This window comes from Moschus berezovskii, chromosome 14 (assembly GCF_049115385.1).
Source record: "Moschus berezovskii isolate FMDL1 chromosome 14, NW_MosBer_1.0, whole genome shotgun sequence".
NCBI lineage: Eukaryota > Metazoa > Chordata > Mammalia > Artiodactyla > Moschidae > Moschus > Moschus berezovskii.
In genome coordinates this window covers 77,718,467-77,992,102 of record NC_142473.1, presented here as the reverse complement: position 1 = coordinate 77,992,102, position 273,636 = coordinate 77,718,467, and the positions used below count along the sequence as shown (strand labels likewise).

Sequence of the window (273,636 nt, the reverse complement as noted above, 5' to 3'; positions counted from 1 at the left end):
CCATGGACTGTAGCCCACCAGGCTGCTCTGTCCATGGGATTATCCAGGCAAGAGTACTGGAGTGGGTTGCCATTGCCTTCTCCAGCGGATCTTCCCGCCTCAGGGATCGAACCCGGGTCTCCTGCATTGCAGGCAGACGCTTTACCTTCTGAGCCACCAGGGAAACCACTATATACACCAGGCACTATATACACTGAAGCACTTCACATAGCTCCATTTACTCATAGTAACCCTAGGAGGCAGGTACCGTATTATTCCTATCTTACAGATGAGAAAAGAGGGAGGTGACTGATCTTGTCTGAGGTCTCAGGGCTATTTAAGTAGGCGGGGTTCTCATCCAGGCTGTCTGGCTTATGCTCTGAGCCCCGTGCTAGATTTTCTCCTCCTCATGGAAGGATCTCCGGTGGGGTCAGTGGGGGAAGGTCTGGGCATGTATAGGTCTCAAATGAAAAGGGATTCATATTCAGTCTGGTGTTGTATTTGCTGTGGAGTGTGTGGAAGACCAGATATCACACGGACCAATGGGCCCATAGAAACCTGTTGTCTGAGGCCTGGGGATTCCCTGACCACTCGACCCAGCGCCATAGAAGACAACTGTGATAACAGTAGCTTTAACACACCCTAGGAACTCCTGCGCTATGCTAAGTCGCTTCAGTCGTGGCCAATTCTTTGCAATCCCATGAACCATAGTCTGCCAGGCTCCCCTGTCCATGGGATTCTCCAGGCAAGAATACTGGAGTGACTCCTAAAGGGCAAGAATTATTCAACTCTCTCTGAGCAACAGTCATAAGACTGCATAAATTACAGGGTGCACGGACTCTGACCCTTCGTTTTAGAGATGAGGTCGAAAGAGGCCAGGTGAATCACGAAGTCCACGAGGTCAGGGCAGCAGAGCCTGGATGGGAACCCAACTGCCTCCTGTTTTAGTCAGGCTGTCTGATCATGGGGTGTCTGAAGGCTGGGGGCGGGGTCAGATAAGAGAATACAATGCTTATTGCTGAGGGAGGCTACTAGTACTCAAGACCTCACCTTCTAGAAAAGAAGATGTTTTTCTAATTTGTGTCAGGAACTAGAGCCTGGAGGGAGAGTCAGTTTACACCAGCTCACAGGCCAGGTTGACTTCCCTGGTGGCTCAGATGGTATTAGTCTCTGTCTGCAATGTGGGAGACCCAGGTTCGATCCCTGGGTCTGAAAGATCCCCTGGAGAAGGAAATAACAACCCACTCCAGTATTCTTGCCTGGAAAATCCCATGGACGGAGGAGCCTGGTAGGCTACAGTTCACTGGGTTGCAAAGAGTTGGGCACGACTGAGCGATTTCACTTCACAGGCCAAGTTAGGGAATGAGCTCATTGATTTCTGTCCCCAAATATCCAGATCACCAGATACACAGGTGGTGGGGGTGGTTAGCTTGTAAAAGTCTGAGAGCTCAGACATCCATAGGCTAATGTAGAACAGGAGAACTTCTCTTGCCTTGGTGGAAGTGGTCAAAGAAATGTTTTCAGGGAGGGATAGTGGCTAATTTGCTCTTCCCTTTTCTCTTACATCACCTCCCTGAACCATTTTTGTTTCCTAAATCTAAGTGAATTCAAGACAGAAAACTAAGTAGAAGCAAATCACCCTTGTAGTGAATTGGGATCCTAACTGCTGCTTCAGAGTGAGGGTAGGTGAAGCCACTCCCTTCTCAGACTTGGTCATTCCTAATACCCAAGATATGGTGGTCTGGATAAGGCCTATAATTCTGGGACCTGACAACCTAAACATAATCAGCCTGTGGGCTTCTAAGAGTATGAACTGCCCACAAAATCCTGGCCTTGTCCCCAAACATTACCAAGTCCTTGGAACTAAAACCTGGATCTTAACAGATGAGCTTTTTTCTTTTCAGCTGATATATCCACACCCACTGACATGCTCATATAAACTCAAGGATGAAATTGTTCCTGATATAGTGGGACACAAGACACAGAAGTACGCAACAGGAAAAGGAAGCCCATGGTGGCTTGTTTGTCAGGCAAGGGCTATATAAGTTCATAAGAACTCAGGGTGGGCATGAGTCTTACTGAGAGGAGAATGTGGGCTGCTAAAGGCCTCTTTCACCTTTTGAACTGTGAGTGCCATGGTGGCAAGCAGGATCCAGATCTCTGAATCTGCTGAGCCTAGAATATGGTTTTTCCAGTAGTCATGTATGGATGTGAGAGTTGAACCATAAAGAAGGCTGAGTGCCGAAGAATTGATGCTCTTGAGCTGTGGTGTTGGAGAAGACTCTTGAGAGTCCCATGGACTGCAAGGAGATCCAACCAGTCCATTTTAAAGGAAATCAGTCCTGGGTGTTCACTGAAAGGACTAATGCTGAAACTTCAATACTTTGGCCATCTGATGTGAAGAGCTGACTCATTGGAAAAGACCCTGATGCTAGGAAAGACTGAAGGCAGGAGGAGAAGGGGACAACAGAGGATGAGATGGTTGGATGGCATCACCAACTCAATGGATACGAGTTTGAGTGAACTCCAGGTGAAAGTGAAGGATGGGGAAGCCTGGCGTGCTGCAGGCTATGGGATCCCAAAGAGTCAGACATGACTGAGCAACTAAACCACAAAGTATATGGCCTACAGGACCCTCCACGATGTTGATGAGGCCATGGGGACTGGGTAAGTTAAAACTTTCTTCTGTTCTCTATTAGAGAATGAGGTCATTGAAAATCAAGACCTGGATGAGGAGTAGATGGTCATACTTGCCCCCAAGGAATCACTGAGGGACTCTCACAATGTCCAAGGAGAACTCTGAACATCTGGCCCAGTGGAAAGGAGGAAACTTGAGTCTTGCCCCTCAGCTCCAGTGAGTCAAATGCAGATGATCTTCTTATACCCAGACTCTTGAGGTTCAGACTTGTGCTAAGTATTGACGGGGGGACCCTTTCTTGTTACCTGGGCACCTCCACTTTTAGGACTAGGAGCTGGGAGAAAAAGGTTTATGGGATTTGAACTGAAGGGAAAGGTCCAGGGAAGATCCCAGGCCTGTCCCTTGCTTGGCAGGATCAATGAGAATAGTTCCTTTGACTTTCAGTAGGGGAAGAAGAGGGAAGTAGATTTTACCCAGCATCTCTCAAGAGGAGTACCTGAGTATATATGTGAAAAGGTCTGAGAACAACTCCACTAGCTTCAGAACATGAAGAATCTGCCCAGGAAAGAAAGTCATATGGTGGAGATGCCATCCCACACTGGACCACAAGAAGATGCTTCCCAAGCCACTTTTCTGATGCTTCCGTGGGCCATCAGTGGCCATAGGTATAATAATAAAGATAACAATAAAAATAATAGTAATAGATCCTTTGCCATGTGCCAAAACCTTTGCAAATAACAATAAATTATAATAACTCTGTGGTGAATAGTAGTATTATTCTCATTCGGTCCCATCACTTCATGGCAAATAGATGGGGAAACAGTGGAAACAGTGACTGACTTTATTTTTGGGGGCTCCAAAATCACTGCAGATGGTGACTGCAGCCATGAAATTAAAAGATGCTTGCTCCTTGGAAGAAAAGCCGTGACCAATCTAGACAGCATATTAAAAAGCAGAGACATTACTTTGCCAACAAAGGTCCATCTAGTCAAAGCTATGGTTTTTCCAGTAGTCGTGTATGGATGTGAGATCTGGACTATAAAGAAAGCTGAGCACTGAAGAATTGATGCTTTTGAACTGTGGTGTTGGAGAAGACTCTTGAGAGTCCCTTGGACTGCAAGGAGATCCAATCGGTCCCTCCTAAAGGAAATTGGTCCTGAATATTCATTGGAAGGACTGATGCTGAAGCTGCAACTCCAATACTTTGGCCACCTGATGCAAAGAGCTGACTCATAGGAAAAGACCCTGATGCTGGGAAAGATTTTGAAGGCAGGCGGAGAAGGGGATGACAGAGGATCAGATGGTTGGATGGCATCACTGACTCAATGGACATGAGTTTGAGTAAGCTCCAGGAGTTGGTGATGGACAGAGAAGCCTGGTGTGCTGTGCAGTCCATGGGGTCACAAAGAGTCAGATATGAATGAGTGACTGAACTGAAGGGTCAAGAAACCAAAACTTAGAAAGTTTAAATAACTTATGAAGAGTCATATAATCAACGAAACACGGGTGCCAAGATATGTTTGAACGCAGGTCTGTTTGACTGCAAACCCTGAACTGTTCGCTGTTAGGACACTGTGGGAGTCTAGCCTACCGAGCCCATGTCTACCTCTACAGCCGAGTGAGGTGAGGCAGAGAGGAAGGCACAGTTTAAAGAAAAACATTAGCATCTTCCGCTGCGCACACTCATACGTGCAGATTCATGTGTCATGTATGTAGAGAATGTTTTTAGATAAGCTACTTCTCCTTTCATTCTCTATACATCAAACATTACAATGTGAACACTCCCACTTTTGGGGGCTTCCCAGTTGGTGCAATGGTAAAGAATCCTGCCAATGGAGGAGAAGAAGGTTCTATCCCTGGGTCCGGAAGATCCCCTAGAAAAGGAAATGGCAACCCACTCCAGTATTCTTGCCTGGAAAATTCCATGGACAGAGGAGCCTGGTGGGCTGGAGTCCATGGGGTTGCAGACAGCTGGACCCGACTGAACACACACACACACCCACTTTTTAGGTGAAGTAAGCAGATCACAAAGAAGCTAAATAATTTGTCCAACATCATCCATCCACTCGATTTCTTGAATCTATGTGGTTTGATGCCAAATCCATGGCTCTTTCACTATAACATATTGTCACAATAATCAGATGTACTGAGAGACAGCTAGCATTTGTTAACCTGTGCGCCCACCACAGGTTAAGCACTGTGCTAGGCTCTTTCACAAACAGTAAATAGTTATTCATTGATTGGTCTTCCAGTTCACTAAGTTAGGCTGCAGCGGCAGCAGCCTCCTAGTCAAGGTTATATAAAAGAATAAATCAGAGTAATTCCTTTTCTTCTTTCTAGGTTTTCTCGGTAGCTAAGTCCAAGCTAAATATTTCACAAAAGGGTGCTGTTGTCACCTGAAGGACCAGGGAAAAAAAGAAAAACTAGATTAAGGCTGAAAAACTCAAGTCTCAAAGTCCCCGATCCAGTGACGGAGGGTCGGTAGTACCTTTGTTCTCTTTGCTGGATGCATTTTTAATGCCATCCTATTTCCATTCTAGTCCAGCCCACATTTCTGAGGTGCCCTCTAGCTTTGCTCCTTCAAGGTGAAGAAGCAGGGAGGCAGTTGATGATGGAAGGAAGGAAAAATTCCCTTGCTTCTAGAGTCCATCAGGAATTTCGGTCTGTCTTCCTCTTGACCCTTTGAGCCTTGAACTCTAATTCTCCCATGTCAGCATCAATTGAATGCATTACCAAAGTCATTGCTGAGAACCTGTCACACTAGCCCAGGGATCCCTGAGGAGACTTTGGAGCAGTGGTGAGGTAAATAATAATTGATCAAGTAGTAAACAATAGCAAAATTTCTCATGAAGCAAGCTAAGTATTTTTTTCATTTGATTGTAGATGGTGAAACCTAAGTACATATCAGGCAGAAGATCTGCTTGATGGAGCCAAGCTCGAAAGTGGTGGGTGGGACTTGGATAGGTGCTTCATTTCCAAGGCCTGGGCTCTAACCCAAGGCTTCAGCAGATTAAGGAGATATCAACAGATGAATTCTGTCTTCAAAGCTGTGACACCCTCACCAGCAAGTGGTGGGCTTTACACAGTGAGACTTGGTTAGAGAAGGAGGAAACCCCAATGAAGGAAAAATGGAGGCTAGTGAAGTTTCGTTGTTATAGTTGTTTTTGCTGCAGATGGATTATTTGCTTGAGGAGGGAAAATGAGCAACAGTGCTCTCAGTGTAGGAGCTGGGTGACTTCTTGCCTAGGCTGGCTTCATGGGTGTGCAACGTGTGTAGACACACATGGCCCTGTGCTCAGCAGGGCCATGTCCTTGGTTTAATGCTCTGCTGTCATTGTCCTGAAATTCTTAACAATCGTATCTTTGAACTTGTGCTTTGTAAGCAGAGTCTGTTGTGGGACAATGGAGAATTCATGAGTCGAGAAGACACGACACGCACCATATATGTGTCCACCATTCCTCGCTGCCCCCAGGAGGCTGGCAGTTTCCCCAAGAGCACAGAATTCCAGTGGGAGCCCAGTGAGATGCAAAGCAAGTCAAAGGTGAGTGTATGAGAAAGTGGGGGTGGGGGGGGCTGGGGGCACCGACAACCTCAAGAGGTCCTGCTGTTGGAACCTGAAGTTGTTTAAAGGTAGAAATAAGGCAGTGGGGTTCTATGAAACACTAATGACCAAGGACCACTACTTCATCATTTCTTACTCGTGTTCCTTCCCTCTATTTGCCAACCACCTATGCTGAAAAGGATGGCATGGAAGGAAAGTGGAGACTAGAGCAGTCCACAGTTGCTTCTCCTTCCTGTCCTTCCTTCCTCATCATTAAGCTGAAGTCAGAGATGCTGGTAGAATATTCACATATCAGAAGTCAGATGAAAGCAGTTGAGTTCATTTTGTTCAACCTGTCCAGTGTTCTGGTAAGAACTAAACACATATGCAGGTATGACCTATGAGATACAAGTTGTATGGTTTCAGTGATTCTGCAAATGAATTAAATGTTCTTATATTTTCATTTAAAACTAGTCAGACACGACTGAGAGACCTCACTTTCACTTTTCACTTTCACGCATTGGAGAAGGAAATGGCAACCCACTCCAGTGTTCTTGCCTGGAGAATCCCAGGGACGGGGGAGCCTGGTGGGCTGCCGTCTATGGGGTCGTACAGAGTCGGACACGACTGAAGTGACTTAGCAGCAGCAGCATTGCACAGTATAAAGATGGATGGTAAAATTCATGCTAATGAAAATTTTTATTTTTATTTAGCATGACATGAAACTAGCAAATAAAAAACATGACAAGAGAGAGATTCAAGGAAAAAAGCTTTATATTTTTGTACCTTTAATAACACTTTTTTCCTGCATATTTGAACGAGGGGCCCTACATTTTTTTACTGGGCCCCATGAGTTATGTCGCTGGCCCTGCTCCTACCCTTATTTTTCTTATGAGAAACAGAGGCAAAGCACCAGGGCTAATTCAAGGCAATGAATGGAAAACCTGGACTTGATTCTTCTCCTAAGCAGGTGGACATCCGTTTGCAGTAACAGTGGCCTCCAGCGTCGAGCGTAGGGAGAACTGACACTCCTGAATGAATATGAGGAAACCCTAGGCAAATTCAGGTTCACCACATATACTCAGGGACGTCAGATCCACCCCTAAACCAGAAGTGGTACTTCTCCATTGGCGTCTTCACATAGTGCGGAGGTGAAGCGAGTCGGCTCTTTTATGTGCTGTCCGTGAGCTCGCGGGTGGAGAGAACGTTGCACGTGCGTGCACACACACATGCACATTTGGGTGCGCTGTGGTTGGTCTTGACACACATTGTACATGTACACCACATGTAAGTGTGCGCGTGGGATGTGGGCTTGGGCACCTCTTAGAACCTGAGAGAGGTGGTTTTTACATGGATCTCGGGGGCGGGGTTGGGGTGGGGAGGACTGGCTGGCTGACAGAACACCTTTAAGGCTTGGGTGAACGCGGTCCTTCTGGACCTTGGTCCTCAAGAGACCACAGCTGAGAGAGGAGAGCTGTCCTGGTGGGTTTGGGGGGCTGGTGGGGGGAGACATGGCTCTATCTCCAGGGCCAGTTTTTCCTGTAGCCACTCTCCTCTACTTTTATATCGCAAGAAGACAAACACCTGCTGACTTAAAGCACAGAAGGATTCTCGACTTCTGAAAGGAGTGACACAAGCAACCCTATCGCCTCCGGGGCTGTGAAAGACTCTTCCCTTCCCCCACTGGACAAAAAAACGAGGAGACAGTCTCATGAACTAGGCCCTTGAGTGACGCGGAGAGCGGATGTCAGGCCCGCTGACCTCTTTTTACTAGGCACTGGCGAGTCCGGAAGGATGGGGTCGCCATCTACTCGCCTTCTTTAGCTGCCTGGTGCTTCTTCCCCACGGCAGGCTTGGTGCCAGTCTGTGTGGCCATCTCCCGTCCCATCCCATCTCTACGCCTTTGGGTTATGCTAGCCAAGAGGTGGCAAGGGCACTGCTGATTCTAACTTCCAAGCGCACCTTCCCCAGTCTCCCACCCCCTCTGCTGAAAGAGATTCACTTCTCATGAGAATCTGGTAAGCCCGCCAGCACCCCCAGGAGTAAAAAGCCACTAACTCACTTCTTTAGAAGCACCCCCCCACCGCCTCCCCCCGACGTTGGGTGGTCTTGACCGCCACCAGCCCACCAAAGAATCATTGCCTTTTATTGTTTCCATATTTCCCAGTGCATTTTAACCAGACATTCAAATGGCACCCCCACGTCTATATTTAAAGGCTGTAGTGGGGGGACTCCCCGCCCCCACCCCCCTCAGAAGAGACCTGTGTTCCACCTCCCAGAAGTGGCTGCTCATCAGAGTGGAGGTGATTCAGCTTTCCTAGAAGATCATTTGCAGGGGAAAATACAGTACTACTGCTCAGAGTGCTGCCTGCTTCCAGAGATTAAAAAAAAAAAAAAATCACCAAAAAAACCCTGCTCTCAGACACATGGAATTCCCATTGACGAGGTCTGACCAACAGCAGGCTCTGAGTTTTTCCCATTAAACTTACAGCTCAGGAAGAAAGACGCAGGGGTGGGAGAAGGGGTCCGATCTGGCCTTTGCAGCCCTCTGGAGGGTCTGAACTCTGCTCACCACCCCCAAGGTCAAACGACTGATGTGCAGAAGTGCCCTCTGTCTGGCCCTCCACTTCCCCAGCCCAAGCTCTCCCTCCTCACAAAGAAGAACTCTCTCTGCCACAACACAATGAAGCCCCGGTGGATTTACCCAGATTAGAGAACCCCTTGAAGTCTCTGTCAGAATTAATCTTCTCAAGAGAAACACTTGTTGGTCGCCACCTTGCTTTGAGCGGCCGCGGGGAAACCAGGGCTCCGCGGGGCACCCCGGCCTCTGACCCCCGTCCCCGCAGGGCACCGGGCGGGCCGCGCCCCTCCCCTCACGGGGCACCGCCGCCCACACCCTGCAAGCCCCCAGTTCATTCACCTCCTCCACTCCAGGCTGGGCCCATCCCAGCGCCGGCGCCCGGAGCCCGGAGGCCAGCGCCGCGGATCCCCGGCCGTGCGAGGCCCTGGCCGCGCGCCAGCCGCCGCCGCCGCCGCCCCCGCGGTTTAACCCTCCGCCCTGCGGAGTTCGGCCTCTCCGGGCTTCAGGCTGCAAAGTTTGCCAGGCGCTTTTTTCCGGCGGTTTTCCTCCACACAACCGGCCCTAAGAAATCCTGCACAGAGATTTCCCTCTACAGGTGGTTGTGAGCTGTAGCAGTTTTTGCTCTTGCAATAGAAACGTGGTGGTTTGGGGTGTTTTTCTTTCTTTAATGTCATTTTACCTGCTATTCAGGATTTTTTTAAAAAATTATTTTGCCGGCCCCCACTAAAGACGCAGCATTTCTCCAAATAATGGGATGAGAAATTAAATTCTTTATGCAAGAAATGTTACTACTACCATCACCACCACCGTGCCCTGACTCCATCTCCCCCCTCTCCCCCACTTTGCTCTGACTTCACGAAGCCTTTTCTGAACTAAAACTGCATGTGCAAAATAATGACAAGAATGAAGACCCTTAGTGAATGAGAATCAACCCCAAATATGACAAAGTGGACAAACTCCCACTACAGAACCCCCCTCCATGCCGCCCCCCCACCACAAAACATCAGAGTGGGGGGAGAGAAGACAGCACCCCCTCCCCAGTTTGACACCACAGAACTGTCTTCCAACTGGCATGCCTCTGCAAAACCCCCCCCCCACACACACACCCAACCCCAGGAAAGCCTGCTCAAGAAGTCTAGTTGATTTGTAGGAACATAATTGTTCAATGAAACAGACAGTAATCATGGCCAGTCATACAGCTCTACTCCTCCAAACATCTACCAACTGACATCATAAACTTTGCAAAAGCCAAACACAAGACAGTGCACGGTATAACCTACCTTGGCGAGCTCCTTCACTTTTTGTGCAAATGTTTTCCCCTCCGCACGCTTTACAGAGATTTCTAGGGAAATTTGGAAGGCTGGTGAGGGGGGTGGGAGAGGTGAGGGAATGAGGGTAATATAAATAAGGAAGCGTTTTAAATGCACCACGCAAAAAAAAAAAAAAAAAAAAGCTCGGGATTTCACGTTCTGTGTCTGCACTCTTCCCGGAGCAAAGCAAAACAGTTAGCGTTCAGTGCCAGACTTGGAGGGAGAGGGAGAGGAGAGGGAGGGGAGAGTGAGAAAGAGGGTGGGGGAGACTGGAGGAGAGAGGGAGAAGAGGAAGAAAGGGAATGAGGGAGAGGAGAGGCGAGGTAAGCGAGGCGGGAGGGGGAGCCGGAGGAGAGGGAGGCGGCAGCCCCCCGCCCACGCTCCCCCCCACGGTCAGGCACCTCCTGAGTAACCGATCAGAGCAAGGACTCCTCACCCACGTCCGAAAACCCCGTTTGGGGACAAAGTCCCGAAGCACACACACTCGGGGGCTATATATAGACAGACCCTAATGATATGCATTGCATTCTGAGCGTCAATGTGTGTGTGTGCGGATTACATACGCTTCCTTTGACAGGTATGATTTTTTATTTTTCTTTTTTTCTCTCTCTCTTTTTTTGCACTGCAGTGCGTCTGATTATATGTTTGGATTTTCTTTTTCCCTTTTTTTTTTTTTTTTTTGCATCAGGAAAACATGCATCAATTTTGAGGGTGTTCGGGGAGAATGGTGGGGGGTCTCAACGCCTACCAAGCCCTGGCTTGTTTCCCCCTGCAAAGCTGGGATATTTGCAGAGTTGGGGCTGTTTGAAAAGGCTCCAGCTCTGGCTCGGTGTAGCACGCCCAGTTCCAGCAGTGTGTGCTATTGACCTGCATTGACGTCAGTGCGTCATTAGGTCTCCCTTAGAAACACTGACTTTCAAAAATAGTATCAAATTAATTCAGTTGGAGCCTGGTGAAGAAAGGCTACTAGCTGGAATCAGCCATAAAACTCCAGAATTTTCAGCCCCAGATCTCTTCTTTTTCTAGGAGCCAAATAGAAATCAGATTGTATGGAAAATGCCATTGATGGGATTTTTTTTTCCCCTTAAGAAAAGGGACCAAATTAGATTGCAAAAACCCAGAACTGCTTTTTTTTCTTTCCTCTCTTTTTTTTCTGATCTAAAAATAACCCCTTGCTTGAGCTGACTGCGGTATCTTTTGTGTTGCAGCTCTCTGCTTTTAGCAGTGTGGTCCTGGTGAAGGGTGGAACACAGTGCAGATATCGATCTATTGATATTTGCAAAGCCAGGAATTAATTTTAATAAAAACAGTTGTGACTCATCGTGGTGGTGGGTAACAGAGAAAGGGGGCGCCCTGGGAAGATGTATGCCATTCACACTTTATCGTTTCATTTTTTTCCCAATTCATCTTTTAAAGACATAATTCCCACCCCACGTGTCTCACGTGGCCGGTGACCAGCACATGCAACCCCCATTCATACAAACACAAAGCACCAGGGCATTCACACTTAGCAGACACAGTACATTCATAAACAAAGGCTCTGGGATCTTCCTTCCTCTCCTGGTTGCTTGGCAGAGAAGGCATAGGAGCCCACCAAAACAGGTTTCAGTTTAATTGGGGGGACTTAAATATTCAACCTGATAATTAGATTGTTATTAAAATCTGCATGTATTAAAAATCTGCTTTTTTGTGTCTGTGGGGGGAGCCACCACCCTCTTCACATAGTTCACAGTACAGTTCTAACTGGACTATTTCACAACCATACATAGGTATTGTACATAATGCCTATGAATTATATACAGGAATGTAGAGAGTGCCTCCCCCACAGAAGCAAGTTGGGTGACAGACGTCACTCTCAAAACTTTGGGGAGGCGGGATATTGGATTTCTCTGTTTTCAGAGAAAGCGGTTTTCAGAGGCCGTCGCCCGCATTTCTTGCTTCCCAGCCCTCTCCCCCTGACCCTCTGTGCCTCTGACCCATTCAGGCTTTAGCCTCTGCTGAGACTGTTAATGAGGGGACTAATTAGGTCCATTGTGTACAGGGGCCCTCTTGGGAAGCATTTGGATGACAAGGGTTGTGGTGGGTCTTGGGTGGAGGACACGCATCCATAATGCATTGAAATTAAGACCTAAAATTAAGAGGACCTGTAATGTTTTTGATACACCCACAAAGTCAGGCTTCCTGGGCCTCATTTGTGCTTATCACTATTTCCTAAAAGAATGAGGCCCTTGCCTTCACTCCCTGAAATCTAGTTGAGAGAGAGAGAGACAGGGGTAAGATAGTGTCATCCTCAAAATGTTCAGACAAGGACAGAAAATGCATAATTCTATTATGCCAGGCTAGTAGGTCAGGGGAGTGGAGGGCAGAGAAAACCAAATCCCATGTGGCTCTTGTCAGACCCAAGGAGAAGCCCTGAGGGCTAGCAGGGCCAGAGTTTACCTAAGGGCAGTTTCTGGGGTTTGGAGGAACCTTCAACTGATGACAGACTGACCACAGGGTTTTCCTTGTCTTTCCCCCTCTTTCCTCTCTGACAGTTCGTGGAGGGCAAGGCAAGTGCCTATGGTGTGTGCTGCCACAGCGGCAGCAGCAACAGGGAGATGCTGCAAGAAAACCCAGTGTTCCTCTCTGCCCCTAACCCAGCAGTCTGTAGATTGTGGTAAAGACACGGATCGGTGGATGCTTCCAGCCAACCAGGCACCTGCAAACCACTAGCCCAGCTTGCAAGGGCTCCCAGACACCCTTCATCACAAATGCATTCATTCACAGAAATCTACAGCCATTCCTGCACCTGCACACAGCGACATTCATTCATATTTTAGCCACAGCTGCAGCCACACATGTGCCTGCAAAGGCTGAGCAAGTGTGCCCAGCAGAAACATGTTTTTACAAGGCTGCATTCCACCCCTCCCTTCTTGCACACAGACACATCCTCACTGTTGGCCCTGCTTCCTTCCCCTTGAAAAGAACAGATTTCTGCCATAGAAAGGGAAAGTGAAGTCGCTCAGTCGTGTCTGACTCTTTGCAACCCAGTGGACTGTAGCCCACCAAGCTCCTCCGTCCATAGGATTCTTCAGAATCCTGAATATTGGAGTGGGCTGCCATTTCCTTCTCCAGGGGATCTTCCCGACCCAGGGATCAAACCTGGGTCTCCCACATTGCAGGCAGATGCTTTACCCTCTGAGCCATCTGCCATACAGACAGTTGAATCCCAGCCTGTATAAAGACCTACTGACCTTGCCCATGATTAGGTCATGGACAAGATGCCAGAGTGCTGGCAGAGGTGCAGATGTCTACGTGGATGGGGGGGGGGGGAACAATTCTTTTCCTGGCCTGGTTTTCCTCCCTTGGCAGCCTGGTGGACAAAGAGAGGGCCAAGGGAGGGGCTTGCAGTGTGGCCCAAGATTGCACAGTGCCCCACTTGGCCCATTCAGATCTTGTCCTTCAGGAAGAGGTGAGAGTTGTGGAGAGCTGTCAAGTTCTGCAGGAGCCAAGACTTGGCATTCCCAGGCCCTGGGAATCCGTGTGGGTCTGGACACTGAGGTTGGGGAGCTGGGGATTATTCTCCATTTGCCCCTCCAGAGCCGCTTGGGAATTCCTTCATTCTCTTCTGTGCTTCTGGAGGTTGACCTCCATGAACTCTGGATGTCTGGTTCAACCAATGGGGGGACCCTGCCGGGGGAGTCTGAAGACAGGAGGGTAGCGCCATCTTCCTCTGGGCCAAGCTACGGGTTGTCTGTGGCTGTGTTCCTCTTCCACAGCGCAAAAGTCCCTGGATCCACGTTCCTCATTGGTTCCTATTGGCTACTGTAAAACATCTCCCATCAGAAAGCTGGGTAAGTAGCGTTTGTTTTATGCACATAGAACAAGGTGAGCTTTTTCAGTTAAGTTCATTAAAGGACAGATGTTGCAGGAGATATTGCAGCAGAGCAGTTAAGGAGGGTTCTGGAAGTGGACCATTAGCTTAGCTGTTTAGCTGCCTTGTGATCACGGGCAAGTTACTCAGTTTCTCTAAGCCTCAGTTTCCTCCCCTGTAAATGGGAATAGTAATGATAACAGTACCCCGCTCTTGGAATCGCTGTAAGGACTGTTAAAGGTAATGGACGTGAAAATGTGTAGCCTGGCACAGGGTTCAGTTCAGTTCAGTTCAGTCGCTCAGTCATGTCCGACTCTCCGCGACCCCATGAATCACAGCACACCAGGCCTCCCTGTCCATCACCAACTCCCAGAGTTCACTCAAACTCATGTCCATCGAGTCGGTGATGCCATCCAGCCATCTCATTCTCTGCCGTCCCCTTCTCCTCCCGCCCCCAACCTTTCCCAGCATCAGAGTCTTTTCCAGTGAATCAACTCGTCACATGAGGTGGCCAAAGTATTGGAGTTTCAGCTTTAGCATCAGTCCTTCCAATGAACACCCAGGATTGATCTCCTTTAGAATGGACTGGTTGGATCTCCTTGCAGTCCAAGGGACTCTCAAGAGTCTTCTCCAGCACCACAGTTCAAAAGCACAGGGTTAACCCATAATAAATCTTAGGTGGTTGTTGTTCAGTCACTAACTTGTGTCCGACTCATTGTGACCCCACGGACTGCAGCACGCCAGGCTTCCTCACCCTTCACTATCTCCCAGAGTTTGCTCAAACTCATGTCCATTGAGTTAGTGATACCATCCAACCATCCCATCCTCTGTCATTCCCTTCTCCTCCTGCCCTCAATTTTTCCCAGCATCAGGATCTTTTCCAGTGAGCCAGCCCTTTGCATTAGGTGGCCAAGGTAGTGGAGCTTCAGCTTCAGCATCAGTCCTTCCAGTGAATATTTACTGCTGATTTCCTTTAGGATTGGCTGGTCTGATCTTCTTGCGGTCCAAGGGACTCTCAAGAGTCTTCTCCAGCACCACAGTTCAAAAGCATCAATTCTTTGGTACTCAGCCTTCTTTATGGCCCAACTCTCACATCTGTACGTGACTACTGAAAAAAACATAGCTTTGATTATATGGACTTTTGTCACTAAAACGCAGAGAAGGCAATGGAGCCCACTCTAGTACTCTTGCCTGGGAAATCCCACGGACAGAGGAGCCTGGTAAGCTACAGTCCATTGGGTTGCTAGGAGTCGGACACGACTGAGCGACTTCACTTTCACTTTTCATTTTCATGCACTGGAGAAGGAAATGGCAACCCACTCTAGTATTCTTGCCTGGAGAATCCCAGGGACAGGAGCCTGGTGGGCTGCCGTCTATGGGGTCGCACAGACTCGGACACGACTGGCATGACTTAGCAGCAGTAAAACACTGTCTAGGTTTGTCATAACTTAGATATACCCAACTGAATGCAGAGTTCCAGAGAACAGCAAGGTAAGAAAAGAAGGCCTTCTTAAATGAACAATGCAAAGAAATAAAAGAAAATAGAATGGCAAAGACTAGATATCTCTTCGGGGCTTCCCCAGTGGCTCAGCGGTAAAGAATCTTCTTATTTTCTCTGATATTTGCAAGGCCTCCTCAGACAACCCACTTTGTCTTCTTACATTTCTTTTTCTTGGGGGTGGTTTGGTCACCATCTCCTGTACAGTGTTATGAACCTCCATCCATAATTCTTCAAACGCTCTATCAGATCTAATCGCTTGAATCTATTTGTCACTTCCACTATATAGTCATAAGGGACTTGATTTAGATCATACCTGAATGGTCTAGTGGTTTTGCCTACTTTCTTGCAATAAAGAGCTGAATATCTGAGCCACAGTCAGCTCCAGGTCTTGTTTTTGCTGACTGCATAGAACTTTTCCATCTTCGGCTGCAAAGAATATAATCAGTCTGATTTCAGTGTTGACCATCTGGTGATGTCCATGTGTTGTAGAGTCATCTCTTGTGTTGTCAGAAGAGGGTGTTTGCTATGACCAGTACATTCTCTTGGAAACTGTTAGCCTTTGCCCTGCTTCATTTTATACTCCAAGGCCAAGCTTGCCAATTACTCCAGGTATCTCCTGACTTCCTTCTTTTGTGTTCCAATCCCTATGATGAAAAGGAGGGTTTTTTTTTGTTTTTTTTGGTGTTAGTTCTATAAAGTCTTGTAGGTCTTCACAGAATCATTCAACTTCATCTTCTTCAGCAGCTGTGGTTGGGGCACAGACTTGGATTACTGTGTTGTTGAATGGTTTGCCTTGGAAATGAACCAAGATCATTCTGTTGTTTTTGAGACTGCACCCAAGTACTGCATTTTGAACTCTTTTCTTGACTGTGAGGGCTACTCCATTTCTTCTAAGGGATTCTTGCCCACAGTAGTAGATGTCATCTGAATTAAATTCACTCATTCCCGTCATTTTAGTTCACTGATTCCTAAAATGTTGATGCTCACTCTTGCCATCTCCTGTTTGACCACATCCAATTTACCTTGATTCATGGACCTAACATTCCAGGTTCCTGTGCAATACTTCTCTTTACAGCATCAGACTTTCACCACCAGACACATCCACAACTGTCCAGGATTTCGTTTCTGCTTTGGCCTAGTCCCTTCATTCTTTCTGGAGCTATTTCTCCACTCTTCCCCAGTAGCATATTTGACATCTACATCAAACCAGTCCGTCCTAAAGAAAATCAGTCCTGAATGCTCATTGGAAGGACTGATGCTGACGCAGAAACTCCAATACTTTGGCCACTTGATGAGAAGAGCCGACTCACTGGAAAAGACCCTGATGCTGGGAAAGATTGAAGGCAGGAGGAGAAGGGGACGACAGAGGATGAGATGGTTGGATGGCGTCACTAACTCAATGGACATGAGTTTGAGCAAACTCCCGGAGCTGGTGATGGACAGGGAAGCGAGGTGTGCTGAAGTCCATGGGGTTGCAAAGCGTTGGACACGACTGTGACTGAACTGAACTGATCTAGGGGACTCATCTTTCGTTGTCACATCTTTTTTCTTTTCTTACTGTCCTGGGGTTCTCAAGGCAAGCATACTGGAGTAGTTTGCCATTACCTTCTGCAGTGGACCACGTTTTGTCAGAACTTTCCACCATGATCCATCTGTCTTGGGTGGCCCTGCACGGTGCGTCTCATAGCTTCACTGAGTTACACAAGGCTGTGATCCATGTGATCATTTTTGTGAGTTTTCAGGGACTGTGGTTTTCATTCTGGAGGCTGTGGGGTTGTAGCTCTTGCTTCGTCTGTCTGCCCTCTGATGGATGAGGATAAGAGGCTTGTGCAAGCTCCCTGATGGGAGGGACTGGCTGTGCGGAAAACTGGATCTTGCTCCACTGGCAGGACCATGCTCAGTAAATCTTTAATCCAATCAGCTGCTGATGGGTGGCCTGTACTCCTTCCCTTTAGTTGTTTGGCTTGAGGTGTCCCAGTCCTGGAGTCTAAAGGCTCAATGGTAGGGCTAACGATGACCACCAAGAAGACTTTTGCCAACAGTCACCTCCTAAGTATTTAACTATTCAGGCTATAAGCATGCATTCTACAGATGACCATCTATGGAGCATCTAGTACTTTCAAACTTTTGGGTCCCTGACCAACAATAAGACTTCCATTTTATATCATGACCTGAAGATAACACACACAAAGCTAAAAGATAATTCTTAGCCTTACAACTTTCGATGCACTCTGATATTCTTTTGTTCTATTTAATCACACACACACACACACACACACAGTGTAGGTCCCAACTCATCAATGGAGAGACATTGATTGGGTTTATCTTCCAGGGATGAATGTTCTTTGAAGGTGACGGACTAGGTAGAGACCATATCTTCACGTCTTCTAAATAGGTGAAGTCACATTAATGCAGAAAAAGTCAGTTAAAGATACTCTTCATAGAATCTGAAATTCCCACAATGGGTATCTGAGTGGACCTACATGTACAGAAACCAGGTGTTGGGCAAAGGGAGCCAAGTGTATAAAACAAGATCCACCCACTTGTTTATTCATGTAACAAATCGAGCACCTACCATGTGCTAGGTAGCACTGTTCTGCATCAGTGAACAAGTTCCTGACCTCACCAAGCTTATCTTCTCATAAGAGTGACATACAAGAAATGAATAAATAACCAAAGAAGCATAATATAGTGCTGACAGTGGTAATGGCGCTTAAGAAAAGGTGAGGGGACTTCCCTGGAGGCCCAGTGGTTAAGAATCTGCCTGCCGATGCCGGGGACATGGGTTTGATCCTTAGCCTGGGAAGATTCCACATGCCCACAGGGCAACTGAGCCTAGGGCCCACAACTACTGAAGCCCACGTGTCCTAGAGCCAGCACTCCACGACGGGAGCAGCCACCACAACGCCAAGTCTGCACACTGCAACTGGAGAGGAGCCCCCTACTTGCGGCAACCAGAGAAAGCCCGTGCGCAGCAAGAAGACCCAGCACAGCCAAGAGGAAATAAACAAACAGGGAAAGAAAGAGAGTAAGGAAATGGAGAGTGGCTGATAGCAAGGCCTGTTTCAGATAGGGTAGTCAGGGAAACCTCTGAGCAGAAGGTATGTGACCACAGACATGAAATTTGAGCACAAACCCTGTACATTCCAAAAGAAATGCACTTCATTAAGGGGGCCCAACAAGGAGGGGCTCAGTTCAGGAGGGATGCTCAAGAGGGAGCAGATATATGTATATTTATAGCTGATTCACATTGTTGCATACCAGAAACTAACACAACATTGTAAAGCAATTATCTTCCAATTAAAAAAAATTCTATGATAAACCATAACGGAACAGAATATTAAAGAAGGAAGTGTATCACTGAAGCACTTTGCTGGAAAACAGGAATTAACAGCATTGTAAATCAACTGTACTTCAATAAAAATAAATAAGAAAAAAAAAGGGGGGGTCAACCAGAACCTTCAGAAAGGTTCTGAAGCAGAAATGGAATATTCCAGAAATAGGAAGACCAAGGTAACGAGATCATGAGCCTGTGAAAGACAGATGGGGCCAGATGACATAGGGTCCTGAAGGTCATGTTAATTTTGAATTACGTCTGAATGTGATGGGAGGCCATTGCAGGGTTTGAGGCAGAAGAGTAACACGAACCGGTTTACATTTTAAAAAATCACACTTGCTGCTTTGTAGAAAGCTGACTGAAGGAGGCAGGGGGAAAGCCATGGGGCTGGTCAGGAGGCTATCATGGTACTGAAACAAGAGATGACCGTGGCTTGGAGGAGACTTGACATTCATGGAGCAGCAAGAAGAGACTGGATCAGCAGCACCTCATGTGAAAGTTGCTGCCTCTCCATATGCATAACACGGCGGAGAACGTGAGGTGCCAAGATAGAGTACACTGTGTTGTGGGAACTCAGACGAAAATTACATCTGGCTGTGGGATGAGCTGGCACTTGAGCTGTGTCTTCAAGGATGAGTGGGTAGAAATAGCGAGGGAGGAGAGGACATTCCAAAGAAAGGGAAAAGCAGATGAGTAAAGGCACAAAGGAGAGAGAGCAGAAGGCATGCTTGGGGCCCAGCAGCAGTTCCGTGGATTGTGTGAGTGACAGTCGCTCAGTCGTGTCTGACTCTTTGTGAGCCCGTGAATTGTAGCCTGCCAGGCTCCTCCGTCCATGGAATTCCCCAGGCAAGAATACTGGAGTAGGTTGCCATTTTCTTCTCCAAGCTGTGGATTATAATGCGCCTCAAAGAGGGGAACAGGATGTTAAGATTGAACAGGTATGTTTGGGATAAATCACAGCGAGCCTGCAGTGTCATGAGAGAGTTTGGGCAATGGAGAGTCACAGCATGTTCCTAAGCAGGGTTTTATGGGATCAGAGCTGAGTTTTAGAGCTTATTGGGTAATTAGCGGCTGCAGGGGAACCTGGAGGTTTCTCCTTTGGGCCTCTGTAGATTCATTCATTGAAGCCATCTTCAACTTTCTTTAATCCTTAATCTTTTGTTCCAGCCAGACCAGCCTTCGACCTGACCAGTGGGCTGCCCACAACCATGCGTTCCTCCCTGCCTTTATTTAGGGAGTTCCCAGCACCAAGGACACCTTGCTAGCTCCTGTCCATTTATTCAAAACCTCCACCATTCTTCTCTGCTTCCTTGGCCTCTATTGTTCCCTCCCTTCTATCAAAGCACTTTTGTCTACAGCACTCATGTTGGTTCTTAACTTCATATACGCACATTCCTTAAGTATGTATTTCAAGAAGGACTTTCCCTATAAGATGTAAACTCCTTTCAGTCAAGGACATTAGCGGGCATTCCCTTTGCTTCCTCCACACTGCCTGGCACTCAGTAGCCATTCAATTCTATTGACCACCCTCATACCTAATACAGTGAGTGCTGAGAGCCAATGGGCCTTCTCAAGAGCCATGAGTAGAAAGGCAATAGTCCAGATACACTGACACCTAAATACATAGCCCAAGGGGATCCCTCTTCTTGTCTCCAAATGTCTTCCATTCCCTGGCCATTCAGAAACGAAACCACTACGAACTGGACACACCTAGGTTTTGCCTTCTGTAAAAGAACCATCCTGGGGAATTACCCTTGCTGTAGACAATATTATCCACATTCAAGAGAACACACCAAACCACGGTTTTCCACAGGGAAACGGAAGTGGGCCCGGGTCAGAGGCAGGGTCCTCTCCCACTCCGGCGCTTGCGGGCTTCCTGCATCTTGCTCCCAAGCTCTGGACCACATCATGCGTCGTTTTTCCCTGAGATTGTGTACTTACTTGAGGGGCTTCCACTCGGAGCCACTCTCCTACCCCGTTTCACTGGTCCTTGGAACCAGCAAGCAACAAGATACAAGTTTCAAGACGGCAACAAGGCTGCGTGGACTATCTCAACACCTGACACCCGGCAGGAACATGGGTCACTTAAGGACACTAGGCAAAGGCACAGGTGATGGGTTTCCTTCTCCGTTGCTGTGGACACTCGATTCGGTGCTTAGCCTGGCCTTGGCCTCCACTGCTCCCTGGTTCTTTCTAGATGCTTTCCCTGCCACTTCTGGGAGGGGCACGGGGCCCCGGGGAGTCAGCAAGGTCACCGACCCGGGAAGGAAGAAAATACCAGACTCTTGTCCTGTGGACTGGGCTCGAAGCTCGGCACTGTATCCAGCATGCCAGGCACCTGACGCAACCGAGCCGAGAGTCTGGTGGTCCAGACCAACCCAGGCGGTGATGCCTCGGCGTCGGCGCAGTGATGGAGGTCTAACAGGGCAGTGAGCGCCCGCCCATTTCCAAACCTCATCTCCCTGCCCCTCCCAAGGCAAGCTTAGGTTTAAATCGGGGAACCAGCTCTTCACTAAGAGCCCCCCTACTCTGCCCTCCCTTATATTCCTGAATCTCGGGGGTCTGGAGAGTAGGGATGGGAGACCTCCGTCACAGAGTTCCACCCTCCTCCGCCAAATCCAGGCTAGCTGGGAGGTCAGCAACCCCGGCTTCCAACGCCAGGACGGAGAGGGGCGCGGCTGCAGGAGGCGACTTCCCCGCCGCCCGGCCGCCCGGCCGCCCCCGCCGCTACCCCGGCCTCCCTCCCACGCGCGGGCTGCGGCCGCGGCCGGGCGGAGCCAGCGGGTCACGCGGGCCGCACGCGGCGCTGCGCCGCGCGCACGTGAGGGGGCGGGGCCTGCGCCCAGGATCCCCTCTCGCGGCTGCTTGCGTAGGAGCGCGCCGCCCGCCCCTCCCGGCCCCCCGCCCCCGCGCCGCTGCGCGCGCCGCCTCCGCCCCGAGAGCTCCCGCGCGCGGGCGGCGGCGCGGCCGGGGAGCGGGCGCCGGGGGAGGCGGGGGATGGGGGGCTGGCGCCCGCGGCTGAACGCCGGCCTCCCTCTGGGCAAGCCCCGTCCCCCGGTCCCCGCAGACTCTCTCCCGGACACTCGTTTTTTTTTTTTTTTCCTAGGGTTGGGGCGAGGAGAAGCTGGGATGCGGAATTACAGCGGCGGGCGGGCTGGTGGCGGCGAGGGAGGCAGTCGGATGCGAGGACCCCCCCCACCCCCACTTCCCAGCCCTTTCCCCCGAGCCACCCACGCGCGCGTGCTCTCCCGGCGCTAATGATGTCCTGCCCGCTCCGCTGCTCTGGCTCAGCTCGTGACTCTGCTTCGTGCTGGCAAAATTCCGCAGCGTGCAGTTGGGGGGAGCGGGGGCGGGAAGGTTGGCTCCCAGCCTTAACCCCTTGAGCTGGCCACCCTCGGGCCTCCCCGACTGCCAGGTACCCCACTTACCTGCCCCCTCCCACCCTAGGTCATTCCCAGGCCCAACCCCCCCCCCCCACCGTGTCCCCAGCCATCCTGCAGGACACTCCATCCTGCACCTGCTTGCCCTCAATAGCATTGAAATCTCCCATCTCTTCCTCCAGGCGCCTCCCCTCCCCGACCTCCACCTCCAGAGCCCGTATGGGTGCGGGCAGCGGACGGGAGCAGGGTGGCAGACAGACTATACACAGGGTCCCTTCGGTGTACACCCCGCTGGGAACAGGGCAGTGGAAAAACAAACGAGCTTCGCAGGAGGAGCTGGAGCCTAAACACCAGCTCATTTCACCCGCCCCTTGTTGATCGCCCAAGCACGTGTCCGCCCCCGGGGCAAATATTGTGGTTTGCTTCCATTCAGCCCCCAAGAAGACACATTCTCTGCCCCTGGTAACTGGGCAGCAAGGCCTGGCCCAGGTCTGTCTCCTCTGGGTTACTGTGCGTCTGACGCAGGAGCTGAGATAAGATGGTGTGTGTTGGACACACAAGTAGGGTGAGAAATAAATATTATGAAAAGCAAGAGATACTCAGAAATCAGACCCTGTGCTCTCCCAGTTGGGAATGCCCTGCGCTGGAAGGTGTGGGCTTACGCAGAAGGCGGGACTGTGTGGGAGGTGTTTTTGCCCCTCCCTTAGCCCGAGATTGATTCTGGATGCTGCCCTAAGAGACACTGGTGGGGCTCTCTCTTCCAGGTCGCAGTTGCCTGGGGCTGAAGTTTCACTAGGAGAGAGGCAGCAGGGCTGGGGTTGAGATTCCAGGTTCCAGCCATAGCTGCTAAGAACTTGACCTGGATAGGTTTTTGAAAACTGCCTTGCCGACAAGCTCTATCAGCCCCTAAAGAGAAATCTGAGTGGAAGGCTCAGCGTCCACTGGGCCCTCCTCTGCTCCGGCCTACTGGGGTTGTTGAATCTGGTTGCCTTGGACATCGGAAACTTGAGAACGCCCTTCAGAAGGCCCTCTATCCTCCCGGTCATGCTCCTCCGAATTGCTGTTATTCAGGATGGTAGTTTCATACAGTTCAACTGCAGCTTGTTCTTTGATTTAATTTTGTCACCTGGTATCACCTTGAAAATGGGGATTTATGTGCAAACATGCAAAAGGCCTCAGGAGAGGGCTTCATTCCTGGAGGAGGAAAAGGCAGTACAGAGCTTTAGGATCCTTTGACCGTTTATCTATTCATATTTCTTGGTGGCTTACCGTGTTCCATACCTTGTGCAAGGCACTGGGGAAACCTTGTTAAAATGACACGGCCTCTGTCAGGGAGTTTTGTGTCCATTGAGAAGATAGTAAATGACTTTATTACGGTGAAATAATTGATATAACTGGATTCCTTATGAGATGCAATGATAACATAGGGGATGCGGCTGCTGAAATCTGCCCTGGGAAGTGTATCTGTCAGCTTGGGCTACATGGAACCGCAGTAACAAATGACTCCATTGACTCAAGTAGCTAAAAACAAACAAGGTGTTATTTACTTGCATGCCTGTCCATCAGAGGTCGCCTGTGGTTCTGTTTCATGTTCCCTTCATTCTGGAACCAAAGGTAAAAGTGCTGTCCCTGCGTGGGTCTGGCTGGTCATAATGGCAGAGAGAAAAGAGAGATGGCAGAGCCATTCAATGGCTTCTGCTCTCAGTTCAGTCACTCAGTCGTGTCCAACTCTTTGCGACCCCATGGACTGCAGCTCGCCAGGCTTCCCTGTCCATCACCAACTTCCAGAACTTGCTCAAACTCATTCTGATGCCATCCAACCATCTCATCCTCTGTCATCCCTTTCTCCTACTGTCTTCAATCTTTCCCAGCATCAGGGTCTTTTCCAATGAGTCAGTTCTTCCTATCAGGTGGCTAAAGTATTGGAGTTTCAACTTCATTATCAGTCCTTCCAATGAATATTCAGGACTGGTTTCCTTTAGGATGGACTGATTGGATCTCCTTGCAGTTCAAGGGACTCTCAAGAGTCTTCTCCAACACGTTAGTTCAAAAGCATCAATTCTTCAGTGCTCAGCTTTCTTTATAGTTCAACTCTCACATCCATACAGGACTGCTGGAAAAACTATAGCTTTAACTAGATGGACCTTTGTCAGTAATGTCTCTGCTTTTTAATATGCGGTTTAGGTTTGTCATAGCTTTTCTTCCAAGGAGCTGCTGCTGCTGCTAAGTTGCTTCAGTCGTGTCTGACTGTGTGCGACCCCATAGATGGCAGCCCACCAGGCTCCCCCGTCCCTGGGATTCTCCAGGCAAGAACATTGGAGTGGGTTGCCATTTCCTTCTCCAGTGCATGAAAGTAAGGTTGCTCAGTTGTGTCCGACTCTTAGTGACCCCATAGACTGCAGCCCACCAGGCTCCTCCGTACATGGGATTTTCCAGGCAAGAATACTGGAGTGGGGTGCCCTTGCTTTCTCTGCTTCCAAGGAGCAAGCATCTTTTAATTTCATGGCTACAGTCCCCATCTGCAGTGATTTTGGCAGAGAGAAAAGAGAGATGGCAGAGCCATGCCATGACTTCTGCTCTAGTATATAACACTATCACACATGCCGCACTGACCAGAGCAAGTCATGTGCGTAAGTTGGCCAGAAATAGAGCAGAAAGTATAATCTCTCTACAGGGTCAGGCCAGTTGGGAGGGGTGGGGAATATATGGACCAAAAATACAGTCTACCATGGCTTTCTGGAGGTGGTGATGCTCGGACTGATTGCAAAACTAAATTATAACTTGGGCAGGTAAGCAGACAAAGCAGGGGAGGGTATTCCTGTAGAGAGAACCTCATTGACCACGGTCATGGAGACATGAAACTGCCTGGTCCAACAAGTCTGTCCCCTAAGTCTGCGTATTGTGGTGTGGAATCCTTCTTCCACTGGCCCTTCCCATGCATGGATCTCTTTTTAGGAGCTCGCCTCCAGCCCTGTTTCAAAGGGCTGTCACTAGGGGAAGGGTGCTCATTGGTTGTTACATGTCTTTCTGGAGGAAACGGACCCAGGTTACCCCAAAAGACTCTAAGTACTGGGAAAGTACTTAGAAAAGTCTTTTATAAGTACTGTGAAAGAAAACAACAGCAACAACAAATCAGCAAATTGCCACGAGATTCTTGATGCCTTGAAGGCTGAATAGTGATGGATCTGGGCGGGTGTGCCTAGGGGCTGGGGCTACCAGAGTGACTCCTGCAGATGTCAAGCCTTGTAAGAGTTCAACCTTTGTTCCTGGAGGAGTTTCAGGGGATGTCTCTAGATGGTTCTGATAGTCACCCGAGTCTCTGCCACCCTTGCTGTGTCTCTTGGTAAGCCTGATCAATAAAAGCCTCATTCCCACCCACTTCTTGCATTTTCTATCCTGATTTAGGTGTTAAAAGAGGGACAACGGTAAACCAAGATGTCTAGGTGGCAAATGCATGTTATTGATGAGTAGAACAATTAGTTAAACCTTTTGTAGTGGTTTGGCTCTTCCTTCCTGGTGCCGTAAATGCCTGAAGGGCAGTGCTCATGGCCTGTTGCTTCCCACCCCCCTGTATCCCCTAGAGCAGTATTTTCCTGAGGACCAGAGTCACCCAAGGGAGATTTGTATCTGGGTTCATTAGTTGGAAGGCAACTCTTTTAAACAGAGTCAAGAATATTTCAGTTGCAAGTAACTGAATATTCGGCCTAGCTGGCTTAATCTAAAAAGGATTTTTTTTTTAGTTCATTTAACTGGAAAGTCCATAGGGCAGAGTCACCCTCAGCTGTGGCTTCATGTGTGGGCTTAAAGCAGACATCTGGTTTCACTCTCTCTCCCTGTATGTGTGTGCTAAATCACTTCAGTCGTGTCTGACTCTTTGCGACCATATGAACTGTAGCTCACCAGGCTCCTCTGTCCATGGGATTCTCCAAGCAAGAATACTGGAGTGGGTTGTCATTTCCTTCTCCAGGGGATCTTCCCTACCCGTGTCTCTTATGTCTCCTGCATTGGCAGGCGGGTTCTTTACTACGAGTGCCACCTGGGAAGCCCTTCTCCATGTTTAGGTTCTGCTTTCTTCTTGGCTGGCTCCTTTCTCATATAGGCTCCTTCAGTCTAGCTGTAAGATGGCTCCAGACTTTCCAGTCTTGCACCTGCCTGGATACAAGCCCATTGGGAAAGCACATCTGTACCTCTCCCAGCAATCCTGGCACAGGTATTTTCTGAACAAATTGTGGTTTGGGGTCTGTGATGCTCCATTGATAAAAGGCCCAAAACTATGTTGTCGGTGAGTTTCCCCACTCAAAGCACAGGACTGAGAGATGGAGAGGAGATGGCTTACAGGAAGCAGGAAAAGGTGGTGATAAGAGGAAACATGAATAACAGGTGGGGGACAAAAACAGCAGATATTCAGTTCACTAATAGTAGTCTGTCAGCTTTTGTTACAATAATGCTGTATTACAAACCATCCCCAAACTCAGTGGCTTACGCTATTTAGCATTAAGTTTTTTCTCACTCATGGGTTTGTGAGGTGTTTGGGATGCAGGAGACCAGTGTTCAATCCCTGGGTCGGGAAGATCCCCTGGAGAGGGAAATGACAACCTATTCCAGTATTCTTGCCTGGGAAATCCCTTGAACAGAGCCTCGCAGGCTATAGTCCATGCAGTCTCAAGAGTTGGACACGACTTAATGACTAAACCGCCACCACCCCCTGTAAACAGGAGCCACTCAGGGCGTGTTCTTCTCATCGTGACTGCTAGGATCTCCTGGGAGGGGCAGAGGCACCCCCTCCCCATGCCTTTTAAGAACCTTGACTCCAAACTGTTGTGCTATTGACTCTACCAGTGTGTGTTTTGCCAAAAAAACTGGGGAGGCCAAGTCCAGCATCAGTGGAGCAGAGAAATATAATCCAGTTTATCACAGTGCTGGAAAAAATGAGCTCAGAATAGGATTAGAATGGGCTGCTCCAAATTTCCCAAGCTGCATCCATCTAGCTTTATTCATAATTGTCCATGTCCACATGGACATGCATGAAAAGTCCCTGCTGAGAAATTCCCATATCAGATTCTTTTGTCTCCCTAATTCCTTTCCCAAGGCCTTCACCTTCAGTCCGACTCTAGATTTTCCTGCACCAACTACCTGTGATTCACTTCACCTGTTTTTGAGGGTGTGAGGGCTGATCCAGGAGCTATGATGGGTGAGTGTCAACAACAGGTGAGTGACCATCTGTCTGGAACCTAGTGGAAAGAATTCTTGCTGTGAGTGGGAGATTGGATGAGAAGAGGTTGCTTCTTCAGCCATTTCCCACACTGAGATACTCTGATTCTGGGTATTGTGTGTGTGGGCTGCACCCCACAGGCCTGCAAGCCTTGTGGTTGCTCAACCTCAAGACGGAAGAGCCCAGAGACAGTGACCGAGACATGACATCAGTGGATTATTAGGGGGATCGTTCACGGAAGCTCCTGGAGTGACACTGCAGCGTGTGTGGAGGACGGTGTGTGGGACACAGCAGCAGTCTTCCCTACTTGGGGGAGGAGGCGGCTGCCATCCACCTAGATAGTATGTGAAATTCACCTCAAAAGAACAGACTTTTCAAATGGGTGGTACATTGGGCTGGATGGATCTTAACTCCAAAGGTGTATTGTTTGGGCTGTGATTTTTTTTTTTTAATTTCACTGAGTCCACAATGGATTGGGAGATTTTTTTGTTTAAAAATCTAGATTTTCAGCTTCTTTGCTTGCTTGATTTTTGCAGAGCTGGAAGATCCAGCAACATTTAGTCGACAGTCTTGGATATCATAACGGAGCTGAGCTGTGGCTACTCCCTTAAGATATGTAGGTAAGTCTTATGCCCTCTTCTAGGGCCTCCTCTCTCATTTATGGGACGCACCTGACTCCTGTGTGTTTTTGAATTTACAACATGTGTTGGAGGAGGTCTGCCTAGTGCGTGGGTGGGCTAGCTCCGAAGAGATCACCTTTAGGCTGACCTGATCCCAGGTGAACTCCCTCCCAATTCTGAGAGCCTTTGTTCTGGATGCAAATCTGACCCCCTGGCACAGCACCATCCATTAAGCGTGCCCTGCACACCTACTCCTTGCTCAGCCCTATGATTCATACTAGCATGCTAAACTGGCCTTCAATGGGTCTTATTTTAAATATGGAAAGGAGAACACTTGTTTTCTTTATTCACTGTTCACTGAATACTTCTTACACCAGAAGTGTGTGGGTTTTTCCCCACCAAGCAGTTCTTCAACTCTTCAGACATCAGCTGGGTGCCCTACAATTCAAACTCAATTCTGACAATAACTGCCTGTAGTTAACATAGGCCCCACAGGTTAAGGGCTCAGTCCTGCAAGACCACTGCCCGATTCGGTGCCTGTCACCAAGTCCAGGTTGTCACCTGAGCTTCTCATCTTCTCCTATCAATCAGAGGCTCCCGTGACCCTTCCTCGTGTTTGATCATTTGTTAGAACATCTCACAGAGTTCGAAAACAGCTTGCTTACTAGTGTGTGTGTGTGAGTCTCTCAGTCGTGTCTGACACTTTGTGACCCCATGGACTGTAGCCTGCCGGGCTCCTCTGTCCATGGGATTCTCCAGGCAAGAATAGTGAAGTGGGTTGCCACTTCCTTCTCGAGGGGATCTTCCCAACCCAGGAATCAAACCCAGGTCTCCTGCATTGCAGGCAGATTCTTTACTGTGTGAGCTACCAGGGAAGCCCTTACTTACTAGATAATTGGTTTATTATAAAAGGATATAGCTCAGAACAGCCAGAACAAAGAGATGCAAAGGGCAAAATACATGTGTGCGTGTGTGTGTGTGTGTGTGTGTTGCGGGGGGGCGATGTGGAGCTTCCAAGTCTTTCTGTATGATCAGACCATCCAAGATGGCTGTTCTCTTGCCCTCTGTACGTCCCTTGCAAACCAGTGCCTGCTTCGCCTATACCCTATTTACATGACTGACCTTCCTACATATTTGCCCCATCCCTGCCCCAGCTAATGATTATTCGAATCTGACATCATAGATTGAGCCCACCTGACATCACTTCGCCCTATAACTGGTCACCTCCCCCTCCCTCCAGGGAGTGAAGACTGCTCACCTGGCCTGCCTATCGATGTTTTTCATGCACAGTGGGGTGTTGTTCCAGGACATCGCTCAGACAGGTAGGATCCCCCATTCATTAAGCTATTGACATCTCTGTTGCTGACTCTGGGCTCTTTGGTCTTGAAGTTGGGCAAGTCCAGGCCTTGTAGACCTGTGGGGTGCAGCCCAACACCCGGCGGAGCAGCCAGGAGACCGAGGAAACCCCCGAGAGCGCCGAGATGTTGGGAAACAAGGACGGGCAATGGAAAGTTGCAGGGGCCGAAAGGTCCCGGGGTAGCCATCCCCTAGTATGTGGGGTCCTGTGGTGGCTGTCCTTGAGGGATGAGGGCCACCAAGAGAATAAAGTTTCTGGTGTGGCATCAAAGTGAGTCTTGTTATCAGGTTGGCTTTGATCTTGGGTGTGTGCAAATGCCTTGTCCACGAATCCAAGTCCTGTTCTCTTTTTCTGATTTTGACCTTTATCAAAGGGTCCTAATTGTTTGAATGCTGATTTGTGTTTTTCTGAAGGTGAGGCAAGTGAATGTGCCAACCTGATGTCATTCGCCCGATAACTGGTAACCTGTGTACCCCACTCCCATCCAGGAGTGAAAACTGCCTCTCGGCACAGTGTGGCGTTGCTCCAGGACCTTGCTTCAGACGTGTAAGATTGCTCACCCATTAAATCATTGATGTCTCTGTCACTGACCCCAGGGTTTTTGTTTGGACTTGAGGTTGGGCAAGTGCAGGCCCTGAAGGCCTATGGGGTGCAACCCAACAGTTCCCCCGGCCCACCACCCTCCCAGCACTTCTACATATTCTGCCACCTGGAGGCACCCAGGACCCCTAACTACCGCTTATGTATGGAGCCTTCATTACTTAGGCATGGTTGATCAAATCATTGGCCATTCATGATTAACTCAACCTCCAGCCCTTCTCCCTTCCTTGGAGCTCAGGTCAGGGGCTGAAATTTCCAGCCCTCTAAAATGTTGGTTCCCCTGGCAACCAGCTGCCATCATAAGGGGTTTTCCAATAGTCACCTCATTAGCAAACTCAGGTGTGGTTTATAGGGGCCAGTGAAGAGTAACAGAAGATGGTCCTTTCCCCTTTAATCCTCTCTTAGGGAATTCCAAATGTTTTAGGAACTATGTGTCAGCAGACCAAATATTTGTTTCTTACTATAAATCACAATAATCACATGTACATATTTGAAATTTTGTAGTAAAAGATACATAAATTTATTAGTTTAACTATGTTTAATATTTTAACAATTTATTGGCATTAAGAACATTCATGCTGCTGCTGCTTAGTCACTTCAGTCATGTCCGACTCTGTGCGACCCCATAGACGGCAGCCCACCAGGCTCCGCCGTCCCTGGGATTCTCCAGGCAAGAACACTGGAGTGGGGTGCCATTGCCTTCTCCTAAGAACATTCATAATGTTGCACAACCATCACCACTGTCCATTTCCAGAACTTTTTCACCACAAACAGATTCTGTGCCCATTAAAAAATAATTCCCTATTTCCTCCTCCCCCTATCCCCGGTCACTCCATTGTGCTTTCTGTTTCTAAGAATCTGCTATTCTAGAGATGCCTTATGAGGAATCATACACAGAATTTGTTTCTTGTGTGTCTCATTTATTTAATTGAGCATGATGTTTTCAAGGTGCATCCATGTTAAAACGTGTATCAGAATTTCCTTCCTTTCTATGGCCTAGAGAATATTCCACTGTACGCATATACATTTTGTTGACCCACTCATCTGTTCATGGACACTTAGGTTACTTCCACCTCTTGGTTATTGTAAGAAATGCTGCTGTGAGCATTGGGGTACAATATCTGTTGGAGTTTCTGCTTTCAGTTCTTTTGGGTCTTTCTGGTCCTGTTATATTTTAATTCAAATTGAACTATAAACTTTCAGCTCTTCTTCTCACTGCTCCATAATGTAATAAAGAACCTGGTACATCCATTTCACAGATGCAGAAACTGAACAGGAAGTTAAGGTTGGAAACCAGAAACTAGATCCTTGGTGTGGAGTCATTGACACTAGACAGCATCCCTGAGGACAAGGCTTGTGTCTGAGTTATCACAGATTCGCATCCTCAGGACAAGTGGCCAGGATGCAGTCCACATGGTTTGGAAAGAATGAATGAATATTTTTTGTGCTGACACTTTTTTTCCCCATGATTTATTTTTGGCTGTGCTGGGTCTTTGTTCTTCATGGGCTTTTCTCTAGTTGCCGTGAGTAGGGGCTGCTCCCTGGATGCGGTGCTCAGGCTTCTCATCGTAGTGGCTTCTCGTTGCAGAGCACAGACTCTAGGGTGCAGGGGTTTCGGTCGCTGTGACACGTGGGCTCAGGAATTGCCGCTGTTTGGTTCTTGAGCACAGGCTTAGCTGCTCTAGGACATGTGGGATCTTCCCGGTCCAGGGGTGAAACCTGTGTCTCCCGCATTGGCAGGTGGATTCTTTACCACTGAGCCACCAGGGAAGCCTCTGTGCTGACACTTTGACAGAAGCTCTCAAAAAGCCTCCCAGCGTCTGCAATACACCTTCCTCTCTTAAGTCTCCCTCTCCATCTCTTGGACACCCCTACCCCACTCCCAACAAGGGACTTGAACAAACTAGCTGGTGCTGATCCATGCCTTAAGTCACAAAAAATGCAGCCTCGGGCCTGAGAGGTTGCTTTCCCAAGCGTTCTGTCTAGTCCGGGTGTGAGCTTCATTGGAGCTTCACCCCAGTTCACTGTAATGCCTGAGCAACTGGTTCCAGCCTGGCATGTGAGACCCACTGGGGGATCCTCTGGCATGGGGCAGGGGAGGGCGGATCTGAATACCTTCTAGTCATACTTTGTCAGAGAATCTCTCTAGCCTGCTGCAGGGTGGCAGGCCCTCTTATCTCACCAAGCTGTCCTGGGGTTTGGGGAACCTCAACCCCAATTCCCTTTTGTTTAAAATTGAGACAAATGCAGTTTTAATGGGGTGGTGAAAACGCTTCTCTCGGTAAGCTGTACTGTCAACTTGGCATTTGCTTAAGAAAAGAGTGGCTCTAAAGGGATTCCCTGCTCTGTTCTTGGAGGGGCCTGGCGTGGGGTGGGGTGGGGTAGGGTGGGGTTGGGGGGCTGTCAGAGGCGGTCAAGGGGTGTGGCTTAAATCCTCTGGGGTCCTTTGTCCACTTGCTTTCTGCCCACAGGACAACAGAAGCTGTCACTAGAGACACAAAGGTGGGCTGCAGAAGACGCGTCCCTGTCTCTCGCTCACGGGGAGAGGGTGTGTGAGGAAGGCAAACGATGGTGAGAAGCACTCACAAGCAGTGAGTGTCCTCAAAGCAGTCAGGCGGATGGTTCAGTTTCACCAGGGACATTTCTTTGACTGTCTGCTGTAGGAACGAGGCGCTGAGACAAAAGCTTTGGTGGTGGGGGTGGGAGTAGCAGGGGAGGGTGGAGATGAGCTCGTGTAGGATTTGGCAAAAGACAGAGAAGTAACTCTGTCTATCTATAGCCGGATGGAAGGCAAACAACCCCCAGTTGTTTGAAAGTGGGCGGGGCCGAGGGGAGGCCGGGAGCCAGTGGCTTCCCCACGGGCGGCAGAGGGTTAACCGCTCCGAGCGCCCAAGGACGTCAGAGTGGGTTCTTGTCTGCGGCTGGGACTGAGAGCTTTTATCCCTTGTTATTTTTCCTCCTGTCTTGGCTTTTTATTGTGTTAGGATTTCAGGATTTGGCTTTATATATATATATTTTAATGCTGAAAATATTTGGAAGGGGAGGAAAAAAAAATTCATCCCAGTGAAATGGATAGGAAGACAGCAGGCTGGAGGCTGGGGTCATTGGGAGTCCCTGGTTTTAGATCGAAAGCAGGGCAGCCACGCTTATGTGGCCCCCTCCCATCGCTGCGTTCCCTTGAAGCCCCCCAAACCTCAGCCTGGACAAAGGGACTTCCTGCTTTGGAGCCCTGTTCCTCCACACGTCAGCTATGGGACCAACTGTTGGGAGCGGGGACCACCGCCCCACAGGAGGTGCTTCCGGGCAGCTGTCCTCAGTCTGAGCCTGAGTTGGGCTGGGAGGGGAGGAGATGCCACAGACTCTGCAGTAGACTTTCCCTCTGCTGACCCCGTGGGGAAGGGCATGGAGAAGGACACCATCTCTCTGAAAGTGAGGGGAGAAGAGAGAGGCGGTCAGGTTCTAGAAACAGGGAAAGGAGCAGCATGCATTACTTAAGACAACTGAGAGCTTCTTAGGTTTCTGTGTTCATCACTCAGTCACGTCTGACTCTTCGCGACCCCGTGGACTGTAGCCTTCCAGGCTCCTCTGTCCATGGAGTTCTCCAGGCAAGAATACTGGAATGGGTTGCTATTTCCTTCTCCAGGGGATCTTCCCAACCCAGGGATCAAACCTGGGTCTCCTGCACCGCAGGCAGATTCTTTGCCACCTGAGCCACCAGGGAAGCCCTTAGATGTCTATAAGATACTTCTAAAAGGAAATATTAGAACTCAGGGAGGTCATATTCAGCGGATACCCATAGGAGTCAGAATGTTTCATAGCCTGCAGGCTTCATGACAGAGTTGCTGGTCTGAGGCACGAGGTACTGAGTGTAGAGCCCTGGTGAGAGGACAGTAGGGTGGCCTGGGTGCGGCGCCGTGAAGCCAGATATTGGGACAGAGATGTGGAGACACAGCCATCAAGTCCCAGGATCCCAAGAATGAAAAGGATGCCTGAACATATCTGGGGGCCCTGCTCCCCAGAGCAAGAATGATGTTGGCCCACATCCCTGAGACGGAAGCATCTAGTGGGCTTGCATACTCTGGACCCCAGGGAGATGACTGGGGAATGGGAATAGCTGCTTCTCAATGGAGCTTGGTCACTTGGTAGCCCTGGAAAGCTGCAGAAATTGCAGGTGAAGTGGGACCTCAAAGGGCAAGACTGAATAACATTTGTCTCTTACTCTTTCTTATGCTCACTGACAGAGAAAACAAGCTGTGGGAAATGGTCACCCAGTGTTAAAGATCAGAACAGGGTTTTCAGAACTAAGACTTAACACTATAAAAGTGGACTTTCTACCAAGGACAAGAGTACCTCTACACAGGGTCATGACAATGGTGGTTGGGAGAAAATCTCCCACCCAATCCAAGTCACTTAAACTGAATTTTTGCGAGAAAGAGGGAGGGGAAGGCATCCATCTGCAGTAAAAACTGGATATTGTGGAAAATGAGCGTGGAATCAGTAGCAAAATAGAAGCAAAGATGTTCTCAGTTAAGTAACAATGTTTGTGTGGTCTCCGATTTGGGCTGGAGATCTTGACTCTCTCCTCTCCATCCTCTCTTCAACATCCTGCCCTGAGACCCAGAAGCCTATCTTAATGGATGCGTCCGTGGGTTCTCAGGCCCTCTGGCTTCTGTTGGGTTCAGCCAATAAGAATCAACTAGTTGGAGACCAAACCACCCTGGTGGCTCAGACAGTAAAGCGTCTACCTGCAGTGCGGGAGACCTGGGTTTGATCCCTGGGTCAGGAAGATCCCCTGGAGAAGGAAATGGCAACCCACTCCATTACTCTTACCTGGAAAATTCCATGGATGGAGGAGCCTGGTAGGCGACAGTCCATGGGATCACAAAGAGTCGGACATGACTGAGCAACTTCACTTACTTACTTAGCGCAGGAGACTGGGAGATGGGAGGAAAGTGAAGTTGGGCTGTTTATTTTCTGGCTCCCTCCCAGCAGGGTCTCCACGTGCTGGCTGTATCCCTCCTCTGAAGACCTCAGCTCCTGTCAGGGGGTAATCTAACAGCAACTCTTTCCAGATTCAAGTACCTGCCTTTCCCCTTGGGCCTCCAGAGCTTGGAATGGTAACAGATCCGCACTGTTGCCAGCTCTATTCATTGCTGGTTTCCCCTTACCATACCCACAGGATTTAACCAACCCCTTTATTAAACCTCCATTTACTCCATCTGATATTGCCAGCCACTTCCTGCTGGGACCCCACCTAATACAATAATCTAATGAATAACACCAAGTGGAAACTGTAACATGAGGTTAGTGTAAGCTCAGTGTCATCACCAGCACTTGGTTGGATGAAGCTTATGTGACTTCTATGTCAGTAGGGATTCTATTCACCCACATGACTTAGTCTCCATGGCAATGGGCTCAGGAGAAGACTCGGTTCGCTTAATTATTTAAATGAATATTTATTGAGTATCTACTGTACAGCATGCCCTACGGTGGGGGCTGGGGAGTCATTGAGAAAATAAACATCCAGCTCTCATGGTGTTTGTAATCTAGTGGGAAAGAAGGAGATTAATCACATAGCCACAAATATATATAGGTAGGAACTGTGATAAATCCTTACAGCAAGATAACTACACCTTTCTCTAAGAGCAGCTAATAGGAGGCTGATACTGGGTGGAGCTTCAAAGAAAATTTCTTGGAGGAAATGACACTAAGCTTAGCCAAGCAAAGGGCAAGGGATGGGGTGAGGAGCATGGTAAGCAGAGGGAAGGGCATGCTCAAAGATTCTGAGGCTGGACGGGTCTGACAGGTGTTCAGTGAACGTGGGAGCAGCCTCTGGAGCAAGGTGAGATTTAGCTTTACATGCAGTGGGGAGACAGTACAGAGTTTTGAACGGGATAATGGCATGATTTGATGTCATAAAAGCTGGTGATGGTACCATGGGGAACACGGGTGGGAATGCAAGGAGAAACAAGTGATGTTGCCATGGGAGCTCCTGGCTGCTGGTCTGGCTAACGGTGTAGTGATGCTTTTCTCGCCCAGGAAGGCCTGATTTGGAGGCAGTGATCTGGGTTCATGGGCACAACCATCGGGTGCCCTGTTCTGTCATGAACATTGTGGTGATTAGATTCTTGACCTGATGCTCTCAGAAAGATGAGAAAGCAATGAGGGGAGCCGTGACCTGGGGTCTAATCTTGACCAGCAAGGAAGAGCTTGCTGGTAAAATGGAAGTGTCTGGAGGAAAATGGGAAGTTCCGGGGAGAAAAGGACGTGTGATCACCTGAGGTGTGCTTGTGTGTGTGTGTGTGTGTGTGTGTGTAAGAGAGAGAGACAGGGCAGTGGAGAGAGGAGAGATGGTAGAAAAACAAACCTGTCAGACTCCGGACAGAAGACAGGAGCTACTAGCTTATGGCTAGAGGGTCAGAGAAAGAAAGCGCATTAACAGGCACGGGGACCCCTCCTGTGTTTACTTGCTCTGGGCTGTCATAGCAAAGTGCCGCAGACTGGGTGGCTTAAACAACAGAGGAGTATCATCTCACAGTTCTTGAGGCCAGAGGTCTGAACTCAAAGAGTGTCAGCAAAGTTGGTTCCCTCTGAGCTTGTGAGGTTGGAGCTTTCCTCGGCCTCTCTCCTTGGCGTGTAGACAGCCATCATCTGCCTGTCTGTCTTCATGTTGTCTTTTCTCAATTCTTGTCTGTCTGCACATCCAAATGTCTCCTTTTTATAAGGACCTGAGTCCTACTGGATTAGGGTCCACCCCCGTGACCTCACTTTTCCTTGATTATATCTGTAAAGACTCTACATCCAAATAAGGTCACGTTCTCAAGTACTAGGGGTTAGGACTCCAACATATCTGTTTATGGAAACGCAATGGACCCATCACAACTACCAAATGAAATTCAAGCGGAACTTACTAATTCGTCTATCGAACACGCACCAGATGCTTACTCTGTACCAGGTACACTGCTAAGAGGGTTCTTGGCGCCAAAGTTACACTTGGTCTGTGTTACAATAAAGATATGTAAAAATATGTACAGCAGGGCTTCCCTGGTGGATCAGATGGTGAAAAATCTGCCTGCAATGCAGGAGACCTGGATTCGATCCCTGGGTCAGGAAGATCCCCTGGAGAAGGAAACGGCAACCCATTATAGTACTCTTGCCTGGGAAATCCCATGGACTGAGGAGCCTGGTGGGCTACAGTCCATGGGGTGGCAAAGAATTGGCATGACTGAGATTCTCACTTTCACAGGTTAATAAGTGCTATGACAAATATATTGATGTTTACCTCTAGAACACACTTGTATGATACAGTTTAACGTGACATTACAGGGATCCAACCAGTTCATTCTAAAGGAGATCAGTCCTGGGTGTTCACTGGAGGGACTGATGCTAAAGCTGAAACTCCAATACATTGGCCACCTCATGAGAAGAGTTGACTCACTGGAAAAGACTCTGATGCTGGGAGGGATTGGGGGGCGGGAGGAGACGGGGATGACAGAGAATGAGATGGCTGGATGGCATCACCGACTCGATGGACATGAGTTTGAGCAAACTCCAGGAGTTGGTGATGGACATGGAGGCCTGGCGTGCTGTGATTCATGGGGTTGCAAATAGTCGGACACAACTGAGCGACTGAACTGAACAGGGAAGCAGAGAATAATACAGAGCATGGTGATAGCACAGAGAGCAGGCTGGGGTCTTCCTGGTGGTCCAGTGGATAAGAATCTGCCTGCTAATGCGGGGGGCATGGGTTCAGCCCCTGGTCTGGGAAGATCCTGCATGCTGCAGGGCAGCTGGGCCTGTGCGCCCCAGCTGCTGCAGCCCGCATGCTTAGAGCCTGTGCTCTGCAGCAAGAGAAGGCGCCGCAGTGAGAAACCCTCCACCAGGAATCGCTCTGCTCACTGCAAGCAGAGAAAGCCTGCCTGTGGCAGCGAAGAGCCAGGGCAGCCAGAACAGTAATGGAAAAGGAGCAGGATGGGCAGTGCTACTCACGGAGGTCAGGGGAGGCTTCTTGGAGGAGGTGGCATGACCCGAGTCTCCAAGGATAGCAGAGGAGTGGCCCAGGGGGAGAAGAAGTGGAAGGGAGTTCCACGCGGAGGGAGATCCACAGGGCGAGTGAGGGCAGCAGGGGTGTGTGGTGGGTGTGTGGCTTTAGCGGCAGTGGAGGGGGATGCGATTAGAGACACCAGGTCATGAAGCGCCTTGGGTCCAAGGCGTGTGAACTTACACGGACGCTTGACAGAGTTTTCAGGGTGTGCGTGGGGCACCACCTGGGGACTGAAGGACAGAGTGGTGCAATTAGAATCGGCTTTTGTGGGAAGGATGGGTTGAGGGGTGGTGAGGGGAGCCGGGGAGACTAGGGAGCGGGCAGAGGCAGGAATGAGAGAGAGAGAGCAGAGCGCTGGACCAAAGGAGCAGGGGTGCAGAGGGGACAAGCCACTATGCAGAGTGCTGGGGGGAGAGTTGATGTCCGTTAGTGACAGCTTAGCCGTGAGAGATGAGGGAGTGGGGCTTTAGACTGATCCCTAGATATCTGGTGTGAGTGTCCGAGCAGACGGGGGGCGTTTGCAAGACAGGGACTTCAGGAGGCAGAGTGGGTGTTGGGGGAACCTTAGATCTCCTTTGGACGTGTTGAGATGCTTCTGGGTGCAGTCAGGTGGAAATATAGAGTAGAAAGTTACTGTAAGTACAGTTTGGAAGTGAGGGAAGAGGCCCAGGTTTGAGATATATATCTGGGAGCTGTCAGTAGTTGACGTCATAAGACTTAGATGAAGTTACGTAAAGCGTGAGTCGCTCAGTCATGTCCAACTCTTTGCAGCGCCTCTTTCCGTGGGATTTCCCAGGCAAGAATGCTGGAGTGGGTTGCCATTCCCTTCTCCAGGAGATCTTCCTGACCCAGGGATTAAACCTGGGTCTCCCGCATTGCAGGCAGATTCTTTACCATCTGAGCCACCAGGGAGGCCCAAAGTTACCTAGGGTGAACCTATTTTTTTTGACTCGCATCTCTTGGCATGTGGGATCTTAGTTCCCCAACCAGGGATGGAACTTGTGCCCCGCCCACCCCTCCCCCTACTGCAGTGAAAGCACGGAGTCATAAACACTGGACCACCAGGGTAGTCCCTAGAGTGAAACTTTAGAGTGAAAAAAAATGTACGGTTCAGGGACAGAATCTTAAGGAGAAGGTCATTCCACGTGTGAGATGTTCAGCTGAGTCTCTCAGTCGTGTCTGACTCTTTGCAACCCCATGAACCACAGCATGCCAGGCCTCCCTGTCCATCACCAACTCCCGGAGTTTACTCAAACCCATGTCCATTGAGTCAGTGATGCCATCCAACCATCTCATCCTCTGTCGTCCCCTTCTCCTCCTGCTCTCAATCTTTGCCAGTTCTTTCTTTTCAAATGAGTCAGCTCTTTGCATCAGGTGGCCAAAGTATTGGAGTTTCGGCTTCAACATCAGTCCTACCAATGAACACCCAGGACTGATCTCCTTTAGGATGGACTGGCTGGATCTCCTTGCAGTCCAAGGGACTCTCAAGAGTCTTCTCTAACACCACAGTTCAAAAGCATCAATTGTTCGGCGATCAGCTTTCTTCACAGTCCAACTCTCACATCCATACATGACTACTGGAAAAACCATAGCCTTGACTAGATGGACCTTTGTTGACAAAATAATGTCTCTGCTTTTTAATATGCTGTCTAGATTGGTCATAATTTTCCTTCCAAGGAGTAAGCGTCTTTTAATTTCATGGCTGCAGTCACTATCTGCAGTGATTTTAGAGCCCAGAAAAATAAAGTCAGCCACTGTTTCCACTGTTTCCCCATCTATTTGCCATGAAGCGATGGGACCAGATGCCGTGATCTTAGTTTTCTGAATGTTGAGCTTTAAGCCAACTTTTTCACTCTCATCCAGAGACTCTTTAGTTCTTCTTTACTTTCTGCCATAAGGGTGGTGTCATCTGCATATCTGAGGTGATTGATATTCTCCCGGCAATGAGAGAAGAAGTGAGATGAGAAATCGCCAACTTTCCTGGAGAAAGTCTGGTGAACATCAGGAGGAGGGAGTTAACACCATCAGATGCCCCTTGGAGACTGAGAATGAAAAAGGAGTAAAGGGAATCTTTGGACTGGCTATCTGGTGGTCACTGGCTCCTTCCGTGCGTCGGTTTTAGTGGAGTGAATGCAGCAAGGGTTAAGTTGCGTAGACGGAGAAATGGACTGAAAGCGGCGGAAGTGTGGGTGATTCTCTTAGAAAGCTTGGCAGTGGAGGGAAGAAGAAAGAGACTGTAGCTAGAGGGGGACGGACGATTTGGAGTTGGGCTTTTTTTTTCTCCATGAGAAAGATTTGACGGTGTTTCGATAGTGAATGAGCGGAACAGCAGGAGGAAGAGGTCACATGTGCAGCGAGGAAAGAGAAGACTTCCAGAGATGAATAGGGTGGGATCCAGAGCGAAGATGGCTGGGTGGTCCCTGGAGGAACGGTGCAGTGGAGGGAGTAGTGGGTCCAGAAACCTTAGATGGATCAGCAGGAATTAGAGGAATTCCTCACTGATGTTGTCTATTTTTTCCCCCTGAAATGTGAGAGATGATTCATCTCTGGGAGTGTGATGGAAGGTGGCTAGATAGTAGAGATGATGAGGGGAAGAAAAACTTGAAAAGGCTGTGTTAGTCAGAGTTCAGTTGCAGTTAACAATCCTTTGTAGCTATTTTAAGAGGAAAAGGGCTTAATGTAGTCAATTGGCTGCTTACAAAAATCACTGGAAACTCTAAACTGAGATTCCAGGAATGAATCCAGGGCTTCTGATCACTCATCTCCCAGGGGACCTACCCCTTCTATCAGTCAAGAAGTTGGGGAGGGACTTTCTTGGTGGTGCAGTGGTTAAGACTCCTGCCTTCACTGCAGGGAGCATGGGTTTGATCCCTGCTCAGGGAACTAAGATCCTGCATGCCGAACAGCATAGCCAAAAAAAAAAAAAAAGAGAGAGAAATTATGGAGTCTGAATTATGGAATCTGTTGAGCCTTGGAACACTTAGCTATCGTGCAGGGATCACGAAGTTGGGACAGTAACTTTGGGTACAGGGCCAAGGGTCCAAATTCAAATCTCATCAGGTGTTTCTTATTGGCAGAACCTGTCACAATCTAAATTCTAGCTATAAAGGAATTTGGGAAGTTTTTGGTTTTTCATTCTCTGCCGTACAGGGATACATACCTTCATCCCCACACTAAAATTCTAATCATCAACAGTAGCATGCTTCTACCTGATTTAACTGTCCCTTCATACAAACTGCCATCCATCCATCCATATTTTTTTCAGCTAAAGTCAGATATAAGCCTAATATACAATTAAAAGATTTGATAAAGCTGACTAATAACAGTAGAATTTCATCTTTGAATAATATAAATAATTGCCAGGGAGTTGGTGATGGACAGGGAAGCCTGGTGTACTGCAGTCCATGGGGTTGCAAAGAGTTGGACACGACTGAGGGACTGAACTGAACTGAAAGATTCTCCACTTCAGTCTTGGGTATAAAAACCACCTAGTGTTGAGCCTCTTCCATCTTTTAAGGTAAGGCACTGAAGTTCACAGTGTTCTTTCACATATTTGATTACATTTGATTATTATATTTTGTGAACTGGACATTCATAGGGGTTACTGTTTTCACTTTACAACTGACATAAACATCTTCATTGGTATAGTATTGCAAAGGACTTTATCATCCAAATGTATTTTGCTGTTGTTGCTCAGGTGCCAAGTCCTGTTCAACTTTTTTGCGACCCCATGGACTGTAGCCCACGAGGCTCCTCCATCCATGGGATTTCCCAGGCAAGAAAGCTGGAGCGGGTTGCCATTTCCTTCTCCAGAGCATCTTCCCAACCCAGGGATCAAACCTGTGTCTTCTACTTGGCAGGTGAATTCTTTACCAAACATATTTACAGTCCATCAAAGAGAACAGATGGTGCAGTACATTCAATAATAATACATGATGAACCATACAGGTTATAGGTCAATTCAATCTCCTTGGACAGTGTGCTAATCTGTCTATATGATCCTGGGACCAATCACCTTAGTCTTGTTCATAATTTTCTCTTTTTTCAGCTTTATTGAGCTATCATTGACGAGTAGGAATGATATATATTTAAGACATATAATTTGATATTTTTTTTGACTGAGCCCTGTGGCATGCAGGGTCTTAACTCCCTAACCAGGGATGGAACTCTGCCCCCCGAGTGGAAGCATGGCATCTTCACCACTGGACTGCCAGGGAAGTCCCTGTAACTTGATGTTTTGATATAAGTTGAGCATAGAAGAATTGATGCTTTTGAACTATGGTGTTGGAGAAGACTCTTGAGAGACCCTTGGACTGCAAGGAGATCCAACCAGTCCATCCTAAAGGAGATCAGTCCTGGGTGTTCATTGGAAGGACTGATGCTAAAGCTGAAGCTCCAATACTTTGGCCACCTCATGCGAAGAGTTGACTCACTGGAAAAGACTCTGATGCTGGGAAGGTTGGGGGCGGGAGGAGAAGGGGACGACAGAGGATGAGATGGTTGGAGGGCATCACTGACTCAATGGACATGGGTTTTGGTGGATTTTGGGAGTTGGTGATGGACAGGGAGGCCTGGTGCGCTGCGGTTCATGGGGTCTCAAAGAGTCGGACACGACTGAGCTACTGACCTGAACTGATGCCTTGTGAAATGGTCACCACTGTCAAGCTCATTATCGTAGCCATCACTTTACAGAGTTGCCATTTCCTCCCTGCCTTTCCCTCCTTTCCATATCTCAAGTAAATAATGTATTGTTAACAGTAGCTACCATATTGCACATTGCACGTTAGGTCTCTAGAACTTACTCATCTTGCACAACTGAAGCTTTGTACACCTTGAGCAACACCTCCCTCTTTCCACCCCAAACCTACCCCAGCAACTGCCCTTCTCCTCTCTGATACATGGCTACTTCAAATCTCACGTATAAGTCAGATTATCCAGTATTTGTCCTTCTGTGTCTGGCTTATTTCACTGTAATGCCCTCCAGGTTTATCCATATCACCAAATGCCAGGATTCCCTTTTTTTTAATGGCTGAATTATGACATTTCATTGTGTGTATCACGTTCTCTTTAGTCATTCAGTCCTCATCATGGTTAGGTTGTATCTTAGCTATTGTGAGTGACATGCATTCACTTTCCATCATCCATCCATGCATTCATCATCCATCCAACCACAGTAGGCATCAGAAGCTGCTGTGTTGATATGGTGCAGTGAGCTGACCAGGTATAGAACAGCAACAGCGGTTGAAATCACAGTCTGATCTCACATAATCTGCCACCATTCTCCAATTCCAAGATACATCTGGTCAAAGCCAAATAGGTAGGTTAAATAAGGATACGATGGAGATCACCTCTAGTTTGCTGGTAGACTGGATCTGAAAGGATAAAAAAAAGCCCTGATTTTAGTGTTTGCCAATTTCATGGTTTAAATAGTCTCATCATGGCCAACTTAAAGCTACCAAAGATGAAGTTTCAAGGTAAGGTTGACAATCTCACAGCAATTCCTGTGAATAAATAGTAACAATCCCCATGGGGCTGTATGAGCCGATTCCTGCACACCACTGGGTCACCAGTCCTGCGCTCCTCAGGGCTTCTTAGTGATACTAACCTCTGTGATTCTTCTAGAAATGTGGTTTTTGTTTACAGTGTTGTTAAGGAGGGGCTCATTGGGCATTATCATTTGGTCCTTCCTATCATGATGGCCCTTAATCCATAGGTCAGACAGAACCCATAGGAGATTCTGCCTGTCACTGAGTATACATATTCCAACTATACATTCAGGACCTGGAGAAACAACTGCAGGATGGAGCCACTGTGTAAAGATTTGGACCTCAAAATCATTTGTCTCCTGGCCTTCATTAATTTCCACTCAACGAATGACCTGGGATTAGTATTAACTCAGTGGCAGCAATAACCCCTGAAAAGTCTTTTCCTCTAGTCCCAGTGTTACACTCACTCTACTAAATAAGCACAGTTCCCGTGGGGACACGTTGGGGGGAAGATGTACGCTAGAAGTTTGTAATGTCATAGGGCACAGAGTACACAGTTTCTCTAGTCACCTGACTCAAGCGTGGGAATTTAGTGAAAACCTGTGACCCTCTGATGTCCTGAGACTTTGTCTCAGATCTCTAGAGCTCTGGCTTGTTTTCAGTTCTGCAGGTCCAGCAGGATGTTCATGCAGTGCTCCATGCGGTCTTGCCCGTTATGCTTGATCACTGAGCCACCACTGAAGGACCCTGTGAGTCACTCTATTCTCACTGTCACTTTGGCCCTGCCCCCTTCATTGTCCAGCTTGCTGTGGTCACTTAGTGTCCCTAAAGAGCCAGTACTGGATCTCATTGTTCCCATTAATACCCAGGAACATATTTCAATGGCAGTGTCTCCCATCATCATCCCCAACATACAGAGAACTGCAGCTCCAGCACTTTTAGAGGAAGCTGGTGTTCTCCTCAAGGAATTTCTTGATGCTTTGGTGAAGGGGAGTCCTCTGGTCTCTCTCAGGGGATGTACAAGCAGTCCCTGACTTCTGATGGTTTTTCCTCTTTACGATGGTGCAAAAGCAGTATGTGTTCAGTAGAAACTGCATCTCTGATTCTGAGTTTGGCTTTTTTTTTTTTTTCTGGGCAAGCAACATGTATATGGTACTCTCTTGTGATGCTGGGCATGGGTAGCAAGCCACAGCCCCCAGTCAGCCACATAATCACGAGGGTAAACCATTGGAGCACTTAGAACCCTTCTGTCTTTCAGATTCAGTAAATTACATGAGATATTGAACACTTTATTATAGACTTTATATTAGATAATTTTGCCCAGTTGTAGGCAAACATAAGTGTTCTGCGCGTGTTTAAGATAGGCTAGGGTCAGCTACGACATGTGGTAGGTCAGATGTCTTAAAAGCATTTTCAATGTATGATATTGTCAACTTACCATGAGTTTACACAACCGCCTCGTAAGTCGAGGAAGATCTGTAGTTAAAGCTTGGATAGACCAGTCAGAAGTGAGAAATCCACTTCATCAGACCTAGTTCCCCAAGTCTTTGGATTTCTCCTACATTATACCCCGGAGCTTTTTGGCATGTCAGTTTCATTTGACTGTCACCAAGTCCAGGCTTCAGTTTGCCAATTGAAGTAACAATAATACTTTGATCAGATCCTTGAGCTGGTGCATCAGCTTCAGAATCTCTGGTAAGTCACACATACATACTGAAAAATTCAGCCAGATTTAAAACTACATTCTCTTCTTTATACTATAGCATGGTTTGAACCTATTCCTATGAATATTCTCCAGGTCTTCATTGATATATAAATTTGCACATTTTAGCATCAAAGTGTCTATTGGACACACTTTTATAATGGGCTCCCTGGTCACATGGAGATTGCCTTTGGCCATGGATCTGGGGACATGTGAAGCTCTGGGGTGGGGGACAGTCACGGAATCATCAAATAAGGTAAGACCAGTCTCCTCCAGGCAGGGTTGGAGGGGTTGTTTCTGCTGGTGAGAGAAGCCTGGTGCAGTTTCATGGTCTCAGGTCTTAGATTTAACTGGCCTCTCCTAAGTACCACCGTTCTAATATTTTGGGATTCTGGTCTTTCCTAATGTGTGTGTTAGTTGCTGAGTTGTGTCTGACTCTTTGCAAGTCCATGGACTATAGCCCACCAGGCTCCTCTGTCCATGGAATTCTCCAGGCCAGAATACTGGAGTGGGTAGCCATGCCCTTCTCCAGGGGATCTTCCCAACTCAGGGATTGAACCAGGTCTCCCACATTGCGCTCAGGTTCTTTACCATTTGAGCTACTCAGGAAGCCCCTAATCATTGCCCTAAAATTTCCCATTAGAAATATGGTGAGCTGTGAATCCAGTCTGTTTTGTAAATCAGCAAATTACAGGATAAGAACCTATATTTGGCTTTTGGCTACTCACTAGCTGTGAGAGGTAAGATATGATTTTAGGGCATTCATAAGATATTCTCTTAGGACAGTTATAGGAAACCCTTGATTCTCTGACTGTTGAGCCATGGATTTAATGCCCTGGGCTTATTATTCTGTTCATTCTTTCTCAGATGGGGAGAAGCAACCAGCCACCTCATAGTCCTTCTAGTCCTCATGACTATCAAACTGCTTGGCCTTTGCCCTTTGTTCTGTCAAAGCCACATCTTTAAAAATTCACTTTCTGATCTTCGATGATAAATAAGAACAGAGCTGCTCTGTGAAGAGAGAGTGAGGACAGAACTCCAGCAGGACATTTGGTGATAAAGGAAATAAGAGTTAGGAGATACCAGGATTCATGGAGGACTTCCAGAATAGAGAGATTTGCAGGCTAAGAAAGCAGCGTGATGGAACGGGAGAGATGGAAGTTGCAAAGAATATGGCAAGTGATGGAAGGAGCAAGTTCTCAGAGGTGGATGGACTTTGGATTGGAAGGAGAGCTCAAGTGAAGGAGTGATCCTGGTGGACAGTCTGGGGATGGAAGACCTCATGAAAGCGAAGCGCAAGTTCAGATGGAGTGGGTGGGAGCTGAGGGCCGTGAGAGGCCAGGACATTGTATGAGAGAAGGGCGCCAGAGCCCGCGCCTCGGGGCGGAACAGCTGTGAAGGATTCTGAGTGAGGTCCACGCGCAGCTTTGCTGACTCAAGTGCAGTGTGGATGGAGCATCAGCTCGAGCTGAGGTGGCGCAAGCTGAGAAGTCCTCAGCCTGGTTCTGGAACTCAGTGATGGTGAGAACAGTGTGGGGATGAGCCCCAAGAGTGAGCCAGGTGTGCACATTCTGGGGGGAGGCTGGGCCTGGAGGAGACCCTGTGGATGACACAGAGGAAGTGAGGCGGCGGTGATGCTATGAGCAGATGACCTGGCTTTGTAAACAGGACCTGCTGGAAGAGGGGTCCGGAAGTAACTCTAGGAAACCGAGAAACACCCCCGTCCATCTAACCTGCACAGAAGGGGGCCTTAGTGACTGTGCTCTGTGAGCAAGTGAGCTCAGCGAGGGATTAAATGAAGCTCGCTTAGGACGATAATGCCAGGCACATAGTCAGCCCTTGGCTAATATTGGCTCTGATTATCACCAAGTCAGGGACAAGTAGAAGAAATAGATGATGGTGTGACGGGGCCCAAAGAGAGACGGGTTAGATCTGACAGTAAAAGGGACAGGAGGGAACAGCACTGACGGCGCTATCTTCCATCACCAGGTTCCTGAAGAACCCCCTCCACTTCCTCCTCCTCCTCATTCTTTCTCTCTGCACCCCCATAACAGCTTCATTAAGATACCACCATGTACGTACAATTCACCCATTTAAATTTCACACTTTAATTTTTCCTATATTCACATCACTACAATCGATTATAGAACATATAGAACATACAGAATTATAGAACATTTTATCACCTCAACATCCATATCCTTCAGCACCCCCCAACGCCCCATCACTTCTGGCCCTGGGAAACCCCTCATCTACTTTCTGTCTCTATGATCTGCCTGTTCCGGACGTTTCATGTAAGTTGCTCAGAGTGCACAACAACCAAATTGTCTTCTCGAAATGGAGCAGTAACAGTGGACTCAGGGACTAGCTACAGGGGCGCATGTGTGTTTTGAGGGGGGGATAGGATTTGGAGACTCAGATCCTCCTTCCTCTGTGCACAAACCTAGCCTGTTTGTTTTTCCTCTTGTGCTTGGAAGGAAAAATGTCAAAAGTCAACCACCTACAGAATCCAGGAGGAGGCCCATGAATCACTTCAGTGGTCCGGAACCTGCTGAGCATTGTACAAAGGAAGGGCTGGGGAGGGTGGCTCTCTGCCTCTGGAGCACCCCCCTCTTGAGGGGTGACCAGTTAGTGCTGATCTGGAGGTGGCAGGTGGGGTGGAGAGAGGGCGATACTATCGTGGAGCCCCCCAGGGGGCTTCACAGGGAGGTCATCCAGAAGCCCCAGACTGTGCTTTCATCCACATGGCCCCTCCATGGGGACACAGTAGCCCGTGCAGGACCCACCAGTGCTTGTCAAGTGTGCCCACAAACCATAGCTCTTTACATGAAGTTCGATGGTTCGCCGCCTGCCAGCCCCTAAATAACATTAAATCACCCGCTAAGAAGGTTCCTCCCATTATACTTCTTTTCCAAGCCTTTTGAAATCAAAGAGAAGGAATCAACTTGGTGCCCATGTTTCTAACACCCTCACTGACCCTTATGAATTTCCCTTTTAAAAGAGTGGGTCTTAGAATCAGGGTCCACTGGCAGCAACCAAATGTCCCTTGAATTTAATCACATTGTTTTGTTTACAGTGAATGGATTTTCCGTGGTCTCCCACGTCTGGTAGTGATATAAAGTTTCCATCTTATGTAATCATTTTAGAGCTTAATAAGTGAGTCAGTTTAAAGAAAATATTACTGATATTTATATAATATAATAACACATTATTATCATATTAACAGTGAGTGCTAGGTAGATATGGCAAAAATGGTGATGGAGGTACATGAAATGACTGGAACGTAAAAGTGGAACTAGAAGAATTTCATGATCTGTTTCAGCCCAGAGGGTCTGTGACTCAGAAGATGAGCGATGTCGTTGAGGTCGTTGATGAGAGAGGTCAGCCTGGCTTCCCCCATCGTAGCTCTTATGCCACTGCACCGTGGTGGGCAGGTTACCTGCCCACCGCTCTCCCCAGACTTGGGGCCAGAGGTGTATTGCTTCCCCATGCCCGCAGCGCCCAGAACGACGTCTGGCACACAGAAGTCCTCAGTACTTACTCACTGAATGAACGTCCAAATGAGTGAAGGAGCGAATGAACACTTGCCCTTAATACTCTGCGTGCATCTGTTCATCCGTCCAGCCCGCATCCACTCCATACTTATTAAGCAGCTGCTGCTGCTGCTAAGTCACTTCAGTCCTGTCCGACTCTGTGCGACCCCATAGACGGCAGTCCACCAGGCTCCCCCGTCCCTGGGATTCTCCAGGCAAGAACACTGGAGTGGGTTGCCATTTCCTTCTCCAAAGCATGAAAGTGAAAAGTGAAAGTGAAGTCGCTCAGTCGTGTCCGACTCTTAGCGACCCCTTGGACTGCAGCCTACCAGGCTCCTCTGTCCATGGGATTTTCCAGGCAAGAGTACTGGAGTGGGATGCCAGCTACTATGTGCAAAACACCCTGCCCTTAACTTCCTTGTAATGACTTTATTTTCTAGTCAATAATCAATCTACATATGGTGCCCGAGGTAGTCAAGATACTGTCAGTGGTGGGGAGAATGTAGTCTTGTCTTGACTTCCAGGCAGCGATACTAGAGACAGCCAGACCTGAGATTAAGTCCTGCCTCTGACACTTAATACTTGGGCCACTTTGGGCCATTTACCTTTTGGAGCAAGAGTTCTCCTTCTGCAAAGTGGCTCTAATAATATTGAAGTGGTGCTGAGTCAGCCCGGGGGTGATGTTGTTGAATGAAGGAGAGTGAGTGGGTGAACGAGTGAATGGGGAGGGGCCGTGGCCCCCAGCCCCGGGGCACAGCCTGGCTCCTCGGCTCCTCTCCCATAGCCCAGGCCCCATCTGCTGGTGAAACTTCAGGATGGGTGTGAAGCGTGAGCTCCGAGCTGAGCTGCGCTTCACTGAGCAAAAACGGAGCAAACTGGGTGAAAGGCAGAGCCAGCGAAATCCCCTCCAGCCGTGGACGCTGAGGCCTGTGACTGGGCCGGCAGCCGGGGGGGCCCTTGGCAGGTGACCCAAGGGAGAGACAAACCACTCCCCAGACGGCTGGTTGAGCGGCAGCCCCAGCCCCTCCCCGCTCTCCGGGGATGTGGGTAAAGTGATGTTGGCATGGTGACCAGTCTGCCTGTCTCCCCCTCCTCAGCATCCTGCTGTGACAAAGAGGCCTGGAGGAGTAGAATGGGGCCCTGTGGGCTCCACCAGCTCAAGAATCGTAGGGAGAGTGGGGGTCTAGGAACTGGAAGGGGGGTGGTCAGGTGGGGGAGTGGGGGCTGCAGGCTTCACTCCTAAGGCAGGAAACAATGGAGCGGTTGCCCTGGCAACCAGGGGAGGCCTCTCCCTGGGCCTCCAGGCTGAGTCTGGGAGGAGGAGCAGGGCGAGGTGGGGACTGTTCTCAGAGCAGCCTGTCCCCTCCACCCCAGGAAGGGATGCAGGGGCTTCTTTCCGGAGAAGAGGAGTCGAGTGTCTGTGGACCCATTCTGCAGAGCTTCAGAGGGGAGACGAGAGAGAACAGTTTCCGCCAGGCCACGTGGGAGACCCTTGGCTGAGCAAGCTGTGGGCATCCCGAGGACCTTCCCGGAACTGAGGCCTCCTGAGGCTAGGTTTAGGGCAGGGGCCGTGAAGTCAGGCCCAGAGGTCGATGGCCAGAGGGGCCCTCCCAGCTTGCGGCTGTCCTGCAGACTCAGGATGTGGGCGATGCTGTGGGTGCCGGTGCGGCGTGCGGAGGTGGGCCGCGTTCTCTGAGCCTGAGGACAGACGCTTGCCCCGAAAGGCCCACAATCAGTGTTGGTGAAGGCGGCCGCTTCTGGAGCGAGACATCCTGACTTCAGATCGGGGGCTCGGGCACTTCACTGGCGGCGGGACCCAGAGGGAGTGAGCCCACCTGGGTCTCAGTTGCTCTCGCTGTAAACCAGCGCCCGTGAGCGTGTGCGTGTGCCACACGGGGCGGGCACGGCTTGCTCGGTGGGGACCGGCTTCCTTCCCTCCTCTCCCCGGCCCACACTTCTTCCTCCGGGCGCCTGTGGCTCGGAGCCCTGGCGGTGTCAGCGGCTCTGTGCACGCTGCACAAAGGCACCCCCGTTCTCCCTGAGCGGCTCCCCTGCTCTTGTTGCCTTCCTGAGGATCCCAGGCCGAACGCCCTCCTGTTCTGAGAAAGGGCTGGTTACAAGGAGTCTTTTGCATGTCTGAATTTTCTTTTCCCCTTTGAACGCGGGTTGCTTTTGCCATAAAGAAAAGGAAAAGTTAGATGAGGGAGCACCTTTATAAAAGGCCTGAGAGCTCAGAGGCTTCGGGGGGTGGCTGTGGCCACTGCACCCGCCCGGGTAAGAAGCAGGTCGCTGGGGGGCAACCTGTCTCAGCTGGCGGCCACCGGCACCCCCGGCTCGGTCCCCGCCCGCCGTCAGCACCTAACGTGACCGCGAGCCTGCGTGGGTGCCGGGGTGCCGGGGGAGACGGTGGGAGTCGCGGTTCTAGCCAGACGCCGGGGCTTGCAGGACAAACGGCTCCCTCTTGTGGCCGCCGGGCCTCACGGCAGGCGTTTCCCACCCCGGCGCCCTCGGGTCCGCGCATCCTGAACAGGTGCCTGAAGGGAGGGGCGCCAGGGACGCGGGAGCCGGTCTGGCGCGGCCCTCGAGCACCCAAAGTGAAGGACATTCCCGGCCCTGACCCCCAAGGTGCCCCGAGTCTGACTGGAGCAGCGAGGCACCTGCCCGCTTCTTCCCCAGCTCGAACCTCGCGGAGGCCGAAGCCCAGCCATCCTGAGACGGCTCACCACGCTCAGACGGCACTGGCCACCCGACAGGTGCTGAGCAGACAGGCTGGCCACCGGGGCCCTCGTCCACAGAGGCCATCTCGGAGCAAAGGAGAGCGGACCGCGAGCTCACATGGTCTGCCTGGAGAATCTGTTGTGTCAAGGACCTGGGCTGCGCTCAGGGTGAGGTGTGTGGGCAGAAACTAAGAAAGGAAGGAAAGCAGCCTGTTGCTCTGTGCAGCCTTCACACTGGCTAGCGTGTGCACTCCAAACAGAAGCTCCAACTGGGGTGCTTGGCTCGACCTCGGGGGGGGGGGTCCGTGGGCCTCCTGAAATTATATGCACGAGATGGGCGTTTGTCTGGACAGGAGATCTAGAGTTTTCATCAGATTCTCATAGAAATTAAAAGAACCAGAACCAGAGCTAAAATAAATGGGATGAAAACCTTCTCCTCCGTAGCGTAGGGGCCCCTGCACGATAGTCACCTTGGGAGGGGGCTGACGTGCTCAGATAATTCTGTTTTCTCTTCAGCTGTGGCTCCTTTGACATAGCTTTAAAACTATGGGGAAGGCTCAGGCTTATTTCTCTCTGACCGCAGCTCGTTTCTGTCCCCAGAATGACCCAGCTTGATCACCCACCTTAGTCACTAGCTTTGGATCCAAATGGCTGTCAGCTGTTTCCAAAAATTCCATCCACCTTAACAAGGCAAAGATTTGTCACCCTCAGGAGTATTCCGGTGAACATGACAGGCTTACTGTGGGAGTTCTGGAAACTTCCTTCAGAACTCAGAGTGGGGAAAGTGTAGAAAACTGTAGTCTTTTGAGGTGACTGCCTTGAATATTCTACGAGTAAAGAGTCAGCCATGTGACTCTAATGATGAATTCTAAGCACAACAGATTAACCAGCAATACCTGGAAAACGAGATAAAAATTCAAAAAAGAGGCAGACAGAGAAGGGAGAGGTCATGGTGGTCAGAAATGTACTGTCATTCACTTAGCATTCAGGAGGAGTTTTGGGGGGACTTTCCTGGTGGCCCAGTGGATAAGAATCTGCCTACCAGTGCCAGGGACACAGGTTCGATCCCGATCCAGGAAGATTCGACATTGCCTCAGGGCAACTAAGCCTGCTCAGCGCAACTACTGGGCCTGCATGCCCTGAAGCTTGAGCTCTGTAACGAGAGAAGCCACCTTGATGAGAAGCCTGTGCGCTACAGCTAGAGAGTAGGTGCCACTCGCCACAACTAGAGAAAGCTCACACGTAGCAGTGAAGATCCAGCACAGCCAAAAAAAAAAAAAAAAATTGGTGTTTATGGGCATCCACTCTGGACTCTAGATGAATAAGACAGAGGCGCCCAGTGTAACAGAGGAGCGGGACACCCAGAACTGACAGCTGACAGTGAACAGCGGTCGGTGCTGCGCTCGTGGTCTCTGAAGGGGAAGATTTAACTCTGGGACCAAAGACACAGTCTCGGGCACTCAGAGCTTCGTGCAGCAAAGATTTTTATTTAAAGTGACAGGACAGAGGAAGTTTCTGACATAGACATCAGAAGGGGTCGAAAGAATACCCACCCTCACTAGTTTAAGCAGGGCCTTATATACTTCTCAACTGGCTGCTGAGAATAGGTAAAAAGAATACCTCAAGGTTGTTAGAATTCCACCAGATTCTTTCCCAAGGCATACATTCTGAGATAAGTTTGGCACAAGATTAGCCAGGGTGAAGAGTTTCCAGGCAAGATCTACTGTTGCTCTGTAATCAGGGGTACAAGTCAAACATTTGCATGAGTAAGACATTGTGCTGTGGGATTATTAGCTCCTAAAGAAAAACCTGAAGCTGAAGCTCAAATACTTTGGCCACCTCATGTGAAGAGTTGACTCACTGGAAAAGACTCTGATGCTGGGAGGGATTGGGGGCAGGAGGAAAGGGGACGACAGAGAATGAGTTGTCTGGATGGCATCACTGACTTGATGGATGTGAGTTTGAGTGAACTCCAGGAGCTGGTGATGGACAGGGAGGCCTGGTGTGCTGTGACTCATGGGGTCGCAAAGAGTTGGACATGACTGAGCGACTGAACTGAACTGAAAGAAAGACCAGTTCTTGGGCAAGATTCATTGTTGCACAAGGCTCAGGGAAAGCATGAGAGACCTTATTCACCTCCTCCTTAAAAGGGCTCTAAGCTTTAACTGTCTCAGAAGCAAGCAAAGAACCATGTAGGGTGTGTTACAACAGAGGGGCTACTGGAGAAGTGACACCCTAAAAGCTCACCCAAAGTAGCACTAAGTTCACCCCAAAGTGACACTTCCTCTAGGGCTGTGGGTTGGACAGAGCACAAAGCAAATATTCTGTTCACGTGGCTTCCTGACAGCAAAACCTGGAAGAAGACCGTGGCAAATCGTGTTAGTGGTCCCAGGTTTTCAGTCTTTATATCTGTGCCCATTGCCCTGTGACTTTGAGGGCAAGTGGTAATTCCCCCACCCTGGACAGTGGATTTTGGCAGATGTGGCCAAGCAGGGTATTTAAACATGCTCTCGTGACTGGGTTTGTTCCCTGGTGCTTCTGCCATTGCCATGAGAATATTCTGGGCTAGCTGATCCTAAGAAGAGGAAGAGAGATGTGTGCCCCAATGAAGCTGTCCAGTCAAGCCCAGCCTAAAGGACTATCCCCAAACCAATCTCTAGATACAGAAATGACCCCTGTAGAGTCAGCAGACCCCTGAGCCCCATTTGACCCTAACCTTGATTAGCCTACTCATAGTCAACCTAAAGACAGGTAAGGTATAATAAGTGTTATTTTAGGCCACTGAGTTTGGGATAGCTTATTATGCAGTGATAGCTGACTGATACAAAGGCCCCTTTATCAGAGATTTCTGTAGATTCTGTGGATTTCCTCTTGGCTAGATATCTTAAAGGAAATTCATTTGTAATTCAGTAAATAATCCTGAATATCTGACACCTATTATGTTCAAAGTGGTACAGCAAGTGAAATATTCTTAAGAATATAACAATAGTGTATATATAATAAATACTTGACATGAAACAACAGACTGGTTCCAAATCTCAAAAGGGGTACGTCAAGGCTGTATATTGTCACCCTGCTTATTTAACTTATATGCAGAGTACATCATGCAAAATGCCAGGCTGGATGAAGCACAAGCTGGAATCAAGATAGCTGGGAGAAATATCAATAGCCTCAGATATGCAGATGACACTACCCTTATGGCAGAAAGCAAAGAACTAAAGAGCCTCTTGATGAAAGTGAAAGAGGAGAGTAAAAAAGTTGGCTTAAAACTCAACTTTCAAAAAACTAAGATCATGGCATCTGGTCCCATCACTTCATGGCAAATAGATGGGGAAACAATGGAAACAGTGAGAGATTTTATTTTTTTGGCTCCAAAATCACTGCAGATGGTGACTGCAGCCATGAAACTAAAAGATGCTTGCTCTTTGGAAGAAAAGCTATAACCAACCTAGACAGCATATTAAAAAGCAGAGACATTACTTTGCCAAAAAAGGGCAGTCTAGTCAAGGCTATGGTTTTTTGTAGATGTGAGAGTTGGACTATAAAGAAAGCTGAGTGCTGAAGAATTGATGTTTTTGAACTATGGTGTTGGAGAAGACTTTTGAGAGTCCTTTGGACTACAGGGAGATCCAACGAGTCAATCCTAAAGGAAACCAGTCCTGAATGTTCATTGGAAGGACTGATGCTGAAGCTGAAACTCCAATACTTTGGCCACTTGATGCAAAGAACTGACTCATTGGAAAAGATCTTGATGCTGGGAAAGATTCAAGGTGGGAGGAGAAGGGGACAGAGGATGAGATGGTTGGATGGCATCACTGACTTGATGGACATGAGTTTGAGCAAGCTCCAGGAGTTGGTGATGGACAGGGAAGCCTGGTGTGCTGCAGACCATGGGGTCACAAACAGTCGCACATGACTGAGTGACTGAACTGAACTGAATAAATACAGAAAAGGTAGAACATGATCAAAGTATCACAAAAGAGATCAGATGAGACGTTAAGAGAATTAGAGCAATTACTTCTGAGTAATTGGGAGGAGGTGGTCAGGAAAAATACGAACCTCGAAGAAAGTCTAGGATTTTGACAGGCAGTGGAGAAAAGGATGGACCTTCCCCATGGAGGACTTTGAAAGTCAGGCTATGGGGTTGGGGCACTTCACTGGTCAAAGGGCTCCTTCCAGAGGCAGTATCCTCCGAGGCAGGAGAGTCTCCTTCCAGAAAGACAAGAAGTTCAGTGTATGTCACAGACCTCAGAAAATGGGCTCCTTCAGGCAGTCATTCCCCTGCAAACTTTTGCCGAACACTGTACCAGGCACCAGGGACTCAAACGTGATTGAACCAGCCCTGACCTTGGGACCCGGGGGCGAGGGGAGAGGGGAGACGTACAGCGAGCAGCTTATTGCTGCAGTGTGACCGCCGCTGCACCAAATTGCTGTGCTTGGTGAGAGGCTTCCCAGAGGAGGTGACACCGAAGCAGAGGCTGTCCGTCTTCATGGACGGAGAGGCATTTTCTTAAAGCCTGCTTACTGATGGCTTGATTGATTTGTGGCTGCTCTGACTCTTCATCGCTGTGTGTGGGCTCTCCCTAGTTGCGGCCCAGGGGCTTCTTGCTGCAACAGCTTCTCTTTTCACGGACCGTGGGCTTCTCTAGAGTGTGTGAGCTCAGGGGCCCTGGTGCATGGGTTTAGTTGCCCCGTGGTAGGTGGGATCTTCCCAGACTAGGGGTTGAACCCACGCCCCCTGCGTTGGCAGGCGGAGTCTTAACCATTGGCTCACCGGGGAAGTCCGAGAGAGCTGTTCTAGCAGATTCCGGATGAGGGCCCGGGTTGAGGTGTTATCGGTGTCCTTGAGGGTGCTGTCCTCGGCCGTTGTCCCTTCTCACTGTGCTTACCGTCATCCCAGCATCGCCCAGCCTCAGCCAAGGCTTCAACCACCCCTTGGATGTGGTTGCCACCCATCATGCTCAAAGTGCTACCGTAAATAACATATTCTTAAGAATATAAAAAGTGTATTTATTTATATACACCCTTCGATTTAGAAATCGATAATGATGGATTGGATAGTGATAGATTTCTCAATCCGTCACTCTCCAACACAGAACTCCTCACCTTTAACCCCAAACCTGAATTTTCCTTTGACTTTCTTTTCTCTGTGGATGACTACATCTCCTGACCTGTCACTCCAGTCACTTGGGAAGTGGTCCGAGGAAACACCAGTGGGGAGGGAGAAGTTGGATGGGGTGGGAGAAAGCCGGTAAAGGGAGCCTGTCTCTGCAGGCCGGTTGCCCCTGGGGACCGCCGAAACGCGGGCCTCTGCAGCACGCGTAGAATAGCTCTCAGAGGGATCTTACTCAAGAGGTGTCTGTCCACCAACACCCCATCTGTTGGGGCATTACCTCCCCAGCACTGCCTGCCAGTGCAAGGCCCAATCGGCCCCCACAGCTGGCACAGTCCCTGGGCGGCAGCTGTGGGCATGTTGATGCGGTGCCGAGGGGATGGGCAGGTACCAACAGCCCCGGCATGGTGCTCACAGCCCCGGCACAGTGCTCACCGTTTGGTATGTAGATGCGAGAGAGCATCCTGGCATCCCTGGGAGGAGTGACAGTGGGTTCAAAGGCCCTGAGGCCTGAAGGAGCCTAAACCATCCAGGCTCCTTGAGGCCTCAGGGCCTTCGAGAAGTAAAGATTATTTCCTAAGAAGAGGAAGGGGAGGAGGAAATGGATGAAGGCAGTTGAAAGGTACCAACTTCTAGTCTTCAGATTAAAAAGTACTGAGGATGTAATATACTACTTGATGGCTATAGTTAACCCTGCTTCATGGTGTATTTGCAACTTGTTAAGAGAGTAGATCTTAAGGGGTTTCATCACAGGGGAAAAAAAGAACAAAAATGTTTTTTCTTTTTGTATCTATCGGGCTGGCCAAAAAGTTCATTTGAGTTTTTTCCATCAGATGTTATGATAAACCCAAATGAACTTTTTGGCCATCCCAATGTATGCGATGATGGATGTTCATGAAACTTACTGTGGTCACCATTTCACAAACTATGTAAGTTAAGTCGTTAAGCTTTAGACTCTTACAGTGCTGCATGTCAATTATATCTCCATAAAACTGGAAAGGAATAAGAGAAGGAGGTGAGGTGGGGTCTGGATCCAGGGACCCTCTCTTGGAGCCTTCTGGATGGGCGTTCTCTGGGGTTGACGCAGACTCGTCTGGTGCCTGGGTGTGCACACCCTTGGGGCAGGTCGGAGCTCACTGTCTGGGGCAGTGGTCCCCACCTAGGACACTCTGCTGGTGGAGACGATCTGCGCTGTCCAATACAGCAGCCCCACATGGCTGCTGAGCACTTGAAATGTGACTGGTGAACAAGGGAACTGAATCTTTAGTTTTATCCCATTTTGATGAGTTTAAATGTTAATGTCAGTAGGCAGACTAGCTCGCGGCTGCCGCTGTGGACAGCGGGGTCTGTGGGTGCCTCCATCTCCTGTTGTTCCACCGTCCTCTGCAGGCAGGACTCTGAGCTGCGCTGATGGTGAGCATCCCCAGGTCTGGAATGCCACGTGGTCCCCGCTTCGTCTGGTCCTCAGAGGCTCAGCCTTGTGTCCAGCTGCCAACTACAGGATTTGGAAAGAAGTGGACAGAAGTTAGCCTGGCCCCTTGTCCCTGGGGCCCCTGGTTTTCACTAGCCTCACCCCAAGGCCCGTGACTGTGGAGAGAAGGCCTGGTGAGAACGACTCTGGACCCGTTCTCAGAACTCTGGGAGAGGCCTTCGTGGAGAAACTCTGGGCTCCCATCTGCCAACTGTATGAAGTTAGCATGCTCCCCCACCCCACCTTTTCCTTTCATAACTGTGAGTTTGTTTTCTATGTCCGTGAGTCTGTTTCTATTTCATAAATAAGTTCATTCATACCATTTCTGGCATACACGTGTCTTTTTGAATTATGGTTTTCTTAGGGGCTCAAGATCCTAATAGTTTTACCTGGTGGAGAGAGGCTGTCTGCTCTGGCTCATGTCCCCGCTTCTGGCCTTAGACAGAGTCCAGCTCCATTAACCAACTGTCCAGGAGGCCTTGTCCTGGCAGGGGACCCAAGACCACAGTTCCTCAGGCCATCACTGGTACCTGCTATAATAATTTCTTGATTTTGAATATGTTTATATTTTGAAGTATCATATCCTGCCTTCCTGTGTGTTGGAGTTGGAGGTGAGGGATTCCAGTGTGTGTGTTCCATGGGCCAACATGACTGGACATTTTGTCATTGTTTAATCTCTAAGTCATGTCCTACTCTTTGTGACCCCATGGACGGCATCTTGCCAGGCTTCCTTGTCCTTCACCATCTCCCGGAGTTTGCTCAGATTCATGTCCATTGAGTCGGTGATGCCATCCAACCATCTCATCCTCTGTTGCCGCCTTTTCCTCTTGCTCTCAATCTTTCCCAGCATCAGGGTCTTTTCTAATGCGTCAGCTGTTTGCATCAGGTGGCCGAAGTATTGGAGCTTCAGCTTCAGCATCAGTCCTTCCAATGAATATTCAGGGTTAATTTCCTTGAGGACCAACTGGCTTGATCCCCTTGCAGTCCAAGGGACTCTTGAGAGTCTTCTCCAGCACCACAGTTTGAAAGCATCAATTCCTCAGTGCTCGGCCTTGACTGGACGTTTGGAGAGGCCAGTTCTACACTCTACATGACCTTTCCTCAAAACAAATCTGGAAATTTTCCCTGGGGAGATGAACTTCTGCATGAGAAGCATCACTACTCCAAGACATGAATTATATCCTTCATACAGTATGATTGTGTAAATTTGTATCTCAGCCATGCTGAGCAGCATGGTGGGACCTCAGTTCTCCGACCAGGGGTTGAACCCACACCCTCTGCACTGGAAGCTTAGAGTCTTACCCACTGGACCGCCAGGGAAGTCCCTTCATATTGTATGAAATAGAAATGGGCGTTGGGTGTCCAGACACCCTTGGGTTCAGAGCAGACTCCCATTTTTTCTGGAGTTCCCCTCTTCCGTTGTTAGGGCATTCTCTCCCACCTCAAATCTCTGCAGAGGCCTGTCACAGGGAGCTCAGCCTCTCTGAACATGCCCAGCTGCTTCTATGACCCAAATACAAGGCCAGACTGAAAGGCAGGCGCAGCCAGGACTCTTGGCACATGCCAAGTGTAGTAGGATTGCTGGTCAATATGATAGTTTTATTCCTAGTTTTTTTAAAGAATCTCCATACTGTTCTCCATAGTGTCTGTATTAATTTACATTCCCACCAACAGTGCAGGAGGGTTTTCTACACATCCTCTCCAGCATTTGTTTGAAGATTCTTTGATGATGGCCATTTGGGCTGGTGTGAGAAAAGACCTCATTGTAGTTTTGACTTGATCTCTCTAAAAACAAGCCAGGTTGAGCCTCTCTTCTTTCCTGTATTTACTGGCCATCTGAGCACTCCATTCGTAACTGCTCTCTGGTTGCGTTCAGGTGTGCTGACCTTGTCTCTCCCGTGTGTGCTCTCTTTCACATGTCACAGGTCTGTGTCTCCTAGCACTGGATGGAGCACCCAGTGTGTAGTAAACGCTTCGTAAATCTGAATGAATGACAGTGCAGTTGATGTGCTCCTCTCCTCTCCAGCTGCTGTTGGAGATCTGAGGGCTTTCCACTCGCCTCTCACGGTTTTTTAGGAAAACAACCTAAGGGGAATATCTCGCTTCTCTGCAATGGTACTTGCAACACACACACACACAGACACACACAGAGACACACACACACACACAGACACGCACACAGAGACACACACACAGAGACACACACACACAGAGACACAGACACACACAGAGACACACACACACAGACACACACACACACACAGACACACACAGAGACACACACACACACAGACACACACACACACACACACACACATGCCTCAGGCTCTGTACTGTTGATCTGGCCAATAGGCTGACAGAGGAAACGCAGTCTATTTCACTGTCCAAGGGCCCTCGTTAAGGAGAATGGGGCATCTGGTGGGACCAGCTTTGTACGGATAATCCCCTTTCCTGGATCCAGGGACTCTACTCTGAAGTCTGTGCCAGCTTGTCTCCGGAGCAGTGGATGACCCAGCAACAGGGGAGATGAGCTTCTAACTTCAGCTTTTGTGGTTCTCCTAATGGTCGGATCTCATATTTTCCTTTTCTGCTGAGATGCAAACAGGCAGGTCCAGCTCCACTAGCAAACATTTGGTTCAGCACCTATTGATGTCCAGCACTGCAAGTGAGACATCAGACATGGCTTCTGCCCTCAAGGAGGGGCAGTCTAGTTGGAGAGACAGGACTGAGAGCATTAGAGGACACGAAGTCTACTCCTGAATGGTGAACACCCAGAAGTAGTGCTCTCTGATGAATTCACTATCTGAGTCCCCTGGGGTGGTGTAGCCTCTTCCAGGTGCAGGAACCTCGGTTTGGACACTCCAAGCAGAGTCCCCCTGCCTGCCTTTCTGTCCTTTTTTTTTTCCTTCAACTCATATTTCATTCCCCGAACATGTACTGAACACTTACCATGTGCCAGGCACCATGCTGGTCACTACAGGTGACCCTAAATGGTGGGAGAATAGAGTGTGGGAGGGGACGGTGTGAGAGATGAGGCTGGGCCAGGTCATTAGAATCAGCAGGGGCAGAGCCAGGAACTTTGGGCTTTGTCCCAGGAGAAATGAAGACACCACCCCCCACCCCCTGTGCCTCCAGCTTGCACTCAAAGCTATGGCTGTTTCCCCCACTCAGCAGGCTTCCACCTTTCCTCACCTGGGACCATGCCACTGCCACTGTCTGGATGCCAGCTCCTCCGATTTCTCCCCCTTTTTTCACTTACTTAATTCCAGTGTTTTTCAGAGGCGTTGTCCATCTGTCTCGCGATGCCATGTACCTATAGCAAGCACTGCAGTTACCCCTTTGGCGTCACTCATCACATGTATGGAAATGAGCTGACCATGTGTCTTTTTTCAGAAAAAATGTTGTGTTTGTTTCTGGTGTACAGCAAAGTGATTCAGTTTTATACATATTCACGTGTATATATATATATATATATAATCTATATATGTATTTTATATATATCTGAATACATATATACACTATTTCGGATTCTTTACCATTATGCATTATTACAAGATATTGAATATAGCTTCCTGTGCTATATAGTATGACTTTTTGATCTATTTTATATATAGTAGTTCATATCTACTAATCCCAACTCCTAATTTACCCCTTCCCCCTCTTTCCCCTTTGGTAACCGTTAAGCTTGCTTCCTCTGTCTGTGAATGTTTGTTTTATAAATAAGTTCATTTGTATCCTTTTTTAAATCCCACATATTAGCAATATCATATGATATTTGTCTTTCTCTGACTTTACTTAGTATGATAATCTCTACGTCCATTCACGTGGCTGCAAATGGCATTATTCTGCTCATTTTGGGGGCTGAGTGATATTCTATGTATGTGTCACATCTTCTTTATCCGTTCATCTGTTGATGGACAATTAGATTGTTTCCATGTCTTGGCTATTGTAAATAATGCTGTCATGAACACTGGGGCACATGTATCTTTCCAAATTATGGTCTTCTTTGGATACACGCCCAGGAGTGGAATTTCTGGATTGTATGGTAACTTGATTTTTAGTTTTTTAAGGAACCTCTATATTATCTTCCATAGTGGCTGTACCAATTTACATCCCCACCAACAGTGTAGGAGGGCTCCCTTTTCTCAACACCCTCTCGTTTATTATTGGTAAACTTTGTAATGATGACCATTCCGACCAGTGTGAAGTGATAACTCACTGCAGTTTTGACTTGCATTTCTCTAATAGTGATTTTGAGCATCTTTTCACCTGCCTGTTGGCCATCTGCATATCTTCTTTAGGGAACCGGGTGTTAATTTCTGTCCATTCAAAAAATGGGAAATAAACAATTGAGGTTTTGTGGTTAAGTTAAACGAGCAGTTTGTATATTTTGGAAATTAAGCCCTTTGTTGGGCCCATCATTTGCAGATACTTTCTCCTGGTCCCTAGGTTTTCATTTCATTTATGGTTTCCTTTGGTATGCAAAAGTTTGTAGGTTTGATTAGGTCCCATTTGTTTATTTTTGCTTATATTCCTATTGCCTTGGGAGACTGACCTAAGAAAACATTACAGTTAAGAGGATGTTTTGTCTAGGTTCTCTTCTAGTTTAATGGTGTCATGTCTTATATTTGAGTATTTTGAGGTTTTTTGTGTATGGTGTGTTCTAACTTCACAGATTTACATGTGGCTGTCCAGCTTTCCCAACACCACTTGCTGAAGAGACTCTTTTCTCCATTGTGTATTCTTGCCTCTTTGCTGAAGAGTAATTGACTGCAGGTGTGGGGGGGTATTTCTGGGTTCTCTTTTCTGTTTCATTGATCCAAGTCTGTTTCTGTGCCAATACCACACTTTTTGATTGCTGTAGCTTTGTAGTATTGTCCGAAGCCTGAGAGGGTTATGCCTCCAGCTTTGCTGTCTCCCCTTAGGATTGCTTTGGAAATTTTGGGTCTCCTAACTACATAGTTTGTCTCCAGTGAGAAACTTAGCTCTGTCTGATAAAATGTCTATATTCCTGACTCTTATAATACATGAGCCTGACACAAAACAGTTGCTTAATTTTAAAGAAGTTAATAAATACTGAATAATGGTGGACAAAACCAGCAATACCCCTAGAGAAGCAGCAGCAGTATCAAGGAGAGGAGACTGGAAGTCAAAAGGGAGAAGGAAGAGTAAATCAGACACAGCTCCAGAGGCCAGGTAAAGCTCTTCTCACTTAACCTGGAAAGGTCTGGCCTCTCAGTCCTTCCCGAGCAACCCATTGCTCCTGATCCACGTAAAGTACTTTGAACAAGGACAGGAACACAGTACACAACTGATAGACATTAGCTCTTCTTATTAGCAGAGGTCTTCAATCCTGCCACTTAATTTTTTTCCAATTCCAGAAATAAATTGGGGAAGGCAATGGCAAGCCAATCCAATACTATTGCCTAGAAAATCCCATGGATGGAGGAGCCTGGTGGGCTGCAGTCCGTGGGGTCACTAAGGGTCGGACACGACTGAGCGACTTCACTTTCACTTTCACACATTGGAGAAGGAAATGGCAACCCACTCCAGTGTTCTTGCCTGGAGAATCCCAGGGATGGGGGAGCCTGGTGGGCTTCCGTCTATGGGGTCACACAGAGTCGGACACGACTGAAGTGACTTAGCAGCAGCAGCAGAAATAAATGAAGAGTTGTATTTTGTTTCTGGACCCTGATTCAAAAGTTTGACTGCTTAAGAAAGTGAGCCCCAGGCTCAAAAGTGAGGAGTTTGCCCTATGAGAGCATTTAATACAAGTACCTAAGGAAAATTTCATGGGAAATAGATGGGGAAACAGTGTCAGACTTTATTTTTTGGGGCTCCAAAATCACTGCAGATGGTGATTGCAGCCATGAAATTAAAAGATGCTTACTCCTTGGAAGGAAAGTTATGACCAACCTAGATAGTATATTAAAAAGCAGAGACATTACTTTGCCAACAAAGGTCCGTCTAGTCAAGGCTGTGGTTTTTCCACTGGTCATGTATGGATGTGAGAGTTGGACTGTGAAGAAAGCTGATCGCTGAAGAGTTGATGCTTTTGAACTGTGGTGTTGGAGAAGACTCTTGACAGTTCCTTGGACTGTTAAGATCCAACCAGTCCATTCTAAAGGAGATCAGTTCTGGGTGTTCATTGGAAGGACTGATGCTAAAGCTGAAGCTCCAATACTTTGGCCACCTCATGCAAAGAGCTGACTCACTGGAAAAGACTCTGATGCTGGGAGGGATTGGGGACAGGAGGAGATGGGGACGACAGAGAATGAGATGGCTGGATGGCATCACCAACTTGATGGACATGAGTTTGAGTGAACTCCGGGAGTTGGTGATGGACAGGGAGGCCTGGCGTGCTGCAGTCCATGGGGTCGCAAAGAGTTGGACACGACTGAGAGACTGAACTGAAGGAAAATTTTATTCCTGTTTTTCACCTTGGTAGATTCCCTTTCATTCTGTCCTACAATTCATTGACTTTCTCTTCAGCTGTGGCTAATCTGTTTAACACATTCATTTCGATTTTTATTTCAATAGTATTTTTCACTTAAAAGATTGTTCTGTGGTTCTTTTTGACAGAGGAGTCTGGCAGGCTACAGTCCATGGGGCCGCAGAGTCAAACAGACACACAACCTGCTCATACTTTGTTATGTGGAAGCTAGTCTTTTAACCACTTGAACACACTCAGCATTCTTTTCAAATCGCTCTATTATTTCTCGTACATCAGGAATAAACTTGTTGGGCATGTGAACTGTTTGACCCCGTAACACTGGAATTCCCCCAGTTCTGTTTTGTATTCTAATCTGTATTCTCTCATGTCCTTTGCGACCTCAGTCACATGGTTTCAAATACTATTCCCATGGCTGTGACCTCCAAATTTATGTCTCCAGCATGGGTATCCTCTCAGTTCAGTTCTGTTCAGTCGCTCAGTCGTGTCCGACTCTTTGCGACCCCATGAACTGCAGCATGCCAGGCCTCCCTGTCCATCACCAACTCCCGGAGTCTACCCAAACCCATGTCCACTGAGTCGGTGCTGGCATCCACCCATCCATTAACCCTAATTTATCCAACTAGCTATGCAGTATCTTCACATGACCTGTACAAAACTGAATTCCTTATCTTCTCCCCAAATTCCTAACTTTGATCTTCCCATCTGAGTTAACAATAGCTTCCTCCTAATTACTCAGGTCAAAAAAATCCTAGAATAATCCTGACTCCTTTTAAAACAGGTCAGATCGTGTTATTCCTCTGCTTAAAACCAGTGACTTTGCAATGACATATAAAGTCCTACAACCAAAATAAACCAACCCCACAAAAATCTATACGTCTGGCTCACCTCTCTGGCTCACCTCCTGTTATTTTCCCTTTTGCTTACACCTATTCAGCCACACCAGTCTCCTCTGTTTTAAAACTTCAAAAGCACACTTCTGCCTCAAGTGACCCACGTTTGCTGTTCCATGATGGCATGGACACAGAATTATACAACACATAGCCTTTGGAGTCTTGACTTCGTTTACCATGTGGGAGAAAATGAACTACAGAAACAGTGGATCAGCGGTTTCCGAGGGTTAGGATAGTGTCTGACTACAAAGAGGCAGAGTGAGAGGGGCTTTTGGAGGTGATCAAAGTTTCGTATCCTGATCGTGTGGTGGCTGCACGACCCTACGCATCTGTCAAAACTCACAAAGGGACTTCCCTGGCAGTCCAGTGGTTAAGACTCCGTGCTTCCAATGCAAGGAGGAGCGGGTTCAATTACTGGTCAAGGAACTAGGATCCCAGATGCTGCGTGGTGCCAGGAAAAACAAAAAAGAAAACCTCACAGAACTGTACACCACAGAACGAATTTCACTGTATGTAAATTAAAAAAACAAAACAAAACCAATAGTTGCAAGTTTCAGGAAAAACTAAATGCCACATTGCCGAGAGTTGGGGAAGCAGGGAACATATTCAGATACAGGCAAAGATACTCTGAGTGAAAAGAGCTTCACTTTATCCAGCAACAAAGTGAACCTCTTCTCAAAATACATCTGATAAAACTGCTTGAAATCAGCTGGACTCGAGCTGCACAAAAGACAAGAGTGGACAGGCATGTCTGATTGCTCACCTGCTTCTAAGGAATTACAGTCTGTGCTAGAACCAAATGCTCTGGGTTCAGTGACCCAGTATGTGAGATGATTGGTGTCTGATAATGTTCTAGGAAACCCTGTGTTCAGCAGTGTCCTGTCCCAAAAGGAATGCTCAATTTCACACTGGTATGACTCTCACTAAGGTTCTCCATAAAGCTTACCTGGAAGAACTTTAGGAACGGTGCTCACTGCAGGGGATGTGACTTTGTGGTTTAGATTCTTCTTCTTTTCCCTGGAAGGTCAAATACCAACTCGGAACATCAGCTGATTGTGCATCTTTTGTGGTCAAATGTATGTGTCAGATCATCAACCGTAAAACCTAGTGATGGACTATTTCTCTGCTTACTTTATGTTGTGGATAAAGAGAAGCAGACAACCTCGGATGTGAGAAGACCCGACCCAGGGTTACAGTGAGGCTTCAGGGCTGCCCGGATGAGCCTGATTCTAAAGAAAAACCATGCCACAGACCTATTTTGTTCATAAACGACTTTTATTTTTGTCCTCAGTATGTGCCCTTGAAGATTCCCAAATGCCTGGAGTTTCTGACTCTCCTGGACCAGAGGTATAAGCATTGTAAGAAAACACTCAACCTTGGCTCCTCATTCTCCTGAAGGGCTCAGTCTGAAGGCCTCAGGGAGAGGGAGCCGACACTCACGCCTCATTCCAAGATGGGTAACACGGTGAACCAAGAATTAGTAAAACACAGACTCAGTCTGCTGAGGGCTTCAAATATACATATTCTATATATATAAACCTGTTATATAGGATGTCAACGTATTGGTTTCCTTGTGATCTGCAATTTAAAGTACAAATGATAGCGATGTTGTACACTGCGGATTTCCCCTTCTCAGCCCCCCTCCCTCCCCAACATAAATAACAGCACACAGGTCAGGTGATCCTAAGGGTTTCTGTTGTAAATATTTTGTTTTTAAAATCATTTCCCCTTCCTCCCCCCACCCCGCAAACTACCTCTGAGTTTGTAAAGTAGCAGCATGGAACGGTCAAGGCCGGAGGGCAGCGTGGAGAGCTAGTGGGAAGAGCGCAGAACAGTGCTTCTTGCTGACTGGCGTGGGACGGGCTTCGGCATTTCCACGGACGACAGAGGCTGTGACGAGAAGCAGAGAAGGTGCCGTGTGGCTTCGTCCTCCGCTGAAGCGGCGGAGGCTGGCTGGACCACTGAGAACAGCCCTAGAGGCATCGAGGTTTTGGAGACAGAGCACGGCTCCAGAAATGTCTTGGCTCAGTATTTACACAATATCTTTAAGCTGCATTTTCCTTTTAAGAAATTTACGTTTCTGAGGCTGGCCGGGGGAAAGAAGGAACTTAAAAACAAAACAATTCCCACATATGTAAAAGTCCTGTTACATGTCTTATTCAGTTATTTTCACACACATCATTAGAAGCAGATACTGACAGCGATTGGTTTCTTATTCATTTTTTGAAGAGCATGAGCAGAGAGACAGGAGAGGCGGGAGGGATGGGCTAGGGAGAACGCCGGCCCTTCTTCAGCATTAGGTGACACTGGATGGTCTGGATTCGGTTCTTGGCGGGGACGAACTCGGGCTGCAGCTTCAGGGTAGACTCGTACCACACCAGCGCTTTCTCAAACTCTTCCTGTGAGGGGCAGAGGGACAGAGTGAGAGGCCTATGACCACCGGACGCAACCGACGTGGGGACGCCTCTTCCTCCTGAGAGCGTGTCCGTGACAGTGACGGTCCCGCAGTGCTTCCTCAGTGCACCTAAGTCTCTGAGGAAAACGGAAGTGGAGGGGACAACGGCCTCCAGCCCCGAGGGCACGGATTACAAGGAAAACCATGGCCCAAGGCCAGAGGCAAAGGGGAGACCAGCTCTACAGAGATCTGGTCCAACGACAGGAGTAGCAGTAAGAACCACTGTCGCTGAGCCCTGCTACGTGCCAGGCGCAGAGCTGGGTGCTGGATGGAATCCCTTCCTGTAATCCTCACGGAAACCTCTAGAACTACCTCTGGCAAAAGCTTATTTTCATCTGCTTGAATTTTCTACTGTAACTGGAAAGAAGGAAGTCAAGTCAGGTATCTCAATTAGACTTGTAAATTTTGAAGCAGTTTCTTATTCTCCCTAATACTTGAAAATATGAACCCAGTTTGGAAATGATCACTGCCACATGGAAGGCATTCATCTTTTACTTTAATACTCCCGAAGAAGAGCCCGAATCTACCGCTTAAATGACTCCTTCTAGCCAAATGAGAGGCAGAATTCCTCATTCATAGCAGCAAATTTTGCATTTACTGGGGACGAAAATAGATTCTTCAATCTTAAGAAGCAGAGAGGGAAATTTGCACATTCAGCAAGACCTACCTGGCCAAATTAAATTTCCTGCCTTTGAAGTCAAGGATGACACACAAAACTTGGAGCCTGAAGCTGCTCGTTACATTAACCTTTATGAAGAGTACCTTGGAAAGAGCCTCATGTGGGACCCTAAACTTTGGATGAACGTGGATGGCATGACTCTCGTGTTAGATTCAGCTCTGACAGCTTCTGGGGGACCCCTGGGACTTTGAGTTCCGAAACTGGTCCTTCTTCTGACCCCAACAGGGTTCTGGATGATGGCCCTGCCTTTCTGGCTATAAATGGAATCCCAGGGAGCTAGTGGCATTCCGCTATTCGTTAGACCTTTGGTGAGCACCCTCTATGTGCCAAACCCCGTGAGTGCCAGGAACAGGGAGGTGAAGAGGAGTCTCTTTCCTAAGGAGCTCCTGGTCTGACAGGAAAGACTAATATTCAAAACAGAAATTATAAAACGAGGTGAAAAGACAACGAGAGAAATCTGCACAGGGCACCATGAGAGCACTCCTGGGGCCCTGGCCCGACCTGGCAGTAAGCGAGCCCGAGCGTGTGTGTCCATCTGCAGTGTTAGGGAAGGCTTTTCTGGAACAAGTGTAGTCTTCAGAAAAGTGCAGGTAAATGGGCCTGGTAGTGTTAAATTCATGGTGAGGAACTACACAGTTGCAAACACTTGGGTGAGTTTACTGTGTCTTTTAAAAAACTTACAAACCCCCTACCATGAACTATACCTGTGGTGGAGAGCTACAACTTCAGACACAAACTTACGGGAAACCAGAGGACACTGACAGTCAGAGGGTTTGGAACTAGAAATGTGGCCCTGACAGAAGGCAGCAGAGGCGGTTCGCTCCGCTCCCAGGCCAGCCTCACCATCGCCACGTATACGTTGCCCAGCGTGAAGTGGTTGACGGCGAAGTGCGGCGCGATCTCCACCGCCATGGTGGCCACGATGACGGCGTCGTTCCAGAGCTTGGCGTTGTGCAGGATGTTGGCCAGGCTGATGAGGGGCACGTCCTGGGAGAGGAGGGAGAAGGCGAGAAGGGAAGAATGTCGGTTTCTGGGCCTTCACTCTCGGCTGCGATGACCGTGGGCAAAGTGGTCAGTGTTCCCTGGTGAATGACAGGGTCGTGCAGCTCGATGTGCGAGCTTCCGTCTGCTGCGGCTCTGTGAGGGGGAAGGAGCGTGTGCCAGCCCAGCTGGGCAGCGCTTCTCTCACTGGGAGAGTCTTGCCTCAAAAAACAAACAAAACTGTCAGCTGGGTGAGCAGCCTGCTGAGCGAGGCAGCTGCTCTCCAACGTGGGGCCAGCTCCGGGCCACACTGCAGCTTGTGAGGAGCAGCTGGTGGCCAGGCTCTGTCCACAGGCCACACTGAGGCTCGCTGTCACAGAGCCGGGCTGTTCTCTGCAAGGACCACGGCGCCCTCCGAGGCAGGGCTGGCGCGCTGTGGCCACAGGCCACGTCCAGCCTGTTGCCCGACTCTTAGCTTTTTATTGGACCTCCTCATTCCCATTCCCGGAGGTACTTCTGTGGCTGTTTTCACGCGACCATGGCAGAACTGAGTGGCTGCAAGAGGCAGGCTGGCCTCAGAGCCTAAATCTGTACTATTTGGCCCTTCACAGAAAAGCTCCCTGAGCCCTGATCCAGCATCCTGGCCCTTGCTGCTGGGGAGCCCAGTGATAGCCTAGAAGTATACAGCACAGGAGACGGGCTGAAAAGCTGCGGTATTATTATCACAAACATCTACTAACATCACAGATATTCCCTTTAGACGTGTGCTCAGTCGCTTCAGTAGTTGCTTCCGACTCTTTGCAACCCTATGTACTGTAGCCCGCCAGGCTCCTCTGTTCACGGGGTTCTCCAGGCAGGAACACTGGAGCGGGCTGCCATGCCCTCCTCCAGGGGATCTTCCCGACCCAGGGATTGAACCTGCGTCTCCTGTGTCTCCTGCATCAGCAGGTGGGTTCTTTACCACTAGCACCACCTGGGAAGCCCCCTTTAGATGTGAAACCTGAGAAATTGGTATCTATATTGCATTATTCTATATCACTGGGTTCTTCTATAGGAGATACAGAAGAATAGAAAAAAAAAAGACCCATGTTTGTCCTTGCTGGACACCTGCGGAGGCACATCATTATATGAGGTCACAGAGGTTTAAGAACTTGCCTAAGGTCATGAAGGTACTGAGAGGTCGCAGAGGTAATCATGAAGGTAGTGAAAGGCAGAGGTGCTTAGAGCTGCATTTACGACTCAGCCACGCCTGTTCCTGACACAGTGTTTTTCCGGGATCTTGCAGCCCTTCCCCGACGCCCCCTCTTGCTGAGGTGGGGAGGCCACGACAGTGGGTGTAACTCAGGCTCGTGGCAGGACAAGTGGGTCATTAAGTTTCTCCACCCTTAGCCTTTTGCTGCTTTCTGAGCATGAGGACGGCTGATGAAACCTCTGAATAAACCAGTGGGCACAGGGAACGACCGAGGGATGAAGTTCACACCCTCGGAGCCCCGCTCACCTTCATCTGGTGTGGAGCGTAGTGGAGGGCCTGGCGTAGGCAGTCGATCGCCTTTTTTCCTTGGCCTTTCACTCTCCAGTAGAGGGCTGCCATGCTGGAAAGGACCCAGGACGTCTGGTTCTACAAAGGAAAGGTCGGTTAAAGCTGATGTCTCCAAAAAAACATACTAATGTACCACCAAGATTAGGAACCACGACACAAGTTAACGACCATTTAACTATTTACCTGGCGCTGGCGGTCTGCCTCGCTCCTTATGTTCACCCTCTCATGGACCCTAGTAACCATCCTATAAGCTTGATTCTACTATTATAGCCTTTTTTATAAATAGTTAACCTCTATGGATCACAGTTTTCAAATCTTAAATTTCTACATGGTTCAGTTTATTAATCTAATTCCAATGGCTTCTGGATTTTCAACTGTAGCTAGGAAAGTCTTATTTACTCCAAGGTTATCAAGAATTTTTACAATGCGTTTTCCCCAGAACTTTTATAGTTTCATTTTTCACGTTTAAATATTTGATCCACTTAGACTTTAACTTGGTGTAAAGTAAAAGATAAGGCTCCATTTTTTTTCCAGATGGCTATTAAGCTGTCAATATTATTTAATGAATAATTCATCTTTCCCTCACTGTGATGCTACCGTTATTATATACAAAATCTTAGTGACTTAATTTAGGTCTGTGTGCTCAGTTGTGTCTAACTCTTTGCAAACTGTAGCCCGTGAGGCTCCTCTGTCCATGGAATTTTTCAGGCATAAGTACTGGAGTGGGTTGCCATATCTTCCTCTGGAGGATCTTCCTGACCCAGGTATCAAACCCGTGTCTCTTGCGCCTCTTGCACTGGCAGGTGGATTCTTTACCACTGCGCCACCTGGGAAGCCTGTAATTTGGGCCTCATACTCGGTTAATCGACATCTAATTTTTAAACTTCCCTATTTCATTTACCCCTTTTGATGGATGTTTCTGACTCTCAGCCATTCTGGTTGAGGCAACTGGAAAACTTACTCTGCTTCCTATCTTATTCTGTTCTTCGATCTATTTTTTGGGTAATTCTATCATTTTTCATTGGCGGGGCACATAGGGTGGTATAAGTACTATTTCCTGCCTTGTTTTTGTGTTGATTCTACATGTAAATATATTCCTTGATCACTGACATTACTTTTGTGTGGCTTCCCTAGTCATCTCTTGGTTGGCTAACGTTTATCTTTTAACAGTTTTCTTAAGAAGGGTTGATAGGAAAATTATTTGCTGAGATTGTTGTCACGGGGTGAATTGTGTCTGCCCAGAGTCATATGTTGAAGTCTCAATCCCTAGTATCTCAGAATGCAAATGTATTTAGAAGTAAAGTCTTTAGAGAGCTGACTAAGATAAAAATGAGGTCATTATTGTGGGGCTCTAATCTAATGTAACTGGCTTTCCAGGTGGCTCAGCAGTAAAAATTCCCCTGCAATGCAGGCGATGCGTGTTTGATCCCTGGGTCGGGAAGATCCCCTGGAGGAGGAAATGGCAACCCACTCCAGTATTCTTGCCTGGGAAATCCCATGGACACGGGAGCCTGGTGGACTATATGGTCCATGGGGTAGCAAAGAGAGTCGGACACAACTTAGTGACTAAACAACAAAATCCAATGTAAGTAGATTTATAGAAGAGAAGAAGAGAAGGAGATACATCAGTGTCCTCTGTGCAGACGATGACCTCTTCAAGAGCTGCCTAGAGGGTAGCCAGCTGCAAACCAAGGACAGAGGCCTCAGAAGAAAACAACCCTGCCGGTACCTGGATCCCCAGCTTGTAGCCTCCAGCACTGAGAGAATACATTTCTGTTGTTTAAGTCACCCTGCCGGCAGTAGAAGAAGAAATGAAGGAGAAGGCGATGGCACCCACTCCAGTACTCTTGTCTGGAAACTTCCAAGGACAGAGGAGCCTTGTAGGCTGCAGTCCACGGGGTCTCAAAGAGTCGGACACCACTGAGCGACTTCACTTTCACTTTTCACTTTTCACTTTCATGCACTGGAGAAGGAAACGGCAACCCACTCCAGTGTTCTTGCCTGGAGAATCCCGGGGACGGGGGAGCCTGGTGGGCTGCCGTCTATGGGGTCGCACTGAGTCGGACACGACTGAAGTGACGCAGCAGCAGCAGCAGCCGGCAGTATGGTTATGGCAGTCCTAACAAACTAATACAATCGTATACGTTCAGAACTGTCTGTCTGTAACCTTTATGCCTGAAACACAGCTGGCTGGATATAACCGTGGCCCATTCTTTCCTTGACTAATCTGCTGGCGTTGCTCCACTGCTTCTTGGTGTGAGTGGGGTTGCATACAACTCTGAAGCTAGCCTGATGTATCCCTCCTTCTTAATAACTTGATCCTTCTGACTGGCTTATCAAAAGGATTCTATCGTTTTTTTAAAGAAAATAAAATTACCTTTCTTTACTGCCAATATCTAACACATTCCAAAGAACATACCTGGAGTAGGAGATGGCAACCCACTCCAGTATTCTTGCCTGAAAAATTCCATGGACAGAGGAGTCTGGTGGGCTACAGTCCATGGGGTCACAGAGTTGGACGTGATTGAGTGACTAACACACTTACTGCCAATATCTGACACACTCCAAGGAACACATATATATAGGTTATATATGTGTGTTATATATATATACACATAGATAATATGTAATTATATAAAATGTACACTTATGCTGTAAAGCATAAAATAATAACTATCCCAGAAACTACGACCCTCCTAAGACTCACCCATGAGGCTGAAGGTAGTTTTTAGTTCATTCAATTTCGTTTCTGCTCAATTAAATGTCCACTAGGTGAATACACTACAATGTGTTTGTCTATCTTCTGTAAACGGTGGTGGGGGGTGGTGAGTTACCGTGCATCTGCCTGTGTGCTCCTTCACTGTGCTGTCCTCCTGTCCCTGCCCCAGAGGCAAACATTACCCCACCGCTCTGTTTAAACACTGCTCGATGACACGCATACACACATGGACCCCAACAGTACAGCGCGTCGTTCGCGCGCTTCTTCCTGTGCGCTGTAAAAACGGTATAGTACTGCAAGCAGTCTCCTGGGACTTGGGGGTTTTACTCAACACTCTCAAGCACTCCATGTCGCTGAATGTACTTCTCAGTTCACTCAATTTCCTTTGTACACAATTAAATGTCCATCAGGTGAATGCACCATAATGTGTTTATCCATTTTCTGTAAGTGGGGGCAGGGGTTTGAGTTACTGCCTGTAGTCAATAAACGGGCAGAGTTTCTCCAGTCTATATACATGGGAGTGGAACTGCTACATCACAGGATGTGCAAACGTCCAAGAGAAAGCCAAACTGCTTCCTACAGGTGTTAAGACAAGTTACAGTCCTAGCAGCGATGTTTAAAAGTACCTGCTGCTTTCCAGCCTTTCGAATTCTTAGTATTATCAGTGGGGGTGAAATGCTATCTTACTGTAGCCTTAATCTGCATTTCCTGTTGGTGAGATTGAGAATTGTTTCTTCTTGATTGGTCATAAACATATTGGTTTTATTGTTTTCTGTCAAATGTCTGTTAATATCTTTACTACACCTTTTTTCTTATTTATCTTTCTCATCACTTTATTTCCATGCTCTGCATAGTAATCCTTATAAGCTAAGTGTGTTACATGAATTTTTCTTACTCTGGCTTCTTTGTAATTTAAAAAAATGTCTTTAATTAAAACATTTTAAACTTTAATGTAGTTGAACTTATTAACATTCTCTTCTCTGGCTTGTGCTTTTGTAATCTTCTTCAAGAAACCTCTTTGTACTTCAAGGCCAGAAACATCATCTCTCATATTTTAATTTTTAAAGTTTTGCTTTTGATGCTTGAGTCCTTAATTCATGTGGAATTCATTTTTTGTGTAGGATGTGAGGGGCCGACTGAAATTAACTGCCCGAGAAAGCTTCCTGAATAGCCCTCACCTCCCCATTGATCTTGCATAGCTCTATGTAAGCTAGAAACTGTATACAGGCTTTTATTCACCTTTGTTATTTTTGTTTATTCCTTGAGTAAATGGCATAATGTTTTATTTTACAATTTTTCATAAAAGGCAGTTCTCACAATCTTATTCTTTTCATGAATGTCATATCTATTTTTTACCCTTCCATATAAATGTAAAGATCTGCTATTCAAGAGCCATAAAAAAAACACAACAACTTGTTATTTTGATTATAACAGGATTGACTCTATAAATCAAATTGTGGAAAACTGATGTGTTTATGGTATGTATCTTCTTATCCATGAACATTACATACCCTGTTTATTTAGGTCTTTTAAAATGTCTTTCAGTAAAGTTTTATCACTTTCTGCACATAGGTCTTATGACTTTCTGGATAGGTTTAGTACTGGGAATTATATATATATATTTTTTGGGGGGAACTTTATATTTTTGTAACAAAGTACATACATGTTAAAATTATGTTTTCTAATATTTATTGCTGCTGTATTTTTATTTACTGATTTTACAGGCAACTACTGACCTGCCTCTTGAGAAACCTGTATACAGGTCAGGAAGCAACAGTCAGAACTGTACATGGAACAACAGACTGGTTCCAAATAGGAAAAGGAGTACGTCAAGGCTGTATATTGTCACCTTGCTTATTTAACTTATATGCAGAGTACATCATGAGGAACGCTGGGCTGGAAGAAGCACAAGCTGGAATCAAGATTGCCGGGAGAAATATCAATAACCTCAGATATGCAGATGATACCACCCTTATGGCAGAAAGTGAAGAGGAACTCAAAAGCCTCTTGATGAAAGTGAAAGAGGAGAGTGAAAAGGTTGGCTTGAAGCTCAACATTCAGAAAACAAAGATCATGGCATCTGGTCCCATCACTTCCTGGGAAATAGATGGAAAAACAGTGGAAACAGTGTCAGACTTTGTTTTTTTGGGCTCCAAAATCACTGCGGATGCTGACTGCAGCTATGAAATTAAAAGATGCTTACTCCTTGGAAGGAAAGTTATGACCAACCTAGATAGTATATTAAAAAGCAGAGACATTACTTTGCCAACCAAGGTCCGTCTAGTCAAGGCTATGATTTTTCCCGTGGTCATGTATGGATGTGAGAGTTGGACTGTGAAGAAAGCTGATCGCCGAAGAATCGATGCTTTTGAACTGTGGTGCTGGAGAAGACTTGTGAGAGTCCCTTGTACTGCAAGGAGATCCAACCAGTCCATTCTAAAGGAGATCAGTCCTGGGTGTTCATTGGAAGGACTGATGCTAAAGCTGAAACTGCAATACTTTGGCCACCTCATGTGACGAGTTGACTCACTGGAAAAGACTCTGATGCTGGGAAAGGTTGGGGGCTGGAGGAGACGGGGACGACAGAGAATGAGATGGCTGGATGGCATCACCGACTCTATGGACATGAGTTTGAGTGAACTCCGGGAGTTGGTGACGGACAGGGAGGCCTGGCGTGCTGTGATTCATGGGGTCACAAAGAGTCAGACACAACTGAGCGACTGAACTGTACTGTGATAACACATTGTTACACATTGTTACTTCTAAAAATTTGTGTGTAGATTTTTTTAGGTTTGCTATGCAGATAATCACATCATTTCTGAATAGCATGTTTTTTTCTTCCTAATACTTATGCTAGGACTTTCAGTACAGTGCTGAGAAGAAGAGATAATGGTGGGCATTCTTTTTCCTGACTTCAAAGAATTATTTAAAATACTTCGCCCATTAAGAATTATCTTTGATAACAATGTTTTGTGGATTCTTCTCATCAGATTAAAGAAATTCTTCTCAAATTAAGATTTGCATTACCTTTAGTTCATGAATGTACTGAATTTTATCAAATGCAATCTACTGAAATGATTTCATAATTTTTCTCCTTTAATTTGGGTGATGAAATTTTAGCTTTTCCTGAAGCTAGAGCACAGACTAACATACTTGTGAATATAAATTCAAATGGACTGACTGTCTTAGCAGCAGCAGAAAAAGGTGTGTGTGTGTGTTGGTTTGTCAGTTTGTTTCATTAAATCAATCATTTTTTGTTTATATATTTTTTGAAGTTATCTTACTGGGTATCCATCAAGTTATCAGTCAGTTCAGTCACTCAGCAGTGTCTATTTGCGACCCCATGGACTGCAGCACGCCAGGATTCCCTGTCCATCACCAACTCCCAGAGTTTGCTCAAACTCAGGTCCATCGAGTCCGTGATGCCATCCAACCATCTCATTCTCTGTTGTCCCCTTCTCCTGCTGCCTTCAATCTTTCCCAGCATTCAGGTCTTTTCTAATGAGTCAGTTCTCTGCATCAAGTGGCCTAAGTACTGGAGCTTCAGCTTCAGCATCAGTCCTTCCAATGAATATTCAGGACTGATTTCCTTTAGGGTTGACTGGTTGGATCTCCTCGCAGTCCAAGGGACTCTCAAGAGTCTTCTCCACCACCACAGTTCAAAAGCATCAATTCTTTGGTGCTCAGTTTTCTTTATGGTCCAGCTCTCACATCCTTACATGACCACTGGAAAAACCATAGCTATGACTATACAGACCTTTGTTGGCAAAGTAACGTTTCTGCTTTTTAATATGCTGTCTAGGTTTATTGTAACTTTTCTTTCAAGGAACAAACGTTTTTTAATTTCATGGCTGCAGTCACCATCTGCAGTGATTCTGGAGCCCAAGAAAATAAAGTCTGTCACTATTTCCATTGTTTTCTCATCTATTTGCTATGAAATGATGGGACTGGATACCATGATCTTAGAGTTTTGAATGCTAAGTTTTAAGCCAACTTTTTCACTCTCCTTTTTCACTTTCATCAAGAGACTCTTTAGTTTCTCTTCGCTTTCTGTCATAAGGGTGGTGTCATCTGCATATCTGAGGTTATTGATATTTCTCCCGGCAATCTTGATTCCAGCTTGTGCTTCATCCAGCCTCACATTTTGCATGATGTACTCTGCATATAAGTTAAATAAACAGGGTGACAATATACATACAGCCTTGCTGTAATCCTTTCCCAACTTGTAACCAGTCCGTTGTTCCACGTCTGGTTCTAACTGCTGCTTCTTGACCTGTGTACAGATTTCTCAGGAGGCAGGTAAGGTGGTCTGCTATTCCCATCTCTTGAAGAATTTTCCATAGTTTGTTGTGATCCACACAAAGGTTTTAGCATACTCAATGAAATAGAAGTAGGCATTTTTCTGGAATTCTCTTGCTTTTTCGATGATCCAACAGATGTTGGCAATTGATCTCCGGTTCCTCTGCCTTTTCTAAATCCAGCTTGAACATCTAGAGTTCTCGGTTCATGTACTGTTGAAGCCTAGCTTGGAAAATTTTGAGCATTACTTTGCTAGCGTGTGAGATGACTGCAATTTTATGGTAGTTAACTCAAAAGCCTCTAGATCAAAGTGAAAGAGGAGAGTGAAAAGGTTGGCTTGAAGCTCAACATTCAGAAAACGAAAATTATGGCATCTGGTCCCATCACTTCATGGGAAATAGATGGGGAAACAGTGGAAACAGTGTCAGACTTTATTGTTTTGGGCTCCAAAATCACTGCGGATGCTGATTGCAGCCATGAAATTAAAAGACGCTTACTCCTTGGAAGGAAAGTTATGACCAACCTAGACAGTATATTAAAAAGCAGAGACATTACTTTGCCAACAAAGGTCCTTCTAGTCAAGGCTATGGTTTTTCCAGTGGTCATGTATGGATGTGAGAGTTGGACTGTGAAGAAAGCTGATCGCCGAAGAATGTTGCTTTTGAACTGTGGTGCTGGAGAAGACTCTTGAGAGTCCCTTGGACTGCAAGGAGATCCAACCAGTCCATTCTAAAGGAGATCAATCCTGGGTGTTCATTGGAAGGACTGATGCTAAAGCTGAAACTGCAATACTTTGGCCACCTCATGTGATGAGATGACTCACTGGAAAAGACTCTGATGCTGGGAGGGATTGGGGGCGGGAGGAGAAGGGGACGACAGAGAATGAGATGGCTGGATGGCATCACCGACTCGATGGACATGAGTTTGAGTGAACTCCGGGAGTTGATGATGGACAGGGAGGCCTGGCGTGCTGTGATTCATGGGGTCGCAAAGAGTCGGACACGACTGAGCGACTGAACTGAACTGAATATTCTTTGGCATTGCCCTTCTTTGGGATTGGAATGAAGACTGACCTTTTGCAGTCCTGTGGTCACTGCTGAATTTTCCAAATTTGCTGGCATATTGAATGCAGCACTTTCACAGCATCATCTTTTAGGATTTGAAATAGCTCAGCTGGGATTCCTTCACCTCCACTAGCTCTGTTTGTAATGATGCTTCCTAAGGCCCACTTGACTTTGTACTCCATGATGTCTGGGTCCAGGTGAGTAATCACACCATCGTAGTTATCTGGGTCGTGAAGATCTTTTTTGTACAGTTCTTCTGTGTATTCTTGTCACCTCTTCTTAATATCTTCTGCTTCTGTCAGGTCCTTACCGTTTCTGTGCTTTATTGAGCCCATCCTTGCATGAAATGTTCCCTTGGTGTCTCTTAGAGACCTTCAGTCTTTCCCATTCTCCTGTTTTCCTCTATTTCTTCGCACTGATCACTCAGGAAGGCTTTCTTATCCCTCCTTGGTACTCTCTGGAACTCTGCATTCAGATGGGCATACCTTTCCTTTTCTGCTGTGCCTTTCGCTTCTCTTCTTTCCTAAGCTATTTGTAAGGCCTCCTGAGACAGCCATCTTGCCTTTTCGCACTTCTTTTTCTGGTATATATATCTGGTGAATTAAAGCTTTTATCATTACATGGTCATTCTCTCTGACCCTAATAATTTTTCTGCTCTGAAATATATCTTTTCAGGTAATTAATGTAACTGTCTTTACTACCTTTTGATAGTATATTCATTTTTGATTGGCATTTCCCTATATTTTCAACATTTCTATTATGTTTTAGGTATGACTTAAAAAAAACCATGTAGCTCCTTTAAAAAATTTCCAATTTGACAGTAGTGTGATTTATACTGTAGATTATTTTAAAGATTGTTATTCTATTTCTTGGTTTCTTTTATCCAGATTCTTGAATGCTTTTTTTCCTTTGTGTGTGTGCATGGCATTTCTTCTTTTTTTTTTTTTTTTTGTCCTTCTCTTCTTACTCCATTATTTTATCCTCACAGGTTTGGGATTTGCACATTTTTTAAAAGGTTACCCTTAAATTTCTATTCAATTTTTAACTTAAAATCCAAGCAACATACTAACTCACTCCTCCTGAACATGAAAAGGGCCTTTAAATACCTTAACTCTGTTCATCCCACTCTCAAATGTACATTTGTTCAGAATTTGTTTTGTCATTAAAAAGAAATCTCAAACCATTTTCTACAGTGTTTGTTTGGGTTTGTATACCTGTGTGATTTTATTTGCTTAGTAAATCTTCCTTTGCTTCAGATAGATTTTCTTTAGTTATCATTCAGAAGTTCCTTTAGGGTGGGGCTCTTGGTAAACTTCTTCCAGTTCTTTAAGTGCCTTTACTCTTCCGTCATTGTAGGGGCCACAATTCTAGGGGGCCCAGTATGCTTCCAAAACTGTCACCTGGATTAGACAGTTGCTATGAGAAAAATTTAGTCACATTGCTCTATAGGTAATCTGTCCTTTCTGTCTCCATGAGGGCAGAGATCTTTGTTTTAATTTTTCTTCACTGATTTATGCCAAGCCCTTGAAAAGTATTTTGCACAAAGCAGCCCTTTGCTACATATTTGTTGAATGAATGGCTGCTGTTTTATTTCTTAAGCTATTTTCTCTCAGATGCAAAGCCTAGATTGTACAATCTGCTTTGTGAAGTTGTGGCCGAACACTGCAAACCACATTCCTCCTTTGCTAGCGGACTTCTCGTTAAGTTCTGCAAGCATGTGTGCTAGGCAGCTGGAAGGCGAGGAGGAGCGGGACTTTTCCTCAGCTGGCATGCTGCTCCAGTTGGTCATTCTGGCAGCACTTTGGGGGCAGCACTTCCAGACCCAGCGGCCAGCCTGTGCTCCCTCCTCAGAAGCAGGAACTCTAGCTCACCCAGAGTTCTTGCCTGTGAACTCTAGATTTCAGAAACCCCAAGGGTTTGCCTTCCCATTCCCTATAGTGCGTATCTCTGATTTACCTAAGCGCTTCCTTTTCTCTTTTTCAGCCCTCCACCACAATGTACAGTCATGTCTCGGAGATATTGCTTGTTGGTTACAGACCTCCACAATAAAGTGAATATTGCAAAAAAGTGAGTCACACACACTTTTTGGTTTTCAGTACACATGGAAGTTGCGTTTAATACTCTCGTCTATCATGCGTGCAGTAGCAATGTGTCTAAACCACTATGTGCCACTGTGTCTGTTGCTCAGTTGTTCGCGGCCCCATGGACTGCAGCCCACCAAGCTCCTCTGTCCATGGGATTCTCCAGGCAGGAATACTGGAGTGGGTTGCCATGCCCTTCTCCAGGGAATCTTCCTGATCCAGGGATTGAATCCAGGTCTCCTGCACTGCTGGCAGATTCTTAACTGTTTGAGCTACCCAGGAAGCCCTAAAAAAACAAAACTATGTACATACCTTCATTAAAAATACTGCCTTGTTAAAAAATGGTTAACAATCAGCTGCACCTTCAGTGAGTGGTGACAGTAACATCAAAAGTCACTGGTCACAGATCACCACAACAGAAGTAGTAATGAAAAAGTTCAAAGCATTTTGAGAATTACCAAAATGTGACACAGAGAAAGTGAAAATTGCACGGGTAGATCTGCTCAACACAGGGTTGCCACAAACCTTCAATTTGCAAAAAATGCAGCATCTGCCAAGCACAATAAAGTGAAGTGCAATAAAACAAGGTCTGCTTGTAATCAGTTCTCTAAATTAAATTTGCTTTTCTGAAATACGTAATGTTGTTTCTGTTTTCCTGACAGGATCCTGACTGAAACATGCTTTTAAGACATCTTTTGTTCTTTGCCATAATGCATCTTGGCGTGCATTTCTTTTGATTTACTCAGTTTGGGATACATGGTGCTTCCTGAATCTGTTGATTTGCTTAGTTCCTTATCTTTATAATACTCCAGGTAATTTTTTATACAAAGCTTACAATTCACTGATTATTTAATTGTGGCTAAACAGACTTAAGCAATATGTGAACCATGAACTTCCAGATGTTCAAGCAGGTTTTAGAAAAGGCAGTGGCACCAGAGATCAAATTGCCAACATCTGCTGGATCATGGAGAAAGCAAGAGAGTTCCAGAAAAACATCTATTTCTGCTTCATTGACTATGCCAAAGCCTTTGACTGTGTGGATCACAATAAACTGTGAAACATTCTGAAAGAGATGGGAATACCAGACCACCTGACCTGCCTCTTGAGAAACCTGTATGCAGGTCAGGAAGCAACAGTTAGAACTGGACATGGAACAACAGACTGGTTCCAAATAGGAAAAGGAGTACGTCAAGGTTGTATATTGTCACCCTGCTTATTTAACTTATATGCAGAGTACATCATGAGAAATGCTGGGCTGGAAGAAGCACAAGCTGGAATCAAGATTGCCGGGAGAAATATCAATAACCTCAGATATGCAGCTGACACCACCCTTAAGGCAGAAAGTGAAGAGGGACTAAAAAGCCTCTTGATGAAAGTGAAAGAGGAGAGTGAAAAGTCTGACTTGAACCTCAACATTCAGAAAATGAAGATCATGGCATCTGGTCCCATCACTTCATGGGAAATAGATGGGGAAGCAGTGGCTGACTTTATATTTTTTGGCTCCAAAATCACTGCAGATGCTGACTGCAGCCATGAAATTAAAAGATGCTTACTCCTTGGAAGGAAAGTTATGACCAACCTAGATAGTATATTAAAAATCAGAGACATTACTTTGCCAACAAATGTCCGTCTAGTCAAGGCTATGGTTTTTCCCGTGGTCATGTATGGATGTGAGAGTTGGACTGTGAAGAAGGCTGATCGCTGAAGAATTGATGCTTTTGAACTGTGGTGTCGGAGAAGCCTCTTGAGAGTCCCTTGGACTGCAAGGAGATCTAACCAGTCCATTCTAAAGGAGATCAGTCCTGGGTGTTCACTGGAAGGACTGATGCTAAAGCTGAAACTCCAATACTTTGGCCACCTCATGCGAAGAGTTGACTCACTGGAAAAGACTGATGCTGGGAGGGATTGGGGGCGGGAGGAGAAGGGGACGACAGAGAATGAGATGGCTGGATGGCATCACCGACTCGATGGACATGAGTTTGAGTGAACTCCGGGAGTTGGTGATGGACAGGGAGGCCTGGCGTGCTGTGATTCACGGGGTCGCAAAGAGTCTGACATGACTGAGCGACTGAACTGAACTAAACTGAAATCTATCTAACTCATCCACTGGGTATTTGACTTAATTACTTATACGAATATATTTTTAGTTTAAGATGTACCAGTTTTAAAAAATTTGCCTACTCATTTTTTGATATGCCATTTCTTTGCTCACCTTTGTGATTACATCTTTCAGGTGTCTTATGATGAAAAATTTCAAATGCATATACAAATAAAGGAAACAGTATAACGAACTCCATGTGTTCACCATGTAGATTCAACATTTATCAGCAACTCATGGCCATACTCATGTACACAATGTAATGGTTGTCCCGTGGAATGAATTTGGGAGCACTGACTTCTCTTCAGTTTTTTGGAATACTTTGAGACGGGTAAGTATTAACTTTTCTTTGTATGTTTGACAGAATTGCCCTGTGAAGCCATCTAGTCCTGGACTTTTGTTTTTTGTAGTTTCTTGATTACTGATTCAATTTTAATACTAGTAGTTGGTCTGTTCAGATTACCTGTTTCTTCCTGATTGAGTCATGGAAGATTGTATGTTTCTAGAAATTTATCCATTTCTTCTTCTAGGTTATCTAATTTCTTGGCATATAACTGTTCATAGTATTCTCTATTTTTCGTTTTTTCCATAGTACTCTCTTATGACTGTATTTCTGTTTTAAGTTTTAATTTCTCCTCTTCCATTTTTTGTATTATTTGGGTCCTTTCTCTTTTATCCTTGATGAGCCTGGATAAAGTTTTATCACTTTTATCTTTTCAAAAAAACAGCTGTGGTTTCTCTGATCTTTCCTATTGTTTTGTTTGGTCTCTACTTCTCCTATCTTTACTATTTCCTAACTTCTTCTTAGACTTTGTTTTTCTTTTTCTTTCCCAGGCAAGAATGCTGGAGTAGGTTGCCATATCCTTCTCCAGGGGATCTTCCTGACCCAGGGGTGGAACCTGTGTCTCCTGCATTGGCAGGCAGATTCATTACCACTGAGCCACGAGAGAAGCCCTGCTTCTTTTTCTAATTCCTTTAGATGGTAGGTTATGCTTTTTAAGTTTTTTTGTTTGTTTCTTGAGGTATGCCTGCATTGCTACAAAATTCCCTCTTGTGACTGTTACTACTGTGTCCCATAGATTCTGGAAAGTTATTTATTTTCATTTGTCTCAAGTTATATCTCCTCATTGATTTCTTCATTGACCTGTTGGTTTTTAAGTATCATGTTGTTTAGTTTCCATGTGTTTCTGTTTTTCCCACTTTTCTTTTGTAACTGATCTCGAGTTTTCATACTGTTGTGGTCAGATATGATGCTTGATATAATTTCTATGCTCCTAAATTTATTGGGACTAGTTTTGTGTCCTAGCATGTGATCCATTTGGGAGACCAGTCCATGTGCACTTGCAAACAATGTGTATTCTGCTGTTTGGGGATGGAATATGTGTGTGTGTGTTAGTTGCTCAGTTGTGTCCAACTCTTGCAACCCCACAGACTGGAGACCATCAGGCTCCTCTGTCCATGGAATTCTTCAGGCAAAAATACTGGCATGGGTAGCCATTTCCTTCTCCAGAGGATTTTCTCAATCCAGGGATTGAACCTGGGTCTCCTGCAATTCAGGCAGATTCTTTACCATCTAAACCACCAGGGAAGCCTGTAATGTCCTATAGATATCTATTAAAGCCAAGTAGTCTAATGTCATTTAAGGCCACTGTGTCCTTATGGATTTTCTGTCTGGATGATTAATTTGTCCACTGATATAAGTAGGGTATTAAAGTCCCACACTGTTATTGTATTACTGTCAATCTTTAGGTCTTTTAATATTTGCTTTATATGTTTAAGTGCTCCTGTATTGGGTGCATTTATGTTTATGAATGTTATATCCTCTTCTTGTATTGATCCCTTTATCATTATATAAAAACCTTCTTTGTCTTTTATTATAGACTTTGTTTCAAAGTGGAAAAATATCTAAAGACCACAATCTGGGTACTGAGGGTGCTTACTAATCCTGGGCTAGTCACAGATTCTAGTCTTTCAGCAAAAGAAAGTGAGCATATGTGTAAATATGTCAATTAAATATATCAGGAATTCGTACTTTCAGTTTAAGACTAAAGATGTTTACGTCATTGTTCTCACATCTCTATGCCCTTTCACCCATACTCAAAATTCCAGTTTCCAAATCACCAACAAAATTACTCATTTACTTTGCAGTACATATACATACAATCCCCAAAAGAATAACATTATTAGCAACAGTACTACTGAAAACAGTATACGGTTTTCCTTTGTTCTTAGGGTAAATATCATTAGGGATGTGCAGCCAAATAACTATGTTTTAAAATTACTTGGAATAGTTCCTCTTGATGTGGTTCTACTACCAATGGAATGCATTCAGTTCAGTTCAGTTCAGTCACTCAGTCGTGTCCGACTCTCCACGACCCCATGAATCACAGCACGCCAGGCCTCCCTGTCCATCATCAACTCCCGGAGTACATAGTTAGGCTCAATTAATTTTTCTTTTAATTAGGAATTACCTTATTTAAAAATTTTTTGTAATTATGCAAAATATTTGGTTTCAAAGTAAAAGACTGTTGATTCAAGGAAATCAAGCTTTCCGTTCAGTTCAGTCGCTCAGTCGTGTCCGACTCTTTGCGACCCCATGAATCACAGCACGCCAGGCCTCCCTGTCCATCACCAACTCCCAGAGTTCACTCAAACTCATGTCCGTCGAGTCGGTGATGCCATCCAGCCATCTCATTCTCTGTCGTCCCCTTCTCTTCCTGCCCCCAATCCCGCCCAGCATCAGAGTCTTTTCCAGTGAGTCAACTCTTCACATGAGGTGGCCAAAGTATTGGAGTTTCAGCTTTAGCATCAGTCCTTCCAATGAACACCCAGGACTGATCTCCTTTAGGGTGGACCGGTTGGATCTCCTTGCAGTCCAAGGGACTCTCAAGAGTCTTCTCCAACACCACAGTTCAAAAGCATCAATTCTTCGGCGATCAGCCTTCTTCACAGTCCAACTCTCACATCCATACATGACCACGGGAAAAACCATAGCCTTGACTAGACAGACCTTTGTTGGCAAAGTAATGTCTCTGCTTTTTAATATGCTATCTAGGTTGGTCATAACTTTCCTTCCAAGGAGTAAGCGTCTTTTAATTTCATGGCTGCAATCAGCATCTGCAGTGATTTTGGAGCCCAAAACAATAAAGTCTGACACTGTTTCCACTGTTTCCCCATCTATTTCCCATGAAGTGATGGGACCAGATGCCATGATCTTCGTTTTCTGAATGTTGAGGTTCAAGTCAACCTTTTCACTCTCCTCTTTCACTTTCATCAAGAGGCTTTTTAGTTCTTCTTCACCTTCTGCCTTAAGGGTGGTGTCATCGGCATATCTGAGGTTGTTGATATTTCTCCCGGCAATCTTGATTCCAGCTTGTGCTTCTTCCAGCCCAGCATTCCTCATGATGTACTCTGCATATAAGTTAAATAAGCAGGGTGACAATATACAACCTTGACGTACTCCTTTTCCTATTTGGAACCAGTCTGTTGTTCCATGTCCAGTTCTAACTGTTGCTTCCTGACCTGCATACAGGTTTCTCAAGAGGCAGCTCAGGTGGTCTGGTATTCCCATCTCTTTCCCACAGTTTATTGTGATCCACACAGTCAAAGGCTTTGGCATAGTCAATGAAGCAGAAATGGATGCTTTTCTGGAACTCTCTTGCTTTCTCCATGATCCAGCAGATGTTGGCAATTTGATCTCTGGTGCCTCTGCCTTTTCTAAAACCTGCTTGAACATCTGGAAGTTCATGGTTCACATATTGCTGAAGCCTGACTTGGAGAATTTTGAGCATGACTTTACTAGCATGTGAGATGACTGCAACTGTGCGGTAGTTTGAGCATTCTTTGGCATTGCCTTTCTTTGGGATTGGAATGAAGACTGACCTTTTCCAGTCCTGTGGCCACTGCTGAGTTTTCCAAATTTGCTGGCATACTGACTGCAGCACTTTCACAGCATCATCTTTCAGGATGTGAAATAGCTCAATTGGAATTTCATCACCTCCACTAATAATCAAGCTTTATTTCCTGTCTTTTCTATCCTATTTCTATCTTCCTTCCATGGGACAGCATTTAAAATTTTTTTCAAAGTTAGTCTTTTCATTTTAAAATACGTTTCTTCCTGCAAATATTCTCCCTCCCTACAACTTGCTATTTTAAAAAGACATAAGTAGTAATCTGAGGTATAATTTTTTTCTATTGTTCTTTTTCTCACTTGCTGTATTCTGGAGATTATTTCATATAAGTTTAGAGAGATTGCCCTCATTCACTTTGACAGGGGCATACGCCTCCACTGTGTGGTTTCACACACAGTGGACTGTTGATCAATCACCCCCCACTACTGGGCACCTGGATTGCTTTTTGCTCACTGATACAAGTCAGGCTACAACCAACAGTCTGACTCATAGGTATTTTTGTCAGGTAGCTTTTTTGCCACTGTATTTTTAGGAAATATTCCTAAAAGTAGGATTGCTGGATGAACGGGTAAGTGAATGTATAATCTTGCTGGATAGGTAATTTGCTAGGCATCTATTTCCCCTCAGAGAGGTTATTCTATTTCGCATTTCTCCCAACGGTGTTATGACTGCCAGTTTCCCCAAGGTCGCACCAAAGGTATCCTACCGAACTTCTGAATTTTTGCCAAACATAGAGGCAAGGAATATCTAACTCTGATTTTGTTCTTTTTCTAGCTTTTTGGGATAGAAGCATAGATCACTAATTTCAGCCTGTTTTTTTTAAAGTTAATATATCCATTAGTTTATAGGGCTACAAACTTGCAATGCTTTAGCTGCATCCCACAAGTTTTGATATACAAAATCTTTATTGTCGTTAATTTAAAAATATTTTCTAATTTTGCTTTCTTCACCAAATTGTGAGTTATTCAGAAAGTGAAAGGGTTAGTTGCTCAGTCATGAAAATTCTTTGTGACCCCATGGACTGCAGCCCAACAGGCTCCTCTGTCCACGGAATTCTTTAAGCAAGAATAATGGATTGGGTAGCCATTCCCTTCTCCAGGGGGATCTTATTGACCCAGGGATTGAACCTGGGTTTCCTGCACTGCCAGCAGATTCTTCACCATCTTGAGCCACCAGGGAAAGGTACACTACTAACCTCACCAAAATCAGTGGGAATTTTCTATCCTTATTTTTCTTCTGATCTTTTTCTCTAGGTTAATTCCATTATGGTTAGAAAATAAACTCTAAATTATGGTAATGGTTTAATATTTAACTGAGGCTTAATTTATGATTCAGCTTGTGATCAGTATGGTAAATGTTCCACATGCTTTTTTAAAATAAGAATTTTGTCACAGTTGAATGTGGCATGATATAAATATCAGTTATGTCAAGTATGTTTATTAGCAAGATGTTCTATATCATTTTTTGTCTGCTTAGTTCTATCACCTATTAAGAGGTATGTTAAAGTCTATTTTGATCATAGATTCATTGCTTCCTTTACATCTGTCGATGTTTAATGTCTGTCTGTCTATATAATGTGAAACTATGCTACTGGTTCTGCATAGAAACATAATTTTCAATATTCTGGTGGACTGACCACTTTATTATTATGAACTGTCTTTATCTATAGAGTAATACTTCCTGCCTTAAATTCTACATTGTCTGTTATTAGCATAGTTACAACAGCTTTCTTTTGATTAGTATTTATTTGATGTTATCTTTTTTCCATCTGTTTAATTTCAGCTGTTTTGTATCTTACTACAGGTGTAAAAGCAGAGACATTACTTTGCCAATAAAGGTCTGTCTAGTCAAGGCTATGGTTTTTCCAGTGGTCATGTATGGATGTGAGAGTTGGACTGTGAAGAAAGCTGATCACCGAAGAACTGATGCTTTTGAACTGTGGTATTGGAGAAGACTCTTGAGAGTCCCTCGGCCTGCAAGGAGATCCAACCGGTCCACCCTAAAGGAGATCAGTCCTGGATGTTCATTGGAAGGACTGATGCTAAAGCTGAAACTCCAATACTTTGGCCACCTCATGTGAAGAGTTGACTCACTGGAAAAGACTCTGATGCTGGGCGGGATTGGGGGCAGGAAGAGAAGGGGACGACAGAGAATAAGATGGCTGGATGGCATCACCAACTCGATGTACGTGAGTCTGAGTGAACTCTGGGAGTTGGTGATAGACAGGGAGGCCTGGCGTGCTGTGATTCATGGGGTCGCAAAGAGTTGGACACGACTGAGCGACTGAACTGAACTATCTGTAAACAGCATAAAATTGGGTTCAACATTTTAACCTAGTCTGATGTGAGCACTCTAATTGAGGTATGTAATACTTTTATATTATTTACTGTAATCACTGATAAACTGGGTTTATTGCTATCATCTTACTATTTGCATTCTATTTCACCCACCCGTTTTATATTCCTGTCTTCCTTGTCTCCTTTATGAATCAAATGTTTTTTATTATCCCATTTTTCCTTAATTATACATTCTTTAACTGTTCTTTTAGTGATTAGCTAAAAGTACAACATGCATCTTTGATTTATTACAGTCTAAAAATATAAATTATTACTTCAACTTTATTACTTTCCTGTAATGCTAAAGCCTAATATTTTGTCCATGTGTACTGGTGGGAAATGAATCTTGTGTTAACTTTTCAGCTGTGTTCCCCTGGAAACTTAATAAAGGTAAGAATGTCACCCATGTTACTAGGCAACGTTGCTTATGGTAAAGATGGCCTGACTCTAAACTGCCAGTGGACTGTGATGACCTGGTAGAAAGACCCAGCTCTGAGTTTTCCCCTGTGTGACATTTCCTGTCCCTTGTTAGAACTCTAGGCCACAGGACTGTTATAAGAGGCATTGGTTCTTACATGGAACTTGATACTTCCAGGCTAGGGTGGTTCCCACACTCACCCATGTGGTCCTGATCCCTTATCCCTGAGCTGTCAACTGGGGGGTTGGAGTAGAGAACAGTCCCCAGGACTACTGTTGGAGAGCTATGGGAACTCTTGGCGAAATACATGAAAAACTGCCCTGCTGGCTTGCTATGTGTTCTGTATTCTCCAGAATGAAAGCAAGACAACTTCTCTACTGGATTGTGCAAAATATGAAATATCTGTCGAGCTGGGCTTCAAACCAGAGGCAGTGTGCATTGCAGAGCGGTAGACTGAAGTGACTTAGCAGCAGCAGCAGCATCAATGAAACAGACTTTCATCCTTGGTTCAGTGGTCAAAGCACCAGAATACAAATGGAATGGGGAGGCAGATGCTGGTAAGCCTCAGTGTGGGCTAACTTTCTCAGAGTCTGATGGTAAAGGCTTGACACTGGGTGACAGGGGATAAATCTTCCCCTTGTAGGAATGGATGAAAGCTGGAGACAAACTTACGGTAAGAGAAAATGTCCCACTTTTCCATGAAATGGGAGTTGACCAGAAACCTAGTTGAAAATGGGCTGACTGGCAATAATGACATTCCCATGGTGTAGATGATGCATTTGAGTCAAAGAAGGCATTGATGCCTGACAAGGGGTGGGCAGGAGACAAGCACAGGTACTCAAGACTCCATGTTTGTGATTAGGTCTGGATCAGACAAGGGGGTGGAGCAGCTTGGCTCTGACCAACGTTGGGTTGGCCGGGGATCCAAGCAGCGCAAAGTAGTGCTCACAAGCCAGCACCTGAAGAACTGGGGGACAAAAACGGGAGAACTGCTTCTGCACTAGTCCACAAGGTCAAACAGGATGATGTGGCAACCTGGCAAACAGATTGGCGGCAATGACAATGGTGGCAGCGTGCTGTGCATCTGGCACCAGAGGTGAGATCTCGATGGAGGCTACCACGTGACAGTAGCCTCGGCTGCAAGCTGGGCAGCTTCTTGAGGGGTCTGAACGTGCATACTGACTGAACCCTAAAGTGGAGTCTGACCAATGCCATCTGCTGACACTTACTGATAATTATGGTAATGCAAACTAAAAAGTCTAAAGACACAACTACAGATGGGCTTTTCAAGAAATAATAAAGGATAATGACTAAGTTTTTTAAAAGTTGAAGCAGAGAGGATATTGAGATCCTTGTTCTTTTGTGAAAGGTAAATAGGAAAAGGGTGCTTTTGCTTTGTTATCACTGCCATTTTCTAAGTGTGATCCTCAGATCAGCAACATCACCCAGAATCACCTGGAAACTTATGAGAAATATAAATTATCAAGCCCAACCCTGGACTTAGTAAATCAGTAAGTGAAGTCATAGAAGCCTAGCAATATGTTTTAACAAGTCCTCCAGGTGACTGTGGTGTACCCTAAAGTCTGAGATCTACCGTGCTAAAAAGTTAATAAGGTCATGGTTGGTCTGTGAGCCTATAATGAAATCTCATGTTGGATTTACCTTCTATCCCTATTTCTCTGAAGACCTAATAAAGGAGAAACGTTAGCTGTCACCAGGCAAGACAGCTTACAGTAAAAATGACCTTGGGAAACTGTGACTGGACTGGTGAGACGGGAAAAAACTGGAGGCAGAAATGGCAACCCACTCCAGTACTCTCGCCTGGGAAATCCCACGGACACAGGAGCCTGGCGGGTTACAGTCCGTGGGGTCACAAAGAGTCGGACACGACTGAGCGACTGCACACGCACATGCATGCACGGTCCCAACAGCCTTATCAGCTTATCACAAGGCTCTCATCTCTGGATGAAGATCAAACGCCCCAAGGCCTTCGGCCAGATTATGCGCACTGGAAAAGGCACCGTGTAAAGGACTGTACCTATCCCCGATACAAGCACCATCGCCAGGCGCTCCGAACTAGCTCACGCCCGGTGAGAGTAAAGGACTGTATCTATCCCCGATACAAGCACCATCGCCAGGCGCTCCGAGCTAGCTCACGCCCGGTGAGAGTAAAGGACTGTATCTATCCCCGATACAAGCACCATCGCCAGGCGCTCTGAGCTAGCTCACGCACAGTGAGAGTAAAGGACTGTATCTATCCCCGATACAAGCACCATCGCCAGGCGCTCCGAACTAGCTCACGCCCGGTGAGACTACAGCGACCTGTCTCTTGAATTCACGTTTCTCACTTAAGAAGAGTCTCTGCTCTGAACGGGTCTAGAGCAAGGACTGCCGACACCAAACACAGACCCACACCAGGGTGAGAAGACAACAGCAATGGCAGGCAGCTGACCCGACCATCTGGACCTGTGAGATCAATCCCTCTAAAAGAACTGTTTACCAAATGTGTGTCTATCAACACTGAAAGTTATTGTTTTACTTCGAACCATACTGCTGCCCTCAATGCTCAGGATGGTAAGAAAATTCTCAAGTGACATTGTCATCGAGAATTATGAATTATCTTAACCACCTGTGACATGTTTCACTGCAAGTCTACCGCTGAAACTTTATAATTATAAAATTTAAATAAAATAAAGTTGTAATTGGTAAAATGTATAGCCTATAGATTACTTTTCCATTAGAAAAAAGAAAAAGGCTGGGAAAAACTCTAAGCACCTGGTAGAAAGCCACAGCTGGGAGCCTCTAGGTACCATGGTTCTTGTGGCTAATTGTGTCCCATTCTACTGCTCTATGCGCGTGGGGCTATTACAAAAGATACTGGTTCTCATATGGAGCTTAGAGCATTCAAGTCAGGGCAGTCCTCACTGTTAACCATTTGACTTGTTCCCTGCACCTGAACAGTCACTTGGCAGGAAAGAAGGGTGGGCAGAGAATGGCCCTGGCCTCAGTGCATGCTTATTCTGGAGGTACGAGCTTGCTGCTGCTGTGGTGTCCTGGCCCCTTATCCTTCTGAGTGAAGCCCACGCCAACTGAGGCCAATTACAATGAAATGTCTAACTGGATCTAAGACCATCTACAGCGGTCAGTGTAATTCCTTTCTGTCTTTCATATTGCTGTTGCCATGAACTGTAACCTCAGAAGACAGCACTGTTATTATTTTGTATCAACATACTCATTTACATATACTTTAATATTTACTCTTGTTGCTGTTTGCTTTGCTTTTTTCTGTTTTTCTGAGCTTCTACCTGGAATAGTTTTCCTTCTGCCTGAAAAAAAATCCCTTCAGTGATTTTTAATCCAAGTATGTTGATAACATCTATCTTTCAGTTTCTGGTGGTCTAAAACCTTTATCTAAACTTCATTTTTAAAAATCAAGGTATAATATAAATAGAATTGCTCAGACCTGAGGTATAACATTCAGTTTTGACTATTACTTAAAGACATAGAAAACTTCCAACACTCCACAAAGTCCTTTCAAGCTGCTTCCCAATCAACCCCTTCCCCTGACAAAGCAATCACTCTTCTGATTTCTACCACCAGAGGTTAATTTTGCCTGTTCGAGAATTTCGTATAGTTGGGATCATACACTATACGTTTTTTTGTGTCCAGTGACTTAATTGCACAATATTTTTGAGATTCATCAATATAGATATAGGGTCTTTCTTGTAGAATAGTATCCACTGTATAAATATAACACTGACTATCAATTCTCCTATTGATGGGTATCTGATTCCAGGTTTTTGGCTGTTATAAATAAATCTGCTGTGAACATTTTAAAATAATATTTTTTGGACATAGTTTTCATGGGGTTTCTCTGGTGGCTCAGACAGTACAGAATACGCCTGCAATGCAGGAGACGGTCAATCTCTGGGTCAGGGAGATCCCTTGGAGAATGGAATGGCTACTCACTCCAGTATTCCTCCCTGGAGAATCAGAGGAGCATAGATTTGCAAAGAGTCAGCTATGACTGAGTGACTAACACTTTCACTTTTGATTAAGTACCTGGCAGTAAAATTACTGGATCATATGTGCTTAGCTTTTAATAAGCTATCAGACTGTCTTCCAAATAACTGCACCATTTTATATTCTCACTAGCAACGTATCAGAGTTCTGGTTGCTCCATATCATCTTGAAAATTTGTATTATCAATCTTTTTCATTTTTGCCCTTCTAACTCTGTTTCTTGCTTCAAACTTTTTTTTTTTTTAAATAAGAGCGTAGCTGTATCTGCTTTCCTTTTTTCTTGCTTGTATGATGTATTTTTCATCTTCGTATTTTCAACCTTTCTGTGTCCTAATATCTGAAGCGTTTCTCTTATAAGCAGCATATAGTTGGATTTAAAATAATCCATCCCATACAAAATGCTTTAATTATAAATCTTTTCTGAAGCTAACTAATGATATACTTTATTATTTTACTATCTGTGGTCTATTTTTATGTACTTTTTACCTTTCTCAATTTTCTCTGGATTAATCAAATAATTTACATTATACCATTTTCCTTCCACTGAATTACATTTTAAAACCATTTTTAGTAGTTATCCTGGAACTTAAAACACACATTCTTACTTATTACAGTCCAAGGCAAACTTTCTTTAATGACTTGGTGGATACCAATTAAAACTTAGAACTTTTAAACTCCCTTTATTTCTCTGTCATCGTTTGTTACTGTTACCATGAATTTCAGTGATATATAAAGGTGAAGCTTCTCAGGGCAGTGCAGTTACCATTTTGTACAATTAGTCTTCATTTATGCTTTCTTTCCAGTGTCCTTCTTTCCCTCTGGCATGTCCATATTTCCGTCTGGGATCATTTTTCTGAAGAACTCCCTTTAACTTTTATTTCAGTGCAAGCCTACTGGTACCAAGGTCTCTGAATTTTTATTGAACACATATCTATTTCATTTTAATCTCTAAAGAATATTTTTGCTGGAAAAGAATTCTAGGTTTGCAGTTTTCTTTTTTAGTACCTTAAAGATGTCATTACAGTGGCTTCTAGTTTTCATCATTTCTACTGAGAAGCTGTCGGTTTTACTGTTGCTCCTTTTGGAAGGCACTGTGGTGGATTAAAGATCCCCCATTAACGATGGGCCGTGGTCTTTGTACTACCAGCAGGTGAAGGATGTCTCCCTTGCCCTGGGACGTGCTTTGACGGATGGAACTCGTAAAAGTGCTGCTGTTCCAGCTCTCTGCATGGATTCTAAAAGGCCTGGATGCTTTTGCTCTCAGTCTCTTGGAGCCCTGAGACACCAGGTAAAAAGGTCCAGCTTCTCTGCTGGAGAGTCTGCTTGGAGTGAGACAATATATAGCTGTGTCTCCTCTACTCCAATCACTCCAGATTTCTTTGGTGGCCAGCCCCCGCTGAGACTCCATATGTCTGTAGTTGTGTGGATGATTCCAAGTCGGATCAGAAGGAAGTCCAGCTCAGGTTTTAGGGTCTTGAGCAAATAATAGTTTTGTTTTAAGCCACTCAATTCTGGCCTAATTTATTAAGCCAAAAAGATAACTGAAAACAATATCTGGTATCAAGAATAGACTGCTGCCATAATAGAAACTTAGAGCATGCTGACAGTAGTCTGGGGAATGGGTTGAGGATATTGCTGAAGGAACAGCAACAAGACCATTAATGAAGGCTGGAAGAGCACTGAGGAAACTGCTCCTGGAGGCTGGAGGAGAGGCAGCATCAGTTCAGTTCAGTTCAGTTCAGTCGCTCAGTCGGGTCTGACTCTCCGCGACACCATGAATCACAGTACGCCAGGCCTCCCTGTCCATCACCAACTCCCGGAGTTCACTCAAACTCATGTCCACAGAGTCGGTGATGCCATCCAGCCATCTCATTCTTGGTCGGCCCCTTCTCCTCCCGCCCCCAACCCTTCCCAGCATCAGAGTCTTTTCCAGTGAGTCAACTCGTCGCATGAGGTGGCCAAAGTATTGCAGTTTCAGCTTTAGCATCAGTCCTTCCAATGAACACCCAGGATCGATCTCCCTTAGAATGGACTGGTTGGATCTCCTTGCAGTACAAGGGACTCTCAAGAGTCTTCTCCAGCACCACATTTCAAAAGCATCAATTCTTCGGTGATCAGCTTTCTTCACAGTCCAACTCTCACATCCATACATGACCACGGGAAAAACCATAGCCTTTACTAGACAGACCTTTGTTGGCAAAGTAATGTCTCTGCTTTTTAATATATTATCAAGGTTGGTCATAACTTTCCTTCCAAGGAGTAAGCGTCTTTTAATTTCATGGCTGCAATCAGCATCTGCAGTGATTTTGCAGCCCAAAAAAATAAAGTCTGACACTGTTTCCACTGTTTTTCCATCTATTTCCCATGAAGTGATGGGACCAGATGCCATGATCTTTGTTTTCTGAATGTTGAGCTTCAAGCCAACCTTTTCACTCTCCTGAAAGAGGCAGCATCATCTACTGGCAAAACAAACAGTGAGGCTCTATCTGGAATATAGGAAAATACCTAATGATATTGTAGATCTGGCTCAGTTCAGTTCAGTTCAGTCGCTCAGTCGTGTCCGACTCTCCGCGACCCCATGAATCACAGCACGCCAGGCCTCCCTGTCCATCACCAACTCCCGGAGTTCACTCAAACTCATGTCCACAGAGTCCGTGATGCCATCCAGCCATCTCATTCTCCGTCGTCCCCTTCTCCTCCCGCCCCCAACCTTTCCCAGCATCAGAGTCTTTTCCAGTGAGTCAACTCGTCGCATGAGGTGGCCAAAGTATTGCAGTTTCAGCTTTAGTATCAGTCTCTCCAATGAACATCCAGGATTGATCTCCTCCAGAATGGACTGGTTGGATCTCCTTGCAGTATAAGGGACTCTCAAGAGTCTTCTCCAACACCACAGTTCAAAAGCATCGATTCTTCGGCGGTCAGCCTTCTTCACAGTCCAACTCTCACATCCATACATGACCACGGGAAAAACCATTGCCTTGACTAGACGGACCTTGGTTGGCAAAGTAATGTCTCTGCTTTTTAATATACTATCAAGGTTGGTCATAACTTTCCTTCCAAGGAGCAAGCGTCTTTTAATTTCATGGCTGCAATCAGCATCTGCAGTGATTTTGGAGCCCAAAAAAATCAAGTCTGACACTGTTTCCACTGTTTTTCCATCTATTTCCCATGAAGTGATGGGACCAGATGCCATGATCTTTGTTTTCTGAATGTTGCTAGGGAGGCTTTGAGGAACATCACTGAAAGTGACAAATGGTTTTTTAAACATAACCTATAATAAAAAATTAAAAGAGGAGAACTAAACAAGGAACTGCACAGTTTTCAAGCAGAATTTAGAGAAAATGCTTCAAAACTGGGACTTGCAGGGTTAGAAAATGAAACTTTCTCATCTCAATTACTAGCTTCTCCAGTCAGCACAAGGTTTTGACAAAAAAGAAATCAAATCCAGATGCTACCAGTAAAACTATGGCCTCAGGATCAAGATCACATCAAAAACACAGCAGTAGAACCCTCTGTTACTAACACCTCAGGAAGATCTGCATCTTGATTTAAGTCTCACGGACTGTCAGACAAAAGGCATCTAAGAATATTAAAGGTATTGTCCTGGACTCAAGTTTGAAGCAGACAGGGGCCTTCCAGAAGAGATCTGTGGACGTGGCTTTTGCCTCTTGGAATGGCTTGTAATCTGAAAGTCCAAAAAGTTTTACAAAGTTGTGCCAAGGATACCCAGGGAGCAGGCTGAGGAAGCTCTTCAGCTGCAAATACAGGACACTTCTAAGGAATAGGAAAGGCAGCCTCGAGAGAAAAGCTGAGAAACAGAACAGGAAACCACCACCAGGGAACCAAAACAGGCCCTGATCAGGGAGCGTTTCCTACCCTGAACTGGGGGAACTGGTGACAACTGGCCCTGTGAATTTCAGAACTGCCATGGAGCAGTGACAGCTGAGTGCACTTCTTCTCCTTTAAACTGATGTGATTACCCGTCTCTACCATACTGCCACGGTCATACTGGAAGCTGAGTAGACTCTTTTAATCACTGTTATATCACCTCTTCAATATCATATAATAAGTGGACAGATTCTTAACCATAAAGTAAGGAAACAAAGTTTTGCAAATATTGTTTCATGACTTCAGAAAAAAGATATTTCAAGATATGGTTCCCACCCATGATCCAAACTACCAAATATTCTTTATCACCAGAAGATGAACCTTTGACTTATTTCTGATACCTGGATTCCAAAGTTCTTAGTAGCATCACCTGAATCTATCCATGGTAGACTAAAAGTGAAAGAACTGACCACATAAATTTAAGCACAGAAAGTAAACAAAGCAGCAAAAAAGAATAGTAACCACGTAATGGAAAAAGTCACAGAAAAATGATTAAAATATTCTGCGTGGGGTTATTTCATGTCATCCTTTCAGTTACCAAGTGCTAAATAACTAACCGAAGAGGTGAGGGCCAGTTAATGGCAAATAATCTGGAAAAGTTAGAAAGTGGGTAACAGTTTACAGTTTTCCTACAGAGTGACTTACCTTTTCCAAAACTTTGGCAATTCGGGTGCCAATTTGTTCAAGTGACTGTTGTGGATACTGGTCTTTGCCAAGATTCTGCAATACCTGGTACAGGGAGGGAGATGACAGATGAGAGGAACGAAAACGAGGTAAGGTCTGACGACGCTGCTGACACTGAGCTGGACACTGTACCGCGGGTGCAGACCGTATCTCTGGGGGTGCCTGCTGTGGGCCTGTGGGTAAGGCATTTTGTGGAAGACTCACTGAAGGCTATCACCATCCCCTTAGCCCTCTCTCACTTAACAAAGGTTATAGGCAAGTAAAACACATTCGTTACAGCATTACAAACAGTAGAGTACATAAAGAAAACAAAAGGCACTTGTAATTGTTTCACCCAGACACAACCACTGTTAGTATTTCTTGTGCATCGTTCAGATATTTTTCTATGTACACATATATCATTACTTGCACAGACTGTATACTATGGGATCACACTGTAAACTATCACCTACTACATTTTCACACAAGATAGTCAAAAAATTTCTTCATGTCAATAAATATATTTCTCATACATCTTTCTTAATGGCTCTTATTGTATACTAGCTTATATCTACACCAAAACTTATTTAACACATCCTCTACTGTTGGATATTTGTGGCATGTTTTCTGATTATTCTTCTATGGACACTCTTTGCTAGATATATGCTGGGTCTGCCCTCCTTCCCTCCCTTCTTAAGAATGTCAACAGGAGAGTTAACTGTCCCAAATATTTCTTACAAAGAGCCTCTGTCCAATGACAAGCAGAATGCTACCCATCTGGAGGAATGAATCAGAATTATAATTTCCTGTTCATAAAAAAAGCATACGTTCAGTCACAGGGCCTGAAAGAAATCAGATTTGTCCTAAAGCCATCTAGACAACAGCCATCTGAAAAAGGCAAAAAAACCTGGCCTGGCTACTTGTGCTTTCGCTATCAGCTGCATCATAACTGTATGGCAAAAACTACAGACGGGCTGAATACAGCCGAGCACTCACCTCTGTTAACTGGCTCTCACCCGTGTAGTGGAGGCTGGCTCGGTTGGAAACCCCCTGCAAGTGGTCCAGGGTGTGCATGCTCGTGGGGAGGTTGCCGTTGCAAACAGGCTCCATCGCTGGCTGCTGTATTGGAGTGGCAAAGTCTATGTGTTCTGTGATGCTGGAAAATGGAGAGGACCACCTTAGCCATAGAAAAGTTAAGTGGGTGGGGACAAAGTATTAATCATTTGCTGACCATAACTGCAATATATAAATAGAACTGTCTGGAACCACAGAGTCTCAAAATGGAAGAGAGTTCAGGAGCTATTTAGTCTGTTCTCTTACTTTTTAGGTACAAGGACTCCAGTGCCTGGTAATGACTGTTTGTTGAATGTATGAATAGAGGCTGTACCCAAGGTCAGAGCAGCAGTGTTGGGGTCTGAGCCCTGAACTCAGTCTTTTCTCAAGCTGCTTTCTTTCTACGCATCAAGGTGTCTGATTTTCTCACTGCTGTTGGCCACTTTTTCTCACTAGGGAGGTTTTAAACCAGGTAGGTTTTCTTCTAGGGTTTCTTTTCCAGGGTACAGACGGTGATAAATAACCAGAAGTGGTTCCTGTCTTTCATTTTCCCTCTATGCACAGAGGCATACTTTTCCCACAGGAAAAGCTCCCTAAAGTTTAGACCGTAAATGTTACACAGATCCAGCTATTCACTGTATCCACGTATAAGATGTAAGCATTTCCCTTCATGGTTCCAAAGTGGTCATTTTCCTGTTACATACTGGCCCAATGTTTTACACTATCATATATACTGATGTGGCAATTTGACACTGGCAAATTTTGCTTCCAGCTACTTAAAAAAGTTGACCATATATTAATATGCAAACATCCATTATTTATTCAGAGTCCATCACATGTCAGATATCAGAGTTATAATAATTAACAAAACATGCCCAGTTCCCACTGTTATGATGCTTGCTGTCTTGTGATGGTCAGTTATTACAGATGTGATGAGTTATAAGAGATAAAAACACAGTACAGTGTCAGTTTCCTAGGGGGGGTGTACACTTCCTCTGTGCTGATGGAGGAGGGAGGTCGTTCATGAAGGATTTCCTCAGGATGAAAGATGCTAAGCCCAGAAGGAGGACTATGAATTACGCAGGTAGGGAGAAGATGCTGAGAACAGCACCACAGGCAAAGGCAGCACCACATGTGAAGGCCTGGAGCAGAGCTGAAGATGGAAAGGCACGTGGGGGAGCGGATCAGGAAGGGCTCTGTGGGCCATTGTAAACAGCAATATTTACACGTTGTTAGAGCACTTTAAGAACTATTTGACTTCTAAGGAACAATTCTGAGTACTACGGAGAGAATGGATTGAGGAGATGCAGGAATGAATAAAGCAGGGATGAAGAAAAGCAAGCAGTCCTGAAAAACACTCAAAGGGTAAGAGTGACAAGAACTGGTAACAGATTGGATTGGAGGGTAAGGACAACTCCTAGGTTTCTGGTCTAAGCACCTCTGGGAGCTATTTACTAAGAACAACAAACAGAAAACAAACAGAACAAAGATTTTTTTGGGGAAAGGAGAATGGACAAGAAAATGATGAGTTTAGTTTTCCTGAGTTTGAGGTGCTGGAGAGAGATCTAGGTAGAGAGGCCAACTGGAGAGATGACTTCAGGGATTTGAAGAAAGGTCTGGTCTGGAGATTCACATTTGGGAGTTGTTAGCCTATCAGTGACAGAATTTTTGGACTCTGACTAGGAATGATTTTAAAATAATTGGAGAAGGAAATGGCAACCCACTCGCCTGGTGGGCTTCCGTCTATGGGGTCACACAGAATCGGACACGAGTAAGTGACTTAGCAGCAGCAGCAGCAGTGGTAAATCTTGGGGAACTGTAATGCTTAAAAGGTAAAAAAAAAAGGGAACCAACAAAAGAGAATGAGCATCCAGGGAGGAAAAAGCAGTTACCAGAGAGGCAACCTCGCCTGCTTGTGTCTTGGTAGGTGCTCACAGATGTGGATTTGCTCTGACTCCCTTTTCAAGCACACGATGTCAGTGAGGTTTTGTGCTTTAATGGAGAGAGATCCAGTCTTTAATTTAAACTAAGTCATCTGTGACTCAGTTCAGTTCAGTTCAGTCGCTCACTCGTGTCCGACTCTTTGCGACCCCATGAATCACAGCACGCCAGGCCTCCCTGTGTTCAACGCCAACTCCCGGAGTTCACTCAAACCCATGTCCATTGAGTCGGTGATGCCATCCAGCCATCTCATTCTCTGTCGTCCCCTTCTCCTCCCGCCCCCAACCCATCCCAGCATCAGTCTTTTCCAGTGAGTCAACTCGTCGCATGAGGTGGCCAAAGTATTGCAGTTTCAGTTTTAGCATCAGTCCTTCCAATGAACACCCAGGACTGATCTCCTTTAAAATGGACTGGTTGGATCTCCTTACAGTCCAAGGGACTCTCAAGAGTCTTCTCCAGCACCACAGTTCAAAAGCATCGATTCTTCAGCGATCAGCTTTCTTCACAGTCCAACTCTCACATCCATACATGACCACTGGAAAAACCATAGCCTTGACTAGATGGACCTTGGTTGGCAAAGTAATGTCTCTGCTTTTTAATATACTATCTAGGTTGGTCATAACTTTCCTTCCAAGGAGTAAGCGTCTTTTAATTTCCTGGCTGCAATCAGCATCCACAGTGATTTTGGAGCCCAAAACAATAAAGTCTGACACTGTTTCCACTGTTTCCCCATCTATTTCCCATGAAGTGATGGGACCAGATGCCATGATCTTTGTTTTCTGAATGCTGAGCTTCAAGCCAACCTTTTTCACTCTCTTTTTTCACTTTCATCAAGGGACTTTTGAGTTCCTCTTCACTTTCTGCCGTAAGGGTGGTGTCATCTGCATATCTGAGGTTATTGTTATTTCTCCCGGCAATCTTGATTCCAGCTTGTGCTTCTTCCAGCCCAGCGTTCCTCATGATGTACTTTGCATATAAGTTAAATAAGCAGGGTGACAATATACAGCCTTGACGTACTCCTTTTCCTATTTGGAACCAGTCTGTTGTTCCATGTCCAGTTCTAACTGTTGCTTCCTGACCTGCACACAGGTTTCTCAAGAGGCAGGTCAGGTGGTCTGGTATTCCCATCTCTTTCAGAATCTTCCACAGTCTACTGTGATCCATTAGAACGTATGGGAGAAGGCACAGAGAAGAGGGCACACAGACTGTATCAGGACCATGAGCTGAGTCCATCCGAGGTATCCTCTGAACCACCAACCCCAGGAAGGATGACTCTGGTAGCTGCTCACAAAGAAGGGCATCCCTAAAGTCAGCTGGGGCCCAGTGGGATCACTGGTACACAAATGCCATGAAAAAGGAAGAGCTTTAAGATACTCACTCAATGTTTTTTGAAGAAACTGCAAGCCAGGTACTCACGATGGCTGTCAGCTCTACCCAGCGGAGCTTGAGGCACTCGTCCGGGCTGGGCCACCCCAGACTTTGGTAGTCACGCTTTTTTCCTGGAAGGAAAGTACATCATCTGTCAACACAATGGCAAAGACCCAAAGACACATACAGTATCTCAGGCCCTGGTGGTTACTTCACTCAGACTGGTGTATCGGAGCTGCCAGTCATCTTTCTAGTCTAGAATTTCTACCACTGACAGAACAAGAGTCTTGTCATTCACAGCGATGGGAGTAACTGTCATCATGGAGGAAAGCCTTGTTTTCAAAGATAAGATGATGAAGTAAAAATGAACGAGTCCTTCACCGGATTGAGATGCGGGTTAAAATACTCTATACTGTTAACATTTTACCAAACTTAATTTTCACCTTTCTACATTTTCATTCTATAAAGACAACTCTAAGTCAGGAGAAGCGTGCGTGTCTAAAGCAGGTTTCTTAACGTGGCACTACTGACGCTGTGAGCATTACCCTGTGCCCTGGAGGATGTCTCACAGCATCCCCAGCCTCTATACAACAATGTCAGCAGGACCTTCCCTGAGATATGACAACCAAGAGTGTCTCCAGATACCATTAAGTGTTCCCTGGGAGGGCAAAGTCACTCCTGGTAGAGAACCCCTGTTGTAAAGAAAAGGAGTACGATACAGAATAATGATGACAACAAAAGGTTATCATTTATTTCCAGTGCACTTACTGTGGTGTGTGTTCAGGTGCTGAGCTAAATGCTTTCCATCTGTAACCTCAGGAGGCAGGTTTTAATCCTTGTTTCTCGAATGAGAAAATGGAGGCTCAGAGAAATCAAGTGACCTGCCCAGGGTCACCTGGCTACTAGGTGGCAGCACTGCGATTCAGATCCAGGTCTGTTTGACTATAACGTGAGTGCTACCAGTCATGCTATTTAAAGCTTTCCTGGGCTTTTACGGCTCTGTTTACTGACACCCTTCAAAGGTACCACCTTTTGGGTGTAGGCTCTTAGATAAACCCCCAAGAAAAGAGCAGAACTAAGTCTTATCTGGGAAGGATTCTTCTGAAGAAATTCCAGTGGAATGGATAGGAAGGAGAACTTTGGTAATGTATAGCTCTTTTTATACTGTAGGAATTTACCAACAATAGAAAACTTTTAAGATAGAGGCAGGGCTTTAGATTTAGATTTTAATAAAAGAGAAAAAAAAGTTTGGAAGAGTTTCAAATGAACCCTGTTTAAATAAATAACAAGAGAATTAAACCATAAATTTCACAATAAAACTTATTTTACCTTTCTGTTTAAGAGATTCGCTTGGAAACTATTTTGTTTTTGTTCAGTTGCTCAGTCATGTTTGACTCTTTGCAGCCTCATGGACTGCAGTATGCCAGGTTTCCCTGTCCTTCACCATCTCCTGGAGCTTGCTCAAACGCATGTCCATTGAGTCAGTGATGCCATATTTATTGAGCAGCTATTATATGGGACTGGGAACTGTATTAAGACACTAGGGATACAGACAGGAATAATAAAAGGGCCTGCCCTTGAGCTCACAGCCTACAGAGGAAGGTAAACATACATTGTTAGAACACGACAGGATAAGTGCCACAGTGCAGGCAGAGAACAGCTGTACAGAGGAGAAAGAAACTGACGCAGACTGAAGGTCCCAAGGAAAGATGGCACTGGAGTCTGAAGTTTAAGGATGAGTGGCATCTCAGCACCGCCGAGGTGGCAGCAGTGCATCCCAGGTGGAGGGAAGAGCACGTGAGGAGACGAGGAGGTAAGTCAAGAGCACAACTGGTTCAGGGACTGTGCTGAAGGCGAGACAGAGGCTGGCTGTAACTGGTCTTGTGCACCACCCTGGAAAGTGTGGTCTTCGTGCTGCGGGCACTGGGGGCCTTGAAGCCCATCTCTAGCCACACCGTTCACAAGGATGTCATAAGACAGTCTGCTGAGTGCTCTGCTTCAATCCACTTATGTTATGTACATGGCACTGCCCTGGTCTTCCAGTCTAGCAGACCTCACCAAAGTGGGAAATGGGGTCAATTATGCATTATTAGTTTTATTAATTCTTAGAAAATCGACAATGACCCTTAATGATCTCTGAGACTCTCCCCCCATGGGCTCACAAAGGACTGGTTTAATAATCTGCTTTACCACTATGTCAGGATTTATCACAAATCTTATCACTTGGCAGTGGACAGAATCTACACTTGGTTGAAAACTGGGATACTGAACCTCTCCAGTCTTCTCTTACCTCTTCCATGCTATAGAGCTTTGGAGATGAGTGCAAGTAAAGTTTTATGATCTCATTTGCAAGTATATTCAGTGCCCTACCCAGCCCCACCTATTTGAATCCACTTAAAATTGCCTAAGTGCTCGCCTATCCTCTCGACCATACTGAGCTTTAATTTTCACTTATATTGAGCTTTAATTTTCACTTTTACAATAAATTTTTAGTTTTTGTTTGTAAAAGTAATATAGGCTTCTTTTAAGAAATTTAAAAAATGGAAAAAAACAGAAAATGAAAATCACCTGTAGCCCTATTAGCACCCAGAGACGATCATTAATGACATTTTAGTGTAAAATTGGGGCTTCCCCGGTGGCTCAGCGGTTAAAGCATCTGCCTCCAATGTGGGAGACCTGGGTTTGATCCCTGGTTTGGGAAGATCCCCTGGAGAAGGAAATGGTAACCCACTCCAGTATTCTTGCCTGGAGAATCCCATGGATGGAGAAGCCTGGTAGGCTACAGTCCACGGGCTCGCAGAGAGTCGGACACGACTGAGCACCTTCACTTCACTTCACTTTCAGTGTAAAATTGAGGTGTCTTCTATATATGCTACTTTATAAAGTGCTTTTTCACTTAGTAAATTACATGCATCTTGGTTGCACAGTACAGGGCAAGAGCACGCTGTAGTTCATTTAGGCAACTGTCATCATTTAGGTATTTTTCAATTATGATAAGCAGCATGATGATCAGTATCTTTCTACGTCTATCTGTTGTACTTATAAGATTATTTAGGGAATTACTAGTAGAGCTGTTGGTATATTTAAAAATTTTCTGATGTATCTAGTCAAACTATCCCAAAATTTATTTTATTAAATCTCACTGTGTATTACACAAAGACAATCTGACAAGCAGAAATGGCATGTTACATTTTGTGTCTGCATTTCCTCGACTGCTCGAGAGGCTAAACATTTCACAACGCTGAGCAGCCACGTGTGTGTGTGTGTGTGTGTGTTATGTGTATTTGGTGAACTGCCTATGCACTGTGCACATATTTTACTGAAACGCTGTATTTTTTCTATTGATTTGGAGGTGCTCTTTAAATGACACCGATATCCTCTGTTTATCATGTATTCTGTAAAAATATATAAATATTCTGCAAAAAATACTGTTTCAATTCTTTGTCTATTCTGTAGTGTTTTCTGATGTCAGAATTACTTTTTTCTTTTTCCCTGTGCTTTAGAAAGTCCTTTTTCACCTTAAAAGTATATAACTATCCATTTAAATTTTCCTCTTTAATGTATTTATTACATTTACTATTTAAACCATGGCAAGTTTCAGTGCTATGACTGATGTTTTATAGTTTGAACATCTTCTTCCTTGCTACTGCAGACAGACTTATTAGAGCAACTGCCACTTTCTTCCCATAATCTGCTAACACATGCTATCTTCCTTAAACAGTAAAACTACTTTATATTTCAACTCCAGTCATGACAAAATGTCCTTTTTGGTGTCCTTAGTATTTTTGTCGAGTCACAGATCATTCTGAGATTTAGCTAAGATTACCTCATTCCTTATATTTTGTGTTCTCTGCTTTCAGCTTTGGTAAATACAATTCAAATTAGACACATTTTCATGAAGTTATCTTGAATTGTTAAATCTAACACAGTGAAAATATCCTTTTAAAAAAGGAGAAAAAAAAATTAAAGAGAATTTTCTTTTTTTTTTTAAAGAAATTCTATCACCACTGCTTCACTGCTGGAAAAGAAAGTCAACTGGCCTCATGGCCATGGCCCTGAACCTGAAGTCCAAAGACAGACTTTGGGATAACCATGAACCCTAAAACTACATGCCAAATTTTGATGTAAATGCATTTTTTTTCCCTGGGGAGTAGTTCCAAAGCATTATCTAATACTTAAAGAGCTATCTAACACATAACAAATTACTAGATAGTATTTATTGAGCCCTATGTGTTCAGTTCATTTAAAGCACTTTACATGTATAACCTTATAGAATACACACAACCATTCTATAAGACAGATGCAATTATCCCCATTTTATAGATAAGAAAAATGAGGCAAAGGAACTAAATAGCAAAACTGGTGTCTGAACCCACGGAATCTGTCTCAAACCCATAGTTTTTTTTATATATTAAACTCAGCTGTCAAGTTAAGAATTAATAGCATATTTAAGTTCAAGATGGTAAGAACATGAGCCAAATAAATGTTTAAAACAAACTTTTTATACCAGTGACTGGCTTCCTGTTCACTTGGCTCAATTACCTTCTCACGTGATCTACTTGCAGTCACCAACACATCCTTTGTGAGAACTGAAACAGCGAAATCTGAAAGAAGAAACTGGCATGTTGAACATCCCAATCTACCTTGTGGCCCAGGAGATGCCACCTTTGGGCCAGTGATCTCCAGGTTTCCTTGGTTGCGATGTACATTTTCTGTCTGACTTGATTCTACCTTTTTCCCAGAAGTTTTCTTAGGATCTCCTTTGGGTTTCTTTACACGTTTGACCTGGAATGTGATCTGGGAAAGGAAAACATGTTAGGGACAAATGAGATCAATTTTCATGTCTGCCTGTGGCTGTCAGTACTGGTGACTTTAAGAATAACCAGTCCTAACACAACACTGTAAAGCAATTATCCTCCAATTAAAAAACAAAAATAACAACCAGTCCTGTGCAAGAGTTCTTTCCTTCAGTTTAATTCTTAAAGGTCTAGATGAAAAATGTTTAGTGAAATAAACAAAATAACCTAGCCTTAAAGGATACCAAGGAAACTAAAACTTAAGATGTTTGAACTGGGCTGTTCCGAGCCTGCAGGCTTTGAGCGTGGCTTCACACCCATTTCCTCTAAAAGCCAGCAATACCTAAGGCACATGACGTGCTTCCAGCAGTCCAGTTCTCACGTGAAGGCTGACTAGGGCGCGGAGTCGAGTGCCACACACCCAACAGACTGCACTTGGCAAACCAGCAGCACTGCCCCCAGCCACTCTCAGGGACCTGGGCTACAAACCGGTAAGAGCTGAGCTGAAACTCTTACCCATTCTGTCGCTTCATCATCTTCACTTCTGCAGTCTCCATAGCAAGAGCTTCTGGCCACGCCATCCTGGGGGCCTTTCTTCAGGACCCGTATGCCCTGCAAGTCCAGACGCCGCCCCTTCATCTCCAGTGCACCTCCAAAGCCTTCCAGGGGCCACGCCTGTTGAAATTCATCCACCAAGGCCAATATCTCTTCTGACATTTTTGTTTCATCTGAATTCTCCATCTCATCAGAACCATTGCTTTCCTCAACCACTGTACCTGAAATTCAAGTGCCAGCATGTTGTTAAAAGTTACTCAGTCATTCAAGTACTTGAGTGACTCCAACGTTGCTTTCTGAGAAAAGTTTCGGCTCTGCTTAGAGGCACTTCTGAAGTCCATCTTCATAAAAATACCATTCAACATCTTCAGAATTCATAATATAATCATTTTTGTCATCCAGCTTTTATAAAAAACTGGATTGAGAACAATGGCAGAAGCTAGATGGTAGGCAGTCACAGACCGTCACTAGTGAGCATGAAGATGGCTATTTTATGTGCATTTTGTGGGGGGAAAGGACCCACTTGCTCTAGATATAAGACATAGATGGCAAAGATGGAGTTTACTATGATATTTAATATATAGGATTCTTCAAGCTTTATTCAAATGGCATATGAAATATAGTTGTTAAGACCATACAGCCTAATTACCTTAACTGGACAATGATTTGTTTAGTGGAAAATTATCCTAATTCCACATGAAGGCTTTCATTTTCACTAATGGCTAATATAAGATATAACAATTTGCCAGTGTAATTTTTCCCTAAAATGGTTATCAAGATATTTATTATACTGCTAATGTTTCTTATGTAAAGACTCCCATGGATGTTTCTCAGTGCAATGACCTAGTAAAAATTCTCTCTCCTGAGCAGTCAGTATGCTTCCATTATTATACACTGTAGGTTACACAACTTTACAAGCTCCCCTCTATGCCTAACTAGAAAGAAAGCTTAGGGCAAAATTAGTCTGAGTTTCTTTACAGAATGCTTTCCCTTAAAAAAAAAATTCTTTACTACTTAACTTCTGCTATTTTGAATAAATGGCTGACTCTTACACTGTGTTCTGTGAAAGTTCTCTCTACTCCTAAGAAGTATACAGGGTACAAAACCAAATAACAAAATGGAACGCTTCCTTCTATGATATGTACCCAGTGGAGAACCTGAGAGCTTGGGGTTGATGGCTCACACATTGACAGTCTATGTTATGCCAGTACCCCAATAATCTTCAACTGGTAATCTGGCTTTTCAGTAATTTAGAACATGGCATTCATAAGGCCAAGGTCAGGAATCTCACAACAGTATCAACAGACCTAAGACCACAGTGAGTAACCCGTCTCAGAAACGCAGTGTCAGTCTCTGAGAAGGCTGAGAAAGCAGGCTGACCCCCATTACTAAAAACAACCTAAAGCTCTGAGCCCGTCTCACAGAAGGTCTGCAGTGTCACTCTCAGCTCTCCAGTGGCATCCCTGTCTCCCACTCCACTTTCCGGAACAGCAAGTGGGAAGGTGGGCAGGGCTGTTGCCAAGCTGAGGAGCACCGCTAGAGACCTCTGTCATTTCTTTCTTTGAAAAGCTATACGGCTCTTCCGTTTGTTAACAAGTGACTATAAAACCTATTGCTGTCCTTTCAAGTAACTTTAAGTTTTCTGAACCAATATGATAGTTTCTGTTGCTTATTACCATTAACGTTCTGAAACAGCATAAAGTCAAACAGGGGTTGGCAAAGTCTTTTCCTTTAGGATGTTTAGATAAGAATGGTTACTTGCCAAAATTACGCAGTCAGTAGTATAAACATGGGTTTGACAAAGAGTTCTAAGTTTTAGCTTCTATCGTGTTTGTCACTATATTCCAAATGTCCACCACTGCTCCTGGCACACAGCAGGCGCAAACAGCTACAGAAACAATTAATGGGAACTCAGGAATAATTTGTGGGTTTCTTGAGGATCTGTTGTTCCTACTTTTGCCTTGTTCTGCTGTAAATTTGTCATGTGTTCAAGTACTGCCCACCTAGATGATAGGCAAGCAATGGAAAGGCAGGCACCATGTGTTTAGCATAGCGTCTGATACGCTATATGATTCACAAACTTCTTAGTACTTAAGCCAGGAAAGCAGCAGCAAAGGACTGCTATAGGGATTCCAATAGGAACTTAATTAGAATTGCCCGGCAGCTGACTTGTAGCAACAGCGTTGTCTCCAAGTCCTCCTCATGTTATTTTAGCTTCCGTTCCTTCCTTCTCTGGCTACCAAGGGATTCCCTGCAACTGGTTCTGGGACAGAAAAGAACTTTTGATAGATTTGACCATGACCAAAAATACAGGTTTAAACAAGTGGCTTTCGGTCAAAGGAAGACAGCACATAACTAATTCCCCAGTGCATAGTTAGAGCTGCAAATGGATGCTGTATGTGGAAGCCTTATTTCCACTCAAAAACTACTACTATTTAGAAAGCATTCATGTTGTTTAGGTGCAAAAAGTTCTGTAAGCCCAGGTCCCAAAGATTTAATACTTCCCTATGCCCTTACCATATGGTAATATATATCATTAAAAAGTTCCTAGGGAAAAGGCCTTTCACTGGTGGAAATCAGTATTCAACTGATAACTAGTTGCACGCTTCTGCTGCTGGCAGCCATTCGGCCTTTTCAAAGCTGCTGGGGTTGGGGTGACAGCAGTTCCTAAAGAACAACACTAAATAAAGGTGAGAAACGGGGAGATCATAAAGGTGCGACGCCTTAGCAAAAAGCAGACCAACCTTTATCATTTTAGGCCCTACTGCATGCCTGTCTCTGTGCTACGTATTTGGGAGCAAAAAGAATCTGATCCTAATTAAATATAATCAATTTGGAGACATAAAACTATAAACAATGAGAGAACAATTACATTGAAACATTTTTTCCCTAAAGGAAAAGCATAATCGAATGTAGTCACGAAATGCTTTTTCACAGGAAAGTCGACTGCCTGAGGCAGGATTTAGACAGAATAGAGGTCCAGGGAGGACATGCCCAGATGAAACTAAAGAAGCAGGCATGCGTACCCATTCTCACACACACACACAGGTGTAAGGAAGGTGTACGTGAGGGCACTACTACTTTCAAATCAACTAGAACAAAACATTTACATAGAGTACATCAGCAAATAGGATACTCACGGAGGTGGGTGACATTGAGTGTCTGGGAAAGTCTGGAAGAAGATCATTGGAAAGGGAGCCTCTAGTTTGTTGAGCAAAGAATAACAAGGTGACAGGCAAAAGAGTTATAAAGGTTAGATCAGTAAATCCATTGGTGTCTCAGGAATTAGGGGGTGGAGGACAGAAGGAAGACACAGGACAAACAGAAAGGTGTTTCAACAGTCTCTCTAAGTGGCACATAAAGAGAAACGGACTTAGGCTGGGGATAAAGGGGAAATCTTTCAAAGGGAAGGGAAAGAGGTAGGGGGAAATTTCAGTGAAGAAAAATTAACAGAATTTGGTAATTGTGTGGATATAATGGGAAATAGAATAAATCCAAAGATGACCTTGAGATTTTAAAGTCTGATGTGAAACAGGGAGCTTTTTATTATACTATGTGAAGTTTTAGAATCTGTGAATGTGTAACTGTAATGCTATTTGCAAAGTCGATGGCACAGGGACAGGACAACAGGATAGTGTTGGGATTTCAGGCGCTTATTTATTACTTCGTTTAAATATTTGTTGTTACGTGCTTAACAATGTGCTGAGGGCTCAGAATATAACAACCCATGGAGCTATGGTCTAGGCCAGAAGGATGGACACATCTCCGGACACTGTCCAATAAGCAGTTGCAAATACAGAATTCAGGCGGAAAGAGGTCTGGACGGCAGAGGAATCTCAGCAGGTTGAGCAAACTCCGGGAGACAGTGAAGCACAGGGAAGCCTGGTGTGCTGCAATCTGTGGGGTCACAAAGAGTCAGACATGATTTAGTGACTGAACAACAAGAAGAAAAAAGTAAGTGTTAGGCTTGCTGCTTGCAGGCCAGATGCTGTGAGGTAAAGTGGAAACAGAGATGGAGATTCTTGTTTTTTTCTCTGTCTTCAACATGTACCATTTTCCAAACTGGAAAAAGGAGAATACATATTGTGAAGTGAAGAGACGGTGAGCACCCAGTGAGGCTCACCCACAGAGAGGTTCACGCTTTTCTCACTGGGATGAATTACATCTCAGGGTACTGGGGAAACTCACAGCTGAGTCTGAGCCCCGTGAGGTAATCTGGCCCAAGGCTCAGGGACAGGAGGAGTGCTGAGAAACAGAGAGAAGCGTATGTAGTTCTGATTATAAGGAAAAAAAAAAGCCCACTAGAATTTTGCAACACTGCAGACACAACTGGAAATTTGGAAATTCATGGTCTGGGCACCACGGTGGAAGGGACTTTCAAAGTGGAGCACATTCACAGAAAAGGGACTTGGTTAAAGTCCTTAAAACCATGTCAAGTCGGGTAGGACTGAGAAAATCAAGGGTGATCCTGTAGCAGGACGAGCAGCTGACATACCGCAGACACACATGATCAGACTTTGAAAATATTTTGCTACAAAGATTTTTTAAAAATTCCAGAGAGAGTACTTCAAGGATAGTGAAGGGACTAAAAGCTATAATAAAGAGAAGCGAGAAGGAAATGAGGACATTTAGCGAAAGGGAGCAGAAACGTGGGGTGGGGGCTGGTAGACAGGAACAATAACCATCTTCAAACATCTCAGAAGCACGACTTTAGGGTAACAGAGTCTGTTAGCCTCAGAGGGCAGGGCTAGAGATGAGAAGTCATGTTTTAGCTCTGTGTTAGGAAAGACTTATGAATGGTCAGAAATGGAAAGGGCTACCCAGGGAGAGACCGAGCTGCCCGTGCCGGGAGCAGAAGCAGAAGCAAGTCAATGCTGGGAACACTACTGAGAGGGACAGGACCGTCAGAAGGTGATTAAAAGAAGCGACTGTGCTTGATAAGCAGTATTAATAATCTCGGAAGACACGTTCCAAGAAGAGTTTTAGGGAACGGAGCTGAAAAGACAAGTGCAAAATGAAACAGATCAACAATAAACAGAGGTAAAGATCACATATTCAAAAAGATGACCAGCAAGACAAAGTCCTTCCTTCAAAGTCTGGATCAAAACGTGTCCAGAAAGTCTTACGTGATTAATGTCCATAGGTTTTACTGTGAGACTGTGGCTTCTAAAGGCAAGCAGGCACATTCTACCTTTTAGAATATGTTCCTTTGTCTCACAAAATGGAAAGTACACTCTGGAATTAAACAAAGTTAGGACCCCACCACCACAGGACCTTGGGCCATTCTGTCTTGAGTTCCAGTGCCTTCTCTGCACAACACAGATGGACTTGGAGGGCATTATGCTTAGTGAGATATGTTAGACAGAAAAGGCAAATACTGTATGATATCACTTATTTGTGGAATTTAAAATGTATAACTAGTGAATATAACAAAAAAAAGACAGACTCACAGATACAGAGAACAAACCAGACGTTACCTGTGGGGAGAGGAGAGGAAGGAGGGGCGATATAGGAGCAGGGGGTTAGAAGGTACAAACTATGAGCTGTTATGCTGTTTAGTCACTAGGTTGTGTTGATTTTTTTGTGACCCCCTGGACTGTAGTCCGCCAGGCTCCACTGTCCATGGGATTCTCCAGGCAAGAATACTGGAGTTGGTTGCCATTTCCTTCTCCAGGGGATCTTCCCGACCCAGGAATTGAACCCATGTCTCCTGTGCTGGACTACTGAGCCACAGGTATAGAATAAGCTTCAAAGATACACTACAACGTGGAGAATGTAACCAATATTTTATAACAACTACAAATGGAGGAAAGCCTTTAAAAATTGAGAATCATGATATTATACATCTATAACATGATACTGTACAGCAACTACACTTCAATTGAAAAAAGGCAGTGATCTCTTTTTTGAAGTCAGGATAAAGCTGTGGACTTAGAATTTAATGCATAAACAAAAGCATAAAATTTCAAAACAGTAATCAGAAATTGAGCAATGAGAAAGCACAAAAGGCTTGGATTCAATCACTGAGACCAAGATAGGGAGAGAAGCGATTCACTTCTGAGAAGAAAACAATAGTGACTATTCATTTGCACAAGTGATCCTTGTCCTTCTGTTAGCTGGGTTAGGATAGTGAGAAGAAGACAGAATTTGGAGAAGACAATCTAGAAAAGCAAGTAGGGAACTGTTCCTGTTAATAACTCTTGGGCAAATACGTCAGGGCTCCCTTTCCTGATGTTAAAACTGAGCAGATAATGTATGGACTTGTGAGGACTTTGGCTCACAACTAGCCTCTAAGTCAGGAAGCAGTAGAAACACAGGAATGCCTGTGTTTCCAGAAATGAACATTTACTGAGTTCCACGTGAGTACTTGGTACAAATGTTTCCCCCAAAGTTATTTCATTTAAATATTCATGAGCACTCTGAAGCTTGCTTCCCCCCTTTCCCTTCTGGTTTATTTTTAAATTAATGAGATAAGGAAGGCTCAGCAAGATTAAGTAACTTGCCCAAGATTTAACAGCTAGTAGATGGCAGACATGATAACAAAATCTCCGACTACAAAACCTACAAATAAGGTTTCCGGGGAAGGGGTTCGGACTAGATAATGAGGTATTAAAGCAATGGTTTTGCAAAGGTTAATCAGTGACACAATTTTTACCAATCCTTAGCAAAATGAGAAACAAAACACAACATATATGGGACTTCCCTGGCGGTCCAGTGGTTAGGACTTTATACTTCCACTGCAGAGGGCACAGCTTCGAGGTCTGGTCAGAAAACTAAGATCCCACATGCTGTTTGGCATGGTTAGATAAAAAAAATAATCAATAAAAAAATAATAACAAAGAAAATATATCTAAAGTTACAGTATATATACACACACACACTTATGTCCAGATACACATTTGTTGGTGTAAAGTTGCCAACTGTACATTTCTGAGGAAGGCTATCTTTATTCTAACATTGTCTTTGTACTTTTTTGACATTAAAATGTTTATATATATATATAAAATAATGGCAACAGCAAATGCTAGTTTTCCTTAAAAATGACCTTACAAATTAAAAAATAAAGTTCGAATCTACCAAACCCATATGTCTGAGAACCACAGGCAAATGACAAAGGTATGAAAGCTGAAGGCCCAAGAATGAGTTTTAGTTATACACCACCTACTAAAGATGTTAGGCAAGGTACCTAACTTCTCTGAGTCTCAATTTTCTCACCCACAAGATGAGCTAGTAATACCTATTTCAGAAAGTTAATACGTAACATATAACACTTTGTAAATTATAAAGTATCACAAAAAGGCAGTAACTATCATAATAATTTATGGTTACTGGAGAGGGCTTAACTCTTTGTATTTATTTTCCTCCAAAAACAGAGTTTTAAAAAGACTTTTAACGTCTATGCTTGACTTTTACTATACCGCACTATTTAAAATATAGAACTTTCTCCTAACCACACTATGGGAAGCTTGCTGGTATGAAGGTGGTAACTTATACCACGACTGTGGTCCCTGTGGACTTGTCAGTATCTAGAGAAAAGAAGAATGTACTCCCAGAATTCAGACATGGTTTTTTAGAAAAACAAAAAACGTTAGTATCTAAGAGTAAAACTAGTAAGAATCATCACCATACTATAATTACGTTAGCAATGCTCCCTAAGAGACAGTGTGCAGAGTGCTAAAGGGACCTGGCAGACACCTAGCTCGAGTCAGGGCAGCCACACAGTGTCCCAAGCACGGGGGATGGGAAGGAGCTATGGGGGAAACGGAACTAAAGAAACTTAAACACTAGGTCACCTGCCTCAAGCGAGGATGCATTCAGAAAATGAAGCGACACACAGTAAGACTCTGGTGGGGTTTTACTCTGAACCGCCCTCGGAAAAGATCCCAGTTTGGAGGTCAAGATTATTAGAGTCATTAAGGAGTCATACTGGAACACGGTCAGTTTCTGTAAGCTGAAAAACACCCCTTTATCACCACTCACTTTCATTTTTGTTGATTCTGAGTCTGTCAAACAATCTCATGATGTTCTTGTGGTTGTGTGGGTACCTGATGCCAGAGAGACACGAGGCTCCTGGGCACCAGAGAGGTATAGCCCCACTGTGAATGAACAAAGTGGCCATCTGGTTTCAGTCAGTCTCTTCTGAGTAGGTAAATGGGAAATTAATTTCCTTAAAGTCCCACGATTCCTGGTAGAAGAGACGAAACTAATTTTCTAAACCTACAAAAGTGAAGGTCGCAACATCCCCCTTTGAGGTCTAGCTTGCTTCTTTCTCTTCTGTTCCTGTTCTGTTCCGTCGCTCAGTCGTGTCCGACTCTTTGCAACCCCGTGGACTGTAGCCTACCAGGCTTCTCCGTACATGGGATTCTCCAGGCAAGAATACTGGAGTGGGTTACCGTTTCCTTCTCCAGGGGATCTTCCCGACCCAGGGATCGAACCCGGGTCTCCCGCATTGGAGGCAGACGCTTTAACCTCTGAGCCACCAGGGAAGCTATATAATATACCACTTAGAAGGAAACATAAGATTTTTTAATTGCTAGATATGTCCATAAAATCTATGCAGCAAGGCAAAGGCCACATTTCACTTCTCTAACAAACATTTACTGTACACAGGAATATAAAGTTACACAGGACACAATATATAAGAAGCTCATTGTCTGATGGAACATAAGTCGTACAAGCATTTAACACTATAAAAAATGGGCCTTGACAAAAAGTAGGAACAAGACAGCAAATGAAGCAACTGAACTCTTGGTGACCTTTGTGAATGCTTCACAGAGAAAACATTTGAGCTGAACTTGGAGATGCACAGGGGTTGTCTATAAAAAGTAGTGGGTACAGGGGCCCTTCCCAGCCTCTGCAAAGGAACAGGGGCTCAAAGCAGCATGGCCTGTGAGGGAGACAGGGAAAGGTTTGCATTCCCCGCTGTGTAGAGCACCAGTTGACAGTACAGCTGGAGACAGAATCAGGGGCCAAACTGCATCATATCCCACCTTAAGACATCTGGATTCTTCCTATAGGTAACAGGTGGGCTTCCCTGGTGGCTCAGCTGGTAAAGAATCTGCCTGCAATGTGGGAGACCTGGGCTCGATCCCTGGGTTGGGAAGATACTCTGGAGAAGGGAACAGCTATCCACTCTAATGCCCTTGCATTCCATGGACAGAGGAGCCTGGCAGGCTACGGTCCATGGGGTCGCAAAGAGTCAGACACGACTGAGCGACTGCACAGAACTATAGATAATAGAGAACCACAGAAAATTTTAAGCACAGGCAACTTACCAGATCAGGTCTGATTTTAGAAACCACTCCTTGGACACAAGAAGTTGGTAACAGGTTATTTCCGCTTTTTAAACTGTATACCAATTATACGCACTCTCTCTCACACACACGCCCACCCGCCTCTCTCTCTCCATACATGACTGAAGGAAAGGACTAGATGCTGCTGCTGCTAAGTCGCTTCAGTCGTGTCCGACTCTGTGCGACCCCATGGACGGCAGCCCACTAGGCTCTGCCATCCCTGGGATTCTCCAGGCAAGAACACTGGAGTGGGTTGCCATTTCCTTCTCCAACGTGTGAAAGTGAAAAGTGAAAGTGAAGTTGCTCAGTCTTGTCTGACTAGTAGCGACCCCATGGACTGTAGCCCACCAGGCTCCTCTGTCCATGGGATTTTCTAGGCAAGAGTACTGGAGTGGCTTGCCATTGCCTTCTCCGAAAGGACTAGATACAGGGGGCCAATCATGAAGCTACTGTTAACAGCCCAGACACAAGCGAAGAGTCGGAATGCAGATAGTGACAGAAGGAACAGATAGAGACAGAAGTTTAACAGGTCTCAGGGACTGACTGGACATAGTGGTGACTGGGTGAGCTGTGCCATTCACAGGAAGCAGGAATACAGCAATCAGAAGCAGTTCACGAAACAGGACAAAATGAGGACAGTTCAATTTTAGATATGTTATATGTGAAGTGCCTGTGGCACATCCAGATAGGACACTAGAAAGACAGAAATAAGATCCGGGGTCACAGAGTGTCTTGGCTCAAAGTATGGATTTAGAGACACTGGTGTACTCCAATGCATCTCAAAGGCCAAGAGATAACAAAGAGGGGACTAAGAAAAGAAGACCAGGGCTAAGATACTGGGTTAAAAAAAAAAAAAAAGGACAAAGTAACGAATAAGTGAATGAAATTGAAAAAGGATATTCTGAGGACAGGAAGAGAACCAAGATCAAGTGATATCCCAGAAGCCAAGAGGAAAAGGAAGGAGCTCCCACTGGGGAGCTGTGCACACTTACGAAGGCAGTGACGAGGTTAGAGCAGGGTGAGTGCGAAAAGGAAGTCACTGACTTTGGTGATTATAAACAAACTGATACAGCTTAAGAACTTTTCAGCACAGCACAGCTCAAAATGGGACCATAAAATGGAATTTTAGAAGAGGGCTTGGTAGGTATGCCCATTATTTCAAATCTTTAAATTTTACTGGGTTAGTGTAAATACAATGTGCTTTCTTTTTTCGACGATTTACTCAACAGACTAATGACATTAAGGAGACTGGTACATAAATCAAATTGGCTCCAGTAAATGAAGACACTGAGGTGGAGAGAAAAGAAGTGAGCAATTTCACATTATAGCCTGTCTTCTGCCTCCCAACCTGGGGTCACCCTCACGATTCTACAGTATAGTAAGTGACTGTTAAAAGAAAGAAAGAAAATGCTTGAGAGGAAAGAAAAGCCTAAGTTAAGCTCCAAGCTTGGGAGTTGATTCTACCCCAAAAGCACAGCTCAGGTCAAAGCAACTTACTTTCAAGTCTAAGGACATCTGAATCCCTCCCTGAATTCTCAACAGAGAACACAGGGTCTTCCTCTGTCCCTGCCTCAGAGGGCTCTTCTTCAGCAGCATCCAGTGACTGGGAGTTGTCAAAATACTTCTGTTTGTCATGGCTGTTGTCCAGGGTTTTCACATGACAATCACCTCAATGACAAGAGACACAGACAGAGCATGTTAGAAACCTCTCTTGTGTAGTCCCACAGCTCAAGGTCCCCAAGTACCAGGAAGAGCAAAAAGGTGAGCGTTGCATTTTTCTTCAGCAGGAGAAAAGTGCCCTTTAAAGCCAGGTCATAATTGTGATTCACGATTTTGCACTTAAGTTCAAGTTTCACCTGTTAGGCTACTGGAAGTATTTGGGGAAAAAGCTCTAAGAACGAAGTCCCAAGATCTCCTTCCATTCTTAACGAATGATTGTGAAACACTTCTCTGAAAGTTAGAAACATCGTAAAAAAAAACAGTGGTTTTCCTTCCATTTGCCTTTCGAAGGTGAGAAATGACAGATGAGTATCTGAACAAGTCTGGAGATAGATGAATTACAGCAGAAGAGTATGCCATTCTTGCGTTACAGCTTAAAGTGAAAGACTAAAAGGTAAAGGATGAGAAATTAAAAACCAAGGGCTTGGAGGGGGACAGTGGTGGCAGAGAAGCCACATTTGTGATTGTCAGATCACATGGGTGCCTATTTTTCTTTTGGAAAACAAATTTTGATCATGTGTGAAAGTGTCAGTCACTTAGTCGTGTCTCTGACTCTTTGCAACCCCATGGACTGTAGCCCGCCAGGCTCCTCTGTCCATGGGGCTTCTCCAGGCAAGAATACTGGAGTGGGTTGCCATTTCCCTCTCCAGGGGATCATCCGACCCAGGGAGTGAACCTAGTCTTCTGCCTTGCAGGTGGATTCTTTACTGTGTGAGCCACAAGGGAAGCATGTTTGTGTTGGCTCAGTTGTGTCTGACTCTCTGCAACCCCATGGACTGCAGCCCACTAGGCTCTTCTGCCCATGGCGGGGTATTTTCCAGGCAAGACTACTAGGGTGGGGTTGCTATTTCCTACTCCAAGGGATCTCCAGGTTCTTTACCACTGGCACCACCTAGGAAGCCCAGTAACAATTTATCTAAGCATAAAATGTCACATTTGAATGTAATCGTAGCACTGTGTGATACTAGGTTGGTACAAAAGTAAATGCGGTTTTGCACTGCTGAACTCTGCCAGTTGATATTACAATACATTCTTAAATAAATGTATTTATTCATCATTTTTATATGAATTTCTCACCTTATGGGGTTTTTTGGGCTAATGACTTACTAGTTACTGTTTAGACTACAGAAATGTTAGACAAAAAAGCAAATTCAACCAATTTTTTCATTCAAGTTCAAAATGGGTCGTAAGGCAGTGAAGACAACTCACAATATCAACAATGCATCTGACCCAGGAACTGCTAACAAATGTACAGTGCAGTGGTGGTTCAAGAAGTTTTGTAAAGGAGATGAGAGCCTGGTCAAGATGACGAGTGTAGTGACTGGCCACTGGAAGTTGACAACAACCAACCAAAAGCAATCACTGAAGCTGATTCTCTTAGAACCATATGAGAAGTGGCTGAAGAACTCACCTTCAACTGTTCTACAGTCACTCAGCATTTGAAGCAAACTGAAAAGGTGAAAAGCTAGATGAATGGGTGCCTCGTGAGCTGACGGAAAATCAAAAAAATCATAGTTCTGAAGTGCTGTCTTCTTCTATTCTATGCAACAACAATGAACCAACAATTTCTCAATTGGATTGTGACATGTGATAAAATGTGGATTTTATGACTGCTCTGTCTAACCACTGAGTAGAGATGAACAGCTTACTGGTTGCAGAGAAGACTCTCCGAAGCACTTCCCAAAGCCAAACTTGCACTAAAAAGTGATGGTCATTGTTTGGTGGTCTGCTGCCCATCTGATCTAATATAGCTTTCTGAATCTTGGTGAAACCATACATCTGAGATATATGCTTAGCAATTCGATGAGATGCATCGAAAACTGCAATGCCTGCAGCTGGTATTGGTCAACAGAATGGGCCCAACTGCACGCTGCACAACCAGCGCTTCAAAGGTTGAGTGAACTGGCCTACAAAATTTTGTCTCATCTGCCATATTTACCTGACCTCTAGCCAACCAACTACCACTTCCTCAAGTATCTCAACAACTTTTTGCAGGGAAAACGCTTCCACAACCAGCAGGAGGCAGAAAATGCTTTCCACGAGTTTGTCAAATCCCAAAGCACAGATTTTTATGCTACAGGAATAAACGAACTTGTTTCTCATTGGCAAAAATGTGTTGATTGTAATGGTTTCTGTTTTGATTAATAAAGATGTGTTTGCGCCTAGTTGTAACAATTTAAAATTCATGGCCTGAAACCACAATTACTTTTGTACCAACCTAATACTTTCTGACATGTCTAGTAAGCATGACCTCTTGATACAATTTTGCCCAGGAGTCAAAGCTTTGACCTTATTAGGGAACCGTGTGTCAATAAGAGATAAAGAGCCACTATCTAGCTCCACTTGATAGTCATTCTCTGGGAAGAGGAATGTATTACTAGACTGCTGTGTCTTTGGTGGAGAGCTGGCTGGCTGAACAGGTCTCCTCAGGTTCCACGTGCGTTGTTGCAGAAGATGTATATTCAATAGAAGCCTACATTCCTATTACAGGACACGTCTCTGAATAAGAGTGTATAAGTAACTTTTCTCCTTTATCAGACCATCTAAACATGTTCTAAAAGTTTTTTTTTTTTTTCTTTAAAAAGAGAATGTCGCTTCAAAGAGATGTATGTACCCAATCAAGCTGTCTCTGTAGCAATGGGAATACAGGAAGTCTCTCTGGATCTGATGCCTCCCCTTCAGATTCTGTAATTTTGGAAAGTGCTACTCAGTCATTTCCCTCATTGGACCAAAAAAAACATAAACGACTCAAAGGCTTTCCCAACTTACTAGTTTAGAGAGAGGGAACTGCATACTTTGGGAGTCACTTTCCATTTTCCAATTCTACACTATCATACATCTGAGGCTATTTTCAACAAGGCAACATCAGAAACTGAAGACTCTCTGTTTCAAGAGAGCTTTAGCTCTCAAGAAATTTAACAAGCAACTTGGGGAGACAGTAAATAAAGACAACAAACACTAATGAACTGGTCTACTGTGCCCAGTAGGTGCTTCAGAGAATGAGCTTTGAGTGGGTAGATCTTGAATTGTGAAGAATACGTAGGACTTAAAAACACAACTTTAAAAAGGGGGAATTACAAGGAAGGGAAGCAGTATTTCTTCTGTACTTCTGCATTTTTTCCCCCCACTTACGCCTCAAAAACACCCTATGAAATATTATTAATTTTACAGACAAAGAAACTGATTCTCCGTAAGATTAAGTGACTTGTCTGAGGTCAAATATAAGTAAGTGGCAGATCTGGGATTTGAATCAGTTCTATTTTACTATAAAGCATCTTGGCTTCCCCCTAGTCAATACTACCTCTTTAAGCAAAAAAAAAAAAAAAAAAGGTCGAGAAGTTGGCATTCTAGGTAGGGAGGAATAATGTGCTGAGCAAAGCAACAGGAATAGGGATTCTCACTTGTGATTGGGAGGCCATGAGAAGTACAATTTGACAGATATGGAAAGGGCAGAGTGTGTGTGGGCCCTGGAGGGCTACCAGGAAAGAAGCCAATGAAGAGCAATGGTAGTTGCTTTCTTTCTCCAGATTCTCTTGAGAGGCCAGAGGTTGCTGAGTTGCCTCCACTTCTGTCTTTACCACCGAGCCCGTGTAGGTAAATGTGGGAAACCAAGCACACAAGCATTAAAATAAAACAAAGTAATGACAACAACTCCATACACCCAACTGTCTGAACTTTACTATGAAGAATAGCATGTTTCTTAGAGGCAACTCTTAATTAGGATATAAATAAGCATGGCTATTAAAAGAGAGGAAAGAAAACGATGATACTGATAACTTAAAACATACACTGTTCCTAGTGAATGTTCTCTGCCTTTAACTTTGGCGAATTTGCCTCTAAAGCATTATTCACCTTGAAACAAGCTGGGTAAAGCAAAAGGACAAACCATTTAACACTGGAACCCGGTGAAATCCTAGCTGTGTTTCCTGCAGTTGATTTTGTCCTCCAACCTTTGCATCTCTTATTTTTCTCTCCCACCCTCTATTATAAAAATTTAATTGGTTTCATCTTTTAAAATGTCTGCAATATTTAAAAATGCTTTATAGGTCATTTATAAGATATGATATGCATAAGATTCTGAAGCTAAAATTAGTCCTTCTGCATGACCTCAAAGCAGACACCCTCTTGAAGCAAGCCTCGTGAATTCTAAGAATGTCCTGCCCTCCAACTCAGGAAATCGGGGCCAACACCTCTGAGGGAAAGGGTATAACAGGGGATCAGGGAGAAATAGGGGAATTAAAGGAATAAGAAGTTTCTTTTAAGCTATTTCTTGGAAGTAGGCAAAATCAAAATGATCAAGTAAAAATTACATGTTTTAAAATTAGAACTGTTGATATGAATTTTCTTAGGTTGACGGTTAAAAACAGACTGGTTTAGTATTCTGGTGTGATTTCCACGAATAACTAGTCTAATCATAGGAAGTCATATTGCCTAATTCTTCAGTGATTCCTTCTAGCTGCCAGAGGGAGAACTGGAGAACTTCAGAAAATATAAACATACCTATTCTTTGACTATAGTATAGGTCTACTCTAGCTAAAGAGGAACTAAAAACAGTTGCCTATATAAGAAAAATATTGCTTGTCTTCTAAGCAAAGGTAGAGATAATGTTCTCATTAAAGAAATACAAGGAAATGTTGAAGAAGGAAAAATGGAAAGATACCTAAAAAGTAACAAGTATCTTCTGTGCATATGGCTATTATTTCTTGCTGATGCAAAAACGAGGAGATTCTGTGGTTTAGACTAAACTTGATAGGCTTTTTTTGGGGGGTGGGGCAAACTTCATGATTTAAATGAAATGCTTTAGATAATAAGGTCCCAGATGAAAATGGAAACACTTTCCTCTGCTTAATGTTCTATATTTACTTGCAAAGAATTTAGCATCCAATTCAAATCCTGGCAGTCTGGTTTTTCTTAGAATTAAGAGAGGATATGCAGGAGATATAAGAGATGAGGGTTCGATTCCTGGGTGGGGAAGATTCCCTGGAGGAAGGCATGGAAACTCACTCCAGTACTCTTGCCTGGAGAAACCCAGGGACAGAGGAGCCTGCCGGCTTACAGTCCATAGGGTTGCAAAAAGTTGGAAATGACTGAAGCAATTTAGCATGCACACAAGCAAGAGAGGATAAGGCAATACCAACTAAGCATTCAGAAAACTAAGATCATGGCATCTGGTCCTATCATTTCATGGCAAACAGATGGGGAAGCAATGGAAACCGTGAGAGACTATTTTTTTGGGCTCCAAAATCACTGCAGATGCTGACTGCAGCCATGAAATTAAGACGCTTGCTCCTTGGAAGAAAAGTTATGACCAACCTAGACAGCATAATAAAAAGCAGAGACATTACTTTGTCAACAAAGGTCTGTCCAGTCAAAGCTATGGTTTCTCCAGTAGTCATGTATGGATGTGAGAGTTGGACTAGAAAGAAAGTTGAGCGCTGAAGATTTGATGCTTTTGAACTGTGGTGTTGGAGAAGACTCTTGAGAGTCCCTTGGACTGCAAGGAGATCCAACCAGTCCATCCTAAAGGAAATCAGTCTTGAAAATTCATTGGAAGGACTGATGCTGAAGCTGAAACACCAATACTTCGGCCACCTGATGCGAAGAACTGATTTACTGGAAAAGACCTTGATGCTGGGAAAGACTGAAGGCAGGAGGAGAAGGGGACGACAGAGGATGAGATGGTTGGATGGCATCACTGACTTGATGGACATGCGTTTAAGCAAGCTCCAGAAGTTGGTGATGGACAGGGAAGCCTGGCGTGCTGCAGTCCATGGGGTTGCAAAGAGTTGGACATGACTGAGCAACTGAACTGAACTGACTGAACTAAGCATGAAACTCCAAAGACAGTATTTCTGGTTCTGGAACAACTATGAGATCTTAAACTTATCAACATCCTTTTTTTTGCAGATAGAGTACTGCCTGCATCAATTGGGTTATTAATATTAACCTCTCCTACAAGGGTATTCTGGAAAACAACTAAATATTTAATATACCATGTCTAAGCTTAAATCTCCTAAGGGAGAAAGGCACAATTTATTCTGTGGCTAAACAGATTTTCAGAGTAAACTAAGTTCTCGGGAACTCCTATCATGACTAGGGTTAAAGAAATCTCCTATTTTCTCTTGTTAATTCTGTTTACAAAGGTCTTATAAAATTATTTTTCAACTGGAATTGGGGAACCACTTACTTATTAAAAATAATTCTTCTCTTTTGAATCTCATAAGTTGGTAAAGAGATTCCTGGGTGGATTAGGAATACTTTAGGGTTCCTTAGGATTCTTTGGGGTTTGTTATAATAAAGAAATGCTACAAAATTGAGGCATCAAAATTTTTTAAGAGCAAGTAACTAATTTTCTATTTATTTCTCTGGTAAGAAATCTTTTAGGAAAAATGGTAAGATAAACTGTGAAGTGGACAAAAGTGTATCTTTGAGTTAATCGCCACTGCTAACCAAGATTATTTTTTAAATTAAATTTGATTGGAGTACAGTTGCTTTACAAAGATTATTTTAAAATATCACCAGGAAAATTTAACTATGAGTGGCATGTGGGGCTTGGAACCACACTGAGTAACAGGTAATAGTGAAGAAGTAAGAAGCCTTACTGCAAATGGATTCCTTTATGATTTCCACCTCAAAGTCTTGTAGACCTTGTTCTAAAGGAAGCATTCCATGGTATGAACGCAAACCCTGCCTGGATACAGCCTTACTGTATGGACTTGGGCAGATCGACTCTCTTCTCTGCATCCAGGTCCTTTACCTGAAATAGATAAGCTGCCGTCCAACAGTAAGAGGAGTCTCAGTAAACACCACTGCTGAAATCACGGTGAGCATAAGCGCGCAGAACTCCGTGAATTTAAGTGAGCCTGAGATGAGAGAGTCTGCCTCACCTCCTCCATCCTGGGCTGTCCTCTACTTAGAAAGATGAGAGAAATCATTTCAACAGTCGTAATGGCTCAGACTTGTTGTCATTCTGCAGTTACTGCTGAACGACATTCTTACAGGAGGTTTAAAAGTAATGGCTATGTACTGGCTGACCTTAACTGCCAGAGAGAAAACAGATCATATTAAAGACTTGAAATCAGCAACCTCAGGATTATATAGGCATTCCCTCATGGTGAGGTGAATGAGTCAGAAATGAGCTTAAAAAAGAAAAACTAGGAAAGAAAAGTATGTGACCTCAAAATGAAATGAGAGCAGGGGTGGGGGAGATGAGAGAAATTCTTTTCTCCTATATATTCTAAATTCTATCCTGGGGGACACTGTTCACACATGGTGGTGCTGCTGCTGCTAAGTCACGTCAGTCGTGTCCGACTCTGTGCGACCCCATAGACCGCGGCCCACCAGGCACCCATCCCTGGGATTCTCCAGGCAAGCATACTGGAGTGGGTTGCCATTTCCTTCTCTAGTGAATGAAAGTGAAAAGCGAAAGTGAAGTTGCTCAGTTGTATCCAACTCTTCGCAACCCCATGGACTGCAGCCTACCAGGCTGCTCCGTCCATGGGATTTCCTAGGCAAGAGTACTGGAGTGGGGTGCCATTGCCTTCTCCGTCACACATGGTGGGGGAATCTGATTTGTACTGGTTTCTATAGACCTATACGCCCTGCTTCCTTTTAGAGGAGAAGGAGAATGAGCTATAAATCTGGTCTCCTTGTCCTGGCACGTGGCATTCCCTAAGTGGCTAAAGTATAGGGTGCAAAGTCAGCATCACCTGAGACACAGCCACCACGACATGTAAGCTGGGAAAGAAACGACTCCAGTGATGGAATCTAAGCTCTCGAATGCTATAACTTCCTCCAGAAATGGGAAAGATTAGGTTGGATCCCTAAACAAGGGAATTTAAACGTTAAGTTTACTGGGAAAGATTTCCCCACGCAGCAACTATATAAAAAAGTTAACTGTCATAGGTGCATTATTATTACTATTAAATTAAAAAAATCTGTTTTACTTCAGCCTGAGGAAATGGGTTTTGAGCAAGATTGTTGGGGAAACAAATCCAATAGATTTCTCACACTTACTGATTTATCTATGAATGTTAGTTTTTTCAATGAGGGTCAACAAGGACATTTGTTTGTAATTTTCATTAAGAAAAGTGCAGACAGAAGTGGGAAAACACAGGCTACCTATTAGATGTGTCATCTTCCAGTGGACAAGTGAGACAATGTAAGTCCTTTTCTCTGCCTTCTCCTATGGTGTGGGAGCTGCAGACCTTAAAAGATCTACATATGTATGGTATAACGTGTTCTGTGCATACAGCTAATTACCCTCTATTACCAGGTATTCTCAGTAGCTCAAACTTGAAATGCCATCAGATAATTTGCCATATGAGCACATTCTAAGGGCTAAACACTGGGAGGAGGGTGTGGAATGCATGGGCCAGCATATGGAGATGAAAAAAGGAAAGGTCCCTGCTCTCAAGGAGTTACAAAAGTCCTGTAGGAGACTTCTGTCTTGTACACAAATAACTGTAGTGGCAAGTCACAGGAGCTGAAGGAGAGACACAGGTGGAATGTCTGCTCATGCGTTGCTTATGATTAAAGGATCAGGTAAGGCACGTGGCAGAAGTGGGCCTTGAAGGATGGGCAAGATTAGAATTTTTATTCAGGGTGGGAAGGTGGGCATGAGGGAGAGTTATGGGGGAAACCTACTGAAAACGACACATGCAAACACACGGAACCAGGAAAGCAGGGTGCATGTGGCAGGGAAAACAGGCTGTCCACAGCAGCAGCATCGTGTGTCATGCGTCATGGCTTGGCACAATTCCCACTGATGCTGCCAGAGAGAGAATGATTTTAAAGTGTTGTCCATGAGCTTACATTAAGCACCCCGATTTGAGTCAACCACAGACTCCTGTAGTAAGTTGGCGTCATTCAATTCTTGATGCCTAGAATAAGCCTATACACAGAGGGCAGGGATGACGGAACCGGGGAGGGCTTAGGAAATTTCCTAGCTACTCACAAGCTTTGTGGTTTATATTTACCTCTCTTTTCTCATGCTGAAAGTGTTTATAGTCACCTGCTGGTGTCAAGGAAAAAAATCTAGTAAAAAAATCAACAGACCTTAACTCTGGTCCTCTTCCTCATAATACAAATGGAGGCACAGAGATAGGCAAATGGGAAAGGGACCTATCATTAGAAGCCCTTGTTGCTACCATACGGCCAATGCACTATAAATCAAGTGTAAAGCATTGGAAAAATACATGATACTGTTTCCTTTTGCTTTATGTCACCAAACGAAATTGGCCTGGAGCCATTCACCTCAGTTGCCACCTTGCACATAATAACATACTTTCCAACACTCTGCTCTTTCCCAATGTTTAACATTTACGGTTTTTAGGCAGTGTACAGTGAGAGACGGTGACTTGTTTGGTTAAATTTTCCTATAGCTCTATTTCATCTCATCAAGGGAAATTGGCTGTTTATCACAGGTGTATCAGGAATCAGAAGACTTGATTAACACCATACACCCTGTCAGCTGATACTGCTCTTGCTCCTAAAATGTGATATGCTTTCTTTTTTTTAAATATTCATCACTTTGGATATTTGTGATCTGACTGGGTTATTCAGTAATGCCTGACAGCGAAAGCAGTTTAAACTGCTTTGAGAGTGGCAAATTTTGAATGTCAAATTTAGATTTGTTGTTATAAAAGTCAACTAAGTGAGAAGAGAAATCCAAAGCTGTGTTATTTTCAACAGCTAAGAATTCTGATTTAAATTTCTCCTGTATTTTAAGTATCATAATTAAATAAACTTTGATGGTTAAGAAAAAGTAACAGATTACTGAGATTTTCTTGGTCAAAGAACACAACAGTTTAGTATGAAACCAATTCAACTACTGGTAATAGCTAACAATGAAAGAAAAAAAGGGGGGAACCCAAACCAGCATATATATGACCACATACATGTATGTGCCAGTCATGAGTATTTTAAATCTCACCAGTGCTCTTTCCTAGTGATTATCAGGCCCAACCACTGTATTTCCATTAGGCCATGGAACTGAGTTAAAAAAAAAATCATTCAATGATTATATTTGTAAAGGGGTTTAAGTACGTGGTACTCACTGTTTTAAACAAGAACTCCAAAACTGGTGAAAAGTGAAAGTTGCTCAGTCATGTCTGACTCTTTGCGACCCCATGGAATAGTCTATGGAATTCTCCAGGCCAGAATACTGGAGTGGGTAGCCTTTTCCTTCTCGAGGGGATCTTCCCAACCCAGGGATTGAACCCAGGTCTCCCACACTGTGGGCGGATTCTTTACCAGCTGAGCCACCAGAGTAATTCATTTCAACTAGCTGGTTCACAATGTACAGAAAGAATTTTCTGGGGTATAGGTCACTAAAAAAAAAAAAGCCCTCTCTAACATAGCATGGATTTGTAGTATGTGTGAGACAGAGAGAGAGGGACAGAAAGTTCTGCCAACTAGACTAATTTTTTGAATGGGGAAGAGTCATGCAAATGCTTGCTATATGAGATAGCAAAGCTTAATGTCACAAACTGAAATATCTCCAAAATCATCTGCTACCATGAATGGATACTGAAGATATAGAAAGAAAGATAGCATCCAATGAACTTGCCTAACTTCCTTCACACAAGCTGCAGTGACTCAGTTCCCACAGTCCCAGAGACAGAATAAAACCACTTGCCCTGTGTTTATTACATACAGGGGCTCAGAATACCCTCCTGACAAATGCCTTACTTCTTCACGAACTGGCCAAATTTTTCCATTTTTTTTCACTTACTTTCTCATGTTTTCATAACAAGTGAATTTTTTAAAAGTCTTTCTTCAGTTCAGTTCAGTCGCTCAGTCGTGCCCAACTCTTTGTGACCCCATGAAATGCAACACGCCAGGCTTCCCTGTCCATCACCAACTCCCAGAGTTTATTCAAACTCATGTCCATTGAGTCGGTGATGCCATCCAACCATCTCATCCTCTGTCATCCCCTTCTCCTCCTGCCTTCAAGTTTTCCCAGCGTCAGGGTCTTTTCAAATGAGTCAGCTCTTCGCATGAGGTGGCCAAAGTATTGGAGTTTCAGCTTTAGCATCAGTCCTTCCAATGAACACCCAGGACTGATCTCCTTTAGGATGGACTGGCTGGATCTCCTTGCAGTCCAAGGGACTCTCAAGAGTCTTCTCCAGCACCACAGTTCAAAAGCATCAATTCTTCGGCGATCAGCTTTCTTCACAGTCCAACTCTCACATCCATACATGACTACTGGAAAAACCATAGCCTTGACTAGACGGACCTTTGTGGGCAAAGTAATGTCTCTGCTTTTTAATATGCTGTCTAGGTTTGCTCGTAACTTTTCCTCCAAGGAGTAAGCATCTCTTTATTTCATGGTTTCAGTCACCACTACTATTTACGTGTTATCTAAAGAATGATTCTTGGTGTCATTAACTATTTGCTTTAAAGTTATTTCCATTACACGGTGACAGGACGAAACACAAGTTACATCATTTAGAATCGTGCCTTTAACTCCAAAATCAATCCAACTGCATACAGAACGCTCACGTTAATATTTCTATTATCCTAGAATCTATTCTTGTTTTAGTATAGATATCTTGCTATTGTACAGAAAATACTTTTGATAAACTGAGATCACCAAATGATTTTCTAAACTGTTAAACCCAGAGCTTTTCACACTATTCACTCACCCATTACTGTTGCAATTTTTCCATAGGTACCAGGACCTTTATCTATGCAATGTTTTTCTTCAAATGGACTCACTGTTTAATCTTACAATAATTTATGTTGAAAGGGAAAATAAGTATCACTTTTCATGAATGACAGGTTTGATGTGCTGGTTATATAATTCTTCCAATGCCAATGAGAATAAGTCATGAATACTAAAATTAAAAAAATGTTACTTACTCAATACCACCTAATAGCTTGTGCACCTCTGCTGGTATCTGTACCATATTTTAAGAACCAATACAGAGCATGCTGTTAACTTCTTTTTCCTTCTCAAACCCTCTGTTCCTCTGACCTTCAAGACCCAGCTCCCTCTTGGTTCTCCCGGGCCCCTCTCTTTATCCACTTTTTCCCTGGCTCTGCTCCTTAAATGTCAGTATTTTCTAAGACTCTATTCTTGGATTCTTCTTCTCACCATGAACCTTCTGATGGAACCAGTGGCATCTTGGAATGAACACGTCTACCACTGAACTTATTTTCCAGCCCTACATCAATGCATGGATAATTTCTTTTCCACATTCCTCCTCTTAATTAATGACACTGACAATTATTCAGTTACCAAAATTAGAAACCTCTAAAGTCAATTCACATTTTTAGTCTAGTGTTTTCAGCCCTTCGTCTCTCAATGTTATCTCCAATTTCCTCTGCCCCTTTTCATACTCATCTGACAACTGGCCTTTTATTCCACTGAGAAGCAATCAACAGTCTCACTGTACCGACATCTCTTCCTATGCATTGTACCTTCTCCTATCTAAGGACCACCTCTGCACTACCTTTGTGCCTTGGCTCCCATCCCCTTCTGTTTATTCAAGAGTTTTGCTTTTATAATTTTTTCTGCATCTTCAATTACTTCCTCTTTACTGGATCACTCCTATAGGAACACAATGAAGTACCTCTTATTCTTAGAACAATAAAACTAAAACCAAATATCTTCGACCCCACATCCCCGTCCAGCAACCACCCCGTTTTTCTGCTCCTCACCATAGTAAAACTTCTTGGAAGGGTTGCTAGCCATCTCCACTTCCTCATCTCCTCCACAAACCACTAAAAAAAACACTTTGAGAAGACTGCCAGTGACCTCTGTGTTCCAAAATCCAATGCTTTACTCTGTCTTTGTCCAACTCAAGCTCATAGGATACGCCCATGTAATGTAAGAACGATGATAACATAATTAACCACTCCCTGAAACATTTTCTTCACTCGGCTTCTAGAACAGAATACTTGCCTGGTTTTCTTATCTTACTGGCTACTCCTGTACTGTTCTTCCTCTTCTTGACCACTAAATGTTAGCTGGAATGCTTAGTAATTAATCATTGATGTACTTTCCTTTTTATACAATCACCGAGGTAACATCTTCCAGTTTTGGGATTGTAAAAACATTCACAGGTCCATGGATCACAAATTTTCATCTCCAGCCTGGGGCTCTTCCTTGGTCACAAAGACAGCTGTGTACAGCAACAGATAAGCAGTTGCTTTACATGCAACTGCCTATCCAATACCACCACTTACACACTCAGTAGGCAACTGAAACTTAACGTGTTTAAAACCAAACCTCTTTTTCTCCCTAAGCCTGCTCCTCCCTCAGACTTCACTGTCTCATTAAACAGTACCACAAGTACAGCTACCAGGTCTTCTCTGTGAAACCCAAGGTTGTACAGCAATCCAATGATGCAAAACTCAGACGCGAACAGAGTGACAGGCTAAACTGAAAGGGACCATTTTAGGTGTGCTTTTGGGGCTCAATATGACTGTCCCCCATAATACAGCTCAGATCCATGCTTTATATAGGGGTGTATGTATCTCTCTTGAGGGGTGATACAAGAAATGCAGTGATTATACTTTCATAAAAGGCCTCAAGAATCTACAAAGATGAATTCTTTCAGTCTTAGAAGTGTACTAGTTCACGACCTGGGGATAAAAGATCCTGCATGAGGCCTTGGAAGGCAGAGGACTCAGATTGAGGTCTCTGTGCTGCCAGTGACTGGCTCTCTGACGTGAGGAAATCATCACCGGTGCCTCTCAGTTCATGGAAAGGGGACTTTCTTACCCTTCCTGGCACCGTCACACAGATACAAAGGACTGTTTGGTGACCAGTAATTAAAGCTTTGTAAGCAGAGAAATATAAAAATGCAGACATCTTAAAAACTGTGTTTCAGACTGTATCTTTCTTTCTTTTTTAGAGCATGTATCTTCACTTGGAGAAGGACATGGCAACCCACTCCAGTGTTCTTGCCTGGAGAATCCCAGGGACGGCGGAGCCTGGTGGGCTGCCGTCTATGGGGTCACATAGAGTCGGACACGACTGAAGTGACTTAGCAGTAGCAGTAGCAGCAGTATCTTCACTAACTCTCATCAAGAATGTGATAGAGCAAAGGTCCTTAATTGCTGGTAGCGTATCTCGGATAGTCCACAGGAGGGCAGCAGAATGCAGGATTTTTTCTTTAAATTCTGAACTCCCATGTAAAATTGCTTTAAGCTACAGGTTATATAAATCTACAGAAATTTAGGTAGAAGAACACAGGCTAAAACTAGCAGGCAAAGGAACAAGTTATCAAAGGAGATAAGATTTAGGTAAATAGTAAAGATGTGCTAAAAATACAGAAACACTGTAAAGACAACACAGGATACTTCTTTCACACACTGGAAAAGAAATTACAGCTCATGCAGGGACTTCCCTGGCGGCCCAGGGGCTGAGACTTCACCTTCCAATGCAGGAGGTGCTGATCCCTGGCGGGGCAGCTAAGAGCCCACATGCCTCACAGCCAAAAAGTCAGAATATAAAACAGAAGCAATATTGTAACAAATTCAATAAAGACTTAAAATGGTCTACATCAAAAAATAAAAATCTTTAAAAAGAAGAAGATCATGTACATGATTTGGAAATTCTATTTTTTTTTCTATAATGGAACACACTTTCAAATACATATTATAGAGAAACATATAAAAATTCTAAGTATACCTAGTTAAATACTAAAGTCTGAGTTCTGTATAATATTTATTCATTTTCCTGAAGATCTGGGCCAATAATTTTAAGTGGGCATGTGTCTCAGTAAATTAAGAAAAGATAAGCAATCAAAAATTAGGGGCTAATGTTTAAATTATATTCAGCTAATAACAATGCCATTGTTTGTGGCATACTTATAAGCATGTAATGAAGTCTAACAAACATAACCTACGATCAGTCTTAAGGTTTCTAACATAAGAAAAACAATACTCAATGAAGAATACTAAAAATAAAGTAAAATTATGCATATCAGAGATATAATAACAGAAAAACATATTGCTTACGTAGTAGAAAGCATCTTTGTTAGATATAACTTTTTAATTTTCAAATCAGTGAAGCTAAAGAATGAAAGTATTTAGAAGTCTGGAGTAATAAATGCATGAAAAATCCACTATCATAAATGCTACAGATACAATATTCACATTTTGCTTATACTGCTATTAAAATTAATTTTCCATCTTTCATCATTAGAGAAGAAAATAATTACTGCTTCATGAAAGTTCACTTTCTGTGAGACACTGTTCATTTCACTTTTTCACAAAAGTCCTTTTATAGGTTGAGCACTCATGAGATTCAGTCAGTTCAGCTCAGTCGTGTCCGACTCTCCGCGACCCCATGAATCACAGCACACCAGGCCTCCCTGTCCATCACCAACTCCCGGAGTTCACTCAAACTCATGTCCACAGAGTTGGTGATGCCATCCAGCCATCTCATTCTGTGTCATCTCCTTCTCCTCCTGCCCCCACTCCTTCCCAGCATCAGAGTCTTTTCCAGTGAGTCAACTCGTCGCATGAGGTGGCCAAAGTATTGGAGTTTCAGCTTTAGCATCAGTCCTTCCCATGAACACCCAGGATTGATCTCCTTTAGAATGGACTGGTTGGATCTCCTTGCAGTACAAGGGACTCTCAAGAGTCTTCTCCAGCACCACAGTTCAAAAGCATCAATTCTTCAGCGATCAGCTTTCTTCATAGTCCAACTCTCACATCCATACATGACCACTGGAAAAACCAAAGCCTTGACTAGACGGACCTTGGTTGGCAAAGTAATGTCTCTGCTTTTTAATATGCTATCTAGTTTGGTCATAACTTTCCTTCCAAGGAGTAAGCGTCTTTTAATTTCATGGCTGCAATCAGCATCCGCAGTGATTTAGAGCCCAAAACAATAAAGTCTGACACTGTTTCCACTGTTTTCCCATCTATTTCCCATGAAGTGATGGGACCAGAGGCCATGATCTTTGTTTTCTGAATGTTGAGCTTCAAGCCAACTTTTTCACTCTCCTCTTTCACTTTCATCAAGAGGCTTTTTAGTTCCTCTTCACTTTCTGCCATAAGGGTGGTGTCATCTGCATATCTGAGGTTATTGATATTTCTCTCAGCAATCTTGATTCCAGCTTGTGCTTCTTCCAGCCCAGCGTTCCTCATGATGTACTCTGCATATAAGTTAAATAAGCAGGGTGACAATATATAACCTTGACGTACTCCTTTTCCTATTTGGAACCAGTCTGTTGTTCCATGTACAGTTCGGACTGTTGCTTCCTGACCTGCATACAGGTTTCTCAAGAGGCAGCTCAGGTGGTCTGGTATTCCCATCTCTTTCAGAATGTTCCACAGTTTATTGTGATCCACACAGTCAAAGGCTTTGACAAAGTCAATGAAGCAGAAATAGATGGTTTTCTGGAACTCTCTTGCTTTCTCCATGATCCAGCGGATGTTGGCAATTTGATCTCTGGTGCCTCTGCCTTTTCTAAAACCTGCTTGAACATCTGGAGTTCACGGTTCACGTATTGCTGAAGCCTGGCTTGGAGAATTTTGAGCATGACTTTACTAGCGTGTGAGATGAGTGCAACTGTGCGGTAGTTTGAGCATTCTTTGGCATTGGCTTTCTTTGGGATTGGAATGAAGTCTGACCTTTTCCAGTCCTGTGGCCACTGCTGAGTTTTCCAAATTTGCTGGCATATTGAGTGCAGCACTTTCACAGCATCATCTTTCAGGATTTGAAAGAGCTCAACTGGAATTCCATCACCTCCACTAGCTTTGTTCGTAGTGATGCTTTCTAAGGTCCACTTGACTTCACATTCCAAGATGTCTGGCTCTAGGTCAGTGATCATGTTATCATGATTATCTTGGTTGTGAAGATCTTTTTTGTACAGTTCTTCTGTGTATTCTTGCCACCTCTTCTTAATATCTTCTGCTTCTGTTAGGTCCATACCATTTCTGTCCTTTATCGAGCCCATCTTTGCATGAAAAGTTCCCTTGGATTCTCTAATTTTCTTGAAGAGATCTCTTGTCTTTCCTATTCTGTTGTTTTCCTCTATTTCTTTGCATTGATCGCTGAGGAAGGCTTTCTTATCTCTCCTTGCTATTCTTTGGAATTCTGCATTCAGATGCTTATATCTTTCATTTTCTCCTTTGCTTTTTGCTTCTCCTTTTCACAGCTATTCGTAAGGCCTCCTCAGACAGCCATTTTGCTTTTTAGCATTTCTTTCCCATGGGGATGGTCTTGGTCCCTGTCTCCTGTACAATGTCACGAACCTCCATCCAGAGTTCATCAAGCACTCTATCTATCAGATCTAGTCCCTTAAATCTATTTCTCACTTCCACTGTATAATCATAAGGGATTTGATTGAGGTCATATCTGAATGGTCTAGTGGTTTTCCCTACTTTCTTCAATTTAAGTCTGAATTTGGCAATAAGTAATGAGAAATTACTTATATTCAAAACCATGATAAGTATGACAGATTCCATTTTACTTTTAAAAAGGCCAAGTATGCTGTTATTGGACTTCCCTGGTGGCTCAGACCGTAAAGCATCTGCCTACAATGCAGGAGACCCGGGTTAAATCCCTGGGTCGGGAAGATCCCCTGGAGAAGGAAATGGCAACCCACTCAAGTACTTATGCCAGGAAAATCCCATGGTCAGAGGAGCATGGTGGGCTACAGTCCATGGGGTCACAAAGAATCAGACATGACTGAGCGACTTCACTTCACGCTGTTATTGAAAAGAATTTGTTAAAGTGGCCAATTCAGTTCTAGTTAAGTTAAACTATAAAATAACAAACCAATAAATGTGGGAAAAAAGTATGTATTCCAAAACTGGCAAAATAAATTGCTTAATCAAAGCTGGAAGCACTAGCTTCTGTTTCACTGTTAACCTGAGAGTGGACAATTAAAAAACCAATCTATTATGTTTTCCTTTCCAGGATCCTTGAAACTGTAGTGTTAATATAAAATACCCATAAAAGACAAGGGTTTACTAAACAGTATTCAAAGGAGAGAGACAGACGATGATGATAAGCAGTTGCTATAAGAACACTTGGAACTAATAAACGGCAGCAAATAAGATGATTTCTGGATTAATCAGTTTGGGAAAATTGTCAGATAAGTGATTTTTCACTAAATGTCACACTGTTAGCTATAAAGTCTTTAGAAGCAGGAAAACTGTGTGAGCATAATGATAGTGTACTTTTAAGCAGAATCAATCAGTATTCAAAGCTAAATATATTACCTGTGCGCATATTACAAAAAATATACACTGAAAATCTGTGTGAAAAATGTCCATGATTATATATGAAAAGCAATAAAATACCTGCTGATGTTAAAAGACTGCTGATAATGTTACCATTTAGTTCATACTACCCAAAACATTATATACTATATTATACTTGTCAGAAAAAGTGTCTAATGTGGATCTTTAAAGAAAATGATTTGTGGAAAATTAATAATAGTGGTCAGAAAAATAGTTTTTAAAATGTTTTCCAAGAGTACTTAACTATTTTTGATCTTGAAAAACTTATCTGAAAAGCTTTCAGATTGGTAGCTTTTCAAACAGACTTTCATAAGAGAATTTTATAGGTTGGGAAAGGGTGAATAAGGGCAGCTTAAATTCTTATCCCAAAAAGCCCAATTACAATACAAATTCCTTCATTATTATATGGAAATAGAATCACAAGTCTTGCTGTCTCTGGAGACCTTGGTATAGTCATAGTCATACCTTTAGACAGATAATATGTCAAATAAATAAGATAACTTAAGATTCTTTCAATATTGCAAAAATGAAAAAGTAAAGGCTAGACAGAATCATTTGAAGGTAAAGAAATGCTAATCATTACTCAGAGATCTTGCCTTCTTTTTCATTAAGCATTTACTAAGAGATAACTGGAGTAAATGCAACTGTTAGGTTTTAAAATATAAGAAGTTCATCATTTTGATTAGAGGTGTTTGCATCTTTCCAATTTCAGCTTTTCCAAGTTGGAACTTGGCAAAGCAACCATCAATAAATAGGATTATTGTGGAAACAAGCAATACAAAAACACTGTCAAAGAAAACTTTAATACTGAAATTAGTTCATATTATTAATGAGTTTTCAAACCCAGAAAATGCTACAGCATACATTTCCATTAAGGGTTATAGTATTTTTTAGGAGTTAGCAGACATTGGATTCTTTTCTAAACCAATTAACTACAATGTAAAAAGGTCTATTTTTTTTTAATTAAAAAAATTTTTTTTAAATGAGCTCTCTCTGAAAGAATTAAAAAGAGCATTCTCTCTTCCCAAGTCAAATTATTCTATTTTATTGCTATTGTATTGGAGCCAATAAAATTCTTGGAATAAACTGGACTATCAGGTACTACAATTTTGAAAAAGATCTGTTTCAAGTTAATAGTTTCCTGAACTAGTTGAGATCATGTTCTGGGGGAAAATGCTCAAAACAACTAATTTCCTCTCTTGACATCAATGACATAAAATAATAATAAATTTCAAAAAACTAAAATACTGGACTTTCCTGGTGGTTCAGTGGTTAAGCCTCCATGCTTCTACTGCAGGGGGCATGGGTTCGATCCCTGGCTGGGAAAGATCTACATACTGTTCAGGGTGGCAAAAAAAAAAAAAAAAAGAAACTAAAATACTAAGAAAAGAAAAGGCTTTCAGAAAAGTTATCCCTATATACATGTAAGACGCTTCTCCCCAGTAACAGAAAAGAGTCAGGAGAGGTGAGGGGGATGAGAGTAAGTTAAGAAAACAGGAAATAATCTTATTACTACAAGCAGCTCATTGAAAAAAGTGAAAATCTGTTCATAAGGCAGTCCTTGGATGACCACAAAATTTTAAAGACAACAACATATTTTCTAGCATTACGCAATAAGATTCTTAACCTTCTGAGTCATATTTTGCATTCGTCATGAATTTCTAATGGCTTACTTCTATGTAAGACCTACTCTGTGAAAATAATTTCATTTAATTCTCTCCCAAAGTATATGAGATTTTACTGTCTTTCATTTTATACATTAGGACACACTTCACTGAGAACAGAAAGACAGTAATGGCAGAACCAGGGCTCCAACATGAATCTGTATGACTCGAGCACTAGCCACTGCACTATACTGTCTGCTGAAACACTGTCTCAGGCCATCAACTGTCACATACAAACTCTACTGCAGCTTAGCCAGTGCTCAACACTGATCTGCAACTGAGCTATGGAGTTACGCTGCTGTGAGATTTTGTTTGTTTCTTCACCAGAAAAGTGGGCTCTGATATTTAAAACTATCAACTGCATTCCATTAAAATCCTATGGCAGAGTGGTAAAATGAATCAAGAAAATCAATTTGGATGCCAAATCTGGTAATTATTGATGTCTTTTAGACAAGTTACTTAATAAAGTGTATGTCACTTAGAAAAAACAAATCTGATAGAAGGAGCTGGACTAGTCCTCTGGTCAAATACTGGATCTAATTTGAACGTTAACAGAGCAACTACTGTGTGCTCCACAAAAGCAAGGTACTGAGGATCCATATGGAGATAAACTGCACCACTTGTAATTCAAGTTAAACTCATTTTTTTTCTTCCTAGTGAAGATTAAGTAAATAATCAAATATTGTAGAACTACTATATTCAATATCCTATGATAAACCATAAATAGAAAAGAATTTAAAAAAGAATATAAAACAGAATATATATAATTGAATCACTTTGCTATACAGAAAAAATTAATACAACACTGTAAATTAGCTATACTTCAATAAAAAGAATTGAAGAAAAAAAAATACCATGGAACTCTTAGGGATTTCTAATTGATAGATCTACAATACTTAGACACTAACTCAAATACTTCTGACCCAGGTAGATACGCTTCTGTACATGCATGTACATATATATGCGTGATGGCAGTGGGAGAAGTAGAAAAATGCACAGCGGATACCACTTCACGTCAGGTGACTATTTCAAAGGTGCAGTAAAGGTCTGCATTACCTTCACTCAAAGACAAGGGGCTGTATCTCAGTGAATAAGGATACAAACACTGCTTCAAACTCATGACATAGTTTGAATTCATGGCAGAAAAAAAAATTTCCTTTGCGATAAATATCAGTTATTGTAAAACATCAGAGATTTTGAGGGGGAAAAAAAACCTCACAGCTAATCAATCCCAACTGAATAATATACTTTAATCAGCCTTTCTCAAACTAGGGTTCTGGGAGAGAACTAATAAGCCAAATGCTCCAGAGTATTTATATAGAAAGCAATGAGTTAATTTCTTTTCTATGTATCTAGAATTATGCGAGTTAAGTAAAATCCTTGGGGAAATTAAGAAAATGATTTTCTGTGTTATGTTGATCAAAACAGGAATCCCAACTGAACTTGTTATTTGGCCGGGATTAACGGCTGCTTACCAGTGCAAACAGAAGAGGTGATGTTGTACAGAAAAGGATAAAACTGCATACAGCGAATCAGCTTCAGGCTGTTCTCACACTCTGGGCATTTGGTAGTTAATTTCAAAGCCTGTCTAAAGGCCTCAAGTGCCCCACTGATATTCTTCAGAGCAAGGTAAGCATTTCCCAGGCTCAAAAAGGTCAGGGGCTGAAAAGAAAACAAAGAAAAATCAGCAAAATGTTAATGAATTAATATTTTCCAAGAGTTACAAAACCTTTACAGTGTATGTCTTTTGGCTTTTTTTTAGGTTATCCTGTAAGAGTTATCCCAGCTGTCCATTTTATTTACATCAGCTAATTCTAAACTGTTTAACATAATTTTTAAGATAAAATTACATCAAGTGTGTAATGTACATTAGTCTTAACTGTACAGCTGTAACCACCACTCATCTAAAGATATACAACATTTAGAACATTTCTAGTACCCTGAGCGGAGAAGGTAATGGCAAGCCACTCCAGTACTCTTGCCTGGAAAATCCCATGGACGGAGAAGCCTGGTGGGCTGCAGTCCATGGGGTCTCTACGAGTTGGACATGACTGAGCGACTTCACTTTCACTTTTCACTTTCACACACTGGAGAAGGAAATGGCAACCCACTCCAGTGTTCTTGCCTGGAGAATCCCAGAGACGGGGAAGCCTGGTGGGCTGCCGTCTATGGGGTCACACAGAGTCGGACACGACTGAAGTGACTTAGCAGGAGCAGCAGCAGCAGCAGTACCCTGAGAGGTTCCCTTGGGCAACCCCACCCCAACTCCAGATGGAACCACTGATAGGATGCTGTGACTTCTATCACCACAGATTACTGCCACCTGTTCTTGAACGTCACATAAACAGAATCAAACAGCATGTTCCCTTATGCATATAACATGTACCCTTCTGTAGCTTCTTTTACTCAACCAAACCTGTAAGACTTTTTTGGGTATATTGTATGTTCACTCTTGTGATGTGTAATGTTTCCACATGTGAATACACCACACTGTTTGTTCATCCATTTTCCTACTGATAGGCAGTTACAGGATTGTTTGCGGTTTTTGATCTACCACAGATCAATTTACTATGAAGTGAACATTGTTGTAAATGTCTTCTGATAGACGTATGACTCATTTTCCTTGGGTATACATTTAGAAGTGATTCTTAAGATAGGTATACATTTAGTTTTAGGAGATCCAAGCAAATAGTTTTCCAAAATGGACATACAGACTTAACACTCCTACAAGCAAGTGTGAGAATTCACTGACTTGGTATTGTCAGTTTTTAAAATTTAGCTGTTTTAGGGAGATGCTTAAGTGGTATCTCACTGTGATTTTAATTTGCACTTCCTTGATCAGTAATAATATTGAAAAAATTTTCATATACTTATTGGCCATTTTGGTACCCTTATTTCTGAAGTGCTATTGCTTTCCCCATTAAAAAAAATGTTTTTTTTTTTTAATTGATTTGAAGGAGTTCTTTATGTATATACTAGACACAAAGTCTTTGTTGGACATATTTATTGCAAATATCTTTCCCAGTCTGTCATTTGCCTTTTTATTTTCTTAATGGTGTCTTTTGATAAACAGAAATTCTTAATTTTAATGAAGTTCAGTTTACATATTTTTTCTTTTGTAGTTAGTGCTTTATGAAATCTTTGACAGCTATAAGGTAATAAAGACTTTCTCGTATGTTTTCATCAAGAAGTTTTACTGTTTTATCTTTCACATTATGGTGCATAATCCGCCTCAAATTAATTTTGTATACAACATGAGGTAGGAGTCAAGGTTCATTTCTTTTCATAGGGGATATCCAAGTACTCCATTACTACTTGCTGAAAAACCCAAAGCTCCCCAAAACACTAAACTACAGCTGCACCTTTGTCATAAATCAGCTTATTTTTAATTTCTCTATTTTGTTCCACTCGTATATTTGAGTGTCTTTGTGCCAATTCCACCGATTTAACTACAATGTCTTGAAATCTGATAATATAAGTCTTCCAACTCTGTTTTTGTTTCTCTAACTCCTAAATCTTTGTGCTATTCTAAGATCCATTTTTATGTAGATTTTTGAAACTACTCATCAATTGATTCACACAAATACATGCAATTGCTGGGAGTTGGAATGAAATTCAATCTATAAATCAACTTAAAGAGAACTTACACCTTAACAATACTGAAATCTTCCAATCCATGTACATGATATATCAATATACCACCATTTATTTAGGTTTTCTCTTAGCAATGTTTTGTAATCAGGATAGAAATCTTGTGCACCTTCCTTTAGATTTATTTCTAGATAACTGCTTTCTTGATGCTATTGTAAATAGTCTTAAAATTCTATTTTCCAGTTGTTTTTTGAGACTTTGTTTTTATAAGCAGCCCAAAGTATTCAGTTGAAGTCATTTTAGTGGAAATATGTCTATGCTTAGTATTTGCTGTGTACAAACCATTTATTCTACACTTATTTTATCATTAAAAATATTTTTAAAGATCTAAGAATGTAGTATTCCTAAACTGCACAGTATATCTCCATGAAAGCAATACCTATAATTTTTTTCTTCTTTAAATCATGAAAGTATGATGAGACACTTACAGAAGACTTGGAAAATACAGAACAAAGTTACACACAGTTCCACTATATATTACAATTATTTTTTTTAAGTAGTTAAATTAAGATTTTTAGTTGGAGTTTCAATATCAAACTCTCAAAATTAAAAGAATGAATAGTCAGAAACGTAGGAGGATACAGTAGATCTGAAAAGAACTATGAACCAATTCAACATAATTAAGATTTATACAATTTTCACACAACAGCAGGATACAAATTTTACTTAAGTTCACATAGACTATAAACCAGGAGATATTAGAACATGCAACACCTATAATTTATCAGCTACTTGCTTCTGATTCAGGCTGTTAGGTCATCAGAAATATCTCACTATAACCAAGCCAAGGTTTACAAAATATTCCAGATTAAAGAGGTCTAATGTAAGTAGTTCTCAAGTTACATTTAAAGTATTACTTAGAGGTTTACAAGATATAAAATTAAATTCCATACTTAAGTGTCTTTACATTTTCCATAAGGAAAAAAAGTATCATCATTATCCCTACCACTAGAATGACAGTTGGGGAAATATCTTGTATTCAGATGAATTGGTTAGCATTTTAGAAAAAAAAGAGTAGTTTTCATGAATTCAGTCAGACAATAGTTACTAAGTGACTGTTTTTACTGTGATTCAAATACTGTTTTTCACACTGGGGATACAGCAGAAAATAAGAAAGATAAATCTCTGCCTCAGTGGATCTTGGAGTCTCGTGTCACACAACTGTGGGGACGTCACACAATTGTGAGTAAAATGTGATAAAGGAAAGAACAGAAGGGAAGAGACGTAAGTAGTACTAAGAGTTGGGAAGAGAGTGGCATTTCATATAGAGTAGCAATGGAAAGACTCACTGAGAAGTTAGTATTTGTAAAAGATTTTAAGGAGATGAGGCACAAACTAGGAAGAATCTTAGTGGGGTGAAGCATTCCAAGCAGAAAGAACAGAAAAAGGAAAGGTCTTGAGGAGGGACCACAGTTAGCACGTTCAAGGAACTGCATGGAGGCAAGTGAGCCTAGAACAGGATGATTGATGGACGATCTCACAGGTATGAGACAGGAAAAGTAAGAAGGTCACGTAGGACTTTCTACCCCATTATAGATTCTTGTCTCTTATTGTGAGTTACATGGCGAACATTGCAGATATCTGAATAGACAAATGACAACATCTGGTTTTTAATAATAATCTCACTGTTTGCTATAATATGAATAGAGTGTAGGGCGATAAAAGCAAAACACTTAGAAGCTAGTTAGGAGGCTACTGAAATAATCTAGATAAATGATAAGATAATGATGGTTTGGATAAGATAGCAGTGGAAGTGAAGTGAAAGTTGCTTAGTCGGGTCTGACTCTTTGAGACCCCTGGACTGTAGCCTGCCAGGCTCCTCTGTCCACGGAATTCTTCAGGCCGGAATACTGGAGTGGATTCCCTTCTCCAGCAGATCTTCCCAACCCAGGGACTGAACCCAGGTCTCCTGCATTGCAGGCCGATTCTTTACCAGCTGAGCCACCAGGGAAGACAGCAGTGGAGATGAAGATAAATAGTGAATTCTTGGTATATTTTAAAAACAGAATCAGCAAGCTTATTTAATAGATTGCATCTGCCCTGGGAGGAGAACGGTACCGAGGATAACCGAGTTTCTGTCTTGCACTCCTGGCTTCACTGTTTACGGAAGTGGGGGAGACCAGGACCACATTGGAACAATGCCAAGGAGCTTCGTTCTGACCTGCAGTTGCAGTGTTCCGGACGCGCGCGCGCGGTGTTCCGGACGCGTGGTGTTTCAGACATTCAGTGTGTTTCAGACATTCAAGTGGAGATGTCAGATAAACTGCTGAATAAAGCAGTCTGGAGATCAGAGCAAAGCTGATACATGAGTCAATAAGGAAAGAATAGTGTTCTTAAGATATGATTCTGGATATCCATGTGGATATGAACTTTGATTCCTACCTAACTTCACAAAGAAAATTTAACCTGAAATGAATCATAGGTCTAGGCGTAAAACCTGAAACTATAAAACATCTAGAAGACAGCACAGGAAAAGATCTGTGTATATCCAAGAGTCAACTATTTAAAGACAAACCATAGGAAACAAAACCAAAACAGGACTATTTTTTTCAACCTTCTTATGAGGACATCTTAAATCTAAGAATAGAAATCAAAAGGAAGAAGATAGTAAATTAAGGGAATTTTTAAAAGCTAAGATAATAAGGCAAGGAGAGAAGGTATTTTTAACATATGACAGACGGAGTTTAAGAGATTTTATTGTATAAAGAACTTTATTGTATAAAAATTGTAAAATTTTAAAATATTCTAACAAAATGGACAAAATTCCTACATAAACGTTTACTTTAAAAATATAATTGAAATACAATATCCTTAAAATAGGATAAAGAAATTTGTTACAACAAAGAAGTGAAAATTTTTTAAAGTAAATTTGTTTTACAAATGTTAACACAGAAGCAGTGTGACTTGACTATAAAGACTGTGAACCCTGAGGCCAACCTCTCTCAGTTCAAATCCAAGTTCTTTGACTTTCTATAAATCTCTTCTTTTTCTATCAAATAGGTAAATCTTATCTCATAGGGATGTGTGGATGAAATGAATTATTACATGTAAAATGCTTTGTATGGTGCACTAGAAAACAATAAAAGTTAGCAGTTATTTCAATTGCTTGATAACTGTATTATCTGGTGATAATACTAGAGAAATGAGTATTCACAGATCTTGATTATGGCAACATATATTGGCTCAAATCTTTTTCTGAACTGTTTAGTAGTCTGTACAAAGGCATAAAAATATTCATTCTACCAGCAATTTTTCCTAAGAAAATTTTCTTTACACAATCATTTAAATTGATGGCTACAAAAACTATATAGTAATAATTTTTTATATAATAAGGTTTAAAGATCACCAAAGTTACAGTAAGGGGCTTCCTTGGTGGTTCAGTGGTAAAGAATCTGCCTGCAATGCAGGACCACACAAGATGTGGGCTCAATCCCTGGGTTGGAAAGATCCCTTGGAGAAGGGCATGGCAACCCACTCCAGTGTTCTTGCCTTGAGAATCCCATGGACAGAGGAGCCTGGCGGGTACAATCCACAGGTTCACAAAGAGTTGGACATAACTGAAGTGGCTTAGCAAAGTTAACAGTAAAGTTACAGCATACAAAATTACTTATGTAGAGGGAAAACGTACAAGGAAATACTTTCCAAATGTTGACAGTTGCGGGTAGGATCTGATGAAAGTATATTCAGGGGTATCTACTCCGATTCACCGATTTATCTTTTTATTCTTGTTACAGTATCACAGTATTTAACTGCAATTTTAGTAGAATTTTCAAATATAGAAAGGCAACTAATCTCTAAAGGAGCTCTTTTTTCTTCAGAAGAATACTGCCTAATTGCCTTGAGTGATGGTGCAAAAAAGTGAACCATGACGAGTATGAAGGGAATACAGCTGTGTTGAGCCTGCTATTTGGGTGTTCCCTTCATCACATCCCATATAGAGCATCTGTCCTACTACACCCACACCTGACACTGTAAACATTTGATAAATATTTGATAATACTTCTCTGGCAAGTTGGTCTGTTGTATATAACATAGTGGTTGCAAACTTCTACTTAAAATCCAGTTGTGAATTTATTTCAAAGGAAACTTGTAACAGGCAACATTTCCTTCTAATACTGAAAGAAATTAGTTTGGGGACACCTCAAATAAACCTAAGCCATTCATGCACAGTTCTTCTAAAAGTTTCTTTGGGTATAAAACTTGGAAACATTTAGACACTAAGTATAAAAGCAATTATATATTTATTATAACTGCATTTCAGCAAACCTAAAATGTCATCAATTGTAACATGCATCCTGATTACAGAGATGTTAATATGTGAGAAAAAGGAAGTGGTATTTTAGAAACTATGAAATAAAGTAATAAACTACAAAGCAGAGGTAACTCATGGACTGCATGGAGAAGGTTCAAGGTACGGACCTAACCACCCTTATCAAAACAACCTTTAAACTGTGCTCTGGCTTGGCTGGCATACAGATTTCAAGCTGTAAAACAACGCCAAGACTAAAGGATGTGCGTGCTGTAACGAGTAGGATACAGCGAGAAGCAGATGTTTCCGACATAAAAAGGTGGCAGTATATTTTTAGCAGCCATGTCATTCTTATTTAAATATAAGGTTCTAAAAATAAACTGCGTAATTTATAAACTTCCTTTAAAATAGAGATAAACACATCAAAAATACAACAAAAGCCCTCTTTCAATATGCAAATTCTACTCTGAAAAATAAAACATGAGATTTCTTTTATGCCCTCTCTACAAAAATACAACAAATACTCTGAATTTGAGCTACCACTACTTAGTACATATTGCTACAAAGGAACATGAAACCTCACCTCAGAGCTATTGATGGCCAAAGCTTGAAGTAGCAGTTTAGTGGCATCAAGATGAAGGCCATAGTGGATCAAAAGGTTGGCCAAGTTAACAAGAGGAACGTCCTGGTATTGAACGGGAGCCAAATTCAAAGCCCTCTGAAGACAAGCAATAGCATAAGTGCTGTTTCCTACTGCTCTCCAGTAGAGTCCAGCTTCATTGAGGATCAGCCAGACAGGAGCATTAGGCTGAAAAACCCCAAACACTTCACTTAATTCAAGAAGACAGAACTCATGCTAAAAAGAATTTTTAATACATGCATTGTAACTTTTAATTACAATTACCCAGCATTTAAATTTCAGATGTCTGAAGTAGGCGGCTCACCTTGTTAATAGCATGAAATAAGAAAGACCCAATTTCTTCTTCTGGGATAGTATAGTTATTAATACGGGAAAGCAAAATCTGAAAACATTAAAAGGAAGACTGAATCAATTGAAAATAACAGGGAAGACGTTTGAAAAGAATTTCTACAGACAGCAATCTTTACTTGAGCTCATCAGGAACAGCTAATTTGAATAGACATTTATAATTTATATACATAACGTGAAGTCACTGACATACCAACAGGTGTTACCTTACTCACCATGTATGCCTCAGTTTCCCTTAACTAAAAAAAAAAAAATCAAAAGACATATACAGCACATACATATTAAGATGGTCTATCATTTCCCCGTTAAAGTCAACCTAAGTGTCCAGAACCAAATGAGAAATTATTCAGAAAACAAAGCATGCAATACCTGATGCAATTATCTGCTATCCTTCCTAGCTGGAAAAGCACCAGATCCTCAGTTAATCACTTTATATTCCTGCAGCATTTATATAACTGTGAACAACTCTAAGAGAGGGATCATGGTCTGTTTATCTCTGTATTCCTAGAACTCCAAACACTGCCTGGAACATAATGTTTTTTTGCTTCAGTAAATGTTGAATGAAAGCAGTAACTACTCATAGTTTCAAAATTAAATTTAACAAAGGTCATTGTGATGGTTTGTTTTCTCTGTAAAAAGAAAATTTTTTCATTTGTATCCATGGAATGGTGTTTACCCTAGGATTTATATTCAGTAATAAGATTCCGAGTTACACATAACTTACAGGAACTACAGAAGATAGCCTAACAGAACATATATATAATGTGTGCAGAGAGGTTATCAAATTCATAAAAATTCCTAAGGACCTCATATGAGTACAAAGCAGGGCTGATAAGGCCAAAGAAAGAGAATCCTCAAGCTTTCAATTTCAATTATATAAACTTCTGGTGGCTTGGAGGATGCAAAGCTAAACTGCAGTGGTCAGAATGGCCTCCACTAGGTAAACAGAGTTCTGTGTGACTCATGTTTGCAGCCCTCTAAGAGGAACAGCGCTTAGGTGGTCTGTGTAAACAGCAACCCCAAGAACACTTTCCTGGCAGCCCTTCAACAGTATGACTGACTTCTTTATAATTTCACTAATTCTTTAACTCGATCCTTCAGTTTTATAAACTTAGAGCTCAACAACTGCCCTCTATTTAATTTTTGCTCCACCGATGAGGCTTGTGAAATCACCCAGAATGGACGGCAATAAACACCAAGCCTAAGTGAGCCTTACTTTTCGTGCATGGTCATCTGGCATTTTGGCTTTCAGATCCATGCGGACCTCTAATTCTTTGACTAAGTAGGACAGGGTCTCGCTTTTTCTGATGTCAGCTGTGCAACAGTCAGGGTTTTGGGCCTCTTCTTCTGAAGAATAATCATCACTGTTGAGTTCGTGGATCCTGGCACAAGAAAAAGGAACAAAATTCATATTTTCAAAGTTTGGGTGACTTCAAAATAGACTTAACCTTTCAGGTCCAAGGCTGGTGCTCTCAAAGAATAGCCAGATGACAATCATGCAGAATCAAGTGCTTTGCCATATCCATAAGCACTTGCCTGAGTCCTTTGTTTTCTGGAGGCAGAAAATACGTTGGCAATTCCCCACCAACGGGGACTCTAGGATAGCTTTCTGCACAATCAGCTCTTTTAGGCCACAGAATATGCTGCTTGTCCTAACAGAGAAAAAAAGTTTTTCATAAGTTTCTTCAGAGTCAGTATTTCAACACGCTAAATGAACTTTTAAAAGAACATAAATGTTACTAGGAAAACCAAACAACAATTTAGTATTTTAGGATCTAGAGACTGAGGTAGACTCTAGAATATTCTTTCTGCTGCAGATTGTTAGTCTAAGTCAGTAATTCTACCTGCTCTACCACAGACGGGCTCAGGGTTGGGCAGGCTTAACTCAGCTGAGCCAGTAAGACACAGGGAGAGGTTTGCTTTGGGATTTCAGGAAAGAAATGCCAGCCTTAGTCTATTAAGTCAAAGGAGCAAAAACCACATTGCTCCAGCGGCTGCTGGCTGTCGCCTCAGTACCATGAGGAAGACCAGCTTTCGGATGGAAACAATACAGTGGATACCAAATCAAAGAAGAGGAAAACAATGGGTTACTGGGTCACTGTTCAACCAAAGCCAAAGTTTGCTCTATATCTGGATTTCCTATAGTATGGGGTAAATTTTCTTTTAAGTCAATTTGAGGTGAAGCTTGTGACATACACCTGGAAGCATACAGACGCGTAGGAAACTGGAATAGAAAACTATTTTCCCTTAACTAAGACCTTTCTTTGCCAATGCCAAAGTTTAACAATTATTTTATTTTTAAAATTCCATTTTTCTAAATATAAAGAATTAGTACCAGACATTTACTAAACTTACAACCTGAAGCTTTCAAACTTGGGAGCTGATATTTCATGTAATTAAATATAAGTGGCTGTATTAATTCTGTTAAATTCCTGAAAATTTAGTAGGGAGCGCTTCCCTGGTGGCTCAGATGGTAAAGAATCTGCCTGTAATGCAGCAGACCCAGGTTCGGTCCCTGGGTTGGGAAGATCCCCTGGAGAAGGGCATGACTACCCACTCCAGTATTCTTGCCTAGAAAACCCCATGGGCAGAGGATCCTGGCAGACTACAGTCTATGGAGTCACAAAGAATCAGACATGACTGAATGACTAACACTGTAAAAAAAAAAAAAATAATACAATGTTTCTGTCTTCATATCTTGGTATCTCCATTGGCTAACATATAATTATCTCTTAGCTAGCCTGGAAATACATATTCATTTACTCGTTTATTTTCTGTATCTTCTGCTACAATGTGAGCTCCAGCAGAGCAAGGAGCCTGGTATATATCTGTGCGCTTAGTAAAAGAGTGCTGATTGAATACAGGAAATATATACAAACACAGACTTAGGTCACATTTAGAAACTTGGGAGGGTTGGTAGTTTTACTTAGAGCCTTGATTTGACATCAGGGTGTCCATGTGCCCCATATGGCTGGCGAGAAATCAAGACAGATCCCACGTCCTACTCATCCACCACCCAGCAGAAGGCCTTCCATTTAATCTAAGCTTAACAACCTCTTGATGAACAGTGACTGGGGCATATTCATCAGCGGGGTTGAGGGCCACTCCTTCATCATCCTCTGCTAACTTACCCTATATGCATCAGAGTCCCTGCCCCAGATCCAGAGAACAGAATGGGCTACGGGAGAAGACGTGACCAAATCACTGATATCACTCTGATTTGCTTGAACATCAAAGTTCACAGACATCATACTGGAGGTTGAGGAATCCTCACCAAACTATAAAATGAAAAGAAAAGTTCAATCAGATTGAAAGCAGAAAAGCAGTTGTGACTCAGATTTAACTTAAACCCAAAATGTTAGTGAATAATCAAAATGAGAAGGAAATCAGAGAGTAGGTCAGCTAAGAAGCAATCAGATTCTTAATTTTCAAAACAATGCCCCAAAAGTATTCTCTCACAGATAATGCGTAGCTAGCAACTTTCAACCCACTACGCCGCTGATGTGTGAGAAAACCAGTGTGGGCTGTTTTCTTCTCCCTCTACTTCCTTTCTATGATTTAGTCTCTTACAGGTTTAATGATGGCTGATTTAGAGGTTTGGTTCATTCTTCTCCCCTGTCTGGATTAAAGTGACAACTACTCTATAAAATTAGTGTGCTTAATATACTTTTCACTTAGGCATGAAGTAGTATTGTACAATCAATTTCAAATATGTATAGCCTCCCCCCAAACCAAAGAATAATATTTGATATTCTCACAAGATACCATATTTCCTATGTATTTCTGGAGCTTTGTTAGACAAGAGAGTAGGACTAAGATGGGATGGAGTAGGAAAAACATGAATAAAAGGAATGAATATGATGAATTTGTAGCTCTATGCCTCTATGAATAGGAATACAGTCTTTCACTATATAGTGGTGATGAAATTTATGGATACATAATACTGGAAGCTACACTGGTGCATGGCAGTCTTCCAAATGGTCTGTCTTAAGATCATTATGATTTCTAAAAGTTACACTGTGTTTCAGTCTATTTCATTTCTAAATATTCCCCTTAAAATGCTTGGATTTAAGACAGGGAGCTACAATCTTAGAGGGTGTGAGTCTGTTCTTCCTTTATTACTCCTGAAAACTAAACATGGGATTTTGCTAGGAGCTGGCTCACAATAATCACTGCACGCTTTTGGCCTCTATTACTATTTCTCTTCCTAAATGACCTCTTAATTTTTGCTTCTTACTCTTTCCCAATGTCTGGGTTTTATTTTTTATTTTTTTCCAGATTAAAGTGTTCTAATTTTTCATGGTCTGTCTTCCTATAGAAGCTGTCCTGATCTCTGAATTATTTTAAATGCTTCTTGCTAGAAATTTCTGTATCTATGATTAAGGACATGATGGGTTTTCTATAGGATGTAATAAATGTTATTTTATCTCCAGTATCCTTTCGAATGAAAACTGGACTCTGGTTGTACTTACTGTCTATACCAGCATCGTTACATGCTATTTGCTATCATGTATTATTTCTCCCCAGCTAGACAGGCTGGGATGTTACGTGCAGGTGTGACTGTACGTGTATGTGTCTGTAGCTGTGTGGACAGACACAGAGACAGAAAAAAGAAAACAAGCAAGCAGCAGCGGCGCTTAATAAACTTTCCTGTTGATAATGATCATTCTGTTAATGTTTTTGGTTGAAGCAACATAATTGGACTGATGACTTTCGCAAAGAGCATGGCTGCTCTTTCCCAAATTATAAATTAGAGGTCTTACTAAAGTAACTTATAAGGAAAGGTAAAGGCTTTGAGTCATAGACCAATTCTAGCTCTCATGGTAAAGACAGGAATTAAAGACATATGAAAAGACAAATACAGCTAGTGCTTCAGGAAACAGAAATGTCATTCATGGAATAACTGAGTACTCTCTCTAAAATTTACTTCATAAACATAACAGATACTCAAAATCTTAAATGACAATCACACATTTTAGAGATCAAATATACAAGGAAATGAGGGTGGGAGAGCAATGCTACTCTTGATATGCAAAAGTTTATAAGAACTAGAAGAGACCAAGGGAAAGACCTGGACATAGTCGACATTTTCAAAGATATCACCACGATGGTAGCGCACAGGTTGGTCCCACTGGCAATGTAAACTATGCTGCTGGTTGACCAGACGGCATATCTGATGATTTCCTGGGATACAAAAGGAAATTAAAACTGATGGAAAGATCAACAATGCCAACACAATTTTCTTAGTCTAAGTCATGCAGTATCAGCCCTGAACTCTGCAGAGCCTGGCAGAGTACTCATGGAGGGGTACTTATCCAGGGGAAAATGCCTTAATGGTTCATTAAATCATTCTAAAGCCTCCATTTCTCCATCTATAAAACAAGGCACCACTAAATAATCACTGAGGTGTCTTCTGCCAATTCCATGACTGTAAAATCTACTGAGTAAATTGTTTTAAGACTTTGCCCATCTCTCTGGAGACAATTTGCTTTATATACTTCATAACTTTCCCCAAATTTGTATATTAGAGATCTGGTTGCATTTTAGTACAGACTGAGCAGTAAGTAATCCCAAGGACCAAACATACCCTTTACACTCAAAATAGCAAAGGAAACTTGTCAGGTGAATTGCAAAATGGGACTATAAATGGTCATGTTGTTGTTCAGTCACTCAATCACGTCCGATTCTTTGCAACCCCAAGAGGCTGTAACAGACTCTATTATCAAGGGAGTAGGATATAATATAAAGGATTCTATTCATTTATTCTTTGGTGTCAAGTTGTCGTATCTGCTCCCACAGGGTTTGATCATAAATGAAACATTCTGGGTACAACCAAATCACTGATATGCTGTCAATGCCAGTTCCTTTAGACCAGTGGATCTGCTTTGGGGTCACAGACTGTAAGAGATGTTCATAATGGGATGTCCCTAGTAGTCTAGTGGTTAAGACTCCACGCTTCATCTGCACGGGGCACATGCTTAGTCCCTGGTCAGGAAACTAAGAATCTGCATATCTACACAGTGTGTCTCCCCCACACCGCCCCACCCCCAAAGAGCTATATATCGTCTTCCCAGAAAAGAAACTGTGCATATACACAATACTGTGTGTAATTTGGGGGAGGATTCAGAATCCCCTGAAAGTAATCCACTGATGACTTTTTTTGCTTGAGACAAAGTCTAGTCTAAACTCTTCTAAAATAAAATATTTGTTTTTATGGAAGAAAAAAAGAACATTTAGTCTTACTGCCAGTGTTGGCTGAAGAGTGTGGATTTTTTGTTTCCAGGGTGTGTCTGGCTTGCATTAACTTGCTGTAGGGCTATGTTACTCACAGTGAGCTTTCAGATCAGCAGCAGCAAATAGGAGTTTGTTAGAAAAACAAGAATCTTAGGCCCCACCTCAGACCCACTGAATCAGAATCAGCATTTTGACAAGATTTCCAAGAGACTGACATGCATATTAAAGTTAGAAAAGCATCAGTGTTGGCCACAGAGGGCAAAAAACTGTTGGACTCCTAGGATACAAAAGATTTGCTTTTACTTTAAAATGTGAATTATAAAAAAGCTAGGAAGATCAAACTGGCTTCCAGGCCTGCTGGTCCACTTGCAGTGATAATTTCATTTTAAGACCGAGGGAAATCAGAAGCACACTTTTACCCTGCTTCGTGGCTATGTGAAAGTTATGAAAGTGAAGCACACTAGATGTGAACGTCCTAATCTGCCTTTAAAGATTACTTGGAATCAGGACTTACCTAACTGCGCCTCTTTTGCCATCTGTGTCTCATGGATGATGTTTCTTAGGATCTGCTCCTCCTGAATCAGCTTGTGTTTCTCTAAGATTTCCTGCTGCCTCAGGTAGTGGTCATGCTGCTTTTGATACTCCTTCAACTCATTCAGTGTTCGCTGGAGGGATCTTAACATTTTTTAATGCCAGGAAAAAGTTACAACTTTAAAACTGTAAATGTTTAAGCCCACTTAAATACACAGATTTTTCTAGTTTTCAGTAAAAATTGCAAGATTTTGACCTTTAACAAACAACCACTGTACCACCGTCTCAAGAATCCTGGGGCTAAATAAATGCTACCGTTTTATTAATATTTGGATGGTAAAATGACAGATGTGAAATTCTTCCCATAAATACAACAATTAATGACATTAAATGGTGTGGTGGACTTTGCAGAGGCCAAAAAAGATACAGAGCGATATATTATAAAGCTCTAGAGATTTAACAACTCTGTTTTCCTCCACAAAGATTTTATTAGTTCCATGGACATTCAAAGCCTTTCTAGAATCTTCCTTTCCTTTTGATTCTACCTAAACAAAAGTTAAGAAAAAAGGCCACAATACCATGCTTTTGTATTGGAGCTCCTTAGTTTACAGATTTGGGGAAAAACCACAGAAACTGCTTGGAAAGGAATATTCTCTACCAGCTGATATCAATAAATCAGTAGCTTCATTATATTTAGTCACAAAAATCTTGTTACTTATTACACTTAACATATGACGATTTAAGAGCTGAACAGATTGTGTCAAAAGAGCATAATATTGGAAGAAGCTCAGCAAGGCCAAGTTCTGAGCAGGCATAAACAAGCTATCATTCTTTCCTTTTTTACTACATCAGGCTTTTAAACAGATTGGAGAATGGAAAAATTTATTTATTAAAAGGAAAATTCAATGAAATCCTAATCTCCACTGAATTTTCTAATAATCAGACTCAAAATTCTATAAGTGATGGACAATTCACTTCTGAATTATGTGAAGTTCCTTCACTGGTCTTATTATTTATAGAATTAAATAGAGTACATTTTTTATTAAGTATAAGGACCAAGTACAACAGAATTCCATTACTATGCAACTTACACAAATCTGTAAAACATGGGCCAAATAATCTCTCTCAACATCACTTAACCAATATAACAATAGCCAACCCTAGGAGTCGAAGGGGAGAAAGATTGAACATAGCATGTGCAAGTGAGTTTACTGACAGTCTAATTCATGGAAATAAAAATGTAATCAATAGAGTTACTAAGCATCTGGCAGTATCCCCCTCCTTCATCAGACTTCATACAAGTAACTGATGATCAAGATTGGAAAGATTTAAATGATGGCATGTACTGCAAACATTCTCTAGTACCTAGAATCATTTACACAGCCACTGACTTGTGCTAAGCCTCCTGAATCTGGAGAAAAAGGACAGGACTAGTAGTAGTGAAAAGGTGTTTTTCTTAATTCTAATGAACAAATTAACACTGATTTCACCCTATACAGGTCTAACCTATGATCCTATTGTGCTTCAGTAAATTTTTTTTTTGCTTCAGTAAAATTTTTTCCTCCGAGTTACCTATGTTGAGCTTCCAATTTCTGCTCGAGTTTTTGCTGACACAGGACAGCATGCTTCCTCTTTATAGCTTGCTCAAACCCAGGTTTGGCCTGTAAAGCATGGTCGTAACAGAGCACTGAGTGGTTATACTCCCCAAGCATCTAAAAAGATAAAAACACACACACACACACATACACAAACACAGGAGGGAAAAATGTTAGCCTGGTTGTGTCTGTCCAAATGTCCTTATGATTTATGAGATCACACCAAATTTCATACAGTGAACATTATTTTGATCAGTGACCAAACCTCCATAACATGAAGCGATTCTGTATAGCATGGCTCAGTTCAAATAACTGCTTTCTTAAGAGGACTACTCTAAAGAAGTTTAATATTCCTATCAATTTATTATTCTTTTTTGTCAAGAGGCTAGGACACTTATAATTCATTACTGTTTGGGTTTTTTTTCCTCTTAAGTTTCTTCATTTCTATCCCCTTTCCCTTATCTAGAACAGAAGAAAGGAAAAGGGTATTTTTTTTTTACCAGGAAAAAAAAGGAAAGAGCAACTGGATTGGTTCATGTAAAAAAAAGTTGTATTTACTGCATATATGTTTCCTAAAGTGTAGTAGCTAGTGAAGAAGTCACTGTCGTCCAGAGCTGCGTGGACCACGACAGCAGCATCAGCAGAGAAGTGTGCTCTGTGTAGAACGTTCGCCAGGTTGACCAGGGCAATGTCTTTATTGTGCCTACAAGAGAAGGAGAGATGAAATTAGATGTCAGGAAAGAAGCTTGCGCTCCATAATTATCTGTAACTACCTGACAGGTGCAAATTACATTCAAAGCTATTGAGCTTTGGAAAACAATTTTGAGTTTGCTTACAGATGGGGAAAATAATTTAAGAAAATCCTAATGCTTCATTTTACATCAATGATGGTGCTTACTCAATCTGATGGCTACAAATTTTGCCACAAAAATCAAGGCTGGCAGACATTTTATGATTTTAAAATGTATTTATGGCTGACGTTTGCTTTGAGAAAAATTTAACTTTTGATAATTTCTCCAACCTAGGTCCTTACTTCCAAGTCCCAAGTAAGTCAGAGGGCATCTATATCGCATATTTCTTCCTTAACAGAAATCAGAAATATGTTATGGCATTATCGCTTTGAACTCTTTGACATCTACCATTTTTGACTGGACTAATTTCTTGGAACAGGGATTGAGGAGAAAGTAAGTACATACAATGCTTCTCCTTCTTTGTTTTTTCTTTAATATATTTTAACAATCCTGAGTTATGTGGAAAATCAACAGGTCCAGAAGGACAGGAATCCTACCTGGATGAGAAGTGAAGAGCTCTCATGGCACATTCCACTACTTGATATGGCTCATTCTTTATTCTCCAGTAAAATGAAGCCATGTTATACAGTACCCACGAGGAAGAGTTCTAGAAATTAAACAAATAAAATGACAACCAAATATAACTCAAGATAGTTTCTTCAACTCAGAATGTTCAAAATAAGCACCTTTACCACTCTATCTCGTCTGAAACTGGTGAAGATCAAGACTTACATAGTAGTGACAAAGCAGAGGACAAAGTACAAATAAACTATCTGTATCAAAAGAGGTTTCTGATTATTAGTTGAACAAGTATACTAAGGTGTGGTCTAAACAGAGACTGTCCAACCCTAAGCTATCATTCCAAGAGGGAAATAAAGCCAAAAATCTCATCAGGCGGCCAAAACTTGGGCCCTATTTCAGGACTTCAAAAGTTAGAATCTAGCCTACTTAGAAATGCTAGTTGTTCTAACATGAAATAACTGAAATTAACATACTGCAAAGTTTCCTATTTAAACATCTGAATGAAGGTATGTATGTAAGCAAATACAATGCTTTTGTGAAAGATATATTTTTAGCAGTCATTTTCTCAGTGTGATCAGAAACTCATTCAGATCTTCACATTGCTAAAAATGTCTACTATATATTAGTAAGTGTATTATTTAGTCAAGTTAAACAGAAGTTCAGATAGCAGACAGGTTTTCTCCTTTGGTGGCTTGGATTTTTTATCCCTGAACATACAATGAATTTCAACCACAGACAGGTCAAAACACTAAATTGAACTGTGTCAAAATCTCAATGAAAGTTTAAACCCAAGTAAGACATTTCAAATTCAGAATGAAAAAAGTCATAAAATTTAAGATAAAACAGAAAAAACATATGACAGCCAACGTTTAATATCTTTAATAAACAGACAGCTCATAAAAAAATCTAAACAGAGACAAAAAGCCAAAAGAATATGGGCCAAAAACATGGACAATTCAAAAATATGAAACAATGGCTACTCAGCAGGTGGAAAAAATACAAAACTTAACTACAAAAATAATCTAGAAGATGCAAGTTTTTCTTTTAAAAATTGGCAAAGATTAAAAAGAATGCCAGTATTCTCTATTGGCTACAGTGTATATTACCTGCAGATATTAACTGTAGGTTAGTAGAGCATTTCTTGGGCGGGGGTGGGGGCAAAACAATTTAACAACCTGTATGTATAAAACTTTAAAAAATGTGATTCCTCTTTTACCCCCAAATTTCATGATGAAAAATTTATCCTTGAGAACAATTTTTAACTAAAGAACTTCCCTCATGGTTAAACGAAAGAACTTCCCTCGTGGTCTAGTGGATAAGAATCCCCCTGCCAGTGCAGGGGACGTGCATTCAATGCCTGGTCCGGGAAGATTCCACATGCGGGGCAACTAAGCCAGTGAGCCACAACTACTGAGCCTGCCTGTCCTAGAGCCCATGCTCCGCAACAGGAGAAGCCACTGCAATGAGAAGCCTGCATATTGCAACTGGAGAGCAGCCCCTGCCCACCACAGAGAGACAAAGCTCACGTGCAGAAGCAAAGGCTCAGCACAACCATCAACCATAAGAAAAAAGGTTTAACTATAAAAATACGTTAAACTAAAAAAAACAAAACTCCAAAATATTATAAAACAGTACTTATCCCTGACTTTAAATTACAAGTTTTACTTTCTCTTTTTTAGATTTTTATGTAGTATGTTTTTTAAAAAGGACCAGTTATTTTATTTTTAAAAGCTATTTTTAAGATTAAAGTCAGTATAATTCTGAATTAATCATCCATTAAGTATTCTATCTTCAAGGAAAATTATGATTTTTGAGTAATACAATGCAAGATTTTTAGCACTAAGTATAGTTGGTTAAGGAATGCTGTGCTCAGTGCTCAGTTGCATTCAACTTTTTGTGACCCTTTGGACTGTAGCCCACCAGGCTCCTCTGTCTCTGGGATTTTTCAGTCAAGAATACTGGAGTGTGTTGCCATTTCCTCCTCTAGGAGATCTTTCCAACCCAGGGTTTGAACTCATGTCTCTTGCATTTCCTACACTGGAGGCAGACTCTTTACTGTGGCGCCATCAGGGAAGCCCTGTGGACAATAAACAAGCAGATACACAAAATAGCAAAGGTTGTGCTAAGGGCTGAATTCATTTAACGGAAGCCTTGTTCCATTAGTACTCCTCCCATTTTGCAGGTGAGGAAACTGAGGCCCGAAATCCCACGGCCCAGAAAGGGCAACATTAGGACGTGAACCAGGGTCTTGTAATCCCAAACTCTGTGCTCCTGCTGGCCTTCTGTGGTCTCACTGTACTTTGAGTGCTTGGTGCCGTCTCTACTACGTTCCAAGACAGCTCTGACTGTTAGAAGAAAGTCTCCTGTTGTAATGAACTGAGGTCTATACTTGGCTGGTCCCACTTTTGCCTTTTGGGGACACCCAGGACTGCTTCCTCCCCTCTTACCCAAGTCACCCTGAAAGGTGAAGGCTGACTGCCTTAGAGTTGATGCTTTTGAACTGTGGTGTTGAAGACTCTTTGAGAGTCCCTTGGACTGCAAGGAGATCCAACCAGTCCATCCTAAAGGAAATCAGTCCTGAATATTCACTGGAAGGACTGACGCTGAAGCTGAAACTCCAATACTCTGGCCACCTGATGGGAAGAGCTGACTCATTTGAAAAGACCCTGATGCTGGGAAAGATTGAATGCGGGAGGAGAAGGGGACAACAGAGAATGAGATGGCTGGATGGCATCACCGACTCAATGGACATAACTTCGGGTAAACTCCAGGAGTTGGTGATGGACAGTGAGGCCTGGTGTGCTACAGTCCACGGGGTTGCAGAGTCGGACATGACTGAGCAACTGAACTGAACTGAACTGATAGGTTCTAGAAAGAGCGGATGCTACATTCTTTCACGACTGATTTATGACCTAGGCTTCAGTCTCTCTTTTAGTAGCCTTTTGAGAAAGTTTCTTTTTAAATCAACAAAAGGTTTTTAAAACTTACATTGTGAACTGGGACAAAACGATAAATTAAAAATTCAACATGAACTACTAAAAACATCATGATAAACAGAGTACTCTAGACATCATATTGGAAGAGAAAAATAAATCTTTAAAGAAAAATCTTTCAGTAAGATTTCTTATAAAATCTGCCAAAGCTATAAATGCTGGAATGTCACTATTAATTATTCTTTCTCTGTTGACCACTCTTTTCTGCCTGGCTCTTAGATACCACATTCTTCTGAACATCCTTTTGCGCTTCTTATACTGGCCCCTCCTCCCCCTCTGCTTGACAGATAACATAGGAGGACCCAGGACCTCTTCTCCAACTTCACTCTTCTCCAGATGACCTTATCCAATCCCACGGCTGCAAATTCTCCCTGTTTAACAATTATTCTCTATCTCTAAACCCAGCTCTGACCTCTACTGGAGTTCCAGACTCATAAAGGTATTTCAATTTAACCTGAGCCATACAGAACTCTATCTTAATCTTCTTTCATCCCAAACTAGCTCCTCCTTCAGGTTGCTCACATCAAAAATTAAGGCATTATCCTTGATTTCTTTTTCTCTCCTTCTCCACATCTGATTAAGCAACTTCTAAACATCTGAAACAGTTTAAGTCCTTTCATTTCCACTACTAACCATTCCGGTCCAAACCATCTTCATCTCCCTCTGGAATTACTGCACTAACCCTCTAACCGGTCTATTTCCAGTTCCGGCCTCCTTGAGTCATTTCTCCATACAAGTTTGAGTGAACTTTTAAAAAACACTAATTAAATTATGTCCCTTCTCTGCTTCAGCTTCTTAGCACACCTGGAATAAAATTCAAAGTCCTAACCCTGGCTTTCAGAGCTCGAGATAATCTGGCCCTGGCCACCTTCTCTGGTTTCATTCCCTTTATCCTCCCCTTCGCTCACCAGACTCCAGCCATACTGACCTGAATTCAATTACATAACACCTGTTACAGACTGAATGTGTCTCTCTCTCACCATTCATACACAGATGCTTTAACCCCCCGTGTGACTATATTGAAGATAAGGCCTCTGAAGAAGTGATAAAGGTTTAAAATCCAATAGGGGCCAGTGCTCTTATAAGAGGAAGATTTCTCTCTCTCTCTCCCCCTCCCACCCACTCCTCCCCGAAGGACACACAGAGAAGCCATGTGAGCACACAGCCAGAAAGCGGCCATCTACAGGCCAAGAAGAGAGTCCTCACCAGGGGCTGAATCAGCCAGCAACATGATCGTGGGCTTTCCAGTCTCCAGAACTGTGAGCATTGGGTTGTTGAAGCCACCCAGTCTGCGGTATTCTATGACGGTGCACGGAGCTGACTGACACACTATCAAGCTCATTAAAGCTCTGGGGCTGCTGCCTCAGCCTAGAATGCTCTTCCTTGATTTATGACTTCTGGTTTCTTTTTGTCAGTCAAGTATCAGCTTAAATTTCATCTTTCCAGAGAGGATAACCCCACCTGCTTAATCTAAAGTAGCCACCCAATAAACCCTCTATTTTAATTTTTTATAGAGCACTTACCACTATGATCTACTTTCAACTAACAATTCTCTGAAGGATATTTTAAATCCTAGGCCAGTTTTCCCTTATTATTCATCAATTCTGGGGATGCGGTATTTTACATTACCTTCAGAAAAACAAGATGAAGAAGGTAACTTAGCTACAAAAATAATCTTATATAAAGTACTTGAATAAACATATATTTGGGTAACAGTATAAAAATATATATATTTGAGTAAACTGTATATAAATATTACAACTACACATTTTACTTAACACCACTGCTTAGAAACTAGCCTGCATTTTATGAATCTCCTTAGGCACAAAGAAGAGCAAAAAAACTTATTTCTAAATTCCCACATGCTATCCTCAATGATACATTTAAATTTTGGGGTCCTGTTACATAATTCCGCATTCCATTTTTTTAAAGTAGATGTTTCTTTAAAAGAAGATTACATGAAGATTTTATTGTTTGTGGTGATTTTTTTCCTGTTCAGAGAACAGTGATAATCTTTGTATTTACTATGTGTAGTTATATATCAAAGATGCTAATGTTAACTTTTCCTTCACACTCAAAATATATAATCTAGCCTATAAGCCGTGTTGCTTATATTAGTTTATAATCTGCTTTTTTCAAGAATTACTTCAAATAAAACTTTACAGCACCTCGCCCTGGTAAAGGGGACTGGATTATCAATGCTTCTGCCTAACTTTGAACTACACAGTTTATACTATTGCGGTCGGGATTTAAAATCACTCTCCAGACAAAAACAAGCGAGGGAGGTATTTTCTGAGAAAAGTACCTTTTGTTCACAGTCCCTGGGCTCTTCAGTCCCTGGTGACTTACCTTCTGCAGGCCTTCATGAATGAGGTGACCTATGTCATCTATACTCCTTCCTAGTCGTTTAGATAAATACGTGAAGATTGGGTCTTCTTTAGGTAGTAGAGGTGCAGAAAGATTAACTCTCTCTTGTACACCCTGAAGAGAAGAAGAAAAGGTTGAAAAAAAGAAAAAAAAAAGGAGATTATAAAACATAAAAGATTACAATTTCGTATCTTAAGAGTGTTTATTCTGAAGGAATTTTAAAAGTAGGAGATATCTGTTAAAACAAAAAGCTGTTTGGGAGGAGAGAAGAAAGGAAAAAAAAGAGCATGTCTAAGCCAGACATTAAAGAAAAACTTGAAAACGAGGCCCCCCAAATTTCTCTACTTACTCGCAAGTGCTGAAAAGCATGTATACTATATGGAAGTTCTAGAATTTTAGTACAATCAGGTTGCTCAGGGTCTGGAGGGACAGGAGATTCTGTGTCTATATAATCTTCAGGGCTACAATCAAGAGGCAAGGAGTAACGAATGAAAGAAAAGTGAAGAAATGCCAAATTTTCCCCTAATTAAATCATATTCTCAAAGCGTCTCACTTTACAATCAATATTAGTCAACATGCATACCTTTTTCATATAGCTGCTGTTGGAATAAACTAGTTTGAGAGTTCAACTTAAACGAGATAAATCAAGAGTTAAAGAGAAAATAATAGGAAAGTCAAAGACTATTAAGACTGCAGACTTTTCAGCTAATAAGACATTGCTAAACTCTTTCTAGAAATTTTAAACCAATTTACACTTTTGTATATAGTCTTCCCATATTTTACCAGTTACTGATTTTTAAATATTTTTTTCCAATTTGATGAAAAATATGTTTTAGCATGCACTTATTTGATCATTACTGAGAAATATTTTTTTCCACGTGTTTATGGGCCATTTGTACTTTTTACCATAAACTGTTCAACTTTCTACTGTGATGGTAAATACTTTTAATTGATTTGTAAGAATTCTGGAGAAGGAAATGGCAGCCCACTCCAGTGTTCTTGCCTGGAGAATCCCAGAGACGGTGGAGCCTGGTGGGCTACCATCTATGGGGTCGCACAGAGTCGGACACGACTGAAGTGACTTAGCAGCAGTAGCAGCAGAATTCTATACATAGACTATATTTTGAACTTACAAATTTCAATAAAGTCACCAGTTATTGAAGCTTTTTCTAAGTAGAGAAATAATTTCAAATTGAGAAATGTCTGTTCAGGAAGAAGTACTTTTATTTTTGGAAAGAGAATTGTTTTTACCTGATATCTTTGCTCTCCAAAGTTATGTATGTGCCATCATATAGATCTAGGTCCCCTAAGGGCACCTTGGCTTTGATGCAGTCTGGATCCTCTTTATTATGTCTCTGTTCCAGTCCTGTATCTCTGTCCTCATTCTCTTCTATGTGAATTTTTTGAGCAACTAATTGCTTCTGTTGAGAAGAAAATAAGAACTTGCTGGATTTTTCTAATATTTCAACCTACATACCATGTTAAGAGAAAGGAGAATTTAATGTGTTGACCAAGTCAGAGAATTCTAAACATGCCGTTGGTTACCTTAGTTGACATGAATAAGCTTCTCAAAACAAGTGTCCATACACAGAAAGTAACAGAACATGACATGTGTAATACTGGCACATGAGTGTCTTATAAAATGATCTCTAACTATCTATAAAGCTGTATTTAGCAACTTTCTTGGCACAGGATGCTCAGCAATTAAAACTACTTTGTATTGTCCAAACATGTCGTATTTCAGTCCTTCAAGACAACCAGCATGTTGACAGTACTAGCTGGAGTCACTCGGTTCGAGAGAAATTTCTGCCACTCCTACTTTTTTCCCCAAATGTATAGAGGAATTATATAACAGCTGTATTTCCACTACCCAATCTTAACATTTTGCCATACTATAGATTTTTCTAAAAGAAAAAAAAAAAAGTTGAAGCCCCTCTTACCTGTCTTTGAAACCCCTCTCTCCCTTTCAAAAGTTACCACTACCCTGGGAATCCTGTGGTTAGGACTTGGCACTCTCACTGTCAAGAGCCCAAGTTCAGTCTCTGGTTGAAGAACTAAGATCCTACAAGCCGCATGGCATGACCAAGAGAAAAAATAAATATTATAAATAAATAAGCAAGCAAACAAAAGTTACCACTATCCTGAATGTTTTATGCATCATTTTCATGTATATTTTTTATCAAATATTACTATACTGCCCTTATTCTCTTAAATATGACTATATATATCTCCAAAACCAACATATAGCACTGCTTTGCAAGTTTTAAAATTTTATATAAATAGTATCACACTGTATATTCTACAACTTTCTTTTTTTAAACTTCATGCACAAAAAAAAAAATAAATAAATAAACTTCATGCTTGTGAGGTTTATCTGCATTGGTGAGTACAGTGAAGGTCTGTGGTTAGTAAACTGTGTATGTCAGAAAACCGCTTTGTCCTCACTCCTGAACGATGGTTTAAGAGAACATAAAATACTATATTTAAAAGAACATAAAATTCTGTACTCAACACTTTGATGCTACTGTCTTCTGGTATTGATTCTGCTATCTAAGAAGTACATCTAGTTGTCACTACTTTGTAGATAAACTGTATTATCTAGTCTCATGAATTTATTCCTATGTCAGTGATTAAGAAGGATGAAGGCTTTACCCAGGAGTCCACACCAGAAGAACCAACTCCTCACTCAATGTCTCCACTTAGATTCCTAATAGGTATCTTGTTAATATACCAACCTCCTCCCCAGTCTATACCTCCTTTAGTCTTCTCAACTCAGCTAAAGCCAACTCCATCCAACATTAATTGCTTGGGTCAAAAATCCTGGAATCCTCCTTCACCCCATGTCCATCTCTGTCTCTTCTCAACCACTCCATGACGATCTCCTGGGTCTAACAGTTTTGTAGCTGTTTCCAGGTTCCATCTAGATCCAAAGTCCAAAACCAGATCATACGATTTTAGAGTTTCTAACCCAAAGTGATACTCTGCCCTGAAATGGTGTTCAGGAAACTGAAGATGCAATTATTGAACCACGAGACGGTTTGGTTCATTTTTTGGTCATTAGGTTTTGTTTTGTCTTCCTGCCTTTTTAAAATTTTTCCCACCAGACTCTCTTCATGCTCTGCTCCAGTCTTCAAGCAGTAGTAAATCTGGTTATCTTCCTTTACCTTGCACGGAACACTGTTGCTTCCTTTACTCAATAGAGATGAAATGAATGTCAGAAAGCAGAACCTATTCCTAGTCTTGGAGACCAGCCGGTTTATAGTTTTAGCTACATTCTCAACTTGGTGTTTTCTGTTCCATTTTAAGTCTACGGAGATTGCTTATGTTGTGTTCAGATCCGACTATATTTTACTTTGATATCTATTTTGTCTTTCATCTGTCATTGTGTATATGAAGCAGAAACTAAGTACTATGTATAAACTCATTACTTTAATCAAATATTGGTGGAGTCAATATTTTTCATTTGCATTTTCAATGACTTGGTAAATGGCATTTTCCCATTACACATACTTGAAGTCTGTTTCTCTTTATATTAAATAATACTGCCACTTAAAAAGATGGATAATCATAAACATATATAATGTTGTCTATAAGAAGAAAGCTGATCGCCGAAGAATTGATGCTTCTGAACTGTGGTGCTGGAGAAGACTCTTGAGAGTCCCTTGGACTGCAAGGAGATCCAACCAGTCCATCTTAAAAGAAATCAGTCCTGAATATTCATTGGATAGATGATGCTAAAGCTGAAACTCCAATACTTTGGCCACCTCATGCAAAGAGTTGACTCACTGGAAAAGACTCTGATGCTGGGAGGGATCGGGGGAGGGAGGAGAAGGGGACGACAGAGAATGAGATGGCTGGATGGCATCACCGACTCGATGGGCATGAGTTTGAGTGAACTCTGGGAGTTGGTGATGGACAGGGAGGCCTGACATGCAGTGATTCATGGGGTCACAAAGAGTCGGACACGACTGAGCGACTGAACTGAACTGACGACTAAAAACTATTTTCTGCACCACTGCATCTTTCTGAACAGTGTGTTTTAAGGTTCCAGGCATGAAGCCCTATAAATTATGTCTACTGTCTTAGTATTCATAAAAGGCAACGTTTCCAAATTTGTAAGTGACAAAACTGGTAGAACATGGCGAGACACTATTCTAACAACAGCGAGGTCTCAAGTTTCCTAAGTATTCCGGAGACTTTACTACCGACACAGCTGATGGCGATGTCCTAAAAGTTCTTCCTAGAAGTTCAAAACATATAACTATCACTGGTAACAGATTACTAGTTTAAATTTATGTAAGTGAACTCGGGAACTTTTATGTAACTAGAAGATGAATGGCTACCTGGTTTCATCTCCGTAAACAATCAGGAGATAAGGCACCTGCCTCTGGTTCTGCCATAACTTGTTTCATGATATCAGGCAATTCAGTCTTTAGGTCTAATTATTTCCTTACCTCTGAAATGAGGATAAGCTTTATGATTCCTTCTAGCTTTCTAAGATTGATTCTAGTCTTATTATTCCCAATAATTTTCTAAATCTCATTTTGCAAATTGGGTTACTTTTTCTGCGACTTAAAAGTTTCATTAAAATCTGAATTCAATTTACACTGTAACTTTTAAGAGGGGGTTTTATGAAAGAAAAAAACTTTTTCAAATAGTTAACACTATTTGCTACTAAGAAAAATCAGTTTATGAAAATCAGTGATAGAAACCAAAAGGTTAGATATTATTAGTGCTAATAGTATCAGCTTTTCAAAGTGTGGAAAAGAATCTGAAAAAGAATAAATACATGTCTATGTATAACTGGATCACTTTGCTGTCACACTTGAAACTAACACAATATTGTTAATCAACTATACTTCAATATAAAATAAAAATGAAGGAAGAGTTTTCATGATGCAAAGTGATGAATGGTTTTCACCTCAACTACTAAGATATTAGATTTTACTACTTGAGAACTAACATAATTATATATTTATGAGGTATTCAAACCATTCTTCCTTTTGATATTTTACCCAAACTCTCCTTCCAAGATTATATTGAGATTCCTCTTCATATGAATTCCTCTTCGTATCTGATGGAAATATTTATACATGGAAATACTGTACAAGGATATATGAGCCACGAATGAGGCATAAAACCAAGGTTCCAGTAGTCGATTTCTCTTACTAGTGCTCAAATGGCATTCTGATTTAAAAAAAAAAAGCATGATCTAAAAACAGAATATTCCTGTAAAAGTCAGAAGAATTAACAAAGAATATGTTTTAATTCTTCTTTGACCACAGTAGCTCCTGTGAAATGCACCAAGTAGCAGCTGCATGTCGCTTGTCCAATTGTCTCACCTCCAGTTCTTTGAGGTAGTTAACTGTTGTTTCTTGTCTCATTAATATGACTAAGTCATGGGGATGCTTCAAGTTCATAGGTGAATCCACCTGCAAGCAAGCAAACAGATAAAGCTCAGATTTCACTAAAATTTGTTTGGATTAATAAAGCTTTAATATGCCTTAAATTATTGTTCAACCACCATTACAATCAGTGTGCGGTGCTCAGTAAATTTAAGGGGTATTTCAAAAGTGATCATGTGTAAATTTCAGCAAAGAGAATGAGAGGTTCAGTAGCTGTCCCTTGAACTCCAGCTCAAAACAGCAAGGTTTTGAAATGAATATCCTGACTGGACTAGTCGTATAAGAAATATTCAAGAAGAGAAGTATTTGGAAATGAATGATAAATTCCTTAAAATATATATTACACCTATACTAACAAAAAAAAGATTGCCTTGTCTTGATAACACATTCTATATCTAAACAAGTATGGCAGCAATAAAAGGGAAAATACGAAAAGCATCTATTTTTACAGGCTATTTGTGAAAACCATAAATCAGAGATTATATAAAATAACCTCGGGACTTAGAGTTTACAATTCAAGTTTCTGAATCATAAACAAGCAACTATGTTGTTGAAGATGTAGGAAAAATGAATCCTTATATGCTGGCAGCAGGCTTATAAACTTATTATTTGGAGGCTCATTTGACAACATGTATCAAAACTTTAAAATTACATACCCTTGATTTAGGAATATAAACTCTAGGAAACTACAGGCATTCTTTACAAGTGGGCAAAGATACATACAAAGATGTTCACTGTATTACCTTTAACTGAAAACAAACAAAAAAACTAACCAAGCAACAAAAACAAACCTAAGTCCATCAGTGAGGGAACAGGGAAATCAATTGTGCAATGGAATGGGATACAGAAAAATTAGGTCTACTATCAAGGAAAGACATTCACAATGCATAATTAACTAAAACAGTGATAAAGAATAAGTATGTTATATTTTTTAAAAGAAATTACATTTTTATAGATTTAGATGTGTACATGTCCGATATGCTAAAAACTAAGCTGGTTTACTTTTGGGAAGTGGGATTAAAAAGAGAGGTACATTTACATGTTTTACTTTTTACACTTGTGTATTTTTCAATTGTCTATATATGTATATAACAAGGAAAACACACACACATACACACAGATGGGGCTTTTTGAATTTCAGGAAAATCTGAAGACAGTGGCCTTGGAACCTAAGAGATAAACGAAGCTCCTGGTATCCCTGAGGGTTAGACTGTCAAATTATGTACTAGCTCTTCAGAAGTTCTACTTTGAGAAGAAACTATATTCGTGTAATCTCTACGAACTTGACAGAAGCTCAATTAATTAATTTTTAGAGCTAGTTTTTTAAGAGCAAAAGATAGCCTTGCTTAGACCTTCGTAAATGCAAGCCTATTAAAAAAAAAAAAAATCAAAGAGAGGGAATGAGAATTCTCTGGTGGTCCAGTGGTTAGAAATCAGTGCTTTCACTGCCAGGGGCACAGGTTCAGTGCCTGATTGGGGAATTAAGATCCTACAAGCCGTGAAGTATGGCCAACAAATAAATAATAAAAGGGAACAAAAATAACATGGGGTACGTCCAATGGTTGCTTTAATAACATGCACAATAGTACTGGGTGATGCTGCTGCTGCTAAGTTGCTTCAATCGTGTCCGACTCTGTGCGACCCCATAGACGGCAGCCCACCAGGCTCTGCCGTCCCTGGGATTCTCCAGGCAAGAACACTGGAGTGGGTTGCCATTTCCTTCTCCATGGGGGATGCTAGGTGACTGCATATAAAACTCATCCGCCTTTCTTCATTCTACCGTCTCAAAGATGCCAGAAGAAAAACAGATGCTAGTCTGGAGTAACTTCCACTCATATTTTCATAGCAATTATCTGAACTACATAATCACCATTATGTAGTTATGGATAATTATCATCTCCCAGGGTCTCTCTTTTATAACTAAATCCCTTCACCGCTTCCCCTGGCTTTCCTACTATATTGGAATTTACATTAAAACTGTACTCTGAATTTAAAAGGCACTAAAAATATAATAGCAAGGCCTGTACTTGACCACTTGAGTTGTTAATCTTTATCAAACAATGAAACCTAGCAAAGGCCTACAAGCAAAACACTAGGTGTTTCTCAACAAGGGGTGGAAATTTTTGCTTCTCTTACATATTCAACAGTCAAATGCCAGAAGGGCAGGGAAAGTGACTATATTTGAATATAACCTGATCTAACTCCAAAGTCCATCAATCTTTTATACAACAATGTAATATATTATTTATAATATATTACAGCACACCAAAACTTTTACAGGAAAAATGTAAAAGCTATAGCCAGTGGTCAGAATGCAAAAGAGCTTTAATAGGAGGTCAAAGAAAGTCTTTACTTTGGAACTATCCAGACCTCAAGAGGTACTGATTTAACATACCTCTCTTTAAGTGTATTTAAATGAGGCTTTTAGAAAAAAAAAAATCGGGGGGAGGGAGAAGGAACGTGGGAGTGTGACATTGCCATTGCAAAATACCCAACCAGTCTATTTATCTGATAATTTGGAGAACTACAAGCGGAATGAAAGAATAAAACAAATGAATAAAGTATAATTTTAGCTTTAGATTAAAAAGACACAAGAGAAACAGGGCTTTATCGTATTTGAATAGCATGGGTTTGGCCAACATTCAACTGTGAGGAAGTACTTTTCATTTCCTTGAAGCACTGAGTGCAACAAAGATACAGTAGCTAAAGAAGGTACAAAGATAAAATCATTGGCAGAAGGGAGTCCACTGACAGCTTGACAGCTGTGCTTCTCTTTTTGACGTGGCAGCAAATGGCAGGGATCTCTGCCAGATCAGGGTTGATTACAGAAGATTTATAGCCTGACGCATATTCTTACTGAGGTACCTTCAAGTTCACATTTTAAGACTTTATGCTATCTTTGGCAAATGCCAATCAGCTTGAATTTCTCTCCTTTTGAATATCTCTCCTCCTTAGAAGATTAAGAAAGATTACAACTTTGCAAATGCTACAACATCCATTCAATTAACAAAAGTTATATTAAGCCTCTATCAACCAGGCCCACTATGAGTCAACATGTGGAGCCTGAGCACTCTTATTTTACATACAATTTAAGAAGAAGTGGTAATATCCCTTCAAAACCTTTAGCATTTAGAAGTGGCTGCTATAAGCCCAAGAGCAAAAAGAGTGACAAATTCCAGAAAGGTATTAACAGATCAAACATGACATAATGCGTCCACAAGACCTCAGAGCACTTTATGGTTTCTTCACAAAAGGACAAGCGATCCTACAACTTCCACAGCATAATAAATGGTGCTTACAATGACCTGAATCAAAAAGAAAAACTGAAATTATTTTCAATTTGTTGTAAATAAGAAAGTGAGAAAGTATGAAATACATTTTAGGGCAAAATTTAAACTGCAGGGAAAAACTGACCATGTGTTTGGAAATTAGTTAAATGGAATTCTGTTCAAAATGATTCATTCTCTTAAGACTTCCAGGTAAAAACAGTTTCACTGTTACCACACCAATTTATTTTAATAAAGAAAATCGCAACCTATATATAACAGTCCAATTTTATTTTCCTTTTAATATATTTTATAGCTACATGTATCCAATTATAGAGAACAGCAGTAAATATCTTTATTCATTGTCAGGTTCATTTTCATATATTTCATTTGCTGACATCTTCAAGATACTGTTAATTTCTAGATCTCTAATTTGGAATCCTGTCTCTGTGAATTCTGTAAAATCACATGGTAATGTCACTATATAAAGGTAATGACTTCACCGCCAAGTGAAATAAAAGATGAACACTATAAATTTAAAATAACCAATCTAAGGATATAAACACTTTTGAGTTCTACAAAACCAATCACTTTCGAGGAATTCCCTGGCAGTCTAGGGGTTAGGACTCAGCATTCTTACTGCAGGGGCCCTGGGTTTGATCCCTGGTTGGCAAACCAAGGTCCTGCAGCTGCACAGCACAGCAAAAACAAAACCAAAATCAATCACTTTCCACTGGTCCTTTATGACAGGAAATTGAACACTTCTACTGTAACATAAGTAAGTTCCACCCCTCACAGCAACTTAATTCTTCACATATAATGAATACTTTTAGGTTTTATTTTTAAAAAATGCTATTCAAATGGGTACACGTAAGCAATACTAACAGGGAACTCACTCTTTTCCTGCCAGCAGTTTGAAACTGATCAATGAAATATTATATTATGCCATATTTATTAAAAAAGAATTGTCCTTAGGTTAAATATGGGATGGAATATTTAAATCTTATATTCTGAATTTTAGATTAAATATTGAGACAGTATGATGGAAAGCATGAAGAAAAACCTTTAAGAAGACCCCCCAAGGTTTCACCTCTGCCTTCAATGTCCCACTCAGGGCGTGTTTACAGGTTTTCCTATCGAGCCAGCTGCAGTCTCCTCCTCATGGCAAAAATGCCTGTCCTGCTTGGCTGGAAACATCCCTTCCCACGTGAGAAGCCTGATCAGTGGATTCCTTCCCGTTGGTATCTTGGTGATATTTTCTGAGAAGGGACATTAACCAAACAGTTATCTTATACTAAAGAGTCCCTGCTGCTACTGCTGCTGCTAAGTCACTTCAGTCGTGTCTGACTCTGTGCGACCCCATAGACGGAAGCCCACCAGGCTCCCCCGTCCCTGGGATTCTCCAGGCAAGAACACTGGAGTGGGTTGCCATTTCCTTCTCCAATGCATGAAAGTGAAAAGTGGAAGTGAAGTCGCTCGGTCATCTCTGACTCTTAGCGACCCCATGGATTGCAGCCCACCAGGCTCCTCCACCCATGGGATTTTCCAGGCAAGAGTACTGGAGTGGGTTGCCATTGCCTTCTCCCAAAGAGACCCTAGTCCAGAACTTTTATTTGAACTACTGGGGACTAGTCCTCTTGGACCCACGGGGGACCTGAGAATGGGATTAAAAAAGTAGACCAATGAAGACAGAAAAAACCTGTTCTGGTGATACTGTTTGAGCCCTGGATCAAACTGAATCTGTACGCTTAGAACTTGTCTCAACATTCCAATGAAAAATTTCAAAACCAAAAGTCTTGATGCTACTGTTAAACCTCTGCCTAATCTTCTTGAGGACCTCTATCCAGAGTATCTTCTAATCCTCCCGGCTCTTTTAGGAGCCTCTGTGCCTTTGCACATGCTAATTGCCCTACTTGGAATGCATTTCTTTTCTTATGTTTTCGGTGAAGGCCAACTGACTTGGCTCCAATGATATTTATTTCTTTTTGTGTGTGTGAAACCATCCTTCTCCTGAGCTCCCACAGTACTTTATATATACTTCTGTATTAACATTTATTACATTCTTTATTGTATGGTTGGCCTCCTAAAATTTTTTTTTTAATTCCTCTTTATACCCTCAGTATTTATATGCTAGGTACATAATGGGCTTTCCTGGTGGCTCATATGGTAAAGAATCTGCCTGCAATGCAGGAGTCCTGGAGTTGATCCCGGGTCAGGAGGATTCCCTGGAGAAGGGGACAGCAACCCACTCAGGTATTCTTGCCTGGAGAATTCCATGGACAGAGGAGCCTGGCGGGCTACAGTTCATGGGGTCACAAAGACACTATCGAACAACCAACACCTACTTCCTTAGGTACATGATACATTGTTGACTGTTTGATGGAAAGTGTCTGATGTCATGTTTGTTAGATTCTCTGACTCCTAAGGCGTCATGGTTCACTGATGACTATCTGGAAAGAAGGAAAAGTGGCGAAGCCATCAGGAACCAGGAAAAAGTAAGTCTTTGACCCAAGCATAACCAGTTCTGTGACGGTTAAGCAAATCACCTTTTCTGTCAGGGCTCCCGTTTCCTTCTCTATAAACTGAGGGAGCCCAACCTAATGACTTCTAAAAATTCCTGACATTTTCCAAATCCTAATTCTATGAAAGACTGAACACTATCATTAAAGTATTACTTTTAAGCAGCCTAAACCACTGAAGTAACCTGATATTCAAATGAATGAAGCTGTCATTCTTTCAGTTTGCTCATACAAACGTGTGCTTTCTTTAGGCAGGGACTGTTTCCAAAGACATAGTTAAGAGCGTCTCTTCACCTGTCAAGTCGTCAGGTGACACCAAGGCCCCAGTGAGCAGCGGCGATCGCTAAGCTGACCAAGTTGCTCACTGTGCCACAGACAAAGTCAGCCCTCTCTGTCCTCAGAATGCTTAATTCTAACAAAGTTCCAATTTAAAACTTAGTAACAAAATAATCTTTTTTCCTGATTTACAAGCTAAATATATATGGTACTATAAAAGCAGACACATTATAGACAATCTAAAGAAGAAAGTTAGAATTACTTGAACTTTCCACTTCAGAGATACCTGCTGTCAAATATATTTATCAGGGGAACTTCTCAGCATGTATATACATATATAGCTATGCTTATACTGTTAAAAACTCAGACAATGTATCTACTCTATTACATCCTTTCCCTCTCTGTTCTTCTCTAAATGGTATCAGACTTCTTTCCCAATAAATACAGATTCACATTATCGTATTTATTAGATGACATTTATGTCAAACAATAACAACTGTAACCTGGGCAACAACAACAATTATATTAAAGTCATTTACCCAGGCTGCTACTAAAATTTATGCTCTCCTTTGAACAATACTGGGATGAGTATCCTTACACCTAAACTTTTTGAAAGTGAAAGTCGCTCAGTCGTGTCTGGCTCTTCGCAAACCCATGGACTATACAGACCATGGAATTCTCCAGGCCAGGATACTGGAGTGGGTAGCCTTTCCTTTCTCCAGGGGATCTTCCCAACCAAGGGATTGAACCCAGTTCTCCCACATTGCAGGCGGATTATTTACCAGCTGAAACACCAGGGAAGCCCAAGAATAGTGGAGTGGGTAGCCTATCCCTTCTCCAGCGGATCTTCCCAACCCAGGAATCAACCAGGGTCTTCTGCATTGACGGTGGATTCTTTACCAACTGAGCTACCAGGGAAGCCTCTAAATTTTTCGCATAGCTATTAAATTGTTTCCTTCCCAGAATGGGGATTGTTAGGTTAAAGGCATTGGCTTCTAAAAGTTGTATTTTTTACTAGCTTTTCTCCAGAAAAGTTGAATCAGCGGAAATGTATAACAGTAGTAACCGAGTTTTTATACTCTCAGAAACACAAGAAAAACAGGAACATATTTTAATTTCTTTGTTGGCCATATGTATTTTTGCCTTTTAAACACTTATAAAAAATCTTTCTTTTTTAAAATCCATCTGACAGTTTATACATCACATTTTATGAATGGTGGTTTCTAGCTGGATAATTATTCTCTTCTGGTTTGTGTTTTCTGATCTTTTCTACAGTGAATATATATCCTTAAATTTATAAAGTATTTCTTTTCTTTAAAGAGCTATGAACAGGTCATCTTGTTAATATGAAACTTTATATAGTGCTATGCAACATGTCTTCTTGTATTAAAAAAAAAAACTGTAATGACAAGTATAAGCTCAGATTTGAGAAACAATCTTTAGCTTTTCCTTATATATACACAGAGAAAAAAATTCCTCTCATAGACATGGGGCCGAACACTCAACGAGACAATTTTTAGACAATGTCTGTTGTATTTTCTTATTCCTTTCTCCTCTCAAATTTTTATTCTTATCTCAAATCTAGTTCACTGCCATTTTCAAATGATGGCCTAAGGAGCTCTCACCTCTGTGATCCGTGTTAGGTTCATGAAGTTGCAAGCACGAAGAGTTCTGGAGGGATGGAATGAGACAGACAGAAAAGCCTGTTGCTGGACTTTGCACACAACTCTCTCTTCAGAATTCAAGTCTAACTATCATGCCCTTTCAGGTCTAGAGAAGTTTTAAGTTCACAAAATACCAGTTTAGCCTCGACTCTTAAGAGGGACTTACACAACTTCATGGCTGTAATAACTGCCAAAAAATGTAACGTTTTCTGTAATTGTATCATATCAAGAAAATGCTACTGTTATGAACTGTCAAGATTCGAAAAAAAATTTTTATTAAAGATGACTTTTCCGCTCTCAGAGTACTTGCAGAGTATTTTAATAAAAAATTAAAAACCAGCCTCAATTTTATAGAACACCAAGTTACCAAACTAAAATTCAACTTTAAATAAATAAAAATGTTGAATCCTGACCATTACATGAATTTTTATGGCCTTATATCTCTTTTTTAAAGTTACCCTCAATTAGATTTTATCATTTTCAGTTATTGGAAGACATAGTTGTAAATACTTAAACTCACATACAATAATCTAGGTATTTGAAGTATTAAATATACAGCCATAATCTACAACTGAACATATCATTAGAGCATTCATGTCAACCACCATTTTCTCAACTGATTAGCAAGTAACCATTTTTGATATGAGCAACTTCTTATAAGAGTCATCAGTCTACATTTTCTGATCTACTTCACCAAAAAATACACAAACAACATAATGAATAAAGTAGACAACTTACAACCTTACAAGAAAAGAAAATGAAACACTGGATCAGGACACCAGAATCATGAACATTTCTTATTTGTGTACTCCTGATATTCTTGTAAACACATACAGAAACAGTGTAGCTGCACAGTGGATGTATATGTAACTCAGAAGTGGTTTTTCTTTCTGGCAGAAAATACCAAACACAGAACAATGACTCAATGAAGATGTCCATGTGCTAATCCCCAGAACACGTGAATACCTTAGGATACAAGGCAAAGGGAATTAAGGTCGCTGACTTGAGTTAAGGCTGCTAGTCAGATTACTTTAATTAAGCATGCTAGAGAGTGTCACCTGGATTATGCAACAGGTGGGCCCAATGTAATTACAGGGTCCTAAGTGGAAGAGGAAGGTCACGGAGAGAGATGCAAGGTTGCTGGCTTTGACGATGCAATATTGGAAGCTGAGGACTACAGGTGGTTTCCAGAAACTAGGAAAAGCAAGGAAATGAACTTTCCCCTAGAAACTCTACAAAGACAGGCGGTGCTGCTGTCCCTTTGATTTTAGCCCAGTGAAACACCTACAGGACTGTGAGATAACAAATCTGTGCTGTTTTAAGCCACTCAATTTGTGGTAATTTTTAAGTGACAGCAACAGAAAACTAACACAAGAACCCACTAAGTACCAGACATAATGCCAGGCATTATGGTGATGAAAAAGACATGTGCACCAGAAGGATGCTACAGACTGAACTGTGTCCCCCCTTATAAATTCATAGGTAGAAGCCCTATCTCCCAAAAAAATGGTAACCAGAGACTGGCCCTTTGGGAGGTAATTGGATTTGGATGCGGGGGTCATGAGGTTGGGGGCCTTCCCTGATGGCTCAGCAGTAAAGGATACACCTGTCAATGCAGGAGATTCGGGATCAATCCCTGGGTTGGGAAAATCCCCTGGAGAAGAAAATGGTGGCACACTCCAGTATTCTTGGCTGGGAAATCCCATGGACAGAGGAGCTTGGCAGGCTACAGTCCATGGGGTTGCAAAAGAGTCGAATGCGACAGAGCAACTAAATGACAACATGAGACCGGGGCCTCATGATGGGACTGGTGCTCCTGTAAGCTTAAGGAGATACCAGAGAGCCTGTTTTCTCTTTTTCTCTGCCATGAGAGGGAGGAGGAAGATGTAGCTGTTTGCAAGCCAGAAAGAGAGCTCTCACTAGAACCCAACCATGCTGGCACTCTGATCTTGGATTTCAGCCTTTAGAACTGTGAGAAAATAAACCTTGGTTGTTTAAGTCACCAGTTTATGGCATTTTGTTATGGCAGCCCAAGCTAAGACAAGCTGGGAAAGATTGAGCACAGGGGGAGAAGGTGGCAACAGAGGACAAGATGGTTTAGATAGCATTACCGACTCAATGGACATGAGTTTGAGCAAGCTCTGGGAGACAGTGAAGGACAGGGAAGCCTGGCGTGCTGCAGTCCACGGGGTCACAAAGAGTCTGACACGACTTAGTGACTGAACAACAAAAAGCTAAGAGAGATTTGCAATCAAATATTGGAAAACTAAAATCAGGGCCAGAAAAATAAACGTTAGTAAATTTATCATTATTGAGATGATGGCAAACTCAATGGCCAGGAAATTACTCTACTATTTCGTACTGGAAAATAGTCTACAAGAGACAACTGAAAAAAGTTCAACTTGATTATTCATCAAAATAGTGGCAGTATTAACTGTGGGGAAAAAGAAGTCAGCTTGATTAATCTCTTTTACTGCAGTCCCAGCAACTGTGAAATAAACATTAATGACAAAGGTTTAATTTTGTCTATGAAGATAAAACAATTTAACTGAAGGTCCCTTTCTGTTCTTATTTCCACTGATGGTTACAACACTGTTTAGCAAAGGCAGTGGACAGATTAGAGGTCTTTCACTAGAACTGGATTATGAAATTTTTTTTGCACATCCCAAACACTGTTGACACAGTCTGCTTGGAGAACAGCTTAGCAAATCTAAGAAAATTAAATATATGCATTTTTAGAACCACGAAATTCCACTTCATAGAACTTATCTTACAGATACACTCAATGTATGCATGGAATCATGCCAAGATGAATGTATTCGCATGTTCACCCTCTGCAAGAATGTCTGTAGTAGTAAAAATATGGAAACAATCTAAACGTCCATCATTAGAGAAATGCTTAAATAAATTTCAGAACATCCATACAACCCAATACTACGCATGCTTAAGAGAGAAAAGTGTAGCCTTCTATTTCTGATATGGACACATGTCTAAGTCTTATGAAGTGAATAAAAGCTAACAGTGAGACCAAATGTTCCTAGTCTCATATTTAAAAACAGAAACAAAACCTGTGTGTTTGCAAATGCACAGAAACTTTAGGGAAGAATACACAAACAGTTCTAGTTGTTTCCAGAAGAGAGACTGTGGGTAGTTATTTCATTTTATAACAAACTAAATAGTGCGAAAAACTTTCAACTATCATATATTTTAGAGTCTTTAATTCAATTTTAAAACTAAGAAAATTTTAAAGAAAAGTTTTAATTTTGATGAGTGTTTTACAAATAAGACTACAGTAATATTTTTATTTATGTTAGTAGCAACATTTAGCGCTGTAGAAAAGAGAAGAGGGTTTAGAATCTGATCTGAGCTTGAGTTCACACTCAGCCACTTCCTACCTGCATGGCCTCAGGCAAATAATTTAACCACATTCTGCCTAAATTTTTTTAATAAAAGATCAGTACCACATTTTCCTGAGTCTGTATGATGATAAAATGAGATAATGAACATGAAAACATTTGGTAAAGGGTTCAGTGAATTACAGACATTAAATGGTTTTTATTACAATGAAAGTTACTTTGTAATATCCTAAATTAAGAGTCACTTCCATGTATGACTATATAAAATGCAAACTCTATTAAGGCAGGGACTTTATCTCCCTCACAGCTATATTTCAATTTCCTAACACAAAAAGCATCCAAGCATGTATTGAATGAGTGACCTAAGTGTGCCAAGAGTAGTAATGGACACACAAAAAGCACTTGGCAAATACTTGCTCCAATAAAAACTTTCCTGACTCCACTTGACCACTTTTGTCATGTACTACTCTCTCGGGTTCTACTAAGATTAACTACCCATCTCAACTCCCCACCAAGCAATCAGACTGAAGGTGGAAAGGCTTGACCTTTTGGGGCAGGGCCTCTTGCCAGTCACCTGATTTTAACTGAAATAACTAAGTTCCTCAGAGAGAAAATGAAGGCTGAAAATGTTAGTAAATATATAAGTGAGTTCTTTTCAAAAGTTAGACTCATGAAGTAGTTACTACTCACTAAACAAACATGGGAAGCACAACAGTATGAATTCCTCATAGTATGTCTTGAAAGCAAAATATAAAGTGACTTACCTACATTTATATTCAATTAACTTAAATAATGTCTCAGGGGCTTCCCCAATGGCTCAGGGTACAGTAAAGAATCTGCCTGCAATGCAGGAGACCCGGGTTTGAGCCCTGAGCTGGGAAGATCCTCTGGAGGAGGAAATGGCTACCCAGTTCAGTATTCTTGCCTGAAAAATCTCATGGATAGAGGAGCTTGGCAGGCTACATTCCACAGAGCTGCAAGAAGCTGGAGAGGACTGAGCACACACACAAATGTTAGAATCTCAAATATGAGTTCTTTGAGTGTATCGTAAGGTTGGAGAAGCAAAATATCCAAAATAGCCAATAGGAAAGTAGATTATCTGAGGCACCATTTTACAATTCTGGGTTAGAGATACCACGTGCTTAAAAAATTCTTAGGCTGTCCAGACCTTTCACTGGTAATGCGGAGAATGTGTGAATTAGCTTGCCTCCTTTAAAGTAAATGCTCCTCCCTCCTCCAGACTATTAAAGCAATGGTGGCCCTTCAGTATGCCGATACGAGATGCAAGGGCTAACACAGGAGTACTTAGTGCTTGCACACACAGACATGCCTACACTCGGTCACTTCTTCAGTGTGGCCTGAGTGTGCATCACGCATCGGGGCACTGTTTCAGCACTGGGTTACTTCACTGAACAAAGCTGTTGCCTTCACAGAGCTTATTATGTTCTTGTAGCAAGACAAGCAATGCAGTACATGCTCCAATACAGTGCCAGTGATAAATACCGTGAAGAAACATAAAGAAGACAGAGTGACGGAAAGAGACGCTGTTCTAGAGTCTGGTCAGAAATGGGTGACAGGAGAACAGAGGCCTGAAAGAAGAGAACGGGTGAGTCATGTTGATGTCTGCAGAAAAGTGCTTCACGCAGAGGAAGGAGCAAAGGCAAAGGTCTTGGGCAACCCAAAGCAAGTGAACTTGGTACTCTGAAAACCACCTGAAGGCCAGCATGACTGAAACACAGCACACACGGAAAGTAGCATCAGGGCAGAGAGGTGGCCAGGAGCCAGGTCCCAGATCCTGCAGGGCCTACAGGTCCTGGTGAAAACTAGATTTTCTTAAGTGTGATGGGAAACCACTGAAGGTTTTATGAGACTCTTTGCTTCCCTTCCCCCAAGACCGCTCAAGGAGTGGCAGGACCAAAACTCTTGGTTTTTAAAAGATCACTTTGGGTCCTCTGGGGAGAACAGACATACTATGCAGCAAACAGAGAAACAAGGAGACCTATTAGGCGGTTACTGCAGTGGTTCAGGAGAGAGACGACGATCATCTGGACTAGGCTTGTGAAAGCAGAGGTGGAACGACCCGGCAGGATTCAGAATGCATTTCGGAAGTTGACAGGTTGCTGATAGACTGGGTATGAGATATGAGAGAAGAGAGTTAAGGACAATACCGAGATTTGCGGGCATGAAGCATCTGGTAACAGGTGTGGTGGGGCAGGAAATCAAGAGATCAATCTAGGACAGGATACAGGCGTGGTGCTCTTTGACAGTGAGGTGGAGAGGCTGAGTAGGCAGTTGGCTGCACGAACCTGGACTTCTGGGAAAGACTGAAGATAGGGTCCAGGGACTGCAGATATAACACTGCATGCCATGAGATGGCATCAGATAGTCTGATGGGCACACACACAGAGGGAAGAAATGGGGCCCTCCAATACTTAAGACTAACAAACCAAAAAGGAATTCAGCAGAAAAGAATGAGAGCTTGTGGCAGGGATTTAGAAGGAAAACCAGGAATATACATTCTGAAAGTCACGTAAAAAAATAGTTTGATGAAGTCTGAGGACAACTGCTGGGCTGCTAAGAGGCTCAGAAAGATGCCTCTGAACTGAGCACTGAATGAGCAGTATGGAAAGCCCTGGGATTCTGACAAGAGTGGCGGGGATGGGGGACCGACTGGAATGGGTTTAAGAGAGACCCGTGCGAAGGGGAGGGGAGTCTGGCAGCGGATGCGTCTGCTGGCAGAGGGATTCCCCTTGCTCTTGCCCCCGCAGAGCACAGCTGAGATGCAGGCCCTGCCCACACCCAGCTCCCTACACCGTGGAGTGCAATGCCGTTCTAATTTTTGACCTGACCTGCTGGCAAGTCCTCTTACTCCTGGCTGTCAGAGTGCCTTCTGTTCACTTCCAGCAGCGCTGCTTCTCAACTGCAACACCTGCTGAACCACGCGGCTGATCCAATCCGTCCTCAGCAGCGCAGCTGCCAGTTCCCATCTACTTCGCCTCAGCCCTTTGCGATTCTTTTTCTGCTCTTCTTGTTTATCAGTTTCCTGTCGCTTCTTCCTACTTTTAATGACTGAGCAAGTGCTGACCTTTCAGATATAATGTCAGTGATGAGTGGATGACTTCTCTTGCATACACAGCCTGACCACAACAGAGACGCATGAGCAATCTCTGAAACTATGGATCTCACCTGTGTACAGCAGGTCTCTGAAGGCCTCGGGGCTGATGCACTGATGGGTTACTCGGAGATTTAAAGGTCTCCTGAGTCTTCCTTTAGGCTGAGTCCCCAGATGATTACCACACTAGTGAGTACTGTAAGGCTTCATTCATATAATGGTAAATTTCTAAAAAGTAGGAACCACTTCTCATGCCTCCTTACATCACCCATTCAACAGATACTACTGCAGCCTCTGTGATGACCCCGTGAGAGATACTGGAGCTGCAGAGAAGATGAATACAGCGACTCCCTTCACGGAGCACACAGCAGGCTAGCAGGACATTTACAAGCAGACAGACACAACATGGCAGGGCAAATGCTTTCACAAGGGAATGCAAGATGCTCTGGAAACACCTTGACAGAACAGCTTATTCCAGTCTGCACATCATAGAAGCGTCCGTGAGAAACTGATGTTTAGGTTGTGAAGAGTGTGAGTTAGGTGGATTGAGACATTTGTGGGAAAGACCATGTACCAAGGCCCAGCAGTAAGAGCAGAGGATATCTGGGGACACTGACAAAACAGTTAAGTATGGCTAAGGGTGTACCTTTGGAGGTGAGAGTGGGCCCTCAAGAAGAAGCAGGGACAGGCTAGAGAGAAGGAAAGGCCAGACCTCAAGACACGCTAACGAACCTGAACCATATTCTGGGGTATGCACTCATCTGTTTCAAAGGTGTTTTTTCTTGGGGAGTAATAATAAGTAGAGGTAGGAGGGCTTCGTTTTGTGACTTCATATACTTCCAGAGTGTTGGGCATTTATTTTTACAGTGCCACACATCAATTCTGTAACTCGAATTTTTAAACAAAAACAAAAGAAGGTTTTGAAAGATTATTCTAATTGCACTGTGGAGAAAATGGACTGGAAGCAGGACAGGACTAGAAGTAGGGAGAGCAGTCAGGAAGTTACAGCGATTAATTAGGCGGCGAGAATTAGAGCAATGGCAGTGGCTACGGAAAGAAGCAGGATATAATTAGAAAGTAAAATTGAAAAATGCTGGTAAGGCAAAGGGAGAAATGGAAAAGGACAACTAGACAAACACTACCTATTTGTCCAATGGTAGCAGTGTTGGTGGTAGGTGGCGAATGCGGTGTCTTTCATTAAGTTTGGGAAAACAGCGTCGCACACGTGTAGGTGTAAACCAGTTTAGATTTGGTAATAAGAAGTCTGAAGTGTACAGAGGACGTTCAACATGGAGTTAACACAGGCGTCTTGAATTTATAACTCTGGAGAAGAAAATCTGAGTTGCAGAAAGAAATGTAGACATTCCCAGCATATATATGGTAACTGAAGTACTGGGGAAGGATGAGATTGCCCAGGTATATGCAAAGAGTAAACGAGAAGCCTGCAAAAAAAAGGCAAAGGAAAAGCAAGACCTAAAACTGAATTTCTCATAATGTTCGGGGACCCATCTACACCATAACCTCCTGAGAAGTTTGATTAAAATGCAAAGATCTTGGCTTCACCACAAACCTACTGAATCAGACACTCTCAGAGCCTGGGAATCAGCATCCTAAGCAGGCACCTTGGATTATTTCTGTGCATAGTCAAGTTTGAAACCCATGGATCTAGAAGATAAGCAGAGGTGGAAGAGCCCCCTACCCCTCCAAAAAATGGTTCAAGAAGGAGCTGTGCTCTGCTCACCACCAAAAAAAGTGAGAATTGTAGCCAATGGAAAAGAACATACCCTTCAAAGCACTGTGGGCTGGTGAAAAAAGAAAGCCATCAATAAATATTTGTTCAATAAACAACTGGGAGAAGTACTTAAAGCTATGACCAATCTAGAAAGCATATTAAAAGGCAGAGACATTACTTTGCCAACAAAGGTCCATCCAGTCAAAGCTATGGTTTTTCCAGTGGTCATGTATGGATGTGAGAGATGGACTGTAAAGAAAGCTGAGCGCAAAAGAATTGATGCTTTTGAACTGAGGTGTTTGAAAAGACTCTTGAGAGCCCCTTGGACTGCAAGGAGATCCAACCAGTCAATCCTAAAGGAAATCAGTCCTGAATATTCATTGGAAGGACTGATGCTGAAGCTGAAGCTCCAATAATTTGGCCACCTGATGGGAAGAACTGACTCACTGGAAAAGATCCTGATGCTGGGAAAGAATGAAGGCGGGAGGAGAAGGGGACGAGAGAGGATGAGATGGTTGGATGGCTTCACCAACTAGATGGACATGAGTTTAAGTAAGCTCCAGGAGTTGGTGATAGACAGGGAAGCCTGGTGTGCTGCAGTCCATGGGGTAGAGTTGGACATGACTGAGTGACTGAACTGAACTTAAAGCTATAATTTATTTCTGTATATTTCCAAGCTATAACTACTCTCCCGTATAAACACAGTTAACACCTGGATAATTTATAAGAAGAAAATAATAGTAGGAAATAGCTTTAAAAATGGATTAAATAAGAAACACTTTGATGTCAACATCGAGGATAAATTACAAAGGTTTGGCAGGTGCCTGGCTAGTTAGTAACTAACCAGCGTGACCTCTAGGTCCAAGTAAATCCCTGAAGTGTAAAAACATAGAAAGAGTGCACTACGTCAAAAAGATGGGTTCCGATTTGAAAAGCATTGAAATGAAGTTGTTAGCTCCACAGAACCACACGGATGCTCTCTCCCAGGTTAACCAAATCACTTAACATGAGACCAAAATTAAACTACTCCTTCACTTACAAGCTAGTAAAGATCAGTAAATAAAGATTTAGCCAGTTTGTCCAACTAAATATAACAGCTCTTCCTTAGGTTATATTATAGTTGCTGAAATAGTTGCTCATCGACTGTTCTTTGCCAAGTTTGCTAGGCTTCAGAAGCTTTATTTGTTCTGAGCAGTTAAAATGATCTGAACTCTGAAGACATCCCCTTGATAAGAGGCAGAATGATTAAGTGACCCCAAATTAACTCACATCTATTTAGGAACCTTCTCCCCCAATTTGAAGTGATCATAAAACATTCTGGAAAGGTAAAGCAAACTGGAAGAGAGAAGACATTTACTTCATTTGGTTTTATTTTTTTTTATATTCCTTTCTTTGCAGGTGTTACAAAGGTTAAGAGAAACCAAACCACTTCAAACTGCATAAACTGCTCACTTGCATGGTACCACAAATAAATACATCTTTACTTCTTGCTACCACTAAATGCCATTCATTAGTGTCTTTTTGTGACTTTCTCTCCTAGGAGTTGTACCATATATTCTTTAAGAATTTTTTCCAAATCTAAAATGCCAAGAGTTGACTAAATTTTTAAGTTTTTAGACTTCCATTTATGAAGAAGCTATCAGAGGTAATAAACCCTGTGCTAGAAGTTCAAATTCTTGATTCAGTAAGTCCACAGCTAACTGGTAACATTTCAAAAGTTGATCTGTAAGCTGCTAATCTGGAAAATAAAGCAAAAATTTCCCCAAAGAAGTGATATGGCAGGTGTGTGTGTCTGTGTGTGCACTCAGTTGCGTCCGACTCTTTGCAACCCCATGAAGAGCAGCCCGCCAGGCTCCTCTGTCCATCCAATTTTCCAGGCAAGAATACTGGAGTAGATTGCCACTACTCCAGGGGATCTTCCTGACCCAGGGGTCGAACCCCAGAGGTTCTTAGGCTAATTCACAAAAATTTATTTCACCTTCAATGCTGGTGAATTGCTAGACACTTTTGATTAAAAAAGAAAATAGGTGTCTCCATACTAGTAATTAAGCAAAAAGAACTGTCAAAATGAAACAAACAAAAAATTTAGCTTGAAGTCATACAAAAGATCCACTGGCCTGATTACACTGGAGATCCTCCTAGTAACTAGATTATAAAATCTCACACTTCAAGCCCATAGATCACAAGTTAAGGACTCCTGCTTAAAAAAAGTGAGAGGATCTTACTAGTTTTCAGGTACAGGGACATTAGGAGTTTAGAAGTATGCCAAAGCCCAGAGCTTGGAGAAAAGCACAGAGTTGGAGAGGAGGGGTCTTTTCTTAGAAGTCCTCTGACTGCAGTGGGAAATGGGCTTAGTACTGAAGCATTCTCTTCACATCCCAGCTCCAGTATTCCCTGGACAATGCTCCTCGGAGTTCAGTGGCTCAGTAAACCCAGAGCCTAAAACATGGACGGTATGCTTCCTAGACAGAGTGGGGACTGTGGAAAGGAACAATTCCCTGAGTTGCCATGCCAAGTACTAGACACCTGCTACAGCCAGAAGCAGTTCCAGCTTTGACTGTTAGGAAGTCTAATGTTTACTTCCTTACCCTGACTGAAAGACCCATTTCAACCCCTCTACAGATCCAGGCCTTCCAATACATACGGCAGGTTTACAAGTCTGCAACTTATGGGTGCCTATCTTTATCATCTAAGGCTTGAAACAGAAAAGCCAAAATAAATGTTATCTTATTCTGGGAAATATTGCTTACTGTACTTAAAACTTTAACTATAACGATGGAAAATGTTCCTATCTAAGTCTGTATTTTGGGCAGTTCAGATTTTTAATTCATAAGCACTTCACATTCACTCTGAAAACAATGACCTATTATACCTAATTTGGATAGGTTTAAATATTGGGTGAAGAGTTTCAAAAGGTATTTGCAAAGGTCTGTTATTTCAGTTTGCCCTTAACCCTTTCCCTAACATTAGGCAACTTTAAATATGAAATCACAGGGTTCCCTGGTGGCCTTGCACTTAGGATTTTGGGCTTTCATACCAGTGTTCAATCCCTGGTCAGGGAACTGAGATCCAGGAAGCTGAGCGGCACAACCAAAATAAACAAATAAAAATGAAATCATACCACTGCTCGCAGATAATACAACCAAAAACAAATAGCAAGGAGTTTGGCACTTCCGGTAAGACACAACATATATACTAAATTAGTTATGTTTCTGAAAATATGAACAGATGAAAAAGTGAAAGTTGCTCAGTCATGTCCCAACTCTTTGCGACTCCATGGACCAGTCCATGGAATTCTCCAGGCCAGAATACTGGAGTGGGTAGCTGTTCCCTTCTCCAGGGGATCTTCCCAACCCAGGGATCGAACGGAGGTCTCCCGCATCTGCAATATACGCAAATTCATGTACTAAAGAAATCTTTCAATTCTTTGATAAATATATCCAAATGTGACAATTAACCAAAATCTAAATTAAGGTCCTGATTCTCCTGCATTCAAATTATGGCCAGAAAAGACAGCATGGGTTAATGCATGCATAACTATCAGAGTGGAACTCAGAGGCTGACCCCGATGTTCAACTCTCACTTTATTTACATGGGCTTTCCCCTCAGATTAAACCCAACTTCCCTTCCCCAGCCTCTTACCGTAACACTGTAGTCACCAACTTTACTTCTGGTATAAAATTTTGCAGTTGCCTGAACTTAACATTGTAAATGTTATTTGGCAACGTAGTGGACAAGTCACTGAAGAGGGTCACTGAACAAAGGTGCATGTAGTAAAGAAATCTTGCTTTCCTAACTTTAAGCCTAACTACCAACTGTAGGGGTGACTTGGAAGAAACCCTGACAATTCTGTAGGTTTGCCCCTTTCTCAAGCAAGTTTCTAGGAACCTTTCCCTACCAAACCCGATGTGCAAAAAGAAAGGCCATACTGAAGAAACAAAAACCAAATCAGATTCAACTTTCCCACTGCAATGTTCAGCATATATTACATTTCTACCAGTTTTCACTTTTCAGATAGGCCAGTTTCTCAGCTGAACAGCAAGACATCAAAATGGGAAGAAGTCAGTGTCAGGGGGTATAAATAGCTGTGGCCAAAAACAATACTGCAAAAGAGCCAATAGGAGAGAGCTCCCCCAAAAGCAGTAGGAGTGACTTAATTCCCCATCCCCCTCCACCAGGGCCTCAGGGAAAACCATTATTCGGAGACAGAAGGACAGAAGCAACCAGGATTCGCAGAAAAAATTTCCAATCTTCTGTTAGAAATGAATTTGTCAGTGCTGTCTAAGGTGTCTGAAACACACATATGTATTTTAAATCTCACTTGGTGTGGCCATGAAAAGGAATTTTTTTCTAATGCAATAACTTGGGTATAGAAAAACTGCCACCCAGTATAAAGAAGTGAGTCTTTTCTCAGATATACAATGAAAGCCACTCACCAGAACCAGCACTGTTTTAAACTGCTTTATTCATTCATTATATTTAAGACAAAATTTGCCATCAGACGGTGGCTCTAAATGTGAACTTCAGTTTACACAAACGCAAGCCTGGCACTGTGCTCCTATCACCAAGCATTACATACAACCCGCGACTTTCACAGGACAATGGTTAATACATTTCGGACCAGCGGACCAAATGAAATTGCATGGGGCACACACGTCACTCTGGAAATGTTCCCTGGACTTTACAGGGCTGCGCTCAAGTGCTGGAAGTCATTAAATGTACCGAGTTTCTGCAGCAGAATACACACTCATGCATTCTTCAAGCATCAGCAGCATTCACAAAACACAGGCCATCAGAAAGTTACGTAAGAAAAGCAGCCTCTCCTCTGAGTAATTCATTCAACCTTCCAAGAAATCACATATCCACCTTGCGGGGCCGGGTCAAAGGTACTAGGTAAAGAAACTGGGCAAAGAACACTGGGAAACCAGGGCAGTTTACGGCTGAAAAGATGCACGCAACGCCACCAGAGGCATCCTCAAGCACTCCTTTGCAAACAGAGTGTGCGTGCGGTTTGTAATGAGCCCCTGCTGACCTGGGTAACGGTCTCAGCTGAAACCACCCCAGCCTGACACGAGCGCCAGCATGTGGGAGAGAGGCTGGGGGCAGCAGCATCAGCTGACACCCTGCCTAGGGGGGCCGAAGCTGTCACTTCCTTGGGACTCGCGCACAGCCGGGCGCTGCCACCTGCTTTCTACTCCCTCTGGGAGGGCTGGTGACGCGTGGGCCCGAGAGGCACCGGGGAAGAAATAATGAATCCGGTTTCTAAAGCCAGAGCGCCAGAGAAAAGGTCCCCAGGGCCCGATCCCCTCCCCGCTGGGCGACTCTCCCCGAGCGGCGCGCGACCCCAGGGGTGGAAGGCTGCCTGCGAACTTGCAGACGGCAGAGGCCGGAGGCAGTCCACCAGCGGGGAATGGGTGGGTCAGAGCGCGGGGGTCGCCCGAACCCGGACACCCGGCCGTGGGAAGGGACGCTGGGGGCGGCGCCGCGCGGAGCCGAATAGCCAGGGGCCGGGCCGGTCTGGGGATCTTCCTTCCCCCCAGGGCGCGGGCGGGCGCAGAGGGGCACCCCGGCCGCTACCTGCTGCTGGATCTTCCCGTCCTCCGTGACGACCCAGTGCGTGGTGGCGACGGCCCCTCGAGCGGCCACACTCAGCAGGGCCGAAAGGCTGAGGAACCAGCCTGGACCGGAGCGCGGCGGCAGCTCGCACCGGCCGCGGACCCCTCCTGCCGCCGCCATCTTGCCCCCCCGGCCCGGCGACTCGCCCCGGAAGCGGAAGTGGGCCCCCGCCGCCCGCCATCTTGGGGAGGTCGACGCTGGAGGAGGCGGAGCCGAGCGGCTGCCGCCGGGTGACCAGCGGCCGCCTCAGCCTCTGCCTGCGCGACGCGGAAGCGCGGCCTGAGGCGCTGTCCCAGTTTGGCTTCAGGTCGGAGACTGCTTTTTTATTATTGTTTTCTTTTGGTGGACGATACGATCTTGTAGCGTGGGAACCAGAGGGAGAGAAAACGAGCGTTCCACTTGGAGCCTCAGCAAAAATGAGAGGACTCGGAGCATATATATATTATTACTTTGAAAAATATATATATTTTTATTTGTTTCGAATGGTTGGGAAATAAAAGGTATGCTTTCGAAACACCTAAGGGAAGGGATAGGTTCTCTTTTATTCTGAATATTTCACAATAGGGGGAGCTTCACCATTGGGAGGATTGTTAGACTGGGACAGTGCTGTCCAGTAGAAACGTAAACATAACGCGAGCCGTGAGCCACAACATAATTTTTTTTTAAAGAAAGATTGAGATAACCAACATCTTATTTAACTCACTGTATGCAGTATATTATTAGTTCATTGTGAAATCTGTAGAAACTAATGAAGTATTTATTTTTGTACCACGTCTTCGAAATCGGTATGGATTTTACACCTATCAGTTCAGTTCAGTCGCTCAGTCGTGTCCAACTCTTTGCGACCCCATGAACCGCAGCACGCCAGGCCCCCCTGTCCATCACCAACTTCCAGAGTCCACCCAAACTCATGTCCATTGAGCTGGTGATGCCGTCCAACCATCTCATCCTTTGCCGTCCGCCTCTCCTCCTGCCCTTAGTCTTTCCCAGCATCAGGGTCTTTTCCTATGAGTCAGCTCTTTGCATCAGGTGGCCAAAGTATTGGAGTTGCAGCTTCAGCATCAGTCCTTCCAATGAATATTCAGGACCGATTTCCTTTAGGATGGACTGATTGGATCTTCTTGCAGTCCAAGGGACTCTCAAGAGTCTTCTCCAACACCACAGTTCAAAAGCATCAATTCTTCAGCGATTAGCTTTCTTCACAGTCCAACTCTTACATCCATACATGACTACTGGAAAAACCATAGCCTTGACTAGACGGACCTTTGTTGGCAAAGTAATGTCTCTGCTTTTTAATATGCTGTCTAGGTTGGTCATAACTTTTCTTCCAAGGAGCAAGCGTCTTTTAATTTCATGGCTGCAGTCACCATCTGCAGTGATTTTGGAGCTCAGAAAAATAAAGTCTGACACTGTTTCCCCATCTATTTCCCATGAAGTGATGGGACCGGATGCCATAATCTTAAGTTTTCTGAATGTTGAGCTTTAAGCCAACTTTTCCACTTTCCTCTTTCACTTTCATCAAGAGGCTCTTTAGTTCTTCACTTTCTGCCATAAGGGTGGTGTCATCTGCATATCTGAGGTTATTGATATTTCTCCCGGCAATCTTGATTTCAGCTTGTGCTTCCTCCAGCCCAGTGTTCCTCATGATGTACTCTGCATACAACTGAAATAAGCAGAGTGACAATATACAGCCTTGATGTACTCCTTTTCCTATTTGGAACCAGTCTGTTTTCATGGGGTCGCAAAGAGTTGGATATGACTGAGCGACTAAGCACATGATTAAATTCAAGTTAATTCTATTCAAACCGTTTAGTGAGTTTGTGCCTTTTGATCTTATCCATCACTATAGCATAAGTTTTAGTTTTTTCTTCTAGAAATACCATTCCCTCATCTTTTATTTGCTTTTCTTGGTTCCAATTCTACTTAACGTTATTTCTTGAACACAAATTGGAACTGTTTGTAGTAGTCTATCTTGGCTTTGTCTCATCTTGTTTCTATTATCATCTGTGATGAACAGAATTTTACTTGATTTTATTTGTGGCCATATTAGTTTTAAACATACAGCTTCTAGGAATAAATCTACAGTTTCTTAGGATTTTGAAAGATTTCATTTGTCTAAGTTTTAGCTTCCATCACACTTGCTAGGAATCCCACTTGCTGTTTTCTATACATCAGAACAGAAAATGGGGAGGAAGGATAGTGAGCTGAGGGAGCCCACAGGTGGCCCTGTACCCAGCTTGGGCAGAAAGGCTTCCCATGGGGAGTGAAATCTAGTCTGACCTGAAAAAGAAATGTTAGCCTGGTGAGTGCAGGAGGGAGAATCAGGGAACAAAGATTTTCCAGACAGAGGTGCCTGCCCAGTATCAGAAAGAGCCCCTTGAGTTACTCAAAGTAGTTCACCACAGATGAGGAGTTTAGGAATTCTGGGATTATGAAGCTAAGCACTGGTATTCTTAAATCCAGGTGTTCTGAATGTTTTATTGCCTCTATTTCAAATGCCTTTCCTTGAAATCTCTACTAGGCTGGCTCCAAATCATCATCTAGCACTCAGCCCAAATGAATTCCACAAACTTTCTCTAATCGTTTCTCTGCTTGCTCTTAGAGACATTCACCTTAAATGCTTCAGTGTCCTCATGATGCTGCTCTCTGAAATCAGCTTATCAGGCTCTGCGTAACAGGATGTAAACTCCATGCAAGTTTGCCTATCTTGTTCACCACTATATCCTCAACATAAAACACTGCCTTCGAGTTACTACTTACTGAATGCTTACTATGTACCAAACATAGTTTTCAATGCTTCTGATTATCAGTTAACAAAACGCAAAAACCCTAACCTTTGTGGCATTCTAGCTACATTATATTCTACCAGGGGGAGACACTAAAAATACAGTACATTTTAAATTATATAATTATGTTAAAAGTTGGCAAATGCTCCAGAGCACAGAGTAGGTAAGTGGATTCCGGAGTCTTGGCAGGGAAGAAAGCGGGCACTGTGGTATTAAACAGGATTCTTTGAGAAGATGACCTTTGAGAAGTTGAAGCGGTGGAGTTAGGCAGATATGTGACTAGAAGGAACAGCTAGTGCAGATTGCAACGTAGGCGTGTGTCTTTGCCTAGCCTGCATGAAGCTACTGGACAGAGTGGTGGAGGATAAGAGTAGCAGCTGAGGTCAGAAATTTTTGATTTTTATTCTAAAATGGGGAAGGAGTCATGGAACATCTTCAAGTAGAAGAGTGGATGTTTCTTTGCTGCTGTGTTTAGAACAAGCTATAGAGTCAAGTGTAATAGCTTGGAAGTCAATCAGGAGGCTATCATGAAACTCTAGGCAAGAAAGGATGGACATAGACATTTGGCAGTCCTCAGCACGTAGATCGTATTAGAGCCATAGGAATGGATGTGATCACTACGCAAATTTAGGTAGCTTGTTCTGATCCCTCCTTGGTGCTTTTTAATAAAGGAAATCTTTTTAATAAAGGCTGGTAGTCAAATCAAGAAGTTGCTTTACATACTGAGGGAAGGAATTATTCCATTATGATCTGTCAAGTATCTGATGTTTTGCTTTGATAGAAACAACCCAATTCTTTTTTCAGAAGGTTATTAGCTTCTAAAAATAAATCCAAAAGGCTGAAGATTAATGACAACTGGCAATACTGAATTCCATTTTTGTATTTTCATGGTCTGACACACTGTTTGGCACATGAGAAACAAGAAATGTTAATGAATATCCAAGAAACTGAAGATACCGTAATGATAACACAAGATGCAAAACAAAATTACAAAAGGAAATTTATTTCAAAAGCATAAGGGAACATTTACATTTGAACAAAGTGATAAACAGGTGTCTTGCAAAAGAAAAAAATCCATGGCATGAAGTTTTTCGTTCAAATTTTTTCAGCAAAAATAACCTAAGTTGTGCACTATTGCTTTAGGAAAGGGAAGGGGAAGAATGAGGCGGTAAGGGAAGGAACACGGTCAACTTAGTATCAAACTTTAGAAAGTAAAGTCACTTCTTAGCTCTGAGTTTACAAATATTAAAAAGAAAAAGGAAAAATTATACTTAATGTTCAAATTTATATAATTTTAGTCCCAAAACAGCTTCTGTACTTGAAATGGCTTTAGGCCAATGGCTGATCTGACTCTCAGGTCCAGACTACCTGGTCACAGTTGTCAAATGGCAATTCCGTGTTCCTGTATCTGTTCAGATTCCAAGGGAGCTTAAGTTCAGCTCGTAGTCTTTTGGAATGTTTAGAGATTATTGCCACCACTCCATAGTCAAGCTGACCAACTTCTTTTGCTCACTAGTATCATTCTAGTCTTCATGTGCAGTAATTCTAACAAAGGGTTTTTTTTTTTCATCTATTCCCCCAATATAGAGGTAACAGTGAGGAAGACACCTGCATTGGAATCACAAACTATTCCTCAAAAAATAGGTCAAACTCCTAGAAAATGTCCCTCAGGCATTAGGTTTGAATAATAAACCTGGGTAGGGAAGATTAATTGTGGAACAAAAATATATGAAACATTCAAATGCAGAGCAAAGGGCCTATGCTACTAAAAATGCCCATGACAATTAAACACTCCACAAACCCCCCATCTGCTGTTTTAACCTAAAGATTCTATTGACTAACTTATACAATAATTTTGATTAATAACCTGAGAAGTTAAAATCTTGAAAGTGGCAAAAGCAAACTGAGAGAGCATCCCTTACTTATTGGTATATCATATTACCAAGTCACTTTTCCTGGGCTGCCCTGGTTATCAAATCCCCAAATTCTAAATTACTCTATTTCATCCTGCAGAAACCTGTATGTACATCAGATTCAGTATTTTGGCTGTATTTTTCCAACAGGGATCTCAAATTTATCTTTGAAAATGCAGCCTTTGTTTATTTTTAGTTTTAAATAACAATAATCATGTAAGTGCAACTGACTCAAAAGCCCTCACTACTGGGAGGAAAACCTAAATAACAAGTTAATAATGGATTCAGCCTCAAGAGGATAATCACCGTGTCAAAGACTACCCGTTCCTGGAATTAAAAAAAAAAAGACTTATGTTGTATAGTCAACTTTCACAGCATGCATATATATATATATACACACACACACACAGAGATAGATGCTCATGTATGTATGTATATTATACATACACATTTCTATGCAAATAGTAAGATCCCATATTCAAAAGTTTATATCACAGCATATGGAGAAGAGTTAAGTAAGCAGTGCAAAGCAACTTACTTCTTCCTAAAAATGTCATGTCATTTCTACATTTTAAGAAAGCTGATTAAGTATTTTCGTTTTTCTGACACGCAGGAATATTGTACCATTGCCTAGCAGCTTTATTACATAACCATGAAAATAAATGTTAAGTCTGACCATTACTCTTCTCCATATGTTGGCATGGGGAGACAGAGGGGACAGGAAAGTCAGGAACCTTTCAGCACTGATGATCTGTACCAGTTATCAGAAATGGACTGAATTTTATTACAGTTTAGATGTGAATAGCTCTCAATAACAAATTATCAAGATGTTTAAAAGATTCACAATGTGAAGTCTGAATAATGACGATATTGCAAAAACAAGTCAAGATTGCAGACAAAGCATCCAAAAATATCGCTGTGGTTTTTACCTTGGACACAACCATGGTTTGTTACAAAAGTAGATCATACATACAAAGGTATAAAGAACAGTTAAGTTTTTAGCTGAAGGCAGCAGTCTTTTTTAAGGGACACCCCCGGCAATCCAATGAGTAGTAGAATTAAGTATATTAAGCTCCTGACAATGCTGAAGAATGTGACTTCTCATTCAGTAGAGTCTTCCCCGACTACGATTTCCTCGTGCTCCCCAACCTCGGCCACCTCTACTTCCCCTGAAGGCTCCTCTCTGCTCTACGAAAAAGCGAACAAGGGTTTAGGTCTTGTTCAGGACTTCATGGGACAGCATACACAGGAGAAATGCAGCTGAAGCTCTGAATGTAGCAGGAGGCTCTATAAAAACAGCATGGTATTCTGCGAGTACATCCACAAGCTCAAATCTTTACATAAAACCAGGGCATCATATATGCCAGAGTGCATTATCTCAAGGAACCAAATATATTCGTTAAATGTATACTCAATTAAATGTATCCCATTAAAGGTATTTCAAGGTGACAATGTTAACGATAACTGCATTTAGTTCTTTATTTTGGTGCCTCTCACAAAGATAACTAATGAAACTATAAACGTTTCCATATTTAATATGGATTAAAGCTGCTGCTGCTGCTAAGTCACTTCAGTCGTGTCCAACTCTGTGCGACCCCTTAGACGGCAGCCCACAGGCTCCCCTGTCCCTGGGATTCTCCAGGCAAGAATACTGGAGTGGGTTGCCATTTAAGCTACAGGCCTTCAAAAGTTAGTGTCATATATGTAAAATATCTTAAACTACCAGTGATCAATTCTGAAAAGTTAGGCTAGAATGAAAACTGTACCTTTCAAATGCAATAAAAAAGTAATCTGTTTGGGTCACCATGTTGAGAAATAATGTTACAAATTCTGACAGCTTTTCTCACTGCTTTGTCAGCTATATATGAACTGCTCAGAGTGCTGCCAAAAAGGCTGTATGTATGTATTACAGTGTTTGGGCTACTGATGTAAATTAAGCATATCTCTTGCTAAAAAATCAAGTCACTTGGATCATATGGTAGAATGAGTCCTTGATTTACTCGTCAGTCTGTTTCACAGGTCCACAGAAATATTCCTCAAAGGAGTCTTTCCAGTGAAGAAAACTGATTGATGCTATCAGCAAGGCTGGACCTTTCATCATACACAAATGAGTAAGAGTCTCAAACTTCTAATTCCAGAGATCCAGTCTCCTCATTGGAACCTTCAAACTTCCTCATTGCAGGAATCTTGTTAGGAGCAATAAAAAGAAACTGGTGTTGCCATTTTGGATCCATAATTTTGGAGGCTTGAAAAATTCCTATCCAGTCAGTACTGCAATCCATTTTTTGCCATTATGGCTAGAGTTATGTTACTGTTTTTGGGTGATGCTTTATTTTTTTCCCTCCAGAAACTGAGTTAGAAAACTAACTAGACCTTTCCCCAGCTTAACCAACATTTACCTATCAACAGAATGGAATCTGATTGAAAGTCACCTCTCACATCATGATACATGTTTCTAAAGCTAACTATTTAAATGAAACCATCATGAGCTATCCCATTCAAAAAATCAGTTTAATGATCTTTTTAATGGTTTCAAGCTTAAACTAACAGTAACACTAGTTAAAATCATACTTTAAAAAATTATTTTAATATTCAAAAAAGGTAAAAGTTGAAGGACACAAGTCACAAAATATAGAATTAGTACTTGTGGGTTACCAGGGAACTCTGTTCTACAGGAAGGAAAACTAAACATGGGTATGTACAAATACTTTGATTGAAAATACACCAGGAAGGTGAACTAATTTATGGGAACAAATACTTTTTGATAAAGCAAATAATAGAGACATTGGTTAGTAAAGTGAAAAACTTTGATAAGTCTAACTATGCCTACATGGACTCAAAGACAAGTTACAAATTCTGGCTCCTTCTTTCCATAGAACTAGTTTAGGCCCATGACACTGGCACAATCTATTTTCTTTGCAGTAGACTTGGTCACTGTAGTAAGACAGTGATATAATAAAATTGAGTTTGGCTGACAGAAAAGTAGAATTTCAATGACTAAATATGGGTAATAAAGTCTAAGTATTAAAGACTCAACACAAAGCATTTTTTCCCCTCTGTCCTGAGGCAACACTGACATCCCAGGAAAAAAAATCCAACACTGTTTCTCTTTCCTCCTAACCCACTGTCAGTTCCCTAAGGAAAGGACATTAAAAAGGTAGAAAAATTTGAGGTAGATAGGTCACCTTAATTTTCATCTGTAATACTGAGAACTGTTTTCAGCTGAATGGGTGAAAGAAATCCAAGAAAACGCTTCAAATGGTTCCTATGAGAATACTTATGACCTGACACATCTCAACTCCCCCAAATAAAAATAGTAGCAGAAATTTTGTTCCTACTTTCCAATAAGAACATCAGAGTTTAGTCTGCTTTGTAACTCAATTTATGACAAGCACTCCAATTACAAGGTTGCTCCTGCAGGAATATTAAAGTACAGGAACACCAGACACAAAAGACAGTTAACAGGCGTGTTGGTGATTCTCTTATTTGCTGACTAAGGAACAACTAAAGTTGTAAGGGACTCCAGGGTTTTTCCCTTGGCCTTGCGGCTTATGGGATCTCAGTTTGCTGACCAGGGACTGAACCCCAGGCCCTCAGCGTGAGGTCAAAGTTCTAACCACAGGATGACCAGGAAATTGCCTGCTTTTTGTCTTCGGTAAAACTGCTCCCCGCCCCCTCCATATTGATAATTTAAAAAAATCACATACAACCTAAAGCTTTGCATTTTTCACATCCTTTCCACATGCGTTACATCATCTGATTCTACGGCAGGCAATGAATGTCACAGGGCAGAATACTCATGAAAATTCAGAGTAACTGACTTGCCTAAGTGAAAATAAATACAATTCTCTATGTATTGCCATAGTTGATTACATTCATCTAAATCAAATGAAGATGGTATCTGAGAGAACAGCTGATGTTAAGAAAGGTTTTGATAAATACCACATTAAATCATACAAGTGATAGAGGACAGACAATATTTAGTGCAATGGAGTAACAGAATCTTTTCCATTTGCAAAATGCTATCATAAATATTTTTTGAAGTTTTTAAGCTCTCTGCTATCCCTATTTTTCAGATAACACAAGCCAAGAGAGGCATTTTTACCTACTATTGTATAAGTAAAAGAGTTCAGTGATCTTTTCTACACTAAAGTTGCCTGAAAGAGTCTGACTGGACTTTAAGGGTTCATTTCACAATCTGAAACTGCCTTTTCATAATCTTTTTGCTCGGATATTGGAGGAATTTTGCTATTATAGAAGGCATTTACTTAATGTCATATCATCTCATCCTGGAAACAATTATAGGGAGTATATGCTTCAGAATGTACTTTTTTGGGGAATAATTACTGTAGAATTAATTCTGATTGGTAATCAAGACCAATCACAAGTATGTTTGGTTCTCGATATTAAACTTTGTCTTCTTAAGCAAGATGAAGGATCTGAGTCAGTGATATTTATATTCATTCTTCTTTATAAGCCAGTGAGACAAACTTCACTTCTGACTGAACAGCCCTGGGAGAGACTGGACTAGTGGGAAGTTGACAGGAGGACTGCACTCTGGGCAGTGGGGGAGACTGCAAGAGGACACATCTTCTTTGCTAGACGATGCTTTAACACCTGACTACCTCCAGGACTTCTTCTGTAGCAGTACAGAAAATGGGGGGACAAGCAGCAGGCTGACGAGGTCCAAAAAGGATCATTAATACCACGTCTGCCAGAGGCTGTGTCTGTTCCCAAGGGAGAATGGACAAAACGTCTTGCTTTGAAGCTAAAACAGGTAAAATCAGGAATGGATGGTTCATGTCATCTTTTTTTTTTCTGTTGGCATCTCTGAATATACAACAGGCATATTTTTCAGGTTCTTAGTGTTACATGCTCAGCTCAGTGAACCCACAAGGGTGAGTTAGAAAGGGAACAGGATAAGTTATTTCCCCAGCAGTTCAAGTTCCCCAAGCTAATTAAAAAAAATAATAACCTGAAAGAGCTTACGATACTCTTCAATTATTAATTAAAATCAATTATAACACAGTTTCTGCCTAATCTCTCATATTTCTTGTACCCAAACGGAAACGCTCACCATAATTAAAGTTGCTCAAATTGCTGCTATATTTCCCACTAGGAGGATTATAAATCTGCCTGGCATCCCTTTTTGGTCCTGCTGAAGACTTCTTGGGAGGTGAACCTGAAGTTGTATCTTCAGTAGTTCTCTTTTGCCTATAATGGTAGAAGAACAGCAATGAAAAAAAATTCTTTTATATCAGAGGCTAGCAATATATTTATTAGTTACAAAAGACATCCTAAAGATGATAGTCACATCAGAAAAAAGGAAATAACATCTGATGTCATCAAATTAACTCTGCTTCAGTCATGCAGACATTGTCAGAAGGGCGTCTACAGGGCTTTAAAACAATCTGAAATATGTAGCTTCACAGATTATATACAAGTGACTCATTTCATACAACTTATCAGAAAAGTCTTCTTATGCCACAGCAATACAAACAATGGTTTGAAAATTCCAGAGTTGTATTCCACCAGTTTATTTTATAAATACTAGATTAGATTTTCTATTTAAGTCATACTTCTAATAGCTATATTTTAACATCTTATTAAGAATCATTTAATAGTGTACCATTTTGTACAGGAAATGTAATAATCTGAATTCAGGCTTTTCATATTTATAAATCAAATATTAGAACACTTTAATCCCTTTTAAATATGTTTCTTACCCAAGTTCAACCTTCTGTACAGGCTTCCAGGATAATGTTACTGTGCTCTTATAAGAAGGAGGAATATGGAAGAGATCCTGAAGAAACAAAATTAGAGATTTCTAATGTATTTGGTGGTATGGGAAGTGGTAGTAAAGATAGGAAACAGAAGACCACATCTTTAATCTTAGCAAAGGAAAGTAACTTATCCCATTTGCTTTTGTGCTAGTGACTAAAATAATAACCTAAGGAAAAAACTGCAAGAGAAAAGTAAACAAGGATAATTTTGTTTACAAATGGCATATATTACCTAATTAATGTTATTCTGTGCACATCACTTAAGAAGCTGCAGCTAATTTTTTTCACATGTCATTTCAGGTTACAGGACAAAGTATCAATTAACTTCAGTCAAATTTCCAAGTGGTTTCTTTTGCACAGATGCAGTCACTAATGTGCTTTAAGGAAAATGTAATGGTGCAACCTGTATTTGCTATTGCAGAGTTTTAAGTGGTTCACTGCTAGAATAAAATTAACGGTCTGGGTAATCATGTTTTTCTTCCCCTCAAATATCTATGTATTATCAATAATGAAAAAACCCACATTATATTTAAATACTAAATAATCAATATATGGTAATGCAAATATTTGCTAAATTTAAACACTGAAATAATTTAGAAGTGAAATAATCTAATCCTCACTATACCCTCAAAACTGATGAATTTATATTTATCATTTTACCCTAATTTTTATATATAGGTAAAATCTGATAAAAGTAAACTGAGTTTCTTTCACAGTTAGTATTTGCTTAAAGTATTCTAAACATTATAGTGTATCTTCAACTTTGGTTTATGGTATCAGTTCAAATAAAGTAAAATCTCACATTTTAATGTATTAATTCACCATTTCAAACTATGATTTATATTTAAGATTTGAAATAAATGGTGCCTATTATAAAAATTTTCTTCAAGTTGTGAGTCAGTTTTCTTCCCTCTTAATGCCCTTTCCCTTTTCTTCTCGGCATTCATAATTCATCCCTCAATGTCTCACTGTTTTCTCTGAAAAGCTTCCTTTCCTTTCTCTTCTGATAAAAAGTATTCCATGGGATTTTTACCAGACTACTTTTAAGACATACCACTAGCCCTGATTCTGTTACAGGCTTTGTGCTGTAAGTGTGACAAATATTTCTTTATCCCCCCTGGCTATATAATACTATTAACTTGTGACAATACCGTTAAACTTATGATATTAAATGATGGGTTGCTGTGATTCCTCTTTTGTTCTTTCAGGTTATTAGTTTTTGTTTAGGCTAACAGATACTTGAGGAGGGTAAACAGAACTGAAGCATGTTTATGGCTTAATGGTAAGGTACACCTTAGCCTACAGTGTAGAAAACTCTCAATTTATCACATAGACAAATTAACAGAAAAGAGCACGGGACAACATGTCATGCACCATGTAAGACTGTCCATTCTTAGTATAAGTGAAGCAGGGTTTTATCGGTCATTCAAAAGGAACCAATAGCGTTACAACTACAAGAACTTAAGTCAGTGAAATTTCTGAGTCTAATGTATCTGCTCCAATGCTGTTGGTCAGAACTGTGCATGCCTCCCTTTGTTTGCAATATCTTCTGCAATAATGTTTAAATAAATAAAACAACAAATTATAATAGCTACAAAAATGTTACTTGGTATTATAAAAGGCATAAAGCTTTAAAAGGCCAACTGCCTGGAAAATCCCATGGATGGAGGAGCCTGGTAGGCTGCAGTCCGTGGGGTTGCTAAGGATTGGACACGACTGAGCGACTTCACTTTCACACATTGGAGAAGGAAATGGCAACCCACTCCAGTGTTCTTGCCTGGAGAATCCCAGGGACGGGGGAGCCTGGTGGGCTTCCGTCTATGGGGTCACACAGAGTCAGACACGACTGAAGTGACTTAGCAGCAGCAGTATGGAACGTAATGGCATTTCTCCTTCACTAGACCATTATAGACATATCCCTTGCGCTAACTTTCTAGCTAGTTGCGATGGCTGGGTAAGAAAGGAAGACTTACCTTGATTAAAACATTAATATTATTTGTTATTTTCAATGCAACGACTTTAATCTTGTTCTGAAAAAGGAAAACAACATTAAATTAAAATGCCAGTAACTTTTCTACAGTTAGGAAATTCATTGGCTTATATCTACAGATAATGCTTATTACTATTTCTCGACTATTCACTAAATGGAGTGATGGCAAAGACAGCAAATCATCTTATCTTCCCTCAACAGGTTAGAACATTAACTGTTAACTACAATTCACTTGAAAAGTAAGAGACAGGTCACTGGCACATATCAGTTGTTTTAAAAGAAATCAGTTTATGTTACAGAAAGACACAGTGAAACTTAAAATATTTCATTAGGACTAGGATGAAGTAGGATGAATATTGATCAAAATAGATGAGATCAGGGAAAACCAAAGATCCCAACATAAATACAAGATAATAGTTTGGCACAGAATTAGTAGTTTAATACTTTTAATTTTAATGTAAACTAATGTTTGGGTTTCAAAAAGGTAAAATTTTAAAATGTCACAATCGCTAATCAAATATTTAAACAAAATGTGTTGCTAATGAGACCCCAGTGAAAGATTGGTATGTATCAAAGTTTGGTAACAAACACTGTTCACAAATGTTGGAAACATTCAAGACATTTCAACAAGGGTAGAAGTTTCCTATATAACTTGGCATATAGCTATATATGCAGCCTTCTAACACTGTATCTTCAACTTTGAGATTTAAATCTTCAGTTCAAATAAAGTCGAATGGTATGAATATATATATGAATTCAGTCTGAATTTGTAATGAACGGTGGCTATTATAAAAATTTCCTAACAAGATATAACCGAGTATTCTTACCTCATCTGTTTTTAAGGCCTCGCCTGTTTTACCTTGGAGAGCCAAGCGAAGTTGTCTGATATAAACCTGCAGGCCCCGTGCAAAGTACTGCAGCCTAAATGAAGAAGTATTTATTAATTAACAAATCATCATTTCAACTGATTTTAAATTCAAAGAAAACTACAGCCTTTACCAATAAAGAGTAAAATTTGAGGGGGACTTTCTTTTAATTACCAACATATGATCGTAAGAGATACACAAATAAGTAAAATAAAAGCAGTTTTTCTTTGTCAAAAATTGGAAGAGATCCACCCTCAACCTGGCAATGGAAACACTTCTAGAACTGGGTTAAGGAAGCTTGTTACATTAACCTGCAAGGTTAACCTAAGTTAGAAACAACCCAGAACCATGGGTTAGGGTCAGGTGGCCTGGATTCTTCTCTTCCACTAATCAAATGAAGATCAAGTGACAGACACAGTCACTTAATATCTCTGTGTTTCTCTGCTAATAAGGGACAGTGTCTGACCCATCTGCACCTTCGGATCCAGTTTAAAAATAAAATTGTAGATTTTGCAAAGGATGTTGAGTAATCTATTTTTCAAATTTGTTTCCAGGTAGTATGTGTGGAAAGTGCTACCATAACTCCAGCCTGCCGCCTTCTAGGAATTCTGCTTAACAATGTGGCATCACTGTTTTTTTTTCACTTTCAGAGTAATTTCCTAAGATGTTTGCTTCTGGTCAAATGTTTCACCAAGTAATAAACCTCTGCCTTGCCGAAGCATAGAGGACAATAACAGATGATACAGTAGCTTAAGATGAGAATTTGTTAACTGAAGGATTTTAATACAAAGTATCTTCCTGAAAAACAAATTGATTTCTCCAGTGCTGCTCCTCCAGCCACACTATAAGATAATAAAAACCCTGTAAGATATTAAGAGCAGCTATAGTTTACCAAATACCCAGTATATACCAGGCATTGTGCTTAAAGCTTTTCATTACTGTCATTTAATTCTCTATAAGGTAGATGGTGATGCTGCTGCTATGTCGCTTCAGTCGTGTCCGACTCTTCGCGACCCCATGGACTGCAGCCTACCAGGCTCCTCCATCCATGGGATTTTCCAGGCAAGAGTACTGGAGTGGGGTGCCATTGCTTTCTCCGAAGGTAGATGCTGCTGCTGCTGCTAAGTCACTTCAGTCGTGTCCGACTCTGTGTGACCCCATAGACGGAAGCCCACCAGGCTCCCCCGTCCCTGGGATTCTCCAGGCAAGAACACTGGAGTGGGTTGCCATTTCCTTCTCCAATGTGTGAAAGTGAAAAGGGAAAGTGAAGTCGCTCAGTCATGTCCGACCCATAGCGACCCCACGGACTGCAGCCTACCAGGCTCCTCCATCCATGGGATTTTCTAGGCAAGAGTACTGGAGTGGCTTGCCATTGCCTTCTCCGGAAGGTAGATGCTAGTATCTATAAATTTAACAGTTGAGGACAATTTGATTCTCACAACTCTATAAGGCAGGTGCTGCTATCTATAAATTGAGCAGCTGAGGACAATTTGAGGTGTTAGGTCAGAAAACCCGCCCAATATCCTAAAGCAAGTGAGAGCCAGAGTCCATTTTTGTAAAAGGCCATCTTCTGCCAGGCATTTGATATGCCACCACAGTTGTATCTTTGTATACATTCTTGTTTTGTGGATCTTGCATTCTTTTGCATTGTAGTTAAAAAGGGTGGGGAAAAAGCTCTTGCAAAATGAAAACAAAACCAAGGCAGCTTCAAGATAGCTTTCACCTTTATCAAGGACTGGGGCACTTCAATCATATATCACCTGATTTTGAAATCTTTGAGCTTTTCTGCGTTCAGCTTAGCTGTTAAGAAATCTGGAAGTTTTCGGCCCAACTGGTGAAAGCTATACAACAAACATTCCACATAACTGAACTGCAGCTTGGGTTCTTCATTACCAGCGTTCTCCCCGTTTTCTGCTTCTTCTGGAGGGAGAGGCATGTACTCCTAAGAGATGAAAATACAAGAGATATATGAGATCTGCTCTAGACACTCTAATTATAAAACATATACTCCAGTAATTATAGGACACACTTTTAAGACATGAAACGTTAAAACCTACCAAGATAGGAAATTCACAGGAGGCCTGGCGTGCTGTGATTCATGGGGTCGCGGAGAGTCGGACACGACTGAGCGACTGAACTGAACTGAACTGATCCCTTTTACATTTTGGATCAATGACCCAACCTGCCAGCATTGCATAGTAACCTATAGAATAGCTGTTGCTGCCACTACTGATGACAAAAGTAGCCCACCCAGCACGAGGTAGACGAAGGAACTGAAGTTCCGAGAACTTAGGTAAAAAGCAAGCTGAAGAGTCAGGACTCAATCTAGGTTTGGCAACAAAAGCTGATGCTCCTAAAACAGTATTCTTTAAAAAAAAAAAAAGAAAGTATTCTTAAAAAACTGAAAAAGAGTTACCGTATGATCCAGCAATTCTTTTCCCGGGCAAATATCCAGAGAAAACTAATTCAGAAAGATACATGCACCCCAATGTTCATAGCACTATTTACAATAGCCAAGATACGGAAGCAACCTAATGTCCATCAACAGGTAAACAGATAGGATGCAGTGCACCAATGTGTACACACGCACACTGCAGTACCACTCAGCCATATAGATTAGTGAAACAGTGCCATTTGCAGCAACAGGGATGGACCTAGAGATCATACTAAGCAAAGTATGTCAGATAGAGAAAAACAAGAACATAAGATATGTCTCTTATGAAATTCCTAGAAGAAAACAGGAATAAAGCTCCTCGAGGTGGGTCATGGTAATAAGGATTTTTTGGGTATGACACCTAAATTGTAAGCCACAAAATAAAAAACAATTATGACTTAATGACTTTACTTCTAGGCTGTTAAAGCTATTTGGCTCTAGGCAGTAACCGTGATGGTGCTCTGGAGCAAACATTTACAATATTTTGATGAAAAAATAGCAGAAAAACTTACTACATAAATCTTGTATTATATTATCTAAAGCATCAACAACAGAAGAAATGCAAAAGATGAAAACAGATTTTTATTTTAAAAAAAGACAATTTTGTGGCCTGAGCAGCTAAGAACACTCGTTAGGATTATTACCTAAGTCACTTCAAAATCTGGTTCTCCATAATCTGTAAATACTATACTACTAAACTCTGGGATGCTACACTGACTATGCCATAAGGAAAGAAAAAAATTCTTACCAATAACTTATCAAATAGTTTCCTTAAATTTGTTTCTAGCTTTTCCATGTCACCACAAAATGAACTCATTTCGGCCAAGAGTTTTAATACCTAAAACACACAATTAACTGTTATTAGCATTCTTTTCTTTGAATGAGCAAGGGTTGTAAAATAATATTCTAGATAACTATTTAAGATTGCTTATTTTTCAAATAGGCTTTTACAGAATCATACTGTTTGAACTGGAAAAAAAAATTTAGAGATGCAGCTCTACTTTACTTTGAGGAAACTGAAGGTCGGAGAGATAATGTAACTTGGCAAAGTCACGATATTTGTGAGTGGCAGTGCAGACCCTAAAACCCTGATCTCATGACTCTCAATATACCTGTGAGAATAAGTAAGGAAAGGAATACACATGACACTTTCTGCTACAGGACAATAATGTACAAGGAATAGATGATGAGTAAGAAGTCTTCACTTTTAATATTTGGGCTGGATCTCCTTTGCTATCAAATTCAGTCTCTGGACACTAACTCAAAGGATCAGTAACTGCCACAGTTCTTGAGGCTCATCTCTGCTTTACTCAATTCCAGTCTGATAAGTCAAACCCAGGACATGTGAAGCAAACCACAGTTTGCTTCAGTGAGTGCACAGTGAGACTCTTCTCTCTCCTAAAGACCTATGAGGGAAATGGCATATTTCCATATTTCAGTTCAGCTAAACAAACATTATCAGATGCTTTTCAGAATCAGGCTCTACATTAGATTCTGGAGATTCAGAGAGTAATAAGGTTAAATTGGGGAGAAAGAAATAAAGTATTTTTAATATCCTCTGAAAAAATGTGTATGTACATTACAGTTGATACACAAGGGAGAGAGGGTAGTCAATTCTATTGGAGAAGGGATAAAGGACATTTTGTGTTAATCTATTTAAACCTGGCTCTATCAGTTAGAGACAGGGAACTGTCATGACTGAACAATGTATTTAAAAGCATTCAGGCTACAAAGGTAGTGAATGACTATAATGAAAACTACGGGCATTGCTTTCCCACTGCAGCAAACTCTCAATGAATCCATAAAGCATTCCCATGTAATTAATCCTGGGACAGGTTATTAGCTAGCCACCACCAGGCCTTAAATTTCTTAGCAATCAGATCAAGTTAGTTGTTTACGTTTAGATTGAAATATGGCAACGCCTTTTCAGTGCTAAAACCAGAAATTTTCTCTTACCTCCAACTGTATATCAAGACCTTCCACTGGGGTAGTCAAGGAACTGAGGTTAGGGAGAACTTGCTCACAGAAATAAGTCACAAACCTTGTGGAATGAACATTTTTCTGTAAAAATCCAAAGAATACTGAAATGTCAAAAAAATAAATACATAGTCTCTCAAATATAATAGTTGCATGTCAATCAACAAATGCTCAGTATCAAAGTATCAAGTACTACAACTAAAATACAATGGGAGAGCATATCCCAGAGCATTTCATAAATAACCTCAACAGACAGCATATACTTAGTTGCAAAGTAATCTGGAGCATGGGACTTTTATACATCTTTAAACTTTTCGATTCTAAGGTCAAACTGCGTGGGAAACTTCATTGTTGAATTTTAGACTATACATTTCCCCAAAAGGATAGCTCCTTTAAATTGTGTTTTTTAAACTTTGCTACGTACATCTCAAAAGATTCAGTGCCCGAGGAGGCCCAAAGCCAGAGAGAAAACAGCAAACTTACCTATAACAACAATCTAGACAATTTAAGAAAAAGAAGTTAGGTTACTAAACTGTTTTAAAAACTCAGTGAACGCTACAAAGTAGGACATAAAAAACTCAAGACTTTTCAAAAGTCAGACTTGAAAGAAACTTCCTGCTGCTTTGGGTTCTTCACCTAGGCCTGCATAAAACAAATGATTGCTCCACTGTGTTAATACTTTTATGCAGAGCTTTAAGGAGAATGGTCGAGTGTGTATCTACACAATTATAAGCCAACAGAGTAATCAAAACACTAGCTATATAGAACAAAGAGCTCACAGAGAAGAGGGGTACGGCCTGCCGAGTGCACTGTAAAAGCCTGTCCACACAGTCAGGATCCGAGGGATTGAAGGTTTGTTCCAGGTCAGCCTGCTCGGCCACCAACTCTACCAGTTGCTGCCTTCCACTCACTGTCTGTAAGCTTTTTAACCCAGACAGTATCTTCATGAACAGGACAAATTCTTCACCGGTCACATCTTCTAGCACCTGGAAAGAGACCATTCAGAACAGTTATTAGTATCTTCATCACCTGAATGGAAAAGAAAGAGCAGTATTGAAACTGCACAGCAAATTAGTTTTGCAGAAGTCAGCTTGCTGCTCGTATTTCTGAAACACGGGAGAGAGAACAACTTCAAGCTTCAGTCGACTTGGCTCCAGAATAAGCCACGCACTCTCAATGGTGCACCATACTGTTTCCAAGAGAGCAGCACTTGGTTCTTGGGAAATTTTACTTTTACGTTTAAAGCACAGATGTACATACAGTACATAAACAGATATACAGTATATCTGCAGTGTTAAAAATTTCATGGGAGAGTGGCTAAGGATACTATCTAAAATATCTAAAAAGGCTCTTCAGGGGCCGATAGCAAAAAAAAAAAAATCGTGAAAATCTAGCAATAAACTGTTAAATCATATTCAGTTCCTTATATTTAAAAGCAGCCTCATTCACATTAACGTAGTAATTACACACAAAACAGGAAAAGCGAAAGTGAAAGTCTTTCAGTGGTGTCCGAATCTTTGCCACCCATGGACTTTACAGTCTGTGGAATTCTCCAAGCCAGAATACTGGAGTGGGTAGCCTTTCCCTTCTCCAGGGGATCTTCCCAACCCAGAAATCGAACCCAGGTCTCCCGCACTGCAGGTGGATTCTTTACCAGCTGAGCCACAAGAGAAGCACAAACAAAACAGGAGACCATGCAAATGTTCAGTCCTCTGTATCGGTGGGTCTAAACGTTCCTGTTCACTGACCAAAGGAGCAAGCAATCATGATCTATCCCATCAGACACAAAAGTGAAATATGCGGCTCCTTTCTCTCTCACTGAAGAAATCTTACCAATAAGCAAGTGAGTGGTGCCATTAGAGACGTTGAATTTTCCTGAACACGTAAAAATAAACTATTCCCAAACTTTGGTGCTGTTTGAACGAAAAGTTAATTGTGGCACACCTTTCAAATCTTAGCAACTGTAACTCTGCTAGTGCTGGATGCACAGACAAATAAGCATGGTCTCCTGAGCTTATAATGTCATGGGACAGTATAAAACAACAGGTCATTTCAAGGTGATTTCATTTCCATTTTGAAATGATTAAGAATCCTATGGGTGAATATCCTAAAATTAGGGAGACAGGTGGGAAATAAGTAAAATTTCCTGAAGGAAATGATTCATTCAGAGACCTGATGAATGCATACATTTTGAGGATAATACCACAAAGGATTTATACGTGATCAAACCCTTTAAATTAACACACTGAGTCATCATTACAAGTGCTGCTGTTGTTGTTCAGTCGCTAAGTCGTGTCTGACTCTCTGCAACCCCATGGACTGCAGCACACCAGACCTCTGTGTCCCTTACCATCTCCCAGAGTTCGCCCAAGTTCATGTCCATTGAGTCGGTGATGCCATCCAACCATCTCATCCTCTACTGCCCCCTTCTCTTTTTGTCTTCTCCATTTACCATTATAAGTGACCAAAGTGCAAAATACAACGTAAGAAAATCTTGAAGTTCTACCATGGTTCTTATGGGATATGGAATCTTATAAACAAGCTACGTATAGCACTGATGAATAGTGCTAAAATCAGCTCTGTTCCTGTGCATTAGAGAAGTTCACTAAAAGATAACGGAAGCTTACCTTTTTGGATTCAGTTAGTATAAGTTCCTCTACTTCCTTTGTTAAGACTTCATCTGGTAAAGTCTTAAGTTTTGTAGAAAGGAATTTAATTGCTCGTTCTCTAACAATGTCCTCTCCTTGAAGTATTTGGCTGAACAAGCCACCTAAAGTCCCTATAGAACAAAACAGTTGCATGCAGGAAGTCAATTCTATATAGGAATGACATCCTTCAAGTTAATTTTAATTACAGCATTTCTTTTTAAGTGAATTAATATACATCATGAATATCACTAATACTGGTTAAACCAGTCTAAAATTTCTACAGTCCCAACCGTAAGAGTGATCATACTTTGTTCATGGATTCACAATCAGCTTGAGCATGACATTCCTCTTCTATCATTATTAATAGTAAATAAGCCCAGGTATTTTTGGATGAATTCTTTGAAGTGGGAAACAGTTTTCCCAACATACTTCTATGGGAAGAGTTTGGTCTGTTTTTACAATTATTTCTGCTGGTTTTTTGAGTCGTCTTGATTCAACGTCTTGAGCTAAGCTGCTTTTTTTTTCTCTAAGAACACTTAGAATTTTTATGAAACAGATGTCTGGGTGAATCCCAGACTTCACCCTTAATAAGAAATGCCAAACTCCCCAATTTTTTAGGACATCAAATACAATTCAGAACAAGAAGTTGCCTTACCTTTCGCATCCATCTTAAATATACTTAAGAGGGCGTTGTTCACTAAGTTAAATTCTGCAGAGTCATCTGGATAGACAGAAAGAGGTACAGTGTATAATCTGCTTCATTTTCAAACTTAAGACTCAACACAGTTTGTCACAGATTACACTGAGAAGAGACATAAACTAAGCATTTACCTCGGGTACCAAGAAAATACATCTTTCCTGTAAGGGTAGAGACCCTGATCTAGTGTACCTGGAAAGCGCTTATGGTAAGATGGTACAGTTAAGAAACTACAGGAAACTAGGGGGTGACAAATCATGATGCATCAAAATCCCCCAAAGAATCCAGTCATTATACCTTTACAAACAGAATTCAAAACAAAACTAGAATTCAGATAGTCACAAGTCATTAAGCTTCAAACTAACTGAATGAAAAAAAAGAATTTAAATTTCTATCAGAGGCAAATCTTCAGGAAAAAAAAAAAGAATCATTATTTCAGAGAAGTTACATTTAGATAAAAAGGTAATAATAAAATTCCTTACCTGTTTGCAGAAGTTGGGTTAGTATATCTGCCACTCGGGGGAGATTTTCTCCAGTGGCAAACTGAGGCAGCTCTTTAATTGCTTGCCGTCGAATCTGAACATAATTTCAAATAAAAAATTAACCAAATACTATCATGAATAAAAACAACAACCTCAACCTCTTAAGAGGACAAAAAGCACAAGAGAAATCATTATTACTCCAAGTTAATATTCAAGCCTCACAGAATACTAAAACAAAATGTGGTGGAAAGGGACATTAAATACAATTATCTGACTAGGGTAGACAGACTTGAGATTATAAACAGTCTATACGTTGACTACACACAACTGCTGGGTTTTCACTACCTACCTGTGGGCACATGATACAGTATCCCTCAAGAATGGCTGCAGTGGCCAATGTCATAGCTAGTAATGACTTTAGGATTTTCAGTACTAAAATTTGTGCACATATTCTGTATACTTAATTCCAAATACAGGATCTTGGCTTATCTAGTTTAATATAAAAATTCAAATTATGCACGAAATGTTGATGATTCACTATTTCATTTGAAAAGCCAGGGGCTAATAGTTGAAAATTCTTAGGAACTTGTATCAGCAGCCAGAAATGCTAATGGTTAATTCTGTTCCAAGGAAAAACTACTCCTTTTTATTCCAGTAATCACATATAATTATTTCACAGTTCAATTATTTTTCTGCTATGAAAAATATTTGGGGGTGTTGAAACTGTATTTTATGCTGCAGTGCTATTATTATTTTAAATATCCAAGAGAGCATAAATTGACTACAAGCTAAAGCTAGTCTGATTTCACATTCACTTTGCCTAACAATCTATAAAAAAGATGTGAGCCACAATTATTTTCAACAGTGGATAATAAATAAGCAAAATGAAGTATTGTGTATGCCTTTTTCACAACTGAAAGGTGGTGAAAGAGCTGATACATTTTCTCACAGGTAGATTGAAGCCCAGACCAGACCTGACGGCAGTACTTTATTGTGCACTAATATGACTGGTACTTCAGTTACATTAGCTACACACGGAAAATGCCTGAAAATGGCAAAAGCAATATCTGAAAACTTGTTGAAAGTATCAACCGTAAACGTACCGATACGTCTTCATCTTCACAGAGGTCTAACTGTGCATTGATAGCAGAATCAGCCAATTCTGGAAAATGCTTAAAGAATTTTGGAATAAACTGAGCTGCTAATCTTTTTTCCTTGGTACCACCTTTGACACCATCCAGTATCACTTGATAAGCATCTTTATGCTGAAACAAAAGAATAAAGCAGAAAAGAAATACAATTTTGAAGAATGGGAAGCTAAACAAACTTCTCTGAGTTTGCTTTAAGTTAGTAAAATTTCACAAAGACTAAGAAATAAGGCTTATTTTTGGAATTTTACTGCTTAAATTTAACACCTACCTTCCTATTATCTGCTCCCTGCCCTTCACCTTATTCTTTGTGATTTGGGAAAGAGAGAAGAATGATTCTTTCTAATTTTATGTGGAAAAAACAGGGAGGCCTGGCGTGCTGTGATTCATGGGGTCGCAAAGAGTCGGACACGACTGAGCAACTGAACTGAACACTTCTTTATTTAGTGATTAACTGTTCTTAGTCTTGTGACTGTATCATGCTTTAAAATTTTGTAATGAACAGAATAAACACAACTGTACTCATCTCACATGCTAGCAAAGTAATGCTCAAAATTCTCCAAGCTAGGCTTCAACAGTACGTGAACCGAGAAATTCCAGATGTTCAAGCTGGATTTAGAAAAGGCAGAAGAACCAGAGATCAAATTGCTGACATCTATTGTATCATAGAAAATGCAAGGGAGTTCCAGAAAAACATCTACCTCTGCTTCATTGACTACACTAAAGCCTTTGACTGTGTGGATCGCAACAAACTGTGGAAAATTCTTCAAGAGATGGGAATACCAGACCACCTTACCTGCCTCCTGAGAAATCTGTATACAGGTCAGGAAGCAACAGTTAGAACTGGACATGGAACAACACTGGCTCCAAACTGGGAAAGGAGTACGTTAAGGCTGTATAGTGTCACCCTGTTTATTTAACTTATATGCAGAGTACAAAATTATGCGAAATGCCAGGCTGGATGAAGCACAAGCTGGAATCAAGATTGCCGGGAAAAATATCAATAACCTCAGATAGGTAGATGACATCACCCTTATGGCAGAAAGCCAAGAACTAAAGAGCCTCTTGATGAAAGTGAAAAAGGAGAGTGAAAAGGCTGGCCTAATACTCAGTGTTCAAAAAACTAAGACCATGGGATTTGGTCTCATCACTTCATGGCGAACAGATGGGAAAACAATGGAAACAGTGACGGACTTTATTTTGGGGGTCTCCAAATCACTGCAGATGGTGACTGCAGCCATGAAATCAAAAGACACTTGCTCCTTGGAAGAAAAGCTATGAACAACCTAGATGGCGTATTTAAAAAACAGACATTTACTTTGCTGACAAAGGTCTGTCTAGTCAAAGCTATGGTTTTTCCAGTAGTCATGTATGGATTTGAAAGTTGGACCATAAAGAAAGCTAAGCGCAGAAGAACTGATGCTTTTGAACTGTGGTGTTGGAGAAGACCCTTGAAAGTCTCCTGGACTGCAAGGCGATCTAACCAGTCCATCCTAAAGGAAATCAGTCCTGAATATTCATTGGAAGAACTGATGCTGAAGCTCCAATACTTTGGCCACCTGATGTGAAGAAGTGACTCACTGGGAAAGACCCTGATGCTGGGAAAGATTGAGGACAGAAGAGGGTGTCAGAGGATGAGATGGCTGGATGGCATCACCAACTGGATGGACATGAGTTTGAGTGAGCTCTGGGAGTTCGTGATGGACAAGGAAGCATGGCGTGCTGCAGTCCGTAAGCTGCAAAGAGTCTGACGTGACTGAGCGACTGAACAGACCGAATGAACACAATTCCCGTAACTGCGCTACAGTTAGGTGCACCTCTCTATTCTCAACGAGCACACTGCAGAAGGCAGAGGACATTCCCGAAATTAAGCAATAAGAGGAAGGTTCAGTCCAGGTCAGTCGCTCAGTCGTGTCCGACTCTCCGCGACCCCATGAATCACAGCACGCCAGGCGTCCCTGTCCATCACCGACTCCCTGAGCTCACTCAAACTCATGTCCATCGAGTCGGTGATGCCATCCAGCCATCTCATTCTCTGTCGTCCCCTTCTCCTCCTGCCCCCAACCTTTCCCAGCATCAGAGTCTTTTCCAGTGAGTCAACTCGTCCCATGAGGTGGCCAAAGTATTGCAGTTCCGGCTTTAGCATCAGTCCTTCTTAGGGAGCTTTATTTTGCCTCATGTTTTAGGATATAAAAATGGTAATTTGTTCTACATGCCCAATGTCACATATTTAATTTTTCATTAAAATAATACATTCAAAGTTTGTTTCCTTAAAAAAAAACTTCAGAAGTGCTTGCCCTCAGATACTCATAATGTGAAGAGTCAACAAATTCCCAGTCCCCACTATACACTTGCCTCCAAACTAGCCCTTTTATTAATAGATCAAGTTGGGAAACAAAGCAATACATATCATGACTACAGAAAACTTTTAATTACTGGAAAACCTTAAACACACTACTAAACCAAATATGTACACAGCGTCATATTTACTCTGTAAAAGGCAATCCTCTAAATGCTTTAGATAAGTAGGTAGATGACTAAAGAACATCCAGCAGATTATAGACTTAAAGAAAAAAAAAAAGGCAGGATGCAAAGTTATTTAGGTTCATTGGAATCTCAATTAAGGACACTATTTATTAAAAAATAATCAGAAATAAACAGTTTAATGTATCAAAAGGCTATGGCCACAGTTAGATCTTTGAACAGTACAGAATATCTGCACATTTACTAGATCAATGAAACTCCTCCTGTCTTAAACATTAATATCAACCCCTAAATAACAGAAATTTCTGTGAATAAGGATAGCTTCCTCATGAAATGCAGACACAAAATCAATCTTCAGGAATTACTACTTCAAAACTATATTACCCACTTTTTAGTGCAAAGGTTCAAAAATAATCATGGCTGACTTCTCTACCACTTCACACTCCTGTAGCTTGCTCCATAGCTTCTGAAAAGTGAAAATGTTAGTTGCTCAGTGTGAAAGTGAAAGTGTTGGGTGCTCAGTCACGTCCAACTCTTTGACACCGCGTGGAATGCCAGGCTCCTTTGTCTGGGATTTCGCAGGCAAGAATACTGAAGTGGGTTGCTATTTCTTTCTCCAGGGGATCTTCCTGACCCAGGGATCCAACCCAGGTATCATTGCAGTTGGATTCTTTACTGTTTGAAAGTAAAGGCTTCCCACCAGGGAAGCCCTCAGTAGACATCATAAAATCAAAGTCCGGAGCCGTCTGACATCCTTTTTGCAGAGTTATCAGTCCAATTTCCTTTAACTTGAATTTCAAGCTTTACTTATAAAGACCTTTGAACTGTCTAAAATTCACAGTTTAAAAGTAAATGAAGAATTCCTGCTTGAAACAACCCATCCCCCTACCAAGGGAAAAAAGTCTGGAACAGAACAAAAAGGGATCACCAGCAACATTTGCTGAAAGCCTACAAGGGGATGTGGAATGCCTCACAGTAATCCTGTGAGTTAGGTTACTACTATCTCTATTTTTCAGATGAGAAAACCACCAAGGCTCAGAAAAGTGACATAATTTGTTCAGAACCACACTGTTAGTTAAGGAGCAGATCCAGGACCCAAACATAGTTCTGATGGGTTTTTAAGTCACGATCTGTGTCTAATACCAAGCTTCTTTAATTGGAATCTTTCAAATTAGTATCCTGAGATCTTAATTAACAAAAGAGCTTGCCAGATCCAGGGTTGTCAAAGGTAATTTGAGTCCTACATACAGGCTTCACACAAGCATGTAAATTGGAATGTATTATCCTAAACAGCAAGACCTTTGGAAAGTTAAGACATTTAATGTCGTTAAACTACCGTTAATAGTCATCAGTTTTATCAAATAATTTCACAGACATTATTAACGGACTTTAATCATCCTTTATGAAATTCAAAATAAAATTATATTCTTCTTTGCCAGCTTTTTAAATTATTTTTCAACTGTAGTATAGGGACAAGACTTTTGAACAGAAATCTCCTTCAAGTAGTTACTACTTTTGGTTTTCAAAGAAGGAGCAAGCTATGAGTGATATTTTCAGTGATCACAGTGATTCAGTAACAGGTAGGTGTGTAAACACAATAAAATGCTTCAAATACTACACCTCACTGTGCATTTTCCTTTTCCAACAGTTGTATATTTTAGCTAGGTAAATCATTTATGAAACTAATAAGAGGTTTTAATTGTAAACATCTTTAATACATTTCTAAAACTATATTTATCTGTGATTTTAATATTTAATAAAAAGAGCAAACTCAAAACAAATCACTAAGATATTTTCAAGTAAAAAAGTTACAATTTGATTCACATTCGGTAGACACATTCTAAAAGAAAAACCTTGTAATTATGACTTGAAATCACAACTAATAAGTAGCCAGTGATGTGCAAAGTAAAGCCATTATTAAAGAGAAGAAAGGATATAGTTTCAACAAATTTCTCAAGTATGACATAAAAAGAAGATGGATAAACTAAGCTATATTACGTCCTTCCTTAGACTCAATTAAACTTAAGTTTGTGTGTTAAACTGTTAACATTTCATTTTTGAGGGATAATGAACTTGGTTGGTCTTTGATTTTAGCTTAGGCATGCCAGATGGGCCTAGTCCAGTGTTCTTGCCTGGAGAATCCCAGGGACGGGGGAGCCTGGTGGGCTTCCGTATATGGGGTCACACAGAGTCGGACACGACTGAAGTGACTTAGCAGCAGCAGCCAGAAAAAAGTACCAAAAGAATGCTATTTCATGAAACATAAGTCAGTAAAGTTTATACTCTTCTACCCTTAAGAGCCAATACACTCCTGTGTCAGAGAACACAAGAGAAATCAGAGTTTAGGTATTATATTGGTCAGATCTTACCTCAGTCTAACTGCCAAAATCCCTTAATAGGTGTTTGGTTTTTCTTTAACTTTTTATTGACTATTAATATTTACATCTTAAAATTAAGTACATTCATAAAAAGTTGAGACAAAATTTAACGATGGGCCACAGCGTGTTCTTTTATGGCCTGTTGGGAACCAGGAAAAGGGCTTAGAGAGGTATAAGAAACACAGCAGAGGAAGACTTGCCTAAGGAGCAGCGGAGGCGGAGTGGGAGAAAGAGAGGCTGAATAAGTCGGGGGATGACACGAGTTACAAGAGGAAAGGTGACAGAAGGATTGGAAGTTTTGAGGTTTTAAATAATGCTTCACTTAGAATTTATGACCAGCAGTTTGCTCCTTAGAACGCACATGTTCATGGTTTAAATATGTCTGAGTATGTGTGTATAAAGTTCCCTTCTTCATTCAAGAGAGACTCCTAGAAAACAAGGGTTATGTGGTAAATATGTATCTGTTCCTTCCTTGAATATATTTCTTCAAATGTTCTACTGAAGGGCATGGGACAAGGCAAGGAGAGAAACAAAAAAATAAAAGGATTTAACCCTGGGCAGTCCCCTCAGTGGCAGCTCTGTGAGCAACTGTGGAACTCACCTCTTTAAAAAAGAGTGAAAATCAAAATAAATTTAGAAGGAAGTTCTAGGCTAAGAAACTCAAACACGGTTTCAAAAGTGTCCAGAGAAGTGTGTGTTAGTTGCTCAGTCGTGTCCGACTTTTTGTGACTGCATACTCTGTCCGTGGAATTTTCCAGGCAGGAACACTGGAGTGGGTTGCCATTCCCTTCTCCAGAGGATCTTCCAGACCCAAGGACTGAACCCAGGTCTCCTGCATTGTAGACGGATTCTCTACCGTCTGAGCCACCAGGGAAGTCCAGAGAGGTGCCTGCCAGGAAATTAAAAATCTCTACTGTAAATCTTCAAAGGTAACATGAAAATCTGGCTTAGGTACATTAAGAATGTAAATACTTTTTCCTCTCCTTAAAAAAACATGAATGGTGTCCCTTAAGTTGGCTGTTGCTTTCAATTAAAATTTATAAGCAGTACCTTGAAGCCCAATACACTTTTCTTTAGTGAGCAGTTTTAGGAATTTTCTCTAAAAGGGAAGCATTATTACACAATAGAGCAGAATTAGTTCGCATTACAGTTTAGGCCAGCTTCAGTTCTACCAGAATTTACTGTCTGAGGCTCAGCAAATCATGACACTTTATTACACAGAAGTCTTTTTATCTTATTTAGTTGTTTGACACTTGACATTACAGTGTCATGAAGGTACTGATGTCCCATCACTTAAAAGAACTATGCTAAAATTTTACTGTCCAGCAGAGTGTCTGGTGGGCTTCCCAGGTGGCTCAGCAGTAAAGAATCACCTGCCAAGCAGGAGACGTGGGTTCCATTCATGGGTCAGGAAGCTCCTCTGGAGAAGGAAACAGCGACTGACTCCAGTATTCTTGCCTGAGAAATCCTACGGACAGAGAAGCCTGGTGGGCTACAGCCCACAGGGTCACAGAGAGTTGGATGTGACTTAGGGACTAAATCAACAATGGTGTCTGGTACATGACAGGCACTCAAAAAAGATCCTGAATAAATGAAATCGCAGGTCCTCATTCAAATCTGCATGAAAGGCGGCCCTCCTGTTTTTCACAAACTTCTGTCTCCTAAGCACTCTTCCTAAATTAAAAGCAGATTTCTGCTGAGAAACATTACTGATCTCTTAAGGAAGAACTCTCAACCTAAGCTGGTAGATTTATAACTAAAGATGATATAGGAGGAAAATCTGACCAACTCTCAAATTCATAGAATAGGAAAACTCCAGTTTGGCTTTTTTTTCTCTAACATACTCTTAAGTAGGTGACTGTCCAGCAAAAACGTGAGGGTGGGGGTATGGGACAGCACTGTGCACACAATTTCAGAGGTTCTCTAGGAGACTCCTAAATCGCCTCTTTGGGAGGGCAACGTATACAACTGACCTGAGAATCACTGTTCTACCTTTTGTCCCCCATCCTCTCTGAAATGAAGTCAATTTTAGGCAGAAAAATGTGCCACACTCTTCCCTAACGCAGTCATAATGAACAAGAACATCTTCACTTACTAGTTCTCTTGAGGAACAAGAACAGCAAAAGCTCAAACTGAGTGACCACGTATGTTTCCCGCACCCTGCCTCAACGGGCAGAAATGGTTTCCCTCACAGCTGACTGAACACACACACCCTACAAACATCCACAACAGACTATCAGCAAATATTTCTCATCGATGACATCAACATTCTCTACTGAAGTGGAAATGTGTAGGAAAGAAAAATCATCTGATACTTGAAACTGGTATATTCACAATTCTAGATTAAGCCAAATATAGTCCCAAAATAAGTTTTTTGTTCAGTTCATAACAATTCAACCTGAATTATACATCTCTTTACTCTTTCACTTAAAGAGATGGGAATACCAGACCACCTTACCTGCCTCCTGAGAGACAGGTCAGGAAACAACAGTCAGAACCGGACATGGAACAATGGACTGGTTCCAAATTGGGAAGGAAGTATGTCAAGGCTGTATATTGTCACCCTGATGATTTAACCTATACGCAGAGTATATCATGTGAAATGCTGGGTTGGACGAAGCACAAGCTGAAATCAAGATTGCCAGGAGAAATATCAGAAACCTCAAATATGCAGAGGATATCACCCTTATGGCAGAAAGCGAAGAGGAACTAAGGAGCCCTTTAATGAAAGTGAAAGAGGAGTGAAAAAGCTGGCTTAACACTCAACATCCAAAAAACTAAGATCATGGCATCTGGTCCCATCACTTCATGGGAAAAAGATGGGGAAACAATGACAGACTTTATTTTCTTGGGCTCCAAAATCACTGTAGATGTTTACTGCAGCCATGAAATTAAGACGCTTGCTCCTTGGAAGAAAAGCTATGACCAACGTAGACAGCATATTAAAAAGCAGAGACATTACTTAGCCAACAAAGGTCCGTCTAGTCAAAGTTATGGTTTTTCCAGTAGTCATGTATGGATGTGAGAGTTGGACCATAAAGAAAGCTAAGCGCAGAAGAACTGATGCTTTTGAACTGTGGTGCTGGAGAAGACCCTTAAGAGTCCCTTGGACTGCAAGGAGATCCAACCAGTCCATCCTAAAGGAGATCAGTCCTGAATATTCATTGGAAGGACTGATGCTGTGAAGCTGAAGCTCCAATACTTTGGCCACCTGATGTGAAGAACTGACTCACCGGAAAACACCCTGATGCTGGGAAAGATTTTGAAGGCAGGAGGAGAAGGGGATGACAGAGGATGAGATGGTTGGATGGCATCACCGACTCAATGGACATTAGTTTGAGTAAACTTGGAGAGTTGGTGATGGACAGAGAGGCCTGGCATGCTGCAGTCCATGGGTTGCAAAGAGTCGGACACGACTGAGCAACTGAACTGAACTGAATTACACATGTTCATAAAAAAAGAATGGGAGGTGTACAGCCACAGCTTTGCTAATGTCATCAGTCTCTAGGATCTCCCACTTCCTACTCCTTCGGGATGGGTAAGCAGGAGACTCAAATGACGTTTTAAGCACTGAAAAGATACAGCATGGGATTTCTAGCAATGATGGAGATTATGTTGGGGAGAGACTGGTTCTTTTACCAAGAAAACACACCACCGCTTTATCAACTCCTCAAGTTCAATGGACTCCAGCACTTGAAGGCTCACAAAGAAGCAGCGGCTCGGAGGGCCGATTCAGCACTGCTGAAGTTGTGTCTGGGCAAACACTTTAGGGAACTCTTGCCAGACAATTCTATTTAAAGCTGCTCATCCCCCTTCCTCCCCGCGCACGGCCCTGTTATATTTTCTTCACACTTTCCACGGGGTGTGCGTGTGTGTGGTGGGTGGGGCGGGAGGGAAACATCTACCTTTCTTATTTATCACTGGTCTCCCTCACTAAAGATGAGTTCTGGGAGAGCACGGGTCTGTCTTTCTCGTACCTCCAGGGCCCGGCGCAGAACCTGGCTCCTGGCAGGCGCTCATATAATGGACTAAATAGCGAAACCATAAGCCATCATTAAAGTCTAGACGTAACGGCCCCTTCGGTATTTCACAAACTTCTGTTTTCCCAAGCGCTCTTTCCTAAATTAACTGCAGACTTTGGCCTCGAGAAAGGCGTTTCTGACCTCTCAATTTAATCTTCCAAGGGACTGAGCGCCACCGAAAAGGAGAAAAACTTCAAAGGACGCTGGAGGAGAAGGATCAGGGAAGAGACAGAACTGCGGGTGGGGGGGTGGTGCTGAAAAGGCTGAATTAGGGAACGGTGAGGAGAGGCTGCCCGCGGGAGGCAGAGCAGGACGCGGGGACAGCGCTCTGGCTGGGGAAGCCAGAGTCTGCACGCGCGGGAGCGGCCCACGCCGACGAAAACAGCCCGGGCGGCCGGGAGCTCGCGGGCGGGCGGAGCAGCAGCCCCGCCGGGCCCGGGGGCGCTTTGGAGGCCGCGGAACGCCGGGCCCGCAGGCCGCCGGGCTACTCACTTGGCCCACTTGCTCCGTGGCATCGGCTAAGATGCCGTAGTTGCGGTAAAGCTCCTCCACGGTCGGCATGCTGAACGACAAGCCCGGGGCCCGCTCCTGCCGTCCTCCTCGTCGTCGCCGGCGCCCCCGCCGCGTCTGAACTTCTCCGAGTCTGCGACCCGCACCACCCCGCCGCCAGCTGCCGCCAGGGCCGCCGCCAGCCACCGCGCACACGGCGGCTCCTCCCCCAACGTCTGCGTAAGGCCGTGCGCGTCGGGAGCGGCCTCGGTGACCGGACAACGCGTCGCAAGGGCTTTGATCGCCCTCTAGCGCTGGGAGGTGCAAAAAGCCGCAAGCACGATTAAAGAAGCTCGTCCTTTTTTTTTTTTTTGGAAAAGCCCCTGATGCTGGGAAAGATTGAAGGCGGGAGGAGAAGGGGACGACAGAGGATGAGATGGTTGGATCGCATCACTGACTCGATGGACATGAGTCTGAGTAGGCTCCGGGAGTTGGTGATGGACAGGGAAGCCTTGCACGCTGAATGAAGTCAATGGGGTCGCAAAGGCTGAGCGACTGAACTGAACTGAGCTGAGATGTGCCTGGCTAGGAGCTCTTGGTGCGGCTTCGAGGGAAATACAAAGATGACTGCGTTTCTGCCCTTAAAGGATCTCAAGTTGGCCAGAAAAGTGATTTTACAGGGAGAAAAATAGAATGATGAATGAGAGTGCAAGCTCTTCTATGGGAAGTCATAAACTATTTACAATGGATTCAAGGAAGATAACACAAATCTGTGGCAATGGATTCAGTGCTGTTTTTATTCTTTTTTAATTTGGGATTTTTTTTTGAGCAAAAAATCACTCAGGTGTCCTTAAAAAAAAAAAAAAGGACTCTAGTTTCAAACAAAACAGAGAAACCCAAAAAAAACAAAGCAAAACAGTTTGTCCATCAAACTAAACAAGTCTAGGAGTGAAATTTGGCTTGCTGAGGAGGTTTGTTTATCTTTGCTTGCTGCCAGAGTAGAGTTCAGTTCAGTTCAGTTGCTCAGTCGTGTCCGACTCTTTGCGACCCCAGAAATCACAGCACGCCAGGCCTCCCTGTCCATCACCAATTCCCGGAGTTCACTCAAACTCACGTCCATCGAGTCGGTGATGCCATCCAGCCATCTCATTCTCTGTTGTCCCCATCTCCTCCTGCCCCCAATCCCTCCCAGCATCAGAGTCTTTTCCAGTGAGTCAACTCATCGCATGAGGTGGCCAAAGTATTGGAGTTTCAGCTTTAGCATCAGTCCCTCCAATGAAAGGACTGATCTCCTTTAGAATGGACTGGTTGGATCTCCTTGCAGTCCAAGGGACTCTCAAAAGTCTTCTCCAACATCACAGTTCAAAAGCAGAGTAGAGTTAGGACCACCTGATTGTGTTTTATATCCTAGAGGGTAATAAATAACTGAAACCATATATACTTACTGATAAGAATCTGTAAAATACAAGTTTTTTAAAAAAAGAATGGAAGTTGCAAAACAGCTATTAAATGATCACATTTTTATTACAAAAAGTGTAAAAAACATGCATTCATATTGAACAGTCAAGATTGAAACATCAAGCTATGTAATAGATGGTAAATTTCAAACCCAGATTCACTTGTGTAGAATATACACAGGCAATGGTTACAAAACAGTTCCTTCGACCTTGTATCGCTCATTTAGGTTAAGGATATTTTAAAAGATTAGGAAGTAGGAGGGGAGGAGTCGATGAGGGTTTTTTGAAAGAGAAATCTTGGACTTTCCAGGTGGGCTCAGTGTGAAGAATCCCCCTGCCAATGCAGGAGGCACAATAGACTCAGGTATGATCCCTGGATCGGGAAGATTCCCCAGGAGGATGAAATGGCAACCCACTCCAGTATTCTCACCTGGGAAATGCCATAGACTGATGAGCCTGGCGGGTTAGAGTCGCTGGGGTTGCAAACAGCTGGACATGACTTAGCCACTGAACAACGAAAGGGGGTAGGGAATAAAGAGCAGAAAGGCAGGATGGGAAGCAGGCTCCACCTGGGCAGAGATCAGGTTGCAAATTGAGTTTAGTGTTTGTGTTCACATGTGGGAATGTACATTTTAATTTCTGAATTGAGGATGAGCAAGTAAAAAAGTTACGGCTCTGCCAGAATGTTTCTCTAGTGTCCGAGCAAAGTTCCTCGACTTTAATAAATTTTAAAGAGATCTATTTCTGCTTCATTGACTATGCCAAGGCCTTTGACTATGTGGATCACAATAAACTGTGGAAAATTCTGAAAGAGATGGGAATACCAGACCACCTGACCTGCCTCTTGAGAAACCTGTATGCAGGTCAGGAAGCAACAGTTAGAACTGTACATGGAACAACAGACTGGTTCCAAATAGGAAAGGGAGTACGTCAAGGTTGTATATTGTCACCCTGCTTATTTAATTTATATGCAGAGTACATCATGAGGAATGCTGGGCTGGAAGAAGCACAAGCTGGAATCAAGATTGCCGGGAGAAATATCAATCACCTCAGATATGCAGATGACACCACCCTTATGGCAGAAAGTGAAGAGGAACTCAAAGGCCTCTTGATGAAAGTGAAAGAGGAGAGTGAAAAGGTTGGCTTGAAGCTCAACATTCAGAAAACGAAGATCATGGCATCTGGTCCCATCACTTCATGGGAAATAGATGGGGAAACAGTGGAAACCGTGTCAGACTTTATTTTTTGGGGCTCTAAAATCACTGCGGATGCTGATTGCAGCCATGAAATTAAAAGACGCTTGCTCCTTGGAAGGAAAGTTATGACCAGCCTAGATAGCATATTAAAGAGCAGGGACATTACCTTGCCAACCAAGGTCCGTCTAGTCAAGGCTATGGTTTTTCCCGTGGTCATGTATGGATGTGAGAATTGGACTGTGAGGAAGGCTGATCGCCGAAGAATTGATGCTTTTGAACTGTGGTGCTGGAGAAGACTCTTGAGAGTCCCTTGGACTGCAAGGAGATCCAACCAGTCCATTCTAGAGGAGATCAATCCTGGGTGTTCATTGGAAGGACTTATGCTAAAGCTGAAGTTCCAATACTTTGGCCACCTCATGCGACGAGTTAACTCACTGGAAAAGACTCTGATGCTGGGAGCGATTGGGGGTAGGAGGAGACGGGGAAGACAGAGAATGAGGTGGCTGGATGGCATCACCGACTCTATGGACATGAGTTTGAGTGAACTCCGGGAGTTGGTGATGGACAGGGAGGCCTGGCGTTCTGTGGTTCATGGGGTCGCTAAGAGTCGGACACGACTGAGTGACTGAACTGAACTGAACTGAACTGAAAGGCAGTAACAAAGGTGTATGTTGATCACATCCACTACATTAGGTACTCAATATAGTGTTAAGTGTATGTGTAAAAATAGGGAAGTGATCTGGGGCAGGAAGTGAGGCTGTGTTTTCAAAGGGACTGTTGCTTTGGCCTAATATTTTAATTCACTACAGTAAGAATAAATTGTTATATACATATAATATGATGTGCATGCATGCTAAATCACTCAGTCCTGTCTGACTCTTTGTGACTCTGTGGACTGTAGCCCGCCAGGTTCCTCTGTCCATGGGGATTCTCCAGGCAAGAATACCGGAGTGGGTTGCCATGCCCTCCTCCAGGGGATCTTATGGACCCAGGGATAGAACCCTCGTCTTTTATGTCTCCTGCATTGGCAGGCAGGTTTTTTACCACTAGCGCCCATTGGGAAGTGAAGTTGCTCAGTCATTTCCAGCTCTTTACGACCCCATGGACTGTAGCCTACCAGGCTCCTCCATCCATGGGATTTTCCAGGCAAAAGTACTGGAGAGGGTTGCCATTTCCTTCTCCAGGGGATCTTCCTGACCCAGGAATCGATCCTGGGTCTCCTGCATTGCAGGCAGATGCTTTATCATCTGAGCCACCAGGGAGTCCCCTGGGGAAGCTCACGTATAATATATAATATATAAACTCTCTATAATTTTATATACCTGATTTTTAAGCATAACTTCAAAAAAGATGAAAAATTCGGTGTTTTTCTGTTTTAAAATATACGTACTCATACAATTTCCTTCAAACCTAATCCTTAACTAACTTGCTAGGCAGTTCCCCTCAACACTCACCCTTCTTTCTCCGTTGCTGCCATGTAGTTAACCACAGTAGCCAGTCTCATGGGCTCTTCTTGGTTTCCTTACTCTTCTCTGACCCCCAGTCCTGCTTCAGTTCAAATTATATTTTTTTCCTCTATTTCCAACTGGTCATCTAGGCTCAGGTACTAAATTTGATCCTCATGATGATAATATTGATGATAATGATTGTGATGGTAATAATAAGAGGAGTCCTTCTAATAATAACCAACATATATCCAGAGCAATGACAAAGTTCTAAGCATTTTACATAAATTGATTCCTAAAAGCTCTGTGAGCTAGGAAATGATATTTTCATCTTCACTGACAAATGAGCAGACAGAGATGGACTGTGAACTAACTAGCCTAATGTCCCTCAGCAGGTAAGAGCTGGGTTGGGTTTTGAGTCTTGGCAGCTGAATTCCAAAGCCCATGCTCTTTACTCTGAAAGTGTAACTCATCGCCAAACAGCCCCCCACCCTCCTCACTGCTACATCCAATCAGTCACGGGTCTCAACTCTACACCCTAAACCTATCACACGTTTATCTCTTTCTCATCATCCGCTTTGCACCCTCACGTTTGAGCAATGCCCACAGTTTCCTATATGGTTTCTTTGTCTCTGATCACAGTGGACTCTACTTGTTAGTGAGTATGTGTTAATCTCTCAGTCATGTCCGACTCTTTGCGACCCCACGGACTGGAGCCTGCCAGGCTCCTCTGTCCACAGAATTCTCCAGGCCAGAATACTGGGGTGGATTGACATTCCCTTCTCTAGGGGATCTTCCCGACCCACGGATCGGACCTGGGTCTCCTACATTGCAGGCAGATTCTTTACCGTCTGAGCCACCAGGGAAGCCCAGATCTTTTCATTATTTTGATGTTTTTCCTTAAAGCAAGTTAGCGTAGGAATCCAGTACCATATTAACTAGTCAAATACTATACAATTATTTTGCGTAAAAAACCTAAAAGTTCTTCGTCACATCTATCTTCCCCAGAGGTAACTATGGCTATTGGTATAGTTTATAGTCTTATAGACCTTTATACACAATATGTCATTTAAGAAAATACGTAACTGTTGGGTTGGTTAGAGAGTTCGTTTGGGTTTTTCGGAAAGATGGTATGAAAGACTGGAGCAAATATTTTGGCCAATCCGATACATGTAGTAACAGCACATTTTGTTCTGTGCCTTGCTTTGGTTACTTAGCAATATGTTTTATAATCTTTCCATGACAGCGCTGACAGTACCGATGCACTGTAGTTCATTTATCCATTTCCTTTTGTACAGGTATGTTCTGTCCCACTTTTTATTACTACAAAGTCTGATAAACGGGTGATTTTTTATTTCCTTCTCTGTGCTTTTCTGTATTGTCCAGCTTCTCTTCGATTTTTGTAGTTTTGTCTCTCCCGACCACTGGATCTGTGAATGAGTTCACAGGTCAATTTTGTCAGAATCCCTCTATGCTTACAAAGGCAGAGTTAAGTCCCAGAAAAGAGAATTGGTTTGGCTCAGGTTAGGTCATGTGTCCTGCTTTGGTCCAGTCAGTTAAGAACAAGAAAGTGAGATCACAGGGCCCAAACATGGCTGCCAGGGGCTCAGGTGTTCAGATGAAGGAGGGACTGTTCCCGCAGAAAGGACAGGTGAGAGAATGTTGCTCTAGCACCCTCCATCGACAGCGCTTCCCAGGTGGCGCTAGTGGTAAAAACCTGCCTGCCATTGCAGGAGACAAAAGAGACGCGGGTTTGATCCCTGGGTTGGGAAGATCCCCTGGAGGAGGATGTGGCAACCCACTCCAGTATTCTTGCCTGGAGAATCCCCATGGATAGAGGAGCCTGGCGGGCTACAGTCCACAGGGTCGCACAGACCTGGACACGACGGAAGTGACTTAGGACGTACACCTCTATCAATGGGGATGCTTAAAGGCCATCTGGATTCCGTTTTGTCAGTTTCAGTGCTTTAAAAGAGGTTGTGTTTTGCCTTATCCCTCAGCAAGTATTTCCTGAATACCTTCTATGGGCCAGGCATTGTTTTATTAAAAAATCATTTATTTATTTAGTTGTGCCAGGTCTTAGTTGAGGCGTGCAGGATTTCTCTGTCTCTCTTTTGAGTTGTGGCATGTGAGTTCTTGTTGAAGCATCTGGGACCTAGTTCCCCGACCAGGGATTGAACCTGGGCCCCCTGCTTTGGGAGCACAGAGTCTTAAGCCACTGAACCACCAGGGAAGTCCCCAGACACTGTTTAAGAATGCAAATAACCAGGCATGAAACGTACATGGTGGTAGAGAGGAACGATAAACAAAATGCAGAAGTAGAGAACATTTGATTTACAAAAGTACATTGATGACGTCAACATAGTGTCCTCAGCCAGTAGACAGACTGTAGGTGCTGACAGTGTGACGTGTGACTGGTAACATGGTCTGGAGTTAGCTTGACAGAGACAGGAAGTGCCCTGGGCAGTCGTCTGGTTTAGTACTTTCCCTTGAAACCTGCAGTGAACATTTCTTCCCTTCTATTGTTCTTCCGTAACCCTCAGTTCTTTCTAGCCTGAACTGAAGTTGTTTACAGACACTGCCCTCGGTAATAAAACTTGGAACCACTTATTAATGTGCAATACATGTTAAACAAGCAAAAGAATGAACTAAGGAATAAGCAAACGGTCAAACTTTTCTGTCCCCAGTTTAGTGCAGTCGAAGGTCCTGAGGATTTCTAGGAAGGAGTTTTTCACTTTGTCTTTACTTTTACAATTTTATTTTTAGGAAAACCGTTCTGTCTTTTTTCCTTGGCTCTGCTCCCTCCACCCACCCAACAGTCAGTAGCTTTTGCCCTAGTAAATTGTGGCATTCCTGGTGCTGTGTACTATCTTTGAAGCTATTTTTGTTATACTTTTGAAATTAAGCTTGATTCTCTCCTAAATGTGTGTTGAAAGGCTTAAAGAAACGCCCTCCTCCTGCCATTACTGTATATGCTGTGTACTTTGGATCAGTCTGAGTCCTTACATTCTGAGAACTTTTATTTTAACCCAAATTCTGTCTTCTAAGGAGGGCTTTTTAGAAGTCTAACAGAATAAAGATCGTGACTCTCTAGAAGAAACGGGGAAAGATTAAGGTCGAGCTGGGTCTTAACTGAAGTGATGATGGTAATGACAGTCAGTCTCCATGGAGTGTTCACCATGTGCTGACACCTTGGGTGTTACAGTAATGGCTGACCCTCATGGAGTGGCCGCTGTCTGCCAGGATTGGTCCTACGTGCCTTACGTGCTTTAACTCACAAAGACCGTATGTAAGGCAGATTCCAGCATAAAGAGATGGAAAAACCAAGGCACAGAGATGTTAAGGACCTGCCCGGGGTCTCACAGGTGGTGAGTGGGAGTTTTGGGGTTCCTACCCTGATAGTCTGCTCTGATGGATATACCTGATTACCTCTTGGTTAATGCGTTGATTTCTTAGATGGGTTAAGTCATGTCTGGAGTCTCGCAGTTCTTTATCAAGGAATATTTAACCTTCTAACCCAACTTAGATCTTGCCAGGGGAGCTTCACATAATCATTAATGGCACCTGCTTTATAAGGTTGTTATGAGAATTAAATGAAATAATAGAGCCAAGTGCCTAGGACGGTGCCTGGACCACAGCAAGCACTCAGTCAACACTGGTTTCCTTCCCTTGTACCATTCGAAGATGTTACTCATTTATGTTTCAGGAATGGATGGTCTTGGTTACTTTAAGTTGTTCGCTGGATGTCAGTTTGCTCCCTCTATTGTATCCCAGTTACTGGAAATAGGGGTGTATTAGTTTCCTGGAGCTGTCATAGCAAATTATGAGACACTTGCTGGCTAAAATAGAGATTTTTGCTCTCTTAGTTCTGGAGGTCAGAAGTCTAAAATCAAGGTGTTTGCAGGACCATGGTCCCTGCAGAGGCTCTAGCAGGGATTTTATTCCTTGTCTCTTCCAGTTCTCATGGCTGTTGGCGTTCCTGGGCTTGTGGTTGCTCATTTTACTCTTTCTCTGTCTCTACATCACTTTCTCTCATCTATCAAATCCCTCCCGTGGGTCTCTTGTAAGGACATGTATCATGGGGTTTAGGGGCCACCAAGGGCTTCCCTGGTGGCTCAGACGGTAATAGAATCCGCCTGCAATGCGGGAGACCTGGGTTTGATCCCTGCCTGGGTTGGGAAGATTCCCTAGAGCAGAGCATGGTAACTCACTCCAGCATTCTTGACTGGAGAATCCCCATGGACAGACGAACCTGGCGGGCTGCAGTTCATGGGGTTGCAAAGAGTCAGACACGACTGAGTGACTCAGCACGGCACAAGAAAATCCAGGATGATCTCATCAGAGGTCCTTAAATTAATTACATCTTCAAAGATCCTTTTCTCTACTAAGGTTATGTTCACAGGTCCTAGGGATTAGGAAATGAATGTAACATTTTGGGGACTGCCATTCGAGCCACGACGAGGGGTTAAGAACAGATGCTTGGAGCCAGTCAACGCTGGTTCTGGCTGTGAACCAGGGAATAACAGATTATCAAGATGACAGCCTGTGAAAGTGCTTCTTCCTCCTGTTTATCAAAGGGTAGTGGTTCCTCTCCTCTGTGTCCTGATGCTGACCCCCTTCCCCTCAGTCTGCAATGGGCTTGTATTAGCCAGGGTTCTCCAGAGAAAATAGATATATCTGGAGGCTGGCAAGTCCAAATCTGAAATGTGAGCTGACAGGTGGGGACTTGAGACAGCTGACTGTGCAGTTTCAGTTGAAGGCAGTCCCATGGAGAATTTTTTAGGATTGTTTTTCTGTTGTTATTCTTCTATTCAAGACGTCAACTGATTGGATGAGGACCATCCACATTATGGAGGGCAATCTGCCTTATTCTACCCATTAAAATGTAAATATAATTCAAAAACTTCCTTGCAGAAATGCCTAGAATTAAGTTTAACCTTGGACTTCCCTGGCAGCCCAGTGGTTAGAACTCCAAGCCTGCAGTGCAGGGGATGGAGGTTCGATCCCTGGTCAGAGAACTAGATCCCACAGCCACATGGCATAGCCAAAAAAATTTTTTTTTAAAGTATAACCATCTGATCCTGCAAACTTTGGTTGAGGACTTGTATCACAAAGCCCGATAATCCTGACTGGGTCCCTAAGCATTAATCAAGGGTGGGATAAGAGCCGTAGGAAAGCTGACTTGTTTTCCTGGAAACAAGCTCCAGGTGGACCACCTGTTTAAGGAAAACACTTCCACTGTCTGCTGCCTAGTGGAATGCAGTAGCCCCAGATGTTGACCAATACTATCCCGGCTAGAGAAGAGCACTCGATTGGAAACCTGACAGAGGGGACCAGCTAAATTTTTGTGACTCTGAGCAAGTTACTGAACTGCTCCAAACCTCAGTAATCCCATCTCAAAAAGGGAATAACAATAGTGCTCCATCAAAGGCCTGTTGTGGGGTTAAAAAGAGAGCACATTGCTCAGAGCCTATCACGAAGTGACTAGCCAATAGTAATAATAATAATAGCTCCCAGATTTGAGTGCTTCTCGGTGACATGCCCCTGGGTGTCCCCGTTTTTAAGGTGAAACAACTGAGGCTATGGTTAAGTAAGGCCATGAGAGGTTAATAACAGCAATTATTGTTCAGGCTTCTATGCTAGTCACTCAAAATTTTACTCCCCCGCTATCGCCTTTTCTATTTGCAGAAAAGAGTAATTTATACATTAATGTGTTATGAAGATATAAAGGATGTAAGTAAAAAGTTCACTGAGGGTGATCAACTTGTTTTATCGGAAGGAATTTGGGCTCAGTAAGCTTTGTGGCTCAGGCAGTAAAAGCGTCTGCCTACAAGGCAGGAGACCTGGGTTCAATCCCTGGGTCAGGAAGATCTCCTGGAGAAGGCAATGGCAACCCACTCCAGTATTCTTCACTGGAAAATCCCATGGATGGAGGAGCCTGGTGGGCTACAGTCCATGGGGTTGCAAAGAGTCAGACACGACTGAGCGACTTCACTTACAAGTTATCAACAGCTCACACCACTTAGGTCACACACTTGAAAAAGCCTTGTGTGTGTAGAGCCACTTCATTTTGCAAAGTGCTTAAAGCTCTGGAAATCTGCTCTAGATTTCTTAACTAGAGAGTTGGTAGAACTGAAAGGAATCGTTGAGAATGACTCTCTAAAGAAAGCCTGTCTTCTCTGGAGGCGGCGTCTTCTTCAAACAGCTTTGCATGTGCTCCATATAGTGCAAAGTGTTTCATAAATAAAGTCTGCTCACCATCATCAGGACATTTGAGAATTTGTGAATAACAGAGAGAAAAGTGCAATGGAGTCTGGACCTGCTCCCACCCTCCCAGTTCAGTTCAGTCCAGTCGCTCAGTCGTGACCGACTCTTTGCGACCCCATGAATCACAGCACGCCAGGCCTCCCTGTCCATCACCAACTCCCAGAGTTCACTCAAACTCATGTCCATTGAGTCGGTGATGCCATCCAGCCATCTCATCCTCTGTCGTCCCTTCTCCTCCCACCTTCAATCTTTCCCAGCATCAGGGTCATTTCAAATGAGTCAACTCGTCTCATGAGGTGGCCAAAGTATTGGAGTTTCAGCTTCAACATCAGTCCTTCCAATGAACACTCAGGGCTGATCTCCTTTAGGATGGACTGGTGGTATCTCCTTGCAGTCCAAGGGACTCTCAAGAGTCTTCTCCAGCACTACAGTTCAAAAGCATCAATTCTTCAGCACTCAGCTTTCTTTATAGTCCAACTGTCATATCCATACATGACCACTGGAAAAATCATAGTCTTGACTAAGATGGACTTTGTTGGCAAAGTAATGTCTCTGCTTTTTAATATGCTGTCTAAGTTGGTCATAACTTTCCTTCCAAGGAGTAAGCGTCTTTTAATTTCATGGCTGCAGTCACCATCTGCAGTGATTTTGGAGAACCCTCCAGCTTGTGCTGATTGATAACCTTTAGGGTTTTGGTGGGTGGAGAGTGAAGGAGGGAGGTAGGAAGGGAGCGAGAGCAGCTGAGATGATGTAGCATTTAGTCCTGATAATAATGGTAATGACAGTCACAAAGGTGATTGCAAAGGAGCCCTCATGCACTTTGGATGGGAGTGTAAACTGGTACAGCCACTGTGGAGAACAGCATAGAAGTTCCTTAGAAAACTAAAGTTAGAATTACCATATGACCCAGCAATCCCACTACTGGGCACACACCCAGAGGAAACCACAATTCAAAAAGACACATGCACCCCAGTGTTCACAGCAGCACTTGTCACAACAGCCAGTACATGCGTGTGTGCTCAGTCGTGTCTGACTCTTGGCAACCCCATGCACCGTAGCCTGCCGGGCTCCTCTGTCCATGGAATTGCTCAGGCGAGAATACTGGAGCAGGTTGCCCTTTCCTACTCTAGGGGATCTTCCTAGCCCAGAGATTGAACCTGCATCTCTCACACCTCCTGCATTGGGAGGTGGATTCTTTACCACTAGCACCACCTGGGAAGCCCAGCCAGGACATGAAAGCAACCTAAACATCCAAAGACAGAGGAATGGATAAAGAAGATCCCCCCACTCATGGTGGGATGCACAGTGGAATATTACTCAGCCATCAAAAGGAATGAAACTGAGTCATTTGTAGAGAAGTGGAAGGGCCTAGAGAGTGTTACACGGAGTGAAATAAGAGAAAAACAAATACGGTATATTAACATATATATATGTGGAATCTAGAAAAATGGTATAGACGATCTTATCGGCAAAGAAAGCAGAAAAGTAGAGATTAAACATATGGATACCCAAGGGGAAAGGAGGGAGGGAGCAATTGGGAGACTGGGACTGACACATATCCAACAGATAACTAACGAGCGCAGACTGTACAGCACAGGAACCTCTCCTTAATGCGCTGTGGTGACCTGGTCGGGCAGGAAGGCCAAAAGGGAGGGGATATACGTATATCTATGGCTGATTCATTTTTCTGTACAGCAGAAACTAACATAGCACTGTGAAGCAACTCTGCTGCTGCTGCTGCTAAGTCACTTCAGTCGTGTCCGACTCTGTGTGACCCCATAGATGGAAGCGCACCAGGCTCCCCCGTCCCTGGGATTCTCCAGGCAAGAACACTGGAGTGGGTTGCCATTTCCTCCTCCAATGTGTGAAAGTGAAGTCGCTCAGTCATGTCCGACTTGTAGCGACCCCATGGACTGCAGCCTAACTCTACTCCAATAAAAATTCATTAAAAACAAATGATAGCTAACATATGGATCACTTTCTCTCTGCTTTTCCTTGTGGGATCTCCCTCTATCCCTTCTGGTTTGTGAAGAAAAGGCTTAATTCTGTGCCACATCAGAGATGTCAGGGGGTTGCTACATTTCCCAGGGGGTTGCTCAGCTTGATTGGAGACAGAGGTGGGATTTGAACCCAGATCCATCTGACTTCAAATCCTGAGCTCTTGGAGTCCAAAACTTTATGTCTTTTCCACCATCCGCCACGGCAGCCACCAAATGAAGCCAGTTGAGAAGTCTTCCCTCTGTTTGCTTTCCCTTCATGGAGAATGAGCAGATTCTGTTCTTTTTATTAAATTCCCTCCATGTTCCCCATTCATTCATCAAAACAGGAAGAAATGCCTACTGTGTGCAAAGCGATGAGGTTGGCATTGGCTGAATTTTGCCCTTTTCTGAGAAACAGTGGGAGAGACTGACCCCAGAATTCATTCACAAACTCAAAGGTGGAGATATTCAAAAAAAGTACCCACAGTCTTTATGTTTATTTTTCTTTTCTTTTTTCTTCTGGCTATGCCATACTTAATGCAGAATCTTATTTCCCCAACCAGGAGTCGAACCTGTGCCCCTTCATTGGAGGCTCCGAGTCTTAACCACTGGACTGCCAGGGAAGTCCCTGCTTCTTTATTATCGCAAACATGATAGATATTCACTGTAGAAAGTTGTAACAACAAAGAAAAGCATAAAGAAGGAAACAAGTCTCCTACACTGTTAACATCTTGGTATGTTTGCTGAAATGAACTCTTAACATTTTGGTATGTTTGCTGAAAAAATTTCCCCCCTATTTATAGGGAAAAATACAAATTCTAGTTTATGTAAGATACTGGGTATTTTTGGTTACACGAAAAGAAAAGAAAACATTGCATTTTTACAAAGCCATTTAGTCAGGCAGTCTGAGACTGGCAGCTGAAAGCGCTCTGGTTTCCTTCCGGATGGATCAGTTCTGCATCCTCATGTTGCCTCATTAAGGCTGGGGAGGCGCTGCTGGTTTAAAACGGTACACGCGGCAGGCGCTGGCCATGGAGCTCACTGTCAAATTAACTGAGGAAAACAATACAGAGATTAAACATATTAAAAGCTTGCCATGTATGATGATAGGTGACGTGACAGAGGATGACAGAGGTGGATATAGCACCTGGGGAAGGTCTCTTTGAGGATGAAGTGAAAGTGAAGTTGCTTTGTCATGTCTGACTCTTTCTGAGACCACCAAGCTCCTCCATCCGTGGAATTTTCCAGGCAAGAGTAGTGGAGAGGGTTACCATTTCCTTCTCCGGTGGATCTTCCCGACCCAGGGATCAAACCCAGGTCTCCTGCATTGCAGGCAGACGCTTTACCATCTGAGCCACCAGGGAAACGTTTGCTTGAGAGGGAACCGGTCATTTGGAGAGGGGTCCACCACGGGGAGCTGTTTGCATGGCCAACATTTAACTTCTCAAGGCCTGCGTCTTCATCTGCAAGATGAGGATAACAAGCGGACTGAACTTTCTGGCAATGTTATGAGGATTTAAGGAACTCCTATAAAGTGCTTACATAAAGTGCATATAGTAGAAAGTGCTTAGATCATTGCCTGGCACAGGGTAGTGACTGGATGTGTCAGGTATGTTATATGCTGGTGCTGGTGAATTCTGTGAACCCCCAGGGACTTGTAGTTCTACTTTCTGGCACTTTCTGCCTCCCGTTCTCCTGAGTGTTGGTGCAGGCTGTCTCTGCTCCTTCCTGTGTTAATTTCCTGCTGTCTTGAAATTCAGCCTCTTGGGACTTCCCTGGCGGTCCAGTGGTTAAGACACCACACTTTCAATGCAGGGGGCATGGATTCCACCCCTCATTAGGGAACAAAAATCCTGTAGGCTGAGCTGTGTGGCCTAAAGAAATAAACAAAAATTCTTCAATGAAATTCAGCCTTTTCCCAGCTTCCACCAAAACAAACAAAATGAAAAGAAAGAAAAAAAAAAGAAAACAACCCACAAATCCACAGCAAACAAGTGAAAATAAACAGAAGCATATTGATAAATGATCAAGACAATTCCACTCTTACTTAGCATTCAAAAATGTTTAAAGTCTAGTTTATGGACGACTTGGAGCGGTCACGAGGAGGAGCCCCATTAGTAGGCACACGTCCGCGTCCTGTGGGTTTCCCCTTCCCTTTTGTTTCTGCATCTCCCTCTCTGAACTTTCTTTTCCCATCTCACACATTGACGTTTAGTTCATCTTTCGTTCCTTGACTGTGTCAGAAATGCTCCTTCTCTGCACTGAGAACACATCAGAGTATCTTTCCCAAACAGATGTGGTGCTGCTTCCAAGAAATCTGCTTTTGTTAGGCTGAGTTTTGTTATGCTGCATAACAAACATCTCAGAAATCTGAGCAGCTTAAAACAAAAAAGGTTGATTTCTTGCCTGTACCGTGTTTCTTGTAGGTTTGGGTGACTTTTGGGGACAGCCATCCTGCATGTGATGACTCAGTATTGCATTTTTTTATCTACATGTGCTGTCAAAAGTGAAGAGTGAGGAGCGTTGAGCCCTGGTGATCTCATACTTTGTCCTGATCTCTTCTGCTCACGTGTCGTGTGCCAGAGCAAGTTACATGGCTACACTTAACTGCAAGTGGCAGAGAAGTGCAAGCCTTCCTTGTCCTCTAAAGGAGAGAGAAACAGGATGCTGGCAAAATATGTTCATATCTGGTGAAAAATTGATCTTGACTTCATTATGTTGACAGGAAATTAGGTAGAGCCAGGATGCGGAGAAGGCAATGGCAAGCCACTCCAGTACTATTGCCTAGAAAATCCCATGGATGGAGGAACCTGGTAGGGTGCAGTCCATGGGGTCGCTAAGGGTCGGACACGACTGAGCGACTTCACTTTCACTTTTCACTTGCACACATTGGAGAAGGAAATGGCAACCCACTCCAGTGTTCTTGCCTGGAGAATCCCAGGGACGGGGGAGCTTGGTGGGCTTCCGTCTATGGGGTCGCACTGAGTCGGACACGACTGAAGTGACTTAGCAGCAGCAGCAGAGCCAGGATGGGAATCTAGAACTCTGGCTCTTCACTCTTGGACCTTTCCCTCTGGAGGTAGTACTATGATAAGGAAAAATATATACCTGTTAAGAACCTGATGTCTGAAGGAAAACAGTGCCACTTAGACTCCACATCATGGTAGCAAATGGAGAGGTCCCTGCTTCACTGCCACATTTCATAAACTGGACACAGTAAAGATACAGCTACTCTGGGTTCCTTTTAAAGACGTGTGTCATCTGCACTGAATGGAATATTCTTCAGTTCAGTTCAGTCGCTCAGTTGTGTCCGACTCTTTGCGACCCCATGAATCACAGCATGCCAGGCCTCCCTGTCCATCATCAACTCCCGGAGCTCACTCAAACTCATGTCCATCGAGTCGGTGATGCCATCCAGCCATCTCATTCTCTGTCGTCCCCTTCTCCTCCTGCCCCCAATCCCTCCCAGCATCAGAGTCTTTTCCAGTGAGTCAACTCGTCACATGAGGTGGCCAAAGTACTGGAGTTTTGCTTTAGCATCAGTCCTTCCAATGAACACCCAGGACTGATCTCCTTTAGAATGGACTGGTTGGATCTCCTTGCAGTCCAAGGGACTTAGACTACATTAAAATGCTTACATACTAGGTAAAACCTCAAAGCACAATATGTCTTCACTGCAAGAGAATCAGTACACATGTAGCTTTTGTGAAACATACATCACCGACTCACTTTCAGTTAAAGCCTTGGACAAACACGATCATTCAGCTCAGGCCCAGCGTATGGTAGGGGCTCATTAAATCTCTGCTGAATGAGTGAATGAATGAACACTATTCCCAGCCAGATCTTTTGCGCTTATTTATTCAAACAAAGAAATACTGAAAGCCAATGTGATACATGGTTGCCACGGTGGTCATACCCGTTCACCTGAAGCCTGGGCTGGCTCGTGTGACTTGCTTTGTCTGATGGAACATCAACAAGCATGATGCAGGTGGAGGCCTGACAAGCACTTGAGTGCTGGGGCTCCTGCCACCACCATGTGGGGAGATGTGGTCTAATCTCCTTGCGGAAGGAGACCCCCGGAGGCGGAGGCTCAATGATCCCAGCAATCTCAGCTGAACCCCTCAACCGGTTCACCCTTCAGCTAAATGTGGGTGCCCAAGGGAGCCTGGGAGAAACCAGCATAGTCAAACCGCGACATTGTGAGACATGAAAAATTGTCGTCAGGCCAGGGTCATCAACCTTTTCTTCTGGAAAGGGCCACATAGTAAATATTTTAGTCTTTTGGGGGTCATGCAATTTCTGTCACAGTGACTCAGCTCTGCCATTACAGTGTGAAAGCCGCCACAGGGTGACACAGAAACAAAATAGGTGTGGCCGTCTTCCAAACAAACTTTGTTTTCAAAAACAGGTGACGAGCTGAACTGGTCCACGGGCTGCGGATTCCTGGCCCTGTTTTAGGCCAGTGAGTTTTGGGACGGTTTGCTTTGTTGCAGTAAATAAGGGAAACAACCTGCTATAGTCTCTGGCTCGTCCCAGGTGTCCCCATTCCTGAGACCGTTCCACCGTGTGACTTCATTCCCGATGGCTCCCTAGGGTGGAATGCCCTCCTTTCTCAGACCTGGCCCTCAGAAAAGCGGAAAGTCAGCGACGTGTGCTTTGAGCTTCCCATCAAAAGGTCCTAGAAAGGCCAGAAAGAAATGGTTGTGGAAGTGTTCCTTTCACTGGGAGTGGAAGCTGCCAACCCCTAAGTTCCCGACGAGTGGAGGGGGGCACCCTCCCCTGCTCAGTGACCCCGAGGCTCCATGCAGTCTGAGCAGGATGACCGCGTGCTGCATAAGTGGTCAGTGAAGTTGATGTAATGGAAGGCTCCTAGCCAGGTAGTCTCATTATCTCATCAGAGTGGCTCAGTGGTCCCCATAAAGCGGTGGCTTCTGACCCACCCATCCACATTTTGCCCAGGAGTCTCGGATTTCCTGGAATTTCTCCTGGAATTGCTAGAACTCTGAATAATGGTTTTCAAAACTCAGAATGACTGCATACTCATCAAGGAAATAGAGTCTTGCCCTGTTATTACTGCAGTTCTAGTTGACTGTGTACCTGTGGAGAAGGGTGTTGGTTCTGGAATCAAGCCTGCCTCCCAACCGCTCAATCCCTCCGTGACCTTGGGCAAGTCGTGTAATCCTCTATGCCCAAGTTTCCTCAGTTATAAAATGATGGTAATATTAGCATTCACCTTTACGACTTTTGTGACAAATGACTGACACAGACCATGTAAAGTGTCACAGTGCCTGGCACTTACTATTCAGTAAATTGCCACTATTATAATTATTACCTGTCAGTCAATTCTGCAGCATTTCCTAATTCCTTCGACTTTTATAGATTATTTATCTTTTTACCCAAAGTGTTCTCATTTCCACATCTCATTGATTTGCCTAAAAAATTCTGGAAAGATACAGCACAGTAATAATCTCAATTTAAAGGGGGAGGAAAGTGAGATTGAGATATTAGGTTTTTTTCGTTTTTGCCCCAGTTATCTTTATTCTTGTCCAATGAAACTGGTAAGACACAAATTTGCTTGTTCCAGGTCCTCAGTTTACAGGTGGGGAAGAAACAGGCAGGGAGTTGAGGGCTGTTAGAAAGAACCCACGTTGAAGTGCTGCAGGGCAATTCTCCAGGAAGCTGACTTTGAGAAGGTTTGCGTCAAGCAAGTTCATTGGGAAGTGCTCTCTGAATGGCAGCTGTGGGGAAGTGAGGAAAGCAGAAATGGGCAGAGGGGGAGGAAGGGGTGTGATTCAGCTGCAGCAAAGCCTCAGTCATCCCACGGGGAGCTCTGAAGTCGGAATAAACCTGCAGAGTTGACTCAAATGAAGCAATTGGGTTGGGCCTTTTAAAGGCCACTTTAACCCTCAAACTGAGCATTCCTTGGGTGTGAACCACCCTGGTAAGGAATATGATCTTGGTCAAGGCTGATGTCTTTAGTCTAGAACAATTTCCAGAGGGAGACTCAGCTGTGAGCTCTCAGTTATCACCACTCCACGCTGATGGTTTTGAGGGGATCTGGGTGGCAACCCACAGCATCCATAACACACAGCTTCTACTTGTGGACCAGGCAAAATGCGACGAACTTTCTTGTACACTGTGCCATTCAAACCTCACAACAAACCTGCAGAATAACTAAGGAGGAAAGTTATCGTATGTTTAATGACTTCTCAATGCCAGGTGGTTTAAAAATTTTCATTCCTGTTATTTTCTTAACAATCCATCAAGGCTGGAATTACTTGTTGCACCTGGTGGAAGAGAAAAGTAGTTTAGAAAAGCCAAATTGATGCTCAGACGTGAGTTCAGCTCTCTCACATCGAGCTGATGCTCCTCCCACTGGGAAGTAGAGACCCACTTTACAGATGGGGATGCTGGGGCTTAATGAGATTAAAGGACTTTCCTAAAGATCAGAGCAATAGAGGGCAGAATTGGGGCTTGAATTCAGATATGAGGTGGTCTTTCCCAGGCATCAGGTTGTCCAGTGGGAGAGATGAGAAAGACCATGACCTGGTGGGGAGGAAAGGCAGCTCAGATGAAGCTTAACTTCTCTGAATTCTGTTAACTTCATCCATAATGTTTCAAGGGCTTTCGAGACATTTCCTGACAGCAGTAGTTTATGGGTTTTGAGCATTTTACTAGGGCTAGTCAAGAAGGCTTTAGAGAACTACCTGTCTGATTTGCTTTTTTCCTCCTCTTCTACTTCTATATCAGCCTCGAGAGCCTTGACGTTAAGAAGTGGGCAGGAGGAGGCTAGATCTTTCGTGGGAATATTGAATCACATTTCTGGTGCGTTTGGCTGTGCTGTTTGTTGTATTTGACCTTCAGTTGTAGACCACTAGATGGCGCTCACCCTCTATTCCTGAATCCCGTTTGCTAGGGGCGTGATCCTTGGCACTGTAGTAGCCTTACCAATGGCTAACAGTGACAGTCATGTGCCCAGTGCAGATCGTGGCCAAACTGAAATGTCAGGGTTTGGAGCCGTGAAAGGTTTACTGCAAGGATTTCTACAAGGGGGACAGGGCTTCCCAGGTGGTGCTAGGGATAAATAACTTGCCTGCCAATGCAGGAGATGTAAAGAGACGTGGGTTTGATCCCTGGGTAGGAAAGATCCCCTGGAAGAGGGCATGTCAACCCACTCCAGGGTTCTTGCCTGGAGAATCCCTTGGACAGAGGAGCCTGGCAGGCTATAGTCCATGGGATAGCAAGGGTCAGACATGACTGAAGCGACTTAGCATGCATAAGAACATACAAGGCGAACAGGTGGCTTGTGCTCGAACTCTCCAGTAGGTTTCAGGGTGATTTTATAGGCAAAACATGGGGCGGCCGCAGCGCTTGTAAACGTCCTCTGATGGGTTGGTGGTGAAGTAACAGGGTGGTGCTCCAGGAATTTCTATCACCAACCAGTCTGAGGTCTGGCTGCTCAGCCTCAAGTTACTATACTGTTGAGGAACTCAGAGGTAAGTATCAAGTTATTAGGTTCAAACTTTGAGGAACCAGCCCTGCCCCCTCTCCATCTTGCATGTTGTTTTTTTCTGTTTTCCCTCACTCTCCTAGTTAGTAACTGTTTGAATCTACCCTTTAGAACTCAGTGAAGGTCTAGGTGCTTGAAAGCTTTTTTTTTCCTGCCAACAAAAAATGGGAGACCTGGAAAGACTTTTATGCCCTGGAGTTCCCCCACAGGGTCCTGCTCCGGTTTTAATGAGAAGGTACTGTGTGCCTAGTAAGTTACTACGCTTAGCACTTTATGGAAATCGTCTCATTGAATCCTCACCAGGACTCTTTAAGGTAGGCTTTGTTATCCTTAGTTTACCAACGAGAATACCTAACTTGCCCAGGAAACAAAGTTAGTGCTGGCTGGGTCAAAGCAGGATTTAAACCAGGTTATCTGATTTACACTTTTGAGCTTGTCAGAGAGGGAATAAAACTTCCCTTTCTAGGTTTTTCTGGCTGGTCTATTGACATGAGACAGGTTAACAGGAGAAAATCAAATTTAATTACATACAAGCAGGAGTTCCATAAGAATATGGGTCCTAAGAACAAGTGAGTCAGTTGAAGTTTCTATGTCTTCCAAGAGGAGGAGACGGGGGTAGAGGTTAGGACTGCCAAGGGAAGGAGGGCCATTTACAGGGAAACGAACAGGAGCAAACATTTAGTAAAGAGATCTTTCCTGGGCCACGAGGAAACCACGAGGCAGAGAGGACTGCCATCCAGCAGCCTTGCTAACCTTCCCCCAGACTACCGCACCTGGCTCGTGCTATCCTGTGTCTGTGGGAATAGTCTTTCCTGAAACAGGCCGAATTCTTTTGAACAGTTCCGGGGAGAAGGTGGTTCATCCTGAGCCTTTGCTTCAGTCTAAATTAATTCTCAAGCTGAAGAGACACGTTTTGGGGTGGCAGGTTCCGTTCCCTTATAACCTCTTCCCATTCTCCCGTCTCCCCAGTCATCCCGTAATGATGACAAGTGAATGCCAGCCATGAGCCAGACATTGTGGTAAGTGGTTCATAAAGTTTGCTTCGTTTGAAGCTCATAACGTCCTCACACACACACACAGATAAATATGTGAGATGATGAATGTGGATGAATCCACACCTCAGCTGTGGGCGTCCTTTGGAAACAGGATGGAAGGGGACAGGGCCCAACCTTTGAAAGAATGATAGAGCTGTAGGACACGACAAAAGCTAGTTAGAACCAACTTGGCCCAAGACGGTGGAAGATTCGGCTTCCAGTAGACCACTGAGCCTCATCATACGCTCATTGTAATATATTAGCAGGTGCTAAATGACCCGCCCACCGGCACTATGACTGCTCTGAGGCTAAGCAGAAAAGCCGAAAATGTGGGCGGGGGTCCAATCCCTGCCAATCTCCACCCCTTCCCCAAAATAGTTGGAATAATCCTCCCAGTTGTTTGCCTGTGAAATTACCCAGCTCATAAAAACTATTCACACTATTCACAAAATGACTTTCTCTGAGTCTCTGATGACGGGTTTAAAATTCAAGGAGCATCTGGTTTTGGTGTGGGGATGATCCAGGATTATGTTGTGACTGATGGATATATTGGTTATTTGTACATTTTTTTTTTTTTGAATCTTTGCAAGGGAAAAACTACAAGTAGTGAGTTTTCTATAGTTAATTTAAATTTGTTACAAGTTTTCATGTTCAGGATCAACAGTTCTTCAACCTTGGGTGAAAATACTTGCAACAGTTTAAGGTGACGGTGTTTTACCTTAGGACAACTGTAGCACACCAATTTGTGTGTGTGTATGTGTGTAAACACTTCAAAATTGAGCTAAAAGATGTAAATGTAAAATTGAATGTGTATCTGATCTGCCCCAGGTTCAGTAAATAAATGATTCATTTTAAAAATAAACAAAAAACTGTTCACACTGTGTTTTGGGGCCTCTCACCCTTTTAGAGGGCTTCCTGTGTGGCTCAGCTGGTAAAGAATCCTCCTGCAATGTGGGAAACCTGGGTTTGATCCCTGGGTTGGGAAGACCCCCTGGAGAAGGGAAAGGCTACCCACTCCAGTATTCTGGCTTGGAGCATCCCATGGACTGTATAGTCCACAGGGTCACAAAGAGCGACTTTCACTTCACTTCATCCTTTTAGATGGCCCACAGTCTGTCTTTGGAGAGTGTATCTCTGCAAATAAATCTACTCCTGAGCTATCACTTTGTCTCTCACTGAATACTTTCTGCGATGAGACAACCTGAGCTTCATAAAGTCCTGAGACCAGGGGTATGATCCCAGTTAAAAGATTGTGGTTGAAGCCCATGTCTGGGTTTAGGCTGCGTTCGAGTCCTGCCATGTGGGCTCAAATCCCAGATGTGAGCTGTGCGGCTTTATTTTCACACTATATATGTATACAAACCATCACCTTTTATACTTTAAATATCTAATAATTTTTTTTGTCAGTTATACTTATAAAAAGAAAACCTCTTAAGACCCGTGAGGTAAGAACTATTGTTCTCTTTCATTTTAAAAGTGAGAAGGTTGAAGGACAGAAAGGCTAAATCATTGCCAAGTTACAGTTAATAAGTAGTGGTACCCAGGCTGGAACGCAGTCACCTAAGTTGTGAATTTTTGAGAGTCCCTTGGACTGCAAGGAGATCCAACCAGTCCATCCTAAAGGAAATCAGTCCTGAATATTCATTGGAAGGACTGATGCTGAAGCTGAAACTCCAATACTTTGGCCACCTGATGCGAAGAACTGACTCCTTGGAAAAGACCCTGATGCTGGGAAAGATTGAAGGCAGGAGGAGAAGGGGACGACAGAGAATGAGATGGCTGGATGGCATCACCCACTTGATGGACATGAGTTTGAGTGAACTCCGAGAGTTGGTGATGGACAGGGAGGCCTGGCGTGCTGTGGTTCATGGGGTCGCAAAGAGTCGGACCCAACTGAGCGACTGAACTGAACTGAGGCTGTGAATCCTAAGAGAGCTTGCCGTCCGAGGGATGACAGTGAGAATATGGGTCCACTGGAAGGCAGTGGGGCCCTAGGACTCAGGAGCCATCTGCGGATTTCCTCTGTCAGCACCTTCTGCCTCCTGGAAGAGAGCTCTTACCCCTGCCAGGAGGCAGCCCAGGCTTGGAGTCAAATCCAGGTCCAGCCCCCGGCTCTGCGAGACCTCAGCTCTGCTTCCTTTCGGCGTAGCTTCTCTCCCCTTCTGCCCCTCGGCTGTGTCGGTGCAGGGGTCGCAGCCCCAGTCCTGAGACTTGGAGCCCAGAGTCCAGGTGGGGAAGGGGCTTCCAGGAAATGATGCCCCTTTCCCTCCCTCTCAGACCCCCATGGTGTAAGGAGACCCAGGGGGAGAACTGGGCACAGCTTTTCCTTTTAGATTGATGCCACCCTTTCTGGAGAAGGAATTATTCAATCTTTTGTGTGTGTGTGTGGATTTGCTCAGTGCCTCTTTCCCTTTCTGCACCAGCATCCTCCAACAGCTCTTTCTGCCACGGTGGCAATGTTCTACACCTCCACTGCCCAAGGTGGTGGGCAAGAGTCACAGTGGCTCTTATTTGTTTATTTGGCTCAGAGGGTCTTAATTGCAGCACGTGGGATCTAGTCCCCTAACCAGGAATTGAACCCAGGCCCCCTGCATTGGGAGCATGGAGTCTTAGCCACTGGACCATCGGGGAAGTCCCACAAGTGGCTTTTGAGTATTTGAAATGTGGCTAGTGAAAGTGAGGAAATCTACTTTAACTTTTATTTGGTTTCAATTACTTTAAGTAGAAATATCCCCCCATCACTAGTGGCTCCCTGATGGACTGTAAAGCTCTAGAAGGGGTAGGGTTCACGGCTGCACCCACAGAGCCTGACATAGCATGTGCCCTTGGAAAATGATGGATAAATATCTTTCAAATGAATGAAGGCAGATGATTCACTTTGAGCCTTCCTAAATTCCACCAGTAGGAAGTCATTCCTGTGCAGGTAGGAAGGCTTGGCATCTGTGATAGTCAGACGACTGGTGACCACCGTCTTCAAGAAAGAAACAGGAAGAGACCATCAGATTTGCAGGCATCATCTAGGGCAGGGGTCTCCAACCCCTGGGAGGCTGATGGACCATTACCTGTCTGTGGCCTCTTAGGAACTGCGCTGAACAGTAGAAGGTGAGCATTATGGCCTAAACCATCCTGCCTCCACCCCCCAGATCTGTGGAAGAATTGTCTTCCACGAAACCGGTCCCTGATGCCATAAAGGTTGGGGACCACTGCCCTAGACCATGATCTATGTTTTGGATAAGGTAGCATCTTAAGGTACTATTCCCCTCCCTCCCCCGCCAGTTTGTTGTATTTTATTTCTCCTTCAGAGATTAGGAATCAAACCTTTAATGTGGAAAGGAAACTGTGGGCTTGATGGCAAGGACCCCAAGGAAGGAAGGCGCTGGAGGAAACATATCACTCATCACAGCAACCCTGAGGGAACTCCCAGAGCTGGACCAGGAGGCAGGGGGATGGCAGGGCCTTTGGGCTTGTGTGGGAGGGAAGGGAACAGAGCTATCACCCTGGGGAGTTAACAGTCTGGAGGCTCATTCAACTCAGCTACCTTCATAATCCTTACTTTGAAATTAAAATTGTAGAACCCAGAATATTGATTTTTTAAATTCTCCTGCCTATGGAGTTGCTCTGGACCAAGGCTCCAGCTGTTTCTCTCTTTCTCTTATCAGTCCAGTGAAGATTCATCATCATCCATGTTTATTTATTTTTTCTTTTTTTTTCCAATTTTATTTATTTATTTTTTTCAAGTTGAACAGACTAAATTTCTTTAAACAAACTTACTTATACTCCAGAGTCCTTTAAAAACTTAATAGCATTTATACATTGAAGGTATTTGATTTTCTTGTAACTAGCACTTCAAATGCAACAAGCATTTGAAGCAACAAGCGTTTGACCCAACAAGTAAAACTTTCTACAGTTCATAACTTTTATAAATAAAATAAATTAAATGTACAGTGAATAAGTTCTCTGAAATATTTCAATATTTCTGCAGGTTTAGTAACATTGTAAAATACATTTCAACTAAAATTCACAAGTCTAAAAACCTGTTAGGCATTTTTAGGCGTTTTAAGTTGGAAATGAAGGCCAATGTTACATCGTAATATGCCAATTACAAATAGTACTTCAAATAGCAAATACTACAGTTTGTCCCAAACTTTAAAAACTATTCATGAACTCAACACTGAACTATTGATGGCTATGAGAATTGTTTCCTAGCCTTTTTGAAAATTTCAACCCATTTACGTTTAAGGTAATTATTGATAAGTACGATCCCGTAGCCATTTTCTTTATTGCTTTGGGTTCAAGTTTATACACTCTTTCTGTGTATCCTGTCTATAGAAGATCCTTTAGCATTTGTTGGAGAGCTGGTTTGGTGATGCTGAATTCCCTCAGCTTTTGCTTGTCTGTAAAGCTTTTGATTTCTCCTTCATATTTGAATGAGATCCTTGCTGGGTACAGTAATCTGGGCTGTAGGGTATTTTCTTTCATCACTTTAAGTATGTCTTGCCACTCCCTTCTGGCCTGAAGAATTTCTGTTGAAAGATCAGCTGTTATCCTTATGGGAATCCCCTTATGTGTTATTTGCTGCTTTTCCCTTGCTGCTTTTAATATTTGTTCTTTGTGTTTGATCTTTGTTAATTTGATTAATATGTGTCTTGGAGTATTTCGCCTTGGGTTTATCCTGTTGGGGACTCTCTGGGTTTCTTGGACTTGGGTGATTATTTCTTTCCCTATTTTAGGGAAGTTTTCAAATATTATCTCCTCAAGTATTCTCTCATGGTCTTTCTTTTTGTCTTCTTCTTCTGGGACTCCTATGATTCGAATGTTGGAGCGTTTAACATTGTCCCAGAGGCCTCATTTCTTTTAATTCGTTTTTCTTTTTTCCTCTCTGTTTCATTTATTTCTACAATTCTATCTTCTAGCTCGCTTATCCTGTCTTCTGCCTCTGTTATTCTACTGTTTGTTCCCTCCAGAGTGTTTCTGATCTCATCTATGGCATTATTCATTGTATATTGACTCTTTTTTATTTCTTCTAAGTCCTTATTAAATCTTTCTTCCATCTTCTCAATCCTTTTCTCCAGGTTATTTATCTGTAACTCCATTTTGCTTTCAAGATTTTGAATCATTTTCACCATCAAAATTTGAAATTCTTTATCAGGTAAATTCCCTATATCTTCTTCTTTTGTTTGTGTTGGTGGGCAATTATCTTGTTCCTTTACTTGCTGGGTATTTCTCTGCCTCTTCATCTTGCTTATATTGCTTTGCTTGGGGTGGCCTTTCCCTCTTCTTGCAGTTTGTGGAGTTCTCTTTATTACGTAGTTTCTTCGCTGTGTGTGGGGTTGGACGGGTGACTTGTCGGGGTTCCCTGGTTAGGGAAGCATGTGTCGGAGTTCTGGTTGGTTGAAGCTGGATTTCTTCTCTCTCCTTTAGAAGACAATGGGCTGCTTTTCTGGGAGCCTGATGTCCTCTGCCAGTATTCAGAAGTTGTTTTGTGGACTTTACTCCGCGTTCAAATGTTCTTTTGATGAATTTGTGGGGGGAGAAAGTTGTCTTGCCATCTTATCCCTCCGCCATCTTGTTCCTTCCTCCCCAGAACACTGGATTCTTATATTCCACTTGGTTGTGGAGTATCTCTTCCCAGCTGCTCCAGCAAGGTGCAGCCGCTGTACCTTACCTTGGACGAGGGGTATCTCCTCAAGGCCGCGCCTCCTGCTTTGAATCATCATCCATGTTTAGTGAGCAGGACTGAGATCCGTTACCTTGATGGATTCATCATTTAACCCTCAACAGAGCTCTGAGATGGATGATCTTAGGTAACATTTGTTGTTGTTTAGTCACTCGGTCATGTCTGACCATGCACTGTAGCCTGCCAGGCTCCTCTGTCCATGGGATTCTCCAGGCAAGAATACTGGAGTGGGTTGCCAGTCCCTTCTCCAGGGGATCGTCCCGACCCAGGGATCGAACTCGCATGTCCTGCATTGCAGGCAGATTCTTTACCGCCTGAGTCACTAGGGAAGCCCATTTATTGAGCATTTATTATGTGCCAGGCTCTGTTCTAACTCTTTAAATGTTCACAACCACCCTACTCCCCATGGGTAGGTATAACCACCATCGTCATCACCCCTCAGTTTACAGATTAGGATCCTATGACTGAGATGGTAGAGTAACCTACCCAGGACTATACAGCTGCTGCTGCTGCTGCGTCACTTCAGTCGTGTCCGACTCTGTGTGACCCCATAGACAGAAGCCCACCAGGGTCCCCCGTCCCTGGGATTCTCCAGGCAAGAACACTGGAGTGGGTTGCCATTTCCTTCTCCAATGTGTGAAAGTGAAAAGTGAAAGTGAAGTCACTCAGTTGTGTTCGACCCTTAGCGACCCCACGGACTGCAGCCTACCGGGCTCCTCCATCCATGGGATTTTCTAGGCAAGAGTACTGGACTATACAGCTAGTAAACAGCAAATCAGGATTCAAACCTCAGGTAATTAGGGCTCTACAAGTTACAACCTACTGCTAGGTTCTGAGAGTTACCATTGATGTATTAACTCTTTAATCTTCACATTAAACCTATGAGGTGGAGATAATTATTATCATACCCATTTTATAGATGAGGAAACATGTTTAACAAAGGTAGCTAGCTTGTCTCAAATTAGGCAGCTGGTCAGGGGTAGTGCCAGGATTTAAACCTAACTTCACTAGTCACTCTGAAAGCCACTAGGATGGATATACGCTGAGCTGAATGCTGCTTCTCCCCCACCTCATTCGAGTCCTTCCCAGAATATAATCTCTTCTGGAAATAAGAGTTATCACAGATGTTATTGGTTAAGCTGAGGTTATCCTGGAAGAGGCAGAAGGTGTTTAATCCAGTGTGACTGGTAATCTTATAAGAAGACAAGAGGCACAGAGATGCACAGGGAGATGGTCATGTGATGATGGAGGCAGACACTGCAGTGGCATGTCTACAAGCCAGGATTCCTGGCAAATGCTGGGAGCCAGGACGAGGCGAGGAAGAATCCTCCCCTAGAGCCTTTAGGAGATGCATGGCCTTGCTGATGCCTTGGTTTCATAATTCCAGCCTCTGGAACTATGAAAGAACAAAGTTCTGTTTTTTTTTTTTTTTAAGTTCTGTTTTAAGCCACTCAGTTTATGGTACTTTGTTACAGCAGTCCTAGAAAGCTAGTGCAGTAAATACATTCCAAGATGTAGAATGTATTAGGTTGGACAAAAAATTTATTCAGGTTTTTCCAAAGCATCTTACAGAAATATCAGAATGAACTTTTTTGCCAACCTGATACAATTCTGCCACCTGCTGACCAAAGAAGCCTCAATTTTGGAGTCTGTCCAAAAACTAAAGTTAAGGATATAGCCTGGTGTTGATGTGAGAGCACATCAGAGAATGAAAGGGGGATCCTGACTCTCCACTTTAGTGACTGCTCTTTGCCTACCCAGCCAGGAGAGCAGAGAGCTGGTTGGTCTGTGTCTGCCCTTAGCTACTTGTTAGGTTCAGTCTTTGGAGCAAGCACCTCCTCCCTGGTGACCTTAAACAAACTCCTTAACTTCTCCAAGCTTCTGTTTCCTCCCCTGCAGAGGTGATAACAATACTCTTTAACATGAGAGTTGCCGTGAGGATTAAATGAGATAATACATATCATATCCCTGGGTACACATAGTAAGCCCTCAGTGAATTATAGCTGCTGTTCTTTCTGGAACGGGCAAAAAGACCGAGGAAAGAGATGGCATCAGCTGGACGGTTTATATTCTGGGGCGAACTCAATGATCAGAGGGTTGAACCTATGGTCTCCCAAGGTCTTTTCCAGTTTTATAATTCCTCATTTCTCTCCTTTTCCTGGCCCTTCTCAGATTAAAAAAATTTTTTTTTGCTTCTGACCCCTGCTTCCAACTTTGTTTTTGTCAATTTTTAAATTGGAATATAGTTGATTTACAATGTTGTGTTAGTTTCTGCCATACCACGAAGTGAATCAGGCATACACGTCGGCCCATTTTAGACTAAAGAGCTGGGATCCGTGAAGTATTTTATTATACTTACCCTTACCTTTCTTTCCTGATCCAGTAGGTGGCGATAACTCCCCATCATTTTTCTTCATCCAGCATTCGCTCGTCCGCTGTGTTGGGGGATCAGGCTGGTGGGAGTGGTGGAAACGATTGAGATTGAGGGGTCTCCCTTGGGAAGGCTTAAGCACCCCTCAGGGCACAAATAGGTGGTCCTCTCCACCCCAGGGGTCTTAGTTCTTCTGATAGCGTTTATTCCCAATACTTCAAGCACAGATATAACATTCATAACACAAGAGCTTCTATTTTGTTCCCAGAACAAGGATATCTTATTTCGCTAAATTCAGAGGGGATGCAGTCCTAAGGGTCAAGATGTAGACCCCATCTGACGGGTGAATCTCACGGTACTTCGCCAGGCGTCCACGTGCCTCAGTGAATGTTGGACCTACAGCGTGGGCGCGCCATCTGAGAGCTTCTTATAGAAGCAGAATGTCAGGCTTCATCCCAGACCCGCTGAATCAGAATCTGCAGTTTAACCGGCCACCCAGGTGACACACGTACTCATTCAAGTCTAGAGGTTCTGACCTATAGGATCCCAGAAGGAAACGGTTCCTTCTGCCAGACTCATGACTAATTCTCTTTAATTAGTGGAGGACGATAAGCTTGCATCATTATCACGTGTCATATTTACAAAGAGCATTAATTTTCTTAGAGGATATATTTGATTGCTTTGCTTTTCCATCAATACGTTAGCTCAACCCTATTTATAGCTGAGGAAAGGAGGCTCAGAGGTGCATGGATAACCCAAGAGTAGAACCGAGAAGTGAACTCAGCTTTACCCAAGTCCACAGTGGCTGGATTTCAAAGCAGTGATGGAAATAATACCCCACCTTCAGTGCTCACTCTGTACAAGACTATATGCTATATGCTAAGTGTATTATTTCATTAATCCTCCTTGGAATTCTAAGGAGAGAGTACCACTTTTTTCACCATTTCATTAATGAAAAAATGTGAAGAGGTGAGGGGTCAATACATTGACCCAAGGCTACACAGTTGCTAAACAAAGGGCTGATGTAGAATTTTATCACCAGCCAGGATGATTCCAAGCCCCAGAGCTTAAATACACAGCTTAACGTCTCCCTGAGGCTTGTATGAATTTCTTGTTAAACATCAGTTTGAAACACTTGCCTGTGATTATAATGTACATTTGAGTAAACCATTATTTTGAGCTTAAACTTAATAACTATACTAGAACAGCTTCTTTCCCAATACTTAGTACCTTCTCTGAGTACCTGTGTTGGGGTCTGAGGGCATCTGTAACAAAGTGTCATGAACTGATGGTTCAAAACGACAGTAAAAATGACTTCCCTGGTAGCCCAGGAGTTAAGAATCCACCTTGCAATGCAAGGGATGCAGGTTTGATCCCAGGTCAGGAGAAACTAAGCTCTCATTGCTCTACTGAGCCCTCGGATCATAACAAGATAGTTGGTAGGCAAGAGGTGGCTAAAGTATTGGAGTTTCAGCTTCAGCATCAGTCCTTCCAATGAATACTCAGGACTGATTTCCTTTAGGATGGACTGGTTTGGATCTCTTTGCAGTCCAGGGGACTCTCAAGAGTCTTCTCCGATAGCCCAGTTCAAAAGCATCAATTCTTCCACACTCCGCTTTCTTTATAAACTCTCACATCCATGTATGACTACTGGAATAAACCATAGCTTTGACTAGATGGACCTTTGTTGGCAAAGTGATGTCTCTGCTTTTTAATATGCTGTCTTGGTTGGTTATAACTTTTCTTCCAAGGAGCAAGCTTCTTTTAATTTCATGGCTGCAGTCACCACCTGCAGTGATTTTAGAGCCCGCAAAAATAAAGTCAGCCACTGTTCCCACTGTTTCTCGTCTATTTGCCATGAAGTGATAGGACCAGATGCCATGATCTTAGTTTTCTGAATATTGAGTTTTAAGCCAGCTTTTTCACTGTCCTCTTTCACTTTCATCAAGAGGCTCTTTAGTTCTTCTTTCCTTTCTGCCATAAGGTGGTATCATCTGCATATCTGAGATGACATTATTGATATTTCTCCCAACAATTTTGATTCCAGCTTGTGCTTCATCCAGCCTGGCATTTCCCAAGATGTACTCTGCATATAAGTTAAATAAGCAGGGTGACAGTATACAGCCTTGATGTACCCCTTTCCCGATTTGGAACCAGTCTGTTGTTTGCAATGAAGATCCTGTGTGAGGCAACTGAGACCTGCTGCAGCCAGAAAAAAACACCAAAAAATCAAACACAGAAGAGTATTGTCTCCCCATTCTGGAGGCTGCTGCTAAGTCGCTTCAATCATATCCAACTCTGTGCGACCCGGTAGACGGCAGCCCACCAGGATCCCCCGTCCCTGGGATTCTCCAGGCAAGAACACTGGAGTGGGTTGCCATTTCCTTCTCCAATGCGTGAAAGTGAAGTCACCCAGTTGTGTCCGACTCTTAGTGACCCCATGGACTGCAGCCTACCAGGCCCCTCCGCCCATGGGATTTTCCAGGCAAGAGTACTGGCATGGGTTGCCATTGCCTTCTCCGTTCTGGAGGCTGCTGCTGCTGCTGCTGAGTCACTTCAGTCGTGTCCGACTCTGTGTGACCACATAGACGGCAGCCTACCAGGCTCCCCCATCCCTGGGATTCTCCAGGCAAGAACACTGGAGTGGGTTGCCATTTCCTTCTCCAATGTGTGAAAGTGAAAAGTGAAAGTGAAGTCACTCGGTCATGTCTGACTCATAGTGACCCCATGGACTGCAGCCTACCAGGCTCCTCCGTCCATGGGATTTTCTAGGCAAGAGTACTGGAGTGGCTTGCCATGTTCTGGAGGCTAGGAGTATGCAATTAACGCATCAGCAGGGCCACGCCCCCTCTGAAATCTGTAGGGGAGAATCGTTCCTCGCATCTTCCGAGCTTCTGGTGTGTTGCCAGTCGTCCTCGGAGGTCCTTGGCTTGCTGCTGCGTAACCCTAATCCCGCCTCTGTCTTCCCATGATGCTCTTTGCTCGCGTGTCTTCTTTTAAGGATATGTTTGAGGACACTTCCTACTCTGTGCCCTACTCTACAGCCACCCCATTGTAACTCATTCCATCCCCAGGGGCCGTGTACCCAAGTAAGGTCACATTTTGAGGGTTAGGACTTCAAACATCTTTTTTGGAGGGGACACAATTCAGCCTATAACAGTATCTCATAAGGAGGAACAGTGGCCCGGTGTACGGGTTCCAGAACCAGAGTGCCAGGGTGCATATCCTGGCTCTGTCACATGAGCTTGGTGACTGAGAGCAAGTTACTTAGACTAACTGAGCTTCACTTTTCTCCCCTGTAGATCAGGAGGATCTCGGGGGATCATCATGAATGAAGGCCCCCAAAGCACTTGCCTAGAACGGTGCTGGAGTCGAAACCATTGATGCCCCTCCCAGATCCTTTACAAGGTCGGGCACCCATCCTGATCCATGGCTAACACCTCATACTGGTGACCTTCTCTGGAGCCCTGTCCTTGGCTGACATGAGCCACCTTTTTGGAGATGCCTGGGAGGCTGACCTCCCCTCCCTGTTTACTGACCAAGCCTAGACCTCATCTGAGACCGCATCCTTGCCCAGCTCTTTCCTACTGCCTCCTCCCATTCAGGTCCTTCCTGAGTGCATGACCTGAATAAGTCATGCATCCAAGTGATGGCTTCAGGCTCTGCTGCCAGGGAACCCAACTTGACCCAAGTACCCGGCATGAAAGCCTTAGGTTGATGCCCTTATTATCATTTTCAAGGAACCAGGAATTAACCTCCCAATCGTCCTGCCTTTCCATGATTTGGTACTGCAATGGTGTCTTCTTTTTCCTGCCATTAATCTTGCAATCTCAAGGATGTCTAAACTTTTCACACACACGTTGGCTGATTTCTGGGCTGAGACTGTCCTGGCCACATGCATGGGAAGCTGCTCCTGATCACCTCTGAGAGCATGTGCTGACCCTGGAGGCTTCTCTTCACTTTGCCTCAATGCTGGATGGCTACAGGCTCTTCCTTACTTGGGTCTGACAGCCTATTCCTTAGTGCTCACACCTCCATCACATGTATAGAGAACAAGGTCCGCTTTGCAGTGCGATCAGGATCAGTAACTTTTGTCGGCTCAGGCTTACACGGTCCTACTGTGGCTGGGTACATGTGTGCTCAGCGTGCTCAGGTGTGTCAGATGCTTTGTAGCCCCATGAACTGAAGCCCTCCAGGCTTCTCTGTCCATGGGCTCTTCCAGGCGAGAATACTGGAGTGGTTGCCGTTTCCTCTGCCAGGGCATCTTCCCGACCCAGGGATCAAACCTGTGTCTCTTGTGTCTGCTGCATGGGCAGGCAGATTCTTTACCACTGAGCCACCTGGGAAGTTCAGGTACGCATTGGCCCCACCCATATCCTCATCATTATTATCATCATAGCTACCACTTAGTGAGAGACTCACGTGTACCAGGCAGGATACAGTGTCTATCATGGTAACGTGGATACTAGCTCTAACCCTTAAAGGCTCTTTGAAATGGAAAGTGACATCTTGTTTTATTAATGACGAACAGAAGGGCAGAGAAGTTAGGTCACTTACCTGTGGTCATACAACAGTTGATTCAGATTTGAGCACCATCAGGTGGGAGAACCAAGTGCAACTCTCAAGTTCCTTGTTGAACGATGTTCTCTATAAGCACTCAAACCACTGCTTTTCTTTCTGTGAATTGCACTTTTAATAGCTGGTGTCTTAGTCCAATTCCAGCAAGGTGGGCCTAGATCTTATACTGGATCTTCCTTTTCCTTTCCTGTCCTGCTTGAGCTTTGAGTTTCCTCCAGTCTTTTTACTTCTGCCTGCCCCTGGAAGCTTCTTTAAGCTTCTGCATCACCATCCCTGCTCCCCTCCCCCATTCCTCAAGCCCCAGGCAAATTCACACGTATTGTTTACCCATTTCACTCAAGCTCCATTAATCATGAAATCTGCATTTTCAGACCTGCATTTCAGTCAAAGCACGTGAGCTTCTTGCCTGTCACAGACCCTGAGAAGAGGGGAGTGTAGTGGTCATGTCATTTATCATAGTTTATTTATACTGACATCTTGGGAAGACTTCACGAATTAAATTCCCCCCAAAAGCCTCCTTCTTTCTCCTCCCTAGTAGCCTAGCCATTCATTAGAATGAGATTACTTTGAAATCACCCCCCTAGTAACAACCTGTGGCAGATTTCTGAGTTACTTAACAAATCATGGGAATCCTACGAAATTGCTCAGGAAGGGTTTTGCAAATGAAAATATTCTCTAATGAACCCACCACTTACAACAGTTCCCATCAGACATCCTTCCCTGATCTGCCCTGATCTCCATCCTCCTGTGTTCCTCGGTGTCTTTGTGGATGGGTGTCAGGCTCCTGATGACTTATGAACGGTGAACATCTGATAACTGCAAAGCAAGTTCAATGTAAGTCAACTGCAAAGTGAAACTGGAGATACTACAAAAGGGACAGGATTTCATGAAGTCAGTGGAATTGAGGTTGGAAAATCATCTGAATTGCACGTATGCTGTTTGGCAAAACTGGATTGTGAAGAACACTTCAAAATTAAAGCCATAGACAAAGATGAGGATGTCTGAGCTTCTTCAAGAGAGAATGATTAGAATATCAAATGCTTAAGAGAGTCCCTTGGGAAAACTGAGAAAGATTTTAAGTATTTTTCAAAAAGGATTCTCTTATTTGCTCTTGCTGTGAAAGTTAAATACAAAATCAAGAATGCCTGACTGTGCAGTCATACAATTGTGTGGAAAAATTACACCAAAGGAATCAATACACGATTTATTCTTTGTTCTGGAATAATGATGACCTACATTTTATCACATATAAGCAAAAATAAATCAATTTCTGTAATTTTCATTTTAGGTTTCAATGCAGGCACTCAGTCGCTCAGTTGTGTCTGAGTCTTTGCGACCCCATGGACTGTAGCCCACTAGGCTCCTCTGTCCATGGGATTCTCCAGGCAAGAATACTGGAGTGGGTTGCCAGTCCCTTCTCCAGGGGATCTTCCCAACCCAGGGATTGAATCCTGGTCTCATGCATTGCAGGTGAATTCTTTGCTATCTGAGTCACTAGGGAAGCCGCCATACAGAGCCCCCAGTAAACCTGCTTTTCATTATTTAGTATGACAGTTTGCTCTCCTTTTAAGTCTGTCTGTGCCCTGGAGTCTGAAACCCTAGAAGATCAGGGCCATCTAGGTACCGGAGTACCTGCCCTCAGGGAGCTTATGGTCTCATTGGCAAGGCTTCCCTAACACTCTGGGGATGGGGCAGTGATGAATGAGAGTCTCTCTTGCCAAATTTGACCCAGGGGGTGTGAAAAGGAAGGAGGAACCGTCTTCCACTTACAGTCAAGATCTGTAGCATCTTTAGCCTGGCCCCTGCCCCGCTTGCTGCTGTCAGGGACGTGTTGACAAGGCTCTTTCGTAGGCTTCCTGAGGCAGCTTGTGAAAAGCAAGTTGGGAATTCAGCAAAACACCGGGGCTCTAAATGCTCCTGAATGAGACAGAATTGGAAAATGGCTTCAAATTGAAAACTTAATTTTCAATTAGCGTACATTCAGGCAGGAGTGGGAGGGATTAAGGGATGCAGCTTGTTTGGTTAACACGCTTTTTAGAAGACATGCTCGCAAGCTATTAGTGGGCTTCCTCCTCCTACCCCCCCCACCGCCCTCTGTGTGGCTGCTCTGTAATTTGGCAGCCGCCGGTTGCGGCCCGCTGTGCCTCGGTCCCCCACTGACTCAGGTGCAGATGGCAGCAGGGCCATCGCAGGAAGTGGGCTGCCGCCTGTCACCTCTAAGGCTGGTTTGTGTGTGTCATCCTTGCTGTGGACCCTGTGAGGTCACAGGTGAGCTGACCACCTCTAAAGATGCACACCCTTCTGATGGCTTTAAAAAAACACATTGAGGGAAAAAATTATTTCTCTGTCTCCAACATGTTGGATCAGCATGTGAGGCTCAGTTAGTTCATTTGCTCAGTCATGTCTGACTCTTTGTGACCCCATGGACTGCAGCACACCAGGCCCCCCTGTCCATTGCCAGCTCCCGGAGTTTACTCAAACTCATGTCCATTGAGTCAGTGATGCCATTCAACCATCTCATCCTCTGTTGTCCCCTTTTCCTCCTGCCTTCAGTCTTTCCCAGCATCAGGGTCTTTTCCAATGAGTCAGCTCTTCGCATCAGGTAGCCAAAATATTGGAGTTTCAGCTTCAGCATCAGACCTTCCAATGAATATTCAGGACTGATTTCCTTTAGAATGGACTGGTTGGATCTCCCTGCAGTCCAGAAGACTCTCAAGAGTCTTCTCCAATACCACAGTTCAAAAGCATCGATTCTTCGGTGCTCAGCTTTCTTTATAGTCCAACTCTCACATCCATCCATGATTACTGGAAAAAGCATAGCTTTGACTAGATGGACCTTGGGCAGATATACTCGGTGTGGCTTCAAGCTGTGGAATGTGTGATCAGAGACTGGGGCGGTAAAGAGAAGGTTTCGACTCCAGCACCGCTCTAGGCAGATGCTTTGGGGGCCTTCATTCATGACGATCCCCCGAGATCCTCCTGATCTACAGGGGAGAAAAGTGAAGCTCAGATAGACTAAGTAACTTGCTCTCAGTCACCCAGCTCATGTGACAGAGCCAGGATATGCACCCTGGCACTCTGGTTCTGGAACCCGTACACTGGGCCACTGTTCCTCCTAATGAGATACTGTTACAGGCTGAATTGTGTCCCCTCCAAAAAAGATGTTTGAAGTCCTAACCCTCAAAATGTGACCTTACTTGGGTACACGGCCCTTGGGGATGGAATGAGTTACAATGGGGTGGCTGTAGAGTAGGACACAGAGTAGGAAGTGTCCCTCAAAAACGTCCTTAAAAGAAGACACGCGAGCAAAGAGCATCATGGGAAGACAGAGGCGGGGATTAGGGTTACACAGCAGCAAGCCAAGGACCTCCGAGGACGACTGGCAACACACCAGAAGCCAGGAAGAAGCAAGGAGCGATTCTCCCCTACAGATTTCAGAGGGGGCGTGGCCCTGCCGATGTGTTAATTGCATACTCCTAGCCTCCAGAATGGGGAGACAATACTCTTCTGTTGTTGGTTTTTTGTGTGTTTTTTTCTGGCTGCAGCGGGTCTCAGTTGCCTCACACAGGGTCTTCATTGCATCATGCAGAATCTTGCCTTGCGGTTCATGGACTCTCTTGTTATGATCCGAGGGCTCAGTAGAGCAATGAGGGCTTAGTTTCTCCTCGGCATGTGGGATCTTGGGGGATCCCCTGGTTGTCTAGTGGTTAAGAATCAGCTCGTCAATGCAGAGGGCACGGGTTCGATCCCTGGTCTGGGAAGATCCCACAGGCCTCGGGGCAACCAAGCCCCATGAGACAATCTACTGTGCTCTAGATTCTGTGCTCCATAACAAGAGGAGCCACTACAATGAGAGGCCCGTGTACTGAAACGAAGAGTTTTCCCCACCCTCCCCCCTGCCAACTAGAGAAAGCCTGTGTGCCGGAATGAAGATGCAGCACAGCCAAAAATAAAATAAAATAATAAATAAACTTGTTTAAAAAAAAGAGTTGGTATAAAGTTGTGTGGAGGAGATGGCAGAGGTTGTCCATCAGGACAGGAGTGGCTTTATCTGTCCTCTGACCCCTTCCTTCCCATCTTTAATTTTAAAAAATACATTTTTTTAGGCTATGCAGTGTGGTATGCAGGATCTTAGCTTCCCAACCAGGGCTCAAACCTGTGCCCTCTGCATTGGGAGCGGGGAGTCTTAGCCACTGGACCACCAGCGAAATCCACCTTCTGTCTTTAGGTACAGTTCTCATCCTCTTCTCTCCGTTTCCCCCTTTTCCTAATCAGAAGTACTTTTCCAGGCTGAGAATGTTCTGGCAACCACAGCTGGTTCCCCTTGGCTAGCTCCATTTTCTCCCAACACTTTGCTGCCTGAGATGCGTTCACTGTGGGGCCAGGGTCTCCACAAAGCTGCCGCCATTAACATTTGAACGTGTTAACACGGTGTGTTTACAAGCATCCTAACTGGAAATCTTTAATTCAGTCAGCAGAACAATCATTTCATTAGGGATTTCCTTCTGTCCTGAGGAGGCTGGAGAAAGTGCACTACCGTGATTAAACATTCCATTTCGGACGTCCCAGGCAAGGCTGCAACCTGCTTGGGGGGCGCTTTTTCCGTCTCCCTTCCGGTGCTTCTCGGATACCGCAAAGCCGGCTCCGAGTGTTGGAAGCAAGCTGTTCATTTCCGTGGCAGACATGTCCGCCGGCTCCGCAGCTCTGTCACTGGGGCTTTCCTGACTCCTTCCTCGACCTTGGCTCACATCCCAGCCCCAAGCTCCTGGTGACATCTGCTGCCCACAGATGGGCCTGAATCAATTCCAAGTGCCATTCCTTAAGGCCCTCTGCCTTGCTGAGTGTAACCCTGTAGGCTAATTTCTGCAACCTTCTCTCAAAGGAATGGGTGTCTCCAGCCACCACTGGTTCCTCCCCAAGGTTAAACTCCTCTCCAGAGAGGTGATCACTGCAAACTGTTTCTTCATTAGTCTTATCTCGCCCACAAGCTGCTCCTGTTAATCCTCTTTCTCTGCCATCCAAGCTGTAGCCTTCCAGCCATTTTCTGAGAAGTACTGGATTTAATTGAAGAAAGGATGAGTGAGAAAATTAGTGGCTCAAATGCTAACACAGGCTTCCAGACTAACCAAAGGAGAAAGGGGAGAAGTTTTTTTAAAAAAACAACTTCTGCTAGACAGGCACTGGGGAATCTTAATATCCCGGAAGCAATTGACTTAGAGAAATAAAACTGAAAATTAGGATTTGGGCGCTTGAAGGAGTCTTAGAAAGAAGTCTTGTAATATAATCCTTTTATAAATGACTAAATACGCTAAAGGGCCTGCCCAAGTGACTAACTAGAGAATGGTGGAGGGAGTTCTTCAATCCAAGGCCTGAAAGTTTCCTTCTTTATTCACCGAACCACACAGCCTGTCTTTTCCTCCCTCTGTGAAAAGAGGGAGGAGAAAGTTTTGGGAGATGGTATCAAAACTCATCTACTTACGCTTTTTTAAAGGTGACATTTTGCTTCTTCCCAGAATCTAGGGACACATATAAGGAAAGCTGTTTTGGTTGCAAGAGACAGAAATATAACTTGTCAGAAAGGAGAATTGATTAGCCTGTGGAATCTAAGGGAGACTGGCTAATCAGATCCTAGAAATGCAGGAAGAGAAAAGACTAAAAGAAGGGCTGGGGCATCACTAGTTCTCTCCTATTTGTCACTGTGTCACCTACACTTTTTCTCACTAGAGACTGCTTCTTTTTTCTTTTCTTTTTGTACAAAGTGAGGGGAACCATTGCTACCAGTGGTTCTAAGTTTTCTGTCTTATAGCTCTTACCATTGGAAACAACTTAATCAGACAATCTATGAGTCAATTCTTGGAAAGCATCTGATTGGCTGAGGGTGATGGGAGGAGTCAGATGGCCTCCCCTGAGCTGATCAATTGCAGCCAACTGGATAGAATATTATCATCTCTGTTTGAGTCTGTGGCCCAATGCAAGATAAATCATTAGTGGTCATGGGGTTGTGATCTTTAAGAATGTGACTACTTCTATGTAGACCTCAGGATTAGAGTTTGTGTGTGAGGAGGGTAGGCAGGGAATGACATTTCCACCAGGAATCAGATCTTGGGTAGACAAAATGATAGCAATTTCACCATAGGGCATAAATCTGTCTCCTTTCATTTAATGAATTCTGTTTCACCTTGATGTTCATCTCTATGGAGATTCTGAGATGACACAATTTAAGACACAAATTTCTATTTCTTTAGTATTGTCAACCACCTTTCCAAATATGAGGTAATAGAAGTTGGCAAAATATAAGGCAAGCAAAATGCTTGTTGAAAGCATCTCATTGGACTGGTCAAACTTAGAAAGGAGAAGCATAAACTTATACCCTGCCACAGTTTAATTAATCTAATCCTTGAATTTAGAAGTAACAAAATATTTTTATTGGTGAGTTTTTCATTATTTGTGCCTTTATTGAGCCCTTCCATTGGTCTATCCTAGAGTACCCTGGGGTCTCAAAATGACATTAATACCTTTGTATCACTGGTGGGATTTAGGAAAGTTCATATTTTGCTTTTCATAATGACTCTTAGATTATTGCATTTATCATAAAGTGAACGTAAGTTATCGCTGCTATGAGACTATAAGCCTTTCATTCCTTCTCCAGGTTTGTAGCTTTCCTGATGCAAATGGACATTCTTCTGGGTCTAGTGATTCTTTTATCCCTTTTATCAGTGAAAGTACAATCAGATCAGCAGTCAATAGAATCAGAATCTTGATAACATCAACACACTGAGTGCTTGCTGCTGCTGCTGCTAAGTCACTTCAGTCGTGTCCGACTCTGTGTGACCCCATAGACGGAAGCCCACCAGGCTCCCCCGTCCCTGAGATTCTCCAGGCAAGAACACTGGAGTGGGTTGCCATTTCCTTCTCCAGTGTGTGAAAGTGAAAAGTGAAAGTGAAGTCGCTCAGTCGTGTCCGACCCTTAGCGACCCCATGGACTGCAGCCTACCAGGCTCCTCCATCCATGGGATCCTCTAGGCAAGAGTACTGGAGTGGCTTGCCATTGCCTTCTCCTCACTGAGTGCTTACACTGTGCTAATTGCTCTCAGCTTTATGTGTTTTAACTTACTTGGTCCTCATAACAACCCCAGGAGGTTAGTACGATTAATAACCCTCCCTTGTAGATGGAGATAGTAATGTGGATTGGTTAAGCCACTTTCTCAGGGCCCCACACCTAGATAGTGTCAGAGTTGGGATCTGAACCTGAGCCATCTGGATTTGTGGTATGTGTATTAAACCTTCATGCTATTCTACCTCTTAAGTGGCTAGACACTATTATGACACTTAAGGAATTTTGGAAAAACTTGTTCTACTTTCTCAAATACTTTACCTACCTGAATTATGACTTTGATTTAATTCAAAATGTTTGTTTTACCACTAAAAATGGAAATAATCCTGGGAACAACATCCTATTGATTTTATTAAAGAAATTTATGTATTTATTTATTTGGCTGCTCTGGTCTTGGACCTTTGTTGCAGGATGAGAGGTCTTTTTTAGTTCTGGCATGGGTACTCTAGTTGTGACCTGTGGGAACTAGTTCCCTGACCAGATATTGAACCTGGGTCACTTACATGGGGAGTGTGGAGTCTTAGCCACTGGACCACCAGGGAAGTCCCCAACCTATTCATTTTGATGAATAAGTGACCCTCAAATTTAACTAATATTTCTTAAGCACCTCCTATGTGCTGTAACTCTTTTACCTGCTAAGTTAGTCCCACAAGGTGAGTGGTATCATCTCCATTTTAATGAGGAAAAGAAGGCTTATTTAGCTTGAAAGTGATAGTTACTAATTCATGTCTGACTCATTGCAACCCCATGGATTGTAGCCCGCCAGGCTCCTCTGTCCGTGGGATTCTCCAGGCAAGAATACTGGAGTGGGAAGCCATTCTCTTCTCTACAGAATCTTCCCAACCCAGGGACTAAACCCATGTCTCCCTCACTGCAGGCAGATTCTTTACTGTCTGACCCACCAGGGAAGCCCCTTAATGTAATTACTAAAGTCACAGGGAAATAAAGTGGGCAAGTCAGGATTTGAACCAGACTTGCCTCACTCTGAGCCTAGTGCTTGCTGTCATACTAGGGAACAAGTCTGTCAGATGTTTGCTGGTTGTCACTGCAGGTTTAATAAGGAAGGGAGGTGGTAAGCCCATGACATGGAGTCCTTGCCGAGCTCAAAGTCCCATCCCTTGAAAAATCTGAGGAGATTGGTGTACGAAGTACAAGAAGGGCATAAGTGAGTGGCTGTCCTAGAAAGTTCCAGTTCCCTCATTTTGCTGCCCGGAGAGAAGGGAAACATTTACTTAGCTAATGGTTTTTGGAAGGCTCTGGCAATTACGGTGTTAATATTCTGTGTAGTCACAATTATGCTGTAACTACCAATTATGGGAAAACTCATCATTTTACTGTAATGTAATTAAATTAAATAGCACCAGTCATGTCAGTGCCAAGACTGGGGCAGCCACTAATTATCCACTATACCCAGACACCTCTGCCTGGATCAGAATAATTGGTGCGAGGCAGCTTTGCATTGCAGGGTTAGCCCCAGTTTTCCTCAGGAAAGGGTTTCTTGCCTTCTGATATTCCCTTGTACGTGTATAGTTCAGCTGTGTTTGTGATCTGGAAGCCGATGAGATGTTAACATCCCCAATCTAGGCGTGATGTCAGTGTTTTCCTAAAGGGTTTGGGAGGAACATTTCTCTGGTAGGTTTCTCTGGCCCTTTGAGGTCCAGAACTCTGTCTTTCCTTTCGCTGTTGCTCGGGACAGAGAATGAGAATAGATAACAAACCTTAATGGTGTCCCATGTGCCAGAACTATGCTAAGTATTTTAAATATGTTATGTCATTAATTCTCAAGACAACTCTATTAAGGTGATATTAAAATCCTCACTTAATAGAAAGTTAGGATCAAAGAGGTGAGGCAACTTGCCCCAAATCATAGAAGCAGCAAGTTGTAGAGCCAACATTCATTCTTTTCCCAAAGTCTGTGCTCTTTCCAGGCCTTCCCACTTCATCCTAGTAGGTGACTAAATATTTATTGAATGAAGATGGAAGAGATTATACACGTTTGCCTGTGAAAATGATGCTTTACTTTCTGGTCTGTTTCACCAACTTCTTCATATTTAGATCCCTAGTTTGGTTAATTTCTAAAAAAGAACTCTTTCCTTAGGACTTCCCTTGTGGTCCAGTGGTTAAGACTCCAAGTTTCCACTGCAAGTGGCACAGGTTCAATTTCTGGTCAGGGAAATAAGATCCTGCAAGCCACATGGTCTAGTCAAAAACAAATAAGATAAAACAAGCTCTGAAAAAAAATACAAAAAGTCCCGAGTTTGTTAAACATTTCTTAGAGAGAATTATAAACAAATAAACCAACAAAAAAATCCCTTCTTTCCTTCCTACATGATAATTTGATACCAATTCTTTTCAGTATTTGGAGAGTGCCTTCCAGTGGTGGGTATGTGTGTCTGATGTAGAATTTTTTTTTAAGTCAGTCAATTGTGAAATTGACCTGAGTGACTATCCTTGGGGAAGACCCAGGTCTTAGAAGGAAAGACTGAGATTCTATGGGACGCAGAGACACGAAGTTATGATGAAGTTCAAAAAGGTCTTATTTTCTTCTTTCTTTGATGTGTGATTTGGCACTGACCTGATTTAAAAACTAGGGGAGGACAGCAGATGGTGTGATTTCTATTCACGTATAAAATGCTTTTCCCAAGTGATCCGGAGGCCCTGGTGGGTTCTTAAGCTGAAATAACTGCGATTATTTTATCGTATTTTGTAGGCATGTGGTGCTTTGGTCATCCCTGATTGATTTCTTCTCCCCTCAAAGCAGCAGAGGTAAGCATAGGCACCCATGTTTACTGGAATGGAGGAGATGATTAAAAAGCAGATTCACCTCAGGAGGTGTCAGCATAGGTTACCACGTCATGAACCAGGGCCCTGAGAGCCCAGCCTGATGGAATTTATTTCCCTCTCCACAGAAACAGGTATTATTACAGTGGAGGTCAGCACCTGGCACGTACCTGCTGTGGGACTGGGAGCTTCCTGCTGACCGATGGGCTTCACCTTTCCAAATGAATTTTCTTTGCTTATATGAAGTCTCCTCAGAGAGGCTTTTGTGGGCCTCTGTGGAGTCAGGGAAGTTCGACTTTTCCGTTTGGAGCTTAGGATAGTAAGTGAAACAGCAACTTGACTTTTTAATTAATGTCTAGAAGAGGGAGTTTTTCCTTTGGAAAAGCCCTCAAGTGATTTCACGGAGCGGGCGAATGAGATAAATGAGGAAACTGTTGGGTGCTACCCTTCCACCAGGAGAGGTTGGGAGGATGGTTGAGCTGGAGGCTGGAAGAGGGAACATTTCAGGAAAACTCGAAGCAGAAAAGTGACCCCCCCGTGGGAATGTTCCCAGCACTGTTGTGTATCCTGGAGTAATCAGATATCTAGATAACAACATGAAATTTTCAGAGTTAGCAAAATTTCCTCTATATTTTGATCTTAATTAAAAAATTCTTATTTAATTTTGTCCTTTTCCTTTTTTCTGGCCATACCACAGGGCATGCAGGATCTTAGTTCCCCAACCAGGGATTGAACCTGCGACCCCTGCAGTGGAAGCTCAAAGTCTTAACCACTTCTTAACTACTTAAGTGGTTAAGTCTTAACCACTTCTGTCAAGGAAGTCACTACCTTTTATTCCAAAAGTTGTCAGTGCTTATGATAAAATTCAAACAGTCATTGGGGATATTAAATAAATGCCTCTTCTTCCTTTACACCTTTAGGATGAACATTTATAAATAGTTTCTTGTGTTATCCATTGAAGATCATTAAAAAAAAAACCAAGCATATATTTATGAGTGTATAAATTATACTCATCTATTTCCACAGCTTGTTTTTTATATCTTGGGCATTGTTCTGTATCATTAACTATGGAGTTACCTTGTTGATTAAAAAATTTACTACAAATTATTACTGTGCATGGATGTATCATGATTTACTTCCATTCCTTATCAATGGTCATTTGAGTGGTGGTCAGGGTTATTTTTTAAAAATTCATTAAAAAAAAAGTGTCATCGCAAGCAATAGTACTCTGTACACTTTTTTGTATCAGTCCATTTTAGGAAGAGAACGGGGGGGAGGTCACATTCACTAGACTTTGCAGTGTGTTATGTAAGAGCATCATCTCCCCATGTTTAGGAACCTTCTGTTTGGATTTCATTTTTCCCTAGATGTTGTTTTCTATGCTGTAAGTTTATTTCAAGTGCATTTTGATGGAGCCAGTGGTGCAGAAAGAAGAACGGACCTTCCCCACCGAGGTTCCCACTCACCTCCCTTCACCCATCGTCTGCCACCTCCTCTGCATCCCGTGTGACGTGTAATAAACTTTGGTTGCGCCGTATTTCATGTACCAACTGCATTTGCTCTCAAACTACTGTTTATTACTTATAGAAACTTGCCTTCACTGTTCAACTGATAAATTATTCTACCTGAACAAATTGGTTATCATTGGCTAGGATGATGTATGTTCTAATTTTTACCATTAAAATTAATGAAAACATTGTTTTATTTAAAGGCTTTTCCCATGCATGCTCATGCTCAGTCACTTCAGTTTTGTCTGACTTTTGAGACCCCCATGGACTGTAGCCCACCAGGCTCATCTGTTCATGAGATTCTCCAGGCAAGAACACTGGAGAGGGTTGCCATGCCCTCCTCCAAGGGATCTTCCTGACCCAGGGATGAAACTCATGTCTCCTGCCTCTCCTGTACTGCAGGTGGATTCTTTACCCACTGAGCCACCTTTAAATTTAATAAAAATACTGTTTTATTTAATGGCTTTTCCCATAGAGGCAGGATTTTCAGGAGTAAATAAGAGTCATTACATAGGGGATGGGTATGTTGGATCATGGCCTGTAGAGCATGTCAGGAAATAAGACTTCCTGTTTTTAATCAGTGGCCCTATGTGGTAGCATGTAGCAGACCTTCAGTATAAATGTGTAGAATGACTAGATGCATTCTCTTTACAAAACTGCAGGAAGAAAAATTTTTAAATAGGCATTGTAGGGATTGTATAGCAACATTTCTCATCTTCAAAATGGACATGACTTTGGGTATTTCCTTAGTTGAATTGGCCAGGAACGATCAATGGAGCAATCTTATTAAAAATGGACTTTAGACATGCCCATATTGGCTTTGCACTAGGATGATTTAATGCTGCTCTATGGTTTGATTGGGATTCTTGGAAAAGGAGAAGCATTGGGTGCTCCAGTGGGTTGTTCCAAGACAGGTGAAGGAAATATTGGAGCAACTGTGGAGTAGGAAGGCGGGGGGAAGGAGAAGACCCTAGAGAAGGGTTGTCAGGAGGAGATGATCCAGGCTGCAGGGAGCAAGCACTGGAAAGCTGTGGGGCTTAACAAGAGGAACAAGGTTGGGGGGCAGTTTGCTGTGGACCCAGGGGAGAGAGGAGCTGGTTCTGGATTTCTAAGGAGAAGGGGAGAGGGGTCAGAAATCATGAACTTGTGGAGGTGTTAGGGGGCCAATGGAAAGGTAACTCAACCCCAATAGGTGGCAAGGTCTGGACTTTTTTTTTTTTTTAAAAAAACAGCTCTTTATTTTATATTGGAGTATTGCTGATTAACAATGTTTTGATAGTTTCAGGTGGACAGCAAAGGGACCCAGCCATACATGTATCCGTTCTCCTCTAAACCCCCCTCCCATCCAGGCTGCCACATAACCCTGAGCAGAGCTCCCTGTGCTCTACACAGGCTGGACCTTGCTGCTTATCCTTTTTAAAGACAGCAGTGTGCACATGTCTAGCCCAAACTCCCTAACTATCCCTCTTCCCCATCCTTCCCCCTCGTAACCATAAGTTCATTCTCCAAGTCTGTGATTATGTTTGTTTTGTAAACAAGTTCATTTATGTCGTTTCTTTTTAGAGTCTGTCTATAAGGGATATCATATGACATTTCTCTCTTTCTGACTTACTTCCCTCAGGATGAAGATCTCTAGTTCCATCCAATGTCACTGCAAATGGCATTACTTCATTCTTTTTAATGGCTGAGTAATTATTCCATTATATATACATACATACACACACACACACCACAAACACTGGTGTGCATGTATCCTTTCGGACCATGCTTTTCTCTGGATATACTGGATTTCGCTTTTCTGATGAGAGAGAGAAGTGGACACAGAAGAAATTAGAGACATGTAAAGAGACAGAGACCCAAGGAAGACAGACAGAGAGAGATGAGAGATACACAGGCCACGAGAGAGAGAGAAAGAGAGAGACCGGAGTGGGGAGGGTGAGAAAGGGAGGAAGGAAGAGACACAGAGAGGAAGAGAACAAACGAAGGGAAAAGGAATCAAAAACAACAAAGGCCGAGACAAAGAGACACGGGGATCCTCAGAGAGACCATCAGTTGTTCGGACGAGAGCAGGATGCCGAGGAACCAGGAAGTGAAGCCTGTTAAGGAGGTGATTAAACAGCGGGAGCCCCGCCAAGGTCATCTTCTACAGAGGATGTGTTTTTGTCCTCTAGCTGCCCACTGGCCTTGGATCTCTGCTGTCATCCTCCGACTGACTGCACAGACTTGGGCTAAAGAGCCACAAGCCAACAGAAGCACTCGAAAGAGGTAAAGGGTTGTTGTATGGCAGAAATCAATACAACCTTGCAAAGCAATTTTCCTTCAATAAAAACAAACAAACAAAAGAGGTAAACGTGTGGGAAGCCAGGAAACAGGGGCCTTGGTCATAACAAGGAAACACAGATGCCAACCGTCCATCCATCCATCAGTCCATCCATCAGTCCATCCATCCATCCATCCAGTCAGCCAGCATTTGCTCCTTCATGGAGGTGGCAGAAAGGTCACAGGGTTTTTCCAAAGCTGTTTTTATTTTCTACCTTCAGAGCCCTGTGTGATGTTGCCCTGATCTTTTTCTTCCTTTTTTTAAAAAATTAAAACTCATTATTAAGGCAGAGAGGTTCCTTCTTTCTGGGTGTAGGTTGGGACTGGGATCTTCTTGTTAGATTTTGGGAGTTCAAATTCTTGTGCTTCAGCGGCTAACTGGCTGCTCTTGGGATTCCCTGGTGGTCTGTTAGTGTTAGTCGCTCAGTCATGTCTGACTCTTTATGACCCCATGGACTGAAGCCCGCCAGGCTTCTCTGTCTATGGAATTCTTCAGGTAAGAATACTGGAGGGTGTTGCCATTTCCTTCTCCAAGGGATCTTCTTGACCCTAGGATTGAACCCAGGTTTCTTGCATTGCAGGCAGCTTCTTTACTGTCTGAGTCACCAGTGAAGTCTGCCTGGTGGTCTGCTGGTAAAGAATCCGCCTGCCAATGCAGAGGACATGTGTTTGATCCCTGATCTGGGAAGATCCTACATGCCTCAGAGCAACTAAGCCCCTGCGCCGTGACTATTGACGCTGAATTCAAGCCTAGAGCCCCAAAGCCCAGCGCAGCAATGAAGACCCAGCACAGCGAAAAATCAATTGATCAATCAATCTTTGAGAACTTGCCTGGTGATCCAGTGGGTAACACTGGAGCTCACAATGCAGGGGGCCAGGGTTCTATCTGAATGGTCTAGTGGTTTTCCCTACTTTCTTCAATTTAAGTCTGAATTTGGCAATAAGGAGTTCATGATCTGAGCCACAGTCAGCTCCTGGTCTTGTTTTTGCTGACTGTATAGAGCTTCTCCATCTTTGGCTGCAAAGAATATAATCAATCTGATTTCGGTGTTGACCATCTGGTGATGTCCATGTGTAGGGTCTTCTTTTGTGTTGTTGGAAGAGGGTGTTTGCTATGACCAGTGCTTTCTCTTGGCAAAACTCTATTAGCCTTTGCCCTACTTCATTCTGTGCTCCAAGGCCAAATCTGCCTGTTACTCCAGGTGTTTCTTGACTTCCCACTTTTGCATTCCAGTCCCCTATAATGAAAAGGACATCATTTTTGGGTGTTAGTTCTAAAAGGTCTTGTAGGTCTTCATAGAACCGTTCAACTTCGGCTTCTTCAGCACTACTGATTGGGGCATAGGCCTGGATTACTGTAATATTGAATGGTTTGCCTTGGAAACGAACAGAGATCATTCTGTCGTTTTTAAGATTGCATCCAAGTACTGCATTTCGGACTCTTTTGTTGACCATGATGGCTACTCCATTTCTTCGAAGGGATTCCTGCCCACAGTAGTAGATACAATGGTCATCCGAGTTAAATTCACCCATTCCAGTCCATTTTAATTCACTGATTCCTAGAATGTCGACGTTCACTCTTGTCATCTCCTGTTTGACCCCTTCCAATTTGCCTTTATTCATGGACCTAACATTCCAGGTTCCTATGCAATATTGCTCTTTACAGCACCGGACCTTGCTTCTATCACCAGTTACATCCACAACTGGGTATTTGTTTCACTTTGGCTCCATCCCTTCATTCTTTCTGGAGTTATTTCTCCACTGATCTCCAGTAGCATACTGGGCATCTACCGACCTGGGGAATTCCTCATTCAGTATCCCATCATTTTGCCTTTTGATACTGTTCATGGGGTTCTCAAGGCAAGTATACTGAAGTGGTTTGCCATTCCCTTCTCCAGTGGACCACATTCTGTCAGACCTCTCCACCATAACCCGTCCGTCTTAGGTGGCCCCACATGGCATGGCTTAGTTTCATTGAGTTAGACAGAGCTAACTCAATGGTTAGTGGTTCATATGATCAGATCAACTAGTTTCCTGTGATTAAGATTTCAGTGTGTCTGCCCTCTGATGGCCCCTCGCAAAGCTACCGTCTTATTTGGGTTTCTCTTACCTTGGTTGTGGAAAATCTCTTCACAGCTGCTCCAGCAAAGTGCAGCCGCTGTACCTTACCTTAGACGAGGGGTATATCCTCAAGGCCGCCCCTCCTGACCTTGAACGTGGAGTAGCTCCTCTCGGCCCTCCTGTGCCCGCGCAGCCAACCCCTCTTGGACGTGGTACAGCTTCTCCCGGCCACTGCCCTGACCTTGGGCATGGGGTAGCTCCTCTCGCCCACGCTTCTGTGCTGTGGTCGGTTGTGCCGGGGCCGGCGTCTCTTGCGTCTATGCGAGAAATAGAAATAGAGGAAAACAACAGAATAGGAAAAACAAGAGATCTTTTCAAGAAAATTAAAGATATCATGGGAATATTTCATGCAAAGATGGGCTCGATAAAGGACAGAAATGGTGTGGACCTAACAGAAGCAGAAGATATTAAGAAGAGGTGGCAAGAATACAGAGAAGAACTGTACAAAAAAGATCTTCACGACCAAGATAATTGCGATGGCGTGATCACTCACCTGGAGTCAGACATCTTGGAATGTGAAGTCAAGTGGGCCTTAGAAAGCATCACTACGAACAAAGCTAGTGGAGGTGATGGAATTCCAATTGAGCTATTTCAAATCCTGAAAGATGATGCTGTGAAAGTGCTGCACTCAATATGCCAGCACATTTGGAAAACTCAGCAGTGGCCACAGGACTGGAAAATGTCAGTCTTCATTCCAATCCTAAAGAAAGCCAATGTCAAAGAATGCTCAAACTACTGCACAGTTGCACTCATCTCACACGCTAGTAGAGTCATGCTCAAAATTCTCCAAGCCAGGCTTCAGCAATATGTGAACCGTGAACTCCCAGATGTTCAAGCAGGTTTTAGAAAAGGCAGAGGAACCAGAGATCAAATTGCCAACATCCGCTGGATCATGGAGAAAGCAAGAGAGTTCCAGAAAAGCATCTATTTCTGCTTCATTGACTATGCCAAAGCCTTTGACTGTGTTGATCACAATAAACTGTGGAACATTCTGAAAGAGATGGGAATCCCAGACCACCTGACCTGCCTCTTGAGAAACCTGTATGCAGGTCAGGAAGCAACAGTCAGAACTGGACATGGAACAACAGACTGGTTCCAAATAGGAAAAGGAGTACGTCAAGGTTGTATATTGTCACCCTGCTTATTTAACTTACATGCAGAGTACATCATGAGGAACGCTGGGCTGGAAGAAGCACAAGCTGGAATCAAGATTGCTGAGAGAAATATCAATAACCTCAGATATGCAGATGACACCACCCTTATGGCAGAAAGTGAAGAGGAACTAAAAAGCCTCTTGATGAAAGTGAAAGAGGAGAGTGAAAAGGTTGGCTTGAAGGTCAACATTCAGGAAACAAAGATCATGGCATCTGGTCCCATCACTTCATGGGAAATAGATGGAAAAACAGTGGAAACCGTGTCAGACTTTATTTTTTGGGGCTCCAAAATCACTGCAGATGCTGATTGCAGCCATGAAATTAAAAGACGCTTGCTCCTTGGAAGGAAAGTTATGACCAATCTAGATAGCATATTGAAAAGCAGAGACGTTACTTTGCCAACAAAGGTCCATCTAGTCAAGGCTATGGTTTTTCCCATGGTCATGTATGGATGTGAGAGTTGGACTGTGAAGAAAGTTGATGGCTGAAGAATTGATGCTTTTGAACTGTGGTGCTGGAGAAGACTCTTGAGAGTCCCTTGGACTGCAAGGAGATCCAACCAATCCATTCTAAAGGAGATCAATCCTGGGTGTTCATTGGAAGGACTGATGCTAAAGCTGAAACTGCAATACTTTGGCCACCTCATGCAACGAGTTGACTCACTGGAAAAGAGTCTGATGCTAGGAAGGATTGGGGGTGGGAGGAGACGGGGACGACAGAGAATGAGATGGCTGGATGGCATCACTGACTCGATGGACATGAATTTGAGTGAACTCCGGGAGTTGGTGATGGACAGGGAGGCCTGGCGTGCTGTGATTCGTGGGGTCGCAAAGAGTCGGACATGACTGAGGGACTGAACTGAACTGAACTGAGAGTTCTATCCCTGGTCAGGGAACTAGATCCTGCATGCCACAGCTAAGATCTGGCCCAGCCAAATAAATAAATAAGAGTAAATACTAACTGGCTGTCCCTTTCGCAACAAAACCACAAATCAGAAGCAATGCTAACAGAACAAATCCAGCGCTTTACTTCATTAAACTATGGCAGGACCCAGAGGGACGGGAGGCCCTGATGCTCCAAGGTTT

The 273,636-nt window shown here is 43.1% G+C and overlaps 2 protein-coding genes across 6 annotated transcripts; both read right to left on the bottom strand.

Annotated features, from left to right (window-relative positions):
- Window positions 1-66,576: 66,576 nt before the first annotated feature.
- TTC17 (tetratricopeptide repeat domain 17) lies at window positions 66,577-190,079 on the bottom strand. Of its 3 annotated transcripts, none has more exons than XM_055423865.2 (25): window positions 189,905-190,079; window positions 168,340-168,429; window positions 164,249-164,418; window positions 163,347-163,458; window positions 162,980-163,111; window positions 157,613-157,722; window positions 156,883-157,027; window positions 156,302-156,441; window positions 154,713-154,873; window positions 153,036-153,148; window positions 151,096-151,242; window positions 149,501-149,616; window positions 149,181-149,346; window positions 147,921-147,998; window positions 147,560-147,784; window positions 140,552-140,738; window positions 118,978-119,148; window positions 108,149-108,408; window positions 107,480-107,633; window positions 102,847-102,967; window positions 99,471-99,630; window positions 98,457-98,540; window positions 70,934-71,053; window positions 69,298-69,441; window positions 66,577-67,719 (listed from the first exon to the last, which is right to left on the bottom strand). In XM_055423865.2, the coding sequence occupies exons 1-25, from the start codon at window positions 190,061-190,063 to the stop codon at window positions 67,588-67,590; spliced, it is 3,597 nt and encodes a 1,198-aa protein (XP_055279840.2). In that variant the 5' UTR covers window positions 190,064-190,079; the 3' UTR covers window positions 66,577-67,587. The 3 variants fall into 3 exon arrangements, with proteins under 3 accessions (XP_055279840.2, XP_088699389.1, XP_055279842.2); XM_088843263.1 differs by lacking the exon at window positions 189,905-190,079 and adding an exon at window positions 182,333-182,700; XM_055423867.2 differs by lacking the exon at window positions 118,978-119,148.
- Window positions 190,080-193,712: 3,633 nt separating this feature from the next.
- API5 (apoptosis inhibitor 5) lies at window positions 193,713-222,261 on the bottom strand. Of its 3 annotated transcripts, none has more exons than XM_055423862.2 (14): window positions 222,044-222,261; window positions 212,623-212,784; window positions 211,520-211,613; window positions 210,996-211,061; window positions 210,320-210,471; window positions 208,472-208,678; window positions 207,672-207,776; window positions 206,464-206,553; window positions 205,042-205,223; window positions 203,243-203,336; window positions 202,399-202,455; window positions 200,369-200,445; window positions 199,720-199,856; window positions 193,713-195,830 (listed from the first exon to the last, which is right to left on the bottom strand). In XM_055423862.2, the coding sequence occupies exons 1-14, from the start codon at window positions 222,110-222,112 to the stop codon at window positions 195,748-195,750; spliced, it is 1,575 nt and encodes a 524-aa protein (XP_055279837.1). In that variant the 5' UTR covers window positions 222,113-222,261; the 3' UTR covers window positions 193,713-195,747. The 3 variants fall into 3 exon arrangements, with proteins under 3 accessions (XP_055279837.1, XP_055279838.1, XP_055279839.1); XM_055423863.2 differs by having other exon boundaries at window positions 193,713-195,825; XM_055423864.2 differs by having other exon boundaries at window positions 193,713-194,969.
- Window positions 222,262-273,636: the final 51,375 nt, after the last annotated feature.

Excerpts from the sequence above, each read along its gene's own strand:
- TTC17 (XM_055423865.2), bottom strand. The coding sequence starts at position 190,063 with ATGGCGGCGGCAGGAGGGGTCCGCGGCCGGTGCGAGCTGCCGCCGCGC. Across the intron at positions 163,459-164,248 it reads TTGGAGAGCAAAGATATCAG|CCCTGAAGATTATATAGACA; the intron begins GTAAAAACAATT and ends TCTTGATTGTAG. Across the intron at positions 71,054-98,456 it reads TTGCCAAAGTTTTGGAAAAG|AACCAGACGTCCTGGGTCCT; the intron begins GTAAGTCACTCT and ends TTTCCTTTGTAG.
- API5 (XM_055423862.2), bottom strand. The coding sequence starts at position 222,112 with ATGCCGACCGTGGAGGAGCTTTACCGCAACTACGGCATCTTAGCCGAT. Across the intron at positions 205,224-206,463 it reads AACTATTTGATAAGTTATTG|GAGTACATGCCTCTCCCTCC; the intron begins GTAAGAATTTTT and ends TTCATCTCTTAG. Across the intron at positions 199,857-200,368 it reads GTACAGAAGGTTGAACTTGG|GCAAAAGAGAACTACTGAAG; the intron begins GTAAGAAACATA and ends CTACCATTATAG.